Source organism: Thamnophis sirtalis, unplaced genomic scaffold, assembly GCF_051295495.1.
Source record: "Thamnophis sirtalis isolate CommonGarterSnake01/CBP01778 unplaced genomic scaffold, rThaSir2_p1.2 scaffold_3, whole genome shotgun sequence".
Taxonomy (NCBI): domain Eukaryota; kingdom Metazoa; phylum Chordata; class Lepidosauria; order Squamata; family Natricidae; genus Thamnophis; species Thamnophis sirtalis.
The window spans coordinates 71,268,067-71,556,424 of NW_028261383.1; the positions used below are offsets into that span (position 1 = coordinate 71,268,067).

Sequence of the window (288,358 nt, forward strand, 5' to 3'; positions counted from 1 at the left end):
AGAGGATCAAAATACAGGTAGTCCTTGACTTACAACCATTTGTCTAATGATTATTCGAAGTTACAATGGCACTGAAAAAAGTGACTTATGACCAATTCTCACATTATGACTGCTAAAGCATTGCCACAGTCACATGATCAAACTTAGGGTACAACAATCATGACAAAAAGTTATTAAAATGGGGCATGACTCAATTAACAATTGCCTTGCTTAACAGCAGAAAAATTGAATGCAACTACGGTCATAAGTCAAGAACTACCTGTAGTCCTAAATTTAAAAAATCTATCTAAATTTAAAAGACATCTATCATGTAGGCTGGTTCCTTTTTGATTAGTTCCATTCAAAGATTCCTTTTATATGTGCAGTCACATCTATAAATGATGCATCATTTTTGTATTAGCTAAATATTAGCTACATCAGTAAAAGAAACTTGTTATATTGATTCAGGGGTAAAATTCAGGAGGTTCTGGAGAACCGGTAGCGGAAATTTTTAGGGCCAGTCACTCTCTCTCAGCCCTAGGAAGGAGGAAAGGTTAACTGTTTCTGAAAAACTTTACCAAGAAAACTTCAGGGAGGCCCTCTTCCTCTCCCAAAGCTGTGGATAGAGTTAAGTTGTATCATGTACAGTATATTGTTATGATAAACATGCAACTATTTCTGGTAAAATATATAGTATCTTCATTGATACCATCTTCTTTAGATTTTATAATGAAAATTATTTAATGAGGTCACAAGTAATTCTTTAATACTTTGACCATTCTAAGGAAGATTTTTAGGTTTCTCTTCCAGAGACTTCACATATTGTTTCCACAGCAATGTTTTGTTGACAGTCTTCATCAGTAGTAAACACGCAGACTGAAGCTTGGTAAAATTCGTATATTTTACCGAGTCATTTCTCAAAGGCTTTGTTGCAGAACACTTCCCAAATTATCCATCAAGCACAACATGCAATTTTACGTTGAAGAAAAAGATTGTTTTTCCAAAGTTTTAATAGGGAGGGTGGGATTATTGAAAAACACGCAGTCCCAGTGGAAGTGAGTTTGCTGCAAGATTTTAGGAAGTCTTTGGTCGTCAGTTTTACTCCACAGATGAGCAACACAAGGCAGTCGATTAAAAATACTAAAACTTATCGCCGAAGATGATTTCAGGCGATTTAGGCATGTTTAAAACAAATTACTCCTCGGATCTGACCTCATTGTACGGGAATTCCCTTTGGGAAGACGCACAAAGGTTGCCGCTTATCATATCCCCGCCTGCCACTTCGACTGGTTTTTTTCCGGGGAAGCGGCTGCAATCTGGTCGCTTTAGTCCGGGTCAGAGTACGTTGCATAGAAACAGCCGCTGAGACCGACTTAACCGCCAAACTCCCGCTTTGTGTAGCTGAGAACCAGCGAGTAGGTTGGGGAGGGGAGGGAGAATGCCAGGACGCCGTGCAGCTGTCGGCCCTGAAGGAGGCGGCCGAGGGTGGACGACGAGGGACGCTTCCCACCCGCCTCTACATTCGGGCTCCCATTGAAACACATTTTATTCATTTTCTCTCCCAACCGCCCCTCCCTCTCTCTTTCCTAGCCCCCCCCCCGTCCGCCCCCTCCCTCAGACGGGTTCGATGTTACCTGCTGAGGATGTGATGTCATGGCCTTATTATCCTAATGTAGGCTGATCTCACGAGCTCCGCAGCCAATGGGGCAGCAGGGCTCTCCCCACCTGCTAGGAAGAGAATTCCATCATTCTTGGAATTCTTCCCTCGCGCGCACTGTAGCGCGCGCCGAGCGGTCCCCCGAAAGCGGCTGCTGAATCTTGCAAAGGCTCGCATTGTTTTTTTTTTGGGGGGGGAACAGCCGCGCGACCCTCTGCCCAATCAGCAAGCAAGGCGCTTTCTGGGCTGGAGCCGATCGCGCGACCGAGCTAGGCGACCGGAGAAACGAAGAACGTTTGGAAGCGAGCGCGGCACGGCGCGCGCCGACTTTCTCTCATTCTCTCTCTCTCTCCTCTGCCCTCTCCCCCCCCCTCCTGGCCCGGCTCGGCCCGGCTTTGCAGGGGGGAGCGCGACTGAGGAGCGCGGAGTTCTTGCAAACTGGTGAGCGAGGAGACTGCAACGGGGGCTGGAGTTTGCACGGCCCCTCGTCGTACCCGCGGCCGCGGCGGAAGTGCGGTGCGGCGGCTTGGCTTATGGAGGGCTGATGGCTTAATAGTGCGGCACAGGGAAGATGCTCGTAGGCGCTTGGCGGACTCCGGTGGAAGCTGGGACGGGAGTGGGGTCGAAGCTTTCCCCTGACCGCCTTGAAGCGGGCCCTTGTGTTTTGGAGAGGAGGGGGAATGGTTGATCTCAGACCTGCCGTCTGTTCCAAGCCGTGCTTGGAGCTGTGTGTTGACTTCTGTAGTAGATAAAGCGTTCTAAACGAATGAAAAAAGGAACATTAATTCCCGGCGGCAATCGCGGGTTAAATTTTACGCGTCTGTAGTCAGGAAAAATGAAATCCCGGAGAACATGGGGGGGGGGGGGGAGAGAAGACTTGTAATGAACATGTAGTTAGTTCTTCGTATTACTCCTCCTCTTCCCCCCCCCTTTCTTTCTCTTGTTTGTTTTGCTGGTGCTAATTTATCCTGACTTTCGAATATGCTAATTTGGTAGGTCGTCGTCATGTTAATATTTATCCTGCACGAAAAGCTTGACTCTTAGCTTTGAAATGGATCGCTTTAACTGGCCTTTGCGAAGGGACCCTCTTTGCGCTTTTTTTTCCTGAAAGGAGAGTTTTCTCGGGGGCGCTGCCCATTCTTTTTCTGGGCTTTCTCTTGCGAGATGCCTAACCGCCCACGATTGCACTCCCCCCCCCCCTTTGCACCCTTTACGTGCTGAACGCACTCAGAATGTAAGCAAATGTTACACAGTCTGGAAAGAAACAAAGCCACTTAGAGTTATGTGCGTGCATTCCGGTGCTGCTTTTGCCACGGATATCCACTTCTTGGTTTGAACTTGAGGCTGTCTAGCAAGAGCTAGCGAGGATGGCAATTTATAGTGGTATGCAGACTTCTTTGATAGACAAGTTTGGTTGGATTTGCTTAAGTTTTGTGGGAGGTGTTTGTTTCTTCCACCTTGACGCTAACAGTTGCAGGCTCTCGCTATCATCTCTGCCGTGTCCTGCTGGTGCTTACAGGATGACACATCTCTTGTAGTCTTGTTGGGACTTGTCAGTGTCAGCGTGGCTTCTGCTCTTTTCTTGAGCCCTTTTGATTTTTTAAACAGCTGCCTTCTGCTGAGTGCTTTACACCTAAAGAGAGTCATTCAAGAGGCTTTGGGAATTTCCCATTTCCAAAATGGGTTTTGCTAACTCCATGCAAAGTAGCATCTCCTAGCTTTTGAAATGTTCTTTTATTAATTGGGATTTCATATGATTTGGTCTGTCAGCCCAGTCTGGCTGCAGGTAGAGGATCCCCCTTTCCGCAACAGCTGGGATGTAATGATTTACATTTGGCATGTGTTCAGCTTGAGAGGTGGCATCAGTGTTTGAAAAATAAGTTCAGAGGCAATGAGGGCTACAATGAAGACACACTAGTATTTTTATTGCACAGTTAAATGCCAAGAGGAAGAGATGTTTCTTTTGCTGCTTGTTTATTTCTATTTTCCTGTGCACAGTGATTTTGGTACACTCTCCATGGGGTGATTGGATAAATAACGAAATACTATCCCTTAAGGAAGGAAAGTTGAAATTAATCACTTTCTATTTAACCTTTTCCATATTTTTTTTCTAAAGCAATCTTTTTTTGCCTGAAATCATAATTTTGTAAACTTTTGGTCAGTTTTGGCTAAACTGAAAAGTTATATGGTCCCTTTTGTTGACTTAAAGCAGAATTTTTTTAAGTCCACCTTTACTAATACTGTATATTAGCCTATATGCAATTTATAATCTGATATAAATCTGGTTTATCTGGTAGGTAAATTAATAGTTTGCCCTTTGGTTTCTGAACTTTCAGAGCAAACCTCTAACCTGGATAAGGACCCTGGTAGGGTTGGTGGTTTATTCCTTCTCTCATGAATTTACATTTATAGTTGAAATTAACAACATATTTCTTGCCTATATAAATTCCATTTATAGTTGGTTTGTATATAATTGAAACCTGTGGGTTTATTTTACAAGCTTTACTGGGAAAGAGGGCATTTACAAACTTTATTCTTGGGATTTTTAAAAAATGTTTGGATTGATTTTATTCACAAAATGATAGATTGGAGATTCATTTCTGATTGCTCCACTCCCACCTGTAGTTTTTCTTGAGAGAAAATATTTGTTCATTTATGTAATTATGATTGATTATTATGGGCCATGAAGTTGTTTTTGACTCCTAGTGAACATGTAGATGAAGGTGTCTTAGCCTTTTGTAGCCACCCATCTGGTGCATCATAACTCTGGGTGGCTTACAGACAAGGCAATAAATATTGGATCTCACCATCTCCTGTATCGGGGGGGGGGGGGGGCTGTCTGAAAAAGCACCTGCTCCAATTGATCGCTGATGACTTAATGAAATAGACATTTGTAGTCTTCTATTGTCTGAGAAAATAATGCAGTATTTATTTCTTATTCAGGATCCAGTCAGGAATGGAGACTCCATTGGATGTTTTGTCAAGAGCAGCATCACTTGTGCATGCGGATGATGAAAAACGTAAGTTATGAGCTATATTTGTATTCTGAGCTGAGATACACTAAACCCTCTAGAAACTCTGTTGAGCTACATGTATGTAGATTTTTTTTTTTAAAAAAATGTATTTTTAAATGTTTGTACCTTGGAACGCATTGTTGACTGACCTAAATAAGTCAGTCAATCAATATGGTTTTAAAAGTTGAGTTAAATGAAGTAAAATTTCCGAGTGAAACGGAAATTAAAATCTTGGTTGGTATTTGACTGTTTAGTTTGATATTTTTTTTCGTAAGATAATGTAGGATGTTTTTTCCATAGAGTGTAAGTGAATGTAGTTTCATACCATTTCTTTAAATTAATGGCAAGCTCCTAATCTGATAATTGGTATATTCAATATATACCCTGAAGCATGTTCTCTATACATAAAGATATTTGCGTTCTGGAAATAGGGAAGGGCTGTGTGACTCCTCATTTCAATCAGACCAGTTTACTATCTGTCATTTAATTCCTATCCTGAAGTCTTTGTCCTTTAGATTCCAACAATAGCCATTGCATCTAGAATAAAAACCTAAAAGAAGAGTACAAGATTTTTTTTAGCCTGTTTTAGTGAAAAACCATACTTTATTTTTTTTATACATATGAAAGTCATGCAGAACTATTGCAAAAAGGAATAGGGAAAAGATATTAGTGTATAGGGCAGTAACATCTGGCTAGTAGATTATGAATAATTGATTAGAGGCCTGCTGGGAAAGACAGCATATAAATGAGTCTATAGAGTAACTACTTTATTTTCTAAGAAGTCATACAGCTGTAATAAAAAAAGAGTAATAGTGAATTGGTATTGTTGAGAATATACTGGGAACATATGTGTGTGGGTGTGTGTATGTATGTGTGTGGGTGTGTATATATATATATACATACACATACACACATACATACATACATACATACATACATACATACATACACAAATATAAAATATATTTAATATATATTAAATTCATATATATTATAAATAATATAGAATATATATAGAATATACTGTACATGATGGATGTCTAACTTGATTTCATTGAGGGCCGCACCAGGGTTGGGTTTGATCTCAGTGGGCCAGGGTTGACGTGGCCACGGTGGGCATGGCCAGCTCAACATCATGTGTCGTGGGCACCTATGGTGGTCAAGTATTAAGACAGGACTTCCCTCAAACCCTCCCTCTGTCTCATTATAATCTTCCTTCCTCCCTTCACTTCTTTTTCCTTCCCTCTCTATTCTCCTTGCTTCTTCCTTTTCTTCTTTCCTTATTTCTCCTTCCTTGCTCCCTTCCTATCTTTCCTTCTTTTTCTTGGTTCCCCCTCTTTCCCTTTCTCCTTTCCTGTCCCTTTTTACATGCTCAAATGTAAAAGGGGAAACATTTTTCCTTTTGTTTTTAGTTTGTTTTGCTATCTCTCCGCCAGCAAAAATGGAGCTTGGGGGAGCCGCATATGCCCCCCTCAAGCTTAGTTTGCGCTGGCAGAGGGCTGTAGGAGGCCATCGTTGCTGAAAACAGGGTCTCAGGAGCTGCATGTGGCCCTCCCGAGCTCCAGTTTTCCTACCAGAGGCACTGTGGGCTGATCCTTTGCTGTTTCCATGGCAGCCCTGTGGGCCAGATCTAAGCACTTTGCAGGCCAGATTCGGCCCATGGGCCTTGAGTTTGACACTCCTGCTGTCCATTGTTGAAAATCTATAGGGGCGTGGCAGCCAAGCTGTTAAGATGCTGGGTCTGTTGTCCGGAATATTGGCAGTTCAAGATCTAAGTACCAAGTGACGTAGTGAGCATTTGTTATTTGCCCAAGCTTCTGCAAACCTATTAATTCAAAAGCATGTAAATGCAAGTAAATAAATAGATACCACTTTGATGGGAAGGTAAACAGTGTTTCATGAGCCAACCACATGACTACAGAAGTGTCTTCAGACAACGCTGGCTCTTCAGTTATGAATTGGAGATGAGCACTGCCCCCAGAGAGCACTGGCATGAGAAACCTTTCCTTTTTTATTGTTGAGAAACAAAAGCAAGAAAGGAGGAAAGATATATCTTAACAACAGTAGGGACCGTAATAATTAAAATTACATATTTACATCTGTGTTTACCCATTTTCAAAACCCCAATGTTTGAAAAACTAATCATGTAGGATATTACTCGTGAACTCACTTCTTTGTGTTTTATACAACACTATTAAACAGTTAAAAATTAATGTAAATCTGTACTGCACTAAAGCGCATCAACTTCTAGGAACATTCTTCAAGTTTGAATTGCAAACATTATGACTGAAGTTATTTAGGCATAAAGGAAAAAATTATTTTTCTATTTCACATGGAGTAACTAAGAAATTGCACTTAAAGCATTTTACACCATTCCAGTAAATATATTTTATTGTTAACAGTTCCAGTAACATAATACAAAAATGTCTGAAAAGCAGGCATTCTTCTTTATAAAACATTGTGTGGAAATACTAGCTGATTAATTTAGTATAGTTAGAACATAACCCTCTTGAGCATGGGGTGGGAGTGGGGGAAACAGTATCTTTATTGTCAGTTGAACCACTTGCCAAGTTCTTTCAAAACAGAATTGAAAATGGTAAGCCATGTTGATTCCTTTATGAGGAATCATACCCAGTGATTATGCTAATGAGCATCAAGCTTAAAAAGCAGCAACAATAAAAAAACAAGGCTATAAAATAGACAGTTGGTCCATTTTCCAGTCTATTTAACCGCATGACAATGTGACTGTGTTCCTCACAGCCAAATTAATCCACACTTTTCAATATGCCAACTTCTTCTAGTTTGTGGAAAAAGACTAACAGTTGAGAAACAATTTAGATTCATCAACTATTTTGGTGAAAGTTCTAGGAAACATTTAATTTTCCAGCTAAAGAGATGAAATTCATGGTAGAGGAACTAAAACTGCAATCTAATGAAATATTTGTATAATAAAACAAATAATAGGGATGAAAAAAATTGGTCACAATAATATTACCAGACAGAAGAAAGGGCCCTAGCATTTCATTGACAGCTCAGAATTATACATCTCAATTTATCACAGTGCCAATGTAAAGAATTTGAAAACTGGGTACAGGCAAGTACTATAATAATGGGGGAAGGGGTGTGCTTTTATATCAATTTTTCATAACTCGTTTAATCAGAACTGGGGCCAACAAACTTTTTTATTCTGTGAAACTGATTTGTGTTATTTCTTCAATACAGTCAGAATATTTAAATCTTAATGATTGCCCAATTGGCCTGGGAGTAATATCTTAGAATTGAACTGCTTTACCAGGGATTAGATGCATTCTCCATCTGTACTATGCTTGCCCACTCCCAATCTGCAAATTCTTTACACTGGCAGACAGAGATTGTCCCTAGATGGTGACTATAGATCATTTTTTTAAAGCATACTCTTGGGAAATAAGTCAAACCTCCTAAAATGTCACATGAGGTCTCATGACTTTGGGGCTTTGTATGTTGAAAATGTGTATAGGTAGTCCTCGACTTACAACCACAATTGATGCCAAACATTTTGTTACTAAACAAGATTGTTAAGTGAGTTTTGTCCCACATTATGACCTGTCTTCTTTCAGTGGTTAAGTAAATCACTACAGTTGTTAAGCGAATCTGATTTCCTCATTGACTCGGCTTTACCAGAAGGTCTCAAAAGGAGATAACTTGACTCGGGGACACTACAACCGTCATAAATTCATGCCAGTTCCCAAGCATCCAAATTTTGATCACAAGACCACAGGGATGCTACAATGATCATAACTATGAAAATGGTTATAAATCAATTTTTCCAGTAGTGTTGTAACTTCAAACGATCACTGAACAAATGGTTGCAAGTGTTTATCTTTTTAGAGCCCACAATATACGAAACTCTTTATCCACCAAAAAGTTACAAGACCCTATTCTATTAATGCAGTAATACTTGAACCAAAACCCAGATACTTCTTTGAAATTGAAAATGGAGTTTGGAAATAACACAGTATATCTAAAAAGGATTTTGGAATAAAGAATATTATTTGGATTTTTCTATTCTGCATTTTTATCCTCTGCTCATTTTTAATTATTGAGAATGATGTTGAATCAACTTCATTAGCATAACCTGTAATGGTACGTTTTTTTTATTGCACAATATGAAAGTTGTAAAACCAGTTATGATGGAATTATAAATAAACTTTATTGTCTTTGACATCTAGTAAAACTGCTGCTCTATATACATCCACACATAGGATTACTTGTTTTAATATAAAGTATTAACTCTACTGAAGCATTCTCATTAGATTTTATGATTTCATGGTTTCATGATTCTTGAAAAAAAGTATGCTTATAAAAATAATTATGCCAGCTCACAGAGACTATGTGTTAATTTAATCATAATTGCTCTAGTTTATTGTTGATTCACAAGTGAAAGAAAACAAACCTTGAACTTCAACAGAATATGTCTTCATATCTGTTGAAATAGCTGCTGATATATAATGTGCATTCATTTAATTTAACCATCAGCATGTTATTTATATATCCCAAACACCATTTGTTAAAGTCACTGGATTAACATTAACAAATATGGCTATCCAATTCTTTTATTTGCTCTTTTCCCTCATTGTTATGATTTGATCATTAAGTAAATTTGCTTGGTAGGCAAGGTTTGATAACAGGGAGAGCTTTTCTTATCATGATTTAAATTAGATTTAGTTAAGGCACTGCCATCACATCTGAGGTAATCATGACAGGATCATTCTTGTAACAAGAGAACAAAGAAAGAACAATCTAAACTGTCATTACAAAGTTCAAGCCTTAACCAAGATGTTTCTCCGTTAAAATTTCCTTAAAACATGGCAATTTTTTTAAAGAGATAATAATGTTGGAATTCTTTCTCTTTTTTTAAAAAAATGGGTTAAACCAGTTTATCCTCCACTAATGGATAAATACCTAGAAATATGCTTTGGATTGTCACTGTCCAATTTTAATTAATATAAAGCTGCAGATCATTTATAGAATAACAAGCTTCATGACAGTGAGAAAAAAATGACTTTCAGATTCTTAAGTAAGTTAAGGGCAGATAATCACTTCATAATACTACTGAGATTTCAAGATAGTGGCTGCATTTGGTTATAACCTGTGTTCAATCTTATTTATTACAAAAGTGTTGTAAGTTAGCTCCAAAGTTATCTTTTTGTTTCAGTTCTCTGTTGGGTTGAGAAGGAATAAATTGACCAAGGAAATTGTATATTTCAAAGCACATTTCTTGAAAATCATCTTCCTTGCTACATTGTCAGAAAGTACAAATTAACAAATCAGAGCTTTGCTATCCAATGCATTGTGATAATTATCTTGGCTATTCACAGCCACCCTACATAAAGAATTAGTGGGTGTGTATACTGCACATTTGGAATACAGCATCTAGTTCTGGTTATCACATTAGAGTGTCCTCCTGTTATTTCCCCCCACAACAATAATGCTGTGGGGTGAGTTGGGCTGAGAGAATGTGATCATCCTGTTCCACTTTCTTAGAATGATTCTCTCTTGTTTAATAGCCAGCAAGATTCTACACGAACTCACTGGAACACTTTGACTTGATTAAACCTACATCAAATTTAGTAATAATGATAACTCTTTAATTTGTATATTTATTTATATTTCTTATTTCTAAACCACCCATATTCCTCAGAAAGGGACTCTGGGCAGTGCACAATGTAAACAATGTATAAACATATAAGATAAATATCAAAATCAATTTAAGATTAATTTTTAAAAAATGATAACATAAAATTTAAAAAAAAATTAAATCTCCAAGATGGGCATTTAGCATTAGTTAATACAGGCGACCCATATTAACAGTGTGTGTTGGGGCCATGGTTGTGTGGTCCTTCCCCCCCCTCCCCCGCAAAGCCACAGAGTATATATCTGTTTCTGGCTTCATTTTTGAAGCTTTAACTCTAATAGCCTTGGTATTCTTCTCACTGAAGCGTTAGTGCTAATAGTCTTCAAAACTCTTTGATGCAGAATTTCTTCTGGCATACCCTGCTGTCATGCATTCAGCATTTTTCCAAGTTCTCTTTCAGGGTGGATCTTCCAAGGCAAACCATTAATCCCTCATTGACTGTGTGTCCTATATTTGCCCCCCATAAATGTAATTCCTTAACCTATAAACTCCTTTATGGTGGAGTGCCCTTTGGAACCTCATCTCTTGACATTGGTCTTGCCATTTCACTCCTGCTGGAAGAAGTGTCGGATTGTCCTATTTCCAAGAACTGGTGTGTGTGTGAGAGAGAGGGGGGGAGGGAGAGGGAGGAGAAGGAGATAAGCCTGGAAGTATTGGCCTTCTGCGAAGGGCCAGCTCTCTGAAACAGTCTCCTGTTTGAGATTTGCCACCAATATGATCTGTTTTCTGAAAGAAACTGAACCTAGAACTGTTCTGGAGGCTTTGGGGGCTTAATAAAATACCGTGTTTCCCCAAAAATAAGACAGGGTCTTATTTTCTTTTGACCCCTGAAATAAGCCCTTGGCCTTATTTTGGGGGGAGGTCTTATTATTTTTGATGTACAAGAGGTGGCGAGCGTGGTTATTTTCAGCAGAAGGCTTATTTTAGCTCATGCGCTCAAAAGCCCAATTGGGTTTATTATCCAGGGAGGTCTTATTTTCAGAGAAACCGGGTACATTGTGTTTGGCTTTTATTTGTTCTATGTGTTTTTTATTTCATTGCTGCCAAGAATCCTCTGGGTTAAATATATATTTCATTAATAAAATAAATAAACATCTACCTGTTGAAGGACCTTTTGTTCCAACCTCTTCAGATTGATTGCAGTCTCTGGGTCTTAAGCTAGTGCAACTGAAAAGTCATCAGAGATTTTTGTCTTTTTTAAAGGTTTTTTTTTAATGGATAAAGAGGAAAGGTAATAAGATTGATGATAATGTGAAAGATAGGCTCAGATAAATGATTTCAGTGTCCGGATTCTCAGTAAATTTCCATGATTGAGACTGATTTGATCTTTTAATCACCAATGTCTTTTGCCAAATGAAATAATGTGGGCTAGAATACCATGGTGGAAGCAGCTACTTTGCTGCACGCTGACCCTGTGTATTTGAAGTAAAGTGGAATGAAGAGAAGTGTTCAAGATTAAGAGCAGATGTACCCATCATAAACTGACATAAGTCAGCAATAGAAAAAGGAGGAAGAATGATGTAGTTGAATGTTTACCTTTCATGCTGGGTTTTTTTAACAAGGGATTAAGTTCAGCAAATATTCACAGTTGCTCATATAAATCAAAAGTTGAGGTTCACAGATTTCATCTTGATCCTAACCATATTTGTTACAGGGATCCATTTTATAAAAAGCTGGCCTGCATGATGTATCCCCAAAACTGAACTGAAAACCCAAATAAATCAACTGACAGCAGACAAATTAAACCTTCCCTTTATGGGGTGTCACCACAAGATAATTAAAAACTTTCAGGTTGTCCAACAGCATATTTTAAAATGAATATCACTGAAATATATTCCAGATTCAGCTACAGAACAAACAAGCTTGTCAGTAACAAATTGCACGAGGAAGAAAGAAAAAAAGGATCTGAAGTTCCCATAAAGGCTGGATCTTAAATAGTTTAGAATATATAAATAAAACTGGGCTCGCAGTCTATTATGGATAAGTTATAGTTGGCTTCTACTTTGATAGTAACCTTTTCTGTTCAGATATGTAATATCAGTATGTGCCATTATAAAGGAAAGAATAGATTAATAAGATAGGAGAATGTTAACATTTACAATATATAGAATTAGTTTGATATTTTCCTGCATGTAGGAAAAAATACTCCTGACCATCTAGACATTGTTATTTAATTTGAGCATAATTGCAAATGTTGTTTTTTAAAAATAACAGTTTTATTGTTTCAATTTCAATTTCACAGCTGTTTAAAAAGAGATTCTTTATTCTTTATCCTTATCAGTCAGGAAAAAATGTTCCTTGCAGCCCCATTAAAAAACATAAATTACTACCTAGTGATTTATGTGGCTTAGTATACTTCACTGAGTGGAAACCTTGGAACAAACACTATTGTATTGCCATCTCCTGTTATTATAATGTTGTATAAAAGTGCTTGTATTTTACAATCTTTCTTGATCGTCGAGCAGCTGCCTTCCTCTGAACAATGCTACTTTGAGCACATACCTTTTGTTTATATAATCAGTTTTCTGACAGCAGCAAATAAAGCCAACGTGGGATGAGCCTTCATAAGTCTCTATTTGCTTTTTGATAAGCCTGCATCCTGCTCAGGTGGCAAGAACAATGGAATTTCCCTGCACTTTGCATGCCATGTTCCTTTAGTTTTGAATGAGTTCATAAAAGTCTGACCTAATGCTGTTGAAAGTCAGAAGGGATAAGAATAATGAGGGAAGAACTCCTTTACAAAACCTGTTTTGCTGTAATCTTGCAAACATGTTACTTCAAAGACAGACTAGCTATTTTACAGTAATGTGAAGTTTAGTAATCTGACAGGACAGGAATAAAAATATTTATAGAGGCACAACAAATACGTTTTCCTTATTCACACTTCAGGTTTCGACTGTAGCAGTGAAATTACTCCCAAAATTTTCTGATACCTATGTATAGAAAAAAACAGAGTAGTTGGTGTGAAAGGTTCTCAAGAGTTTTCATATTAGATGTTAGTGAAACTGTCTTGTGAACTTACTGAGCTTCCTTGAGGTTAATGCTGTGTAACATAGCTTGAGTTCATTATTAAAATGTAATGTGGAGAGAGTTTATGGTAATTTGTTTTGAAATGGAAAGAGCTGTATAAAATCTTGATACTTAATTATACTCAGCAGGAACTAGGAAGTGAAACAATATTTTAAAATATATACCATGTTTTCCTGAAAATACATCATGTCCTCATAATACAGCCATGCCACATTTCTCTGGTGGGCAAAAATATAAGCTCCCCCCACATATAAGCCCCCTGGACAACCCCCTCACCTCTGGCCAGGCTCACCAACCTAGCAGTATCCCGAAGGTGCCAAGCCACAGGAACCTGGGGGAGGCAAAGATGATTGCGTTGCTTGGTGTCTTCGGGATACCGCTAGGTTGGTGAGCACCACTGTGCCCAGCTGAAGAGAGGGGTTTCTGGGCGGCTTCTCTCTTGCAAGCAGGCTCCCAAAGAGCAAGGTACAGCCTCATGGGCGAATGCCTGTGTTGCGCTGTTGCAGCAGCGCAACACAGCAGCCTTGAAGTGACTACACTCATCAGCAGCCACCCGGCAAACCTCCTTTGCATCCAGGCACAGCGCCCTTCATTGACATAGGGGTATCGCCAAGCCACGTGAGCGCCTGTTCACCGCCGCCCAGCTCCCGCAGCTTGGCGCCTTCCAAATACCAGTGAATGGCGCTCTGCATGGCTGGAGAGGGGGGTTGTGTGAGCGCCTGTTCCGCTCTCACTCACCCACCTCCCAATGCATGGCCCAGCTGTCATTATGGAGCCAGGGCACCCCCGCCGCCGCCGTCCCAGCCTGGCTTTTTCCACGGCTTCCAACCCGAATCTTTCGGCAGTGGCTGCTCTGGGTGCACACTCTATGGTTGTATGCTCTGCAAGCAGCTGGCCCACAACCATAGACCGTGCGCCCAGAGCGGCCACTGCTGAAAGACTCGGGTTGGAAGCCGTGGAAAAAGCCAGGCTGGGATGGTGGTAGCGGCGGCGGAGGTGCCCTGGCTCCGTAATGAGAGCTGGGCCATGTATTGGGAGGTGGGTGAGTGAGAGCGGAACAGCCGCTCACACAACCCCCCTCTCCAGCCATGCAGAGCGCCATTCACTCGCATTTGGAAAGTGCCAAGCCACGGGAGCCGGGTGGCAGCGAACAGGCACTCATGCAGCTTGGCAATACCCCTAGGTCAGTGAATGGCGCTATGCCCGGCTGCAAAGGGGGTTTGCCGGATGGCTGCTCGTGAGCATGGTCTCTTCATGGCTGTTGTGTTGCGCTGCTGCGACAGCGCAACACAGCCATTCACCCATGAGGCTGTGCCCGGCTCTTTGGGAGCCCGCTCACAAGTGAGCAGGTGCCTGGTAACCCCAAAACAATAAACCCTCCCCCATAATAAAGTCCAAGCCATATTTTGTAGGTTAAAAAGAAAACAAGACCCTGTCGTATTTTCAGGGAAACATGGTAATTCCTGCATATTAAATTCTTCTCACTACTGGGAATGGAAACCAAATAAAACTTTCTTTCAGTAGATTACTGCAGTTGCTTTGACTGGGTCTTTTGTCCATTTGTTTTTGTCACCTGTTGCTGCTTGTCACTGATCTTAAGCTGTTAAGGTCTTTAGAGCAGGAATGGATTTTTTTAAAAATTTAATTGCACACAAAATACCCAAGAAAGAAGGCAAATGTAGATATTTACACAGATCAGTAAATCCTATCTGGTGTGTGTACGCTTTTGATAATACTGCCTATTCATAAATATTTTGCTTGAATGTCTGGATATTAATGTCTGTGTTATTTTCAGATACAGTTGGCCTAAGTTTTCAATAGATACTCAAGGAATAATGAAGTTCTCCTAATAAGAAATCAAGCCTAATAAAAGTTGCATGCTTTTATTAAAGCCCTCCCCCCAACTAGTCAGTTTATGAAAAATTGAGACTAGTATCTTTTCAAGATGATTGTACTGCAAAGCTGACTACAGACAAAAAATGCTGAATAATACCTGGAGGAAAGTACATTGGCATTTTGCATGAGCTTGCAATTCCTGTTGGTTTGGTGAGACTGGGAATGTTCTTAATATGTCTGCTACCAAGTAGAAATGTCATGAATAAAAAATAGTGTTTTGTTTTTCATAACTGTTAGAATTACCAGCTACACAGGTAATTCTAACAACTGCCTGGTTTAGGAAATACGATGGTGATGGAAAAACAATTTTATGACCAGGCCTTGCATTTATGACATTCCCAGGTCTGTAAGGCAAAGGAAACAAAGTAAGATCATTTGTACAGGTGAAGTCTCACCAACTGCTTTACGTAATGACTAAGCTGCCAATGTCAACTGTGGTTGCTAGACGAGGCTTATTTGCAATTAGATCTTGATTATAGTAGAATGATGTGTAAATGATTTATAGATTTAATTCAGTCTGTAACTGACTTGAGAATTTGAGTTTGCCGAATAGCAACAAGCAAGATTGTGATTTCCCACCTCTTAAGGGAGAGGTGGAGAATATGGCCTCTTTATGATTTGTGGACTTCAAATTCCATAATTCCTGAGCCAGCATGGCCCTGCTCCAAGGCAAAACTTCTTCCTTATTGAAGAAAATGGAAACATTTACTACAGCTCTATAAGCCAGAAATTGGTTTACACAACAGATGCATCATTAAAAGGTATTACCAAAGGTGTATTACAGGTATGCTACCAAATGTGTATTCCATGAAGTATAAAGTTGCTAACTTTAAAGTCACTGTACTATTTACCCTCCCCCTCCCTGGTTTATTCAATATTTTTTGTTTAGTCTGTTCTGTTTTAGCTGTAGATTAGTAATTTATTTATTTATAACTACAAACTGCTTTTGTCTTGAAAGACTCTAAGCATTGTATAAAAAAGTAACAGTAACAAGATACCAATGTGGTAACAAATGCTAACTATATTTACATATTATAAACAATAAATAATAGTTGGGGTAGATAACACAGTAGATCTAGGCTTCTGGAATAACCAGGTTTTTTACAGGGCTATAGAAAGGAACCATTCATACTTTTTTTTAAGTGTTCACTTTTTTGACCCAATTGGAGTGGGACCTTCCGCTGGCATTCTCTTCCCATCACTCAAACTGGGAAGAGAAACATAATCTTTTAGGGAAAGGTCCTTGTGTAAATACTTAGGTTCATGATGGCGAACCTATGCCACACGTGCCCGAAGTGGCACACAGAGCCATGTTGCCCGGCATGCACAGCGTTGCCCATTGCTCATCTGGGTTTCTGGCATGCATGTGCGATGATCAACTGGCTTTCATATGTGCAGCAGTGCCAGAAACTAGAAAAGCTGTCTTCCGTTTTCTGAGTGCATGTGTGCTGGACAGCTGATTATTGTGCATGCATGCGTGCTGGAACCAGGTGAGAAGCTGCCCGGTGTGCATGCGCACGCCAGAAACCGATTCTGGTTTCCGATGCGTGCATGCACACCGGGCAGCTCCTCTTCAAGGTTGCTTCCCCAACAAGTGCACGCGCTCTCTTTTCGGCACTCGATGGCAAAAAGGTTTACCATCACTGACCTAGGTCCCGAAACCTGTAGTTCCTAGAGTAGCACTTGTAAACACCCTACTAGCCATGTAGCTCCCATAACACTAAGGTTATATGGCAATAATGACACTTCCCATAAGTACAAGAGCTTCTGATTTTGCACCAATTGGAATTTATATACTGACCTAGAGGACAACCCCATGCAAGGTAAATTGTAATTATCCAGTAATATTGTTCTTCACCATAATAAATTAACTATTGTATAGCAATAGTTTGGCTAATCCCAGAGCATGGCTACTTATAGCTGTTCTGCTCCCAATCTGAAAAGCATACACAAAGGAGTTGCTGTTAGCAGGAGTGGAGAAGGAAAACAAATTGAATTAATAAAGCATGCAGTTTTCCTAAGATATTTCTTACAATCTCTGATGGCTGGTTAGATGATAATTCTGGTTTACTGATTTTTCTTTTGCCTCCTTGTGGTGATCTGATCCTGTGAACCATTTGGTTTATATAGAGTTTGGTAATTTACGTACAAAAGTAGAATGCACACATTTATTCTGCTTCATTTCTGTGCCGGAAAAATATGTAGCATATTTTTATAAACTTAGCTGAAGGAAGTAATAGCTTGGATTAAATAATTAGTTTGATTATGGCATGCATTTTTTTAAAAAACTAAACATGATTTGCTGAATAAGGTTTAACCAGTAAAACTAGAAAAATTTTAGATTTGTATATAGTAAATCATATAAATGAAAATAGATTCACACCTATATTTGTTTAAGAATAAAAACCAAAATAAGGAATGGGGATTTGCTAATAACCTACTAATGACTTCTCTTTATGTGCCATTCATGTTTGCTTAAGAATGGAGCAAAGTTCAGCAAATACATTCATCCATCTATATCCTCACGATTGTAAAGACTATTACAGTATCTCACAAAAATGTATGGATTTACCATTACTGTAGTTTCCTCAGTAACCTCAAACTCTTCATGACTTGATAGGTGCAATTTTGTCAGTAACTGATTCATTGAGTCCTTATAAATTTGTACTTGTATTATCTAGGAAAATATCCAATTTCTTAGTTTTCTTCCAACCTTCAATTTTTCCAGTCCTAAAGATCTTCTCCAGGATTTTTCCCTTTGTAATCTAAAATACTTAAGCTTTACCTTCACTATTGGTGCAGTCTGATTTTAATAGAAGAGACTATTAAATAATTAAGAACATTGATTGATCAATTGCATGCCATCAAGTCATTGACTCTTAGTGAACACATAGATAGATTTTCTCTAAGATGATCTCTTTTTAACCTGGTTCTTCAGCTTTTCCAATGGTTCCAATGGTGCCCCTGATTTCAGCTTGATTATTAATTTGTTTTGTTTTTGTTTTCAACACATAGACACACACACACACACACACACACACACACACACACACACACACACCAGGCTTGGGACCAAAGCCAGGAGAGAGGGCACCATCTATATCACTGGAAGGAAGCTGTTCCAGAGAATGGTAGCAGTGACAGAGAAGACATGATTCCTTGGCCTCACTAGATGACAATATTTAGAGAAGGGACCTGGAACACACCCACTCTGCCTGCAGATAGCAGGTCGGCAGAAATAATGGGTTAAAGCCATGTTTTGAAACCCATATTCTACAAAGGCTATTTAAACTTGTCAACCAGCATGAATGGCTTACAGGGCCAATTTCCAGAAGAGCCAGATCTGTTCTTATTGCTTGGGTGATCCTATATCCATACACTTCATCAATAGAGGTATCCTTTACAATATTGTTGCTCAGTGAAATTGAAACTCTAGTGAATGAAGGATCAGTGTCAAGTTCTGTTGCAGTGTCTAACATGTTGCCAATTTTACCTGCCCATTTGTTGTTAGATAAAATATTTCCATCCATTTTTGTGATGAGTGTCTTAGGGGTAACTCATTCGTTTGGAGTACACATACCAATCAATTCCACTTCCGGTCAAGCTTGACGTTGCCCCAGTGCATGGCATTGTTGGTCTGAATTGTTTGCTTTCAGCATAACTTTAGTTGCATCTATAAGGCCATCAAACAAGATGCATTCTATTTCCCCCTTCTTACAGAGTTCATCAAATTCTTCATCTAATTTTTTTTCCTGGACTCTCTTGACTTTATTGAGGTCAACTGCAAGTTTCTTTTATTCATTGATCAAGCCAGTATCTATGAAGACAGTTGTAATGGAAGCAGTGGTCCATAGACCAACACCATAGGTTATGCTCTGAATAACAACATTTGCTGTTTCTAATCTATTGTATTCTGTCTTTTGAGATTGTTAGGTAAGCTCCCCGTTGGGAGAGCGAGTATGTTCAGAGAAGTGTTGTTAGAGTTGTGTTGGAGAACACACAAACCAGCATACAGAGACACTTCAGTTTAAATAGGCTTTTACTTTTGTGGAAATAGAGGTATCAGAGTCCATCAAACAGTCCAAGTCATACACGGATAAGAAAGTCAGTCATCAATGTCTTTCAGTTAAGGAATAATCCAAATAACATAGTTCATAATCATACAAACAGTCTGGTACTCAAAGTTTGCTAGCAGTTGCAAAACTTACGATAGCTCACGGCACTTTCTAACAGGCAGCTTCCAAAAACACTCCGATCAGAACAGTCCAGCATCTAACGAACAGAGAGCTAACAGTCATTCTGGCTCCCTCTTATGGCCGATTGAGGAAACAGCAACCAATCACATTTTACAGTATGATTTAAAGAAACAGGTATAACATTGCTATATGATTTATATATTGCCAACCCAACTGTTAGAATTATATTCCTAACATTCTCCCCTTTGGGTATGACAATATATAAATCTTACAATCTTAATCCGTATTCCTCGCAACAACGTTTATGCTTTATATTACCTTGGGCCTTAGTAAAATGATCTACGATGTTGTTTTCAGACATACAATACTCCAGTGAAACTAATGTACTATTCACACTTTGCCGTACATTCAGATATCTTATCAGTGTATTTTGACCTAGTTTTTACAGCAAGATTGGATGCCATCTGAATTGCTGCTTGATTGTCTTCATAAACAACAATAGGTTTTTGTATGTTAATTCCCATATCCAGTAGAAGTTGTTTATAACAAATCAAATCTGTACATAATAATGACAGACATGAGAACTCAGCCTCCATAGTCAATAGACTTAATTTTTTTTGTCTATAGACTGCCATCTAATTAGTGTCTTTCCCAGGAATACAACAAACCCTGATGTTGATTTCCGTGTAGACACATCTGTAGCAAAACTTGCATCAGCATATGCAGTTAAGCTCATCATCTCTAGGTTCTAAATACAATGCATAATGCATCGTTTGCTTAAGATATCTTAATATCCTCTTAGCAGCTTGCCAGTGCCTTTTAGTAGGTTCAGCATTAAACCTGGCTAATTGATTTACACCATATGCTATGTTGGGTCTTGACCAATTACTCATATATGATAAGCTACCAACCAGTGATTGATAAATACTTTTATCAAACACGGGGCTTTTTACATCATCATGGCTAAATTCCTGACCCATTGGAGTTTTAGCTGGTTTACACAGTTCCATCCTGAACATTCTGAGTAGCTAGTTTATTTTCTCGGTTTGTGAGATTTTGTATCCTCCCCTAGTTTTATTTATTTGTAAACCAAGATATTGCCTAATCTCACTGAGATGTTTTATACTGAACTTAGTCCTTAACATTGTTATAATCCTCATAGCTTCTTGCTCAGTTTTAGTGATTAATGCTATGTCATCAGTGAACAATAGCAATAATGAAATCACACCATCACTTTCTTTCTTAAACAAACATGGATCAGCCATGCCAGCTTTAAAACCTATCTTAGTTAACTTTTTATCTATACATTGATTCCATTCATATCCTGATTGCTTCAAGCCATACAGACTCTTTTTCAATCCAGCAATCAGTTTTACTATCAGTTTTGAATCCCGCAGGCTTCGGTAAATATATAGTATGTTGCAACGGTGCATGAAGATATGCTGTCTCTACAGCTAAATGATTAACTATATATTCATTCTTAGCTGCCCACACTAATGCTGCACGTAACGTTGTAGCCTTTAAACTAGGCGCAAAGACCTCATCATAGTTATTGGCTGACTGAGCAAACCCATGTGCAACTAACCTGGCTTTATGGGTTACACTCCCACCTACACTATTTTTAAGTTTGAAAATCCATTTACAACCAATGGCATGTTTACCTGGTGGTAACTTTATATTTTCATACACCTTTAACCTTTGCAATAGGTTAACAGCAAGAAGTCTCTGCCTGTCCCAGTTAGGTTGCTCATATCAGTGAATGTTCCCAATCTTGTTCCTTTTTTAGAAGCCATTAGAGTTCAGTCATCAAACTCACAGGAAATGAGGCCAGCAGTATTAACCGTCTCAGACAAAACAATGTTTAACAAAAAGAGAAAGACCACTGAACCTGTGAAATGAAACAAACACAATGTTAAAAAGTTATATTATTTATGTAGTTATTTACAAAGCAGAAAAAACGGGCCCAATGGGCCAATCAGAAGTTCGGAAACAATCCATTTCCGGCCTGCGGGGGGGGGGGAGGAGAAGCCATTTCACCCTCCCCAGGCTTCAGGAAAGCCTCACTGTTCTAGAACATGGGTGTTCAACTTTTGGCTTGCCTGATCCACATTGAGTAAACAGGAATGGGCCGCATACACAGGTAGTTCTCGATTGTCAGGAGTTTGTTTAGTGTCCGTTCAAAGTTACAATGGCACTGAAAAAAGTGACTGATGACTGTTTTTCACACTTGTAGCCATTGCAACATTCCCATCATCATGTGATTTACATTCAGATGCTTAACAACTGGTTCATATTTATGACGGTTGCATTATCCTGGGGTGACTTTCTGAGAAGCAAAGTAAGTGGGGAAGCTAGATTCACTTAACAATCATTTTACTAACTTAACAGCTGCAGTGATTCCCTTAACAAATGCGGTAAGAAAAGTCATAAAATGGGACAAAACTCACTTAATAAATTTCTCACTTAGCAACATTGTGTTCATTCAATGTGTTCACTCACTCATTCAATTGTGGTCATAGGTTCAGGACTATTTGTAAAATATGTAATATAGCTAATGAATATAAATAACATAATAACAAGAGCCGTGGTGGCACAGTGCTTAAAATGCAGTACTGCAAGCTATTTCTGCTGACTGCTGACTGACTGCAATTTGGCAGTTCGACTCTGACCAGGCTCAAGGTTAACTCATCCTTCTATCCTTCCGAGGTGGGTAAAATGAGGACCCAGATTATCGGGGGGGCAATTACAACTCTGTAAACTGTTTAGAGAGGGCTGTAAAGCATTATGAAGTGGGATATAAGTCTAAGTGTTATTGCTATTAAACATTTGTGATCTTTCTAGCTGTCTAAGGCTGCATGCGGTCTGTAGGCTGCAGGTTGGACATGCTTTCCCTAGAATATCTCAGATAAATAACACAGGTCTGCGACTAAAAAGCTGTTTGATTATTTTCATCTAAGTTTCATGTATTTTGGTGTGCTGAAAACAAATAAAATATTGAAAAAACTCCTAGACGTCATGATTTGCCACAACATGCAAAATTGTCTTCAAATTTATCATTTTTTAAATTTTTTGTATGTTTTTATATTATGGGTTTTTAACCAAATTTAAAGTCCAAATTACTATTAATTATTCAGATAAGTGCATTAAAGATATAAAATGCCAAAAAAACCTTAAAGGGTTTGTCCGAGTTATGTAAAAAAATATAGCACTGTAAATCTGATGGTTAGCTATATACATAAGCTAAGCAAGTTTTAAGTCTGTGCTTCTAATGGTAGAAGGGGTTAATATTTCCTGAAGAATCCAGTGGGAGGGAGACACAGGGCAGATAGCAGCATCTCTGGTCAGTGCAGGGGGCGTGGCCAGCACTGTGACGTCTCGTGTACAGAAACAGAGCTGCTCTCTCCTGCATGCCACACTTGTGTACGAATCATCATCAGGTTCTTGGTTCTAGGCTGTTTACACTTTTTCATCGCAATTCATGTTAACTCATCATTCTTCAACCGTTATGTTATGGCTCCATGAAAGTGTATTAATTCGCCAGACAGTTTCTGTTTCATCTGTGGTGAATTTACAGTGTTGAAGCAACAGCAGAATATTACAGACTTCGTGAAAAAGTATACTTTGCATACTTTGGACTAAAAATTGGAGATCAAGATAAAGTTTGGGCGCCTAATAAAGTGTGCAAACGGTGTGTTGAGGACCTCCGAAACTGGTTCAAGGGTAAGAAAAAATCTTTCCGTTATGGGATTCCTATGGTATGGCAAGAGCAAAAGAACCATAATGATGACTGTTACTTTTGTTCATGCGATGTGAAAGGGTTTAATTCCAAATGGAAGCATTCCATTTCATACCTCAATCTTCACTCAGCAATTCGTCCCATCCCCCATGGCACAGATATATCAGTACCCAAGACCCCGGCTACCTTGGAAGAGATACCTAGCTCCGATGAAGGTGAAGTCATACCTGAACCAGATGACGAATCAAGTTCTGACTTTGAAGATGATACAAGACCAAAATTGTTTTCACAGGAGGAGATGAATGATTTGGTAAGAGACTTGAATCTTCCCAAAGATGCCGCTGAGTTACTCGGATCAAGGCTGAAAAGCAGGAATGTATTGTTGCCAGGAGTGTCATCTTCATGGTTCAGACAACATGAAAAGGAGTTCATTCCTTACTTCGCCCAGGAAGACAAGTTGGTTTATTGTATCAATGTCGAAGGTCTGATGCGTCAAATTAAAATCCAATATGATTCAGAGCAATGGCGTCTTTTTATAGATTCTTCAAAAAGAAGTCTCAAAGCAGTTTTACTCCACAACGGTTTTTACGCTTCCATACCTGTAGGTCATTCCGTACACTTGAAGGAGAACTTGGAATTGGTTCTTTGTAAACTTCAATATGAAGACCATGGTTGGCAAGTGTGTGGGGACTTGAAGGTCTTGTTCATGCTGCTCGGGCAACAAGCTGGGTATACCAAATACCCTTGTTTTCTGTGTCTATGGGACAGTCGAGACTGACAATCACTGGACCAAGAAGAGTTGGCAGCCGAGGGTGCTAACAGACGGTGAAAAAAATGTCCTCTGAGAAACTTTGGGACCTTACCATAAAATTCTTCTACCACCTCTCCACATAAAATTGGGATTGATGACGCAATTTGTAGAATCACTTCCAAGAGATGGAGAATGCTTCAAATACTTGGTCACCAAGTTTCCATGCCTGTCGGAGGCAAAATTGAAGGCTCGTTGGACCAGACATTAGAAGGCTTATAGTTGATCAAGAGTTTGTCAATACCATGACGGATCCTCAAAAAGAAGGGTGGATTGCATTTAAAGAAGTCGTACAGAAATGTTTAGGCAATAACAAAGATCCTCACTACAAAAAGATCGTCGGAAGAATGCTGAAAGCATTTCAAGCTTTAGGTTGCCTGATGAGTTTGAAAGTGCATTTCCTCCAGTCCCACCTTGACTACTTTCCGGAAAATTTGGGAGCTGTGAGTGAGGAACAAGGTGAACGTTTCCACCAAGACATCAAAGAGATGGAAAGGAGATACCAGGGAAAATGGAGCATTACAATGATGGCAGACTACCGTTGGATGCTTCAGAGAGACATTTCAGATGCTACTGACAAGCGTAAATGCACCAAGAGGAGCCTCACAAAGAAGAAGAATTGAGTTTAGTGTGTGTAGGTGAGTTCATTTCAGTTCAAAAAAGGATTTTCATGAAAATATTGTTAATTTTATAAGTCTATTTCCATTTATTTTGAGGTATTGCCTTATTTAACATAGTTACCTAAATTGTCAGGAAACATGATGTCCTATGACAAAATGGAGGTCATTTTCAGATTTAGTGCACCAAAAAACATAAAGATTACATGGAATAACCAAAACAGCTCTGGAAAAAAATTTTTTTTACAGACCTGTGAATCATCCAACATGTATAAAAGAGGATTAATCATATCATGTTGCCACCTTTTCCACTAGCTGACAGCTAATGTGAAGAAGCTTGCTTGTTCAGCTTTGGAATTCAACTTTTATTTGGACCAGGTGTTTATTTGCAGTGTTTTTTGTCATTTTGTCTTCTGTTGCTTTTTGCACTTTGAAATATTTTTCTGTTTTATTTCATATACAAAGACCATTTTCCATCATTCAAGATGCTATTTTACTTCCAGTTTAAGCCCTTTACCCTCACTATAATTTGTATGACACCTCTCTTCTTTTTTGGTGTTATGTTAAAAGGTTGTTACAGGTAAACAAAGAATTGTTCAACTTTAGCTTCTTTTACATCTCTGGTCAAAGCTGAGACTTGGATTATTGTAACATTGATTAGTTTGCCTTAGATTTGAATTGGGACAGTCAGTCATGTTGTATACAAGCAATGTATAATGCCAGTGTTTATAGTGATTTTCACTAGAAACAGACCTAAATGTAAAAAATAAAATAATGGAGTATCTTAGAACATGATTGCCTTTTGGATGAGAATCAAGTAGTGTTCAAGCTTCTTTGACTGGCTATAAAATTGCAGCTTGTGTTGGCAGGGATTTGGATTTTTAAATAGGATAGGAAAAGAAACGGTTAGATGTCTTTTTTTATTTGTATCTCATTGCTTCAGATTGCAGTCTCCAAAAACAACTGTTTTAAATAAAAAAATGTGTAGGGATATATCCTGATAGATATGCTTGCTGGAGACTGGGGTAGATGTTCTTGCTAGAAACTCTCACTTATAGGGTGCTGGGCTACTTAGTACTGTGTCCCTCATAATCAGTGAATTCTTGGTTGAAACATGCTTCATACTTCATGTTTGATCTTGTAAATGCATGTCTTCAGAATCTCTCATGTAGTAATAAAAAGGGAATTGCAACAAAAGGGAACTAGATGGCTTTTTTTCTTTTTCATTTTTCATGGGATAAGGTTGTAAATTCTTACCGGAAGGTAAAAGTAGTTTTTCATATCACTGTTTTTAACAAATATCTAATCTTATCTATCTCACAAAGCAAAAGCAGCAACACCCAACCATTTTGAGACTCGAGATAAAATGCATCAGGAATTCTGTTGGTACAAACATGAACTGACTGATTTGAACATTGTGTTTTTAATAAGTAATTGATACAGGTTTTTTTAAAAGTTTTATAAATATGCAAAGATGTTTGTCTTTTGCTTTAAAAATATGCTTAATTCTAATAATCAGTGCTAAATGAAATGTAAAAATGCAATCTCATTCATCATTGAAAGAGTCTATATTTTCTCTACACTTTATTATTTATTTATTATTATTTATTTCCTCGTTTTACTATTTAAAAAAAAATAACTCAAGGTGGCAAATATACCTAATACAGCTTCCTCCTCCTTTTTCCCCATAACAACTATCTGGGAAGGTAGATTGTGTTGAGAGAGAGACAGAGAGTATCTGGATGAAAATTACCCAGTGGCTTTTATACCTAAGGCATATATTTTGTCTCTGTGTGTGTCTGTGTATTTGTGTCTATACATATGAGTCTTTCTCTTTCTCTTTCTCTTTCTCTTTCTCTCTCTCTCTCTCTCTCTCTCTCTCTCTCTCTCTCTCTCTCTCTCTCTCTCTCTCTCTCTCTGTGTGTATGTGTGTGTGTATTGTATGACTCAGAACTGTCTAATACAATCTTTTAAAGATTCACATGTCTTTCTTACAATATGATCTTTTACTCAAGAATTCAGCCACATACAAATATCTAACATGAGAGTATTTATATGAAAGAAAATTTAAAAATAAGACCAGTGATGATTACTTTTATTATTCCATATACTAAGGTATTAGTAATTTTGCTTTCCCTTTTTCTAAACACTTTGCAATATCTTCTAAAAGGCAGAAAATCAGAGTTAACAATCTATTTAGTAACTAAATGAGGTTCCTTGTGGTAGTAATTTGCTGAAAGTTGTTGCATTTATATCTTTGGTAAAGATACGTTGGTCAGTTTGCTGCTCCAGGAGATAGTCAGTCGTATTGCTTTAGTATGGTATTTCTTGTATATACTCTTTTCTAGGTTTCCCTCTGGCATGGTTTTATATGCCTTCCTTTGGTCTATAATAACTGGACTGCCAAAATATAGAAAACAACTAGATGGCAACAAAGAAATACTAAAAATGAAAACAAACCTTTCCTGGTATGTAGTATATATTCAGAGGTTTGCAAGCCCAACTCTGATTACTCTAACTTTCTTTATGCCTCCCAGATTCTCTGCTCCACCAGCTGAATGCATGGTCTAAATCTGATTTGCAGACAGCTTTTACATGGAGAATGCTTCTCAACTCTGTATGAGAGATGTAGTCTTGGTAGAATGGAGAGGATATTTTGTGGGGTGGGGGTGGGAGCAGTGCATTTGCTGACTTCTGAAGAAAATACTTTTACGTGATGTGTGTTTCAAACTTGCCAGAGCAGTTTTCTCTCTAGCTTTGCATTTTTGTTAGCCCCAGGAGGAATACTGACTCAGCTTCCTTGTGGGTACCCTGTTGTTGCTACAGTAGAACCCCTCCCTGCCTTCCCTGAAGTGCTCTAGGCTTCAGAATCAAGAATTCAGATTGAAGATTTCAGTAGTGTTATTTTTTTCCTCTTGTCTTCCAAAAGAAACATTTTAAAAATGCACCATAATTACTTCTGCTTTTTTAAAATTATAGATTAGATCCCACATGTTGTCCCATTTTTGAAAGAGGTTTTTTGTGTGTGTTTCTCAGCTGTTTATATCCACACTATGAACCCTGGTGGTGAGAGGAGAATTAACACGAGAAGGACTAAGGAAGAGTAATGTAATAAAAGTTTTAAGTAAGGATGTATTTTGAATGCCTTGAGATATTAACTAAATAATGTTAGCAGCAGCAGTGGAAGGAAAAGGGTATCGTACCGTGTTTCCTTGAAAATACGACCTGTCCTGAAACTAATGCCTTGCCACATTTTTTGCGTGGGCAAAAATATAAGCCCACCCCCGAAAATAAGTCCCCTGGACAATCCTCCCCCTCTGGCCAGTCAGAGCACCGCTCACCGACCTAGTGGTATCCCGAAGGCACCAAGCCGTGGGAGCCGGGGGGAAAGGCGCTCATGTTGCTTGGCGCCTTTAGGATACCGCTAGGTTGGAGAGTGGCATTCTGCCTGGCTGAGGGGGGAGTTGCCGGGCAGCTCTTCCCTTGTGAACTGCCTCCCGAAGAGCCAGGCACAGCCTCAGGGGCGAATCAGCCATACTCACTAGCAACTGCCTGCAAACCCGCTCTCCAGCCGGGCAGAGCACCATTCACTGACCTAGAGGGTATCCCTAAGGCATCAAGGCACGTGCTCTGCCCACTCCCACGGCTTGGCACATTTGGGATACCCCCTAGGTCAGTGCATGGAGCTCTGGCCAGCTGGAGAGGTGGGTTGTGTGAGCACCTGTTCCACCCCCGTCATGCTCCAAGCATAACTTCTTCTCCGGCTTCCAAACTTCAAAACTTGGCTGCCGGGTCTTTCAGCAGTGGCTGCTCTAGGAGTGTGCTCTATGGTTGTGGGCTGGCTGCTGGAAGACTCTCTGTCTGGAAGACACTCTGTCTGCCTTGGCACCTTAGGGATATCCCCTAGGTCAATGAATGGCGCTCTGCCCAGCTGGAGAGGGGGTTTGGCGGGCGGTTGCTCGTGAGCGTAGTCACCTCATGGCTGATTCTCCCCTGAGACTGTGCCAAGCTCTTCGGGATCCAGTTCACAAGGGAGCAGCTGCCCGGCAAACCTAAAACAATAAGCCCTCCCCCTATAATAAGCCCAAGACCATATTTCATAGGGCAAAAGAAAATAAGACCCCGTCTTATTTTAGGGGAACATGGTAGGAAGGGAGGATATTTCTCTGAAGTACCATCTGGTAAGTAAAGGTAAAGTTTTCCCCACACATACGTGGTAGTCGTTTCTGGCTCTAGGGGCGCGGTGACTCAGTGACTAAGATGCTGAGCTTGTCGATCATAAGATTAGCAGTTCAGCGGTTTGAATGCCTAGTGCCGCATAACAGAGTGAGCTCCCGTTACTTGTCCCAGCTTCTGCCAACCTAGCAGTTCGAAAGCATGTAAAAATGCACGTAGAAAAATAGGGACCACTTTGGTGGAAAGGTAACAGCACTCACTGCACCTTTGGGTTTAGTCATGCTGGCCACATGACCATGGAGACGTCTTCGGACAGCGTTGGCTCTTCAGCTTAGAAATGGAGATGAGCACTCCCCTTAGAGCCGGAAAGACCATCTGGTACTAAACATCTAGAATTGCATCATTGTAAGCTGGTTCACGGTTTGGTATCTTTTAGCTTTTCAGTACACTGTATCTTTACAGGTAGACATGTTTTGCTACATGAAAATACTCGTGGATTGCTAAAGTATTTTAAATGGAGAGCGAGGGTGTGGCATGAGCAGAAACTGGTGAGCAAGTAAATAACTTCCTAGGGCCATTCTCATTAGTATACATCTTCATAATGTTTCCCTAGTTTTGCCTCTGCAAAAGAGGTGGTAGTGCAGATGGTATCAGCATGCTAAAGTAATTGTAACCTCTTCTTTCTGAGTCAAATTTTGACCTTATGTAATAGTGGTAATTCCTTAACAGTAGCCAATTGGCAGCTATGGGAGGGCCCACATAATATTTTAGGCTCCAAGTGCTAAGAACCAGTGTGTACTTAGCTGGAATGGACCCTTTGTATTTTTCAAATGTAAAGCATGCTACAGTTTTCCACCTGACGGTAATGAGGCATGAGTTACTATTGCTAGGTCTTCCTATGGCATGGAAGGTCAAAACTGGTTCAATTGCACAACCATTCTGTACAGACAATAGAAACACACATACATAGAGCTACATTATTCTCTTGGTATGCCTTGGGGAAGAGCAGCAGTTGGCTTACTGCCATCCACATCTCATGGAGGAGGCTGTTTCATAGCCAGGGAGACAAAGAATGCCCACTTTCTTGGTCTTGCCAAGTGACATTGCTTCATTGAAGGAACATGGAATGTGTTCACTGTTGCCCTATTTGGTGGGACTAGCAAACCACTGGAAGCAGGGGGTACACTATGCCATGTTGATCTTTAAAGGTGATAACCAGGACATATACTTTTTAAGAGCAACGCTGCATGAAAAACATCGCAATGGGCCAAGTTGGAAGTGAGTAAGACTGGACTGACAGAGTACAGCCTCAATCTAAGAATGGGTATAACTGTTGCATAAGATAGTTTTGTGCAAAGTCTCTAGGAGCCATGAGTCCAGGGGCCTGTGCTGATCTTAGTTCTTTTTAAGGTCCTTTTTAAGGAGTGAGTGTCACTCACTGTTTAGTTTTCATTCATGAGCAACCTCAAAAGGATCCCTATTATAGCTGCCTGCTTTTTTTTTTTTAAAAAAAATCATATTATTCAGAACTATCACTGGCCTTTTCTTTTTTCAGACTATAGCTGTATGAACTATGGTATATTAGTGGGGAAATGATTTAACAAATATGCTTCGTATTGGTCAGATTTCTGCCACTTTAATTATCTGATAGAGATTATTTAGATTCGAGTCGAGTAATTCAATTGTTTATTGGCCAAGTGTGATTGGCCACTCAAGGAATTTGTCTGGTGCATATGCTCTCAGTGTACATAAAAGAAAAGATACATTTGTCAAGAATCATAAGGTACAACATTTAATGATAGTCATAGGGTACAAATAAGCAATCAAATCATATTAGAGGACAATATAAATTGTAAGCATATAAGCAACAAAGTTACAGTCATACAGTCATAAGTGGGAGGAGATGTGTGATAGGAGCGATGAGAAAATGAATAGTATTATTAATAGTAATGCAGACTTAGTAAATAGTTTGATAGTGTTGAGAGAATTATTTGTTTAGCATGTACTGTTAATATATATAATAATATATCTATATTTGTTTGTCATATACTGTGACCAAGCTAGAAACTAAAATATGGAATGGTAAAGAAAATGATATTAGTAATTCAAAGACAAAAATAGGCACCTGGATACATAAGCTAACTTTTTCTAGATGAATGTAAAGCAGCCAACTTTTAACAAAATATATGTATATTGTAATAGCATGCACATGTCTTCAGCGTTGCCTGTAGGGGACAGTATTGTACTAATACATATTTGGAAAAATACAGTCTTAACAAAACTTTAATAATTCCTGTGCTGCACCAAATTACAGCTTTCACTTGAGCGGGAGTATATTTAATTATACAATGCAGTGTTACTTTGAGTTGGCACTCGAGCTTAGTCACATAGTTGCAGCCAAGAAAAATTCTAAAAACCTGGGAAATCTTAAGATCTACTAGGTAAAAGTCATTATCAAATCTAATGTAATAAGGAGAGACCGAACCTTGTGCAATTGCAGTTAATATTTTTTTTCTTGAATAATGTTAATCTGTGTTCTATATTATCGGGTACAAAGCACACAACCAACACTACAAAATATTTAGGGGTCGATTCCTAAAATGAATGAAAATTGATACTAAATGTAAATTATGAAACATGACCATGTAGAGAGCAAAGTTTGGGATGAAACATGTTTAACATTGATCGCATTTCAAGCTGAGCTTTTTGTGCAATGGTTACGGTCTCATCAAATTCTTTTATGAGACTACAGGGAATTACTTCTTAGAAAATATATTTAATACGTTTTAGTACTGTAAAAGATACTTCTTGGAGGCGATGCACAATTTTATTTCATGAACGTTTTTTAATATGTGTATGAAATTTGGCAATTATGGATGCCTTTAATTGATACATTTGCTCCACTATCTGAAATGCAATGTACTAATCAAAACCAGGTTCTTAAATATTTAATGCTATGTATTACTTCTCTGTGGCAGTGAAAATAGATACGTGAATCCTATTTTAAATATTTTCACAGTAGAATAATACATATTAATATTTAATTATTAGCAAAATAAAATTAATTATTAAAATAAATATTAAATAGAATAATAGTAAAAACAACAAATGTTGAGAGTTAGTCTACTAGACTGTTTCTATCTGTTTTCTTTTTCAGACAAGTCTAGGTTAAGTAGATAACCAATATATCTAGATTACATTGAAGTAGGTTAGATTATTCCCCCTCCTTCCCTCCCCCCTCTTCCTTCCTTCCTTCCTTCCTTCCTTCCTTCCTTCCTTCCTTTCCTTCCTTCCTTCCTTCCTTCCTTCCTTCCTTCCTTCCTTCCTTCCTTCCTCCAATATACTAGACCTGTGATGGTGAACCTATGCCACATGTGCCACAGATGGCATGCAGAGCCTTGACTGCAGGCACACTAGCCATCACCCCAGGCCAGCTCCACTGTGCATGCGTGCACGCTTCCTGCCAACCAGCTGGTCTTTGGGTCTCTGCCGCGCATGCGTGGGGGTGCTTTCTCCTGCATTCCTGCTGTCCATGCCTTTCCCGATCTCTGTAGGTTCTACCCTCCACAGGTGCCTCTCCGTGGCAGGAATGGGGGAGAAAGCCTAGGCACGCTGGGGAGAAACTACGGAGATCAGGAAGGCATGAGAAGCAGAAATGGAGGAGAAAGCCTGGGCGTTCTGGGAAGAAACTACAGAGCTCGCGAAGCAACTCCGTGCCCCATTTTGAGCCCTAAAAGCCTCCAGCACCAACCTGGGAGTCATAATGGAGGCGAGGGGAGGGGAGCATGTGCATGCGCAGGAGTAGGGCATGCACTCATATTGCATTTTGGGGATTGGATTGGGGCACTCTTGCGTGCATGTACGTGTGTGCATGCTTTAGGCGCTTAGCACCAAAAAGATTAACCATCACTATACTAGGCTGTGTAGCAAATGGCTCACTATGACAATTACCAGTTTGTCATTTCTGATTTCATCCAGATGGAATGCCATATTTCTTAGTAATTTGTTCCTTAGTAAATTGTTTAGGTTATCAAAACAATTCAGTATTTAGCTGTAGGTGTCAGTTGGTGTCATCCAGTTCACTAGGAATGAAAAACAGATAAGGCCTGCCTGGCAACGGATGTGTCTTTTATATGTGAAGAGTACAGGATTAGTTCTACAGTATTATTACAATGTGTTTGTTGTTGCTGCACTTTGGTACATACATTTGTGGTTCCAAGCTGTGATTGATGGATCAGTTATAAAGCAAGGCTGTTCATTTTAGGATGCTGCTATAATGCATAGAATTGAGGCAGGTAATATGTTGATATAATCATAGTGTTGTAGCTGACAGCATAATGGTAATACTGGACTGCTTTATATCACTAAAAATAAGTGAAACTAAGGGGAGTTAAGGGATGCGGTGGCTCAGTGGCTAAGACGCTTAGCTTGTCGATCAGAATGGTTGGCAGTTCAGCGGTACGAATCCCTAGTGCCGCATAATGGAGTGAGCTCCCGTTACTTGTCCTAGCTTTTGCAAACCTAGCAGTTCGAAAGCATGTGGAAATGAAGTAGAACAATAGGAACCACCTTTGGTGTTAAGGTAACAGTGTTCTGTGCACCTTTGGCATTTAGTCATGCTGGCCACATGACTATGGAGATGTCTTCGGACAGCGCTGGCTCTTCGACTTTGAAACGGAGATGAGCACCGCCCCCTAGAGTTGAGAATGACTAGCACATATGTGCGAGGGGAACCTTTACCTTTAAGGCGAGTTAAAATTTAGAAAGATAATAGTAGGAAGAACTTTACAGTTTTAAGATTAACATTTCAGAATGAAAGAAACATTAATTTGAACATGCAAATTAAATTCATGAATTTTATCTTATTTTTTGGAATACATAATAAGCAGAAAACAAGACAATTTAATTGTTCCTGGACATTATTATGATCACTTAGTTTCAATCTATTTGTGGCCAAATTTTGTGTCACAAAAAAATTAAAATTTAGCTGATTAACAAGAGTGTTAATTTGATTCTAAGAGGAATTGGATGGAAAAGAATGCATAAATAAAGTGATTATATAGTGAACAAATGTTGTTTATAAAGAATCATTATAACATTAGATAAATTAAATTTCTCCTACATATTGAACCGGTTATTCATATCAGCATCAAATAAGTGCATGAGATATGAGTAGCTATGGTTTGCTTACTTGTGGGATGCTTTTTGACTTCCTAGTCTTGCCTATAGCTCTGAGAAATCCTGATGGTCTCCCATCCAAATTCTAACCAGGCCCCCACCTCCAGTTGGCCTTTTAGAAATTGGATTGGATTGGATTGGGTTTATTACATTTATATGCCGCCCTTTTCCCCGAAGGGGACTCAGGGCGGCTCACAATTCAAGTCAGGGAAGGGGGTACAGAAATAAGCTAAGTGAGCTTGATGAAACTATATTTGAAAGCAATTATTTTTTCGTTGAGAGGGTTATTTTAAACTGCTGTGTATTGATTGCTGTTTGATATCTTAAAATTCTATTGCCTTCTTATAAGCAGTCATCCTAAGAAAATTATTGGGGTGACTTCTGTAGTAAATGCAGGTATCAGTAAACTCCCTAAATTATAAATCTGATAGAATTTGATATAACACTTAAAAACAAAAATAAATTATAAATAATTACAAAGGAGTTTTGTTTCCATTTGTCAACAAATATTGTTTCCAGCAGATTCATATGTGAAGTTTCTTTTTTAAAAAAACCTGCAAGGGAGGAAAAATCCAGCAAACTAGAAAAGTTTATTGCAGGATTGTTTCTCAAAATAGAAAAAAAATGCATCTGATATCCAAAATAAATTTACCTTTCTTCAACTTCAACAAGACTGTTTGGTTTTTTCCCTCCCTCTTTAGGGCCCCTTGTGATGAGCTGTTCTCCCTCTTCTATTTGGCACTTTTTAATCCTGCTGTCGCAGTCCAAACCTCCGGTTCTCCAAAAGTGCCATTGCTTATTCCAACTCATCCTAAAAAAACATTTGCTGTGTAGCAAACCAAGAATTAAACAATGCCTAAATGTATCTGATACAAGGATGCCAAGTTCCTGTGGCTCTAAAGTACTCTTTTTGGAATTCACAACTTTTTAACCAGATATTTAAATATTACAGCAATTAATTAAAACATCACAGTATAGTAGTCTTTTTTCTATGTGCATTGTTAACTGTGTGCATATGGAATTAAATAATGACAGTTGTACTACAGCCGGCTAAGTTTTATTTGTAAGTAAAACTCCCATCATTTTTGTTTAACAATGTGTTTGGATTGAGATTAGTTTGGAATTAGAAATAGATTAAGAATGCAAAAATGGGGAGGAGAAAAAAAAGCAAAGGTGTCAGCTTCTATTTTCAGAAATGAATCCTCCCAATACATTGGTTTAACTTTAACTTAGACTTTGTCAAAAGCAGCTTGGTGTTTGCTTTTTCTTCTCTCGTACTGTAGTGGCAGCTGTGCTTCCTGTAAGGGCAGAGGCTGACATGGCCCCTTCTGTGCCGTCTTCAACAGCTCCTCCTCCTTCTCCTCTGTCTTGCTTTCAAAACTCCCTGTGCATTTAGAGCCTGATCTTGTGCAGAAAATATCCCTGACATTTGAAGAGCTCCAGGGATTCCGCGAGCATGCTCAGTCCTGGCCGACTGCTAGAAAGAGGAAGCTAGTTTACATAGGAGTCATACCAAGCATAGCCTGCATGTCAGCGCAGTTAACTTGCAGCGGGCTGTGAGGAGAATTAGCATGTCTTTGTCCTAGGAAGCTGAGCTCTTCCAGGCCTTACCCTCCCCCAGCGCAATCTCAGTGGCGACGGTTGGCATAACCTACTCTCCACTTTCTGCCTCCAGATTTCGAGCTTCCGAAGGGGGATCTTATTTTTTTTTTTTGCCTCCCGCCCGCCTTTTTTTTTTTTTTACAACCACTCCATTTTAATATACTTTTGTTTTGATTAGTCGGAGGCTGGGCCTTGAGGCTGGTGGAGCTTGGGAAGGAGCCTGGAGCATTTATTTGCCTGTGTTCTCGCTGCTGTTGCGGGGTGAAAGCAAGCAAGCTGGTCTTCTTTGCTAGCCCACTAAATGCTATTTATGAAGATGGACCTGTTGAATTACCAGTACTTGGACAAGATGAACAACAATATTGGCATTCTCCGCCAGTATGAAGGTAACTTATGATGCCTGTTGCCTGTAGTTTTCTCCTCCTCCCCCCTTTCCTTTGTAAAACCTCTGTTAAGTTTCCTCTGACTTGGAACCTATGCCGTGGGGTGATTCCCCTTACACTCCCTACCATTGTTCCAGAAAGAAAGAAAAAATCATTTACAATATTCGCTCTTTTCAATTAGAAAGATGGGGTCTTTTTTCTTTGAATTCTGTCTCAAAGTGGGCACAAGTTGCATCTTGCAAAGGCAGCAAATATCATTATAGATGAGATGTTTATTTAGTCGTGTTAGAAGACTTTGATTTTCTGTTTCTGTAGATTTCCTTTGCCTGGATGTGTTTTTTCATATACATGACTTCTACATGCTTCCTTTCTACATTAAGTACAGATGAGCGGCAACAATGGCTGAATGCTAGGGTGGCAAGTTGTTTTTGTCTCGTATCAGTTGCTAGTTTTAGGGCATAATAAAGTTTTTTTTAATTACCCAGTTCCAGGGATTGAAAGGTGTCTGTATTACAGAATACAGAGTGTCCCTTTGTTTGACTTCTCATTTCCTGTACAGCTCTGAGAAAGCTCTGACATGGAGAACCGACTCCCCTCCCCTCCCCTGGTCCCACATCTCCTCCCTCACCGTTAAAAGCTACACAGCTGCTGGAAACCAGGCATTCTGGTGATCTTCTAGCTGATTCTACCTCCCTCTCTTTTAATCCCCATATGTGTGCTTTGCTGATATGGATTTTTTTCCTCATCAACGTACAAACGCTACAGTGGCATTACCCAACCTCACCCCTATCCTGATTATAAGGGAATCAGAACTTTACTGCTTTTTAATAAATTCAGGTTTAGTTTGAAAAGGCTGAGGGAAGGGAAGGAAAGGAAAGGAAAGGATGATAGACATCAGTAGTTCTGGTTGGCTGTGGGAAGGGAAGGGAAGGGAAGGGAAGGAAAGGATGATAGACATCAGTAGTTCTGGTTGGCAGTAGGGCTGTTTTTCTGTTGGTGTATGTGCAAAGTACCAACAGACATTGCACAGATCTCTCAATCTCTCTTTTCCGGTTTTTCAGTTTGAAAGTTTTCCACTATTGTTTGGAGAGTGCTTTGTTTAATAGAGATCTGTGAAGAATTTGTTGAGGATAGCAAAGTATAAATCTGCTAAGAATAGGAAAAGAAAAACAAATGAGAAAGCTGGCAGTGAAATGCTGGCACTGGAAACATGTCAGCTGAAATAACAAGGCCTGCCTTTTCAATAAATTGGATACTCCTCAGAATGTATGTCTTCAATCGCCTGCTTTAAAGTAGCAAATATTAGAGATGACTGTGGGAGAAGAGGTTATCTTACCTTAGATGCTTTCAGAGAGTTCTTGTTAAAACCTTTCTCAGCCTGGTACTTTTCAGATGTTCTGGAAATTCTGAAAGCTGGAGCCCCAGGACATCAGTTGAGGTACCAGGTTACAAAAGGTTAGGCCGTCCTTTACAAGTTTGCCAGCTTCCTTTTTTAATAAAAGTTGATGCCATGGCAACACGTGCTAATAGTATTTCCCCTTTAAAGAGCCTATTGTTTGGGGGGGGGGTGTTACTGCTCTGTAATACTTTTCCTCTTGATTAAAATTAAAAATACAACTATGCTTAAACATTTAGAAGGTGTAATTAAAAACAAAATAAGTTTGTAAAGCATCTGTGGGTGTGTGTACATTTTCTTCTGCTTTAAAGATAGCAATAGCACTTAGACTTATATACCACTTCATAGTGCTTTACAGCCCTCTCTAGGCAGTTTAAAGAGATAGCATATTGCCTCCAACAATCTGGGTCCCCATTTTACCAACCTTGGAAGGATGGAAAGCAGAGTCAACCTTGCGCCATTCAGATTCGAACTCCTGGAGTGAGCAACGGGTTAGCCTGCAGTACTGCTTTCTAACCACTGAGCCATCACAGCACTACTATGTATTCTTAGAATAGGGAAGAATCTTCCATGCTACTGTCATGTATGGTAGAGCCTTACAACTTATCCTACTGCAGTTGACAGTGTACACATGTACAGTCAAGATGAGTAAGGTCATGAGAAAAATGTAATAACTTTTAAACATTTTAAATTTCATTGTCTTAGTAAGACTAATTGACTCTCTTATTGGAGGAGAGAGAGTAATATGCACCTTTTTTCTTCCTTAGACAGATGTTCTCCCAACATGTTGGGCTGCAGTTCCATTTGCCATGCCTACGTACTGTTAGTTATGGGCCAGTGCATTTGGAGGGTATGAGCTGGGAAAGTTCCCTCCTAAGCTATTAAAGAATATGCTTCAGAATATAAACACTGTCCTTGTTTTTTAATTTAAGAATTATTTTTGAATGTACACATTTATTACAAGAGAGGATTATGATGAAAAATTAGAATTGCAAAATGTTTTGAAGGAAAAGTATCTCCTAAAGCAAAACCAAACATATATTTGAATATAAGCCTCTGACGCTGTTTAATACGTGACCCGTCAAAACTGCGGTCCACAAAAGCGCGCTCGACGAAAGCGCGCATTTGACGTCATCACAGCGTGTCGAAAAAAATTAAAAATTGAAATAAAAATAAAATTAAAGCAAGCCGATTCACATAAAGGTAAGGGTTAGGGTTAGGGTTAGGGTTAGGGTTAGGTTAAGGGTTAGGGTTAGGTTTAGAGCGTTAGGGTTACGTTTAGCGTTAGGTTAAGGGTTAGCGTTAGGTTTAGCGTTAGGTTAAGGGTTAGGTTTAGGGTTAGATTTAGGGTTAGGTTAAGGGTTAGGTTTAGGGTTAGGTTTAGGGTTAGGTTTGGGGCGGTTAGGGTAAGGTTTTCGCTTTATTTTTACATTTATCGATCACAGCGCGATGTTTTCGTCGCGCTGTGATGACGTCACGTACGCGCTTTCGTCAAGCGCGATTTTGTCGTCCGCGGTTTTGTGGTGGAACCGTTTAATATCTATTCTTCTCAATTTGAAAAAAATATTTTTGAAAAGGAACATAATCTATGAGATTATTATTAAAACAAATGCTTCCAGAATAGGTCCTGGAACATTATGAGAGTTTCCAGAAGAAAGAATCATCTTTCTAATAGAAGAAAATGGAGTAATAGAGTAATGGAGAATTCTGGAACGCTTCAGATAACTTTAGTGTATGGGATTTTCCTTGTGGAAAATATACTAATATACATAGAAAACACATGAGGACCATATAAGTGAAACTTACCCTTCTGGATAGTAGTCCTTTATGAACTTAGATTTTAAAGTTGCCTTTAACTGGGAGATAAGCAGCATATAAATTAAATAAATAATAATAAATTGCAAGTAAACTTTTCAAAGACTTCCAAGCAATCCATCTTCTTTCTTGCCTGCTGTCTATGCAATTGTTTGCTTGAATTAGGGATTTAGATATCTGAAAGAGCACTTTTATTGTAAAGATACTGCAGTACTCCCACAAGTAATAGATTGTTTCTTGTTGGAAAGTATTCTCATGTCTTATCCCCACCTCCACTTAAGTGAATTTTATAAATATCAGTGCCATAGGAGGGGGAAAATAGTACTGCAGTATAAAAGTTGAATGTGGACCAGTGCCCTATTTCTTACTTCTCCCTGTGCCATTTTAAAAAATATTTACTCCTATACGTATTAGAGGAAGACTCGTCTTTTTTCCACTTCGAGGGCAGGACAAAGCTCAATAGGCTATATGCAGTGCTGGGGTTCCATTTTTTTTTTAAACTACTGATTTGCTTGTGCGTGCTCGTGTGCAATGCTTCTGCACATGCCCAGAAGTGGGCAGGTGGGCAGAGTCTCCCACCACCGCTACTGGTTTGCCTGATCCGGGTCAAACCAGGAGCAACCTTCCTCTGGCTATATGGCAGTTTTCTTTTTCGTTTTTCCAGTATTGCAATGCAGGCCCAGTCCTTGGTATTCAGCCATATAGATAGCAGGGTTTCTTTAAAAAAAAAATAGCCAAGCTGTTTTTTGCTGTGATTCCATGTTGTTATTGCAGGACCTCATAAATCCTTCACAGGATTAATAGATTGGCTATGATAATAGAGGGACAAGCAGATTAAAATGTAGTGGGAGACACAGTGAACTTTTGAGCACTCAAGATCATGTTAACAGTGGGTCTACAAATAGCACCAGATTTGAACCTTGCCAAGTCTTCTTTGATGACCTTCCCATGAACTTTGTATGGCAGTTGGATTGGTAGTGGCATGTGTTATAGGATGTAACTCCAAGAAAAGTGCTTAGTGTGTTTGTTGCCCCCTTCTTAATTTCCCCAGAATTTCTCAGGATCAGGAAGGTGGGGTTTTATTGGAAGTTAAAATGGCAGATGATATTGCTGCTTTGCCCTGTTCTTTGTTCTGTAATATAGGAGATACTTTTTAATTTAAAAAATTAACATTTAAAATTTAAAAGGCCAAGGTAGGTAGTAATGCAGCTGATATTTGTACTTTTGTGCCAGCTGCTGAAGCCAGGACTGCATAGTTCCAGTTACTGTTTGTTTAAGTTTATGAAGTTATGCCATACTACTTTGTAATGACAGAAATGCATACTATTGGCTTCATCTTTTTTTTAGGTATGAGTTCAAGCCAGATTCCAGTGAAAAACTTGTATAGCTGTGTTGGAAGAACTGTTACATTTATTACACGTATCATCTTTAAAATGAGATTTGTATTCATGGACTTTGTTGTGAGAATACTGGTTTTTGGGAGAGCTCTACATTTCAGTAGTAATTTTGATGAATTCATTCCTACTGGTTTTATCCAATTATACGTAAAAGCTATAAAACATTGCAAATTTTGCGTGCAGTCCGACAGAAAAAGATCTGTAGAAAGAAGTGGGAACTGGGCAAGGCAAGGGAGCATAATGCTATATTTATGCTCATTCACCTTAAATGGCACTTAAGGTGGAAAATAATGTGCTAGATTTTGAGGTTTCAAGGATCAATACTACAATACACTTATTGACTTTTATTTGATTTTTTTTTCTTTTTGCAAATAGAGCAGAATTGGAGGGATGGTATTGCTTTTTCATCAACTAATGGCATTTTCTACTTCTCTCACTGTACTTGAGCCCTTCCACCTGGGGCTTTGGCACTGCTGCTAGGTTGCTGCCTTATACCAGAATTCATACACTGTTGTTGACTTAGGAGAACCATTTTCATATTCTTCTGGTTTGGCTGTGGCATAGCTTAAATTGCAACAATTCCGTTTTGGACCATTATTATTCATTAGCAAGAATTCCTGCCAATCTGCGCCTTGTGGGTTGGTGGCCATTTTGCTCCATTATATCCTTATAGCAGAATTCCAGGCATTTTACAGGAAGTCAGTCTTTATTTTTGTCTTCACCTTGAAGATTCATATTGGAACAATTTACATCATTTGTGTGATTGCAGTAACTTAAAATAAAATTTCACATCCATGAAATTTTAAAATACACCATAAAGCAAAATATGTGAAAAATAAATATTACAAGACATCTTTTCTATCTGTATTCCTATAAGTGAGCATCTTCATAAGCATGTGCCATTAGACTGAACCATTCCTGTACTTATGTGGCCATGATGGAGTCTGTCTTTCTTTATTCCAGTTATTTTTTTGTAGTACGATATTCTTGGAATATGACTTGAGCAAGAAATAAGAAATGGGATAAGTTGAGACAATTCCCTTTAGGCATGTTTTGAGGCCCCAAATAGTGTTATTTCTAGTACATTTTATATAGACAGAGTAGAAAACTGAATTTTATAACAAAAGAAATTAGATCCATATGTGAAGCTCACAACCACTACTTTTTCCCTCCATTTTTGCATGATAGCTCATATTACTTAGTTGCATATTACATAATTGCTTCGCTTACTTCCTGTAAGGATGAAGCATTAGTTGGCTGCAAACAATATTGGCAGAGCTATACAAATTAAACAGTTTTGTCTCTTTCTTCCAAGGCAGCCCAGCATACAGATATTTGAGAAGGAGGAGAAGCGTGAGATCTAATGTGCATTGAGCAGTTTGTTTAAAGGCTTGTGAATTGCTATCTTGCAAGTCTAATTTGTTAATAGAGTTTAGCTTCTTTGAATATAAATTGAATAATTTTAGGAGATGTTTGATGAACTTTACATTCAGGAATTGCCTTTGCAGGTTCAGATTTACACAGGAAAAATAATGCCTTTCTTTTCATTGCTTTAGTGACTTAAATAGTGCTGTTGTTTTTAATGCCATAGAGGGAGTGGGAGGGAGGAAGAGACAGACAGACAGACAGACAGACAGACATGATTCACTCACTCTCTAATTGTTTTTCATATTTTAAAATGCAAAGTAATTTTGGACATTTAAAAATGTTGATTTATTATGAAATTGTATCCTTTATCCTTGTGTGCCTATTATAAGAATTAACAGTTGTCATTGTTCTCTAGAATTGATTTTCAATTGATATATTTTATGTTACTATTCTAAGTATGTCTTTACATAGAAACTAAAAGTTGCAGTTGAATTTTTTTGGGTTTGATTTTTTTTTAAGTTAGGTGTGTCATATACAGTGTACATGTACTTCCAGTTGTGCATAAAAGTTGCCTGTTGAAACTTTGGAATTCTTGTTTAGCGCACCCACATTGTTGGGATGAGAAAGATGTGTGGCTGTTTCTAAGTGAATGTAAGCATCCTGGCTTCTTGAATTAGATGCAAATAATTATAGCATGGAAAGAAATTCTTTCTTGGATGCTTAATCTGGCTAAATAATTTTAGATGTTCTATGCTAACATCTGGTGTGCATTGCTTCTGTTTAGTCCCCCCATCACATCCCCAGCTTGCCTGTTGTGGCATCTTAGAAAGCTATCACAGTCATTCTGTGGTTGGGTTAAATCAAATCAAATGGAGCCAGCTAAAAGAATGCTGACATATGCATTTTTTATACTGAACACAGTAAAACCACAGGTCAGAGTTAAAAAGAATTTCTAACTGTTTGTGTCTAGACTCCAGGCTACAAAATTAAGAAAAATGTCATAGCATAAAATTGTACATGTTGCAAAAAGATAGAGATCAAAATTTGAAAAATGTGAAATGTATTTAACAAAAATGCCAATTAAGGTAAATTATACATGTCCCAGAATAATGTTGGAGGATCCAATCTGAGGCAGTCACCAGGACCAAAGGTTTATTCTTCCAGGCTTTCAGGCTTGTGCTGGAGTCCATCATCAAGAAACCTCTCCCCCCCCCCGCCCACCCCCACCCACACACCTCCCTCCCTCTCTCTCTCCAGAATATTCCAAAAACTTGGAGGAATAAATGTTTGGCTGATTCAGATTGGATCCTGAAAAAAATATAACATTTATATGATTCCTGAAAGTTGCTGGTTGCACAATCAGCCGGGTTTTAAGATTGGATTTAACATTTTTGTCTGACCATATAATTTAATATATGGATATATATAGGGATAGTGTAATAATATTAAAGACATTGTTGGAGGATGTAAACTGTTTCAAGTAAGGCTGTCTTTTGCAACATATTTTGTCAATGCTAATGATGTTCAAGTGGTGTTCCAGATATTTTGGAATTGCACCCAAGAAGCACTATTTGCTTTCTTAGGCCATAGTTGTTCTATTATTGTTTTACGGATCTTTATATTTTGTGACTTTCCCGAGTTCTCCCCACCTACTATTCTGCTGTCTCTAAGTATCCATTATCCAGACTTTTTTTTCTTTGTTATTGACAGTTGTTAAGACTGGGTAGTTGTGTGTTTATCTGTTTGATTTCTAAAATCCAAGAGCATCTTAGTTTCTTACTTTTCTATTCCTTTGTCTGTTTTACAGTTCTACCAGTTCTTGCTTGTAGGCAAAGAAAAATTCTTGCAGTTGTTATTATTATTATGGTTCATTACACAGTCAGCTAGATGTTCAGACTGGATTTGGATTTTTTGTCTACCTATCAAATCCTTTCCAAGGATCTGGGATAGGCAGATCTGGATGTTTAATGGGAGTTACAGATATCACTTGCAGGATGGAAGCTGTTCCGAGTAAAGCCACTTTTGCAATTGACTGGTGGTGAACTTATCAATGCCAATGGTATTCAAGTGGCGCTCCCATTGTTTTGGATGATGATGGTGATAATCAGCAGCAGCAGCATAACAATGTGAAAGCACAGCTGCCAGTTTTTACTTGGTAGTGACCTTCATACACATCAAGCTCTTCCCAAGTACCCAGGATGTTGTTATGTATCAGTGTGGAATATATGTGTGGATCCAAGCAGTGTAGCCTTTTATAAATAACAGATGGAAATTTTGTTAATGTGTAGGTTCTCTAAGTGCTGTTCAGATTCTTTTTGGCATGGCACCCAGTGTGCTGATAATCACTAAGACCACCACAGCTAGTTTGTGCCAGATGATGATTATTATACATTAACCTTTTTAATCTTCTTTAAAATTATTAGATTGCAGTTTTTAATTTTAAAACAGCAAGAGTAAATATGCACTATCATCCTCGGATGCATTGTGAGTCTTTGGATATTTTTATATTTTATTTATCAAATGTATATTTGATAAATTAAATTTATACATTTCATCCAAAGCAACCCTTAGTACCCTTTTTTGGTCATTGATATTCAAGTCCTTTTTCTTGTTTGATGAAGTACTTTACAATGGTTTCGGCTTTGTTTATAAGTTAGTGTATAAAATATTTATTCTACTTTATATTTCCAAGCTACAACTTAGTGTGTATAATTAATGTTATAAAATGCGGTAATAGAAAAACAATGGTGATAGAAAAAACAGTGTAAAGACAGTCTAAATGAATTAAGAACTGTCATTAGCTATACAGTATATCCACAATAAATAGAAACATTCTTTGTTTTAGAAATGCTACCTAAAACAATCCTAATAAACATAGGATTTATGTTTTGGAAAACATAAATTGGAAGTTCCAAGCAAGACTGTTCTGATTTTTTGCTGCATTTATCCTTAAAACGATATTGGGTATTTCTAAATTAATTATTTTCCATTCACCATAGAAGATGTGGAGTAAAATAAAAGCCCATTTTAGGTTGTATAACTTACTTGATATTAAATCCCTGCTCAGTATAATTTATTGACGTGAAGCAAAATTTAGGAAAACCAAAGAACAGAGCCAGATCTATTTCCCATAATTCCAGATTTGAGCATGAGATTAAACCAGTTTCTATGCTATCAATTTCTTGCAGTGTCAAAAATCAGGTTGCCTTTTCTTATTCCAACGCCAACCCCGTGACACTGTTCTAATGTAGATACCGCAGCAAATTCCCCATAATCAATAACACTTGGCAGCCACAAATAAAAAGGCAAAAAATGGAACAGTCTCAGGCACAAGTTATTCTCTTCTTCTGCATGTATGACAAAATGAAATCATAATTATGGGAAAGGATATTGTAGTTCTTATGTCACATGCGAGAGGATGAAGCAAATGTCATTGTTTTTTTCAGACGGCATATTTTGTCTGACATAAAATAAATATGACTCATTTGCATCTGACTCAGTGGCCAAAACTGGGGCATCTTCTACCACTTTGCATTGCTGTGGCAATTTTCCATGAAGTCGGATTATAAAATTGATAACCCAAGGCTGTAACAAACTTCCATTGTTTCCTTTCTGTTACCATCCATGAATTCAGTTTTCTCTGGCAGTAGTTGGGACTGAACAAAAACCAGTCCAAGGAACATGAACTCCTATTCATAAGATTCATTAAGAAAAAGATTTAAAGTGACACTCTTGATTTCTGTTCTATATTATGTTTAGGAGCTGGTGCTATTTCAAAGAGTAAATTGGTACTTCCCCCAAAAGGTGTTAACATAAAAGATTTTGTGGCTAGGTGTCAATATCCCAACTTTTCTTAAAGACCACACAGGGAGTTCAGAAGTCCTATTTAATTTCACAGTTTGGGGATCTAATATTACTCATATATGAGCTGGTGAACTTGTAAGCTGAAATAAATATACGCTGCAATCTATGTTTAAATCAATTCTGTTCATGCAATTTCACCTCCCTGCTCCTAATCGGCAGAAGTAGAAAAAATGAATGTTCAATAACATATTTTGGTGACCCAGGCATTAAAATTAACACCTGAAAATGGAATGTGCTTTAAGTAACATTTCCCAGGTCCTGCTTATGTAGTTCCATCAAGAACGCTTAAGAAATTGCCATATAGCAGTGATGGCGAACCTTTTTTAGCTTTTGTGCCAAAAGTGGGAGGAGCGCAGGGGGTCATGTGTGGATTTGCCACACCCATAATGCTATGTGTGTGACCCACCTACTCTCCTTCACATGCGTGCATGCCCAGCACCCCCCCCCCCGCTTTTAGTGTGGGTGTTTTTGCCCTCCCCAGACTCCAGGAGCTTTCTAGAAGCCTAGGGAGGATTAAAACAGCCTCCGCTGCCTCCCCGGATGCCCTCCAGAGGCCTCAGGAGCTTACTTGAAGCCTCCGGAAGGCAAAAAATGGACCTATACGGAACCTGGAAATTCGGGAATAGTGACTTCCGGCTTGTCTGTAGGGGCGATTTTTTACTTCCACAGCCTTCAGGTGCTTCCCTAAAGGCTCCGAAGGCAAAAACAGACCTACGAATAAACCTGAAGTCACTTCTGATTTGCTCATAGGGCCGGTTTTTGCCCTCTGGAGCCTTCAGGGAAGCCTCCTGAAGGCCCCCGAAGCCTCCGGAAGGCGAAAAATGGACCAATGGGGAACCCAGAATTTTGGGAATTGTGACTTCTGGCTTGTCCGTAGGGCTGTTTTTTGCGCTCCAGAGCCTTTAAGAGGCTTCCCTGAAGGCTCTGGAAGGAAAAAAACAGCCCTACTTTCGGTTTATCCTTAGGGCCAGTTTTTGCCCTCCGGAGTCTTCAGGGTAGCCTCCTGAAGGCTCTGGAGGGCAAAAAAACGGCCCTATGGCCAAACCGGAAATCCATTCATGAATTTCTGGTTTGCCCATAGGGACAGTTTTTCACGCTGTGAAGGCTTCAAGGAAGCCTCTGGAGGGCAAAAAAACATCCTCAAAAGAAGGCCAAACTCAGTTAGACAGCATCCGCATGTGCACACTGACAGTTGACAGGGGCAACGCTTCACGTGCCCTGACAAATGGCTCCGCATGCCACCTGTGGCATGCATGCCATAGGTTTCCCATACGGCTATGTAGTATATCATCAGATGATATCCATGAAAACTCCTTAAAGCCAAAACTTAGTTTTATATATGTTTATCTGTCATAAAGTTTTGGTGAAAGCAACCCATGAAACGAATCACAAGGAAATAACCTCTAATACAGGTAGTTGTCATGCCCCCATTGGAGTCTGAATCTGCGGGGGAAGATGAGCTGGAACAAGAACTGACAGAGGTGAAGAGGCTGGCTCCGTTGGGCTTGGAGGAAACTGGGGAAGGGAAGAGTCAGTCCCGGCAAGGCTTTTCTGAATTAGTAAGGCCTGCAGATGGGGAGAGCTCAGGACAAGAGCAAGGACTACCCCCTCTTGATCCGAGAGCAAGGAAAGGATGAAGATGGCAAGATCAACGCAAATTGAACTGGCTATGAGGAAGGAGAGTGCTCCGCTCCCTTTTACAAGTCACACCTGGGGACTGAGGTATAAGGATGCGTGGCACGACAAAACTGCGGTCCACTAAAGCGCGCCCGATTAAAGCGCGTACCTGACATCATCAGCAGCGCGACAACAGCAACCGCAGAGAAAAAAAGGGCACTTTAAAAAGCGCTTTGAAAGCAAGCCAATTCACGTTAAGGTAAGGGTTAGGTTTAGAGTTAGGGTTAGAGTTAGGTTAAGGGTTAGGGTTAGGTTTAGGGTTAGGGTTAGGTTAAGCATTAGGGTTAGGGTTAGGGTTAGCGTTAGGTTAAGGGTTAGGTTTAGGGTTAGGTTTCAGGGGGTTAGGTTTAGGTTTAGGGGTTAATTTTAGCTTTAGTGCTCACAGCATGCTTTTTTCGTCGTGCTGTGATGACGTCAGGTACGCGGTTTCGTCGAGCGCACTTTAGTCGACCGCGGTTTTGTGGTGGAACCATAAGGATGTGCCAGTGGGAGGGGCATTTGTCGGGAACAAATGTTGAATCTGTGGAGCCTTGTCTGCACTTGACAAATCCTGGACGCTGAGCTTCTTGCTCTGGTTAATGTTTCAGCTAACCTGGCTTATTGGACTGCTGGCCCTGGTTGTTGTTTGATTGACCTGGCTTACTGGACTACTTGCAGCCAGAGGTGCATGTGAGAACTTTGCTCCAGGACTTGTAGAGAATGTGGGAACATTTGGGGCCCAGTTAGAGCAATAAAAGGGAGTTAGACCTGTTCTGTGGTTGTGCTACTTTCATGCCATCACAGTAGTCCTTGACTAGAATTTATGTTGTTAAGTGAGAAATTTGTTAAGTGAATTTTGCCCCATTTTAGGACTTTCTTGCCACAATGATTCACATTAAGTGAATCATTGCAGTTGTTAAATTAGTAACCTGGTTGTTAAGTGAATCTGGTGTCCCCATTGACTTTGCTTGTCAGAAGGGGATTGCATGATTCCAAGACAGTCATAAATGTGAGTCAGTTGCCAAGCATCCAAATGTAAATCACGTGACCATGGGGGTTGCTGCAATGGTCATAAGTGTAAAAAATAGTCATGAGTCGCTTTTTCAGTGCCGTTGTAACTTCAAAAAGTCATTAAATGAACTCTTGTAAGTTGACTACCTATAGTCTTATTGTCCCATTGTGTAATAGAACTTACTTTTGATATTACTCACAGAATTTTACTTTTTGATAGATGCTATAATAGGTGGCTTATGCTTTAGCAAAACAAATGGTAAATTTTTCTATAACCTAGATCTGAACATTAACATTTACACATTTTTTTTACAATCTTTCTTATTTTTATGGTGTTTGTTTGGATTTGCCAGTGTAATAATTTCCAAATTGAGAACGAAATAGATTGGCTATATTTAATTTCCTGCTTTTCCTATCAAATTTAGAAACAGTGTAGAAAATGTAAATGCTCCACAAAACAGAACAAAACAAGATGACTGGATAAGTATTGAGTCTCAATATAGGAATTTTGGTTATTTGAGTAGCCACTAATAGCTTTTCACTTTTCAGAAGAAAAAAAAACAAAAACATTTGTGGCTTTTGTAGATCCAAGTTAACTTTTATCCTCTAGATTTGCATGTGGCTTTAAATGGTTTAATGCATGTAAGATAGTATTTACCATACTTTTTTTAAATTAAAAAAATCCTTTCATATATCAGTTTGCTTTTACAGAACAATTGAGAGAATTACCTGGAAGTAGAAAAGTGATAAATTCACCCTTCTCTTCAACAGGCCTATTTTTAAATAGCTACTACAAAGAAAAAGCCTGACATAGAAGCCAGTGATTGATGCTAGATCTAGATTTTAGCATTTTTGTTTAATGTGAATTTCTTACAACTTTGTTATTGTTGGTTTTATGATTCCTTTCTTGTATAAACAATATAATGGCACAGAAGAAATGGTTCTTTTCAACATGCAAGATTTTGTGGCTAGCTTTGACTTTTAGCTACTTTTTACTCTTACTTAATATTAGTTTGAATATTATTTAATTGATGTTTAATACATTAAACATCATGCCAATCACATACTGGTAGATGCTAGCAACATATTAAAGCTGATCTGAGAGAGATACAAATCTGTATTTGTTCTTAGTAGTGTGTAACTGAACTAATTCTCACATCTGCTGTCTTTTTTTTCTTCTGCTGCAGTAAAATAATGTAAAGTGCTTTGAAGTTGACCTTCAAAGAGATGTGTTTAAATGACTGTGATTTAGAAGAAATTGTCTAGGAAATGATGGATAATCTTATTTTCTAGCATTTGTTTTTTCTATAAAATATTGATAAAAAAGATGGAAAAAGCAATCTAATGCACAATATTGTGTTTCCGTCAAAAAACAATTTACATTGTTAATTATCTATAAAAAGAACACATTTTTAGTTTTCAAGGATACAAAGTCTTTTGAATTAATATATTTGAATTTGATTCCAAACTAAAAATTCTTACAGAATTTATCCTAGGAATGATTCCTAAGGCAATGTAACATAAAAAGCAATTAAAAGCTAATAAATAACATTAAGAAATAATGTTAACAATAAACATATAACTTAAAATATATAACATTTAACATACTTTGGTTAACAGAATGTTGTACGATAATATGAAAGGCTTTTTGTAAATAAAAATATAACTACACAAAATGAATATAAAGTGGAGGGGGATTTCATGAGAGAATGAAATGATATTTGCCTGGCAATAGAAAAATAACAAATTTATTGTCAGGCCAATCTTTGTAGGGCTTCCAAAACTGGAGTGTGTGTTTGTATGCTTCTACTAAAATGTGTGCCAGCTGCCATAATTCAGTATGCAAGGCCTTTGATGACTATTTTGGCACTTAAATTGGTTAGAATATTTGGGCCCAATTCTTGAAAAGCTCCATAGGTTATCTACTCTTTCTGTTAGGACTTGAAATAAATTGAGGCCTGAAAGAGATTTTTTCACTGGCATTCTTTGACCTTATCTGCCATAATGTCTGTATTAACATGAACTTTATAAAGTAACTTCAATAACAAGATAATATGCACTAATATATATCATGCTATAGAAATACAAGCAAGGGATCACTGGGGCTTCACTGAATTTTAGCTCTTTTAGCCAAATAGAGTTTAAAGGATACTAGTGTTCCCAGGTTTTAAACATAATCCCTTAATAGAAGTACAGTTTGCTCCAGAAGAGGTTAAACTCCATGCATGAAGATTAATCAACTGTTTGCTAAAGGTGCTTCCATCTTGTTTGCAATTGGCTTCAATTCATTGGGGAAGCCAATTTTATCCATTCCCAGGCCAGACTCTGTTGAAGCACTTTTATTATTTTTATAAAAACCTCAAAATGGCAAACATACCTAATAATCCTTCCTCTTCCTATTTCACCCACAACAGCAAACCTGGCTGGAGAGTAACTGTTCCAAAGTCACCCAGCCAGCTTTCATGCCTCAGGCAGGACTAGAACTCACAGTCTCCCAATTTCTAGTCTGATGCCTTAGCCACTACACTAGACCAAACTGATTCTATTTCTATTATTTTATGTAGATGCTAAATATAGGAGATAAAATTCATACCATGGACCAAAAGCATACATCATGTGGTATAATGCATAAAATATGAATGGAATGCCCACAAAACTTTAATGCTTGTAGCCATCTCAGACAGCATCTTAAGAAACAATGTGGTTGATAATATCAAAAGCCACTGAGAGTTCAAGGAATAAAAACAAGATTGTATTCTTCCTGACTTTTTCTCAGTAAAGGGTCTTCCCTCTACTGGGAAGCTATTTTAGTGTCAAAAGCAAGTCCTAAGTACCAGCTGAAGCAGATTTGAAAATTTCACCCACAGACTTCATTCTTGTGGCCTTAGATCTTAAATCCACTTAAACGGCTTTTCCTGGAAGGGATATTAATTGAAACATTTGTTACTGGGCTGGAAAGAAAGAATATTGTAGCATATTTATCTGTTGTTATACAATGGTAAAGCCAAAGTTAATTTCATCAACATTACATTCCTTCCTTAAAACTGGAATCCAAGGTGGCTGGCCTTACAGTAATATACTAAGTCACCAAGCAGTGGCCTTGATGCTGCTAAAATACAGGTTCTATCTTGCTGTTAATTTTGCAATTCTACTCTTGTATACATTTTCTTTGAAGTAGAAAAAATAATTATTAAGCTTTGATTACTTTCACTTAATGACAGACAGATCTTTGATCAATTTAGCTTTTTTGTGTCTTGTTCAAACACTTTCTTGCAACTACAGAGAAAAACCCAAGGAGGATTCAGGGCTGCTTAAATTCTGGGAAAGCTGAGGTAATTTGGCTATTGCTATATAATGCATACTTCAATGCATAAGCAGACTTGTTCACCTGTGATATTTTACTTTCTAAAACTATAGGCTTAGAGTGTTTATATTGAGATCAGATTCAAAGACCAAACAGAGAAATCTCATAATCTTTATTAGTAACTGCACCAAACTAAGATGTGATCTAAAATAATTTACATTAACTATTTATTCAAACAAACTAGGTAATTTTCCCCCCATAGAATAGCCACCATAGGGTTTTTAATAGTAAAATTGACAGATATAGGCCTGCCTCATGGAACAGTTGAATAATGATTTTGATGTGCATTTTAATTTAGGCCAGTAGATACATGTATTTTACTAGTTATTCACTGATGGAAATTTGTACTCATTGTCTGCCCCTTGTAAAAAAAACAGACACTGTTTCTGTATAGAATCTAACATTTATAAGTACATCAGTAATTTCCACTGAGTCACAGAATGCACAAGGTTTGTTACACAGCATGTTGCAGTAAAATCAAAATATATTTTGAAATAAATTTACTGTGCAAAAAAAAAATTCCCAAATCCCTGTCTAAAAAAAATTCTAGTCTAGTGGTTAAAACTTCAGGATAGAAAGCAAGTGATTATGAGTTCAAGTCCTGCCTTAGCCATGAAAGTCAGCTGGGTGACTTTCCAACCCATCTCATAGGGGGGAAAGTAGGAGGAGGAAGGAGTATTAGGTATGTTCACCATCTTGAGTTATATATGAAAAATAATAAAGGCAAAATATTAAATAAATAAGTAAATTTTCTTTTGAAAACCATTTCAAAATCCAAATGCAATAGCTTTATTAGGACAGTGTGACTTTTATATAATAGTTGCAAAGTTTTGAAGCACTATAAAGGATGTGGATTATTGTTTTTAGAAACAAATAAGGATGAAGTATTTCCACTGTAATAAACACATTTAAAAATTGCTTTCATGGCTTATGAAGCCCTTATATAGTTTCTAAGCATTGATAACACAAATTGTCATGAAATTTATGTAATTGTTGAAATGTCAACTAATTCTTATAGAAACTCATGACAAAGAAATATGTAAATCTGAATATTTTTTTAAACATAAACCTTAAAAAGGAAGGTGTAGCAAATATTTGGAACATAATTTTATGTTTCTCAAATATAAACACCCACAATGTTAACTCCTTCCAAATTAAGCGAAGTTATTCAAAGTGCAGAAAAGGAGTAAGAAATGGCCAACGAAATGCAGGGTATATGATAGGAAAAGAAATATGGATAAATCTAGTTTAAATCAATATAGTTCACTGTACCATAGTTTTCTGTTTTTGCAAACTATTTTTTGATTTAGACATGTCCATACATATGGCAAAAGCAAGAATCGTTGGCAAAACATTGCCTTTTGTTCTTTAAATCTCGCTCCTCTTTTTAAGGATATCCCTAATTGCACTCAACCACAACTTTTGCAGTCTTCTATTTCCTCTCAACCTATTTAAATTTTTGGTATCTAAAGAAAATCATTTAAAGTAAATGAAAGACATTAATTTTCCTGTGGTTTCAAATGGGATGCCGTAAAGCAAAAGAAATATAATTTGTTGTACATTGATCTACAGTGCTATGTTTGCATCTGAAATTATGTGAAATTGGATGTGGAAAGGGTTGCTGAAGCAATCGGCTTTGTTTCTTTTGCATGTGTCAAACAGAATGCCATGGCCATCTCAATGAACACTGAATTAAGTAAGAAAATAAAGTTCACTAACATTGTGCAAACACTCGGATTTAAATATTTATCTAGGGCTGTACATAGCATTTGAAAGGCTATCTAAGCACTTGTTATGTATGCACAGACACTTTATTGGCTATCCCAGTGGAACAGTTCTCTGTCTATGCACAGGCAAACAACTAGGATAGCCTTATAGACCCTACCAAAGAACATGCCTGCTCTAATGAGTAAACACTTTCCAATACTTTGCTCAGTCCTTATATTTTATGTCATGCAGCAAAAATGGACTACAATAAATACTGAATATCTATATTTTACACTACCAAGTTTTGAAGTTGGTAGCTAATCTCTTCATAGACATTTGCATCCATCAGCAAGTGATAATGTTCAGCTTCAGCTCCTGATTTTGTCATATTAAATGATCATTATTATTAAATTATACTCATCTAAAACTAGCCTCGCCTATTCCTAACCCTTTAATAATCACCACTTCACTTAAACTTGGGAGTATATTCCTGTAACAGTAATTTTCAGATGGGGCTTGCAGCAAAATTTGGCAACATTATGTCTGTGTCTCCGTTTTGAGTTTATTGAGTTTATTGAGTTTATTCTGCTCACACAGTAAGTAGCCAAGTGAGAATAGCAGCATGGGCATATTGTTGGGAGTATTATGAATAGTTTTGGCCACTATAAATGGTATAATATTCAGTTTCAGTAAAGCTGAACAATTGAAAATTAAGATGGGATAAATACTAATAGCACATTTCGATATTTAACAAGTGGAATTTGTTAACACAAGATGTAATGTTAGTCCCAAAATAGAATGGCTTTATAAAGGTTATATAACCTTTATAAGGTTATAAATGATTACTAACACATCAATTAGGATTTAGTTCTATTGTATAAAAAGGTAAAGGTTACTCTCGCACATATGTGATAGTTGTTCCTGAATCTAGGGGGCGGTGCTCATCTCCGTATCAAAGCCGAAGAGCCAGCACTGTCCGAAGACCACCTCTTGGTGGTCATGTGGCCGGCATCACTAAACAGCGAAAGCGCACGGAATGCTGTTATCTTCCCACCAAAGGTGGTATTTTTTCTACCCACATTTTTACATGCTTTTGAACTGCTAGGTTGGCAGAACCTGGGACAAGTAACCGGAGCTCACTCTGTTACGTGGCGCTAGGGGTTTGAACTGCCAACTCGACATCATAATTTTAAAAGAGCAACTGCCCTCTCTGTTCCACAGCAGTTCCTCCTCTGACCCCATTTTGAGTCACCGACAGTCCCATTCACTTTAATGGGATGGCTGGTGACGTGGCAGTGACACAACAAGTTGAGGGATGTGGCAGGCAGCAGGTGAGTGGATTCTTCTAGCAGGCACTGCCATGATGGATCCGAAATGAAAGGTGCTCTTTAATATTATATTTATAAGCTGCTTAGAAGGTTTCACTTTCATTTTTATCGCTTGCCATTCCTCCTTAAGCTTAGGGTCTGGTGGTACAGATGCATTTATCTTCAAACAATCATATAGTTTGTAATGTAGATAGATTTGGAAAACAATGGAATAAAGGGATATTCCTGAACTTTGTTTTATGATTTATCTCATGGTTACTGTGAAAGGGTGTGAATGCATAATGCAGTGTATATTATCTCAGCTTTCAGAGCTTGGATTCATTGAAAGGGTTTACCAAAAATGTAAATATTGCAGAATGTACAGCCACATGCTACATAGCTAAGCTCCATTTTGTGCTGAATAAACTAAATTATTAATGTATTTTAAATAGAAAAGTATCTTTAGATTTTTACTCCAAAAGCATTTTATTACAATAAATATGATAATAAAAAAAATCCAATTTAAATTTTTTAAAAATCTGATGGAAGCACCTTTGTAAAATTCTTTGTTGTGAGTGAAAATGCATTCCTGGAAAAATTAAATCAATTAGTAAGGTTCTACATTTAGGCAAGAAAAATGAAATGCACAGATACAGTATAGGTGGTACCTTGCTCAATAGTAGTAATTGTGAGAGGAATCTTGGAGTCCTAGTGGACAACCATTTAAATATGAGCCAGCAGTGTGCAGCAGCTGCCCAAAAGTCCAACATAAACATGCAGCCAAAAAGCTGCATAAACAGAGGGGTAGAATCAAGATCATGTGAAGTGTTAATACCACTTTATAATTCCTTGGTAAGGCCACACTTGGAATATTGCATTCAGTTTTGTTTGCCACAATGTAGAAAAGATGTGGAGACTCTAGAAAGAGTGTAGAGAAGAGCAACAAAGAGGATTAGGGGACTGGAGGCTAAAACATATGAAGAACGGTTGCAGGAACTGGGTATGCCTAGTTAAATGAAAAGAAGGACTAGGGGAGACATGATAGCAGTCTTCCAATATCTCAGGGATTGCCACAAAGAAGAAAACTTAAATGTGTGAAAGGGAAAAAAAGAAAGCATTTACAGACTAGCAGTTAAGTATATTCATAGAATCCTGAGGTAGAACTATATTGTCAAATAGATGGAGAAATTTAACTCTGCTTCTTAGAAATGATTAAATGTAGACTGCAAAGCTTTGTGTTGTGTGTATTTGTAGCCAAGCACTCATGTAATATTACGATAGACAAACAGTATGTCACATTATCACTTGTGTTTTGTTTGTATTTCATCACGTTGTCTTACATTCCAGATTTTTGTGAGGAAAGTTGATGAATAGGGCTATAAGCACAGATATTTGAGAGATAGTCTGTGTCCCTGCCCAGTTGCTTGCTAAAACAAAGAGAAGTATTCTGAGGATAAATACTCTCTGTGCCATAAACCAGATAAGATAACAAATTTGGAAATCTGGGGTATGGTTCTGTATTTTAAAGCATATATCATCTAAGACTTTCCCCCCCAAGATTGGGGACTTTAAGAGGTATGAATTGATCCAGGAATTCCCTTAATTTTAAGATCCAGCTTCTTTATTGCATCAGAGTCTACTGCAGTTCATTTTGCTTCTTAGCCAAAAATCTATTTACAAAAGTGCACATATATTCATATCCCAAACCAATGTCACTTCAGGTCTCCAGTCACACTCTCTCAGCCCAACCCGCTTCATGGGTTTGTTGTGAGGAAAAGGAGAGGAGGAAGATGTGTTGGATAAGTTTGCCGCCTTGAGTTTGTAAAAATAATAAAGACAGGGTACAAATAAATCAATAAATATCTTATATATTTATCCCTAACTATCCATCCATATCTTACTCTCTGGTCAGTGATGAACCATTGTGTGTGTGTTTGTGCATGTGTGTATGTGTGTGTGTGTGTATACAGTGAGGCAAAAAAGTATTTAGTCAGCCACCAATTGTGCAAGTTCTCCCACTTAAAATGATGAGAGAGGCCTGTAATTGACATCATAGGTAGACCTCAACTATGAGAGACAAAATGAGAAAACAAATCCAGACAATCACATTGTCTGATTTGGAAAGAATTTTTTTTGCAAATTATGGTGGAAAATAAGTATTTGGTCACCTACAAACAAGCAAGATTTCTGGCTCTCACAGACCTGTAAGAGGAGCCTCTTCTTTAAGAGGCTCCTCTGTCCTCCACTTACCTGTATTAATGGCACCTGTTTGAACTTGTTAGCAGTATAAAAGACCCCTGTCCACAACCTCAAACAGTCACACTCTAAACTCCACTATGGTGAAGACCAAAGAGCTGTTGAAAGACACCAGAAACAAAATTGTAGACCTGCACCAGGCTGGGAAGACTGAATCTGCAATAGGCTAGCAGCTTGGTGTGAAGAAATTAACTGGGGGAGCAATAATTAGAAAATAGAAGACATACAAGACCACTGATAATCTCCCTCAATCTGGGGCTCCATGCAAGATCTCACCTCGTGGGGTCAAAATTATCACAAGAACGGTGAGCAAAAATACCAGAACCACAGTGAATGACCTGCAGAGAGCTGGGACCAACGTAACAAAGCCTATGGCTATCAGTAACACGCTACACCGCCAGGGACTCAGATCCTGCAGTGCCAGACGTGTCCCCCTGCTTAAGCCAGTAGATGTCCGGGCCCATCTGAAGTTTGCTAGAGAGCATTTGGATGACCCAGAAGAGGCTTGGGAGAATGTCATATGGTCAGATGAAACTAAAGTAGAACTGTTTGGTAGAAACACAACTCGTCGTGTTTGGAGGAGAGAGAATGCTGAGTTGCATCCAAAGAACACCATACCTACTGTGAAGCACGGGGGTGGCAACATCATGCTTTGGGGCTGTTTCTCTGCAAAGGGACCAGGACGACTGATCCATGTACAGGAAAGAATGAATGGGGCCATGTATCGTGAGATTTTGAGTGCAAACCTCCTTCCATCAGCAAGGGCATTGAAGATGAAACGTGGCTGGGTCTTTCAGCATGACAATGATCCCAAACATACCGCCTGGGCAACGAAGGAGTGGCTTCATAAGAAGCATTTCAAGGTGCTGGAGTGGCCTAGCCAGTCTCCAGATCTCAACCCCATAGAAAACCTTTGGAGGGAGTTGAAAGTCTGTGTTGCCCAGCGACAGCCCCAAAATATCACTGCTCTAGAGGAGATCTGCATGGAGGAATGGGCCAATATACCAGCAACAGTGTGTGCCAACCTTGTGAAGACTTACAGACAACGTTTGACCTCTGTCATTGCCAACAAAGGATATATAACACAGTATTGAGATGAACTTTTGATATTGACCAAATACTTATTTTCCACCATAATTTGCAAAAAAATTCTTTCCAAATCAGACAATGTGATTGTCTGGATTTGTTTTCTCATTTTGTCTCTCATAGTTGAGGTCTACCTATGATGTCAATTACAGGCCTCTCTCACCTTTTTAAGTGGGAGAACCTGCACAATTGGTGGCTGACTTTTTGCCCCAGTGTGTGTGTGTGTGTGTGTGTGTGTGTGTGTGTGTGTGTGTGTGTGTGTGTATGTATGTATGTATGTATGTATGTATGTATGTATGTATGTATGTATATGTATGTAGGGTTTTTTCTTCTATCAAAGCACCTGGTCTGCCCAAATATGGGAGGGAGCATACTGCTTTCCTTTCGCCTTTCAGCCTCACTCCAGGAGCCTTGCAGGTAGTCGCTTATACGACAAACCATTTTGTGTTATACTTTTGCTGATAAAGAAATAAAGGGAGACTAGTATAGATCTATTTCAAGCTGTTTAGCTCTCATCAGCTAGCCATACCCTTGTTGAGATTCGAACTTGGTCTGCTTACATATTAGGCATTTACTGTTAGCTGCCTAATATGTAAGCAGGCCAAGTTCAAATCCCAGCAAGGGTATGGCTAGCTGATGAGAGCTAAACAGCTTGAAATAGATCTATACTAGTCTCCCTTTATTTCTTTATCAGAAAAAACGTAACACATAGAAACACACATGTCAGTTTTTAAAGGGTTTTTTAAAGACTTGTAGATACCAATTGGCAGTGTTGCTGACAACATCACATGTGTGAGTTGCAGCAGAGTCAACTCTTAATGTAAGTTGTAGAATCTAAGAAAGCACATTGCACTGTTTTCTAAATTATTTTGCTTCTTTATAGTAACAGCTAGTTGCCTGTCAAGCATTTATTAACTTTTGATGTTAGCATAGGATAAAATAGGAAAGTGGGAGAGAAATATCAAAGTTAATAATAACTTGTGTATGAACATGGCAGGATGTTCAGATGGGAAACTTGTTTGCCATGGAGTGCCCCGTTTTTCTTTTAACATGTACGTAGAAAGTGGAAAATTACTGTTCAGTTTTGGTGCCAGAGTCTTGAATAGAAGCCATTACTTGTGGTATGTTTATAGGCCACAGTGTATTTGCTAGTTTATATCTTGCTTGCTAAATTGGCAAATGTTTATTTTTACTGGTAAACATAGTGGAGATTAGTCCTGAGTGGTTTCTTTCACAACAAAATTGGGTTTGTTGAGCTTATTAAACAGGGCTCTTTTTATATGTGAGCGGTGCATTGAAATTATGGAATTGCTTTTGCTCGGGTATGATGTGCTGTTGGCCCAGTTCACTTCAATTATATTTTGGAATGGCACTATTTCATGTTTGAAATACGGCTGCAGTATATGACATTGTCCTCTGCACCAGAATATGGTTTGTTTGGTTTTAGCTTCTTAGGTTATATGAATTGAACTGGTTGTGACACTCATAAAAGGTGCAAGCCTCCAGAATCACTTATGTGTAAAGGAAGGAAGGAAGGAAGGAAGGAAGGAAGGAGGGAAGGAGGGAAGGAGGGAGGGATGAAGGAATGTAGGTTGAGAAATCCAACCTACATTTCAAAATCCCATTTGGTTAAGAATGTAAAAAATGTCCCTAAGCAAGTCTATTACCTCTTGGCATAGCTTGCCAAGTGGGGATGTTATAATGCTATTGTTTAGTCGCTGAATCAGGGTGAGTAATCTAAAACTTGTGTCTCCCAAAGCGTTCTAGAACCCCTCTTAACACTTTGCCAAAATGTGCTGCTGAAAATCAGAAAACTGATTTTCTGTTATTTTAAACTTTATTTTTTATTTATTTTGTTTGTTTGTCAAACATGTACAAGATAGCAGGTATATGTATGAACATAAACAAAGGAAGTAAGTACAGATAAATGGGGACAGTAGACAGGGAGGGTAGGCACGCTGGTGCGCTTATGCATGCCCCCTTTACGGACCTCTGAGAAATGGGGTGAGGTCCACAGTAGGCAGTTTGAGGTTGAAGCTGTGAGGGTTTGAGGCTGTAACAACGGAGTTGGGTAGAATATTCCAGGCGTTGACCACTCTGTTGCTGAAGTCGTATTTTCTGCAATCGAGTTTGAAGCGGTTTACCTTGAGTTTGTATCTATTGTTTGCCTGTGTATTATTGTGGTTGAAGCTGAAGAAGTCATTGACAGGTAGGACGTTATAGCAGACAATTTTGTGTACTACGCTTAGGTCAGACCGCAGGCGGTGCAGTTCCAGAATGCCCAAGCCCAGAATTTCAAGCCTGGTGGCATAAGGGATTCTATTGTGAGTAGAGGCGTGGAGTACTCTTCCCGTGAAATACCTCTGGACCCGCTCAATCATGTTAATGCTGATATACAGTGGGGATTCTTGGCAGATGAGCAGTATTCAAGAATCTTGCAAAGATCTTATATGCCGTAGTTAGCAGTACAATGTTACCGAGGAAGAAGCTTCGCAAGATTAGGTTAACAACTCTTAATGCCTTTTTGGCAATGCTGTTACAGTGAGCTCTGGGGCTTAGATCATTTGAGATGAGTACTGTGAGGTCCTTGACAAAGTGAGGCTCATCTACGAGATTGCTTCCGCCCAACTTGTGTTTGGTGTTCTGATTTGTTTTTGCCAATTTGCAGGACAGAGCATTTATTAGTTGAGATTTAGAATTGCCAAAAGCAGGACCATTCTGACACATAGTCAAGGTCACTTTGTAGGTCAGCAGCATTGTTGGCATTCAGGAGCTTTGCAAACACACTTATTATCAATCAGTATCACACGGTTACTTGATATTCTTCTGCAAATCTCACACCTGGCTTCTGACAAGAAAAAATAAGAAAGAGGCAGTAGAGAAATTGTGATCCTGTGATATCTTGCTTAATGGCTGCAGTGGAAGTAAAGCTGTAAGTCCGTCATGGTCATGATGTTAATGCTTTAGTGACAGAGTTGCGGTGGTGATTACACAAGGACCATTTGTAATTGATTGTTTCTATTTTAAATGAATATACTAATTGTAAAATGTATTTATAATGATAATCTCTGCTGTTCTTTCTACAACAGATATATTTTAGAAACTGAATGTTATCAAATTACAGATAGTCTTCAATTTACAACCACAACTGAGCTCAACATTTCTGTTGCTAAGCAAGACAGTTGTTAAGTGAGATTTGCCCCTTTTTATGAACTTTCTTGCCATAGTTGTTAAGTAAATCACTGCAGTTGTTAAGTTAGTAGCATGGTTGTTAAGTGAATCTGGCTTCCCCAGTGACTTTGCTTGTCATAAGGTTGCAAAAGGGGATCACATGACCCTGGGACAAAGCAAACGTCATAATTTTGCCAGTGGCCAAGCATCTAAATTTCGATCACATGATCATGTAAGTCATAAGTATATTAAATTGTCGTAAGTCATTTTTTCAGTGCTGTTGTAACTTTGAATGGTTATTAAATGACTGGTTGTAAGTAGAGAACTACCTGTATAGATTTGTAAAAAATGAATAATTAGCGTATAACTATTCTTTTTAAAGACTGACAAATATAAAACATTTAAAAAAAAAACCTTAAGGAAGGTGATGACTTTATAATGGGTGCCTTTTTAATGTTCCTGGTTTTGTTCCGTCATTCATCTTTGCTTTTTCTCTAGGTGAAGCTGCACTACGAGGAGAGCCCAGGATGCAGTCTCTCCCCATATCTGCTGCTGCGACCAACCATAGGACTGGGCCACCCCCAATCAGTCCTTGCAAAAGGAGGTTCAGCATGGACCAAGGAGAGGATGATCTAGACTGCGAAAAGGAACACGTACCTAAAATGAGTCGATTATTCAGTCCTCATCTGTAAGTTTATCGTTTTCATTTCTGCTGCTCTCATTAAACCCACCAATGCTGTTATTGTTTAGAAAGCAATGTACTCAAGTTTGTTCAAATATTACTCTTCTTTTTTTTTTTGGTTTGAAAAGTGATAATCCAGCAATGAATCACTTTGTTCAGTTGCACAGAGCCAAGATATAGTTGCCTTCCAGAATTGAGGTTGCACTTTATGTTGTACTCAGATAAGTCGGAAACCTTCAGTTTCTTTATGTTGGATGATAATAAATGAGAACACAAAAATGTTGACATGAGAATTTAGTTAATTGCAACAGTGCTCTAACATTATGGTTCTTCCATTGCATTTTACTTTAAGTGTTAGTCTGAAGAGTGGCTGTGTTTTTCTGATGCAGTCTTACAACTGCTTTTAGTTCTGACTTACACGCTAGGTTGAAAACCCAAAACTTCAAAATACCTTGCAGGGGGCCTCCTAATTTCATCATTCAATAAAGCATAAGTTCTGTTCCCCCTTTCCATCCGCAGCATTAGTTCTACTTATTCCTGCTGCTACAAAATGCTTAGCTGTGTTTTAAAATGCTACTTCTGTTTGCTCCCGTGATCCCATATGTGTTAAGTCTTACTACCACTCCGAGAGAAGAAAAATTGTGTGGGTGTGCACATGCGTATACAGACACAGGCCAGGAAACTTAAGAACAGCTGCTGGGCAAGCTGTACACCAACAGCTGGTTTCATAAAGATAGTTTGCTGCATGCTTTCATTCTCCACATGCCAGCAGAGTTTTGTACTGTTTTCTGGAAAAGAAAAAGATGATTTTCCTTCCTGGGCACAGAACTGCGATTGGCCTGAAGAAGAAGCTGAGAGGATTCCTTTCATTCCTTACTAGAGGAAGTGATTGGAGTACTTCAGCCAAGCCAGCTTGATAACTATGTGCTTTCCTGGCTGCCTTAGCCTGACAAGCACTCTGCATTCCTTACATTCTACTCCGCTTGGGGATTGTTGTGTTCAGTCATAAAATGTAGACTGAGTATTTCTCTTCAAATAAATCGCAGAAGCCTTAGTCAGAAGCCTGCAGACTGCAGGCTTGGAATGCGTGACTAATAAAAGCTTCAGTATTTTAAAAAAAAAAACTCGTAGAGAGTGAAAAGTGCCCTCCCCCCCTTTCCTGTTTTATATACAATCAGTTAATTGCTTTAAATTGTTGCTTGATTTATTATCTTAATGTTTCTTTCGACTGCCACCTCACTTTATATAGGAAAATTTACATACAGTTGTATTATCGTAGAATTTGATGACTTTGGAATCAATGAAAGTAAATAATAATAATAATAAAGGTATGCAGAATGTATCATTTAATACACATACATGGAGTTTGATAAGCTAAAATCACCTAGTATTTTGAAGTTTATTTGTGTGTGAAGCCATAAAATTGAATTCCACTCAGTGACATGTATCTCATTTTCATGAATATTTCATGAATATTCAGATTTACAAAAAAAAAATCAAGTTTTATAGCACTTTCAGAAGTTATTGTAGTGTTCTTATTTGTATCTTTTTCTATGGCTTTTGGCAGAGTTGTTTAAAAAAAATTAAGAGATCAGGTCAAATGTACAAAAAATAAACAGTATTATGCTTGGCAACACCCAGATACAGTTTGGCTGTGATTAATATTTTTATGTTCTTTGTGTTGCATTTGTAGGAAAGGGAGAAAAGCTATGCTGCCATGATTTAAGAGCATTGCAAATTACAGATGAATTGGAGAGTAGTATTTTTGTTTGGCTCTATTATAAGAAATCTTACATAGCACAAGTTATTTATTAGCACTGCAAGAAAACAAGCAAGCTCAGAGAGCACCAATGACCCCACAAGTTATTTATTGTTTATTTTCTAATGTCTTTAGCTGAATGTTTCATATTGAATTTCCAGCGAAGGAAATTTCATTCAGATAAAGTTGTATCATTGTAGCTATATCTGAACGAAATTTCCTTCCCTTCTTAATAATACTAAAACCTGTGGGGGTAGCCAGTGAAGTAGAAGGGTGGAGGATCAAGGGGATCAAAATGATCCATGTCTTCATCCAATATTTCAACTATTTTAAGATGTAAGTTTGACCATAAGATGCATGAGTTTGAATAGGAATGGAATATTTTTCCATAAAGAAGAGCCGAGGTGGCGCAGTGGTTAGAGTGCAGTACTGCAGGCCACTGCAGTTCAGCGGTTCAAATCTCACCGGCTCAAGGTTGACTCAGCCTTCCATCCTTCCGAAGTGGGTGAAATGAGGACCTAGACTGTGGGGGCAATATGCTGACTCTGTAAACTGCTTAGAGAGGGCTGAAAGCCCTATGAAGCGGTATATAAGTCTAACTGCTATTGTTATCATCTAAAATTGGCAGTGGCATTTGACTGTATTGGGCATATTTGGGATCAGTTTATCCTATGGTATTTCAGAAACTCTCAACTAGGTAGTTTAATATTTATCCTTTGATATTAACTAAATTAACTTATGACGATTTATTAATTTGTTAGCTGTTAATGCAAGTTTGTCACCTTAAAGTGATAAGAGTAGCTGACAGTGGCTGTTGTGACCACTGAAGGAAAACGCAAATTATCTAAGATGCTGGCCTCATTTAGGTTCCATGTTTCATTTCCAATGGAAAGAGAATAATCAGGGATTTTCCAAATAGTGACCACACATACTTCTGGGCTTCTAAGTCTTCCCCAATCTTATGCTCCACTGGCATATTGTATGTCAATGCCCCAAATCATTAGCAACTATTGATACTTCCGAAAGGCACCAGTTCAGGTAATATTACTGTAAACTTCAATTTATTTTCATTTGTTTTTTAGCCTATGATCCACCCCTTCTCCTACAAAAAGGCAAGCTGGAAAATGTTAATGGTCTTTCTAAAATATCAGAGCTTTCGGACTAAAGATGAATTATTTATTCTGCTAATCTGCCATGTATTCCTTCAATTATGACAATTCACTTAGCAACAGTTCAAAATTATGATATTACACACACAAACACACACACACAAAAGTACTTACAACCTGGTCCCGAAGTTACATATGTTGCAGTACCATGGCCTTACAACTGACTGCAACATGCCCCCTGCCTATTTCCCACCCCCCATCCTGCCCCACTGGGTCCCCAAGGGCATGGGCCTGCTTTGCTAGTCCACAGGTTTTCATGTGCTTCCCCCCACTCCGTTACCAATCGTTCACTTCACTTTCAAAGATTCTCAGAGCTAAAGATATCAAGGTAGGAAAGATCAGGCTAGGTCACAATGGAAGAAAAATGGCCATCTTTTTGCAGTTGCTAGTGCAGCTATTTCCTTCCATTGCTAAATGCTAGCCTTCTCTTCCCCTCCACCATTAGTCTTACATTAGCAGTGTAATGTAAGGTGGGGGAGGGAAGGCATGCAGCAATGGAAGACTTCCCTTTCCTACAAGCTTCTCTCCTCTTCACAAAAGTGCCTTTGCATCCTTACGCACGATTCTTCCCTTCGCAAAGAGGTAAATATGTATGTGTATGTATGTGTGCACGTGTGCATCATTACATACACTTGTCTTTTCTGCCACATGGCCCATCCTATTCTCCTTTCCTACCCTGATATCTTGAGCTTGGACATCTTTAAAATGTAAGTGATGATAGCGATTGGTATGGAGAAGGCCCAAGAGCTGTGGGGACCCCAAGGTGTGGGAAGCACAGCATGAGATACCTCATTGAGTGGAGTATAGGTGGTCGGTGGCAGGTGGTCTTGTTTTTGCACTCCCCCCCCCTCCAGTCTTCTCCATCCCTGAGGTACACAATATGCACTTAACAACCTGGGCATTCAATTAACAAATAGCCTTGGGTGGAGCAGGGATTGGGGCTCGTTCACTTAACGTGATACATCCTCCTGGGTTACAACCATAATGGACAGACTCCATTATGCTTGTAACATGAGATCTACCTGAAAAACCCAATAATACCTACTGATTTTATTGTTAATTTAACTTGCTCTCCAGTATCCATAATACAACTTTGAGGTCCTATTAAACTTTCCCAAGTTTTGAAATATTATTTCTTTTGGTTGGTAGTTATGCCCTGTGCAAATGTTTATCAAGTGAAAAATTAAAAACCCATACCAACACCCCCTCCTTAATTGCAGAATGTCTGCAGTTTTATACATCTGGTCCAGTTTATTTTAGGTTGAAAGTATCTGGAGGTTGCTGTGCCAGTGGAATGCTAATTATGTGTTGTCTCTTAAAGTTTAAACTGAGGTCTCAGGCCTGACTTATGTTGTATGCATTTTTCATTTGTTAGATCAGAGGTATTTTCTCCTTTTCATAGTTTAGCTGAAAACAAGGCTCCCTTTATCCTTAGAGGGAGCTCTTAATAGCTGACCTCAGCCTTTCCACAGGAGGTATTATTTCTGCCTTAAAAGTCTTCTATGCGGAGCTTTATCATTCTTCCTCAGGTCATTTTCCTCAGGTTAAGAAATAGACAAACAACAGCAAATGTAAAGGTAACAATATTACTTCAGACTTTTTGAACTTTTAAATAGGACCTTTTTAGTTTAGTTTATTGGATTATATTGTTTGTATGTTTTTATGCATTCATATGAATTTATCGGGTCTATGACAACTCACCATAGCCAGCTGGCTGTGGCCAACTCAACATAGGCAACTCGCCACAGTCAACTTGCCATGCCAACTTGCTGTAGCCAACTCGCCACAGGAGAACTTGCCATGGTCAACTCAACATGGGACAACTCACTGTGGAACAAGAGTTATCAAAGAAATGGTGGAATAGAATCATTAAAGGATGCAACAGGAAGGACAGAACAAAATGTGAATGACAAAAATTAAAATATTTTTTATTTATTTTAAATAATTAATTGAATTGTTAAATTGTTCTATGGCGAGTTGTCCCGCAGTGAGTTGGTCATGCTGAATTGGCAATGGTGAGTTATCCTGCGGGAGTTGACCATGGTGAGTTTGCTATGGTGAGTTGGTCATGGCGAGTTGGCCTCAGCTAGTTGTCCCATTCCAAATTTATCTACCTCCTGGTTCTCCATTTGGTTTGCAGTAGAAAATTGTTAGCTACTAATTATCAATAATGAGATTTATTAATCATAATGGTTGTGTCAAAGCAGAATTTAGAATTTATGTAATTTTATCGTAAAACAATCTGAATCCTTTTTATTGATTTCAAGATTTTAATGTATATAAAACTTATGTAGCAGTTCCTTGGAGATTTTTTTTGTGGAGAAGATTTAGCACTGATCTGACTTATAACTCCCATATTTTCTGACATAAATGGATCATGATATATTTTCCCGAATGTTATACTGTACTACAAAGGATAGTTAGATAGATGGAAATTTGGAATGGCTGTATTCTGAACAAGGCTCTTGGGATACTGTTAAGGCAACAGTAGTTTAATAAAGTGACAAAATCAAGTACTGTTTTGTTGTTTTATGTGTTTAAATGTTTACTCCTGGTTACTCCAATTGAACTGACTTAGTCAATTGCTATGAAATTGTTTTTATTATTAGGGCAATAGGCTGCAAAACTCCAAATTCTACTAAGGAAAGAGGTACATATTTTTTGGAAGCACAGAGGTACATATTTTTTACAGACAGATTCCATAGTCTTGATGTTTTTCATTTACACTGTTAAGAAAATGAAATATAAACCTCCAAAATCTGCATTTATGAAGGTAGAAGGAATCATAGGCTATATTTTCATGAGGCCTGATTTCAATGTAGTGCATTGGACACAATATAGAGCAGTGATGGCAAACCTTTTTCTTTATGGCATGCCAAAATTGTACACACGCGATATTACACGCGCACACATGCCCACACCAATTCAATCCTCCCTGTCCACCTGTGCATGCGCGCACCACCCTCCAGGCTCTGGAGGCTTTCCTGAAGCCTGGGGAGGACGAAAACGGCCTCTCCCAGAGGCCCTCCAGAAGCCAGAAACGGATTGTTTCTGAACTTCCAGTTGGCCTGTTGGAGCCGTTTTTTGCCCTCCCCAGGCTTCAAGAAAGCCTATCTGAAGGCTGGGGAAGGCGATAAATATCCACAAGGGGCTAACTGGAAGTTTGGGAAGGCTGAAAATCAGCTGTCTGGCATGCACATGCATGCCATAGGTTCACCATCATGGATATAGAGGCTTAATCTGCACATTACACTATTAAAAGAAATCTACCTGGTCAGAAAATCATAATTTCCTTAATCGTGGAAATGGTAAGCAAATTTTAAAAACATTTTCTTTATTTGAGAATAAAATGTTCATTAGGTTATGAGGCCCTTAACATGATCAATATGAGCACATGGCTTCACAAATATATTCCCTCTGGCCTTAGTTTGAAAGCTGGAGATTTGGCGAAATGCATTTTCTGAAAAGACCTGAAAAGATTGAGGTTGAATATATTTCAAAACTGCTATTTTGTTAATTAAACTGTTCTTAACTAATGACTCAATTAGGAATTTTTTGTTTTATTCTGAATATCTGTCCATGAGATTTTTTTTTTAATTTTACAATCCTCTTGGCTTCAGACATGTTGAAAAATTGGCACACACACTCTTTTCCGTTGTTCTGATAGACTTAGAGATTATGGAAGGCAGGGAGTTTATATCTCATGAATGAATTGTGTATACAGTTCCTTTGCTTGCCAGTTAAGTGGATTGAATAGCATATATTTTCTACCTTGTTTATCCCCAAGTCCTATTCATAGCTAACTACAAGTGAAGTAACTTGATTCCTATACACATTTTGGACTACAGCTCCTTCAATCCCTTTGTTTTCCAATCTACCTGGCATTCATGGGGATCAAAGTCCACAACATCTGGAAGGCATCAAGTTGCCAACCATGTCCTACAGTGGTAAAATAAAGGGTCATTGGAAAGATGGCACTTGGATTTGGTATATACAGTATATATAATTACTTTCTTCTCAGTGTACACTGTGAATGTAGTAGAACACATCTGCTGATTTGCTTTCTAATACAGCAGTGAAATTAAAAGCAAACTATTCAGTTACAATATTTAATTTAACTGTCTAAGTCCTTATGTTTATACCATTCATTTGTCTATTATACAATAGATATATGTATACAAGAAAAAAACGAAGTACTATGCCTAGTATTTAAATCAGTACATGCATAACTATGCTGTTCATGTTCTCTGTAATAATCCATAATAAGGTTAGTAAAAACTTGGGGCATCACATATGTGTTCTTTTTATTTTAATTTTATTAGAATTCTTAAACATAATAATATATTAAATATAGTTAAACATATAAAATGAATAAGGTAAAGGTTCCCCACGCACATATGTGCTAGTCATTCCCGAATCTAGGGGGTGATACTCATATCTGTTTCAAAGATGTCTCTGTCCAAAGATGTCTCTGTGGCCATGTGGCCAGCATGACTAAACACTGAAGGCACATAGAACGCTGTTACCTTTCCACCAAAGGTGATTCCTATTTTTCCACTTGCATTTTACATGCTTTTGAACTGCTAGGTTGCCAGAAGCTGGGACAAGTAACCAGAGCTCACTCCATTATGCGGCACTAGGGATTCGAACTGCCAACTTTCTTATCGACAAGAGCTCAGTGTCTTAGCCACTGAGCTACCTTTTTATAAAAGTGAATACAAATTACAAAAATAAAAATATAGTGCAGACAATAGATAGAAAAAGAGATGGATGGATGGATGGATGGATGGATGGATGGATGGATGGATGGATAGAGATAGATAGATAGATAGATAGATAGATAGATAGATAGATAGATAGATAGATAGATAGATAGATGATAGATAGATAGATAGATAGATAGATAGATAGATATAGCAGAAGAAAAGAACTATTTAAAGAAGACTTCCTCTTTGTCACAACAAATGTGAACAATTTTAATAACTAGTCACCTGTTCTTAAAATACAACAAAAAAGCCTCTTCATCCCATATCTCATCTCCTCTCTATATATAGATCCTTACAATCTTGACATTCAGTCCTGGTCAGCAAAAGTTCATTAAGGGTTGCCAGAAATAGCAACATATCTATTTTAATCTTGATCAAATAAACCCACTTTACATTCCTTTCTTTTATTTTTAACAATATTGATCTTTAATCTCTTCAAATAACATTCTAGAACTTGTTTTCCTTTCATTTTTTGTCCCTTTTCACATATTGGAAATATTTCAGAGATATCATCATACAACCATAGATTCTTAGTATGTTATTTTTTCTAGATGGAAATTTATAATTTAGCACATTAAATTAATGTTTTGCCAGTTTTTTCTGAAAAGCATTTATTTTAAAATATTGCTATGATGGCGATTTTCTTTGAATCTGCTTTTATACAGCTACAAATCAGTTTTTCATTTTTCCCCAAATATGGAAAAGTTGTGTGTTCTCCGCTGTGACAGCATACGTATCTATCTTTATGTTATGATGGGTGAGCGGAGAATGCAAAGAAACTTGTAACTCTGTAATTGAAAACTATTTCCTTGAACATAGGTCAGACCAGTTCCCCCCAAAACCTCTGCTTTTTATCACCATTAATATAACTGACTCTTATCTGAAAATGGCTTCCTTCATTTTTTTTTCTTTTAACTTAAAACTGCCTTGTCTAGTGTTTTTAACCCTACTTCAATATTCTGTTTCATCAACAAAGGGACTACTAATTTCCTTCTAGGGTTAGAGGGCCAAGAAGTCTCCTCAAATGGATGACAGGCAGAAATTCAGTTGGTGCAACTTTTCCTGGGGCAACAGCATCTGTTTTGCATGACTTCATCTGCCTGACAGTCAGTACTTCAGCCAGTGTCAAAGGCCTAGGAAGTTTTTCATTTAGACATTATATACAAAATTCCATTCTTGTGCAGTTTCGCCTCCTGAAAAAGAATATAAAAAGGGGATCTTTATTCCAGGGGTGGAAAGATTAGACAATAGAGTTGGCTTTAATATTAATTTTGTAGTCTTGACTTTCCTCGTCATTTCTTCATAAGCTTAATTGCTAATGAAAATATATATTGTTATGCAGGAAGGACAGATTTCCTGAATTTCCTTTCACATATACTTTTAATGAGTCAACGGAAATCAAGTCACAAATAACCCTCAAAGTCTGCTTCTTAGGCAACAGAAAGGAAGTGGAACAGCATGGATGTCATAACTATTTCAACTAGGGATTATTTTCTGCCAGGGAAATCTGAATCTCCTTGAGCAAGCATGTAAGAAAGGGAAAAAAAATCTCACAAATACTGAGCTGCTCAGTGGGATAATAATATTTCACCAATTACAGATTTCCTACTGGAACTATGATATGAGAAGGACTTAATTTAAATGACAGCCAAACTTGCTGTTTACTCATTGGGGGTCTTCTGTGGACCCCATATTGTTTAAAGAGAAGGCAGATGTTTTAAACAGATGGAGATAAAAGCATACAACATTTTAAAAAATGTCTTCAACTAAGAGTAGAAGTGAAATGTCGATGGATTTGGAAGAAAAATCTTGGCAGCCATAAACCTCAATTTGATATTTTTAGGCCAGTCACTCCTGCAATTGCAGAGTAGATGGAAAAGAAGAGGAAAGAGATTATATCTAGGTCAGGGGTGTCAAACTCACATCGTCACGGCAGTGTCATGTGACATATTGGGACTTTCCCCCTCCCTTCGCTAAAATAGGCGTGAGCGTGGCCAGCGCATGACACATCCAGCCTATGGGCTGGAATTTGACAGCCCTGATCTAGGTGCTTCTATCAACTTTTCTTGCCAGTAACTAACTTTCTTTTCTAACTCTTCAACAAAAGAAAGGTGTCTTTTGACCAGTGGTGCAGCTCACTTGGACCGACTTGGGAGCCAGAGAAATCAGTTATGAAATCAGCAGAGAAAGACCCAGAGGGGGCAGGGGCCACAAATACTTTTCAGAAGAATATTAGATACTAGAATCCGGGGTATCCATTCTTCATATTTTAAAACTATTTATGTTGATACTGCAAAAAGCTGGAGATAACATTTCATACACTTACTTTAATATTTTCTTAATAAAGTATCATTGTGTTAAATAACAAAATGCTTAATGTTATCAGAATAGTAGCAAAATTAATTTTAGTTAAGTCAGCTTAAAATATAAAATGTTGTGTACACAAAGTGTATTTTTTTCTGAATGAATGCTGTTCTTTTATAAACTAATAAACTATATCTAAGCAGTCTCCCATCCCAAATAGACTAAATCTATTTGTTTACTTGCTCCTTTTATTTTGATGGATCCAGAGCTTATGATCCAGTGGTGGGTTCTGATACGGTGCAACCGGTACGGTGCAACGGGCTGGGCGTCCACCACATGCACGCGCATAGCGCACGCATGCATACTTACCGCCCGCAATGCTCCAGCTGCTCGGAGGAGCGTTGCGCAGGCGCCATACACGCCGTGCACGGGAGCCCCGATCGGCTCAAATACAGGTAAGGGCGGTGGGCAGGTGCGTGAGCCCTCTGGAGCACTGTACCGGAACGGTACCTGGTGCTCCCAGCAGGCACCGGTATGCCTGTCCCGGGACGTACCAGTCGTTTCCCACCACTCTTATGATCCCATTTGAGATCTGGGCATTTTACAGCCCTGGAGCCACATCAGGAAGTCTGGCTGTCCCTGTCTGGCCTACATGAGGTTAATTGGAAATTAGAAATCAAATGTAAATGCACACAATACAACTGCATTGCTTTTATTTTGAAGTTGGCTGCTATTTTTTTCCCCAATCTACGTATTTGTGTGTGTTCCTACACACCTTCACAGTAATGTATTGGTTCTTTTGGTTTGGCCCTAACAACAGTCTCAGTTTTTCAAGTGACCCCTTGGGAAAATTAATTGCCCACCCCTGTCCTATAAGTACAGGGGTTTAGCTAAGTAATTTATTTTAAAATTATAGTTTAGATTTTGTGACTGTGAAGGAAAAGTTTTAAATTTGTTACTTTTGTTCAGCTATTTCCCAGATGTTTCCTGCAGTTTGACAGATGTACCATTTACCAGAGAGTTCTCCTCTTGAGAGTTAGAATGTTATGGACACAGTTGCTATAGACAATGGCTATAAAATCAGTATCTGGAATACATGCGTACATTTACTTTTAGTTGAATAAGGTTTCTTCCCAGGCTACAAATGATTTGATTTTCTTTTTTAATATTACAACCTACTACATGCTCCTCATACAAAAACACTACCATTGATTCTCTTTCAAACTGCCAGTTATTAATCTATTCAAGACAATAAATTTCTCCGAGTAGTTTTGATTTTTATTACAATTCAGTACTGCAAATATTGATTTTCTGATCAGTGTTAGCAATTCTATCCTTTCATAAGTCCATCTGAAATTAAAATTCAGAAGGTGCAATATATCTGTACCTTTGTTGGCCTTGCAGGTTTGGATATGATTAATACTTGGATGGGAAGCCAGGAGGAAATCTCAGAGCTGTAAGATAGATTTGGAAGTTGAAAAAAGCCATCCTGAAGAAAGCAAATCACTTCCATCCTGTGGCCAAGAAAACTACATGGAAAGGAGCTGCCTAGTTTGATCTGAAGTAGATCTTGTTCATACATTTGTGTGTGTGTGTGTGTGTGTGTGTGTGTGTGTGTGTGTGTTTTATCAAAAGTTGTTAAATCGGAGATGTTATGTGGCATTCGCTTGACTGTTTAAATTCTAAAGTAAGTCCCAGAACACTTTAGTTCTTCATTTTCTACAACTTTCTCTGTTTATGGTCTCAGCAATTCTTGCTTACAGACAAATTATATTTCTTGCAGATCTTCCAATGCACCATGATGGTTGCTACATTGCAATGCCATTGTTTGTAGTTAGTCTCTGCCATTTTCTTGCAGCAGCTAACTAGGTTTCCCGCTGTTTCTTCAACCACTTTGCAAAAGCGGCACTTGCTGTCTGTTGCTGCCTTCTCATTTCTGGCTTTGTATGCATTTGTTCTTAAGGCTTGGTTTTGTGTAGCTAGAATTAGCACCTCTGTTATTTTATTCAACTTTCCTGCACTTAGCCCGTGCCAGATTTTCTTGTTATGTGCTTTGCCTGCTAATTTATTTTTTTTATGTACTAATTTAATGCTTTGCCTTGCCATTTCTCTTTTCTATTACTATTATTATTTCTACTCTGCTGGAGCCCCTATCTTTTCAGGGAAATGTATAATGTGTGAAACATATTTACCTTCCTCTGTTGGTATAAATGACTGGATAGGACCTTTCAATCCTGATGACATTATTTAGCTTCAAAAATTTTAGTAACCTCTGCCCGGTTGCAGGGTGGGTGTGGCCATGGTGGGCATTGCCTAGTCAGCCTCCTGCACCATGGGTGGGAGGGGATAGTCACCTTCCCCAGGCTCCGGAGGCTTTCCTTGAGCCTCTGGGAAGGTGAAATCTGCTTCCCCCATGCTCCGGAAGCTCTCCAAAGGACCTCTGGAGGCGGGAAATGGGCCAGGTTCCAGTCTTCAGGAACTTCCAGGAGGCCCATTTTCTCCCTCCCCAAGCCTTAGCTTGGGCCCTGCACTTACCTCACATCCAAAATGGGCTGCGTGGAGATTCCAGGGAGGGGTGGGGTGGGGCCGAGTCAGCCAGGGGTAGGATTTGGAGGTTCTCCAAATGGGCCACAATGTTAGCTATGGGTTCTCCCTAACCCAGGCAAACCCGTAGCAACCCACCCCTGGTTTTAGGCCACCTTATAAAGTGATAAAGTAACTCAAGGTGGTGAACATATAATACTCCTTCCTCCTCCTGTTTTCCCATCAACAGCAATTCTGTGAGGTGGGTTGTGCTGAGAGAGAGTGATCAACCCAAAATCACCCAGCTTTCATGCTTAAGGTGGAATACTAGAATTCTCAGCCTTATGGTTTCTACTTTGTGCCTTAACCACTAGATCAAACTGACTATTTCCCTAACATTTTGCAAGAATATATCAGGCTTGATATAAAACAGATAAATACATACTTTGAAAAATGGGCATCAGATGAGAACAGTTATTCTTCCAAATGCTATTCAGGCTTATTATTCTCTGAGGACACTGAGGACAACAAGGTTAAATATTCTTCTAGAAACAATATAGAAATAGTTCAGGAGAATAGACATAATGTGCTACCTATACAGTGTTATCTATTACGTTTATGGCTTCCCAACCTCTTCCCTAGGTCAATTTGTATTGATTTACTAGCGGTAATGCTAGATTAATGCCATTTTCTTATTTTTGCAGAAATTCCCACAACTATACAGGTAGTCCTCTGTTATATCTCCGCGGGTGTTACGGCCGTGGAATGTCAGCTGACATCAAGAGATTCCTGATTGGTCAAGACGCAGCAAGCCTTCGGCGGGAAAAACAGCATTCGTTGATTGGTTGCCATTTGACAGCTATGGTATAAATAGCTAGTATCGTTCCGTAAGATCTTCTGAGAGGATAATCATAGGATTCAAATCCCATCCTAGTCGCCACTTTTGTAGTGGATTCTGCAAGTAATAATGACTGAGGCGACTGGTGCAAGCAACTAAACTTTATTGTTAACAACTCTGAAAGAGAACAGGCAAAACGGAACAATGCGATCTTGTTTGACAGCTATTTATACCATAGCTGTCAAATGGGCAACCAATCAACGAACCCTGTTTTTCCCGCCGAGGGCTTGCTGCATCTTGACCAATCAGGAGTCTTTTGCTGCCAGCTGACATTTCGCGGCTGTAGCAGCCTCGGGAATGTAACATCCTCGACTTACGATCATTCATTTAGCAACTGTTCAAAGTTCAAATACTGAGGAGTGATTTGTGGGTGGTCCTGACACTTGCCACCGTTGTAGCATCGCCAAGGTCATGGAATTGCAGTTTAGATGCCTAGCAACTGACATGTGTTTGCAATGGTTGCGGCTTCCTGGAGTCGCGGGATTGCCATTTGCAAACTTTCCAGGTAGACAAGCAACGTCAATGGGGGAAACCCTATTCACTTAATGTCCATATTATTTGTTTAGTGGCTGTAGCAGAAAAAGTCATAAAAGGACCTGGCCATGTAATGACTCACCTAGCTGTTGCTTAGTAATGGAAGTTCTGGTCCCAATCATGGCCATAAGATGAGGGTTACAGTGCTCTTCTGATTTTTAAAAAGGCGGTATAAGTGATTGTTCCCTTATGTACAATAAATTTATTTTGCAGTGAAGCCTGAGGAGGACTGTTTGGTAGCAACATTCTTGGTAACTTATATGCAAATTGATCCTACTTAATGTAGATTGCAATTGTGTACATCAGCTCTTCTTGGAGTTACAGCTGAGCAAGCAGTGTCTCTAACTTGTTCTTAATCACTGCTGTATTACATTAATCCATGCTGGAAGATATATGTCCTCAGCAAGGTTAAGGCTGCCATAGTTGGACTGCAAAAGTCCACATTTTGACCGGAGATTTCTGTATCTTTCCTGATATCTAAGGGTCATCCAATATATTTTCCTCCCAAGCAAGGGTTGTGTCTGGGGGTTGCAATGCCTAAGATGAATACTCATCCCATTTTTTTTCAATTTACTTTAGAAATATTATTTTTGATAGGTTTGGTTGTTTATATTAGCCTTTTCAAGAGGAAGAAATATTGCCTTGAATTTACAAATATACTCTTAACAGTGTATGGCGTAGCTTCCTTTCCTGAAAGTACAATATAGTTTTCCTTCCTTCCTTCCTTCCTTCCTTCCTTCCTTCCTTCCTTCCTTCCTTCCTTCCTTCCTTCCTAACTTCCTTCCTTCCTTCCTTCCCTCCCTCCCTCCCTCCTTCCCTCCCTCCCTCCCTCCCTCCCTCAAAAAAGATGCCACTATAATTTTCAGTTGGATATGGTGTTTAAGTTGGTATTTGAGTTGAAATTATATATGAATTCGGAACATTTCCAGAACTGTTGCTATGCTAGCTTTTTCTGTGAAAGGAACACAAAAGCTTTGTAAAGATGTCACAGGCCTTTTTGCTGAATATATGCTGACAATACACTGCCAAGTTACTGTATTCACAAAGGATCAGACAGACCAGCTTAGGTACGGTATGTTGTATTGTCCAAAGGTAAGTCGTACATTTTGTTGCCTGTTTAAAAAGTGCTCACTTGCAGTGAATGTGAGCCTTTAAAAAAAACCAGCGGGCAAACCTTGCCCAGCAATTGAAAAGAATGGGAAGAAAAAAATCATGTGGCCACTCTAGGCAGAGGGCCAAAATTGCCATTTTTCTCTCTCTGCCCTGTGAATTACAGTAAACCCTCCCTATCTCAGGCTTGTCTTGGGGACTGGAAGCATGCCTGCCTCTGGCTTCTCTCTCTCTCTCTCTCTCTCAGTCTCTCTCTCTCTCCCTCCCTCTCCCTCCCTCCCTCTGTCTCTCTGTCTCTGTCTCTCTCTCTCTCTCTCTCTGTCTCTCTCTCTCTCTCTCTCTCTCTGTCTCTCAGTCTCTCTCTCTCTCCCTCCCCCTTTCCCCTTCCCCTATCTCTTAGCCACTAGCTAATCGGTCTCCATGGCAAGAGGGAGTGCAAAGTTTTCTTTTTCCCTGGGAAAGAGAGAGCCTGCCTCACTGCCTTGGAGGGAGACTCCCTTCTGCCATCCTTATTCCGGAAAAGAAAAGGAAGAGCGGCCACTACAAAAGGACAGTGCCCATCCTCCCTGGTTTGCCCGCCTGCTTATGTGCAGCTTTACACACACACATACACACACACACGCAAGCACATACACACACACAGAGAGAGGGAGAGGCAGGCAGGGGCTCTTATTCTGACAGGGCCTTCTGCCTGCTGAGCTGTTTGTGCGGGGAGAGACCTTGCCAAGTTTGTGAGGCCCAAGGCTTTCTTGTGGGAGGACGCAGGGCTGTCTTCATGCTCTTTGGCAATGATTAAAGTGAGGTTAGTACAAAAAAGAAAAGGGGGGGGCTCCTTTTTCACCCCCGCTCTTTGTTTTTTAAACTAGATCGTGCTGTTTAAAACCAGATGGCAGTGCCATATTTTCAGCTGCAATTCATTTAAGCTCTTAAGTGTTGTACAAAGAAGTGTAAGAGTGGATCAGTAGCTTACTAATGCGGGGAGGGGTGGGGGGAGAGGGAGGAGCATAAGGGAGGCAGCCCTTCTTTTCTTCCCAAACATATACCAGCTTCATACTTCCAGCACCTTTAGTTACCTTGCTCTGCCCCTGAAAGGGGGGAAAAAACAGGACACCGAGAGCAACTTTTGAGCAGCAAAATCTTTTTTTTTTTTTGCCTGATTTTAAATACACAACTCTTGGTTGTTGGTTTTTCTGATTGGCTCAGCTGGCAAAGCAGTGTTGTTTTTGCCATGTGACCCTCTTGAGCATGTAATTCTGCATTTTTCAGTCTAGGGTGACCAGCTGTGTGGTCCTTTGAGCAGATTCACCTACTACTTGTCCTGCCCAGAAGTTCATCCCTCTGATGGTTTCTGCATGGCTATAAATGTTTTTCCCTGTTTGGAATATGCGGCTTGGCCTTGCAATGTATATAACTCTCCTGGGCCCTCACACGCCTCCCCCAAACCACACTTCAAACATGAGTGTACATCTGATGTTCCATGTGGGTGGGGATCTTATCTGGGTGGAGGAAGAAGCTTGGATGGTGAGGGTAGGCACCTGTGGGCTTTATTCATTCTCCATAAGGGACCTTAAAGCCCCGGATAAGGCCCCTCTGAATTGTTGAATGTAAAGAAAATTAAGAAAATACAAGTCTGCAACATGAGATCAGTACTAGGAAAAGAAGTTTATTTTGACACTTTAGTAGATGGGCTAAGTTGAGAATAATCCAAAGCAGACTTCAGAAGAGCTTGTACAAATCCATTTAAGTAATTGAGAAGCAAATGCAGTGTCGCCAAGAGGTCATATCAAATTTGAGGTACAGAGAGTAGCCCTTTTCTTCTGCCACCGCACTGCTTCTCAAGCCTGGCAACTTTAAGAAATGTGGACTTCAACTCCCAGACTTCCCCAACAGAAAACATGGAACTGACTGATTGTGAGAAATGTTTTGGTTGTTGTTGTTTTTTTTAAAATATTTCTTAGGAGTGAAATTTATTATATTCTGTATTTGACCACTTCCCTTTGTGGGATTTTGAAGAACTTTTTTATTGCTGCCTCAGAGTGGAATAAATTAGCAACAAACACCATGTTAGAGAAAACTGCTTCTCTTCAGTGTTTCTTCCTTGTTGGTCGACCTCAAATAAAACATGAATATACTAATTTGTTTAGGGGAAAATGTAATTATTTTATATTTGCAAAGATTACATAGCTGCTAATGCTATACAGAATCAAGTATTACAGATGTAGAGTTCCGTTTTGTGTTCCAAATACAGAATTGAATTTCATTTACCAACTGGCTTTTTTTCTATAGACTGAGAGAGCTATATATGTATATGATCAATTACACCCCGGGAAGAGGCATATCTTAAAAGAGACATGCTATCACTTTTAAGGTTTTTATGGAATTTATGAGTTCTTTCACAAATCCTTCAGAATTGCACATCTAAAAAAAAAAAAGTGAGCATACTCTGAGTCCCACCCCTCAATCATTGTCATCTGATGGACAGAAGCAAACCCTCTCTGTCACAGTGTTTGCCCTCAGAAATACCCCCCCCCTTGCATGGGACCCAACTTGATGCTCTTTAAAAAGTCTCTTGAGAATGTTGAGTTAACATGGATGATGTGGCTCTTATAATCTTTTTATTTGTTTATTTGTTTGTATGTTTCTTATTCAGGATATAAATCTTTTCTTTTTTATTGCATCTTTCTGTTTTTAATGTTGTATGCCACCCAGAGCCTCTATGGAGTTGGGTGGCCTTTTAAATTTAACGAAGTTAAATCCATGCAGATTTGCTAGAGGAATCTTTGGTGCTCTCTGAGCTTGCTTGTTTTCTTGCAGACATTTCATTACCCTAACTAGGTAACATCATCAGTGCTAGTAAGTAATGCTGTTTGCTGTCAGTTTATATTCTGGTGTTTTGACTAGCATTGATGATATTATTTAGTTTGATAATGAAACGTCTGCAAGAAAACAAGCAAGCCCAGAGAGCACCAAGGACCCCTCATTTCAACCCTGAGTTACAAATATCCTCCATAGATTTTCTAGAGTTCCCTAACATAATGATAGAGGATAGCTTCTTTCCCCTTGTCCATTATTTCTTTCTATTTAGGTAGCTTCCTTCTACTGACATCCCTAGAACAATTTCTCAACCCCGGCAACTTTAGGATATGTGGACTACAAATTTGACTCTACCATGCTGGCTAGAGAATTCTGGGAGCTGAAGACCACACATCATAGAGTTGCTATGGTTGAGAAAAACTGTCCTAGATGCTGGTTCGTTCTCAGTGTTATGTAACTACAAAATGCAATATAGGGCCCATGGAGTCTGCACTTGGATGATTATCCTTAAGGCCTATATAGTAGAACCTCGGATCACAAACGCTTCTGACCACGACCAGATCGGGTGCCAACCAAAAATTTCACATTTTTTTTGCATCTGGTCACGAACAAATACTTGTGTGGCGATCAAACACAGTCGCGGCAATTTTCCCTTCTGCGCCGTTTTTTGACCGCATGTGCAGTCAGCCTTGCTTCTCGTCACGACCAAATTGGGTTGCAACCAAAGTCCTAGAATGGTTTGTCGTCATGACAGGAGGTTCCACTGTACTCTGTAAGTAGGGCTACAAACTAGCTATTTGTTTTACATTGAGATTCTTGTACCAAAATACAACACAGAAAGGACAGTTAGCATTGACCAGAAAATAAATGATGGGTTTCCCTTTCTGGCTTGTTCCATTTGGTAGAAACCATTGCTGTGCATTCAGATGGCACAACAACATCAGTTAAGACCCTCGGCTGCTGCTTACAGCTTGGAGGAAAGGGGCTTCAGTGGGTGTCTATGTGGTTAAGTGCAGTTGAATCCAGATCTTCCCCTCCCAAACACACATGATGCTTATTTTGTATGCCAGAGGCTGCCTTTTGTTCCCTCAAGACCCTTTGGCTTATGATTAAAACCTTTCTTTTTCACATCTGTGATCCTTGCCCTTCTATCCGTGTTTGTGTGTGTGTGTGTGTGTGTGTGTGTGTAAATAATAATATCACAGTATGCTCCTTTTTTGTTTATCTCACTTTGTCAGGACTTCTGTTTGTTATGATCAGCACAGATTCCAAAAATATCTTTTTTTAAAAAATGTTGTAGTAGAAAAGATGTGCCTTCCGTAGCAACTACAATCAGCAACTACATCTTTTAAGTAACGAGGCGGGAGTCGTGAGGTAACGGGAACGGATTTATTCTAACGGTTTTAACAACAGTGAGGATTCAGAACGCGGACAGCGCCAGCCCAACTGACAGCTCTTTATATACTCGAGCTGTCAGTTGGCTGGCCAAAGGGTGACCGGTGATTTTCCCGCCAGCTGGCAGGCGTGCCTCAGCCAATCAGGTATCGGCTACTCCGGCCCCGCCTGTCGGCTGCGTCGAAAAGACACAACAACATCCTGTTTTGTTACTCCCCTTGGATGTGTTATATGCTTATTGGTGGTGGTTGAATGGGCAAATTGATAAGGGGACCTTTATTGCACAGATGCTTCTTAGTGCTAAAATTTGCATGATTTAAATATGTGGATGACTGTCATTGCACATTTTTCTACTTAAGCATGGAAAAACTACATCAGTCTCACAAATAGGGGCTAGTAGCCCAATATATAGTAAAGGTGCTCTGTGGAATATCATAAATATATGCCATCCCCCCCCCCATCAGATTCCCTCAGAAAATAGAAAATTAATGTGCTGCATACTCAAGGCAGATTTCATATCAGAGCAGTGAAGTATCTACACCTCTAGGAGGTTATAAATTAGTCATTTGCATCTTTGAGAATATTGCTAAATATGTATCATAATTTGGATAAAGATGTAATTCCAATATGTATTTGGTTCTAAGTGAAGGAGGGCAGATTATTATTTGATTCAGCGGGGCAGTAATAGAGCACTGGTAAATTCTTAATTCTTGATATGCTACAATGAGTCTGCTTCGGTAAAAATGTAGTCACAGTATGTCATGGAACAATTCTCAATTTGTACTTAAAACATCATGGGGAAAATGGAGGGAGGGATTTGGGAATAATTTGTTAGCATGTCAGTGATGTTGTATGTTAACTCTGTAAGGTGAAGCACGGGACAAAATGTTTTTGAACAGTTTAAAACAATTTCTCAAGATAACTGAGCTGCAGGGACTGAATCTATTTAACTGATTGGAAAGTTTTTGAAATGTTATTTTATAGATTTATTACTGAATCCTACTGCCTTAATAAAAATGAACCATATTGTGCTTAAAAGAATATCACCATCTTAAACCCTAAAGTTGACTTCCAGTAATCCTTTCAACTACATTGCATTTTTATTTCAAAGTAGCACAATTGGTCTCAGGATATAAAATCATATAAAATAAAAGAAATAAGCATTATCCACAGATTGCCCCTTCTTTTGTCAGGATGGTGGTGCATTGTAGCATTGTGCTACAAACTTTACCCTTGTAAATGTGCCAAAAGCATAGTTTGCACCCCTCTGACTTCTGTAGTTTTGCAAACAGACACTCCTGCAACTAGGTGTAACTTAAGCCATTCTTTACTCAGATGATGTATGGTGACTAAAAACATTGCAGAATCATCCCAGTTTTTTGGAGCATTTTTCAATGCACCTGTTTTTGGTTCTTTTTCCACTACTTGAAGAAAATACTGGTCTGTAAGTTGTGTATTTTATATACAGGTGAAACTCAAAAATTTTTCCACTACTTGAAGAAAATACTGGTCTGTTGTGTATTTTATATACAGGTGAAACTCGAAAAATTAGAATATCGTGCAAAAGTTCATTTATTTCAGTAATGCAACTTAAAGGTGAAACTAATATATGAGATAAGACTCATTACATGCAAAGCAAGATGGTAAAATAATAACACTATTCAAAGCTTTTCAGTTTCACCTTTGCTCTGATAGGGTGTTTTTTGGGGAATGGATTATTCACAGCTTCAACTGCTGGATTTCTTTTAAATTACTGCTTCAGATGCTCTTGGATTATTAAGTAGGTAAACTTTTCATAACTATACATATACCTGTAAACAAATCAAGTTACTGTTTCTTCAGCTATTTATTAGAATCATGTTATTGAAAAAGTTAATCTTAATTTCATAGTCATAGTCACTTTATTTGTATGCCGCCCTTTTCCCTGGGGGGGACTCAGGGTGGCTCACAGTTCAAAAAGGGGGGGGGGAGGACAAACAATTTACAACATAAAGACACTACATCATTTAAAAACACAACAATCATACAATTCGAGTGGGGTTAGAGTTTTTAACCCCAGGCCAGCCGGGACAGCCAGATTTTAAGGGCGGCGTGGAAGGTCTGGAGGGTGGTGAGGGTCCGAATCTCCACGGGGAGTTCGTTCCAGAGGGTCGGAGCAGCCACCGAGAAGGCTCTCCTCCGGGTAGTTGCCAGTCTACACTGGCTGGCTGATGGCATTTAAACCAAAATCACAATTGCATCTTTCTGCTTGTAAAAAGTTTCTCCATACAGACTTTTTTACTTACTTAAATTGGTTTGTAACACAACAGCTAATTTTAAAATAATATTTAGTAAAAGTAAAATAGTTTTCTTTAGTGGTCTAAGGAAAAAAAAAAAACCTTTGGCTGCATTCAGATAATGATATGATAGCTTTTACAAGCAAAAATAATACTATGGCTTTTTGTCTTATAATACCCATCACATTAGAATGTAATGCCTGTCCCTCACTTGGCAAATCAAAATTTTCTGCTTGACAGGGTCAAGATAATTTGCATCTACCACACTTTTATTTGAAAGCCAGAAATAGATTTTAAATGAATTGCAACTGACTATCGAGAATGGAGATTGTGCAATTAAGTGTTCTGTCTATTCAGGCTTATATTAGACTGATCAGTTTGGGCTAATATAAATTTGGATGGACAGAAAATGACAACAGATACTGTTTTCTGTACCTCTGTACTACCATGTAGTGGTCATCTAGTTTTTTGGAGTTTAAGTATGTTATTTATTTAATTATTTAATTACATTTTATTCAGAAAGTTGGAAACTCAAGACTTGACTTCTGGAAATACCATGTAATTGACCATTGTTTGAGCTTTGAACATGAAAATTTTTAGTGCTTATTAAAGAATAAACTCACCCTTATAAGAAATGTAAAAATAACTCACCTTGTAGAACTCTTGTCCACCAAAAGCATTTTATTTAATTCTGGATTCTGTTGGTGCTAGTTTGGTCAAATGTGAAATTCAGGTTTTAAATGAAACGGAAGACAACACACATACAAAATCTTTTTTGGCATTCGAGAAGAGAATAAAAATTACTTTCCTTTCAGATATTTCACAATATTAGCCGTTGAACAAGAATGATAAATTGTGAGCAGGAGAAAAAATCTGAACGGATTAGGTAATGGTGATGTAGGAACTGGAGAATAAGGAAATAAACTTCCATGCATCAGTGGTTTTCCCAAGTACACTTATTGCCATTGCCTCAGTTAACTTTTTATGAGATGTATATTTTAAAATCAGACCAACCTGAATATAAGTTCTATAAAAAGACATTGCAGGATGTTTGGTTTTTGTTTTGTTTTTTAGCAGCGCCTTTTTGGCTGTTTTTAAAGGAATTGTGCACTAGAAAAGAGCATAAGGAAACTCTTCCCTTTGGGGGGCCTCTTTCTTGCTCTTTTTTCCTATTTTTCCTTGAACAGTTGGCACACATAAGTTGTTTCTCCAGGATGGGTGTGAATTACCATTGCTCTGTTCCAGTAAACAGAGACACGACAATTAAGAGCTCTGTAAAAGAAGAATTGTTTAAGGATACTGTGTTATAACTACCATTTGAACTGTTCAGTGCATGGGCTCAAAGTATAGCTTTCAATTAAAAAGAAGAAAATCTCCTGATGTGCAGATCTAACAATCCAGATGAGTGTGTTGTGGCCAGCCAGAGCTGGCAGCAGATTCGGATAATGAGGTCGGGAAGGAACATGGACCAGTCCTGGAATCTGGGGAAGATTCTGATGAGGACTCTGTGTCAAAGGCAGAGAGGGGGCCAGAGCCGTATGCTAGTTATCAGCTGCCTTCAAAGTCAGACATCAGAAAGGCAAATGAATAGCTGGAGCCTGTTCCCAGTGTGCGCATGCGCAGAGTTACCAGATGAAGGGATCAGCTAAAGAACAGGGGTTGACTTGGGAATAAGGTCACAGGTGGACAATGAATGGCCGCTCTCAGAGGAAATAAAAGAGGAGCGAAAGGGGAGTGAATTTTTCAGGAGACAATTAGTTCGCTTAATTGGTTCGTGACTCTGAACTCCTTGCCAACTTTTTGCAGATAACTGGCCTGGCAGCTCTCCAAGCCAGATAAGGTCTGTGACTGTAAATCCTCCTTGAAAAACTTTGCTGGATGTGAATGAGCAGAATTCACAGTAAATTAATAAAAGGGATTTTTGTTATGCTCTTGGGGGAGCCTAGGTCAGAACAGAGTGTGGTTTTGGTATGTCCATTTCAACACATGATGCTTGGGAAAGATGTGGGCCATGGATATGATTCACTGGAGAACAATTCAAAAATAATTCTTGCTTGAATATAGGAGAAATAAAATATGTAAGCTGTGTCAGAATGAAGAGAAACTGTATTCATTTGTAAACAAAGATTTACTATCTACTGCTTTATGATCTAATTCAAGGGATCAAGTTAATGGCATATGACTGGTATGATGATGTTCAGTCAGTCGTGTTACGATTCAGAACTCCTTTTTGTCAATGTGGGGGTGTGCATGATAACAGAAGAATATTTTAAATTTGTCTTCATTCACCTAACTTTTCAAGATTCATTCTGATATTTCCCAGTGTTCTGGCATTAGCTTTATGAGGTGTTTAACTTTCAAACACAGTACCACCTCTCCCCACATCTCACAAAAAACTCCCATACGTGAGAAACAAGGCAAATTCAAATTCAAAATCATTTTTATGATTACATTTTCACAAATACTTAAATGTTTATTCTGGATTATTTATTCTATTCAAGGCTGCTTCTGTGTTATAAGTCTATGTTTAGTTATGTCGGGCACAAAAAGCCAATGCAACTTTAATCTTGTTATGTTCCTAAAAAGTCATAGAATACTGTCACTCAGGAAAAAAAATTAGAGCCATTTTTGGTTTTCAGTGATAGAGGAAGGCACAGGACTTTGGCTATCAGAAATTAAGATTTGGATTCATTGTCACAATCAAATCAAATGGTCCTTGAATCTATCCAAATAAAAGCTGGGCTCTTTAATAAAATGGATCAAATCTTGTAGTAACACACACCTGTAAGTCTTAACTTCAATTTGTTAATTGAAGTTTATTCCTGGAGAGACAGCATATGTATAAATGTTACAGACATAGCAGCAGCAGCTGTCAAATAAGCCAACACAGTACTAGGCTACATAAACAGAGGGATAGAATCAAGATCACATGAAGTGTTAATACCACTTTATAATGCCTTGGTAAGGCCACACTTGGAATATTGCATTCAGTTTTGGTCACCACGATGTAGAAGAGATGTGGAGACTCTAGAAAGAGTGCAGAGAAGAGCAACAAAGATGATTAGGGGACTGGAGACTAAAACATATGAACAACAGTTGCAGGAACTGGGTATGCCTAGTTTAATAGAAAGAAGGACTAGGGGAGACATGATAGCAGTGTTCCAATATCTCAGGGGTTGCCACAAAGAAGAGGGAGTCAAACTATTCTCCAAGGCACCTGAGGGTAGAACAAGAAGCAATGGGTGGAAACTAATCAAGGAAAGAAGCAACTTAGAACTGAGGAGAAATTTCCTGACAGAACAATTAATCAGTGGAACAGCTTGCCTCCAGAAGTTGTGAATGCCCCAACACTGGAAGTCTTTAAGAAGATGTTGGATAGCCATTTGTCTGAAACGGTATAGGGTTTCCTGCCTAGGCAGGGGGTTGGACTAGAAGACCTCCAAGGTCCCTTCCAACTCTGCTATTGTATTGTGTGTAACTTCTTTAAGTACAGTGCAGTTCACTAGTTATTCCTTGTAACTCATCATATATCCCTTAATTTTTTTTCTTGCATTTAGATGTCTCTAAAAACTTCAATTTTGGAATAGGGAGATACAAATTTCCAGTACATGGAAGACCAAAATACATTTCATAAAGCAGAAGGCAGAATTATAATTGACGATACCACAGACATACACACACACAACACATCATTGTCCTCTATTAACTTGTTGAAGTCAGCAAATTAGAAAGTTTGTTTTTACATGCCTCATGTTTTTTCTAAGGCATTGTCTGTATTTCCAAGATCATATGTTAAATGCATCAACAATTTGTAAACAATGCATTTATTTTTATTTCAATGCAATGTGTAATTAATGCCTATGTGGAAAAGTTATATTTTACTGAGGATAAGCAGAACTGCTAAATGAATATATCTGAAGAAATAAGTACAGCAGCTCTCCTCATTGAAATATTTGAATTTTATTCAGTTAGCAACATCCCTATTCCATTACTGCTTTAATATTAGCAACTAGATGTGGTAGATCCTGTTGCAAGAATAATCTGAGCCTTTTCACATGTTCTAACAATAGCAGTTTGAAATTTTAATTTGTTTGTTTACATCTCACCTTCATTTTATCCTCACAACCCCATTAGAAGCTAGTTGGGCTGAGAGAGAGCAACTGGTCCAAAATTTCAGAGAGTTTTAAGATTAAGGGTAGACTTCAACATGGATCTCCCCACTCTTAATCCACCACTTGGAATTTCTTAGACTTTTAGAGTTGAAAGGGACCTTAGGGATTGTCTGATATAGCCCTTCCTTAATGCAGGATGTACTAGAAACCCTTCAAAATAAACCAGATTAGATAATCAGTGCCATGAATGGTCAGTACTACTTTTATTCTAAAACTTTAGTAACAGAATCTTGCAAATATGAAAGTGCCGTCCATGTATCTTTGTGTGAATTAAGTTGTTTGCCTGAGTTGTTTACTCACATTTCATTCTTGTTCAGGCTCAGACCCCTTTTATCTGACCATTACCTTGGAAACAGCTCTTCCTCCTATCTCTCAAGGCCATTCACATTTGTTTATTTTTTTTATTCTCTTTCTGTTTGTTTAATTTACGTGTCACCCAGCTTGCCCAGAGATTATTTATTGTTAATAACTCTTACTGTCTTCAGCTGTTCATCTCAGCTGATTTCTCAAGCTTCCTTGGGTGTCTTTTCTCATTTCCCAGTTTTGAATTACCTGCAAACTTGAAAAACATCTCTGTTTTTTCATTGCAGTTATTGATAAAATGTTGAAACAACCCAGGCCCAAGACAGAGCCCTGTGGCACTCTGTTTGATGTTTTCTCCAAGCTGAAATAGTACCATTAATGAGTACTTTTTGAATACAGGCATTCAGCCAACCAGGGGTCCATTTTATAGTAGTATTATCTAATCTATATTTTTGGGGGGTGGGGGACAGAGAATATCATGAGGCACTCTTTCAAACACTTTGTTGTGGTCTGAATTTTTATGGTATCCTCCATAGTTTTTTTGTTTTAACCATTACGCCATACTCACTTTCACACATAGTGAAAAGCTAGCATTTTCTGCATAAATATGGATTGCTGTATGGAGCTTTGCACAAGCATAGCAATAGCAATAGCAGTTAGACTTGCATACTGCTTCATAGGGCTTTCAGCCCTCTCTAAGCAGTTTACAGAGTCAGCATATTGTCCCCAACAATCCGGGTCCTCATTTTACCCACCTCGGAAGGATGGAAGGCTGAGTCAACCTTGAGCCGGTGAGATTTGAACAGCCGAACTGCAGAACTGCAGTCAGCTGAAGTAGCCTGCAGTGCTGCATTTAACCACTGCGCCACCTCGGCTCTAAAAGCATTCCTTCTGCATGCTACATTCCTTCATCCTATGTGCTTATACTGAAATTTTCATATGAATATGAATATGGAGAAGATGACAAAAGAAACCCCAAGGAGAGTGATGCCTGAAATTGTGATAAAGATTATAGCAGTATAAAACATCGAAGTATTTTAACTCTGGATGGTGTCTAAGTCACTGGTGTTAAGTCGAACACTAGCTATAAACTTGTCTTTGGAGTGCATTTCTTGAATTAAATGCACAACACTAACATATTGGTTTGTTTGTGTTTTCTCTTAGAATGAAGACTGCAAATGGGGATTACCGAAAAGAACATAGAGAAAGGAGTCGTAGTCCCATAGAACGGGCAGTCGCACCAACAATGGGCCTTCATGCTAATCATATATATGCCTCAATCCCAAGCTTAACTATGGAGCAACCTCTAGCACTGACCAAAAACAGCATGGATGTTATTCGGTCTGTAAGCATGACTCCTACAATTACATCAGTGGAACGGCAGCAGGTACTTGGCATATTTGTTTGCTAAGATGCATATTTCTAGGCAACTATTTTTCATTTAGCTTATCTACAATTTTTGTATTTCTCTGTGTCTGTTTGGTGGTGTGTGGATGGTTGGTTTTTGCAGAGTCATTGTTTATATAACTTCCCTAATTCCTCGCAATTAATAATTTTGCAAATAGCAATAGCAATAGCAATAGCAGTTAGACTTATATACTGCTTCATAGGGCTTTCAGCCCTCTCTAAGCGGTTTACAGAGTCAGCATATTGCCCCCAACAACAATCCGGGTCCTCATTTTACCCACCTCGGAAGGATGGAAGGCTGAGTCAACCCTGAGCTGGTGAGATTTGAACAGCCGAACTGCAGAACTCCAGTCAGCTGAAGTAGCCTGAAGTGCTGCACTCTAACCACTGCACCACCTCGGCTCTTAAATGCTGGAGGCAGAATGAAAATTTTCAAATATGGTTGTTTGAAACTTATATAAATAAATATTTATTTATTTGAGCAATGTTTTAAAACAAGCCCTACTGAGGAATACTAGATATTTCTATACATTGGGAAAGGGCCTCTTCTCAGCTGTCTAAACTCACAAGGAAGCAAAGAAGCTCTCGTCTACCAGTTTCAAAATGACGTTCAAAAAAGCATTCTTCAAAAAAAAGAAATCAATGTTTAACAGTTGTTAAATATTGGAAAAAAAATTAAAATTTTTGAAAAGTGATTGAATGGTCAAAACAAATTCTATATAAAATATTTGTAAAAAATTTGAACCCGAGAAGGAAGTTGGGTTTTTTTTTTTTTTGACATGCTTGCCTTTTTAAGTAATTGAAGTGTTTTGCAGCAACTATATTTGATAAGGATTGAGTTAACAAATCAGAAATAGGTTTCCTGGTCCATCAGTTGTTAGTGAAGAAAGGTATGGATATTCTCAGTCATCCAGGTCATGGTTGGATAGCAGACCATTGGTTTGAAAGAAGGGTAAAAGAATCCATCTATGTTAGAATGGAACACCCTTTCCTCAACAGAGGGGGAGGAATAAGACAGCATCTGTCTCCAGTTTACAATGCAGTACTTGCAGCATTTCAAGAAGATTGTACAACCAATTGTATCCTCATTCAGGCCAGTCCCAACTGCCAGTACCTATCCTTCCATTTCATCCCCTCCCCCGCCATCAGAACTGATGAAGCTTTTTGGATGGGAAGCAAAATGTTTTGTTGTTCTTCGTCAGGCAACAGTCCCGTTGCCTTTTGAAGAAAAAAGTACCCTTGAGTGAAGAGTAATCCTTAATTAGAAATTTCGGAGCAGATAGATGGGAAAAGATGTCTTTTTTTTTTTTTTTTTAACATTACCTTGAGTTCATTACAAGATGTACAAGGCCACTGATTCATGGAAAAGGAGGAATGTCATTCAAGACCAAATCCCCCTTCCCTCTTCCCTTCCTCAAATTGCAGTCAACTTCAGAAATTCTAGAACTTCATATATGAATGAAAGTTTGAGCCGACTAGCAATTCCCCAAGTTCCTCGTGAGGCTACTAAATGTAACTTTGAAGGATTTTAAAATGGACCCATAACACAAGCCTTAGAATCATCTCCTTTTTTTTAAACCAACAGACAAGAGATGAGAGAAACGGCACTCGTTTTAAAGGACAAAAAAGTTGGCACATGAAAAATATTCATCACAAATCTCACAATTTTTTTTATATAGACACATAAGTTCTTAACCAATGTTATGTGAGCTATTGTCACTATTGTATTTTGTAACTGACAAGCTGCCTTTTCTAGCTTATTTGGAGGATAGCATGAGTCCCTGTTCACATATGTGCTTGTAAACACTTATCCTGCATTACCTTTACTTTTGCTCCCTTGAAGAACATCTCTGTAGTTTTATCTTGTCGCCTAAACTAGATCTGCCCGCTTATTTTTTTCAGTTTTTCTAGGTGGATTTTTTAAAAAAAACTGCTACTAAGTCAGGAAGTCACTGATGACGGTAGGGACTTTCTCATTCATGTCTCAACATCAGTGGTGGGTTTCAATTTATTTTACTACCAGTTCGCTTGTGTGTGTGCTTGCGCGCAACGCTTCTGTGCATGTGCAGAAGCGTCCGGGTGGGTGGGCAGAGCCTCCCGCCTATGCTACTACTGGTTTGCCCGATCCGGGCCGAACCATCAGAAACCCACCTCTGCTCAACATGCTCCTTTGTGATTTAGGAAAAAAAACAACACCATATAGCTACCATTCCCCACTTAGAAACTAGCATTAAATTCAAAATTATAATTCTTGAATTCAAAAAGCTTCTCACTCAGCTAAATCAGTGTTCCTTTGGTCTTATAATTGTTATTAGGCAACATTTGGCATTTTGTACTTTCACTGCAACCTTTTATTCCTGGGCTATGACCTGGGCACTGTTTTTTCTGTTATATTACCATTTGGTGTGTTATGTAGTATAAACCAATGTTCCAATCCATCCGCTATTGTTCTTCGTAGTGTATTTCCTCAGCATAGTTGGTTCATTGATGATCGGCAAGGAAGGGAGGAAGGGAGAGGCTTCCACTTATGACTTTGGGACTGCTTGATAATTCCTACTATTGTTTTTTGGAGTGGTCATAATTTAAAAATCATTTCATTGTACTTAAATATAATTTCCTCCCTGGATGTAATACTGGATATTACACTGAAGATCTTTTGGTTATTAACTATTTAAATATTGACTGATTGTGTCTTATTTTGTAGTATGCAATTTGATATATTATTATGTTTTTCAACTTTTAATAATATATAATGGCTTACGTGATGCCTGGATGTAAGAAATCATTATCATTTAAAAAATAATAATAATGCATAGCTAAAGTAAATGATATATTCCAACATACCAGTTACATCTGAATAGTTATAAAAGAGATTGCTATATTAATTCAAGTAGTTTCTTCTAGCATTTTAATGATTGGAAGAGCCAAGAGCTTCTTCCCCAAACCACATAGTTCCCCTTAGTTCCTGTACCTAGATTATTTGAAATGACCTTCAGAGTTTCCTATTAAGATGGGACTTGGTGCCTACATTTATTTCAGGCGCCCTTGTGAAGGAATATTTCTGGCAAAAAATTGTAACCGCCATATTAAAAGCAACTCTTTGAGGAATTGTCTATGATTTCCGTGATTTCTTTTATCCTCAGAACCGTCCATCTGTAATCACATGTGCCTCTGCAAGCAATCGAAACTGTAACCTTTCTCATTGTCCAGTTGTGCACAGTGGAAGTGGGGCTGCTATGCCAACGAGCTACCGAAGGCCGTCTAGCAGTAAGTAACACTCCTCAATTTTATTTCCAAGATCCATGATAATGCGGTCATCAAATAATTATTAATAGATGAAATGAATTACAGAAATAAAAATATTTTTAAGCAGGGTGAAAGTAGTATACTGCAGTCAAATTAAATATGTAATTAGAGTTAGTCCTCGATTTATGACCACACTTGAGCCCAAAATTTCTGTTGCTAAGTGAGACAGTTATTAAACAAGTTTTGCCCCCATTTCATGATCTTTCTTGCTGCAATTGTTAAGTGAATCACTGCCGTTCTTAAGTTACTAACACGGTTGTTAAATGAATTTGACTTCCCCATTGACTGCTTGTCAGTTGATCATGTGACCCCATAACACGGCAACTGCCATAAAGATCTGAATTTTGATCACATGACCATGAGGATACTACAACTGTTTTTAAGTGTGGAAAAAAGTCAGAAGTCACTTTTTGGGGGGTCCTTGTAACTTTGAACAGTTACTAAACGAATGGTTGGGTCTTGAGGATTACCTGTATGTATTAAAGGAGAACTCCCACTAAGATATTCCTATTTTTATTAGGAGAAATTGTTAAACTCTTCAACTTTTAATATTTATTGATATAATAAGAAATTCTGGATTGTCCAGTGGAAGATTATTTATAATCTTTGTCCATATATAAAATTCAAAAACTATAAATAAAATCAGTAAGGTATAAATCCATATAACTGGATTTTTACTGATTTGATATTGTGTGTTTTTAAAGACAGCTTAACTTTGTTAAATTCAATAATGCTCAATATAAACAATTATGTAGGATAAAGAGATGAAAGGTTAATATAATAATGGATTTGTGGGAAGTGAAATAAAGTTGGAAACTGAAATTGGAAAGAGTTTCTGAAAGAAAAGCCACTCTGGGGTTATTCCAAGGGCCAAGCTAGTCTAGCCTTTAGTAACAGCCACAGGCCAGCCAAACGCACATGAGGAGCTCAGAATGGATAGTAGACTAATAGCCCTCCCTCATTGTGATTTCCCAGCAGCTGCTTTTGATTCAGGAGGTAGAACAATTAGCCCTTTTATAGCAATGGTAAACTTAATTTTGTGACCAACCTTTCACACTGATTTTAATAGGATCTAAATGCAGCTAATTTAGATTTGAATCAAACCCCTCCTTTGATTTTGTGTATATTTGATAACATAATGAGGAATTGGCTACCCCAAAATAATCTAAAAGACAACACATAAAATGCCTTTATTACTTTGGCTAGAATAAAATGAACAAGAAATACAAAGAAAAGAATTGTGCATTTTAAAATAAAGTTTTAGAAGTTTCAACATCTCTTAGAACCTTTTTGTAACCTTCTTAAAACTTACATGATTTTCTGATTTTCAGTTTTTCAATTTTTTATGGGAATAGTTTTGGCAACATACATCAATCTACAGAAATGTAATTCACTTATATGTTCTCACAGCCTTCTCCTATTTACATGCCTCCCAAGATTCTCAGCAATGGCCCTGCTGCCCAGGGAATTGTGGGAGTTGAAGTCTATACAAGTGGAGATTGTTCTGCTTGAGCACATTCTGTTTTTGGCTTTTTCAGATAGTAATCTAAAATGACAACATATACATTTGTTTTTTTTCTTCTCTTGAGTAATTTAGAGGGCCTGAGCAGACAAATAATAGAAAAATATTCTGGACAATGCATTCTAATAAAGCATTCCCATTGAAACAGCAATTGATGGTGTTATTTAATTATACATATTATTAATGCATATTGTACATACGTTAAATAAATTTACTGCAGTTGTACTTAAAAAGCAGAACATCTGCAAGGGGAATTAGGAGATTTTTTTTTTTAGTCATACGGAAAAGCAGGAGCTTGTCAGTTTCTTAGAAATTTTCTGCATTTCCCCTACAGCTACTGCTACCTGCGATCCAGTGGTAGAAGAACACTTCCGCAGAAGCCTTGGCAAGAATTACAAGGAGCCAGAGCCAGTGACAAACTCTGTATCCATCACAGGATCAGTCGACGACCACTTTGCCAAAGCTCTCGGAGATACCTGGCTTCAGATCAAAGCTGCCAAGGATGGTGTGTCCAATAGTCCAGAGTCTGCTTCCAGGAGGGGCCAGTCCTCTTCTCCTCCTTCCTCCCACCTGGTCAATCATAATCATTCACCTTCGGTTGTCTCATGAACACGGGACCACAATGTCTTCATCCAAACACAAGTCGGTATTGTTTGGGCTGAGCTTGAACAATACTCGAAACGAAAAGTGTTTGGGAGGGATGATATAAAAGGAGATAACGATTCAATACATGTTTTGTGTGTGTGTTCGGGTCTTTTTTTTAAAAAAAAAATACACATGCCCTTAAAATTGATAGCAGGAACTATTTGATTTTTTTTTTTTTTTAAATTTTTTTTTTTTAATAATGTAGCACTCTTTCTTTTCCTGCCTCGGTTACCAAAGAAACCTCTGATGCAACTCTGCTGCCCTTACCCTTTTCTGAAAACGAAATGTAGACGCAAGTAAATGGGTAGGGAAGAGAAAAAAAGCCATTCTGTACAGTGGATTGACCCAAATGCTTGTATGCTTTGATTAGCTTCTTGAGGGTAGAATTGTGTCTGGATTTTGTCTCCATTACTTTCTTCTCCCTTCGTGAAGTAATTTTGTATGTATATACTTGAAAAGAACTGTTGTGTATGATTTGCACTATTGGAGGAGGTTAGGGTTGCATAGCAACATTTAGGCAGGATGCTTCTATTCTGAGGGCAAACTGCTCAGCAAAAAGCGCCTGGTGTTCTCGGCCTCTTGAAAACAAGAAGCAACATTTGTTTCGGAAGGGGAAGTCTCATACAGGTTACAGGTCTTCTCGGTGTAGATTTTAGGTGCTTCGTGCTTGCAACTGGACTGCATAATCAACAGATCATGGGCATTTTTTTTTTCCACACGGCAGTTTGTTAGAATAGAGCTGAGGTAAGAGGGTTCAATAGTGCTTAAAAGATGCATGTTTTATGGAAAAATAGCTGGTATCTATTAATGTATAGACAGTAAGAAATATATTAGCCTTCGTTGAAAACTAGGTGGGTTTTTTTTTTCCATTAACAGTCCTAGATAAACTTACTGCTGGTACAGTTGTACTCTGATTCTTGTATTTGATATTCCTTTTCGTAGCAGCCAGCAACTTTGGACAGTCGCCTCTGGTCAGGCCTCAACTGAAGCAGTTTATATATCATTGAGTGCTATGAGATTCAGGATGCTACCTATAGCATTGGTGACAAAAAAAACAATATTCATGTGGAGAATCAACTGCTCAATGCAAATTTACTTAACTGAAATATATTTATCCATGTACGCTCTAGTTGCAGAAATCTAATTTTTGAGGCTGCTTATAAACCTAGGCCAAGGCACCATACATTCCTCTTTTTTTATAAAGTTGTTACTTGCATTTATTTCATTTGCTGTATTAATACTCACTAACTAGGTAATAGAGGCAGGCATAAAGAACAGACTTCTTTTATTAGTAATGGGCTCAGCTGTTGTTTGCTTTTTTAATGTCACAACTCACCCACAATCCCTGCACATTCCAGCAGTTACAACTAGTCCATTTAATCGTGGGTTACCTGAAAAGACAGGTGCCGTTGAAAGCATATAGGACAAGGCAAAACGTCTGAGGTGAGTTTGATGTCCTTTGGGCTACCTTATAGCCTTGAGGCCAGAATTTATATTTTTGTAAAAATGAAAACCACAGTTAGAAAAGATCAGCAAAGGATCTGTTTTGTCCTGTGTTCCACAGAGAGTGTAGCTGCCTACTTTTAAAAGCAAGAAAAAGACAAGAGAAGCTCCTCCTTCATCGCCCCTTTCACACATTTTACGGTCATGTTAATGGGTAGTTAAATGCTCAGTCGTACCCGACCCCTGTGAGAAAAGTGCAGAAAAAAAAAACTTTTTTATATAGGTAACTTTAAGACCATCATTACGCTGTGCGTAAAGAATGTACAGAGAAATTTGTAGGTATTTTTTTGAGGAACAATTAATTTGTTAATGATGTGTAGCTATTTAATTTTTCCCTTTCCTTTATTGTAATCATTCTCTTTTGTTTTTGTCTGGAGAAAAAAGTTGATCTTTTTTGTTTTGTTGTAGACGTCTGTAATACAGTAAAAGTGCAGGAACACAGTTATTCTATAAGAACACTGCATTAGCAATTAATAGCCACTAGTGTGTTGTTGCTACAGGCTACTGAGCGGTCTAACAAGTACTAATGACTGCAGATGGACTTTGTGGATACAGAACCCTTTTGACATTTCTTTGAAGCACAAAACTACAAAGTTAAATTTACTTATCTGTGATAAGTAAATGGGGCGTAAAGTAATCACTGCAGTCCTAACACACAACACTTGGGACATACACTTGTGTTGATTGCAGTGCAACGTTCTTTGAAGTAAATGCACTGAGGATTATCTTCTCAGTGTGATGTGTAGTGTATACACAAAACCATTTGGAAGAGAGGAAAAAATAGTCCACAGAAAATAGAATTATTGTTTAAAAGCCAAAAGGGTCGGGAGGGGGAAGAGAAGGAGAAAGGATATTAACCTCATTCTTACATGAAGTTTTTTTTCACAGAGCCACAGGATCTACAGTCCAGATTGAACAATGTTCTCCATGTTTGTAAATCTGTAACATATCATTCTTTTGTGGCCTTGTTTCACCTGGCAATTTTTAAAAAAGGTTTGGCAGGCCATCTTTTTTTTTGTACTTAAAAGTAGCCTTAATGAACAATAAAGTGCTCTTAAACCTTACAACTATGAGCATGTGATTTCTTAAAGTGTAATAAGGTTTGCCTGAGTTAGCAATGCCAATTCATTTGGTAAGATATTTTAAGTCGTTTCAAATAATGTGCACACCAAATATCTCTTATACTGGTGATGGTTGGGGAATGAAACATACGATTAAACCAAGGATCTATACTGAACTAATTTCAGAAGAAATAGACACAAGGATTCCTTAGGGTTTTTTTTTTATGACTGCAAAGCTTAAATAGTAAAAAACCAGTCTGGAATCTTAATATATAAACCCCAATCAATATGGGAGTTATATAGAAGCCCATGGAAGGAAACTTGGAGAAGCCAAGTCTTAATTTGCCTTGCAAATAAAAGATTCCAATGGGTGGGCTTGCATTTTAGTTGCCATTTAATGTCAGCAGAAAACAAAAAACTAGGTTACACTTTTTCACTGTGAGCAAAGCACAGTATGCAACGTAATGGCTGCTTTTGCATTACTTGTAAAAAAAAAAGTACATAATATAAGAGACAGAGGGTGGGCTCTAGCACAAGTCCGAAAGATTGGAAGACAAAATCTCTGGTTCCAGTGACTGACCCAGATTGGATCCTGCAACATTATCCTGGGACAGGTATATTTGTCTTTGTGATAGTTTATCCTCAAATAAATTGATCCAATAATGACAATTATTTCTTGTACTACAAATCAGCCTGAAATTATTTCAAGCTATTTGAATATTTCATATCATAAAATACAGTGCATTGCTCTCGGGAAATCTTGCAAATTAACTTATTAGTTAATTCTTCTTCTTGTGCCATATCTGCCATCAGACGTCAGTGATCATGTTGGCAATCCTATTTTTATCAACTTTTTAAAATAAGTTAATACACAAGTTAATTAGCTAATACAAACCTAAGTTCTTCTTTCTCCTCCCCCAAAGATTATGTTCTTTAGTGTCTCCCTCACACAATTGCAGGGATTCCGTTCACATATTTTATGTTGCTACACGCTTCCTTGAGATGATTGTGTCACGATCCAAACAATGGGACCCAATAGTAATGTGTTTACATGATGTACTGAAAAAAAAAAACACCCCAAAACCTTTCATGTATGAAAATATTTCACAACTCACTCTTAACAGGGTTATGGTATTATGTAATCCCATTTGCAGAAGACGGAATTTGCAAAATATGATAAGCCTATGGCTACACATTTTATACTAAATTATCATTTAATTATAATCTACTGAATAATCCATAATTGGCTGCTTTTACCAATAGTAATTCATAATCATGTATCACACAATGATAGTGCATGCTGGGTGAATATTTTGGTGGCTACACATATCACCCTTATGGACATTCAACATTTTTATATTGAACAAAACCAACTTGAATGAAAGCAAAGGACTGCAAACCACAGATAAGCACCCACAACACTATGTGTAAAATCCTAAATTAAGGAATTCACAAATGAGAGTGGTTGAGAAGGGTTGCTATAGAAATTGAAAGAGTTAGTGGTGTTATCCTAGGAAAAAGTTCTCTTCAGTGCAGGACTTTTTATGCACCTATATGCAGCAGTCTACTTTAGTAGATTAGATTAATAAAGAAGTGACATCAGGATTACAAAGCAGAGTTAGTAATTTTGCTTTATATTGCTCTGCTCTGTATTAAATTTGCATTGCTTGGGAAAGCTGAATCAAGCACATTATCAGCAGGAAACAAGCAGAAAGATATGGGACTTTTCTACGATTCTATACCATCTCAAAGGAATTGCTCTACTCCAGTAACAATCCATGACATACAAAAAACAATCTAGAGTACAGCCAGTTATCAAGAAGCAAAGCAGATGATAGGGAGATCATTCAACAGTGCATTGCCTTTAAACACTTTGCTCCTGCGTTCTTTCCATTCTCACATAAGAGGCGATATGATTCTTAACATAGATGAAATAAACAAACAGAAATAAATGCAGAAACAAGTTTAGGAAAGGAGGTGAGGTTTGGAAACATTCCTTTATGTACAAGCACACAAACCTTGTTATGCGTATAGTATTTTTTTTTTAATTATGTCACTTCCTTCAAAGTTAATGTATTGTCTGCAGAATGCAAAGTGAAAACAAAACAATAACAAAGCAGCCTAAGTCATGTTCAGGCCTTCATTCTTGGCCATCCAAAAGAGGATCATAGCTGCTGATGGACTGTGGTTTTTTAAAAGCACAGTGGCTTGGATCATGGGTGTTTTCTAGATTGATCTATAAAGAAGCAAATAAGAGAATTTAGCTCTGCCCTGATTGGCACAGAGGACAAAGCTCTATACACAAGCAGAGACAGTGCACATACTAGTAACTGTGTTACTGTTAATATACTTGCAACATTACAGCAGATGCTAAGATGGGGAACATTGCATCTGTAAGGTAGTATTTATTCAGATATTTCTATACATAATATCCAGAGAAGATGGATATATTTTCCTCCTCCTTTTCCCAAATATTTTTTCTTTTCACATTCTAATTTCTATAGAGATGACATCTTACACATATTTACAAAGATTGTATATCAGAGGAGGATAGTGTGATTGTGCAGTTCAACTTCACTACCTATTTATAAACCCATAAAAGAAGAAGATGTCAAGCCAAGGCCAAAAATTTGTCAACTCACAGATCAAAGAGTACCGGCCAATTTGGAAACTTCTATTAGTGCCCTTTCAGATACAGTAGATAAAGAGAGTGAATTCAGGCTCCAGCACTTATGTTGCCAGTGTAACCAGATAGGAAAGAACGGACATCACACAACAGAAAATTGGCATGTCAGAAAAAATATTAGGTCCTCTCACTTTCTAGTTTTTTCCATTTAGGGAACATTTTCTCCTAATAATCCATTCTTCACACGTGGGAATGACAAATGATCATAGGATACAGAAATAGCTAAAAAATAAGTTGATCCGGGAATCCAATTCCCTGGTCCTGCCAACATGGCTGAAAGATGATGAGCAACCACTTCTATTAGAGCTGATCCATTAAGTCAACAGCACATTTAGGAGGCTACAACTTCATATAGCACAATGATATATTCATTAATTGTGGCAATACTTTCGTTGATATTTATACCAGCTGACAAATTTCTCTTATTTGTAACAAGATATGTGGGAGGAATTCTAAATTGACATTCAATTTATTCATGACAGCCCAGTAGTATAAAACAAAAAAAGTCAAAAACATTATCTTACAATAGACTTTTGAAATTTATGACAAAGCTGAGACTCAATTCCAGCACACTTCAATCCATTTGACATGAGGCCATTTCAGCCCTCATGATGGATGACTGGCCGCACTGTTCATTGTTGGCCTGTCATTTCAGAGATCACATTGATTTTGTTACAAAACATCTTTCATAAAGAAGGACATGTTTTTGGAATGAAAAGACCCCCTCCTCCTCATGCTTTCATTTGCATTCCCTATTCTGGTTCCTCAGACCTTTATTTTAGAAAAATGCAAGATTCTTTCCTATCCTATTACTACTAATGAAACTTTCTCTCTTGTGATCCAAAGTGAGCGTCTAGCAAAAAAGTGGAGCCCTTACAGGATTCCATATTGAACATTGTCATTCAAGGGATAGGAACAAACAACAATGGCAGTAAGTTTGGCATAAGCCAGAAAGTTAGGCAATCATATTTATTGTGCACGCAACATTGAGTAACTGCTACCAAGAATTATTTCTTGTGCTGATGTATGACAAAAAAGAACCATGCATTGCTCTAAACATAGAACAATAGTGTAGGTTTTCCCCATGATTCACGCCTCAAAGCTGAAGCACATGAATATAATTGCCTGTTCCATTAGAACAAAGCAGTGGGGCAGATGCGGGCACACAAACCTTGGTTCCCCATTTCTTCATAGACAATTAATTGTACAGCAAAGGGGTGGTTGTATAAATGCCATTTATGGAAACTTCCAGTAACTTTAAATGTCCTTTGACTGTACAAGAGTCTGACATTAACTTGTGATGTAGGCTGCTGAAAGAGCCAAATGAATGTAAACAATATGGGCTAACATACATCTAATGATGTGTGGGTAAACCCCTGCATCAGCTAAAACTGTATCAGATTGTCCAGATTGTAGCATCCACAAATTAATTCCCATTTATCCCTAAACAGCTGGGCTGATACAGAAGAGGCTCATGGAAGTTGCAATCCACTGAGAAGCCACATATTGCCTTTCCCTTAGTTCTATCTTTCGTTCAGGCTAATGGTTCTTAAAAGCATTTATCATGTTTGTGTAGCCTATCTCCCGCATGAAAGGGACTCCAGGTGGCATACAGCAGTATCAGCATTTTATAAAAAGGCAGATTCTATTCACAGCAGTCTAGTTTATATTTCTTTGGCCCAAGGGCACACACTAGCTGCAGTGCAGAATCTGGAAATTGCCTAGCTTTATTCATTTAAGTACTTTATTTAAGTACTTATCAACTCCTGTCCGTAGAAAACAAGAAAGAAAAGGGGTTTCATCATGGCTGAATCAATTGCGTGGCTGTCAGAAAATCATACAACAGTGGCAATGAAGACAAATTACATAAAACGGCACAAGAAGATAGAGCTATACAATACAATAGCAGAGTTGGAAGGGACCTTGGAGGTCTTCTAGTCCAACCCCCTGCCTAGGCAGGAAACCCTATACCGTTTCAGACAAATGACTATCCAACATCTTCTTAAAGACTTCCAGTGTTGGGGCATTTACAACTTCTGGAGGCAAGTTGTTCCACTGACTAAATTGTTCTAACTGTCAGGAAATTTCTCCTTAGTTCTAAATTGCTTCTCTCCTTGATTAGTTTCCACCCATTGCTTCTTGTTCTACCCTTAGGTGCTTTGGAGAATAGTTTGACTCCCTCTTCTTTGTGGCAACCACTGAGATATTGGAACACTGTTATCATGTCTCCCCTAGTCCTTCTTTCTATTAAACTAGACATACCCAGTTCCTGCAACCATTCTTCATGTTTTAGTCTCCAGTCCCCTAATCATCTTTGTTGCTCTTCTCTGGACTCTTTCTAGAGTCTCCACATCTTTTCTACATCATGGCGACCAAAACTGAATGCAGTATTCAAAGTGTGGCCTTACCAAGGCATTATAAAGTGGTATTAACACTTCACGTGATCTTGATTCTATCCCTCTGTTTATGCAGCCTAGAACTGTGTTGGCTTTTTGGCAGCTGCTGCCCACTGCTGGCTCATATTTAAATGGTTGTCCACTAGGACTCCAAGATCCCTCTCACAGTTACTATTATTGAGCAAGGTACCACCTATACTGTACATGTGCATTTCGTTTTTCTTGCCTAAATCTATTGCCTAAACCTCACTCTTTCACCATTGAATTTCATTTTATTAGATAGTGCCCAATGTTCAAGTTTGTCAAATCTTTCTGTATGTTTAGCCTGTCTTCTGGAGTGCTGGCTGTTCCTGCCAGCTTGGTGTCATCTGCAAATTTGATGAGTTCCCCATTTATTCCCTCATCCAAATCATTGAGCTGCTTGGGGCATGCTCTCTTAACCAGATGGAAAATGGAAAGATATGGCAACTAAAGGGCAAAGCAGATGAACCTATGTGGAAATCCAGAAAGGGAAATGGTTGTGGAAAGCTGGAAAACAAGAGTGAATATTAGATGTTGATGTATAGAATGCCAAGAACTCACATGTCCATAGGAAATTACATTAAAGACATTAGAGACTTTACAACTTTTCCAGTGATACTATTCTCTCTCTCTCTCTCTCTCCCCCCCCTGACAATAATCAATCAATCAATATGCTATATGATGGGCTTCATCCCACTCTGGGTTCCCCAGGTGCAAAGGCCTTGTGAGAGAGGGTCGAAGTGGAGGCCAATCTTATGTCTGTGGGGACGATGTTCCACAGAAAGGAGCCACCGCAGAGAAGACCTTTCTTCTTGGTCCCACTAATGTACCGCAGCATTCCTTGCCTCTCTGCCCTAATAGGTTGAGTAGAAGTAATTGGGAGAAGAGAGTCCTTCAAATAACCTAGTCACAAGCTATGTAGGACTTTAAAGCTGACAAACCAGCACCTTGAATTGGACGCAGATTGGCAGCCAATGCGGCTCATGCAGGAGATGTGACACATGTGCACACCTAGGTCTGTGCAAAACCGTGTGGGATGCTACATTTTGAACCAATTGAAGCTTCTGGGTACTTTTCAAGGGCAGCCCCATGTAGTGCACTTTGTAATAGTCAAAATAGGAGATGTCTAGGGCATGAGTGACTGTGAGCAGGGATTGTTGGTCCAGGAAAGGGTGTAACTCGCTCACATGTTGCAATTGTCAAAAGGTCCTCCTGGTCATGACTGCCATCTGCTCCTTGAGCACAAGTGGTTGAGTCCAGAAGAATCTTCATATTATGCACTGGGCATGTCTGAGGCAGTACCACCTCATCCAAAACCAAAGATATGATTTAAAGAACCCCAAACCCAGAGCTATTCCATCTCATCATCTCTGCTGGTTGGATAAGGAAACAAGCCATGAAAAGCCTTTTGTACACCAATCTTGGTGGCCCTATCTAGCAGTGACAAAAAGCATACTTTGCTATATCACATGGATACATGTATATATATATACATACCTCATCTAGTTTTCTCAGTTAAAAAATCATGACCAGTAATTGCAATATGAAAAGATGATATTGCAGCCCATTTATTTACTTAAAGCAAAACTGTCCATATTTAGCTCTGGGCCAGCATTATCAAATAGGTCACTATTTAGCATTGAGCCAGATGGATCAAACAGATGGCATCAAGTAGCTAATCTTGGCTGATCTATAAAAAAACTCAAACAGGATCGGACCTAGCGAATATTTAAAGAAGAAATATCTAGGAAACCTTAGGGCTAATTTTGTAGCCTAGACTGAGAAGTCAAATAATAAATCCAGAAAAATGCAGTAGCAAAGCACTCCTGTCCTGTTGCCAAGAGAATTACAGAGTTCTTGTAATAATTACAAGAATTCAAGCTCAACTAAAGAATACGTTCCCTTCAGATAGACCCGTGATGGCGAACCCATGGCACACATGCCAGAGGTGGCATGCAGAGCCCTCTCTGCTAGGACACGCCCCATCGCCGCAGGTCAGATCTCCATGGCATTTCTTTCGTGAGCTTCTGTTTCCTTGCAAAGCTCACGAAAGAAAAAGATCTTACCTCTTCCTGCGTTGCCAGCATTGGGATGCCCTGTCTCCCACTGGCCAGCCGGGTCTCTGCTGAGCATGTGTGCGCATGTCCATATGCATGTCTGTGCATGTGTGCGCTCGTGAGCATGCATACCTTTCAGTTTGGGCATGGGCACATGTGCAATTTGAGCACTCGGTGTCTAAAAGTTTTTCCATCACTGACATAGACCAAAGACTGCCATGTCTGGGCTATTAAGCTCCATATTAATACTTAAGCGATTGTCATTGGCAGAATGAAGGCTTACTGAAAAGTTACGTTTTCCTTATGCTTTTAAAATAAAGCCAGTATTACTTTCTTTTGCTTACATGAGGTTATAGTTCTAAGGGATGCAACATCGTGTTTAATTTTCAGGATTGTTGTCCTTTATTTGGGGAAGCCATGCCAGCCCAAAATTAAAACAAATCAAACAAAAAACCCCAATCTTTAAAATACTGTACTCATTATCCAAAGCTCAAATTTATGTTCTTGCGCTCTGGAAGCAACTGTGTGGGCGGTACCAGATGCCTCCTCTCCATGGATACAGAGCTGTGAGTAGAAGTGCTTGGAAGTTCTTTTAATGTACATTGCACTCATTTGACTAAAAGCTTTCATTATGTCCCCTTCAATTGCTTACAACATTTTACAAAAGGAAAAGTTTGGAAGCATTCTGTTTTGTCACAAGAGAGGGGGAGAAAACAATAAAAGTGAAGAGCAGAAGATCTTCTAAGTCATACTGGGGCACTTCTGTACAGCACAGACATCTGGGAAACATCTGGACAGGAAGCAAGTCGAGTCTTATACAATTCTTAAGTTACTCGAATTGCTAAGCAAGGAAACATCATATTACCTTATGCTTAAAATGTCATATATAGGTTTTTCTCTGTGGGAAAAAAAAGAGTTGACAAATTGAAAGTTGTTAATCCAAGAATCAAGAAAGACATTTCATTGGCTAGTATTCCTGGGAGACACCAAGCTGTTTTTGATTCTCAAGAAACCAAGCCTGTAAAATTTCAAAACACAGCTTCCTGCTCACTATCTCCAAATGACGTCTGTATGGGGTGACTCATAGCAAGCAGTAAAGTCCTGATTTTCTCCAGAATGATTTTTTTAATAAAACGAGCCTGAAAATCACTAGATAGTTATTTAATTTATATTACAAGCATTTCATACTTACAATTGAAAAATAGCCATTAATGTTTATGTTACTAGAATGGTTAACTATACAAAACTGAGCTTTCTTTAAAATCATGCCTTTTTCAAACCTAGAATGAAGAAGAAATTTAGCCAGTGAACAACAATACTGGAAATATTGTACAGAAGCTAGGCTCCTTACTAAATGCTGCATCAGTAAAGTTAATTATAAATGTAAACAGTAGACATTATAAACTGAGTAACATAGATTTAAATGACCAACTTGTACCATTAAAACTAAAAAAAATAAATCATGAATTTCATATTTTGAACCTCTCCGCAGATTTGTGATTATAATTTATACAAGGGAAAGTGACACAAGGTTGAAGAATATAAGATATTTGGTCTCCTTGTCTGGGTATTTTATGTCACTGGGAGTTCCTTTTAGAGGAAAGCTAAGTCAACAGATGCTAGTAGTATATGGAGCTACTGCTCTGGATAGAGACCAGTGTAGTATTTCCTAAGATGAAAAAAAAATTGACACATTGCATTGCTGCTTATAAAGAAGTGGGCGAAAAGGCAGGCTTTCTTCTAAACCCAATGAAGCTAACAATGCCCACATTTTCTACTAGCTAGCATTCTGCGTCTTCAAGCAAAAACAGATTTGTCACTGTAATAAAAGCAAAAACATTTGCTACACTAATTATTCAGAACAACAATTGCATTGTTGTTCAGTATACACTTTTAATGTGAGTTAGAATTTCATTTCCTTATTTTACAGGGATATAAACTACTAATTGTTTGCAAAAAGGGAAAAGGTGGGTCTATGAAATAGTATGACAGCTTCGATCTAAACTGCTGTTCATGCAATGAAGTTAATGGAATGTACTTGCTTGTCTACATTGCGGCTTATTTCATTCAGAGTTCCTGATTTTTGAGAGAAGGGTAGATGAAGATAACTGAATTGAGGGGAGAAGAACTTCTACCTGTCTCTTGTACAGACAGTAATCAAGAGAAAAAGACCCAAGGTCTTTTTGTATCCCAAAACATCTGGCCTTGTTTGTTTCATTTATTCCCTCTGTGTAGGTTACTTTTTATGGTTCAGTTTTCAATCTTATACAATAATGACAAGTTCCTAAAACACTGCAAAATGTTTTTCAAATTTACTTAAAAGAAACATTCCAATTGGGGGCGGGTGGGTGAGAGATACAAAGATATGTACTAAAGAAAAAAATATATAAGCTGTATTTAGAAACAATATGTAATTTTAATTTGAGCAGTCTTACAATTAACTATATGTGCATCAGGAACACAATAAAAAGAGCAACCACAGTATGTTTGCTTTGAAACTGTCACAGTGTGCCATCTTGACCAAAGATGTAGACTGAACATGTTTATGTTTGCAATAAATTTAAGGAAGCAATCATTAAATGACTGATAAAAATACATCCACAGAACCCTAAAATAAGTTGGCTTGTTGGTCGTCTTTTACTTCACTCATTAGATTTTCAGAGTGTTTCATCATCACTTATATCCCAAATCTGTAAGAAAAAAAAAGAAAATTTCCACTCATTAATTTAACTTTGTTGTTATTCATATGGTATAATCGTTAACAACATAAATTTTAAACATATGCTCTGGTTTGCAGAAATTATTGCCAAAACCAAATTGCCAAAACTCTATATTTTGTAAAATAAAAACTTACCTGTTACACTAATATAATCACTTTGGGCTATATTGTAATAAAAAAAAATATACATCCCAAACTCAAATGTTTTTTTTTTAAAGAAATAAATCAAAAGGAATCATTTGCCCAGTACCTTACATGTATTAACATCTTTATATTGCATCATGTGCATTTATGCCAAAATATTTATGTTTCAAAGACTGGGCTTAAATAAGCATTTTCTTTTTCTTTTTAGAACATTGGGTTGGATATTTATATCACAAGATCAGCAATCATATAAATCATTAGTACAAAAGTTGTTTTAGAATAATTTTTTAAAAATGAAATTTCATACAGGATGATTTTTAAGGTTTGAAGTGAGAAAGAGTTGAATTTTACAGTTTTTTCTTTCTTTCCTCTACATCTTTGGAAATATGCTTCAGAGAACTAAGATAAGGCACAGAGTCTAGGATAAGGCACACAGTAATAGTTCAGAATGAGCACTGGCACAAACTAGAATTCTGTTCCCTTTCTAAACAACGAAGTTCCTCTTAATCCTCTGGATCTCCACCCCCAAAAAATAGAGTATCACATTCTGAAGCCAAATCGTAATAATCTAAAATTGGTTAAATCTATTCTATTTGGAAATGTTGAAATTATACCATAGCCTTTTACATGTGCAGATATATTACACCTTATAATATCAATTCAAATGTAGTCATGGGGAAATCAAAAACATATCAATCCTACACTGATTTCTGGAGCTTTGGGTTTTCTTTGAAGTTCTTTAAAATCTGAATTTGCCAACTGTATGGTAGACTAGGCGGTTCTGTATTTTATTTTCTTCAGCACTGACTGTTTGGCATTTGGATATTTAAAGTTAAAGGAAAGTCCTTTTTTACCTTTTTTTGGAAAAAAAATAAACTGTGCTGCTGTTTATGTCTTTTGAAATTGGCCTATCTCTCAGAGAGAAAGGATTGAATCCTCTAGACACTGTACTTTACACAGCTGATGGAGAGATGTGACATGCCCCTTGAAAGATAGATGATGGAAGAAGGAATTACTATGCTTGCTATTCCAAAACGAGAGAGGAGACAAAGAAGTGACCCAGAAAATGCTGTAAGAGGCGGCCCCAGCCTTCCATCCTATAGGACATTAAGCCAAGCCCAAGGGAATTAGATTTGCATCCACTGTATTTATATCTCAGATCTGTGTCTGTTTCTAACATATTGAAGTAGAGAGGAGGGTTATCTTTCCACTTCAGAAACACACATCCGCTCTCTCAAAGATTTAAGTACTTTTTTTACACAAAGGAAAAAGGAAAAAAAAAATGCCCTTCCCACCTCAGTTTCTATTTATCCAGCGCTATAAAAGAATTGTAAGTGAATGGACTTTTAAAATGTGGAACAATGCTACTTTTCACCTCTTATTGGTTGCAAAAGCACCTGAAAAGAATTATTAAAAGGGAAGTATACACAAGCAAACATGGACCTAAAGAATCAAAAGGAAGGCAATTTTGTAACAGCTCTCAGAAAAAGTACATGACAAAAGGACATTGCTTATGAAACATCTTTCCCATCAATATTTTGTAGAATTTATCCTTTAGGAAACAGGGATAACTAACCGAATATGTCTGATATAATCTATGTAATGGCTGATATAATATGTCATGTTTGATTTAGTAGTTAAGGTACCAGACTAGAAACCAGGAAACTGTGAGTTCTAGTCCTGCTGTTGGAATGAAAGCCGGTTAGGTGACTTTGGGTCAATCGCTCTCTCTCAACCCAACTCACCTCACAGGATTGTTGCTTCGGGGAAAATAGGAGGAGGGAGGAGTATTAGATATGTTTGCCACCTTGAGTTATTTATAACAATATTAAAAGTGGAATTAAAAATTAAAAACTTACACCGATTTCAATTTATGAACAAAATTTGAAAAAAAAAAACCCAAAACAGATAGAACAATCATGTCCGAAGTTCTCAATGCTAAAAAGAAATGGTGAACAATTAACCTAAAATCTATTTCTCTCGTGTTAAACAACACTGCTGCAGTTCTTATATTATTGAAATTTGAATGTAACCAAGTACACCATCGAAAAGGTTGAGTATAAAACTAGAAGCTCTAAAAACAAATTCTTTCACCTTATTTTCTTATTGACATTTCCAAAAATCAGTATCAAGATCTAACTTTAATGGCTTAGCTGGAAGTGGCTATGACATGGGCATGCCATAATCTTATTTACATAATACTAAGTACATATTTTTTTAAAATTAAAAATAAATAAAAAATAAAGCCACACCAAAGAGCTGGTGGGAATTAGTTAAACATTTGGATTCAGAAACCACTGAAGCAGTAAACCATCTTTTAACAAAACATTCTGATAAGGAAGGAAGAATGCATTCTTTCATCAAAATAAAGTCTGCAGAATTGAGAAAGTGGGAACAGGAAAACTTCTCTTTATTCTCTAGACACTGAATAAACAGCAAGACCTAAATCAGGCATTCACACTTGCCTTTTCCTCAACTTGGCTTTCAACAGGAATTGATTAATGGCAAGTTATCTTCCCACCTGCTTTTACCATCATCTTGAAGACTTTCCTTTTCTCTTCTTTCTCTGTATGCTGGTGCCTATATTTTATAACTATTATTATACAAATGGTGTCCAGTGAGTTCTCTTTTCCCATTCCTGTTCACAGCATTTTTCATACACGTCAACCACAATAAGTAGAAAATAAGTTTTTTGAACATGAGTTGATTTTACAAACCAAAAGAAAACAAATCAAAATCTTTGGTATTACTGGTATTACTCTTTCTTTTATCTCATTTACATGGAAGTAATCCTGTCACAAAATGTGTTTTTATTTCTAGTACTTGCATAATTTGTAACAATTCCTTAAAGATATATTTCCATTAATTGTTCTTATCTGTAAAATCTTATTTGCAGGTATAGGCCATATTTGCTTATAAACTGCAGCCTTACAGATGTGGAAAGCTTTCACATTTAATGGAATTGGAATGATTTATTTATAAGAACTTGTAGCAATTCTTTGCAGGATGAACTGTTCTCACATGAAGGATAATTGTAAGCAGGCTTGATAATACTTGGTGTTCCACACAGACCACATGAGCTGACACACATTTTTTAGAATCCTCATAGTAGTAAGTCACCGGCTTCTTTCCCCCTTTTTTACAACCAACAGCTGCAGCTCTCTACCTCTTTCAGGCATCTACCACTTCCAGTTCAATTATGCCTTTTTTTCCACACTAAAGTCTTGTTTCTGAGGTCTAGTGGTATACAGTAGCTTACTTCAGGCTTCCATTTGTGTCCATTTGACTTGTTTCTTTGCGTATTTTATGGACAGCTATTTTTCCATGACCGTTCCTACTAGAATGTTTCATTTCTTGGTTAAGACTTTGATAAGTCTTTGTCATCTGTCATAAGCTGAAAAATGTCACAAGAGTTACCACAATTCTGTATTTTTGTAAATGCATGCAAGATCTTTTTAAGCAGAAACACAAACATGCCATAAGCATTGAAAATCACAAATACTGGTTCCTGTCCATTCGTTTTCATAGAAAGTCTTTTATTTCTTCTTCTTTCTCCCTCAGGCTCTCTGGCTATCCAAATAGACACCACCGGCTCAGGAAAATTTGTTAGTGACTCTCCTCTACCTGCAGTCTCAAATTCCTGTTTGCTTGCTAAATTCACTTGCTCTCTAGAAACTGCCTGCCTTCTGTTCAGTCGTTGCTTACTTATCAGGAAGCAGTGATCCTACCCACGATGGAAAATCAACAGCTCCCTGAATATAACTCTTGCAATCAGCAGCTGGTCTGGAAATGACTTCATAAGTCCTCTATACAAGTGCTTCCACTTCAGCCACAAGCTTCCAGTTAAAATTTAGAACTTGGTTCTTCAGTAAACACAAGCATGGGTAAATACCACGCACATCACCAACACAACTAGAGGAGGGGGGAAATGTGCTTAATGCTACTTATGGTCACACTAAACGTAAGAAGAACTGATGGTAATCATCAATTTACCAAAATTTTATTTAGAAAGCACATAAATTTACCAGTCTAGATACTACACTTAAATAGAATGGATTTTCTACTTGGTTGCTTTTCTGTAGGAAGGATTAGTAAGAAGATAGTTATGTCCTGCTAGAGGAAGGAGAGCATTCTTATTACTTGCTTTGATTTGTTTTTTTACGAAGCTGTATAAACTCACAAAGGATTTCATAAGTACCCAATAGACACCCACATGATGTGAATAAACTTGTGGAACATTGTATTATGTTGGTACACTAGTTGAAGGAAATATTCCCATCAAATATTATTCTTGGGAGATTTTGAAAATTTGCAATATGTCTCAAAGACAAATAGATCTCTCATAATACATGAGAAACAATCCATGTATTTGCTCTTTAAACTAATCAGAGAAGGATCTTAGACTGAATTCTTAATTTTCATTATTCTATGGAATTAAAGATATCAATTCCACACATCAATTTATAACTGTAACTAAATTGACCATAAACATGTCTACAATTGGGCTGTAACTCTAACAGCAGATAAATACTTTCATTCCAAGTTACCTACTTGATGTTTGAAGAATGTCTTATTCATATCAAAGGCTATGAAGATGAGTTAATATGCATCATAACAAAGTTTGTTGTGTCAGGGTAACAAAGCCGAGGTGGTGCAGTGGGTTGAGTGCAGTACTGCAGGCCACTTCAGCTGACTGCTATCTGCAGTTTGGCAGTTCAAATCTCACTGGCTCAAGGTTGACTCAGCCTTCCATCCTTCCGAGGTGGGTAAAATGAGGACCCAGATTGTGGGGGCAATATGCTGACTCTGTAAACCGCTTAGAGAGGGTTGAAAGCCCTATGAAGCAGTATATAAGTCTAACTGCTATTGCTATTACTAAAGCAGATGAGATGTTTAAATCATATTTTCAAGGTGGATGCAAGCAGGATATTTCAAAAGAACTCATCAAAAGAATTAAAGGGATTGGTATCTAAAGGATCAAACAGCCCAAAAGATTTCTTTAGCAACACATATGAGATTATCACATATGCCACATAATTATAGAGGTGATGTGAACTTAACAGTTTCCAGTTTCTTACAAATAAAACAGCTTGCTTTGTTTCTCAACCCTGCCTCTCCATATGGAACTTTCTTTGATCTTTTAAAGCTATTATACAACTGCAATGATATTCATTTTATGGGATCAACAGAGACCAAAGAAATAACATACTAATCCAAGAGTGAGTGACAATATGAGAAACTATCATTTGTAATTCGAATAGAGAAGGCATAAAATATATCTAGTGTGTTTCCCAAATGGGATTATGTTACAAAGCTGTAAAATGAATTCTTTCTATAACAACATTAATATATCCGCTTTAAACACAGTCTAAATATTTGGCTCTTCTTTTTATGAATGTTCACAACTCTTATTTAAAAAAAAGAACTGAATGTTCAGAATAATGTCTTACAACTATTGGACATGCTAATGTTGCCCAACAATTAGTCTCTAAGATTTAAGATGATTAGTGTACTTATCTGAATACAAATCAACAGAAACAAGAAAACAGGAGCTATTCTAATTAATATTATTTACTTAAAATATGTTATGAGGCATCTACCTGCCCTTTCCAAACTAGACAGGGAGGCAGGAATGTACCAGAAGTCATGAAAAAGCTACTGTAATGATTACCACTCACTGCTTTCTATTCTTGGGAAGAAAATTATGAAAATCCCGAGAAAAGCATGGGAGAGACTGCAGGGAAACACGGCTCCCTGGAACAAAGAGTTCTTCTCATTTTCCTTGGGATTCTCACCATGACAATAGCGTTACAGAAACTTAACATACATCATAGGACAGAAAAGAAATTGCACTGCCAAAGATACCCATTTACAGATATTATAGAAGGACAGTTGTGTTGGTCTATAATAGTAAGACATTTCAAGTCTGGTAGAACTTGCAAACTAACGTATTTAATTAAAAGGCTCAGAATTTTGTGAGTTGCAGCTCACTTCATCAGATGCATGGAGTAGCTGGATTGATGCATGATTTAAATTGGGGGGATTAGTGGGGAAATAGAAAGGGGAAAATAGGTTGGTTATGCAAATGGAGGTTAAATGTGAAACAGATTGTTGTTATTAGTTGCAAAGTTGTGTCTGACCCATCACGACCCCATGGACAATGTTCCCCCAGGCCTTCCTGTCCTCTACCATCCTCTGGAATCCAATTAAGCTCACGCCTACTGCTTTAGTTAACTCTATCCAGCCACCTTATTCTCTGCTGTCCCCTTCTTCTTTTGCACTCACTTTTCCCCAGCATTAGGCTCTTCTCCATTGAGTCCTTTCTTCTCATTAGGTGGCCAAAGTATTTGAGTTTAATCTTCAGGATCTAGCCTTCTAAAGAGCAGTCAGGGTTGATCTCCTCTAGGACTGACTGGTTTGATTGCCTTGCAGTCCAAGGGACTCGCAGGAGTCTTCTCCAGCACCATAGTTCAAAGACCTCTATTCGTTGGCGCTCAGCCTTTCTTATGGTCCAACTTTCACAGCCATACATTGCATCTGGAAAAACCATAGCCTTGACTATACACACTTTTGTTGAAACAGATTACAAGTAACGTATCAATTAAAAAGTGTAATGTATTTTTTAAAAACTATTGTTTTTGCTGAAATATTGATTTCTTACTTGATGGTGCTGTTAAAGTCCCACTTTTCTAGAACAGTTAGTTTAAAGTATACTCTGGAATGTCCTGGAAAGCTGAAATTGAAATTATTCTGAATTAATAGCTAAAGGTTGTCCTATATGTGCTAGCTAGAAATCAGAGAGTCATTGTTGGGAGATGACTGAATGGCAGGGTAGCCTAGTGATGAAGAAGCTCGCCTTCCATTGGGAAGGCTGAGAGTTCGATTCTAGATAGCAGATTTTTCTCTCCCAGAAAAAAAAATCTATTGTGAACTCCGTGTGGCCTCAGGAAGGGCATCCGGCTAATAAACAGTTCCATTCAGTCATCCTGACTCTACCCCAAATTAAGGGTCGTAAAAAAGGAGGTTTTTTAAATTCCTGGCAGATGATGGCTTATATTACATTGGATGAAAAACATACAAAGACACCTCTCATCTTTTGTGTGTTATGTTGGAGCCTGTGTTAGTATAGAGTGGGGCGGGGGGAGTAAACATATGAGTTTGTTGTAGAGTTTGGTTCATATACTGGCATCGTTTCATTTTTCTTATGGTTTGGAAGAATCTGCTCAGGTTGGGTAGTTGTCGATATGCACTGCCATCCAGTACCTGGAAAAATGCAATGCAATTTTTTTTTGTATGAGGGCAGCTTATTAATACTATATTTGAATTAGAACTTATAGGTAACAACTAGTGTGTTCTGTTGTTTTGTTTCTGTCTTTTAATAGTTCCTTCCTGGGAACTGATGTAAGGTTAGGATTAGAGTCTGGTTGAGAAACCAGACTTCTGATATTTTGCCAAGGATATCTAAGCAAGCAACTGGAAAATGAAGTACATGGTAAAACTTTGCCTCTGGAACTCCATTCTATTAAAGAACCAAATTTTACTTGGAGTTTCACTGTTTTTCTTAATTAGTCCAGAAAACACATAATCAAATCTGACACAATCAAAGCTTAACACTGCATCCCACTCAATATAAAATACAGTAACAATAAAAGACATAACTGTAGAAAGTAACACTTAGGGTTTGTCAGTGTCCTTTAGATTGATGGGATGCAGGCAACAGTACATTGCCTGGCAAGATACTCATATTAGAGACTCAAACTAGAGGAAGCACGGCTTGAGTAAAATTAGTTTCAGTTGTACTTCTAGTGTACCGGCCGTAATGTGCTCAAGCTAATTAGTGCTGCACTTCCACGAGTAGGAATAATACATGTAAAATATTTATGACTAAGTTGGCTAAACCTAATTCACAACTTTTCTTGTTAAAAGGTGTTATCTAAAAGTGTCCACTAACCAAAGCCATAAGGCACAGCAAAAGTTAGTGTCTACAGAGCAATTTGGTGATAACCATAGCATACAGAAGAATGGGACTAGGAATGCCAGGGTAATAAATGGCTGAAGTACATGAATTAATGAAAGACGAGTGTGGCTTATTTATACAGTGGTTGTGCAACTTATTTAACAGACATGAGAAGGTGTATTTGGTTCTGATGGCTAGAGAAATGCCATTACAGTTCTCCCATACACAGAGAAAAGCAGCAAGAGTAAAGGAAAAGCTATAGATGCATTTATTTATTGAATATACCTAAACTTTGTCCAGAAATAGTCAAACTGATAGGTTGCACATATGACAAAAATGTTGCAGGCAGCGCTAAGGGCATTTGCTCCTAGATCACCAAGCACCCCCATCCAGACATATATGTGCTGTCCCCCGTCTACTAGTATAGATAAGGGGTGCAGGATAAAGCGTGACCCGTCAAAACTGCGTTCCACAAAAGCGCGGTCGACGAAATCACGTATGTGACGTCATCACAACGCGACGAAAAAGATCGAAAAATTCAAATAAAAATTAAATTACAGCAAGCCGATTCACATAAAGGTAAGGGTTAGGTTAAGGGTTAGGGTTAGGGTTAGGTTAAGGGTTAGGGTTAGAGCGTTAGCGTTACGTTTAGCGTTAGGTTAAGGGTTAGCGTTAGGTTTTTCGTTACGTTAAGGGTTAGGTTTAGGGTTAGGTTTAGGGTTAGGTTAAGGGTTAGGTTTAGGGTTAGGTTTGGGGGGTTAGGGGAAGGTTTTAGCTTTATTTTTACATTTTTCGATCTTTTTTGATCTTTTTCGTCGCGCTGTGATGACGTCACATACGCGCTTTCGTCGACCGCGGTTTTGTCGTCCGCGGTTTTGTGGTAGAACCGGATAAAGCAGTACGGAGTGAAATACGTATTGGCAGCCCATGGAATAGGCATCCAATATATATTCCCATCCAATATATATTTTGTAATTCTCCAAGAGATGCTAGGGTTTTTATTCAATAATAAGCAGCAAATGAGGTCACCTTTAAAACAAGTAAAACTACTATTAATAAGTGTACTTTTAAGGGTAAGGCATAAGTTTCTATGGAAAAGACAGCTAAGAAATATGTGAGCTAGAATTTCAATTTCCTCTAGGTCACATGGGCAGATTCTCTTTGAAAAAGGAGTGCTTTATTATTTATACCTTTCCTGTAAAATCACAGAGAGCAAGTGGGCTAAGGAAATAGTTTCTTAGTGTGTTGGGCAATTAATACCCAACAGATAATTTGTAGTGCTCTATCAAGCACCCATGCCAGATCATGGCTAAAAGAGCTATATTTGATATGCCACACTAGCATAAATCACTCTGAGGTTTTTCTCCAGAAAGAGGAAAAATTATCAAGATTACGGCAGCCAGGGGACCACTTGAAAAATGAAGCATGAGCCAAAAGTAAAGTAGGTATTTATGAGCTCTGGACAGGCTTGGTTTACCACAGGCAGAATTTCTTGTAGGCAATCATGCATCTACAAGCTCCGCAATGACATGAAGACACTGGAAACAATAACGATATCTCAATAATTCTAGGTAAGCCAAGGTTCCCAAGGTGATAAGATTACATTCCACAAAACATCTGTTTTAATAACAAATATACTCATTGTATAAAAGTAAACAGATACTGGAACTATTTTGCCTCATGGGTGAAATGTTATCAAAGAAAAATATAAATGCATAGCTGGGAAATTCAATTGTAATTGTGGTATTGAAAATTGTAGCAAAAATTTAACTGCAACAAGACTTATCTGTATGAGAAAAAAGGTATAACTCTAAAATATTATGGCATTGGTTAAAATCCTTTCTCTCTTTCACTGTCTAGAAACCTTGCCTCAATAGGCTAAAAAGGAAAAAAACTAGAAAAAAAGTAAACATTATATTCCTGAGATGTAAAAAACTGATTTATAGTCAGGAATTTTATTGCATGTTTTCCTCCTGAAGTTAGTGAAGCTTCTGGCTATACAAATCCATTGAGAAAAAGTATTTCCAACTGATGGAATAAAAATCAGTTTCTAAGCAAAACATAGCTTACTTAATGAAGATTTGATATGGAGAACATTAATTGCAACATTGAGTACAGTTTGGCAACCAGTGTTCCCCAGTGAGTACAAAAGTCTGCTTCTCTGTAATAATTTATTATGTTTCTATGAGGTAGTTTTCTTGCAAATAACTCTGACATATGGACATAGTTGTGATTTAATATTACACATTGCAAAGGGATGCCACAAAAAAAAGTTATACTAATATTCCCAGCATATAAGTGTTTTCTAATTATGGTGGAAAAAAATTAAATTAAAAAAATGTCCAATTTAACATGTCTTATTGCATATATTTAATTTTGTTGTACGTGGTACAATGACAATAAAGTAAACTAAAACTTTAATATGGGAGAATATGTGTGATGGCTCAGCTGTTAAAGATGCTGAACTTTGTCAGTTGGAAAACTGACAGCTCAGGTTCAAGACCCAAACGCCACGTGATGGGGTGAACTCCCATTACTTGCCCCAGCTCCTGCCCATTGAGCAATTCGAAAGCATGCAAATGTGAGTAGAAAAATAGGTACCACTTTGGTGGGAAGGGAACAGCGTTTTGTGTGCCTTTGGCATACAGCCATGCTGGCCACATGATCATGGAAAGAGTCTTTAGACAATGCTGCCTCCCTCGAGTAAGAAACAAAGATGAATACCACCTACTAGAGTTGGACAGAGAAAAACCTTTACCTTTTTATTGCACATATGATATTGAAAGTCAAAATAATTAAGTTCAAAGACTTAAATTTCTAAAATTTATGAGGTTGTCAACTGAATACTTAAAATTTCCTTGGAAAACGTTAAGAGATTTAAATCAATTTATCTGCAAGATGAACTTGAGCACTCTCTGTCTCATCTCTAATATAAACTGATACTAGTGGTTTACACTTTTGGCAGCTACTGTAAAATGTTCCATCAGCATGGTTATCCACATTGTAGTAAGAGCAAGAGTCCCATATATTGCAATGTATCACTCTCCTAGCTTAATATTCAATATTGGGATGAACATAATGAATTAAAAGCACATTATAGATTCTATAAACTACTCTACCAGCTTGTACTATCTACACCAGGGATGTCCAAACTTTTTGCAAGGAGGGCCAGATTTAGTGAGATGGAAATGTGTGGGGCCGATCATTCAGCATGATATTCTGTGAATCATTAACATTAATGTGCGGTGAAGGAAAAAATGCTGGCCAGCGGGGATGAGTGACAGGCTGAGCTGGTGGGGAGAAGAGGCTGTGGGCCACTCGAAATTTGAAAATGGGCTGCAATTGGCTCCCGGGCCGGACTTTTGACATGCCTGGTCTACACTTAGGTTTACATTTCTCTTGAAATACTTCAGAGATTAAATTCTGTATGAAAACAATTTGCTCTGGAGTTGATTTATAAAAAAAGCTTATCAGTAAAAACTTCAAATCAGATATTAAAAAAACAAGAGTTATATCGCCATACAATGTGATCCTCCTGAATCATATAGTGGAATGTTGCTCCTCATGCTAAATCTCAGAGGTATAAGAAAGAATTGTTAATTCAATCACAAAGAAAACACACCATGGATCCTTTTCAAACTGCCTGGAGTCCTCTCAGCAGGTAAAAAATAATAATTTGTTGCAGATTTTACTTGTTATGTAATTACTACTTCTACGAAAAAACAGTATCTTCCCTAGTCTTTAAAAACATGGACAACATCACAAAAACAACCACACACAATAGAACATTTTTTCTAGGATCTTCCATATAGGTAGAATTTATACTTGGAGAGATCTAGACTTTTTATAGGATTCTGAGCCATGACAGAACACAAAAACCTGTCTCCAGAGACTCAATGGTAGCAACGTTTCATTTACAGCCAAAGATTTAAAGAGGCATTTAATTTGATTCTTGGCATCCAAACTAGCAAAAAGATATTTTAGGGCATGCTCCATTAAGCACAGAGACTGAACACCCTGTATTAATATGGATTATATATTTATCATTTTAATAAAAGATTGTTTTGAATGAGCAATAATTACATTATTAAAGAAAGGTTCCTATCATAACTGAAAAGATTCCTGCGAGTCCCTTGTCAGTCAGTCCTAGAGGAGATCAACCCTGACTGCTCTTTAGAAGGTCAGATCCTGAAGATGAAACTCAAATACTTTGGCCACCTAATGAGAAGGAAGGACTCACTGGAGAAGAGCCTAATGCTGGGAAAGATTGAGGGCAAAAGAACAAGGGGACGACAGAGAATGAGGTGGCTGGATGGAGTCACCGAAGCAGTAGGCGTGACCTTAAATGGACTCCAGAGGATGGTAGAGGACAGGAAGGCCTGGAGGAACGTTGCCCATGGGGTTGTGATGAGTCAGACACAACTGTGCAACTAACAACAACATCACAGCTGAAAAAGATCACAATATTTGGTTCATGTGAAACATCTTGTAATTTCACCATTGAGTTTATACCATTGGATCACATTATATACATACATAACTCTATTGGAACAGTGGATATGGATCTGTCTTTCAAAAAATCATAAATGGTTTTAAGCTCCTCTCCCCCAAAAGCAAAAAATAAAAATAAGAAATAACTGTAATGAAAATCATGGTGTTCCACCAGCAGAATCTGTTAAATACATCTTCTCATTTAAGTAGGAAAGTTTATGCAAGCGAGTAATTATCAGTTCTTTAGTCCAAATATTCTATCAAATTTTTGTAAGCTACTGTAACAGCATATAGTGTATAAAGGCTATTTTTTTTTTAAAAAAAAATCAGAACAAGATCAAAACCTTAGGATATGGGTATTAAGTGAACAAGTGAACTTATGATGGAAAGATGGTTGGACAGATGACTATTGGGTGACTAGCCTAAGACTTCAGCTTAAACAATTGCTGGAAGATCAACAGTTGTCATAACAAGAATGAATTGCTTCAATATTCGTTATTGAAGTCATATCCCCAAAGGCTGAGTGGTAGGAATTTCCTTCTGAACCGAGTGTTTTAATATTGCTGTGTCTGTTTTGGCTTCAGGCTACATATTAGAAATGATAAAAGTAGTTCCTTCATACATTTTAAAGTCAGAGTTGTTGTGCTCCAGTATCAACATGAGAAAATGCTTTTGGCGATAAAGAGAACTCCGCTGTAAGTACTGGACATGTGTGAACAGAAACTATTTTAGCCAATCAAAGCAGAGGCTTATCTCATCTCAGTCTATTTTTCCCTTACCTTTTTTATATTTTAGCTTGATTTAATCATTATTGCTTTGGCAATAATTACAAGGCAAGTTCAGCGCAATGTTTTCTCACTGGAAGGTGAAGTAGTATCTTTTTCCCCTTGTTTGGTTAGCAAGTGAAAAGAAAGCAGGGCCAATAACTTTCTATATATTCTCATCAGTCATCCAGTCACAGAGCTACCCTCAAGGGAATAAAGAAGTCAAGATGGTGGCTGCAATTGTGCAATCAAAGACCTTCTTTACGAGTGTCACACAAGCCTCTGACTATATAGTATTACAAAAAGTTTACTTCCATTCAAAGAACCACAGTAAATGTTCTATGAGGCTAGAAGAATCTGAATGCAATTTCATGTGGTAGTTATATTTAAACCTGGATGGAGTTCATGGTATAATATTTCAGTCATTTGTGAAGAGAAAGTACAAAAATATAATAATATTGGGATAACTAAATGCCTGGGCACAATCCTGTTTAGTTTTTGTGATCTTAGCCAACAGGTATTATTTAACACGTCTAACTTATTTTAATTGGTAGTCTATATTCTGCTATTCTGTTATACATATATCTTAGGTAATGTACAAAGAAGACTAAAAAATACTAATAGATAATGCCCCCTTGATCCCAACAGCTTTGTATACAGCAAAGATTAACCCACAGTATCCACTTATCCAAGTCCAGTTTGTGAAGGGGAAAGAACACCACAAGAAAAACTAACACTAACTTTACCGCTAAACCAAATCCTTCCTCCTTTGAAGTGAACAACGTCAGATAACCTGTGCTAAATAGTTAGAAATGCCTACTTAAATACCAGTTTTGTTAAAGCACTTTTTCAGGGCTCTTTTTGTCCTTTGGTATGAAAAGACTGGAATGTATAATGTGAAAAATTGTATTTTAGAATAACATTTTAATTGTTTTAGCTGGAACAGCATAAAAGGGAAAAAATCCTATCTATTACTATAATTGCCATTATGTAGTTCGAGTAGTACCAGTAACTTAAATAATTTTAATACAGTCGAGTCAAACCTGCCACAATAATTTCATTAAAATATTATAACTTATATATATTTCCCATTTAACATTAATCCATTTAGGTCTAAAAGAAAAATATAGAGCTAAAAATAATTCATAAATTATACTTCACTGCCTTGGCAGATGTTTCAATGGGTGTGGGTCAGCTTGCAGTTTTAATATTCTCATAAGTCCTGCTGGAACATGTTTGTGGAGAATTAAAGTTATATCTTTCTTATAAGCTCTATTTCTCAGATCTCAATGATTGAATTATGTATGGCTTTATTTGCCAAGTTTTTGATTTCCAGCGTCCTAGATTATAGCATAGAATGCAAACACAAAGCTGGTTAGTTCTATTGAGACAGTAATAAAATACCTGCATCCGTACTTCAACAGTTGGAAAGAAATATTTCTTTTGAAATAACTTCTTTTAAAAACATACAACTTCAAATTACAACTACTCTTTTATACAACATATACTATGGAATGTTACTATTTGATTATACATTAGGCCTTTTAAAAACAACATACAAAAAGTACAAGATTTTTATAAAACAAATTTAAAAAAATTAAAATATAAAATAAATATAATTTTTTATATTTTTGAAATAAAATTTAAAGATTATGTTTCAATCCGAATCCATTTTGAGTACCATTCTTTCTGCTCAAATTCATACAATTTCTTACAAGTAATTAATGATAGTCAGGAAATGTAATCTAAATTTTTATCTAAAATCCGTAACACTTATATTAGTATTATATTATTTCCAAAACTGAATGGGAAAGAGATTGTTGGAAGAAAAAGCAATGACTTGGATAAGATCAGATGGTGAATTTGTCTTGTTCAACTGAAATTTCAATTAGAAACTTCCAAGCTCACAGCATTGGCTAAATTAGATTTCAGTATTATATACTTTACTCATATTTAGTTTTACATTTTCTAAACAGACTTTTCATTATTAAACATAATTCCCAAACAGGATTTTTTAAAACAGGAATTAACAGAATTAGTTAGGAATTAAATTATATTAAATTAAATCACTTAAATAGGAACTAAAAATACCAATATCATAAACTTTTAAAATGTTAAAGTAATTTTAAAAACAAACAGCTGAGTAAAGATGAACTCCATACTGGAATGTTTGCATTGTGTCTTCTCCTATATTGCCACAAAGCATGTCCCTTGAAGATGTTGTCTTTCAAATCACAATCTTGTTAAATCTTAATTAACCAACATATTGGATCTTCTAGCAGATATCCACTGTCTTAACTTTACATAGATGTGACTTTATAACATCTGAACTACACGTTTCTGAATTTGATCAGGCAGATACTAATATGTTAGAGAATAAAAGTGTTCATTTAAAAAAAAAGTAAAACTTATATGCTACCCATCGTGTGACAGTGTAGATTATGGGTGTACAATCTTTTGGCTTTCCTGGGCTGGACTGAATGAAGAGGAATTGTCTTGGGCCACATATAAAATATATAATATAGTTTTATAGTATAAAAAAAACATACAAATGTTAAACGTTTATGGTGTTGTGGGGCCTCATTACTAATTGATATAGATTAATAAACAAATTCTAATATTCAAACAATATACTTTCTTTCTCTAAACGCAAAAAAATAGTTTTTAAAAGTTAATAGCAGGAAAGATAGGAATTTTTTTTCTCATTTCAACTTTTTAAGTTAAGCGGGTGGGGGGAGAAGAAACCTACAAAAATGTAACTCCTTTAAATATTAATCAAAACTATATGGCATATATGTTAATATTATATTAAGCAACTCCAGAATAAGGATGCACCCTGTCAATCAGAGAAGAAATACAGAATTGAATGTCCAGGCCACAGTCTGAAGAAGGCATATTTCAGATTATAAATAATAACTGTTTATATGAACCTTTGAGTCTGAAATTATACCTCTCTAGCAGAAGGGAATAATACTGACAGGCTGCAACTTTTAAATCAGATTAGCTAATGCAAATAATGGCCTGGGAACAATGGAGGGTGTTGTTTCCTGAATCAGGGTGTTGCTTGACCCACTTGGAGGGACCAAAATGCTGAATCACTGTTCGATGTTTGAACAGAAGTTGCACCAGATGTAGTAGTGTTTAACTGGATCGCCATGAATGTTCATTTTCTATCTAGTCATTTAAAATAGGCAATTTAAATTGCTTTTAAATATATTGTATTAGTTACTTTGAACTGTTTAGTAAGTTATTAACAAGGAGTTAATTGATGCTTTTCTGAACATAATACAAGATAATACCAAACCTTAATAAAAATGTAAACCTATTTCAGCTTATGGCTTTAGTTTAACAGATTTGCACATAAATTCCCCTTCCAAAATTGAGAATGTCTCCTTACGAGACAGGCTTTAATCTATCAGGGGGCTCCCTTGGCAAAAGTGGCAGAGAACATTTTTATGAGTTCTTCCTTCCTCTCAAAGTCCCAATGCTACCTTGCCTCTCATACATCTATAAACAAGTATCCAAAAGGAGCAGAGCTCAGAAAGCATCATCAACAACAAAAACTCTCCTCCCTTCAACTAAGAATATTTTAAGAGTAGAATTCCATTGATGGAATCATAGGACCCAGCCATCCTTAGTCAGGCTGACTGTGAAAGTACCAATATGAAGTTCTGTAAGTATTAAATCTTGCCTTGCAAGGATTAAATTGATCCCGATTGATGACTTTTGCAAAACAGTGCTTAAACTGTTAATATCCATTCCCAGAGAGGGTACTTTGACATTTTCGTTTAGACAGTTGTTTAAGAGTATACAAACTGTTATAAAAAATATACACTTATTATTTTGGGAATGGCAAGTCAGTTTTGATTCATACCTTTTAAGGGATGCAGCGAAAGTCTTTAGTATTCCTAGTCTTTGACCCTCTGTGGTTGTGCGGCTGGCATGATTAAATGCCGAAGGTGGACGGAGCGCTGTTACCTTCCCACCAAAGTGGTCCCTATTTTTCTACTTGTATTTTTTATGTGCTTTCGAACTGCTAGGTTGGTAGAAACTGGGACAAGTAACGGGAGCTCACTCTATTACGCGGCGCTAGGGATTCGAACTGCTGAACTGCCGTCCTTCTGACCGACAAGCTCAGCGTGTTAGTCACCGCGTTACCTGTATATACATAGTGAGATATATAAAAAGAAGAGATGGAAAGTCTTCCACTTGTTTTAACACTTACTTCTGACTTTGGATCTCACCCATCTTTTACAGAACACAACTATAGAAGTATCTTCAAATGATTTCCATGCTGTCTTTTCAATCAGTCACTTTAAGGAAAATTGCCTTATAAGTTTTTTTTTCTCTAAAACATTGTTTTAATCAGAACTGAATCATGGTGCAGCCATTTCAAGACTTGAAATAGGAAACTAATAAAAGAAAGACTAAAGAGCAGACATATGAGCTGTTTCTTTTTGCAATGCATAATTAAATTAAAATCACTCCCTGAGATGTTATTTAATTTAATTAAAGTAAAGGCCAAACTGTGAACAAAATGTAAGGGAAAAGAACAAGATTTCAGGACCAGGGAATGTGAATTTCTGATCCAAATATCAATAATTTAAGCATATTTAATTAAAAACCTCTGTACAAAGGAAATGTGCAAGAAAAACATTTCTAGATTTTAAGCTTATTTTCTCCTTTTAGGCAGTGGAAAGAAATAAAATATTAAATCCTGCTAACAGTTTATGGATAAAAACAGGATTTGGCTAACAACATCTGTTTTTCTTGTCATAAAAATCTTTATTGTTCTCTTTGGAAGTGCCAAGGACTGAGACTCAAAGTACTTCAATAATTTTATAGAAAAAATATAAAAATGTAACATATCAAGCATCTTTTGGTTTTTAAGCATTTCGAATCAATCTTGGACAAGGGTGATTTTTTTTAGAAGGATGTAGTGAAGACACTAGTATTGGGGTGTAATCTATTTCCTGATAATATGCTTTTCTCTAAAACATCATCATAACCAGGTTTGGCAAGATCCTCACATTTTGTAAGTCTTCTTGTACTCAGGTTCTTCTACTATAAATGTCTTTCAGACTTATTTTAAATAGAAAAGCATGGCATATTTAAATAAATGAAAGATCCTATCCTATATTGTACTAAAAGTATCCTGCCAAGATCACATGAAGTGCTAATACCACTTTATAATGCCTTGGTAAGGCCACACTTGGAATATTGCATCTAGTTTTGGTCGCCACAATGTAAAAAAGATTTGGAGACTCTAGAAAGAGTGCAGAGAAGAGCAACAAAGATGATTAGGGGACTGGAGGCTAAAACATATGAAGAACGGTTGCAGAAACTGGGTATGTCTAGTTTAATGGGAAAAAAGGACTAGGGGAGACATGATAGCAGTGTTCCAATATCTCAGGGGTGCCACAAAAAAGATTAGGTTAATCTATTCTCCAAAGGATCTAGAGGCAGGACAAGAAGCAATGGGTGGAAACTAATCAAGGAGAGAAGCAATTTAGAACTAAGGAGAAATTTCCTGACAGTTAGAACAATTAATCAGTGGAACAACTTGCCTCCAGAAGTTGTAAATGCTCCAATACTGGAAGTTTTTAAGAAGAGATTGGATGACCATTTGTTTGAAATGGTATAGGGTTTCCTGCCTAAGCAGTGGGTTGGACTAGAAGACCTCCAATGTCCCTTCCAACTCTGTTATGCTATTCCATTCCATTCCATTCCATTCTATTTTATACTATTGTAAGTATCCTATATCAGTGGGTTTCAACCTGTGGTCCGTGATGTCATCATAGGGGGTCTCTGCAAAGGCTTGAAGATACATTATGATTTAAATCTTGCGTTAAATCTTGGGATGTCCATGGGCACAAAAGGAAGTCTGTAGTGAAGAAAAGGCTGAGAACCACTGTCTTACATGGATAATGCCATCATACCAAATGAAATGATAATAATTCAGAGCAATACAGCAAGTGTCTCTGCTGATTTGGTTACTGATCATCTTTCCTATCTAACCACTATAATGTAAAGAGAAAAGGCAAAAATATCTAAATTGTTGATACCCAGGAACTCACATCTTTACATACAAACAGTTCTGTTTGGAACTGCACCTTTTAATACCTTCCATTTCCTACATTATTTTCATTTTCCAAATAGAAAATAAGATGTCTTGTTCAAACATAACTATTTACTGCAATTTACGGAAAAGTTAGTAAAATTCCAGATTCTAATTTTATCCAATGCTCTGAGTCTAACATCAGGCTTTGAAATGCTTCTGCATTTCAAAGCTTACACTTTTAATTTCTAAGTTCAACATAAAAAAGTATATTTTAGTCAAATTGAAATAAATGCTTTATGCCAGGGCAAAATATAAATATATACAATATTTCATACCACAAACAATAGATTATTGTGTTTGATCAGCATTTTATAGTTTACACATTGGGTCTTTTTATAGGGTTAGCTGGTTCTTTTCTACTACTTGTTTTTGACATAGTCAAGAGTCACACAATTTGAGTTGGGCAGCCCTATAAATCCCATAAATAAATAAGTAATGGAAAGGTATTATTAGTTCATAAAGCAGAGACAGAATATGACATTACTTTTCCCCTTTTTAAATGTTTCAAATAAAAATCTTAATATTATATGCAATAAGAAGTTTCCTGATAACCTGAATTTTATATTGATTTCCTATCTTCCAAGCAAAAATCATCTTTCATTATTTTCATCTTTCTCATACATGCTGTCCATTCAATTCCATACTTTGGTCTATTATTTCTGCTTTTTTCCCCCCTTTGTGTCTTTCATCTTTTTCTTTATCCTTGGCCATTTCACACAAAATCATTTTTAAAAGAAAGAAAATCAATCTACATTAAATCTTAATAAGTGACCAAATTTCTGTATTAAAGTTAAGTGTCTCACCAGGTAGCTCTTTAGTAATCAAGTCACTCTCACTTGTGGTCCATCTGTTTATCACTTGTATATATTTAAAATATATTCAACCTTTCATTACTACTGAAACAATTCAGATGCTTTTATTATATTAGGATTGCAAAATAAGATCTGAACAATTTTTTTCAGACAAATAAATGTGCCATCGCTATCTTTCCAAAATGAATGTGCTTCCTAGACAAAATATATTCTTCATTCCTAAAAGTATTTGAATCAGAAATTCTTTGAAAATGTTAATGAGTAAGCAAAGTTGTACGCCACTTATCACACTTATGCTATCTGCTCTTTTAAGTTCATGCCAAATTCCATCCCTTACCGTCATAGCCACTTACAGAATAGATCTGTTTAATTTCAGCCTTGGAAATGCATTAGTTGACTTTGGAGACATTCTCTCTGAAGGCAAAACAGAGCAGCTTTTTGAAATGAGTGTATTCTTGAGTGAGTTTTAATTCCTGGTAGCCTAAAGCCACTAATATTAATAGATGCAGCGGTTTCCAAATCTGCTTCCAAATTCTATATTTTAGGAGATGGGCTAGAACCAGCATTTCAGTGCACAAGGAAGTATATTGATACATCTCTGGAAATAAAAAGTATGGAGAGATGAGCTATCCTAAATCTCCAAAAGATATCCTTGACTGCTAAGGGACAACACTAGAAAATCATTTATGCAGTGGTGGGTTTCAAAAATTGTTTGAACCTACTCTGTGGGTGTGGCCTCCTTTGTGGGAGTGGCTTGCCACCCATGTGACCAGATGGGAGTGGCTTGCCACCCATGTGACCGGATATGAAGATATTAGAATTCTTCAGTTCCTTGAGTAGTAGTATTAATTACTTCATGTTAAGTAATCCTCAGTTGATGACAAGAATTGAATTGTTCTGACCCAAGTCATGCTGGCTAGGCTGAGGTTAAATAGAGTCTGTTTATTACACTTAACACAGTGGCAATGTCCCATCAATGATGCTGGTGAAGCTCGCCCCAGCCCTCAGTTTTCCCTCAATCTGAATTCCCTGGTTCCATGAAATAAGTCTTAGCCAACCCATGAGGCCAAGAGGGAAGATGCAATACCCCCAAGTACCAAGTCCATAACACAAGTCCAGGGTTCCAAAAACCAAAGCACAGTCCAACAGTCCAAAGTAAGGGAGCCAAGTCCAAAGTCCACATATGAAGTCTAAACTTCAGATCCAAGAAACACGATCCAAGATTCACAAAACAGTATTCACAAAAGCCAGGAAGGTGTACATAGAAGCAAACCGGTGTTCCCAACAAACACATCTTTCCCCAAAATATGGTGTTCCTTGTGAGAAGGTGCAGGGTTGCTTCCTCATGAATAACCTTGCTGACCTCCTCTGTGCTTCTCTCTACTCTACTCTCCACACTCATAGATGGAGCAAGGTAGGCAGCTGATTCTCATCAGAGATGGTCTGGAGCCTGTCATCTTCACTGATCCCCTGAAACTGATCCACTACTGAAGGCATCTCTCCTTCCAATTAGCTCCAAGAGGACAATGCCATCTCCATTGGATGGTCCCAGTTCCAACTCCTCCCCATCTTCCAAAGGGGAAGGCATGATGGAGGCATGACATGAGCCAGGAATTTTGGTTTTAAGTCATTGTGGTTGTTAAATGGATCACCATATGATTTGACTTGATTTTACAATGGTTATCATTTTACAATGGTTGTAAAGTGAGCAATTATGGTCATTAAGCAAATTATATGTGGCTGTTAAGTAAATCCAGAATATCCAAGGTTGGTTTTGTGTTTTTTTGCTATTTTCTACCTGTAACTTCTCTTTATATTGACTTGATATGGTTCTATGTTTTGAACAATTTATAAAATATGTTTTAAAAGTTTTAAAAGATGACATATTTCATCACTTGAAAAGCCATTCTGTTGTAGGAGATGATTTTTTAGAAGAAACTTGTTCCTCTCTTTTGTTAGAAGGAACTGATGTACTTCTATTTTTGGAAAGTGACTTTGTGATAGTTGAATTTCTTCCTTTATTTGGCTTTCGAGGATCTGCAGTTTTACAGACTGTGATGTATTATCACATGATACTTTGCTTTTCTGAGAATAATCTAATAACTTAATAATATGAAAATACTTCAAAATTACAAATACATGAATCTTTGAAGTCAATACCTTGTAGATACCATTCAAATGTTAAATCTTAATTTTTTGCTGAAGAAAAATTATTAATAGATGTTTTCCTTTCAATTCAATGTTGAATGTAAAAAATGCAATGTATGAATTAAGAAAAGTAAATTCTTACATTCCCATCTCTTATGTACCATGGGCCAAATGCATTTCACATATGTGAGCAGAGAATCCTGGCATTAATCACATGTGAAATAAAACTGTTGGCAGGAAAATCAGAATTGTGTGCCATTTAGAAAATTGGAATCAGAACAATGTAGCTTTTCCAAAAATGAAGAAACTTAACAAAAAAAGAGGAAGTGGTAATGCTCTGTGGCAAAGTTAAGAACTGCATCCAAAAATGTTCATTTACTTAACTATACAATAATCATTAAATCTCTAAAGATTTTAAGATTGTCAACTTAAATACAAAGAAAGGAGGATCATGATATACTCCTTCTGTTGATATATACAATTATTTGCAAGCTTGAAATTGCCTCCTCTGACATTAATTTAAAAGATTAGATGAACACATTATTTGGTGACTTTTCCATTGTGTTAAACAACTGAAAATTTCTGAAATTCCTACAATAAGCCCTATCACTCACACACTCAGTTATCAAACTCAAACAACTGTTAGTTGTTTTGAGAAAACTAACAAGAGGATAAGTTGTACTTACCTCATGAGGGAGAGGGTTCAAAAGAATGTGGGCTATAACGCAGACTACTACCTATTCCAACCTACCCAGTTCCCCATACTTTTTTCAGAGGGGTTGTTCCCAGCAGATACTCTCTAGAGCCAGAGGGACAGATTCAATTCTGATGAGGCTTTGCCTGATAGATCACAATATTCTCCTGCAAAACTTTAGAAACCAGGATTTTGAACTGTATCTGGAAGCTTTCTGGCAACAAATATTAAAACTGGTGTTACAAGTGGTGGTGTTCAAGACTACACAGAATGGCCTAGTGATATCATGCCTGACACTGTGTTTTGGTACAGTCTCTTCCAAGTTATTTCTGAAGGCAACCCAGATCATCAGGTAGTGATCAAGTCAATGACTGCAGGTAATTCTGGTTCAAATGCAATCAAAGTTGGGCAAAGGCTTTGATTTCCAGAGCTTCTGCCTGCTGTTTGAGCTGGATCCAAGATATTCAGGAGGACCACCAAATCACAAGTCACCTTTTCTAGAGAGGGCATGATACTGTCCAAAGTAATTACAGCAGTCAATATTTACTGATTTATTCATACCTCATATTTATGAAGCCATACAAAAATAAAAATTGAAAACTGTTTGATGATTAATCCTATAGCCTCACAATCTCCCAACACAATCCATCCTCAAAGGAGCCACCCACTCACTCTGACTCAAAGCCTGGGGAAAGATCCAAGTCTTTAGGACTTGTCTAAAACAGAACTTGAATGGGAGCTGTTTGAATGTTTGAGGAGATAATGTTTTTGAGGATAATGTTTTTGAGGAGATAATGTTTCAAAGGATTCACTTCCAGGATCCCATCAGATAACATTTATTCATGGAAAGGCTGGGGTTAATGTGAACTCATACAGAATTGGAGTGAACATCTATATAATAATAACAACAACAATAATAAAAATTATGCAAAGAAATCCCAGATCCAGATAGCCTCAAAATCCACATAAACTTGAATTTTGCTAGAGTGGAGCCTGAGTTGGCTTTTCCCACTCTGGACCACAGCAAACATGGGATAAGACCTTGATGTAATTAGTGTTCTAGTATTTTATCATTTGCAGCATCGATATTGAATCAGTAATCTCTATGAAACTGATTTTTATTTACTTTCATCAAGCAGTGAAACATTTAAAACTAACCCTTAATTTATTACGTCCTATACTCTAAGCTCTTCTGCCAACCTAGCAGTTCGAAAGCACATAAAAATGCAAGTTGAAAAATAGGGACCACCTTGTGGGAAGGTAACAGCGTTCCGTGTACCTTCGGCATTTAGTCATGCTGGCCACATGACCAAAGAGATGTCTTCGGACAGAGCTGGCGCTTCGGCTTTGAAACTGAGATGAACACCGCAATCTAGAGACAGAAACGACTAACACATTACCTTATCTTATACTCTAAGCTGAGCGCCAAAGAATTGAGGCCTTTGAACTGTGGTGCTGGAGAACACTCCTGCGAGTCCCTTGGACTGCAAAGCTATCAAACCGGTCAGGAGATCAACCCTGATTGCTCTTTAGAAGGCCAGATCCTGAAGATGAAACTCAAATATTTTGGCCACCTAATGAGAAGGAAGCTCACTGGAGAAGAGCCTAATGCTGGGAAAAATTCAGGGCAAAAGAAGAATGGGACAACAGAGAATGAGGTGGTTGGATCGAATCACTGAAGCAGTGGGCATGAGATTAAGTGGACTCGGGGGATGGTAGAGGACAGGAAGGCCTGGAGGAACATTGTCCATAGGATTGCAATGGATCGGACAGGGCTTCCTGACTAACAACAACAACAACACTCTAAGCATGGCAAAGCTTAAAGTCTTACATGTACTGATGGACTCCAAATCACATCATACTAATGGTTAGAGGTAATGTACCACAGTGCATCTGAACAGGCAAAAAGTAGGTAACCCAAATAACCACAAATAATTGCAAGTTTTTTTTAAAAAAAATCATTTAATTATGAATAAATTTTATTTTAGGCTCTGATTTTTAATACATGTTCTTCCTGCGTACAGTTCAAATCTGTTTTCTATATCACTTAACACCCCCAAGATTCACTCTAGTATTTATGAGTACTGCTCTACTCTACCACTGAAGTATTATTTTAAAAATTCCTGATTATTGCTGTTCTGAAGTATAGCAACCTATTTCAACTCACAAGTATACTCACAACCTGGAAAAAATGGCTTGATAGTTTATTTTTAATCAAGAGATATACCTCCTTGTAAATAACAGCAATTTTCATGGGGTTAGCCGTGTACCGATGTCATTTGGATTAACCCCTTTCTCCTCTAGTATGATGTAAGATATATAAATAGTAAGGGAAGACACTTTTGGTGGGCACTTTTGTTTCTCAAAGAAATGGAAAAACAGAGCTACACTGGCTTTATATGGAATGAGAATTTCCAGAATCAAACACATGCAGATTTCTAAGAGCCGTAAGTAACTAGAGTTCATATGTTATTTTATTTTGGATGGATTTATTTTGGAAGGCAATTGAAGCTATCTCACTGGAAGGAACAATTTAGTATGAAACAAAGCAATAATTTTGTATTTATACAAACTTGATAAATAAATAATAAATGCATTTGAGCAACTCTCAAGGATAAGAAAAGAAAAACTCTCCAGAAAAGCAAATATTGCGGAAGATGAAGAAAAACTGGGATTAGTGAGGGTGAAAACTAGAGTGAAGAGTATTCTCATAGATCATGCCAAGGATGTCAATGATCTGGAAAATTTGAATGTGCTCTATATAACACAAATCCTTGCATGAGTTGTCAGGGACAACAGAGCAGAAGTAATTGATGTTTTAAATATATAGTTTTGTGCCTGTAAGTGTAACATCACTATTAAAAAAAACCTTCGTTCTTCTAGTCTGTCCTATTATTACACTTTAATTATATTCCCCTCTGGAGGGAAGCCAAGCAAGGCAAGCTGAAACAAAGAGAAAGTATCTTGTTTCACATCAATATTGAATAGGGTTCTTTTTTAGCATGCTCTGACAATCAGTCCCAATAAAAAAAACATAAAAGCAGAAATAAAATAATCATTGTTTCCAGCTGTTGACATAGTAGAGGGGTACTAAGAGGCAAATAGTTCAGTTGTTACCTTTTGGTACCCTAACAAGAGCCAAGAATAAATCTAGATGAATGTAATATTTCTTCTCCCCTTCCAGTAGGGACAAAGTCAGGCAGATGCTTTCATTCAGGATTATTATTTCAGCACCTGCTCTGCAATCTAGCCAGCTAAACAAAAGTTATTATTTTTGGTTTTAAAAACTACAATGTTGAAACTTTTATACCAATCTTACCCAATCTGGGTCCTTGCAGCCACATTGAATTGCACCCTTCTAGTAATCATAATGACTGGGGATGATGGAATATGCAAGCCCAAACTGGCTACAAAACCAATTCATACAGATTAAATTGGGAAACAGTACTTTGTACTTTTTATACAACCTATGAAGAGCAGGTAAAAGTTAATAATATGGTAAAATTAATTTGAATTTAATTTTTTTATAATCTGATGTTTAGTTCAATAGACTTTATTTTTAAAAAAAGCATATTTATAAAATATACAAGACTCATACCCTTTAAGATTCATCAGAATTTTCAAATGAAAGTTTAAAATAAATTTTTAATTCATTTCAATAAATAAAATAAATAATACTTGCTTTCTCTCCTTATTATACAAACTAGCTGGTCATACCCCAACTATGTAATGTCATGGAAGAATAAAAATAGAAATATGAGACATAAGAAGGACAAGTGAAATAATGTATGGTGATATGAAAAGTTTTGGTTACAATATCATAAATGGATCAATAGGAAAATATTTGGTTGGAAGACCACCAAAGACTTATGTTCTAGCCTTAAAGATATTTTTTATAAAGTGATATGCTGTTAGTAAACCTGTTATTCATCTGAAAATACTAAATAAAAGCCAAATCTAAAACTATAATTAACAAGACTTTGAGAATTACACATCAGAAACAGTAATTTCCATAAGGTGAAAACTATAATATAAAGCATATTAAATCATACTACTGTTCTTATTTATGCAAGCAGAAATAAATAAAATTGTAATTAATTAACAAAAATCAAACACTTCTTCTTGTTAAGCAACTGCAGTAAGATGTAAAATGGTCACAAATGAAATGGTTACAGAGTAGGAGGGACGGAGGAGAAGAAGGGGAGAGGGAGGGAGGGAGGGAGGAAGAGAGTGGGGAGGGTGCAGCTGGTTGTTGCTGTTGTTTCAGGTAACTTTCTCTGATACAGCTTTACCAACATTATTCTCATTCTGGCATGCTTGGTTGTCAGGCACATGGAACTCACAGGTGAAACTCAAAAAATTAGAATATCACGCAAAAGTTGATTTGTCATAATTGTGATGATTATGGCGTACAGCTCATGAAAACCCCAAATCCACAATATCAGAAAATCTCCTGGTAGACGGCTGCATTGACCCTAGACTTAATGAAGCATAGTGGACCAACACCAGCAGATGACATGGCTCCCCAATTCAACACAAACTGTGGAAACGTCACACTGGACTTCAAGTACCTCTCCATTCTTCCTCCATACTCTGGGTCCTTGGTTTTCAAATGAGAATGCAAAAGTTGCCCTCATCAGAAAAGAGGACTTTGGACCACTGAGCAAAAGGACTTTGGACCACTGTGCTTCATTAAGTCCAGGGTCAACGCAGCTGTCTACCAGGAGATTTTGGAGCACTTCATGCTTTCTTCCACAGACGAGCTTTATGGGGATGCTGACTTCATTTTCCAGCAGGACTTGGCACCTGCCCACACTGCCAAAAGCACCAAAACCTGGTTCAATGACCGTGGATTACTGTGCTTGATTGGCCAGCAACATTGTCCTCCAGGATTGGACGGCCTATAAATCTATTTAATAAATAAATAAACTTCCTTGACCTGAATGCCATAGAGCATGTATGGGGCATTGCCAAGAGAAAGATGAGAGACATGAGTCCGAACAATGCAGAAGAGCTGGAGGCCACTATTGAAGCATCCTGGTTTTCCATAACACCTCAGCAGTGCCACAGGCTGATAGCTTCCCTGCCACTCCGCATTGAGGCAGTAATTGGGCCCAAAGGGGCCCAAACCAAGTACTGAGTAATATGCATGCTTATACTTTTCAGAGGTCCGATATTGTTCTATGTACAATCCTTGTTTTATTGATTGCATGTAATAGTCTAATTTTCTGATATTGTAGATTTGGAGTTTTCATGAGCTGTAAGCCATAATCATCACAATTATGACAAATCACAGCTTGAACTATCTTGCTTTGCATGTAATGAGTCTTATCTCATATATTAGTTTCACCTTTTAAGTTGCATTACTGAAATAAATGAACTTTTGCATGATATTCTAATTTTTTGAGTTTCACCTGTAGTTATATATGTGCATATTACTTGGAAAATGATTTTTTTAATCACTTTGCAAGCTGTTGCTAAATGGGGAGTGGTTATATTTTCAGTAGAAAGAAACATAGTTTCCTTATAATATATTACTCTATTGAACTTTCTATTTAAGCCTTGAAAATCTTTGTTAAAACTATCTTATTTTACGTAAACAAATATTGCAATTTTTGACTATTTAAAGTTGAAAGCGTTAATTACTATTAAGACCTTATTGACTTATTTTGAAAACACAACAACTGCCAGGCATTTAAAATATGAAAAAAATATAGAAACCTTTTTGGTTGTATCAGCAAAATCATGCTAATCCTCAAACTGCTTTTTAAATTAACAGTACTTATGTAAGAATATAATATGTGAAACAGTGTGTGGGAGATAAAGATAAGCATTTTTAAGAATAGAACTTCTTGGCCAGTGATAGCATAGAGAGAGTTAAGTGTCCTGATTATTATATATTTTCCTGGTGAACATTTAGTTTCTGTAAAAAAAAAGTTTTCAATTTATTATACTCCCTTGAATCAGGAGAGAGATATCTTTTAATGTATGTATGGCAACCTCTACCTTAAAGACTAAAAATAATTTTCTGGGGTTTTCCATCTTACTCTTACATTTCTTCTCCAGGTCAGAAAAGTTTTTCATCAACCAGCAGCTGAAAACAGATAATATTTTCCCTTCCATGTAATGTAACCTGTCTTTTTTAAAAAAATTGATTGCAGGACTAGAATGTATGGGGTTTTTTTTTGCGTATCTGGAAACAACTGCTCCTGGAAAGGGAAAACTATATAGTAGGAGATTAATGAAATTGCAAAACTCTGTCAAAGGTTCATTTTTAGTTAAATAATACAATTTGCTACCACACCAAGTTGGGACATCTGCTTGGCCATGATAGAAAATAGAGTATCGAACTAGACAGAAACACAGAACTGTGGATCAGGAAGAGACCACAAGGCAATCATTCCAACCTATTGCAATGTGTAAGAAAATAGAGACTTCACATATTATTGATACAGTTCCTTTTTAAATTACATTAGGCCTCCTAGCAACTAGCAATGTAATAAACAACATTGCTCTCTATTGCAGATATTTTCCCTTTCACCCCAGATTTCTAATTTACCCAGATTAGATGGCAATTTCATTGTCATCCTAGTTGATGGCCAGACCTTCCAGTTTTGTACATTTTGCAAGTTTGATAAGCAACTCATCAGTTCTGTTATCCAGACTATTAATAAAAATGTTGAATAATACCAAGTCAGATCCCTGTTAGCCAGTCAGTTGTGGATCCATTATTTTACATTTTAACAACATGATAATAAGAATGTCAAATAGAATCTATCAAACACTTTGATGAAACTAAGATTATACACACAACATTCTCCATGTCTTCTAGTGTATTTGTCAAAGAAGACAGCATGCATCTGAACTATTATTGACAAAACCACATAACTTTTAGCAATCATAGTACTGACTGTTGCATGTTACCTGGTTTTTATGTTAGGCTCCCTGGTCAGCAATTACTGGAATCCACACCCCCCCCCCTTTACTTGAAAAGGAGGGACATATTTGTTTTTCTCCAATCATTTGATACATCCCTTCTTCTCCGAAATCCCTTTCATTTAGACTGCTAACTAAATCAACAAGAATCTAAAGTGAACCTAAGAGATTATTTGCTGGTAGGAGTCTTTTTGATCCAAAAACATTCATGCTTTCCAGTTTGCCATTATTTACTTCAGTATGACTTAAATTGTCACATGAAAAGTGCTTTCTAAAGGCAATAGTCAATGGCAAATATGGATTTACAAGTATAGGAGTTGCAGCAGCACTTTCCTTCTTCTGGAAGAGATTCTCTGGTGATTTCCTTACTCAGGAATAACACGGTAGAACAGGGGTGTCAAACTCAAGGCCCGTGGGGTGCGTCGATGTGGCCCATGGGGCTGTTCTGGAAACAACAAAGGACTGGGTGGCGGTGCCTCTGCCATAAAAAAAGAGCTCTGTTTTTGCTGGCAGAGGGTTGCAGAAGGCTGTCGCAGGGAGACCACTTGGGCCACCACAGGCCACCCCGACATGAGTGACGTCGAGCTGGCCATGCCCCCTGGCCACGCCTTCCAGAGGTCAAACACAACCCTGATGTAGCCCTCGATGAATTGAGTTTGACACCCTGCACTAGAATATCCTGATCTTTAATCGTAGGAAAATGGTTGTAAACTAAATACACAACACAGGCATTGTTTCTGACTGCTATGTTGACAAACACCTATAATTTGATGTTGTAAATGTCTCCTATCTGCCCTATTAATATTCTTCACAAGTGATGCCAAATAGTTAAACTCTATACATCACCTTTTAGAAAAGAGCTCTAACAATATAGGAAAGAAGCTGTATGTATATAACCTGTATTCTATAGAACAAAATGGAACCAAATATGTAGGCTCCTTTCTGTACGACGTATTCTATGGGAGGTTGGATAGCCATGTCCCAGAAATGATTTAGCTTAGGTTCTTGTTGGATTTTGTGGTCTAAATCACTTTTTGCAACTCCATGATTCCATAACATTTTATTTGTATACTGAATATTCCTAATTCAACATGTTATCTGATGAAAGTTTAAGGTAGACATTTGCCGATTCTTAGGTTTTTTTACAGCCAAAAAAGGACACAATGAGGCTGAAAAAATGATGCCAGATTTATATGGATATTGAAAAAAATTGAGCAAGCTGTACCTATTATTATAACAAGAAAAGGTAGAATAACTCCATGCAGGAAAGCTTTGCTTCTACACTTACTTAGTTTTTCCTCCTCATCTCTGTCTTTTAAAACAAGTTCCATTTATAAATGTCCTATCAAATAGTACTCATTTCACTTTTCCAACAACTTATGTTTTGCATTGTTGGCTGGCTTTGTTCCATTTGGCTTCCAAACATTTGCCATGGTCTGGTGGTTGGCTTGTTCTCCATCTTTTAACTTTATAATCATAGTTTCTACAGTCTTGTTTTATTTCAGTGCAATAGTTGTCCAAGAGAATTGCTCAACTTAGTTGTACTGACCACAAACTAAATAGGCTCTCCCTAAAGGTTCCACACAGACAGAACAGATTAATTTCTACCAAGCCAATAATTTGAAGAACAAGAATAAAGGTATTGTCATCTGAAATATCAAATTACTGAAAGTAGTTCATAGGACAGAACTTATTATTCCATGATGTAGCTAAATTGAAGATATTTATGTTACTTTTATGGTCATTCTTACCAGTTTATCTGTAGGTCCAAGGTACTCATCATTCAAAAAATTGTCATTTTTACACCACTCCCAGCTTCCTTACTTCTCCCACTGCAGTGGCTACCACTTGCAGGGAACTTTTACATCTGATGATGATCTGTGATACATTTGTAAATTAACCAGCCACATTCTTCTTGTGTAATCTGAGGCTTGCTCCACTCCGCCTCTTGGGGAATTTGTTCATCATTAATGGACTTTGCGAAATGATTTGCTACTTTCATTATCCTGAACACTGATTCAGTAGAAATTTTTGTCTCACATTTAAACTCAATTATATCAGTGAGAAATGCAAATATTGTATCAATAAAAGTATTAAGTAACTAGTAACAGAACTTATAAATGTATGCTATGAACAGCATATTATTGAACATTACATATATGTATGTATGTATGTATGTATGTATGTATGTATGTATATGAATATTTATTTCAAAGACTCATTCACAAACTCTCTCTGTCTCAACAAAGTTAATTGTTTCTGTTTATAGAAGGGATACCCTCACAATACAGACATGATTGTGAAGAAAAATAACAACTTTGTTAGCCTTTTCTATAAAGAATAGCAAGAGAAAAGAACAGGTAAAGTGATTTCCCAAATATCTTACTTTCCTCCTGTCTTGAGAGTAGGAGGAAAACACAAAGCAGAGGACAACCAAATCATAATAGTATCACACCATGAAGTCCCCAAAAAGTACTGTCAGGTTAAGTACATATACAATGGGAATACTTATGGTACGTACATACATACATATATACATATGTACTTTATGGTCTGATGTGGATAATTAAAATACTCTTAAGTGTCATAATTAATCTTGTATGAATAGCAAACAACTTTAAACACCGAATGTTAATCATATAGAATTAATATTAAAAAACTCAATGTACAAGATGCAGAGTTGCTTTGAATAATTCATATAAATGATGTTATGAGTTTATGAAATCTACATCTGGAAATAATTTGTACAAATGAAACTATGACTTTCTCTTTCAGTCCCAAAGACCTTCAGGGGCTTATATACCATAGAATTATTCATTTGTGTGTTGATAAACTGTTCTATAATTTATGTGTTTAATTACAGCAAAAAATGTTGTAATTCTTACTTCTTGTTGCAATTCTTACTCTTTTAAGCTATTAACAGAAAGTGTCTTGAACAAGCTATTTATAATTTACTGCAATGGAACCTGCTGTAAAGAACAACAATCAACATAGAACATATATTTTAAGGAAATGCTTTTGCAACTGATTTGAATGAGATTTATTTTAAAAGGTTGCTTATATGAACATAAAAGATAGTCTTGTTAAAATGATCTTATTGCCAAAAGAATACCAGCAACTATAAAGTTTTATTGATGTTGCCTGCAGATAAATTATCTGTTTATGAGTATCAGTTGCAAACCAAGTTACATGAAATAGATAAAAACTAAGAACTGTTAATCTGCAAACAGAAGGAGCAAAGGAAGATCACAAGGGACAGAGAAAAGGAGCACTGATAAATTCACCTCATTGAGCAAAAAGGATCGTTCTTTTCCTACCAGGTTTAGGTGCTGGGTTTCAGTTTTCCCAAAGTTTGGCATTGGTCCAGAGTCCCCAGAGTAGACAGGAACATGGTCTTTGATACTCTGACTTGAGCCTGAACTTTGTGAGTGAAATATAATCTAGTTTCCAACTCTGGTTTTAACTGACTGGTGAATTGTTGGTTCCCTCAGAACTGTTAACTTGCCTATAGCCAATCTTCTCTACTATCTTACAGCCTGTGAGAAAATACAGGTTTGTAGTAACATACATGCCTTTGAAATCTTCTGTGAAACATATGTTTAATTATAATAATAAATACTGTATTTATATTTCATTCAGCAGCCATTTTCTGCCCTTGCACTCTGCCTCAAAGTAGAAAATTGGGACTTTTGACCATAGAATTCCATAATAGTTTTGTCACATATCATATTTATAAGTTTTGCGAAATCTCTTTTCTTACTAAACTAATTTTTACTGAACTAAAATTTATGCACTTCTGATTCTTCACCATGAAATTTCCCGTGACTCGACAAATGCGCGAACGTCAAAAGTGCGGCGAGAAAACTGCGGCGCTAAAACCGCGATGTCAAAAGCGCGCCAACAGCGCGCCGACAGAAGCACAATTTAAGTTAAGGTAAGGTTTAGGGTTAGGTTTAGGTTTAGGGTTACAGCGCGCTTCTGTCGGCGCGCTGTTGTTGGCGCGCTTCAGCGCTCATTCGTCGGCGCAGTTTTGTCACCGTGGTTTAGTCAGGCGCACTTTTGTCGTTCGCGCATTTGTGGTGGAACCTAAATTTCCATCAGCACAATAATTGCTTCTTTGAGTTAGGCTATGCTTGTAACATGGACAGTATCTAGTCACCTTGACTTTTATCAATCTTTTTTTCAATTGTCTTGTTTTTTCCATGAATCAAACTCATCTCCTTGTTCATTAGGACAGTTGCCATCTTGTTATGTGTCCAAAATATCTAAGTTTTAACTGCATTATTAGTACTTCCATTGGTACTCAATTATTTGTTTTTACAGTCCAAGGAATTTTATGTTTTCCCCAGCACTACAATTCAAAGAGATCTCTTTTCTTTGTTTACTCTGATACTTCTCAATTATTTGTTTTTCCATGTTTCCCAAGAAATACATTACTTTTAATAACAATTACCTTTGTTATAATATGAAAAAGAACTGCAGTTCTAAATATATAATCCAAGAGTCACTTGAGAAGCATTAGATGCTAAAAATGGGTGGGGGGGATGCTGGCAATATAGGACAGCCAAATTAAAAATTTAACACTAGACCCAACTTCAGTAAGTCTTTTTCAGACTATGGAGCAAAATACTGAGGCAGGGGGAGACAAATAGGGCAGTTCTGAAGGATAATAATGCATGAGGAAAACGTTGGGAAGATATTACTTTGCTATTTATGTAAAAAGCATTATTTAAAAACAGTATGAATTATTGGAAACATGAATCACAGAGTCACTGAAAATGATAAAACAAAATTTGTATGGAATTTTAAAATTTAGACTGATCAATACTTGGGACATAATACACCAGGCATTACTGTCCTTGAAAAGAACCATGTTTGGGTTATTGCTGTAGCTACCCCAGGAGATAGAATAATATTGAAGACAAGGAATGGGAAAGGAATACAGTATAATCCTACAAAAAATGCAAAATGGAAAAAACTGTTGATTAGGATATCTATTATTAGTGGAACTTCAAGTACAATATCAGAAAGACATAGAATTTGGGTGGGATAACCTATTAAAGCTCAACTACAAACAATAACACTAATCGGTACCTCACACATACCGTATTTTTGGAGTATAAGACACACTGGAGTATAAGACACACCAAGCTTTTGAAGAGGCAAATTAAAAAAAATTTTTTTGCACTCTGCAGACCTCCCAAAAACGGCCCATTTTTTTGCGAAAACGGGCTTGTGTTTTTTTTTTTTAAAAAAGGGCATAAATAGCCTTTAGGAGGCTTGTAGAGTGCTCCTGGGGGATGGGGTGGGGGCAAAATTAAGCAAAAAAAAAGCCCAGTTTTTTGCTCATTTCTGCCTTCCCCAGTCCCCAGGAGCATCTGAAAGCCTCCTAAAGGCTATGAACAGTCATTTTGGTGAAGGGGGTGTGGTTTCGGCATGCAAAAAATGCTGTATTCAATATATAAGATACGGCCAGATTTTCAGCCTCTTATTCCCTTTTACAATATTGTAATTCAATGTTTAGACTGTGTCATTCATATTTGGTGATTTTTATTTAGTTAAATGATCCCACTACATCTCCGCATGTTAACTAGAGTGTCACAATATTTACTAATGCTTAGTGTAAATCCTGACATATATAATTTTGAAAGAATGAATGAATAAAGGGAGGGAGGAAGGGAAGGAGGAAGGAGAGATACAGGATACAAATATTCAGTACTAACCAATGATGTTAACCATTCAAACTAACCATAATGTTGTACTACTAGTTATAAATGGAATTGACTTCAGACTCTCCCTCACATTTAGATGAATAAAAAGACAGATACTCTTTCAGAGAAGGCAATGCTTCTTACAGGACAGATTTTAAAACTAAACAGCCAGGCGTTCATGAGTCATAAGACTGTGGAAAAAAACAGCAGCTACCCATATTTTGAGGAGAAAAATGCACTCTAATAATGGCTCTCTGGTCTTTACTCCAAACCAATTTCCTGTAACAGAAATGTGAAACCTCAGTGAAAATAACTTTACCCAAACAGATCAGAAAAAGAGAAAGTATATTTCATTTTGGTCTATACCAAGGCCACATTCAGGGTCTAATAATAAACTATGAGAGACCTAAAAGCTATTTACAGTTGAAATTAGGACTTGATAACTTTTGGCAGCTGTTAGGACTTTTGAATCCTGCAAGTCCTCCCAAAAATGCCAGGTAGTTTACTAGTCGAACAACAGCATTCACATAAGAACCGAAAAGTGATGGTCTGTAGATATATTTTGTTATTATTTGATTTATATGAGTGCCCAGTTCACAAATTGAGACTCAATGGCTAACACCAAAACAGGACCAATAACAAAGAACAAGAATGAACACACTGCCAACTAGGGCCAATTCTTAATCATTCAATATTCCAAACACTCTAAACAGCTCACCCAGCATTTTGGTTCAGGAATTGGTGGACATCTGTTTCCAAAAACTGCTTACCATATACTTTTACTAAGTTCCTGAGAAGGGCATGAAGGAACCAGTGTACCTCTATTTTGCCTAGCATCAGAGATACTGATATCATGGCTTAAATTAATCAACATTGGCTTTTCTCATGTGCCACATAATGGAAAGAAGCCAAGAAAGCACAGGATCTTCCAAACTACTTCAGAATGTTTCTCAGGATATTTGAGGATCCATTTTTATGCTTTGCATAGGTTGAAAATAAATGTATCAAGAGTTGAATCTGTATATTCCTACCTGACAGATTAAGGTCAAGATTAGAGTCATCCAAAAAGAATATAGGGTAGGTAGAAATTTTTATGTAATCATATTTAATAACTTCATAAAAACAATATATTTGATCTATCAATTATTCATTTTGTGAATAAGGGAACACGACTAAATAACATGATTTTTTTTCTTTATACAGACAGCTGTTACAAAGTTAATGCACTTAAGATATACCTTGATTAAGTAAAGGAAATACTGAGTGCCTAGAGCACCAGTGGAGGTCCGATAAATCCGAATCGAACCGAGCACTCTTAACAACCTGCACCAAGGATTACATCAGGGCACTTAGGGCAGCAAAGAGATCTTATATTGCCACCTTGGTTGCGTCCGCCGAGTCCCGTCCAGCCACCCTGTTTAGGATAACTCGTTCCCTCTTAAATAAGAGGGATACGGGGGACCCCTTGCAGGGTAGGGCTGAAGACTATGCCCAGTTCTTGGCGGACAAAGTTGCTCGGTTTCGGTCGGATTTGGACTCCACCTATGCAGAGCCAGCCGTGACACGAGAGGACGATTTGGTAGACCATCGCTGGGTTGAGTTTCAGGATGTTACCCCCGGGGACGTGGACAAGGCCATGAGGGCTGTGAGTGCCTCCACCTGTGTACTGGACCCGTGTCCCTCCTGGCTGGTTGCTAACAGCAGGGAGGTGACACGGGGCTGGATCCAAGCGGTTATTACCGCCTCGCTTCGGGAGGGGCACTTCCCCGCCGCACTTAAAACGGCGGTGGTGAGACCCCTCCTGAAGAAACCATCTTTGGATCCAGCTATACTTAACAACTATCGTCCAGTCTCCAACCTCCCCTTTATTGGGAAGGTTGTTGAGAAGGTGGTGGCCTACCAGCTCCAGCGGTCCTTGGAGGAAGCCGACTACCTGGACCCCTTCCAGTCCGGCTTCAGACCTGGTTACAGCACAGAAACCGCTTTGGTCGCATTGACCGATGATCTCTGGAGAGCCAGGGATGGAGGCCACCCCTCCATCTTGGTTCTCCTTGACCTCTCGGCGGCTTTCGATACCATCGACCATGGTATCCTTCTGCGACGACTGCGGGAGGTGGGGGTGGGAGGCACTGTTTTGCAGTGGTTCTCCTCCTACCTCTCGGACAGGTCGCAGTCGGTGTTGGTCGGGGGACAGAGATCGACCATGAGGCCCCTAACATATGGGGTGCCGCAGGGGTGGGTCCTGTCCCCCGTACTATTTAACATCTACATGAAACCGCTGGGCGAGATCATTCGGAGGCACGGGATAAGATACCACCAATATGCGGACGATACGCAGCTGTATCTGTCCGCCCCGTGCCAACTCAATGAAGCGGTGGACGTGATGAACCAGGGACTTGAAGCTGTTAGGGACTGGATGAGGGCTAACAAGCTTGTACTCAACCCAGAAAAGACTGAGTGGCTGTTGTGTTTCCCTCCCAAAAATTTGGCTAGTGTTCCACCACTCAGGCTGGGGGGTCAAATTTTACACCCCTCAGACAGGGTTCGCAACTTGGGAGTCCTCCTGGATCCACAGCTGACCTTTGATCACCACCTGTCGGCTGTGACCAGGGGGGCATTTGCCCAGGTTCGCCTGGTGCGCCAGTTGCGACCCTACCTGAACCGGGAGGCTCTCACAACAGTCACTCGCGCCCTCGTGACTTCTAGGCTGGAATACTGCAATGTGCTCTACATGGGGCTGCCCTTGAAGAGCACCCGGCGGCTTCAGCTAGTCCAGAATGCGGCCGCGCGAGTGATTGTGGGTGCACCTCGGTTCGCCCACATAACACCTATCCTCCGCGAGCTGCACTGGCTACCTGTTGATCTCCGTGTGCGCTTCAAGGTGCTTCTTACTACCTACAAAGCCCTTCATGGTAGTGGATCTGCGTACTTGGGAGACCGCCTCCTGCCAATTACCTCCTCTCGACCCATAAGATCGCATAGATTAGGCCTCCTCCGAGTGCCATCTGCCAGCCAGTGCCGGCTGGCAACTACGCGGAGGAGAGCCTTTTCAGTAGCAGCTCCGACCCTCTGGAACGATCTCCCTGTGGAGATTCGTACCCTCACCACCCTTCAGACCTTCCGCACAGCCCTTAAGATCTGGCTATCCCGCCAGGCCTGGGGGTAAGACCATAGTCCGCCCCCACCCGAATGTTGTATGAATGTTGCTTGGTTTTAATTATATATTGTTTTTATGTTATTGTATGTCTTCCCCTTCCATACAAGTTGTTAGCCGCCCTGAGTCCCCTCAGGGAAAAGGGCGGCCTATAAATAAACTCAACTGAAACTGAAACTCAACTGAGTGTGCTACACTAGCTATTACTTACATTGTGCACTTGGAATACATGGAATGTGTGGTGGTGGGGGGCAGTGCACACAAAAAGGGTAACATGATACTTTTGAGATAAAAACATGAAAAATTTGTGTTATCCTATAACAATTATTTTGATAGTAGTTAATAATTAAAATGCCACATTTTACCATAATAGTGGCACCAGAAAAATCACCAGCAAATTTTTCCTTCAGTCATACCTTACACTCACTCCCATATTGACTCATTGAATATTTGCCGTATAGTTGTTTTCAAGTCCTAGTGACGTTATAGATAGATGACTCCATATATGCAGAATTAAATAGAAACTGTTTGCTGTTTAACTTGAAAATAATAGTGAACTGAATCCACTGTGGGCGGTGGATATATGGTTTAATAATCTGATGGAGTTTTAAGAAAAAATGAGTTCTAACTGCTGCATTAATCTGATTCATCCAAATTATGTGAAAATATTAATCAGTAAAAAAAACCAACCTAAGTTGTTATTAATTAATGAAGCTGAACAGCAATAACTTGTTATTATAAATCTTACTCTTATTTTCCTTTGTTTGACGAAACCTTACCTCAGCAGCTTGAGTCTCCTGATGCAACAAAGTCAGACCTGTAAGATCTTCTAAGAACGAATGGGAAGAATTAAAAACCTTGGCTAGGAAATTAAAGCCTTCTCTTTCATACTGGTCAAGGACCTGTCAAAAGAAAGCACAACAATCAGAGTTTTTGAATATGACTCTTAATATAAATTTACAAAGAAATTGCAGCTTCCTATTTACAACATGCAAATATTTGTGTTTCTGCTAACAGAAACACGGAAGTTCTCTTTTATACTATTTAAATGAACGATGGTATGAATCCCAAGTTTTTTCACTTCAGCTTAAACAAAACACATTCACATTCTTTGTATATGATCTCTACATTAACATTCAGTCATATTTTGGTGGTTATTCATTTCAAGAAAACTAGCAGTTTGGACAATAGCAATCTTTGCTTGCCTGTTTCTTTAGGTCAGGCATTGCTAAAATCATGAATTATGAGGAATTTTCCCTTTAACAGAAACTATTCATTAAAAAAAAAAAGATAGAGTGAAATCTCCCAGCATATTCAAATCAAGGAATGGGAGGGTTTTTTTTTAAGCAGAGGATACAAAGAAGATACTCTGAGATTTTCATATCATCAATTAAGTTCTAGAGACAAACCCAATGCCGTTTGCCTATTTTGTAACACATTAGAGGTTCTGTATCAGGCTTCTAATCATATGGATCCATAACAAGAATAAAGAGACAACAAAACCAAGTAAACACAAATAAGTTAACAGTTATTTATCTGTATGAATTGCTACTGAAATATTCTAAAGCAGAGTGAAATGAAATGTAAATATTGAATTAAGAAAATGTTACAGTAATGTTGTACTGTAACATTTTCTTATCTGCAACTGCTAGCAGGGTATATTCATTTTTTTATGGAGTTACAGAAATAATCATAAAAAGTACAAGATGAATCAGGATGTGGCTAATGCTGACTTAATTGTGATATTTATTCTGTGTTTATGTTAATTTTCACAATGGATAGACATTTCTTAAAAGCATATAATAAGCCTAATATAAGGCTGGTCTCTTTTAATATTCTTGCTATGCTCTCATTATATCTGGTCATTTTTTCCCCAGAACAGCCCCTTTCACCAAGGATTTCTCATGACGGGTACAGAGCCTGTTCGATAACAAACTACTGCTTACTACTCCTTCCAGGACAAGCAAAATACAATCAAAGTAGTATTATCACAATAGCCATCCATTTCTCCTCAGGGAGCAGAGCCAGAAGTGCTCTTCCAAAGATAGAACACAGACTGCTCTTATCTGCAGACAGACACACACATACACACTCACACACTCACTCACACACAGACACAGAGAGAGAGAGAGAGAGAGAGAGAGAGAGAGAGAGAGAGAGGGAGGGAGGGAGGGAGGGAGGGAGGGAGGGAGGGAGGGAGGGAGGGAGGGAGATTAAGTTTAATTTTGGCAGAAACAAGAGAATTATGAGGGACAATGTAAATTAGGCCTTCATGAAAACATTTGCCTTTAGAAAAGCCTTGAAAGTGATTATTAAAAAGATTGTGCACATACATTCCAAGCAACAAAGATTTTTAGGGGGGAATTAAGGTAAGGAACTTAGGAAAAGTTAACTTTCATTTTCAAAGATCTAAGAAATGAATATTAGAATAAGAACAAATGGCTCTCCATGACTGCAGGAGGTGATATTTGGGTATTATTTATTTATTTATTTGATAAGAGTATTTACTGCCAGTCTCACCTGGGACTATTCTAGACAGTTTATGAGTCTTGTAATTTATGACTGCATTAAATTGAAAACTCTTTGAGGAATGTTTAGCAAGAATAAATTGGGCAACCCGAGTGTCTTATCAATGTTCCCTCTAATTTTTTTTCAGTGTGTACAGAAAAGTATAGTATTTGAGCGGCACATTTTCATGCCTGAGCAGTGAGCACCTGAATTTTTTTCACAGATGTCAACCAAGACAACAACGAAATCAGTGTTATTTGAAACTCAAAGTTAAGTTTATTCAAGGTACCCGCTTAATTAAAAGTGTATATTTTTACTCCCAACCACCTTATGAAAGACAGCTACCTATTTTGAAATGCAATGTACAAATTCAGTAAATAAAAATAAATTCTGCATCAATTTTTATATACTACTAAAAGAACCACAACCTAGAACTGCTGTTGCAGTCTTACTGCTTCCAAAGCTATGTGTACACATACTTGTCACAGAATCTGTTAAATGCCATAAAGAAAGAAAGAGGGGGAGAGGTGACAAATAAAATCCAAAATATCCCAAGGTACTGAGAAAAATTGATTTGCATTTAGATTTTGTAAAGATGCAACTTCTAATTGTGACATATGACTATTCAATAGCTACTGCACATATGATATGCATACACAATATCGCACATAATTTCATTCCACTGAGCAGTATTTCAAATGCCAGTTACATATCCTATGCATACTAGCATCTATGATTTATTCCGCACTCATATTAGACAAAAGTTATGAAAACTGCTGGGTTTGTTATACCTCCACTGATACCCAAAAGTTAGTAAACCTTTGCAACTAGCTAACACAGCCATTGCAGTGTCCAGTGTAATTTCTACTGTTCTTTTCATAAAACATGTAGAATTCCTTTACTCTGCCACATCAACTGCTTAGTGTCTCTGCATGTTAAAATTTCCATCCAGCTGCCACATTGGCATGTTATTGGTTTACTGGGTCCAAGACCGTAGCTACCATCCTTTATGTGGACTGCAAGGGAATCAAATTGTTTCCAATATGATAAGAAAGACTCCTGCAGAGACTCTTCTAAGATGAAGAAGCCATTTCAAAGCCAAAGAACCAGTGCTGTCCAAAGATGTTCTTTGTGCTCATCTGGCTGGCATGACTAAATGCCAAAGGGGCACAGAACGCTGTTACCTTCCCACCAAAGGTGGTCCCTATTTTTCTACCTGCATTTTTACATGCTTTCGAACTGCTAGGTTGGCAGAAGCTGGGACAAGTAATGGGAGCTCACTTCATACCACGGCGTTAGGGATCTAACCATACTTAAAATCTAGCCATACTTAAAATAATTTTATACAAATAAGATTTCAAATATGATTTGATTTCTGCATACTAAACCTAACATAATTTCACTGGTAGTAATTGTGAATCGACTGCCCTCACAAATGAACTTCAGTGTCTCTCCTGATACCTTGCTGAGTAAATATTCCTAAAAGACTGTATTTCTCTGAATATATTTTTCATGCAGCAGATGTTCATAGGCCTGTTTGGTTTATGAGAGAAATGCATTCAATTGATTGTTGTTCTCTGAAGCTTTTTCCCCCCTCCTCTATCTCTCTCTTTTTAAAAACTTCACTGAGTATACTCAGGTCAAGGAAGGTTTTCCACTTCCTTTTGGGAGGATCCATCAGTTTCCTTGCTAGTGTCAAAAGCAACCAATGCATGGATTCTAATAGATGCTTATAAAATTCTGAAATTTTGCACTGAATAATTTCCTTGATATTTGAGGAGGCGGCAGAAAAAAAAATCATCCTACAGATCTCTTCAATAGGTATACCATTTGCCTAGAATGGTACATCCTTCTATAACTATAAAAACATCCTTGAGCACATCCTTCTATACCTAAATTGTCAGGATGAAGATGAATGACAGGCCCAGCCAATAGAGATCTACAAAGTAAAGTGCAAAAGAGGGATGGATTTTGTTTATGTAGCAGACTCCCACAGAACTGTCTGATAAAATCTGGGCAGACTGGCATTAAGACTGCCTTGGGAAGCACCGGATACCTTTCAAAAGGAGGGATACTTGAGTTTGTTCATGTGCTATGATGCTTCACACATCAGATGCAGTAGTGGACTGAAAGCATTGTAATTACGATTGCTAATGATAGCACTATCCTGCTACATTTGCGTAGTCTACTGAAAATCAAGACCACAATGGATTTGCTATCTTACTCACTGTAGATTAAAGGAACAGACCCCTTCTGAAGGAATAGCAGATTACAACATCAGAAATATAATGTTCAGGTATGGATTTTCCATAAAATTCCAAATGAATATGATTCCACATATATATTCATGTCAATATCTATAAAAGTATCTGGGCAGCACTATTTGATATGAAAAAATATAGCCTCTTTTGTGAGGTTTGAACACTGTACTCAAATAAACTAAAAGCTCTGTTGTATGGAGAAAAATTATTTTTACTGAAGTATAGAAACAATGTTGGGCAGTAGGCAATAAAATAAATGTCACACAATTTGGAACTATTTTTCTTTTTGACCTACTTGGACTCAGACAGTATAGGGTTATTAGAGCAATTTCCTCAGTGCCAACAATGGGGCAGCTGAAATCTGAGAACCCTCTCTGAGTTGGAAAATTCAGAGACAGGAGAGCAGCCAGACAATTTGGTATGTAGGACATAGTAGGAGGCTTGGAAGAATACAACGAATATATAATAACTTCAAAAGTTGCCACTCTAAAAGCTTACTCCCGGAGATTGACTTGAAAATAAGTAGAATTAGTAGAATGAATGCAATGGACCTGTTAGTGGGGGCATGACAATTACTGTGTCTTTCACCAAGGTTTTTTTTTAAAAAAAGCAATCATATTTGCTTATCTGAGAAGAAAGTTTGCTCCAGAAGTGAAATAGAATCTTAGGGCCATAACTTGGTCCTCCATCACATGAATAGAAGACAAGATGTCTTCATGAACTGTAAAGAGATTTGAAGGAAGCTGAAATAAGATTAAAGGAAGTATGTAAAAAAAAACCAGGCAAATCACTAATGGCCACTAAAAATTAATTGAAGGAGTTTGTTGAGAATTGTGTTTAGTCACATGACATTGTTGAATAGTGAGGCTCTTAAGTCCTAGAAGGTTCCAAAGGCAACATACTGTAAGTATTGGTGTGTGTGTGTGTGAATAATAAAGACTCTGAGGTTACAAATATGCTACTTTTATAATTGTACAATTATGAATAAAACATTAAAGATTTCTATAATTTTCAAGAGCAACCTATAAAATTATCAGTGAGGTTTGTAATTGAACTATGATTCCAGTTACACAAAATACAGGTTGTTATTAACTAGTAACAAGCTGCATTACCTAATAATTACAGCAATTATACAGACAGAGGGGTCTAGTTTGCTCATAGCACATTGTCTGCACTTATATGCTATGCCCAAACAAGGCTTGTTTTTAATGTAATTTGTCAAACAAGCTATAGGATGAATTCACACAATAGGGCTGAAAACCATGGCTCTTCCTCTTGAGCAGCATGGCTAAAAACAACTTTGATTGCCTTTTCCCCAATATAAAAATCTGATCAGAAGGATGCTATACAAAAATGACAGTATTTCAGATCATCAATCATACAAAAAAAAAATCACATTAGAGCAATGTACGAACCCCCTCCAACTGAACATACCAAAGTTGTATATATAACTATTTTCACAATAGTTATATTCACTTGGCATTTCATTAAAGAATCACATTAACTATATTCCCCCTAGTCAAATATTTATCAGACATGACTTGTGTCAGTATTTATTATAGTTGCAAATGTGCACACAATAATAATAGCAATACAAAATTAAAGCTTATAAAATAAACAGTTGGCCAGGTACAAACAGGAAACAGGGAGGGAAAGAAGATGGGTTTGTGTTGAAATACTCGGGTACTTACAGACCAAAAGCAAGCAATGGCATAATTTTTGGCTGTATTTCTCTAGCATGTGGATTTAGAACTGTCTCATTTCCCGTAATTACTATCTTAAATAAAAACAACCGATGAATAAAAGAAAATGCTCTCAGAAGATGCAGCTATGAAAACTTATTGTTATTAATCCATTTCTAAGAAAGCAGGAATTTTTGATAAGAGAATCTGCAGCAATAGCGAACGTATTTTGCTGATTCCTGATGCCTACAAAAATGCTCTGAAATGTCAATTCCCGGCTGAGAGTAAGGCAGATTACTTCCGTGCTGTGATTGATGTCAACCAAAAACAGCTGCCTACTGTATGGCATGTTCTGAAAACTAATTTGCCAAGTAATTGACACTTCTCTCTATCTCATTTCCACTTTTGGAATGCAAAACACTTTATATGTTTCAAATATCATTCATTTGTGTCATTCTGGCTTGCTGTGTTCCCGAGAGAACCATATGCTGGCTCTATTTCCTGGCATGGACATTCAATTCATTATTCCTATGGAAAAAGGAGATTCATGCCATCCACGGTGGATAGATTAAGAAAATACAGCCCTTAGGCAGGAATTTTGCTTTTACTCAACCTTTCCAGGCTTGGGACCCAGTGCATTGTTTATTGTTTTCATCATAATCATGGCAAAGACATCATCATCTTATATTTTTCTCTCCATTCATCATAGACTGGATAAGTCTATGAGAACCAGAATTACAGCCAATCAAGGCAGAAGAATTATTCAGCCATAACAAATAGGAACCAATTGCTAACAAACATTCAAATTTAATTAAAAATGTGATCTATTTCAGCTTGGTTTTATATGAAGATAATGACAAGCAGTTGTTGAATGGGCTCACAAATCACTTTACCACGGTGTGATTTAATTGTGATAGGTTGAAGAAGCCTGATTCATACACATTCAAATATAAATCATGTATTGCAAGTACATATTACTCTACACATGTAGGAGAGGGAGAGGCAGAGTCTGGAGTTGGAGTCAAGAGAGGAATTAGTCTAGAATCACTACGTTCCCACAAGCAGCCCAAATCTAGCCCCTCTTGAATTCCATTTAATACTGAACATTTTACTAGATTCTTTTGTATAGGCTTGATAAATAAATCAGCTTAACTGGAACTTAATGCATGATCCTGATTCTTCACACCTGACAATGTTCAAAGGCAAACAAACTATAATATGGCTTCATGGACTATTCTAACTTGCTAAAGCATGCCACTGCATCCTAGCAATAGGAAAAGTTTATAATTATATTTCTGCAAGTTGGACTTGGAAGCCACTCAGGAGTTATGGCTACCTTGGCAGCTATGAGTCTATCCAAGATCATCTCAGATCCGACCCCGGACAGTGGCCACACATCGAATATGATCTTGTTAGTGTTAAGTTCTGTGAAAGAACCAGGCGGAAGGCTTCTGAGGTAAGGAAAACAACCAAACGTTTATTCGCAGGCAAAACAGAACAAGAACAGTAGACCGGCACCCCTTCCCTGTCTGACAGCTATTTATACGGAGCTGTCAGACAGGGAGCCAATGACCGCGCGTCTGACAGCCCGGCAACCGCAGGTCGCGCCTGATTGGCTGTGGCACGCCTGGCTGTTGCCAAGCTGTCAGTCGTAAGTCCGAGGACTTTACAGTTAGGGCAATGGGAACAGGCCCTGATGGGGGAACGTGTCCATTTCCCCCAGTCATGGGGAAAGATCACACCCTTCTGTCCTTCAGATTCTCCTATGTTGCTCCCCTCTGAGGGGAGACCAGACACATTTGTGTGGTCTGCCCCTGGCAACTGATGGCCCCAAGTAGATTTCAGAGGAAATTGGGGCTATTCCAGGGGCCATGCTGCATGGTCCTGCCGAATTCCTGGTGACGTCCTGAAACCAGAGGGTGGCTGAGGATTTGAACAGGTTTATGCCTGTGCAGTGTTTCTTGACCACATTGCTCCTAACCCTCCCAGTGATGCACAGACTAGTTTTTGGGTTCTGAAAAAGGTTAAAAAGACATCTACAGGACCACTGCAGGAAAATGAGAGATGACTCCAACCTGACATGATTTAGAGTTGCTATCAAGGCTTATCTTGTGGCAGTAAGAGTGGCAAAACTTTACTATTTCTCCATCTTTATTGCATCCGCAGAATGTTGCCCAGCAATCCTGTTCTGGATCACTTAATCCTTCCTAGGTCAGGAGGATTTTGATGTTCATGTTCAGAGGAATTTGCTCAACACCTGACGAATCACTTGGATTCATTCCCAATTAGAATGTGATGCAAATCCATATGATATGCCTGGAATTATTGTCTAGTTATCTGGGATCAGTTCAATCAAGTTGGACCACATGAAGTGTATAGGGCCCTCAATGCTGTCAGTACAATTACTTATTGATTTCTCTCCCTCCTGGTTGGTGAAAGCCTCCAAGATGGCAACCGTCAGCAATGATTAGTTACTCACTGCAGGCGATGTTCCCGGGGCCTTTTAAATAGGCCTCTGTTTGCCTTCTGCTTAAAAAAGCATCTTACCTGGACAACTTTTATCCAGTCTCTCCTATTCCCTTTCTAGGGAATGTGGTAGGAAAAGTGGTTGCATTGCAGTTTCAGGGGATCCTGGATGAAATGGATTACCTGGATTCCTTTCAGTTAGGATTCAGGCTATTATGGGATAGAAACAGCTTTGGTTGCGATTGTTGATGATCTTTGGCGAGAGTAAAATAGGGGTAGTGCAGCCATTCTTGCTCTTCTTGACCTCTCAGTAGCCTTCAATACCATCAACGATGGCACCCTTTGGGGACAGCTACGGGGGATGGGAGGAACACTTTTCCACTGATTTGGCTCCTTTTTCCAAGGTTGGTCCTAATCAGTGTTACTAGAATGTGAGAGATCCAGCCCATAGTCGGTCCTCTGTGGGTATGCTGCAGGACTCAGTACTTTCTCCACTGTATTTAAATATCTACATGAAGCTGTGGGTGAGATTATCTACCACCAGGGGTTGAGGTATCATCAATGTGCCAATGATATCCAATTTTACAACTCCACTCCAGTGACCCAAGGGATGATGCTGATGCTGCCCATCCCAAAATGCCTGGAGACTATGGGGGCCTGGATGGGGGACCACAAGCTTCAGCTGGTAAGACTGAATGGATTTGAGTGCATGTAGCTCTGAGATACAGAACTCTAACAGTTCTGGACGGGGTTGCACTACCCCAGACAGACTCTCTGCACAACTTGGGAGTTCTCCTGGACTCTCTACTCCTGATTGAAGATAAGGTGGCAGTTGTGGCCAGGAGAGCCTTTGTAGAATTTCATGTTGTATGGCAGTTGTGTCCCTTGCTGGATCAGGAGTCCTTGCACTCAATCACTTAAGCCCTAGTCATTTCATATTGGAACTAATGCAATGTGTTCTACATGGGGCTACCTTTGAAGATTATTTGGCAGCTACAACTGGTGTGGAATGCGACAGCTGGAGTAGTTCTTGGGACCACACACACCCCCAGACTGCCCCATGTTACATCGCTGATCTGCACACTGTATTGGTTGCCAGTTTGCTCCCAGGTGCAATTCAAGATGCTGGTTATTAGTTTTAAAGCCCTGTCTGGCATGGGTATCTGAGGAACTATCTCACCCCACCCATACCGATAGAGCACATGCTACGGACCCTATCAGCCAAGGAATTCTGGCACGTGGTGTCCAGGAGAAGAGCCTCCTTTGCCATGGTTCTTGTCCTTTGGAGCATCATAACCCTGAGGTGAGATCTGCACCAACCCTCCTGATCTTCATAAGGGCCTGAAGACTTCTGCCAGCAGGCCTGGGGCCCCAATGTGTGGTATCACTCTGGAGATGGCTAGTAGATTGAGAGAAGATCTCACCTCCACTTATGGTCTTCTTGCTCCTTGCTCCTACATGATCTTTTAATGATAAATCTTTGGTATAACTATGATTATTGTTATTATTGTTTTATCATTTATCATTTAATGTTTCTGGTTTTAATGTTTATAAGCCATTCAGTCGCCTCTGGATGAGATTGGCAGCACAAAGAACCAGCCAACCAACAAAAAATAATTTTGTATTAATCTAAAAACGTGTTATCTCACAGCAATGGCTAGTCTACTCGTGAATTCTATTATATGTCTTAGACAGTATACTTGGGAAAGCTGGTAAAGTGTGGCAGATTCAAAAGCTACAATTTTAAAAACCACAATACAAAGTAGCTGCATCATTCAATACCTCATTTGAAAAATACCTTCATATGAGACCTCAGGGCATACATATGGATTACCAAACACATTGGCGCACGCTGAAGATTTCTGAACAATTCTCAAAAATGGCCAATCATTCCAGAAAACTGCAAATGATCCAAGTCCTCGCTATGAGGATTCTCTAGAATTAGGCAGTCTAACTTTTCTTCTGATTATTACTTGTTTGCTGCAATAGTAGTAAATTAACTGGGATGGCTTTTTGGCATGTATATCAGAGCCAAATGCCTGGTTTTAGGCCAGGATTGGGTAATTCATATTTCCCAAGATATTCAAGTCCAGGCTGTTGAAGTCTGGCATAAAAATATAATTATCATAGTCATAATTCTTATTATTTCCTTCTAACACGATATTTATTCAGAATAACAGCAACCACCCACCTCATGCCCAAAGGAAAATGAGACATAAAAATACATTTGCCTCCATTAATATATTCCTCAAACATTAAAAGTCATTGTTTGGAGAGAAAAAAATCTTTTCAGTTGAGCATACAATTAAAGCCTCTGCTATACCTAAAACACTTACTTGTTACTGAATCCTCTCTGAATCTTCCAACGTGCCCTCCCCAAAATAAGAGGTCTAAAATTTTAGCCTTACCCCAATGGTGATATCATCACTGGTCATGCTCTATGAGTCAAAAGTAATTTTTAAAATAATACTCCCCAGCCACAAAAGGATCCGGCCCGCGGGCCTTAATTTTGACACCCCTGATCTAAAGAGATTATGAGTGTAAAATACCACAGGAGAAGATGGCAATGGTGGCAGACTGGGGCAAACTCTAAGCCTATTGACCCTAATTACGCATCTACATCTCCCCTTATATTTTTTTGTGTGAATACGTGTGATTTTTTTAAATTCAAGAATACATTTTGTTATCGTAAACTACTCTACATGTAGTTACTTTCTAAATGTTCAAACACTATTCACATTTCCAAATTTAATCTTGAACTCCATCCACACATCAAATTGTCAAGATTTCATACTAGGCATAATTGGATAACTCTCTCTTAGCTCAGAATTCCCATGTAAACTCTAAAAGGTTAGCTAATTAATTTTACTGCAAAGAATCACCTGTCAAGAACTTCTGTGTCTAATAGCATACATCTTCCCACCCAACCTCCTCGTGCTGCCTTTCAAGCCCCCAAACCTTCTTTTTTCTCAGCCATCGTATTTGTAAAATGGCTTCCTCTTCCATGACAATCAGGAGCTCTCGTCTCACCAATTCAACCATTACACAAATTCAGTATTGAATAATACAATAATCTTATGAAGACATTTTACATTTTTATTAAAATAGAATGCCCCACATTCTATTTTGATATTTTGCTACCTTTGTTACTGCTCGCAGGGCATGCAACTAAATACGTCTATAAACTACCCACAAAATAGCCTTGGTCAAACAGAATACATGGAATGCAGCCCATTGAAGGACTGCAATGAGCCTTGGGGGCAAAGAAAGGTAAAAAACTGAAGCGAAACCAGTCTTTATGAAAGATGCTGAATGCCACATGCCTGGGAGTGGAATAAAACTTATATTTAGTGGTGCATTCTTGGCAGCCTTATCTTTAAGCCCAGAACATCTCTGTTACTTTCTTTAAAGATTTTAAAATGTAGCAGGTTTTTTTTTTGAAAGTGGAAGCAAGCTTTGCGATGGTGGCAGCAAATTATTGGCTTATACTTCCATGAAAAAAAATATCAAGTTATGGAAATTCAATAAAGAACTGTGAAAATAAAACACTAAATGATAAGAATCGGTATAAAAATCCACAGGCAATAATGTATAAGAATACACAGGTAATCCTCAGGTTATGGTGGCAATTGGGACCAGATTGCTATCATTAAAATGTGTGATGTTATATAACCACACCACTTATTGACAATCCTGAGAGCTGTTGAAAGTTCAAGACATGTGGTTTGTTAAATTGGAAATGATAGGAATTCAAGGTGAGGATCAGGGTACAGATAGTGGAGAATGGAAGAGGTCCTGGAGGTCCAGTGCAGGCCATGTTTGAAGTCAGGAAGGCCTGGGGAGGCCAGTACAAGCTGCAGATGAGTGGAGAGAGATCGGAGAATGGACAGCATGGTGGGTTACAAACACAGGAAGGCCACGGGACAGGCAGCACAGCACAACCATAGCAAGGCCTAGAGATAGACTGTGCAGCATGAGCATAGGAAGTCCAGGGTGGATGTAATTACATTACTATAGGAACACCGTGATGGCTGGAAATTTGAGGAAATGTTGTAAGTAACTCTCATTTAGCGCTATCACCACCTCAATCAGTGAGCAAGAATAACATGTAATGTGCCAAACTGATGGAGAAATCCTGAGAGAGCAAAACGTTTTTTGTATCACAACAGGTAAAGATCTACTACAATGTTAATCAATGAAAAAGAGAGCCATACACCAACACACAGGCAACATATCCCACAATATCTTGCAGTCAAGAGAACTATCCCACTGGAGGATTCTATTTTCCCTTCCCCCCTACATACCGAACAACAAGGCTGTCCAGAGACAATTTGGGACACCTGGGTGACATGTAGGGGAGATCAATTCAATAAACCTAACTATCCATGCATATGACATGTCACCCAGTGGTGGATTTCCATTTTTTTTACTACTGGTTTGCTCACGTGCATACATGCAGTGCTTCTGCGCATGCTCCGCCCACCCGCCACTGCTGCCACCGGTTCACCCGATCCGGGCCAAACCGGCAGAAACCCACTTCTGATGCCACCTATTAACTTAGTGTCACCATCACATTTTGCAGAAATAATTCTACAGTTAATTGTGCTATCTTATACTTCCCTTTATCCGTTTTAATTTTTTTTTACTATAAATGCTTGTATTATGACAAGATATCTGCATCCATTCTCTATATCATGTACAAACTAATCTACAGTAAGTATCTCAAATGATTTACATTTTTTTTCTTTTGAAGGAGTTTTTTCAGCTTCAGAATGTTTTGCTTGCCTTTTTTTAAAAGCTCTGTATTATGCCTTTTCAGATACTGGAATGAAATTGATTTTGCAAGATCTGGAAAATAAGCTGCATATTAACAAATACTTCTCAAATTTGGCAGTAATTTCACAAAAGGATTATTGCCATCAGATTTTACTATACTAGTAAAATTAAAGCTTAGAAAGTTTCTCAATTACTTGGGAAATTTCCATGGACAATGCCAGAAACAATTTCACAGCAATCTAAAAATTATTTACAGCCATTCTGCATTCATTGCATCAAGAGACAGGTTTTTTTTATAATTTTAGGCAAACTTTTTACCATAAGCTACCACTCAAGAGTAAGCTCATATTCAAATAAACATGCCAAAATTATTAACAATTACAATTACAATAAGAGTGCAGGTATCTTGCCATTCAACAGAACTGAAAAAGAGAATAACTCTTATGGTTGACCTCAATCTGCAGCATTTAATATATTACAGTTGTTGTTCTTGGCTGATTCCTTTAATTGGAGCTATTTCATATTGTTTCATTGGTCTCTATTGCTATATCCTGCTTTAAGGTTATTTTTAATGAAAATCAGGCTATTCTTTTTATAAGTAAATTAACTATAATCATATACAAATGTTTGTATGTTTTATTTAATAGTATTTCATAAGTAATGTCTTTTTCAAGTGGTTTCATCCTTAGTGACAACATGGACATGTACTTTGAATGGCAGTAATATGGGAGTTCTTCCAGAATGCTTTTTGATTATCCCGACTAGCCTGCAGCCTCTAACAGCTAGGTTTGAAGCTGCTAAGCTTTTCTAGCTAATCTAATAGCTGCTGCCTAGCTGAGTTTTCTAAAATTTATAACTCTTTTCCTCCTTTGTGAATTTCAAGGCAGAACACACTGTTTTTCTCCATAAATACTTATCCCACTCAGATCTATATAAATGATCATAAATGTTGCTTATGCTATAAAAAATAAAGAGAACTTTATAGGGACTGCAGTGTGTGTGTGTGTGTGTGTGTGTGTGTGTGTGTGTGTGTTTGTTTGTTTATGGATGGATATATTCATCCATCCAGGAGCTCAGGGTTGCAAAACCAGCACAGGGAGACTGAATAATTGACAAGCTATGAATCCTTAATTTGAGTCATAATTGTTCCTTTAAAATATATATTAACTTGGAATTTATCTATTATGTGTCTGAAGTTAACTAATTGCAAATTTATGGTTTTATTTGCATGGGTTCAGTAGAAAGCCCTTTGAAGCTGCAATAAAGGAAATGTGTGTCCTTAGGGTTGAATCAGACCCTCCTCTAAGTTCAGTTATGAGGTAACCGCACCTGTGAGTGAACAGTGACTGCCACCAGCCTTTCACTATAAAGCAGTTTCTCCTTTCCATAGGAGAGGATTGAGGAGGAAATCTTGCTAAATACCAAAGGGGAAACAAACAAAAAAATAACAGAGGTTTGCAAAAAAAAAAATTTCAAGAGCTGTTTCGGATATTCTACATAATCTTGATGATTTTTGGTGCACTGAATCCGAAAATGACCTCCATTTTATCATAGGACATTACGTTTCCTGACAATTTAGGTAACTATGTTAAATAAGACAATACCTCAAAATAAATGGAAATAGACTTATAAAATTAAAGTTTTATTACAATATTTTCATGAAAATCCTTTTTTGAACTGAAATGAGCTCACCTACACACACTAAACTTGATTCTTCTTCCTTGCGAGGCTCCTCTTGGTGCATTTACGCTTGTGAGTAGCATCTGGAATGTCTCTCTGAAGCATCCAACAGTAGTCTGCCATCATTGTAATGCTCCATTTTCCCTGGTATCTCCTTTCCATTTCTTTAATGTCTTGGTGGAATCGTTCACCTTGTTCCTCACTCACAGCTCCCAAATTTTCAGGAAAGTAGTCAAGGTGGGACTGGAGGAAATGCACTTTCAAACTCAGCAGGCAACCTAAAGCTTCCGACAATCTTTTTGTAGTGAGGATCTTTGTTATTGCCTAAAAATTTCTGGACTTCTTTAAATGCAATCCACCCTTCTTTTTGAGGATCCGTCATGGTATTGACAAACTCTTGATCAACTGCAAGCCTTCTAATGTCTGGTCCAACGAGCCTTCAATTTTGCCTCTGACAGGCATGGAAACTTGGTGACCAAGTATTTGAAGCATTCTCCATCTCTTGGAAGTGATTTTACGAATTGCTTCATCAATCCCAATTTTATGTGGAGAGGTGGTAGAAGAACTTTATGGGAAGGTACCAAAGTTTCTCGGCGAACATTTTTTTCACCGACTGTTAGCACCCTCAGCTGCCAACTCTTCTTGGTCCAGTGATTTTGTCAGTCTCGACTGTCCCATAGACACAGAAAACAAGGGTATTTGGTATACCCAGCTTGTTGCCTGAGCAGCATGCACAAGACCTTCAAGTCCCCATACACTTGTCAACCATGGTCTTCATATTTAAGTTTACAAAGAACCAATTCCAAGTTCTCGAAGGTTTCCTTCAAGTGTACGGAATAACCTACAGGTATGTAATCGTAAAAACCGTTGTGGAGTAAAACTGCTTTGAGACTTCTTTTTGAAGAATCTATAAAAAGACGTCATTGCTCTGAATCATATTGGATTTTAATTTGACCCATCAGACCTTCAACATTGATGCAATAAACCAACTTGTCTTCCTGGGTGAGGTAAGGAACGAACTCCTTTTCACGATGTCTAAACCATGAAGATGACACTCCTGGCTACAATACATTCCTGCTTTTCAATCTTGATCTGAGTAACTCAGCGGCATCTTTGGGAAGATTCAAGTCTCTTACCAAATCATTTATCTCCTCCTGACAAAACAATTTTGGTCTTGTATCATCTTCAGAACTTGATTAGTCATCTGGTTCAGGTATGACTTCACCTTCATCGGAGCTGGATCTCTTCCAAGGTAGCAGGGGGCTATCTGTGCCATGGGGGATGGGACGAATTGCTGAGTGAAGATTGGGGTATGAAATGGAATGCTTCCATTTGGAATTAAACCCTTTCACATCGCATGAACAAAAGTAACAGTCATCACTATGGTTCTTTTGCTCTCGCCATACCATAGGAATTCCATAATGGAAAGATTTTTTCTTACCCTTGAACCAGTTTCGGAGGTCCTCAACACACCGTTTGCACACTTTATGAGGCGCCCAAACTTTATCTTGATCTCCAATTTTTAGTCCAAAAGTATACTTTTTTCACAAAGTCTGTAATATTCTGCTGTTGCTTCAACACTGTAAATTCACCACAGATGAAACAGAAACTGTCTGGCGAATTAATACACTTTCATGGAGCCATAACATAACGGTTGAAGAATGACGAGTTAACATGAATTGCGATGAAAAAGTGTGAATAGCCTAGAACCAAGAACCTGATGTTGATTCGTGCACAAGTGTGGCATGCAGGAGAGAGCAGCTCTGTTTCTGTACACGAGACGTCACAGTGCTGGCCACGCCCCCTGCACTGACCAGAGATGCTGCTATCTGCCCTGTGTCTCCCTCCCACTGGATTCTTCAGGGAAGATTAACCCCTTCTACCATTAGAAGCACAGACTTAAAACTTGCTTAGCTTATGTATATATTGCTGACCATCAGATTTACAGTGCTTTATTTTTTTTTTTACATAATTCGGACAAACCCTTTAATGTTTTTTTGGCATTTTATATCTCAAATGCACTTATGTGAATTAATTAATAGTAATTTGGACTTTAAATTTGGTTAAAAACCTATAATATAAAAAACATACCAAAAATTTAAAAAAATGATAAATTTGAAGACAATTTTGCATGTTGTGTCAAATCATGACATCTAGGAGTTTTTTCAATATTTTATTTGTTTTCAGCACACCAAAATACATGGAAATTAGATGAAAATAATCAAACAGCTTTTTAGTCACAGACCTGTGAATTGGTAGCCAGTAGCTTGTAGCTAAATAGGATTCTTCATACAACACACAGGGTAAAATGATAAAATAAAATTAAAAAAGCCCTTCACACAATTCTAACCAAACCCCTCAATTTCTAAGGAGGCCACTCCTTCATCCCAGATTCCAGCCAATTCTCTCACAAATGCCATACTGATACTTTCCATCGAACCCTGACAGAACCTCCTTCTTTTCCCTTATTGGTTCTCAGGAGTCAGATGACTGGGCCTCTGATTGGCCAGTTGAGTCCTACTCCAATAGCTTACAATAAACAAATGTAAATGCTTATTATACTGAGATAAAATAAATACAAAATGCTATCATAAAGTGACAGAAACATCCCAATATTGCAGAATATACAGCCTCATGCTACATAACTAAGCTCCATTTCATGCCGAATAAACTAAACTATTAATGTACCTTGAATAAAAAGCTATCATTAGATAGATATTTACTCCAAAAGCATTTTATTAAAATAAATTTGATAAAAAAAACATCTGATTTAAATTAAAAAATCCATTTTTTAAAAAAAATCATAAGATTTTTATCCATACTGTTGCATATTGTTGTTCAGCATTATAGTGAACTATTTATTAACATTTAGAAAATAAAACCATAACATTATATAAACATATAATAGATATAATCAGCGGCTATTCCAAATTCAAAGATATAGATGTTAAAATAGAGAATCTTCCTCCTCCAACAGACTACCTCAAAGCATGCTTGAGGTTTATCAGGTTCAAATAAGACGGCTAAAGGAAAATAATTTTGAGAAGGTTGTTCCATAACTGAGATAATTATAGCCTTGAAGCTTGCTATACTTTTGACAAGTCAAATTGCATATTTATGTATATAGTAATACCACGAAATGTTTGCATTCAACACTATTTATTTCAAATAGTAAGGAGACCATGAATGTAAGGAAACATTTAAACGGATTCATCCGCCTGTGATATAACCCAAATCAGAAAAAGTTAGAAAATAAGTGTTCCGAAACAGAGCCAGTGGTTTTGTGGTTAAGGTGCGAGGCAAGTAACAGGGAGAGTGTGAGTTCTAATCCCACTTTAGGCATGAAAGCTAGCTGGGTTTTTTGGGTCAGTCACTCTCAGCCCAACTCATTTCACAGGGTTGCTATTGTGCGAAAAACAGGAGGAGGTAAGAGTATTATGTATCTTTGGCACCTGGAGTTATTTACAGGTGGAATATAAATAAACATGAACAAAAAGCAGACCTTCAAACTTCTTTTGCTGATGCTGCTCATTAAAATAGTCTGTAATTGGATTTTTAATAGACATTTTATGAATGCAGGTAATCCTCAGCTTATGACCACAATGAAGCCCAAAATTCATATTGTTAAGTGAGAAAATTGTTAAGTGAATTTTGCCCCATTTGACTTTTCTTGCCACTTTTGTTCAATGAATTAAATTACCAACGTGGTTGTTAAGTGAATCTGGCTCTCCATTGACTTTGCTTGTCAAAATGTCACAAAAGGGGATCACACGACTCCGGGACACTGCAAATGTCATAAATATGAGTCAGTTGTTAAATATGCAAATGTAAATCAAGTGACCATGGGGATGCTACAACGGTTGTAAGTGTGAAAAATTGTCATAAGTCACTTTTTTCCAGTGCCACTGTAATCTCGAATGGTCACTAAATGAATTGTTGTAAGTAAAGGATTACCTGTATAAAAAACACCTCTTTACTCTAAATGCAGCCATCTTTTGTGAACTATTGAACTGAAGAAAGGATCACATTGGGAAGTCCTTGAGTGCCTTCAGTTAAGAAACAAAGGTCCATATTCAGAAAGAAACTTACAATAAAAGCCAATTAAGATTTAATGACAACTTCAGCTTTAATTGTTTAAGACAGTGTTTATCCTCTCCTTACACTATTACACTATTCATTTTAAAGCTGTCACATAGCTTTCTATGTCAAACCAGACAGGAGAAAATTAGAACATTACATCAACTCTGCAATGTAACTGATTAGCACTGTAACTGACTATTATAAAACTATAATTATATAAAAACTGACTGTTATAAAAGGATAAATGACAGAATCAATACAGATGTATAACCACAATAGAATAACCCCTTATGTTCAGAACATCATTTTACAAAGAAAAGTCTCACCAACTTCACAGCTATTCTCAACTTCTCTGTAAAAAATCGTTTTCTGCTCAAAAGATCTGCATATTCAGTTGATTTTTTCCCTTTATCTTCTATACCCCCAAAGTGAGATTTCCTCTTTCTTCTAGTTATAATTCTTCTCTAAATTATTGAGTTAAATCACAAAAATATACTATTATTTGTCTTGCAGACATATGTAAGTTGTAAACAATGATTTTCTTGTTAAAAATTAATGATCTGAACACTAGCTTTCCAAAGCCTGAAAGTTAACACTTTTTCTTCAACTTTAATTAAAGAGAATTAGATTACATGTTCATAACAATGTGATGCTTTAAATATTCCAAAAAAGGTTTATCAAAGGAACTATACTTGTGGCTTTAAAAAGAAGAAAGGGAAAGAAGGGGATTTATTTTCTTCTCTCTATGCTTCAAAGTTTTTCTAAGAAAGCCCTCAGTGACAAATTGCTTCATAGTTATGTGGAAATGAAGGTACAGGAGAAAGCCAAATGAATCAAACTCTCCACCCCAGGTTTTTAACCCTGGTAATCTATATCTCTGTATACTTGCCAATAATATAACTGACTATCTAATTCACACATCTGTAAGCTTTTAAAAACCTCAGAACATAAAAGATTTTTTTAAAGAAAGAGCATTAGTAATTTAAGTTCTCAAAGGCAAAAATGTGTTACTCATTTACTCAACACAGGCTTCTCAATTTAAGAGGTTTTCTAAACCAGCAGCCTTCCATTTCCCAAGACTACAACACACAATGGCATGAATGTATAATTCTATGTTGTCTTTACCTTTTTGTGTTAATATCCAAAGAGTCCTAAGCAAGGTCGCATCTATATTTTTTTGACGTATTATTTTCAAAATTTTAGTATAGCAATAGCAGTAGACTTATATACTGCTTCATAGGGCTTTCAGCCCTCTCTAAGCGGTTTACAGAGAGTCAGCATATTGCCCCCAACAATCTGGGTCCTCATTTTACCCACCTCGGAAGGATGGAAGGCTGAGTCAACCCTGAGCCGGTGAGATTTGAACCGCTGAACTGCTGATCTAGCAGTAGCCTGCAGTGCTGCATTTAACCACTGCGCCACCTTGGCTCTTATCATTATCTCCCAGCTGGCCGAAGCTTGAGTATCCACAAAAGTGCAATCTGATTTTATATAGATGAATTAATAAAGTTCCTTTCATCCCTCCCACCCTCCCAAAAAAGCATTTCTCTTATATATCTATATCTACATTGACATCTATCTATACATATTGGATACATTTGTAGAACTGTGGGAGGAAACAATACCTGAGAAGCAGTGATGATAGAAAATCAGGCAAAATGCCAGCCAACACTCCTAGGCACAGCAGCTCCACGATCCTCCTAACACAGCCATTCCGAGCAGCTGCAAATTATGCTGAGATGTCACAAAACCTAAATCTCTTGTAAGTGGCAGCAAAATCTGTGCTATTATGCATTAAGGAAATCTTCCTGCGTGTGTGAGTGTGGATGGCATCAGAACAGTGGTGGGTTCCGGATTGCACTGTACTGGTTGCAACGGGGCCCAGTGTCCCACATGCACGCACGCAGCACGCGGACACATGTGTGCATGCGTCCTTACCTCCACGACACCTCTGCAACGCCTCCGTGATGCTTCAGCTGCTCAGCGGAGCATCGTGCAGGCGCCGTAAGCTCCGTGTGCATGGGCAGAAGCCCCGAAGAGCTCAAATATACGTAAGGAGCTCGGGCAGGCAGGTGGGCCCTTTGGAGCACCATACCAGAACGATACCCGGTGCTCCCGGCAGGTACCGGTACACCCGTACAGGGGCACACCACCCGCAACCCACCACTGGATCAGAATGTAGGAAGAATTATTATAAAAAAAGATACAAAACCAAAATTTCCATGAAAAAAATAATTAAATCTGTACAGCAGAAAGGGCAAGAAGATTTATTGCATCTGCCCTGATTTCGGACAGGAATTAAATGCTGAGCATGCAAACTTTTGGTAGTGGTAGTGAAAAATCAGTCTTCAGGGCTGTCACAGAAGAGATTCCTACCTAGGTAACACTGGCACCATTGTGAATCTCAAAAGGAAAAAAAACAGATTCTCATTATTTGGGGAGTACTGAAGGAGGGACAAAGAGACAGCAGGTCTCATATAGGATGTCTTCTGAAGACTGCCAGCAAGTTGAACATCTGCTGACAAGCTAAAAGGAAATATAGAATTCTTCCAATTATTAATTGCACCTACCAACAGCTTAGATCTAAAATCTTGTTGTATACTGTATTTATAGATGGAGGTTTCTCTGACTTCCCTTTCTCTTTGCAGCTCCCTAAATCTCTTCAGGAAGAGATTTTTGGAAATACAGTCATATCTGGTGTTTGAAATTACCGTTTGTGGGAGCAAATGTAAATGCAGGGGGAAACTGGCATTCAGACCAATAAGAACATTTTGGTGGGGTTAAAGAAGTATTAAAATGGCCTCTATTTCTGAACGTGAGTTCTGTATTGCTGAACCAATTCAATAAATTTGGCCAATTTCTGCTAGACCCTTGAAGAGCTAGACCCTTGAAACCGAGTACTGAAGTATAAAAAAAGGACTCTTCCCAAAATAAGAGCAAAGTGCTTTTGCTGGCAAACATCCTGTTAAACTTTTAACTTTTAAAAGATGCTTAACTTTTTCATTTAAAAACAAAACAAAATATATCTGCCCTCCTTTCCTCCCCTTTCTTCCTTTCACTTACTTTTCCTCCCACCCTGAGAAATAGAAGAGAAAATTTAAAATCAGAATGTTTAGTATTCACATTAATCTTTAGGTATCTGAAACACTGGCCTACCTTGGATGAACTATATGTCTTTCAACTCCATTTACTTTTATAAACCACTTAAAAAAACACGTACAGAATTGTCCTTTATTTATTATATTTTTATCCTGTCTTTATTACTTTATATAAAGTAGTCTTTACTTTAGAGCCAGAAGAATTTTGATAAGAAGCTGAGTTTTGGATGGAACATTTTTTCTGCTATGGGTATGTGACGCAAATGAAGGAGAATATAATTACAAACCTGTATTAAAACAGCAGTTCCAAGTATGCTTGGAACAACAACAAAAGCATCAGCTTTATAAAAAGAACAATGAAGTCATTTCAATTGTTGACATACAGGTGATAGGGAAAGGGGAAAAGCTGCTGCTGTCCAAAAAAAGGCAAACAAAAAGGGAGAACATTCCAACTAGGAAATTTTTGTGAGGAAAGAAAGGTTAATTTTTTATATGTAATGAAATTTGCGGTTTGGACTGAGACAGCATCTGAAAGGACAATCCAAGTAAGTACCGTATTTTTCAGAGTATAAGATGCACCCTTTTCCCCTCAAAAAAGAGGCTGAAAATCTGGGTGTGTCTTATATACTGAAAACAGCATTTTTTTGCCTCCTGAAGCCCCGCCCCCTTCACCAAAATGGCCATGTATAGCCTTTAGGAGGCTTTCAGAGTGCTCCTGGGGGCTGGGGAGGGCAGAAATGAGCAAACCCCTCCAGCCCTCAAGAGCACTCTATAAGCGTCCTAAAGGCTATGCATGCCATTTATTTTGGAAAAAAGGGTCCATTTTTGCAAAAAGGGCCATTTTTTGTTTGTTTTGGGGGGCCACCCCCTAGGAGCACTCTACAAGCCTAAAGGCTATTCATGCCCTTTAAAAAAGACGGGCCGTTTTTGGGAGGTCTGCAGAGTTCAAAAACTTTTTTTAAAAATTTGCTTCTTGGTGCATCTTATATTTGGGTTCATCTTATACTCTGAAAAATACGGTAGTCCCTGCAGAATTTCTGAAGTACTTTCTAGGGGGGATTCTTGGTTGGAAATCCAAATTACTAATAGGAAACCAGAATGTGACATACCAATATAACTCTAGAGTGACAAAATAATTATCAAGGCCGATAAAAAGGCTAACACTTCTTTGAATGTGTATCTATGAATTGGCAATCTCAAGTGACCCAGCATTTCTTCTAGCATCTAAAGATTAATGGGGTGTGGAGAAAATGGATTGGGCCATGCCAGGGATAAAATGCATTAGGCATTTTAAGATGTGACTGTGAGAGCCTTCAGAAAGCAGCTGCTGAGTCTGATGTGTCCAGTCAAGGAACGCACATTGAACACAAAGTAGTCATGTATAAGTGAGGGTCCTTGTTACGCGCTCCTTTTAGCCTAGAATGGTTTCTACTACCCTTACTCTACCTGGGAAGTTGAGCTTATTTCATAAGAAAGAAATGGGCTATGCCACTTACAGACAGTAAGAAAGATGACTCTGATGAAAGTATGCAAAAATTGTTACCCAGACAAAAGGGGCTGAATTTTTTTCTGAGAAAAAAATATAGTATTTGACAGTGGCTCAGGCAGACACCTTCCTAATTCACTTGAGCATTTAGTGTGGAAAAGGAGCTACAGCATAGGCAGTTTTGCAATGTTTTGTTATTATAGCCAATCTCTTGTTTTTAATGGTTGATTGGGAGCTGTCCAGAGTTCAATATAAAATGGGTGGCTATATAAATGCTTTAAATAAATAAATTTCTCTCATAAAATCATATCACATAGTCTCTTGGCCAAAGAATGGCCAAGAGACAGCCAAGTGTTTAGAACTTTAATGAAAAACTAACACGTTTGCAGCCATCCAGATTTCTGTGTGTACAAAATATGTCTATCAGAACTACATGAACCATAAAGGCATCTTTACATATAAATATGATGCCAGAAACTGTAGCTTTGTAAAAATGTTGGCTTCCCAGGTGGGTAGGCAGCTTGCCAAGGGCTAAGAGAGGCCACCTGTTAACTTTCTATGTTCCTGTAAGGGTAAATTGAGACTGACAAACCATTCCCTATAATTAAATACATGATACTAGATGAAACTGCATGCTGTCTTTTCACTAGTCCACTTCTCAAAGTCTTTCTTGTATGTTAATGAGGTTAAGCACCTATGGGATCCAGTTCTTTCTCACAAGTTGAATCCATGGAAGGCTGCTGTCAAACCAAAATTAAGAACTTGGGTTTCTTACAGGAGCCATTTCTGAATTCCTCAAATGGATCCCTACAAAGGTTAGAAACTCATCTGCTCAGAGAAGTTTGAAACTTGACATCTAGTTTCAAAGACTAAAAACTTTTCAGGCATAAATATAAGAAAAAATTAGGGTGAAACTGTGACAAATGCATTACAGGGAAGAGGTGGGGTGGAGAGACCCCCACAGAGAATCCAGATAAACAGACCACTGAATTTATCATTGTTTGTATCGGAAATCTCAATGCTCTGAAACAGTATGCTAAAAACTGGAGCGGGGCCTGTAAATAAATGTTATGTTTCTACTGTAAGAAAATACATGTATCCCTGAGCCAACCTTTTCCGCATAAAAGTAATTTAATATTATTACCACATGAAAAATGATCACTATGGAGTAATGTAGCTGTCAAAGTTCAAGTCATATTTTATTTAAAAAAAAAGAACTTACTTATGTAAAACAGAACTCTTTTAAAAACACCACAGTAATAAGAAAAAAAAATCACTTCTCTGTGTCCCTCCTTCCCAATGTTTCTATCATACATAAAAAAATGTTCATGCCATGGATGATGACATACAAGTGAAAATCAGGAATACCTGATCTTTTTTTAGCAATGTGTACACGAAAGTACCTACACACTACATTTGTAATCAGTGTGCTTGAAAATTAGGGCACAATGAGCATGACACTCCTTAGAGCAGAATAATCTGGGAAAATAACAACTTAACAAATATCAAGAGCCCTGCTGTATCAGACCAAAGACCATTTTAGCAGACTGTTTTCCTCACTGGCCAATGAATGATTAACACACAAGCTTAAAAACAGGCTAAGCTGCCCAAAGTTCTTTGCAACTATTGTTCTTCAGAAAGCGATATCCAGCCAGGTTACCTCCTGGAGATGAAGTGGACCATGACTGAAGGCCACTGCTGTCTTCTCCCTTAATTTCTCTACCCACCCCTTACCATCAGTACAAAAAGAAAACTGTATTTATAACTCTGCAAGATAAGAATTGGGTCAAAGTCCCCTTCCTGATATAATTGAATAAAGTATCATCCTCCATCACTACAAAAAATTCTTTCAACTATCCATAGATATTCAGGCATTTACCCCTTTGAAACAGTGCCCTGTGCCTAAATTTTGGTTTTAGCAATGTGTATGCTACATCCCCAAGTTGACCCCAAACTATACTCATAATACAGTATGTCACAATGGGAAGTAAACATATTGAAAGTAGTAAATTATAATTACATTTCAACTGAACTTAAATCTATGGGTTTTTTTTTTTTACCTACCTAATTCTCACTTCTAATCCTGCTGTTCTTTGATCTACAACACATTTCACCAGAGGAATTTTTAGAAGATGAGTGGAGCTTTTCTATGGAAGAAATTCAAACTCTAACCAATTAACTTGAATGTCTTCATTGGATGTATTTTATGTGATTTCTTCAGAATCTATTAAATTGTGTAAAAAACCTATAAAGGAAATCAATCTGTAATGTATTCATATAAATTTTATTATGGTTGCAGAAGAACGGAAACTGAATTTCTTCTAGCCTACCTTAAGCCCCTCTAAGTTACGATGTATAATTTATCTTAATGACAATTAATTTTCAGACTAGTATGTGTTCATAGATGCAGTAAAATTATATTAAAAGTTTTTGGTTCACAGCTGACATCCTTACCTAATATGATACAAAGGATTTTAATAAACTGTCAATGTTTTCTCTGTGGACACCCCACATGCTAAAAACAAAAGATCAAAATAGAGAGGGTGATTGCTCAGTTTGGTTTTGTTGTTACTGTTTTCAAATACTAACCAAACCACAATTAAATTACAAATGTGAACAAATATGATAAATCTATGTTGCTGAAATGAAATATAAAACCCTAAAAAATATACCTGTTGTAACCATGAAATTGTCTGACATGCCATGATAGTACAGGGATTTTTAGTCTGTCTATCTCTGTTCTCAAGCCCAGCCACTTAAAGCATCTTCCACTAACTCTAACCAGTATATGAAGCCCCCTTCTTATGTGTGATAAAGGTTAGAAAATATGTCAAGGTAAAAATGGGCACTCAAAAGGAGACTCTGTGCTCACTCTAACTTGGTGAGCAATGTTCCCTCTAATTTTTTTTCAGGGTGAGCGGAAAAGTATAGTGTTTGAGCGGCACAGTTTCATGCCTGAGCACCTAAGAGAGCAACAGTTTGAACTTCTGTCTCGTCTGCTGGACATTTGCGCAACATTCCAAGCGCCAAGCACCAATTGTGAGCGAGGTTTCAGCCTGATGAATGCCAGGCATGAAAAGTGCCACTCAAACACTATACTTTTCCGCTCACCCTGAAAAAAAAAAGACTTCTGCTCAGCTTTTAGATCATTAGACTGGCTAGAGAGAGACATGGCACCAACAGGTCCTGGGTCCTGGCATTTTGCAGGCAACCTGTCCTCTCACATTCCTTTGGAATGCAACCCATCACATTTGAATTAGATTTTGCCAATTATCCTATTAAAAGATAATCCTATTATTCTAAAATATGACTAACTCGATATTAAAAATGTAAATATTTAATGCTGATAAATAATAGCAGTAATTGTTATTTAGTATGATTAAAATCAGTATTGATATATCAATATATCTATCAAAATTGACAATAAACACTAAAATAACAATACAAATATATAATGTGGAATATAAATGTAATAAATATAATATATAAATACAACATAAATGTAATAAAATAATTTATCATGAAACTCTCCCCCTTTAAAGTAGTAAGATCAATTAAATAGTCTAGCAAGTTTGGACAATATGCTATATGTTATGTTACTTAAGAATATATATGCCTCAGAATCAGATACAACATCCACATCATTTCCAACTGAGTCAATAAAATCATATGCCATGCCAAAACTATTTTAAATAAAGATATGAAATTAATCAAGTATTGCATTTATTTTTCAAAATGAATGTAGAATTTTTTTTATTATTTAAGTTTTGTACCCTATCTTTTCTAACTAACGTTAACTTTAAAAAGATGTTACATCAGACTACAATACAAGTAATTAAATGAAGACTAAAATAAGTGTTTTGGCATATTGAGCTTTTTATATTTCTTTCTAATATTGCTTCCTTAGTTGAGAACTTGCTCCTCAGCTTACTTACGCATTAACTGTTTGTTGCTTTTATGGCTTATTCATTCACTGCTCCATCTTCAGTTTTTTTCACAGGGGGCAGGGCTTCCTTCCTTCCTTCCTTCCTTCCTTCCTTCCCTCCACTCCTTTGGCCACCAATTTTGATCCAACTCTCTCTCTCTCTCTCTCTCTCTCTCTCTCTCTCACACACACACACACACACACACACACACACACACACACACAGAGACACGTGTTCTTTGGGGGGGTTGAATTACTCCGCCTCACTGCGCAAAGTCGGCTCAGCATGTGTTCGGCCCCTGCTTACGCTGAATCAAATCTGCAGCCGGCGGGACCATTTCAAAGCCGCCAGTCCTCTTGCTCCTTCTCCTTCACCGGCAAAGCAGCGGCGCTGGTGCCTCCCACTTCGCTCGGAGCACCTCAGCTGGGCTCTGGGTTATCCCTGCCATCGCCTCCACCTCCGCCGCTTTCCTACTAGCTCCCGCGGCCTCAAGCACGGCAGAGGAGGAAGGGGGAGGGATAACGCGGGGGCCAGCTCAGGTGCTCCGCGTGGAGAGAGAGGCACCACTGCGGGAGCTTTGCTGGTGAAGGAGAAGAAGCAAGAGGACATCAAAAGAAGTCTGGGGAGGTCCTTTGCAGGCGACTTCCCCACGTTTGCTTTGGTAGAAAGCTCTGCGCGGCAGTTAGAAACCTCTGCGCGGAGCTTTCTAGCGACGTGCGCGGCCGCGCACGCGCGCACCTTAGAGGGAACAGTGTTGGTGAGGAGGATTTGGATTTCACTTTAGGAAGAAAAATGAGTTGGATCAACATTGAACTGAATTTCATTTAAATTGATGGTTGGATAAATCTGAAATGAGCCTATCAACATTGTTGTTTCAATCAGAACAGAAACTGGCACAGGTAATCCTTGACAATTGAGTTCAACATTTCTGCTGTTAGGCAAGACAGTTGTTAAGTGAGTTTTGCTTGATTGTATGACCTTTTTTGCCACAGATGTTAAGCAAATCACTGTAGTTGTTAAGTTAGTAATATGGTTATTAAGTGAATCTGGTTTCCCCATGGATTTTGCTTGTCAGAAGATTGCAAAAATGATTGCATGAATAGTGCAACCATCATAAATACAATCCACTTTTGTTCATATGACTATGGGGATGCTGCAATGGTCGTTTTTTTCAGGGCTGTTGTAACTTTGAATGGTCAATAAACAAATGGTTATAACTCGAGGACTACCTGTAGTTGATGAGAAGGCATCCATCCACATGACCACTCTTTCTTTCATCAGCAAGTAAGAAAGGAAAATGCTATGGGATGGATTCTTTCTACTCATGCCTACCTTTACCAGAATGATAGTTTTGGCACAGTTGAATACCCGCTAATACAGAAGTGCAGTAATCTACCCACAAAATAACAACTGTCTTTAATTACAAGCAATACCAGACAACTGAAGGAACGTGGAAGAGGAACATATATTATCAAGCGGGACTTTAAGTCAGAGGAGGCATAATCGGTACACACATGGCATCTAAGTTTGGAATGAGATTTTGTCACAATAGATACTTTGAAAAATCTTCTTCTAGCAGATTGTGTTGAGTATGTCAAATATTTCTCTGAAAACATTAAATCAGGATCTAATCTGGGTCGGTCACCGGGACCACAGGTTTTGTCTGAGCTTTTAGACTTGTGCTAGAGCCCATTTTCAGGGAACTTGTGAGTGACAGCAGCAGAATTATTTTATTCTGCATAGAAATGATGAAAGACGATATCTTTCAGGACACTCTGTACCGATATAATCATTTCACACTTGTTGGCCGATACAATACAGTACAGTACAATACAATACAATACAATACAATACAATAGCAGAGTTGGAAGGGATCTTGGAGGTCTTCTAGTCCAACCCCCTGCCTAGGCAGAAAAATGGCTATCCAACATCTTCTTAAAGACTTCCAGTGTTGGGGCATTCACAACTTCTGGAGGCAAGTTGTTCCACTGATTAATTGTTCTAACTGTCAGGAAATTTCTCCTCAGTTCTAAGTTGCTTCTCTCCTTGATTAGTTTCCACCCACTTCTTGTCCTACCCTCAGGTGCCTTGGAGAATAGTTTGACTCTCTCTTCTTTGTGGCAAACCCCTGAGATATTGGAACACTGCTATCATGTCTCCCCTAGTCCTTCTTTTCATTAAACTAGACATACCCAGTTCCTGCAAACGTTCTTCCTATGTTTTAGTCTCCAGTCCCCTATACATTATATCTAAAATTGTATTTGCTAAAAAGGAGAGGAGAGCGAGAGAGAGAAGGAGGGAGGGAGGGAGGGGATGAGAATGAGAATACAGATACAAAAGAATACAGATACAAAACTTACCTTGGGTGAACAGGCAGTACACTTGTCAAACGCCAGACTGACAGGAAGAACATTATCAAATCTTGATAAAAAACCTCGGATCTGTCAAGACAAGAGGTATATAGCAGAATTTTGAAATCAGCCATATTGCCCTGGCTAAATTTCTCAGGTCCCATGTTATTCAGAAAATGCAGACAATATGTACAGATCTGATAATGAACAAAGGCCCTTTCTACAGAAACTGAGGGCATGGTTTTTCAGGTCGGATGATTGCATGTAGTGTGATTTCTCTGTAGACAGACACACAGCACCACCTGGAGTATAAACCTCTTGCAGAAAGGGAGTGAAGGAGCAGTAAGGGAAAATATTGTACAGACCTATCAGTTGCAGGCCCTACAATTTTATATGGTGATATAATACTGTCGCCTAATAAAGGATTCAATCTTTTTCAGTCCTTTCTAAATGGGTAAAATAGGAGCATCAATCAAGCAAATCCTTTCTCCTTGGTAACCACATTGTGGGGGAGAGGTGTCAAAAAGGTGGCCATAAATATGTGATCCAAGCTCTGGCCCCTCCCCTTTTGCAGGGCTTGCAAAAAAGAATCGGGAGTTTGATCATATGATTGTGATCACTATCTCAACTTTTATGGTTTGACTTCTGTGCATCTTTCAATTTTATTCTTACTTCCCCTATAAACTATGTAGTCTCATTAATTCTGTACAGTATTTCTACAGCATTTCTCGGAGTTATTGCTATGCTGATTTTGGTTCTGCTCTTGTTGGTACTGTTGGATTTAATTACAATTTGGACCTTCTTTTGATTTTAGCAATATACTGTACATTGCCCACAGCAGCAACCATGCGAGGTAGTAGCCATCTAATTAACCCTTGACCTACAAACACAATTGGGATTCGAACTTCTGTCATTAAGTGATCCGGTGGTTAAGTGAGTTGCATCCAATTTTAAGACACCCCCCCCTCTTTTTTACAAGATCATTAAGTAAATCATTGCAGTGATTCTGGCTTCCCTCATTGGTTGCTTGTCAGACGGTGGCTGGGAGCATCTCCAATGGTGATCATATGACACCAGGTTTGTGTCCAGGCTAAATACATGCTGGGTGCCAAGAATAACTGAAGCCAGTGGTTTGGAACATACAGCAAACTGAGTTACACAACTCAGTCAAACACATTTTAGCCCAGGATCCTATGTAAGGCAAAATTGATACTTAGATATGGATAAAGCCCTCTCACAATTATCAAACAGTGATATTATGCTTGCTCAAAAATAACCCCAACTAAGTTATACATGGCTTACTTCCTCCTAAGCACATCAAGGATTGTAACTTGCTAATAATAAACATACCATCAATTTATTTAGAATCTCAGGTTGCTTAAGTAAGGTATGCTGTCCTTTTCCTGCTTTCCTTAGTGGGAGAGCATGGCAGCCACTGTGTGACAGAGAAGGTCATGCTGTGACAATCAAAGAATGTAAAATAACTGCGCCAAAAACAACTCGCAAAAATAAAAGCATTAGGAAGTGCTAAGGAATAGGGACGTATTTTTTTTTTAAAAAAATGGCGCTATGCATTTGTATTTAAATTGGACACTTGCTGAGCATTCAAATAGTAATATTTTGAGGCACAACAGGAGACTTTTAAACAATAAGAATAAAATATAGTTATGAATGAAGAAGAGAGAGAGATAAAGTTGAGAGTTAATTAGATTATTGTGCACCATCTCTATTTCTCTTAATTCATACAAGCAAGAAAAACAAAAAGTTCTGAACCAAAAAATATCCATTCCCCCATCCTGTACCCACCCCCGGCATTAATCCTAAACAGATATGTTATCTACAAAGAGAACTTGGATAGCATTACATCTTCTTAGCTAACAGGAAACCAGTTGTTGACACAAATGTGTAGGGGGGGGGGAGGAGTGACTATACAGGATGAGATTTTTGTAATGTAATTAAACTTCATTTTGCAAGTGATTTTTGCAACAAAAATGACATTAATTTTACTGCTCAGAATTTTTCTTACAAGGGAAAGAGCATCAGGACTAATTTTACTTCATTTCCTTGTGCAACAAAGCAAAAACTTCATTTTCAAAATGTTAACAACACAATTAAACAACAACTCACGTTGTTGAGTAAAATAATTGTTAAAAAACAATTAAAATTCCCACAAAGTTCTGAAGTAAACCAATCATGCTTTCAAACATCAAGAGGAGTAGGATGTGAATAAGCAATGTGCTTGATGATGCAGGAGGAAGAATTAGCTATTAAACACAGGTAGCCCTTGAGTTACAACTACAATGGAGTCTGGGCATTGTGGCCATAAGTTGTGATGGTTGTAAAGTGGATTGGTCATGTACTTCACCTGATTTTATGTCCATTTTTACAGCAGTCATTAAGCGAAGCAACATTTCACTATGGTGGCAGTTTTGCTGAAAACTGGAAGTAAATGCTGGTTTTCAGCAAAAATGTGGTCATGTGATTGTGGGACATGGCAAATAGCTGTAAATGTGGCTATGTTGCCAAGCAACAATGGGAGAGGGGGGGCTGTTGGAACTTCAAATGCTCGCTGTGCCTCTGACTCTACATTTTTCTGCTAGTGAAAAAACAAACCAGGATCTTTAAGTTTCCTATCAGTGAAAAAGCACAGTTAAATATCGTAAGCAAGCTAGCCTTAACTGAGCTTTGAAACCGGCTTATTTTTGAAAATATATTCCAAAAGCAACAGGAAAAGGGCTCCTTATCAAGCTTTGGTTTAGAATGAAATTAGAAACTAGTCTCTGAGACAAAATAAAAGGGAAACAGGTATTTTCAAATGCCTATCCATTATTTGTAACCTTAGTACAAAGCTGACCTATTCCAAATGACCAACCTTTGGAATATATCTCTAGGTGTTCTTAAATTTAAATTGATTTCCCTTCTCAATTTATGTCATTCTGAACTCCTAACCTGAAGTCATGAATCACGATGTCTACAGTTTTTCAACCATTTCTCTACTCTTTTACTACTAGAGGGCTGCCCATTGCAGGGGTTTATAAAGCCACCTGATTTCAGGAATAATTTCACAGTTGTATGACTTTCCAATTTACTAACCTGATGAGGCACAAGCCCAAGAGAGGTGGGAGGTTCATTCATTCTGTCATCACTACTGCTTGCAACTGCATAGCCTCTAACAAAATGGAGGAGGAGAGAAAGAGAGGTAACTTTTTGTACAGAAGAGCTTGGCATTCATCATGTTTTGACTAAGTAAAATGTGGAATAAAATCCAAATCAATATTATTTGACTGATCTTCAGAACGGCAATGTTCCCCAAAAAGAAACGGTGCAATAAAATAAAACATTCTAAAATATGACTTCCTTTTCCACAATGATGGCTTACCCTTCTGGATGTTGCAAAATGGATACCATTAATTCGACAGCAAGTGCTCCTGCTATCATGGCTAATCCTGGTCGACTGACTGTACACTGTTGATCCAATGTCCGATCCTTGGTGGACTGCAAAGGAAGAGAACACATTAGGGTTTTTTTTTCCCTCTACATCTTTTCTTAAAAATAAAATACAGAATAGTGATTTTTGGTTCTCTTTCCAATTACCTGCTAATAATCCCACTAATAAAGAGTTGACATGAGAGGACCTTGGTGCTCTTAGAACTTGCTTGTTTTCTTCCAGACATCCCATTACCCAAACTGACATTTCATTACCCAAACAGACTGATGATATTACTTAGTTTGGGTAATGAAACATCTACCAGAAATCAAGCAAGCTCAGAGAGCACCAATAATCCCATTCCCTACTCTTAAATCCTTGTGTCTCTTTGTCTTTCAGGAAAAAAAAGCACTGATGCCAAAAAAACAGAATCCTCTTCCTTCTTCTGACAAGATAGCACTTCACAATGGAACTAGGAAAAGGGTCCTCCACTTTCTAGAGAAGATTTTAGGAATCAACAGTACTCTATAGAAGAGTTGGAATTGCTAAAAGGCTTCAATCCCTTTCTTTCTTTAGAAATATGCAGCTTTCTAGAATACTTTTCTTATGTCATTATAGTGGCATTAAGGAGGATGGCAGGGGTGGCTCTTTTTAAGTCACTTCTGAACCATATCACTAGAAGTCTTCCTATGGTGGGAAAAAACGATCAGATTTTTCTCACTATTATACTAATACAGAGGAGGAGAAAAAATAATCAAAGAACAGTCCTATCAATTTGCTTAAGCTCTACTTACATCTCCTGGTGCAACTACATCATTGCAGAAGTAGCAACCGAGTTTATAGCCAGGGATATTTGAAAAAAGTGATGATCCTAAAAGATCGACTGAGCCAGAAGAATTATTGCATGGAGAATCTCCAATTTCAGGATTCTTTGGTTTCTTTAGCCCATGTCTCATCACGACAAATGTGTCAAATCCCAAAGCAGCATTGATGACCAGCTGTGCAAATATTGAAAAGCAAAGAAAGTGATGTTCAAATTATACAGTAAGCAAAACGTTAAAAAATAAAAATGAGCAGCCAAGATTACATAAGTAAAGCTTGTCTTTCAAGTCAGATAGTCTCTTTACCATGTGTTCACCAAATCTACTTTGGAAGATTCCCTCATCCATTAGTGCAGTTTTGAAAAGGTTGCATAATATGGGGAGATGACAAGTATCATTAGATAAAGAAAATTAGTACTGTTTTAGTATATATAATGTAGTTAAAACATTTTCATCCTCCTCTTCAACTTAAAAACACCCACAACCAAGTTAAAATGCCAATACTTGATAAATATAAATACTAAACTGACCATCAATCAGATTTAGTTAGATTATGAGTATAAACTTCCTCCATGGGAATTTATTTATTATGGGTCTGCTAGAATGAGTAGTAGTGGAAGCTACAGAAAGAAAGGCCCAAATTCAAAATAAGGAAATTCTTGACTACAAGAAACATTAAGCAATGGAACTGCCTGATATCTGGAATGCTGAGCTCTCCATTATTAGAGATTTTCAAACAAAGGTTGGGCAGTTTCAGGATTCCCGCCCTGAGCGGGGGTTGGATTACAAAATTTCAAGGCCTCTTCTTACTTTACAATTCCATGGCTCTGTAACTTTTTACAGTTCAGGTAGGAGGAACTGCTGAAAAGCAGAGGCCAATAACCTAGAATAGCAGAATATTCATTTCAGTGTTGAAATTATGAAGTGAATCCATATTTATTGCTGAATGGAATTCATATACTTTACAAATATTTATTAGGGCAATGATAAAATAATTTAAAAAATATTAAAACAATATTTTTTTTCAAAAAATCCAAAAAGTATTAATAGCCTTTCTGAAAAAGCCATCAAAAAATAGCATTTTCAATCATTCTTTTTAAACTTTCAAAATACATGGAAGTAGGAAAATGGAATTAAGGTTTTCAACTTCATCCCTCATTTACTTGTCTTAAGTTCATCAACCTAATATTCAGTCTAAACTTCAATGAAGAACACTGTATGCCAGTAAATATACAGGTGAAACTCGAAAAATTAGAATATCATGTAAAAGTTCATTTATTTCAGTAATGCAGCTTAAAAGGTGCAACTAATATATGAGATAAGACCCATTACATGCAAAGTAAGATAGTTCAAGCCGTAATTTGTCATAATTGTGATGGTGGATTTGGGGTTTTCATGAGCTGTATGCCATAATCATCACAATTATGACAAATCACGGCTTGAACTATCTTGCTTTGCATGTAATGAGTCTTATCTCATATATTAGTTTCACCTTTTAAGTTGTATTACTGAAATAAAGGAATTTTTGCATGATATTCTAATTTTTCGAGTTTCACCTGTAAAAAAATAAACTCTATAACTGTTTTTCTTCCTTAACCACTTAGAAGATGTGTGGACTTCAACCCCCCAGAATTCCCTGATCAGTATGCTGACTGAAGAAGTTTGTTAGTGGAATCCCTACATCACAGATGTCAAGCTCGCAGTGTCATGTGATGTTTTTCTACTTTGTTTTCCCCTTCACAGAGCTGGGGTGGTCGTGATGCATACTTCCCATGGGTCACCAGTTTTACACCCCTCCCCTACAATTTCAAGTTGCCAAGATTGAAAAACACTGTTCAGTACACTTAGTGAAAATGTTTTCAAAAAATCATTGTCAACCCACCCCCTCCCATTTTAGTACTGCCTGTGGGAAATGTACATGTGATACCTTTCTCTTGCTGGCTGAGACGACAGCAGGAAGCCATCGACTTTCCCTGGTGTCCATTAGCAAAAAGATGACATCATGACCATCAATCAGCTTTTCCAGCTGAGCCACATCCTTTTGCGCTTGCTGCAAGGTTGTTTCAGAAAAATTCACAGGGTGACCTGGCATTGGGATGCTCATGTTAAAACCTTCAGCCTTCTAAAAGAAACACAACAAAGGAGAAGGATACACAGACTCATCACAAGGCAAGCAAAAGGATTTTGAAGGCCAAGACAAAAATATGCAGCACCCTCAAAACTCTTTCCATCCCATTCTTTTTTTTGTTTTGTTTTAAGGCAGAATAATTATTGCATATGATTGAGAAAATAAGTGTTATCTCCAGCCACATTTAGAATCATTGTTGAGTCAGAGTCATGCTCACTTCAATCTTAAGCAGCTGTTACAGAAAACACTCCAGTTGTAGCAGACTAAGGCATTGGTTAAACAGACTGTATAAATGGAAATAGAGGTCACTTTTTGGAAAAAGAAACATAAACAATACTTGAGGTCTTATACTAATGGAAAAATGAATTGTATCTGTTCCTTGAGCTGCACACCTGCCTTATGGAGAGATAATGCACAACTGACTGTGCCTTGCCAAAACAAACAAACCTCTCACAATGTAAACATTTCCATTCACTTTAAAGGCTTCAGTTCTCCCAGCCTATTATTAATCTGCCCAGATAATGCTGTCCTATAATATAGACAAATTATAAGGGCATCACATTTTCCCCTTGTAGAATAGGAATTATAGCTACAGGAAAGGTGTGTTAATGTTGGATTGTGCAGACAGTAAGCAGGCTAGTACCACAGGTATCCCTCCCTCCCTCCCTTCTCCTCTGCAGTCATTTTGAATATAGCAATAGCAATAGCAGTAGACTTATATACCGCTTCATAGGCCTTTCAGGCCTCTCTAAGCGGTTTACAGAGAGTCAGCATATTGCCCCCAACAATCTGGGTCCTCATTTTACCCACCTCGGAAGGATGGAAGGCTGAGTCAACCCTGAGCCGGTGAGATTTGAACCGCTGACCTGCTGATCTAGCAGTAGCCTGCAGTGCTGCATTTTAACCACTGCGCCACCTTGGCTCTGCAAGAATGGTCTGCAAGGTAGTTCATCATCCAGCATATACCTACAGGTGAAACTCAAAATATTAGAATATCGTGCAAAAATTCATTTATTTCAGTAATGCAACTTAAAAGGTGAAACTAATATATGAGATAAGACTCATTACATGCAAAGAAAGATAGTTCAAGCCGTGATTTGTTACAATTGTGATGATTATGGCGTACAGCTCATGAAAACCCCAAATCCACCATCTCAGAAAATTAGAATATTACATGCAATCAATAAAACAAGGATTGTACATAGAACAATATTGGACCTCTGAAAAGTATAAGCATGCATATGTACTCAGTACTTGGTTTCGGCCCCTTTTGCAGCAATTACTGCCTCAATGCGGCGTGGCATGGAAGCTATCAGCCTGTGGCACTGCTGAGGTGTTATGGAAGACCAGGATGCTTCAATAGCGGCCTTCAGCTCTTCTGCATTGTTCGGTCTCATGTTTCTCATCTTTCTCTTGGCAATGCCCCATAGATTCTCTATGGGGTTCAGGTCAGATGAGTTTGCCAATCAAGCACAATAATCCCACAGTCATTGAACCAGGTTTTGGTGCTTTTGGCAGTGTGGGCAGCTGGAAAATGAAGTCAGCATCCCCATAAAGCTCGTCTGCAGAAGAAAGCATGAAGTGCTCCAAAATCTCCTGGTAGATGGCTGCGTTGACCCTGGTCTTAATGAAGCACAATGGTCCAAAGTCTTGTTGCTGAGTGGTCCAAAGTCCTCTTTTCTGATGAGAGCAACTTTTGCCAAAAGCACCAAAACCTGGTTCAATGACTGTGGGATTACTGTGCTTGATTGGCCTCTCCATTCTTCCTCCATACTCTGGGTCCTTGGTTTCCAAATGAGATGCAAAAGTTGCTCTCATCAGAAAAGAGGACTTTGGACCACTGAGCAACAAGACTTTGGGCCACTGTGCTTCATTAAGACTAGGGTCAATGCAGCCGTCTACCAGGAGATTTTGGAGCACTTCATGCTTTCTTCCGAAGACGAGCTTTATGGGGATGCTGACTTCATTTTTCAGCTGCCTACATTGCCAAAAGCACCAAAACCTGGTTCACTGACCGTGGGATTTCTGTGCTTGATTGGCCAGCAAACTCACCTAACCTGAACCCCATAGAAAATCTAAAGATGAGAGACATTGGACCAAACAATGCAGAAGAGCTGAAGGCCGCAATTGAAGCATCCTGGTCTTCCATAACACCTCAGCAGTGCCACAGGCTGATAGCTTCCATGCCACGCCACATTGAGGCAGCAGTTGCTGCAAAAGGGCCCCAAACCAAGTACTGAGTACATATGCATGCTTATCCGATATTGTTCTATGTACAATCCTTGTTTTATTGATTGCATGTAATATTCTAATTTTCTGAGATGGTGGATTTGGGGTTTTTATGAGCTGTACGCCATAATCATCACAATTATGACAAATCACGACTTGAACTATCTTGCTTTGCATATAATGAGTCTTATCTCATATATTAGTTTCACCTTTTAAGTTGCATTACTGAAGTAAATGAACTTTTGCACAATATTCTAATTTTTCGAGTTTCACCTGTACTACAGAACCTAAAATGATTTCAGATTCATCTGCCTTCCTCATGAACATATATGGAGAATTTCCCACTTCCTGCAAGTAACGCTAATAAAGTATTGAAGCAAAGAAGAGATATTTCTATTTAATGTCTACTTAATAATTGCCAATCAAGCCCAAAAAGAAAACAAGGAAGAATGATTTCATATAGCAATGCAGAAGTGGGTACTACCAACCCCAAAAGCTTGAATTAATAGTATCACTTTTTTCTGGATTCAACTTAAGAGAACCTCAAAGGAAAACTATAGCTGTAGAAAATACATAGCTTTCCCACTTATTTTTATAGCCAAAGTAGAATAGCGGCAAAAATATGGTGAAAATGTGATTTCCTGAAAAATAATATTTTAAAAAGGCATATATAACCAGGCATTTCTAATTATTTACTTGATATGAAATGCATGTGCAAATGTAACATGGCATATTATTTCAGAAATGAAAACATTTTAATGTTCTGATGCTAAAGCAGACAGTATATTAAAGAGAAAGATGACACAACCTGAAACACAGCCCAGAATTGTTGAAGAACACATAAAATACACAGCTCAGAAAGCAAGCCCTGGAGCTTCCTGGCCAACAGATGGCAGAAGAAAAAAGTTTCCAAATTCAGTCAATACAACAATCTAACAGTAGCATGAAATGATGTCATGTTTTCATTAAGCCAAGATGTTTACACTCAACTGGCATTTGTGGAAGATGCTCATTGAAAAGGAATTCTGAAAACCAAACTCTGCACGGCCCTTTCAATCTATGTCACCAAAGCATTCAAAGATTCAGGCTTCTATTTTATAGCTTCCTTTGCTGCATGATTTCCCAAGTTCACCTTCCTATTGTAGCTCCTGCCTCTCAGCTTAACTCTTTGCTAAAACCTCCTCCTGCACGGAAGAGATAAGGACTTCTCCTTGCAGGAAATCCCTCCCATTCATGCTCCTTGTACAGCAGGGATGTCCAACCTTGGCAACTTTAAGACCTGCGGATTTTAACTCCAGTATGGTTGGCTGGGGAATTCTAGGACTCAAAAGTCCACAGATCTTAAAAGTTGTCAAGGTTAGATAATTTTGATGTACAGCATGCATCCACTTTCTTCAAAATTAGCAACATTGTACTCTACGCATTTTAATTGCAAGATGTATGCATGAACTGTACTAATGAACTGAGCAGCATCTACCTTGTGAAGCATTCAAACCAAATCATTCTTAACCTACGTATAGCTGTCATAAGTGGAAAAAGAAGGTACTAATTTACCTTATATTACTCTGATAAACTGATTATATTAAGAAAAGTAACATTATCAAGAAGTGAATACAAAGAAAATGGAAAGGATGGTATATAAAGTCATCCTTTTGCCATCTTCATTTTCCTCCTCCATTATGGAATAACCAATTTCCCAAAAGTCTTTGTTTGCTAGCAAAAATGTTGATGTTCAACTGATTTTTACAAGCAATCCTTACAAGATTGCAGCTTAGTTCTGCACAATTATTGCCATTTCCTACTATATTATTTTTTCATTTTTGTTTTATTTCATTTTATTTTTATCAGATGCCTGTATCTGTATCATTTTATTTTACTGGTCTGTGTTAATTCTTACTTGGTCTCAGACATTAAATAGAGAACATCATTGTTCTTCTTTTTGTTATTATCGTCGTCATTATTCTTTCATGTGCACTTTGTCTCATCCTTGAGCAAAAAGGTAAACGGCTGATTTATCACCAGTTCCAAAATAAATCTGCTTCTACACCTCCTTTTTGTTTTGGGTTTGCAAAATGCAACTTTAAATGCAGTTTCTCTTTACTGTAAAAATCTGTCAGTCATTAAATCACAGCAATTATTTCTTGTGGTTTAGTTCTTTTTTGAAGAACAAACATAAGAGTAATCTTTGGCTTTGGTTCAAGCACATATGAGTTTTGATCATTAAATCATATTCATTTACTCACCACTCCAGGGAATATTTTTTGAAGTCTCTCTGCTGCTGCAACTGCTTTGGACTTTCCACCCTCAAGGCAATCTTCAAATTCATAGAGTGGTTGACGCACAGGGTTTGAATAAGAGATATTTGCATTGTCCACAAATGTAATCTTCCTGACTCCCCATCCCTGAAGAAAAAGGTACCCAACATAACTAATTACTTAAATACTGAAAAAATTGTAGCTTACTCAACACTGGCTATTCCCAGGACTGAGAATCAGAGTAAGAGAGCGGGATATCAGCTGCGAAGGAGAATATGTTGTCATGCTGCCTTCCTTATTGTATCATTTACATACTGCTAAGGAGTATCTGAAACACAATTGGCCAAATTAATCATAATTCCTTTCTTCATCTACCTGGCCTATTGATATCAGCATTGTTTGTAGCCTCGTGATTGAGGACTTCTCATGTAATATTGCTTTTAATGGCATGACAGCAGACAAAGTAAAACTGCAGTTATTTCAATTTCAAACAATTTCAAACCTTTATTGTCAGAGTACAACGTGTGTACAATCAGATTGGCTGAGTCTCCCTTCGTGCACCCCTCCAACACAATACAATTCACAGCGAAAAACAAACAAAAAATTCCTAACCCGGTGAATCCTGCTAACATAGACCCAGTAGAATTGCACCATGAGAACTTATTGCACGTTGTGCCAGCTCCACAAATCAATCCTACTATAACATCAGACAAGGTAAAACTGCAGTTATATTGCTTTGACAATGACTGAATGAACCAAAAAACAGATAAAAGGAGACCAGATGGGTTTCAGGGCACTTCTTTCAATTGTTGGCGACTCTGAAAGGAATTTACTTTCATATTGTCAAAATCAATATTCTAAAAATCTACTGCAAACAAAACAATACAGAATTAAGTGTGTCTTTTATTTTTATTCTGGTCATCAACCAAAACAACACCATAACATTCAATGATAAACTATGGAGATTCTCAGTCATCCAGGTCATGTTGACTCCGAGCTGCTTTTTCAAGAGGTAACTGGACTTTCTGTTTTTTCATTGAAGACGTTTTGCTCCAAGAAGTATCTTGGATGATAAGTCAAACGTCTTCAAAGAAAAACCAGAAAGTCCAGTTGCCTCTTGAGAAAGCACTTTTGGGACAACCATGACCTGGATGACTGAGAATCTCCATAGACATCCAATGATAAAATCATAGCCATCCATTGTGATAGAAGCACAACCTATATAGTATATGAAAAATGTAGGTTACTTACATTTTAAAATCATGCTGCCAATATCATTAAAATTACAGGTAGTCCTCAATTTTCAATCATTTGATTAGTAACCATCTGAAGTTACAATGGCACTGAAAAAAGTGACTTATGACCATTTTTCACATTTCCGACCATGGCAGCATGCCCATAATCAGTTGATCTAAAATTCAGACACTTGGCAACTGGTTGTCAAGTTGTAGTGTCCTGGAGTCATATAATCACTTTTTGCAAACTTCTGACAAGCAGAGTCAATGGAGAAGCCAGAATCACTAAATAACCATGTTAACAATTTAACAACTGTAGCGATTCACTTAAATGTGGCAAGAAAGGTTGCAAAATGGAGCAAAACTCACTTAACAACTGTCTTGCTTAGCGTGGAAATTTTGGGCTCAATTGTGGTCGTAAGTGGAGGGCTACCTATATTATGCTATACAGTATCATACTAAAATCATGATACCAACATCATTAAGACTCTAAGATTTAAAATGAAAAAAAATGAGAATGGTGCACCATAGTTTTATAGAAAACTACAAAATAAATATAAAAAAATAATTAATAGCTAACTCTGTGTCACTAAAATTTACAAGTAGAATGATATTGCAACTGTAAAAATTATAATATTATGATATAAAATAAAGTAGCAAAATGACAGTAACAAAAATACATTTATACAACTGTTCTAGTGTGTTATATTTCTCTCATTCTGATGCTTTATTTAAGCACTAAGTCATACAATTTAGTACACTAGAGAAACATCAGCTTACAGACACAGTTTTTTCCTTCAAATTAGGGAAATATTAAAAACATTAAGAGTTCCTTCCAAACTGAGAAATATTAAGAACAGCAGATTATCTTTAGTACTTGCCATCAGAGTTCTGGCTACAGTGCAACCCAATGTACCAGCTCCAAGAAGAAGACATTTTGCAGATACAACTTTATCCAGATCAAGAGTAGGTACTAACCGCCAGCACATCAATTTAAGGTTAAGATCCACAGATGACTCTGCTAGCCTGAATATGAAATTTTTAAAAAAATGTTATATTAAATGAAGTTTTATCTCCAAATAGAAAAAACTGAATGCATAATTTACTTTAACACTCCCAGCTAAATAATAATTATTCATATTGGTATTCAGGACCCCAGGCAAATACTTCCTCTTAAAAGTGAAAAATCATAGTATAAGGGCTATGTATTAATCCAAAGACCTACTCAAAGGAATATTATCAATTAAGGAATCCATAGTTACTAATGCGTCTGCATTTTTAAAGGTTCATGCCAAAATATTAATATTACACCAGTGCTCTACAATGAGATTAGCTGTAAAATTCATAGCTAGTTTTTCTAAGCAGATGTATACATGAAAGTATATGCACTGTCACATTATATTATTTATAACATTTTCCCTCAATGTCGGGTCTTTTTCTACAACACTGTCCTAATAGAAACAAGAGAATGAGCACATTTAAAAAAAAAACTGTTTTTAAATAAGACCCCAAGTATCTAATATGACATTTGAATTTTTATTCACATTTCACCTGACTTTATTTCTCAACAAGACATAAATAGCATAGAATTCTTTATTGGCCAAGTGTGATTGGACACACAAGGAATTTGTCTTTGGTGCATATGCTCTCAGTGTACATAAAAAGACAAGATACATTCGTATGTAACACTCTAAACAGATGACTGGGGAAAATGCTCCAAGACAAAAGGAAATTGTGAATTAATTTTCTATTTAACAATATGATGTATCCATACTTCCAATAGTGCATCATATCTTTTAGAGTGAAAACTAATTTTATCAAGATTTATAATGATATATACCTTTTGGGGTCCATGCATTCACTTAAATTCACCATCCTTGGGCCCATACACCCCTTTTGATTTTTTTCCCATCCAACAGCTTTGGGACAATCTGTTGAACGAGAGAGGAATTGTGTTTAAAAGCATGTTTTCTAAGAGAGGAGGAAAAAACAACCTGATCCTATATAACTACAAGTTGTTGATAATACAAACATGAGTTATTGGAGTTATTACTGAAATTGTCATCAAAGCTGCATCAATCCATCCAATCCAAAGAAGCTGCTGGAAGTTTGTTCAATTGGATAACGTTCAGTGGACTGGGCTGTGATTCGACAAGAAAACTGCTGAGGTTTGACCAGGCAGTCACAAGAAATCAAGACTGTCTTGAACGCATGCACGTGGGTGCATGCGTGCGCGCACACACACACAGGTCTATAACGGACATCTCTTTTAAATGAGGCAAAAACGTACCCAATACTGAGACATTTCATTGAGGGCCACATCAGGGTTGTTTTTGACCTCGAGGGGGGTAGGGGGGGCATGGCCAGCATAAGTGTGGCCAGCGTGAAGTCATTCATTGAGGTTCTGTTTCTAGCCATGACAGCCTCCTGCAGCCCTCTGCCAGTGAAAACGGAGCCCCCCCCTGAGCTCCGTTTTCACTGGCAGAGGCACGCAGACCACTCCTTCATTATTTCCAAGGCAGGCCCACAGGCCAGATTCAGCCCGCACACCTTGAGTTTTACACCCCTGAATTAGGAAAACACCATAAGAAGAAAAAAGTACACAAGATGGAAAGCCTACTCAAATGCAGCCATTTTGGAAGAAGTAATCCTGTATGTCACCATCAGCCACATCTTTGAAGTTATTCTCAAAGATTTTATATGATAAACAGACAGGATGGGCAAATGCACGTCAAAGGACAGACTAATTTAGATCTAGGATCTTTTGAATGTTAAATGTAATAGTTAGCATAATGTAATAATTATCTTGGTCATAAAATAGATTATATATTGACAACATAAGTACTACTTAATTGTATTCTTGAAGCATACAGAGCTAAATGATGAGTTCAGATGGAAGTGAATAAGCAGAACATTGCCTTTTTTGGACAACGTAGCATAACAAAAGACGTAACTATTAAATGAAACAGAATTATGAATTTGAAACTAGAAATGTTTTAGTAATTAAACACGTCAATCGTTGAATTACTGATTAAGACTCATGATTAAGAGCTCCAATTCTGGAGCCTATGATGACAATAGAAGCATAGACAACTGGCAGGAACAGAGAAAACTCAAAATTGGCATAAGATGAAATGGATCTTTCTTAGTTAGTAAAACATCTTTCTAAAGATATTTTACTAACTAAGGCTGAAGCAGGCCTCTATTTACAGAAATAGAAGCACTTTTATTTCTTCTCTCTTCAGGAATTACCAAATAACCCCGCCTATCACACTCCACAAGCAGCAACAAAATCCATCATAAAACATTTATCTTTCAGAAGGGTTACCTGAACTGCTTGTCAGCTGTGGAAGCTTTACTTCAAAAAGAATGCTGTGGGAAATGTCTCTGGCTCCCTGCATGGTCCGGTCTCGGAAGCAGAGCACTTCAACAGACTGAAGGATGCCTCCCCTGTCAGGAGCGAAAATTCTGTAAAAGTAGCGGCTCCAGTACCCCAGGAAAATTACAGGCAATCTCTTAACATGATATCAGAACAACTTAAAAAAAAACTAGTATGTTTCAATAGTCAAACAACTCAGCAATTTCAAACTCATTTGCTAGCTCAAAATTTATTCAGTTTATCTGAGGAAGACAAATGCAGGTAGCCGTTGACTTACAACAGTTCGTTTAGTGAATGTTCGAAGTTACAATAACACTGAAAAGAGTGACTTCTGATCGTTTTTCATACTTATGCCCATTGCAACCTCCCTACAGACCAGAGGTGGGTTTCTGCTGGTTCACCCTGTATCGGGCGAACTGCTAGTGACGTCAGCGGGAGGCTCCATCCACCTGCATGGATGCTTCTGCAAATGCACAGAAACACGAGTGAACTGGTAGTAAAATCAATTGAAACCCACCACTGCTACAGAAACGTGATCAAAATTCAGGCGCTTGGCAACTGATTCATATTTATGATGGTTGCGCTGTCCCAGGGTCATGTGATCTCCTTTTGTGACCTTCCAACAAGCAAAGTCAATGAGGAAGCCAGAATGGGTTTAGAACCATGATAACAACCTAACAACTGTAGTGATTAACTTAACAAATGTGGCAAAAAAGGTCATAAAATGGGGCAGAACTCACTTAACAAATTCCTGTCTTAGTAACATAGATTTCGGGATCAATTTTGGTCATAAGTTGAAGACTACCTGTACTAGACAACAATGATTTTGTTTCCTGAAAACTTTTGAGTGTATTTTATAGACGTTTGGCTGTTAATCATAAAAATAACTGTAATTTTAACATATCACATACCGTTTTATAGAGATTTCCTATTTTTACATAATGACAATATGTACCCTTCAGCTTGTTGGTTATGCTGCACTCACAAAAGAAACATATGAAAACATGGAACTGTTGATGAAGCAGATCCAATACACTAAATACATCTGAAATATCTGTGGAGATATACGAATGGGATGGTTCACCGACAAAAGGGCGACCGACAAAAACGCGCCCGACTAAACCGCGAGTTCTAAACCGTGAATTCTAAACCACGCCGATGAATGAGCGCTGAAGCACGCCAACAACAGCGCACCAACAGAAGCACGCTCTAAACCTAACCCTAACCCTAACTCTAAACCTAACCCTAAACCTAACCCTTACCTTAACTTAAATCGTGCTTCTGTTTGCGCGCTGCTGTCTGTGCGCTGTTGTCGGCGTGTTGATGACATCACGGTTTTGTCACTGCGGTTTTGTCAGCATGCTTTTGTCATGCGCGCATTTGACAGGTCACGGAATGGGATAGCCATGCAGGAGAGTCAGGTTATATTAAAAATAAATGACCACTCTGAAGAATTTGGTTCCAGGGTAAAAAAGCACAGCACTTGAGCCACTTGTTGACCCAACAAAGATATTTTTGCCTCCATTTCACATAAACCTCAGACTAACTTTTGGGGGGGGGGGGTGTTGAAAGCAGTGACCAAGGAAAGTGAAGGTTTTGTCATTCAACCACATGTTTCCAAGAATCCCTGATGCCATGATTAAGGAAGGCATTTCTGTTGGTCCACAGATCAGATATGTCATCAGTAATAAGCGGTTCAAAGATATGTTAGTGGGGCCAGAGAAAATGGTCTGGAAAACATTTAAGGATATCATTGAGATTTTTTTCTTGGCAACTACAGAGTACCAAACTGCATTCAATTGGTTGACAACTTGTTTCAGCATACGAGACCATGAAGTGCAACATGTCACAGATTTATATTCCAAATTCACACTTGGGACTTCTTTCCCAAAAAATCTAGTTCTGGTCAGTAATGAACATGGTGAAAAGTTTCACCAGGACATAACCATAATGGAAAAACAGTTATCAGGGCAACTAGAATCCATCAATCCTGGAACTCATTCAGGGTATTGGAAACATCTAGGGACTTTGGAGGTCTTCCAGTCCAACCCCCTGCCTAGACAGGAAACCCTACACTATTTCAGACAAATGGTTATCCAACATCTTCTTAAAAACTTCCAGTGTTGGAGCATTCACAACTTCTGGAGGCAAGTTGTTCCACTGATTAATTGTTCTAACTGTCAGGAAATTTCTCCTCAGTTCTAAGTTGCTTCTCTCCTTGATTAGTTTCCACCCATTGCTTCTTGTTCTACCCTCAGGTGCCTTGGAGAATAGTTTGACTCCCTCTACTTTGTGGCAACCCCTGAAATATTGGAACACTGATATTATGTCTCCCGTTGTCCTTTTTTTCATTAAACTAGACATACCCAGTTCCTGCAACCGTTCTTCACATGTTTTAGCCTCCAGTCCCCTAATCATCTTTGTTGCTCTTCTCTGCACTCTTTCTAAAGTCTCCACATCTTTTTTACATTGTGGCGACCAAAACTGAATGCACTTTTAATCACATGTGATTAAATGCATTACAGTCAATAAAATATAGTATCATATTTCTTAAGATTCCTATGTGATACAGTTATTCTAACATTATATTTGTGTTCAGTTTGAAGGGGTCTATCATAATCACCAAAAGTGTTTCAGGAAAGCAAAAACAAAAATTAATTGTTGAGTGAAATTAGATTGTTACCTTACAATCTATTCATTTAACCAACATGTTGTGCGGGATATTACACAGCAAGAATTTTTGGAACAGCAGATACCTAGGAATTGACCATGCGAACATGGAATCTGAGAAAATTTCTTCCTTAAATGGTAAGTGCCTAGCATAAGCCAGTTTCTGATGGTAACTAAGGTCCTTATTTAAATTCTGCCGAGGCTTTGATCTGCTTTAGATGAGTCATTAAGGCAAACCAGAACATGAACTAGGGATTGTGTAGAGAGGATTGTGTAGCTCAGTATTAGCTTTTGGTTACAAAAAACACATTGGCCCCAGAGGTTTGGATAGTTGCTACTGTAAGATACTTTCAAAAAACAAATCAAAGGTTCCCCCCCCCCCGAAGGACATTTAATACTTAGCTTACACAAATACCACTTCTTATACACCAGTTTTTTTTAAATATATTTGAAATTGTTATTTATATTATTTTAATGCATATTTCTGGACTTTGCTGTTTCCCACCCCAGAGTCCTTTAGTATTGGGGTAAGCTATAATATTTATACTGTAATAGATGCTGTCTAATCCTATACTGAAAAATAAGCTCTACCAAATTTACTGCGATTAACTTCACAGTGCATGTTTAGGATTGCAACCATGGAAAAACCATGTTCAAGGCTTCACCTAATAATAAATACCATCTGTGCGCTGCAAGGATCAACATATTTCTCAGTGGCCATCCTGGATATTGGATGAAATTACAGGGGTCATAAACACCAAATGTCACCTGCGAAGGAAAAGAAAACATAAGACTATTATTTGTTAACACTGATAGTCCAAAAGTTGCTAATTGTATGTATGTATAGATAAACCAGACTAGAGTATTAATCTACAAAAGACCCAAATTAAGTGAATAGAACAATTTCTTCACATATTACCCAGTAACCACATCGTACATTTCCAAGCAAGCAAATTAACCCTAGCAAAAATCCAGAGAATGGCACAAATTTACCTAATTAATTTCCATTTGTGAAATTGGCCTGAGGAAATTCTAAGTGATATGGTCATATAACCTATTCATCCTTTTCTGCATTGCCTAAAACCCTTCCAATCAATCTTTAAGCAGTATATTTGTGATTAGAAAGCTAAAACCCAATAAATCCAAGGTATCCACATTTGACTTAGCTAAAACCTAAAACCCAAGAACAATAAATTCAGAATTCAGCGAAATCTTTTATTTTCAAAATCATAACTTCTTACAGACTCCTTTTTCAAATATCCACCCAATTTTACTCTCTTTCCTCTATCCCCTCATTAAGAATGGAATGCTCTAGAAATTATGGGAATGTTAATTTCAGTGCTCTGTATTTTGCTCATCTGTGTTTTTTTTTTTACCTTCTCCTGTTGATCAGAAAAAAAGTCATCCCAGTTCCTAAGTAAGGATACGTGGACTGAATCTTCATGGCATTTAATTAAAAAATAAGGCAGGGCTGTAAGACCTTCTTTCTGGCAAAGTTGATCATATGAATTCTGGAGGGCTTCAGTCTGAAAAAAGACAAGAGACAATTAACTCAGTTTCCTTTACACTAAAATATTCCTGCATTTGTTCACTTAGAGAACTCAGAGGCTAAAAATCAACTTAAACTACTAGTAATAATTTAAAAAAAAGATTAACTGAAAAGGTAAAACTAATCAGCAAAAGAAAATGCAAAAGAAAATAATACTCATTACAGCTCAGAATAAAAAAACAAAAGCCAATGTAAAGCATTTTTTTTTAAAAAAAACCCATTAAGATGAAAATGTTTGAAGAGCAAGAAGCAGTTGGGATACCTCAAGACCACCAACTCCCCTGGTGGGCTTATTAATATCAATATCAGAGCTGATATTGACCTTAAACAGGAAACAGGCCTTAAAGCTACAGAGTAAGTTAAGGCAAATGAAGCAGCACTGCAGAGGGCTCACAACATTCATTCTTTCAGATGTTGCCAAAGTTCAGCTCCCAGGAGAGCATCTGCATCTTCCAATATGCCAAACCTAATTAGCAAACTGTAGCAGTATTTTGCATCTTAAATTCCATGTAGATGATTTCCAGTGCTGTGATGACTAAAGTGGGCGGCCTTGATGGACAGAGGAAAGAACCACTACCAAAGCAACAATCAGATAAACAATGCTTAAGAGCAGGCCAAGAAAGTGGGTTATGAAAACACCTCAGGCACTTTCCCTCTTCTTAATTCTCCTGAAGATAAATAAGGCAAGCAAGGGAAGCATATTCACATTTGCAAAATTGGTTACTACTAACAGAAGTATCTTTAGGTCTGAATGGTATCTGTTTCTCATTTAGGTCTATCTTATTCATCTAATAAGTACTGAGAAGAGTGAACAGAGTTTAACTATCCAGACGGTCTAGAACAGGGGTGTCAAACTCATGTCATCACAGTGGCATCATGTGACATATAGGGAGTTTTTTCCCCTTTGCTAAACTGGGCGTGGCCAGCGCAGGACACATCTGGCCCGGGAGTTTGACAGCCCTGGTCTAGAAGCAGATACAAACAAGAGGTTTGTGAGCTGCTCACCTGGAACTGTGGGTGCTCCAATTTTAGAAAAGCCCTTGGAAACAGGCTATAAAACCGCCCCACCTCCATTTACCCAATGCATTTCTTTACCCTTTAAAGAATCCCAAACCTTTTTAAAAATGGCAACCAGAGGTTTTTAAAAAAAAGCTGGATTGGGGAATTTAAGAATCAGAAAACAAATCTTACTTCTAGAGCCGGCTCCCACCCAAAAATGGAAGAGAGAAAAAAAACCAGCCCTGCCTTGCGTAATGAGGTCAAGCAAGCAACTAGCCTCCTGTGGCGCTTTAAGAATGTCAAGAGACCAATCTGCCATCTCAATTATTAATCACCAATTATATTATCTAATTTATATTACCCCAGATATTGAACTGCCACCAGGAATCACTTGCTGTTTGTAGCACTGAGTAACGTTAACCTTTTTCAAGAAAATAAATTCTGCAGAACCGTTGTATTAGATGTGTGTTATAAAATCCCTGCAAATGGTCAAACAGGTCGTTCTTCAGATTTACAAGCCTTGTGAGAGAAAATCCTATTTTCACACTGGAAATGATTTTTTACAGTTAGGATTCAATTAAAAAAAAAAAAGAACTGTCCCATGAGTACAGCTTCTCCTCCTCTGAAATGCTGGCAGCTCTTGAGATACCACGTAATGCACAGTGGGTTGCCAACACCAAAAACAGGGAAGAGGAAAAAGTCTTCTTTATAACTCAAGAATTTACTTGATCACTCAAACTTGGCCTATGTCCAGCTACTGCTTTCTAATTTTATGTAATTACTATGTAGATACTATCATATTTATAGCTTAGAGATAGACTATTCCTTTTGGCTCTTATTCACACCTGGTCAGGTTGTTTAATAGATGTATTTTAATTTTATCTCAAATTTTATATACTAGTATCTTGAGGTACAGGAAAACCTTTGGCCATGAGCGCTTCTGACCACGACCAAATCGGGTTCCGACCAAAAAATTCACAAAAGTTTTCAATCTGGTCACAAACACATATTCAAGTGGTGATCAAACACGGCCGCGGCCAATTTCCCCTTCCGCACCATTTTTTTTGGAAGCGCCAAACAACAGTGACCTCATGTGGCCACTGCATTAATTTTGGTTAGGTTTTGGGTCACGACCAAATCGGGTTGCGACCAAAGTTATGGAATGAATGATGGTCATGACCAGATATATAGGCGCTTACAGATGGACATACTTCTTGTACAGGTCTAAGACTATGATAAACTAAATGACTGTTTTCTTTATGGGTCAGGTTCAGCTGCTCCCAATTTAAGGAGACTTTGATCAGGCTAACAGTCACATTCTGAGCTATGAGAATTTTACAAATTTCAACTCTACTGAATTTAGGGACAGAAACCCATTTTATACCTTTACACCCTAACTTTATGAGCAACAGAGCAAAAACAGAGAACATGAAAAACAAATAGCATTAAAAATCTCACAAGACCCTGTGATAAAAGAAGAAGATTATGCCTACAACTCCCAATGGGGACAAAGATCACAATTTCTGTTAAACATTTCTTCCAGGAAAAAAACCAGCCAGAAATAACAGTTCACTGAAGTAGAAGAGAAGTGTCTGTGTAGCATATTTTGTTAGGATACAGTCTTATAATGGAGATATCTCTCTTGAAAAAGCCTTTTCTAAGTACCCATTTAACCCTGTCAGTCACTGAAATAATGAAGAGAGTTTCGAAAACTGATTCCCCATTTCATCCAGGCAGAGGTGGATATAAAAATCCATACAGCACTATTTACCGTGTTTGCGCTTAGTAATGATGTAATACATTATTTGATGTTCTATCTTATGAAAAGTACTATGTGTGCTAGGCTACTATAGCTGTGTAATGTTTTCAATTACCTGAGCTGGAGAGAACTTTGTATTCAGAGGCACTGGCTGTTTAACCAAAGGGATACCTTCTGGGACATACAATGCAGGATAACAAAACCAGTAATAGAAACGGTATCTTTTTAGATCCTAGGGGAGAAATTATATAAATACTTCAGAACTTGGTATTAACCTGGAAAGAGTAATTTGATCGAATTCTTACACTTTGAATCAAAGGAAAATAGACTTCTTTCAACATCAGAAATGGCTCCCAGCTTCTTAACCATCATCCTCAATGAATCCAAATACTTCAATAGAATCTCAAGAGATTGGTTTATATTCTAGGCCAGTGTTTCTCAACCTTAGCAACTTGAAGATGTCTGGCCTTCAACTCCCAGAATTCCCCTGGCTGGGGAATTCTGGGAGTTGAAGTCCGGACATCTTCAAGTTGCCAAAGTTGAGAAACACTGTTCTAGGCTTTTTATGGAATTCTCAGCCTTGCACATCTTTTCACCATCTCTTTAAAATGTTCACATGGCTTGTGAGACAGCCATGTGAATATTCTTCTGTAATTGCCATTTATTGTCATTTATTACATGCCTTTAATCTCCAGAATGGCATACTACCCATCACATGCATATTTTTTCTTATGCAAGCATATTCTCCCCCTTACTCCCCATTTGCAAAATACTATTGAATATAATAGTGTGAGAAATGGTATACAATAGTCCTCACTTACCAACCATTCATTAAGCAACTGTTCAAAGTTACAACAGGGCTGAAAAAATACTTTTACAGCCCATTTATGACTTTCATAACATCTACCAGTCATTTGATCGCTATTATGATCAGTACACAGTGTCCTGTACCAGACCTTTCTATTTTTTTTATTTCTCCCCTTCCCTTGGAGAGCAGAGAGATTGGAGAAAAAGAGATTTCAAGAGAGTAAGTCGTTTTCCTGTCTATACATTGAAAGCAATGTGATCATATTGAGAGAAGAGAGATTGTCTACAAAAATAAATTGCTTTTTTCTGCCGCTCACTCTTGCAGAGGGATTGGAGAGAATGGGATTTCAAAAAGATAACCTGTTTGCATTGCTGCAATATGGTCACATTACTTCTGATGTGTACAAGACAGAAAGTAAGCACTCAAATATTCCAAAGGGCTGAAAAGTGACTAAGAGGCAAACAAAAGTTAAAGATGTGAAACTGACTAGTTCTGTTTATTTCCAGGTGGAAAGCACAGACCTAGTCGTGAGATTTCCCACTTAGAAGCTGTTTCACTCAGCAGCAGTGATGCTTATCCCAATTAGGGTTGTTAAACAAAAACAACCTGTAAATGTATTTTCCAATAGATTGGACTTTGTGGATGGCAGATGCATGGTCCAATAACTGGGATACAGTGATAACAGTATTAGTATTGTTTATAACTATGGAGCATTTGGCATCTTTTTTCGTACAATTTAACTTACTGCAAATGTTAAGAGAAGAAATCTGTTCAATAAAACAGGATTTTTAATGGCATCCCCCGTTGTTATTGCATCCCATATCTATGGGGAGAGAGAAAAAATAGAATCATCCAGGATATTAGTGACTAATTTCATGGCTGTTGAACAAAATATGCTACATATTTCATGGATTTATTGCAACAAAATTTAATTTGGTTTAATCTTGTGTGTAAACTAGTGTGCAAGTATAATTATAAAGTGGAAAATATTGAATAAACACAAAAATTCCACTGATCTCACTATTATCAAATCACATTAAGCAATCCATCTGATTTACACAAAAAATTCTCCAAAGGAGGACAAGATCAACAACATATTTTGTAGACAGAAGGCCCCCAGAATAAACTGAACACTTGGAAAGCTTCCTGAGAAACAAATAAATCAGTGGTTCCCAAACTTGGCAACTTTAAGACTTGTGGACTTCAACTCCCAGAATTCTCCAGCCAGCCAAGTTTGGGAACCACTGAAATAAATGATTGGTCTTATTTACAGTCCTCTAAAACACAACAATATACATTTAAATGTCGTAGTTTTAAAAATGCTGCCTTCAGTTTTTTAAGTAGTTTCAAATATTAATGCACAACATCCAATCAATGCTGCATCTGAGAAGCCCAAAACTAAGCAGCATGTAATGAAATTTTGGAATTGCGCATTTAAAAATTCAGAGCTCAGTCTAAGAGCCTTGTCTCCAATGAACATCTATAGCATTCTGTATTTTATGACATATTGCTGAAGTGCCAGCCATAGCCAACAAAACTAAGGTTGATGTCTGTGGAGTTCTATACTAGATTTAAAAAGCTACAATCTTCATGCATGACTGATTAGTTTTGCTTTTTTCTTTAAAAAAAACCCTTCATCTTGCCCTCCTCTTCTTGCTTGTTATTTATTCATTCACAAAATTGTAATTGTTCAGTCTCTGTATTTCTCAAAGATGTTATATGGAATTCCACAAGGAATTAAGGGAAGGGGTTCATCCAAGCACAACTTTTCATTAGAGCTTTACCTCCCGATTGGGGGTTCCAGGAATTTTATATTTTAGCTTACAAATTCTGCAGTCTGAAAAAAAAAGTTCAATAAATGCTGGAATACAGTACCTGTTCATTGATTGATCTGCAATAAAATAGGAGCTTCCAAATAATAAATTAGACAATTTTATGCTGAAATATAAGGACTCCTTTCTTGAAATAAGTGACATCAAAGTTTGAAATACAATGCATATGAATTTGGGGGATACATTTTATTCAATTCAGCAGAACTGTATTGTTCACAAAACAACGATGCATTGCTTTTCATCCATGCCTCAGGTTTGGGGGTTTACCTTACCTCAGTTGCTGCTTCTTCAAGGAGAAGCTTTTTATCACAGGATTTGAAAGATTCCAAAGTATTGGTGTTATACAACATTCCAACAGCAGGGCAACAATGTGCTGGTGTTGGGCCATTCCTGGAAGGAAAAGAAACAATCTTAAAATGTATATGGCATTTACTGTAGTCTTTACAAATCAAAATCACTGGTAGTTAGCACATACTTAACCAACAGTTTAAAAGTAAGAACGAAATTTTAAAAGATATTTTAGACAGTAACATAAATCATCCCATGTATACTGTGTAATATATACTGTCAACATCAGTTTCAACCGTTGTATTGTGCCTTTGCGTGGACCTTGTCTACAAAAGAAAAGGTGGCGGGCATTGGATTGACGGAGAGTGTAAAAAGGAAGCCAATTAGGACCCTGAACAGAGTAACATGCATAGCCTTGACCACTAAGTTTCTGTTCCGTAGAACCATTACTTCACCCTAAGCAGGAAAACAGACCCATGAGTCTTTTGCAAATAAACAGCAAAGATTTTATCTGTGCAATGGAGCTTAGCCGCTAAAACTCCACATTTGCTATAAGCACGGGTTCAGACAAGCTTGCTTACCTGACACTTGAATGATCATGTTATGCTAAAAATTGCAACATCTTTTAACAAAAATATTGTTCTTCAAACTCCGTTATTTATTCCTTTATTCTGCTTACCAATCCTTCTCTCTCCCTCGCTTAAGCTTTATATTTCTTCTATAGTTCTGTTATTCACTTAAGTACCCTTTTCTTCAGTAAGTGGCAGCACCTGGATGCAAAAGCTAAGCAGAGTTGGGCCTAGATGGATTAAGGGAACCATGGAATCCCAGGGCTTTGGAAGGATTGGGAAGTTGAAAGATATCTGGAAAAAGATAATGGCCAACATCCCATGCTCCTGCCCCCCAAAAACCTGCTGAATTGTATCAATCTAGCCCAAGTCAAGCTTTCGTGTGGTTTATATTTTTCCTTCTGGATCTGTCCCAGTTTTCAACCACAAGACTTTTTAACTTTCAACCTTTAGGCTTCTTTTGAGGATTGCTCCTTCATATTCTTTTTTCACAGTTCTTAAAGTCTCCAGGTTCTTTAGTGTTATCATACTGGCCTTTGGAAGCAATTGTACACTACTGATTTATTCCCCTAGTGGTTAAAATGTACAGAGACCTGATCCCCACCACAAGATCCAAAACAAATTGTTATAAGCTATTCATGAGCTGCTGTATAGCAAAGCGAAAGCTTCCTTTAGAGACATTGCATGTTCAGTGTCTCACTAACTGGCATCACTCCAAACACAGGCCCAACCTAATATAGCTGCAGTTCTTCTATCTGTCTCTATCAACTCCTGGAATAGAAACAACCATTGCAATGATTATGCTAAGTAGAAATCCTATTTGTCCCAAACAGTAAGTGAAAACTGCTGGTGATCCTTGGTTCATTTAAACAAAGCTCGCTCAATGTGTGTATTGTATATATTCATTTCTATACCTCCTCACTAGAATAAAGTAGACATTTGTGGTGGCATTCTGAAGCACTGCCCTCACAGAGTCGTGATTCTAATATACAAATCTTGATTTATAGCCTAATGATTACAATGCTAAGAATCAGCCTCTGTATCCTAATAACTATTTCAAGACTCAAGATAAAGGATTTATTACTTACGTATCAAAAGCACTAAATTCAAGGGTTAAACGTGCTGGCATTCCAGGAGGATCTCCTAGTAAAGGGAGGAAAAAATAAACAGGTTTTAAAAAATTCTGACAATTATACAATCCAGGACATCTCTATATAATGTTCTGTGAAGACAGATTTATGATAATCTGTCATATTCTTGGTCAATGACTGAATAGCCCAGATGTTCTTTCCCCATGTGGTAGTTTCATAACTGTTTCTCCATTTCATAACAGGAAGCATTGTACAAAGGACAATGTGAGAAAAATGTGACTTATTCTGTTTGCACAAACCTTTCCTCCATTTCCTCCCCCTTACAAAACACAGCCACATAACAGAGGACAACAGAAAAATTGGGAAGCCTTTTGCTTTAACTTCTTTTTGAGAGGCATGGGGGAAGCATGTTTTAGTTTTTGGCATTCTTGTACATCAAGGGGCAACAGCAAATTTCAGTAAGAAAATTTATCTTCACCATTAACCTTATTCTTGAGCAATCTAGCTCTTCAGCTTGGAGAGAACCGATTATGACATAGAGTCTCTCATATGACCTATGTCATAATATTCTTGCTGCAACACATAACTTATACTTAACTAATCATGGAAGGTGGTGTTTCTAGAAATACCCATTAGCTGAATCATAATCTATACATGTATGTAAACTACTTGGGAGTGTTGAAACTAGTTCTCTATGGTCTTTAACCTCTAGCCTTTTATGTTAAGGATAGCCTTTCAGACGGTAATGGGAACAGTGTTCCAGCTACATTGGGCAAGTGGCAATCTTCTGATCCCCGACCAGGAGTGCCCACTCAAGTGAACGTCCAACGAACAGATCTTTAAGCAACCCAGAAGCTGCTAGGCAGGGATACATATCCACGGCCAATATTCAGTATAGTGGACACGGATGGAAGGTTAGCTTGCGGTAAGAAAAGCCAGCTAGGCTTGTTTACTGGGATATCAAGTCCCATGGAGTTCACGGGGAATTGGAAGGACGTGCCAGCGTCAGGCTGAACCTAACCTGAACTCTCCCAGTTCACACAGCAGGACGCGTCTCTCGAACCCCCTCCACGAAGGAAAAGTGTTTTACGGGTCTACTTGCCATTATAGTAATAGCCTCTGATCGGTTTCGGAGACTCGTCCAGTTTGTATTCATTGAGTTTTTTCTGAGTGAGCTCATGCCAGAAACCTGCGTCCAGAGCGCTAGTGAAGGGGACAAACTGCAGATTGGGGAGCCCACCCTCCGCGGGGTGTCGCGATTCACCACCGCCGCCGCTGGCCATCATTTGTCATCGGGAGCTACCAGCTGAAAGCCAGGACCGGGATGCCTCCCAGTTTTCCCGGAAACCGCCGGTTAGCCCTCCCCAACTCCGCCCGGGAAGGAAAAGTATCCCGAGAAATGCGCGTCGGCTCCAGCGGCAGCAAGAGCCTTTTCGCATGTAAGCAGGAAGGGGAGGAGCAGGCGGTGGAGGAGGCAGCGCGCAGCGCGCGCAGCAGAGTCAGGAGGACGCGGGGCGGAGCTTCCCACCCGGGGAAGGCAGGGAAGATGCTCGGGGTGGGGGAAAAAGAGGCGTGGCCGGGAAGTTCATAAACGGAGAGGGCGTGGCCAGAGGGAGCTTATCGTGGATCGTAGCTCGGATGTTGGGGAGGGCTGGGGGAATGCTCTGTTCGCGGAGTTGCGGTTCTTTTAAGTAGCAGAATAGAATCAGAATAGAGCTGGAAAAGACCTTGGTGGTCTTCTAATCGAGCCCCCTGCTGAAACAGGAGACCCTATACTATTCTGGACAAATGATTGTCCAATCTCTTCTGTAAAACCTCCAGTGATGAATTTTTCAGGAGGCACCTGGACTTTCTGTTTTTTTTTTCTTTTGAAGACGTTTCGCTTCTCATCCAAGAAGCTTCTTCAGCTCAGACAGAATGGTGGGGAATGGAAGGATTTAAATTCCTTGCAGACAGCTGGTCATTTGCATTCTTTTAGACCAGTGGTTCCCTACCTTTCTTTGGCCATGCCCCACCTAAGCATCTTTAAAATCCTGATCTCTCCCCCACCCCACCCAGTGACATATAATTCTTACTTTACTCAAAAAGTAAACTCTGCTCAGGCAGAGGAAGCCTAAAAGGCCATTAACTTGATTTAAACAAGGTTCAAATTGCCACCATTAAAAATCAAATTGCCCCCCTGTGGGGCACGGGCCCCACTTTGGGAACCACTGTTTTAGAAGATCCTTGAAGTCCTTGGAGGTTTATCTGTGTCCTCGGGTTCATCTGAGTAGTCGTCTTAGTTCCTGTATAGTCTGCAATTGTTGGGGAAGGAAGGAATATAAACCCTTACACTATCCTGCCAGAGATAAGGATGAGAAGCGAAATGTCTTCAAAAGAAAAACAAGAAAGTCCAGTTGCCTCTTGAAACAGCACCTTTGGGCAACCATAACCTGGATGACTATCTCTACAGACCTCCAGTGGTGAAGGACCAGTGGTGGCTTTCAATTTTTTTTAGAACCTCTTATGTGGGTGTGGCCTGCTTTGTGGGAGTGGCTTACCAGCCACGTGACTAAGTGGGAGTGGCTTGGAAGTTGTGTGACTGGGTGGGTGTGGCCAACTTGTAAAATGTGGTGAAACTCACTTAACAATGCTCTTGCTTAGCAACCAAAATGTTGGCTCAGAAACTCTGGCATTTGAAGCACGCAAGTCTTAAAGCTGTCATGTTACAAGACCCTTGCACCCATAACTCTTTAGAAAAAAACCCTAGGGGTGTTCAAAGTTGACAGCTTTAAGACTTTAAGGTTTAGATAGTATTCTTAGAAGCGGGCAGGGCAATCGGTGAGCCAGCCAATCAGTGAGCGGCAGGCGGGGCAAGTGTTGTGTGGATGGGCGGGGGGGGGAGGGAGCTGGAACCAGTTCTAAACAGCACAGTAGATTTGTGAAACCTTCTATAGAAGAGGTTAGAACTGGCAGGAACCCACCCCTGTGAAGGACCCACAATGTCTGAAGGCAAGCTATTCCACTGGTTAAATGTCTTCACAGTTAGGAAGTATTCAAACTTTGAGACTCCCAGAAGCCTGCGATTTCATAGGCTTGTAATCTCCACCATAAACATATAGTGGCAATGATGTCTTAGTTTGACATACAGTGGCATTGCTTCAATTCAGTGACTAAACAGATATATAACAGTGTGGCAAAAATGAAACAACTTTTGTTTCATTTTGTTTTTGTTTTTCTTTTGTTTTGATTTTGAAATGGTTGAGAAAAATGGAAATATATCACATTGTTTTGGATTGATGGATATGGAGCAACCTAAAAATGTGATTAATGACTGTTCTGTACTATATAGACTCAAGGGGCTTGTCTCCTGTGCTTAGTTGGCTGGAGAAGAAATAATTGCTGTCTGAATTTAAGTCCATTCTTCAATTTGACAACAGCCCAGATCTTTGTCTAGACAGTATTTATCACAGATCCCAATTGATAGATTCCTTACACACACACACACACACACACACACACACACACACACACACTCACACAACCACCCTTGTACTGGGAAAGCAAGATCCAGTCACTCTCCTTTCTGTGGATTAGTCATTGAGGATATGTGGTTTTCATCATTTTGCATAGCCCTCTCTGTTGCTGCTCCAATGGGGGGGAAATACATAGTTTTTTTACCTTTCAATCATTTAGGAAGTGAAAAGTGGCAGTGCTTGTCAAATTCACCTTTAAAAAAACAACCACCTCAGAATTTCAGCAATGAAATGGGAGTAGGGAGACCAGTCATATTTGATAACCTGACAATTGCTACAACAAATTGTGCGTGCAGATAGAAACATTGAATTAATGTTTCAGAGCATTGTTTGTTGATGATATAGAAGGAAACCATATACAAGTAGTCCTTGACTTACAATAGTTTATTTAGTGACCAAAGTTATAACGGCACTGCAAAAATGATGATATGGATCATTATATTTCATGTAACACAAGTATGCACTTTCATCATGACTTCTATTGCATGTATCGTAAGTAGCATCATTTAGATGCTTGTAGTTAGTTTTGGTAGAAGAAAATATTTTTAAGTCAGGGTTGAACTGTGGGGTTCCTGGTGCTCTCTAAGCTTGGTGGTTTTCTTGCAGAAGTTTCATTACCAAATTAGGTAGCATCATCAGTGCATATCAATCATCAGTGCATACAGATATATGCACGTAAAATTCTTGCTGTACTTACACATTCTTTCATATTTGGGGCTAAATTTTGCTTATACAGCACATTTCCAGGAAAGTGATCTTTCTTTTAGTAGACAAACATGTTCAGTTATGAAGTAATACTTATATTTGAGTTCCTACTTTACATAGCATTGCAATATGAGCATGGTTAGGGTCAAACTGGGCTTTAGTTCTGCTTGTTGCATATTGCACAAAATATACCCAAACTGATCACCATTATTCCAATTCCAATTAACCAGGGGACACTGTATGTGGCATGGTAAGGCTAAAACTGGTAAGTTAGTTTACTTTGGGCAAGTAGGCTTCAAGGCAGACATTTGACAGGCCATGTTGTCTCCTAAGTTGCTAGCCAGAGTTGCTGGCAAAACATCAGGAAATCAGCTGCCTAGACTGCGTTCACCAAACCTGAATCCCAACATTATGTAACAAATAAGAGACATGAAAACCTACATTAATGTATGCTAGTCTACTCAAGCCTCAGTTGCTCAGATTCATGGTAGACAGATAAAGTGTTTTTCTGCATCCTTTTATTTGTGCCATCTAGAAGAATTAATTTTTTTTTGGGGGGGGGTCACATATATTCAAAATGGTACACACTTTTTGCAAAACTGATCCCTGTTTTTTCCATTATCTAGTCACTAAAACATATAACTATCACTAATCAACTTTCATATGCACCTAAATAATCCAGATTATATCACTCCGTACTTTCAATATACATTTTTAATGATTTTGGACAAAGAGTAGACTATGCTATTAGGAGCAGGCCATATGCAGCATTCAGTGCTAAGGGATGGGGATATGTTGGTCAGTTTTGGCATATTTGGTGCTGAAGTTCAACTCATACATGTTCATACTTTTGTATGTAAATTAGGTCTTCTAATTTAGAGACTACTTTATAAACCAAACTATGATTGTTCTCATCCCACCAACTGGGAAGCATATATATATAAAACATACTGACCCATGTTTATCTGAAAAGGTTCTTCTATGCTACTTTGGAGGGTCATCCAATGGAGGGACTTATTTTCCCCGGAAAGTACTATGGTAATACTTTATGATTTCTTATTGTCCAGTTAGCATTATAAATAATCACTCTGTGGTGTGTAGTTGAAAATTTTAGTGCACAGATGGATCTTCTGTCTCTGGAAAGACTTCTGCTAGCAGTGCATTCATATTTTAACAGCATCTCTGTTATCTTATTAGACAGTTTTGAATAAATAAATTGTCTTTATTTATATATTGGTTAGTTGGTTGGTTGTTCCCTTCATAATGGAGGGCCAAAAAAAAAAAGTCCAAGTTGCTGAAACAATCCCTGTTCTATGTAGAGCCAACCATGACAATTGTATCACTTATATTCCATCTATTTATCAAATGCTATGTATTTGGCGTTGGTGTCATTCAGGCTGTCCTCCCACTCTTCTCTTTGTTCATCCTATAGCATAGCAACTACTAAAGAATTCAAAACCTTGTAAACAGTTTTCTGTAACGTGGCCGGCATTAATATGGGTTCTGGAATTCTTACAGACAAATTGATATCTTTTTATATGGTATAACGGTTCTCAGTCATTCTATTCTTGGTAGACGATGTTATGTACACTATGTATGTGGAGATACTGATTTATAATATGACCCTTCAAATTTGATATTCAATATTGATATACAGTTTATGTACAGCTCTTCATTTTGAAATATTATACTTCATATCCAGTGTCTCCTTTTCTGTTGTTGCACTTCATTACAACTATCATTTTAAAACTCTTGTATCATCCAATGTGAAATGTAAAATATATTCCTTTTCACTTTTGTGTACAAAAATACCCAGAATAACAAATAAGCTTCACTGGAAATCATTTTAAACAATCATAGAAATGAATTCAAACAGTGAGGTTGCTCCTGACAGAGTTCTAGCATCTTAACCCTAAATTTAATTTGAATGAAGAGCATAAGAAGATAATTCCTACTCCTACTCTGCTAATTCCTACTCTTTTCTGTGGTTTTGCTACTAAAGTAATTAAGGACTGACTCCAAGATCAAAACCTAATGATTACTTTTGAAATAAAAAAAATCTGGGGATTATAATTCCAGTATCATCCTTGTAATCAAATTTTATGAACTTGGCAATTTTAGGTGTTAATCAGAGTTAGGAATTATAACATCTATTTGCTTTCTCATGAATGCAACAAGGCCATTTTGAACATAGTCAAGGTCATGTGTCGGGCATATTTTAACATTCTTTTTAATAGTTTTAACATTACAATTGTTTTTATACACAATCGTATTAATATATTAAAATATTCAAAAGACAGATCATACATCCCATTGACTTATAAAAGAAACGTCTCATTTATGACATTCTACATGTGTTTTTGATTTTAACAGTTATGACTTTTTAAGAAATTAATCATAGCTTTCATATGATTCAAATTTGCTTGTAAATTAACCATGATCATTATACATTATACTCAGTCCTGGATTAACCACTAATGGGTACATGGTTAAGACACCAAGGAAAGGTGAGGGGCACCACAGAAGTTTTCTTCTAGTGATCATGTCCTTAACTCTTTCACTAACATACTTGGCTTTAGTTTTCAGCACTTACTGAATTTAATGTCTTGTAGGTTAAGCTATGGGACAGCTCAGGAACTTCATTGTTGAGCTGTGCTCAGAACGTCACTTGGATTTAATTGTGATTAAACCATGATTATACATTATTATATAATGAATGTGTGCAATAGCAATAGCAATAGCAGTGGACTTATATACCGCTTCATAGGCCTTTCAGGCCTCTCTAAGCGGTTTACAGAGAGTCAGCATATTGCCCCCAACAATCTGGGTCCTCATTTTACCCACCTCGGAAGGATGGAAGGCTGAGTCAACCCTGAGCCGGTGAGATTTGAACCGCTGACCTGCTGATCTAGCAGTAGCCTGCAGTGCTGCATTTTAACCACTGCGCCACCTTGGCTCGTGACTACCTTTTTTGAAATGATTATGGTTGTATACACTGGTCATTTATCCATATACATTCTAAATTTTCTATTTTGCAGAATTTAAAATTTAGACACTTTTGATTGCTTCATTAGGTGAGGCAGTTTGAAACAGGGAAGAGGACTGGTAAGTTAATATTTTTATTTGACTCAATTTCTAGCCCACATTTTTTTTACAAACTTGACTCTAAGAAGCTTAAAAACAATTAAAATTCAAACTAAAATTGCCTAGTAATTAAAGGCCTAATAAAAAAAGATTAGCTTCTTTTTTCCCTAAATGCCACATCTGGCAAGAGGTCAACTATGCATTTTATAAGGTGGGAACAAGGTGGGTCAGTAGTTCATCCTTAGAAAGATTTCTCCATCAGAACCCAATAGCCAAACGAAGATGAACCTTAATGCTTCAGATTGCCTGTAAACTATTTAGAACTTTAAAATAAGGTAGCTGTTTAAATAATTCCTACTACAAAGTTATACTGAACTATATCAGCAGTCTAATGACTGCACTTTTTACTTATAAATTTTAGACATTTTTCCAAATTTCAGGAATAAAGATGGCAGCTATCCAAAATGTGAGGAACTTGCCAGATTCAACCAGCTCGTGAAGAGTCACAAGTGGCACTTAGTTGTTAATGTTATTCTTCAAAGGTTTCATATACTCTGGATCCAGTAAAAATAAGGATCTGGGAGCACCCCAAGTTGCAGATCTATCTTTTCAGATGAGTGAATTATTATTTCAACTAAGGTGGACCTTATCCCCAAAGACACCTATTTTCTCTGGTTTTAATGTCTTCCCCCAATAGGTATACATGGTGCTGACAGAATTACTTGGACAAAAAAGCATGTAAAGTGTGTCTTGTAATAAGTATGATGATTTAATATTGGTTTGTTCATAAACTTCATTGTGACCATAAAAGAATTAACATCCTGGTAGGCTAGGATGTATGTGTGTACATACATAGATACACACTAGACGTGGGTTGCTACTGGTTCGGGTCAGTTCGGGTCAGCCGAACTGGTAGTGGAATGTTGGCCTGAATCATAGAACTGGCAGTGACCAGGCTGGCCACGGCTCCAAACCGGTTCCCCTGTCGCTGCAGCATATTTTTTTTGCATTTTTAAAATGTTCTGCACATTTGCAGACCTATTTACAGGCAACTGTGCATGCACTTGGAACAGCAACCCTTCCCTGATACACACACACATAAACACATGCTTGGATGTTGGTGGTGGCTGAGAGCACATGAGGGAGAAAAGGAAAGAGAGCACTGAGAAGATCAGGGTAGTAAAATCTGCTACACTGGAAACTGCTGAGGGGACAGTGTGAGCCAATTTTATCCTGCTTACTGCACAAACCTGCTCAAGCATTTCTGCAATTTTTGTTTCAGCAGAAATTCGATGCAACAAAAATGATCCAATTTTTATTTCTGCCAAATTGTGATTCATCTGGAATAGATTGGTGAACTTCCAGAACACAAAGCATTTGCTTTGAGTTACAACAATTTTGGGCATACCCCTATTTGAAGAAAAAATAATCTTCAACTAATAAGAGGAAGTAATAAAACACTACATTTGCCAATAAAATATCAAGAAATAAAACCAAACTAGGCTAAAAAATGGTTTCTCTCTAGAGAATGATAACTAATTTGATACCATTTTATCAGTAAAAACAGAGTTTAAAGCATCATAAAATGGTGGTTGCAGTGAAAAACCATAAATTTATTATTTTTATTTATTAGTTCTTTGGAAGGTGGTAGCAAACAAAAAGATAAGGAGTGGCAGAACGAGATACCATTTTCAAAAAAAAATGTAAATATTGTTTGCCTTAAATTGATTTTCTCAAAAACTAGGAACTCATACCTCATGGAGCTTATATCCATTTCAAGCAAATGTTTTCCATCCTGCCAATGGTTCATACTGGTTTACACCAATATTAAGTACTATTAAGTTATCTGAGATTTTTGTAAGATAGTCCCAGTTGAAAGTCTTTCTTTAAAAAGCTTGTCTAACAGATGGAAAATATATCATGATGTTTGAAAAAAGATACCTGAAATTAATATTAAATTAAATTTTTATTAATTAAACTGGGTTTTTAAAAGTTTATTCATTTAAAATTGTTCTTATTAAATGTTAAACTTCCTTTCATAAATACTGAAATCCAGTTTGGGAATCAGATTTTCAGATTTCTGATAAAGAATTACATTTTATATGTGCATGATTATATGTAAAAAGAACAAAAAAGAGCATTTCAGACATAGCAACTTTATGGTACACATTCCACTAGTTTTATAATATATGAGGAATGCTGATGACCCAGGACAAAGAGTGCATCCAACTCTAGATTTTATGAATGTGCTATTATATGGATTTTCTAAAGATGGACATCTCATTCCAAGACACAAAAGTATGTTGTTGTAGATCTTATTCAAACAAATTAAATACTGTTGTGTATGCTGGCTACTAGCTTTTTATTATTTCTTAGGGGAAATTTATCTATTTTTTCCCCAGCATGATTTATTCTCTGAAAACTGAGCTGAAGAGAATGACATTCAAATTGAAGGAGGGAGGTAGAATTAAAAAAGTACTGAATTCCAAAATGGCCAAATCATGAAGAGGATGAAACATCTCCGAGTGCATGCTTAGAGAGAAAGTTGAGCAACGATTCCCTTCTACATCCCTTGCTGATCATTTTGTCCCAGAGCAAGCCTGTCGTTTGGGCTGTTTATGTTTTAGGTAGGCAAAATGCATCAATCATAGCTTGGAAATGCTGGTGGCTTTTTTTAAAAAAAAATAGGACGTCATCCTGGATTTTGTTGAAGGGGCTGAATGTTTAGAACAGTGGTTCCCAACCTTTTTTTGGCCATGCCCCACCTAAGCATCTCTAAAATCCTGACACACACACACCCCGGTGACATATAATTCTTACTTTATTCAAAAAGTGAACTCTACTCATGCAGGGAAAGCCTAAAAAGCTATTAACTTGGCTTAAACAAGGTTCAAATTATTGCACCCATTAAAAATCAAATTGCCCCCATGTGGGAAACACTGGTTTAGAAGGAACAATGGAAACTTCTTAGGAGGCAAAGTAAAACGATAGGCAACATCTAGCTTGGTTGAACTTGAAAAAGCTATTGTTCTAATTGTTCTTCTAAAAGATAATTATTATTCATAATTAGCATTGGTCAACAGTTAGTTCTCGGCCTACAATTCATTTAGTGACCTTTTGAAGTTACAACAGCACAGAAAAAAGTAACATGCTCATTTTCACGCATATGACTGTTGCAGCAACCATGGTCAAGTGATCAAAATTCAGTTGCTTTGCAAGTAACTCGTATTTATGATGGTTGCAGTGTCCTGGAGTCATGTTATTACTTTTTGCAGCCTTCTGACAAGCAAAGTGAATGGGGAAGCCAGATTCATTAACAACCATATTACTAACTTAACAACTGCAGTGGTTCCCTTAACAGTTGGCAGGAAACGTCATAAAATGGGGCAAACACACTTAACAAATATCTCACTAGCAACAGAAATTTTGGGATCAATTTTGGTTGTAAGTTGAGGACTACTTTCATCAGAAAATAGCCAGTCTACAGGTAAAAAAACAACAACCAGAAAAATGCTTTGGCAAAGTAGTCCTATATTGTTGCACAGAAAATGGTATCTATATGAAGCAACCAAAAGTGGAGACGGAATGAGATTTTGTGTTTACCATAAATCAGAGGTAAACTGAAAATACATATGAACAAGATTGCTTCTCTTTCATAATAAAGGGACAACGAATTTCCTGACTAGGATATCTGCTGTCGGTTTCCAATTTGTTGGTAAATAAAATTCCGCTAGGTTTTTTTATTAAATATTATTAAAAGTTTAAATTTCTGGTGAATTATTTTTCTGGAGAAAAATTAAACTAGATATAAGTGTTCTTTTGAAACCCCTGGAGATTTGGGAACACAAAGACTACTGTAACACATGGCATATACTGTACATTTGAAAAAAAATGGCTGTGGTAAATTTAACTCTGATTAGAATGATCAAATATGAAAGTTAGCATTTAAAAGACATGTTAAATAGCAATATATTTCATTCTAGCTCAATCTCGTTTTAAACTATAAAATCTACCATTAAAAAGACCACAAACCACTAGGAACAGAAAAACAACTATTTTAAGACACCCATTGTTTACCTTTTTTACAAGATTTAAATAATACCAGATTTCCTCCTTCCCACATAAACCTGCTGATCTGTCCCCCGTTATAATTTTTTATGCAATAAGTTAAGTTTTAATATGAAATATCTTTTTGAAAGCCTTTTTGAAGTTTTCGTTACAGAGCGGGTATATAAATGGATTTAATGTAGAATTCACATAGCCAAGCCAAATTGTAAACATGTGAAATGGACGGTTATAACATATTTCACAAAAGGCCATGACCATAAACAATACAAAATATGGTATCCAACATAGCATAAAAACTGCCATTATGACACCTAACTGTTTGGCAGCCTTTCTGTCCCTATTCGCATGCAGCTTTTGATTCTGGCAAACAGACTGAGTACGTAGCTTTCCCCATGTCTCTTTCAGGTAACAGAGACTGAGGGGATCTCTTCTGTTAGAATACTTCTGAGGAAAATGTTGCTCAGTATAAGAATTTTGCTCTAGGGAGGGATCTGAGTGAATTGTAGGCAATGATCCTCCCACAAAACTCTGCCTATGTGATATTTTGCCTAACTGGGAGATAGGATTTTTTATATTATCCGTACTGTTGCTGACACAGGCATATTTTCCCTTTGTATTGCCTAACTCAGTATCTTTCTGCATTATAGCTAGAGGGAAACAGTTAAGCTTTATTACTTCGTGGTCACTTCCTTTAGGAAAATCCTTCGAGATTTTAACAAAGCTGCTTAACGGAAGGTTAGCTTCCCTTGTTTTGTTTTGCTTGAAGCTATCATTTGCCCTGAAAGAAAATCCTCTGTCTTTATTGGAACGTTGGGAACAAATCTTTTGCATTTCCTGTATCTTTCCATTATGCATGCTAACGTCGTTACAGTTACATCTGTATGATCCATTTATCAGCTGCTGATGCTGATAATGCTTACAGACAGCCCTGTAAATGTTTGCATAGAACCACAGCATCAGCAACGATGGCACATAGAAGTTGATTGTGGCTGTCAAGACTTTAAACCACGTGGTTCTACAAAAATCCGTTTCACATATGTTTTCATCATATGTTCTGTTATGAATTGTCATGCCACTCTGATCTGTGAATTTTCGCCAGCCAAGTATTGGAATCACCCACAGGAAAGACAGCAGCCAAGCGATTGAAATCATGACCGAGGCTCTAGTTTTGGTCCTGTACTTGAGATATTTTAAAGGCTGTTGGACTGAACGGTAGCGATCTACACACAGTATGAAAAGGCTGAATATAGAAGCTGTGCTGGCTACATAATCCATTGAAAGCCAAAACAGGCAAGCTTTTCTAGTCAAAATCCACTTATCCTTCAACAAGTACACAATGTTTAGTGGCATCACAGCTGCACCAACTATCACATCTGCACACGAAAGACTGACAATATAAAGATTGCCAACTGTCTGTAGTTTCTTTTCTGTTTTCACTGCATATAGGACCAAAATATTCATAACCACTGTAATCAGTGAGATGGTTCCCAAGAATAGTCCTAAAACAGGTTGAACCTCTGTAGAATTCCTGTGTGTACTTCTGTCCACCAGACACATCCTTTGACTCAAAACTGATGAAAAAAACACACAAAAAAGTCTTCAGAGTTCAGTCTTGTCTGGTGAACTGTTGGGTCAGTTTCTTTTGTTTCTTTGATTAATCTGAAAATTAAAACAAATATTTCACTATTGATGTTTCTTGAAGTTTTTACAGCTAAAGAAATAAAAGTGAGAGAGAAGTCAAGGAGAAATATTGCAAAAATATTACATAGTAGGAGCCTGCCTCCAAATCTCTTATCCAAATATCTTGTGTCCGGAGCCTTCCAAGCCATATGGTATTCATCAGAAGTTTAAACTACCAGTTCCTGAGCCAAGTGGAAGCTTTCCTCTTAGTCTCCATTCAAAGGAGAGGGTGCTGAGCCTGAGTATTTCCAGAACAGCAATCATTTTAAATCTAAGGTCCAGAAAGTAAATATACTTGTAAGGAGCATATAGGAAAGACCTGGTTCTACAGCAAAGCACTTTTACATAGGTAACAAAATATATACTTTCTCATCTTCTGATATCTGCGAGGATAAAGCAATCATGTTCTTTTCTACTTCTACCCAAAAATAGGAGGGTGCTGATAAGAATATGAGACATGTTCACTGACATGAGTTGATCAAAATATATTTTAAAAGGCAGGATTGAAAGAGGAAGAGGAAGGGAGTGGGGGGAGAGAGAAAGAGAGACTGAGACTAAGATTGATTTTAGTATGGATATATGACCTAAATCCAGTTAGGACAAGGTCATAGAGCAACAATGACGAACTTATGGCACTAGTGCCAGAGGTGGCATGCAGAGACCTCTGTGTGGACATGTGTGCCATCGCCAGCTTCTCTTATGGTTTCTGGTGTGCAAATGTGTGCCAGCCAACTGGTCTTTGCAGGTGCCAGAGCACCAGAAGATAGCCTAAAAACTAAATAGACTGTTTTCTGGTCATTTGGGGGGACATTTTCAGCCTGAAAATGGCCCCAAAACAGGCATGCACACACCGGCCAGCTGGTCTTCAGATTTCCGGTGCTCCGGCGCACACAGGCATGCAAACATAGTCTAGTTTGGGCACTCAATGCCAAAAAGGTTTGCCAATTCTGTCATAGGGGGTGGTGCTGTAGATTCCTTTTAGAATAATTGATCCAAAACATCTATTCCTAATCACATTCCGAAGATGCAGATAAAACATGTTCATAATCAGGGACGCTGTGAACTCTCCTATCATGTAGTAAAGGTGCATTGTCCGAATTAGAGAACTATGGTGCTTAGGTTTTCTTATGAATGATGCTGGGCACCAACAAATAAATGCGTATTTATACATGTGGATTTGATTACATGTAAAAAAAGACTTTGCTGCTGCAGCACCATTAAAGCAACTATAACTGCTGTTCCTAAATGCTATACTGACGTTGAAGGCCTGCTAATGTGTGGTCAAGAAAAAAACAGCAGGTTCGTAACAGAATTTCTGTTGGAAGCATGATTTAAATCACTAGTAAGAAGACTTGATTTAAATCAACTCGATTTAAATAATAATTTTTAAAGAACAACTGTCATCTCTGTCCTGTAGCAGCTCCTCCTCTGACCCGCCGTTGACTCACCGACAGTCCCAATATTGCAGAATATACAGCCTCATGCTACATATCTAAGCTCCATTTCACGCTGAACAAACTAAATTATTAATGTATCTTAAATAGAAAACTATATTTAGATAGATTTTTACTCCAAAAACATTTTATTAAAATAAATTTGATAAAAATCCAATTTAAATTAAAAAATCTATTTTTTTTAATTTTAATTTTAAAAATCATCGATTTTCATCCACCCTGGTTGGAAGGGACCTTGGAGATCTTGTAGTCCAATATCTTGATCCAATCTCCACTGATGGGGCACCCACAATATTTGCAGGCAAGCTGTTCCATTGATTAATTGTTCTCACTGACTGGAAATTTCTCTTAATTCTAGATTGGATCTCTTTTTGATAATTCTCCATCTGTTATTCCTTATATTGCTCTCAGGTGCTTTAGAGAATATGTCTTCCTAAGGCAAGGAAAAGGAAGAGAGGCAGGAACAGAGGCTCAGGACAGGAAGCATCATAGGCAGAATTCCAAGATCATAAGAGTTGTGATCAAAATAATTCAAGCTACAGCAAAGCATGAATAAAGCAGCATGTATTTGATGTATTCACTGTATTATATTTATCATTTGGTGTTTGTTCTATAAATAAATATCTTTACTGAAGATCCAGGGTGAAGTGCTTAACATCTGAACACAAAGCTCACATTACAAAGGAAGAGTTTGTAATGGATTTATTTTCAAGGATAAAGCTTTTTTCCTATTAATAAATTTATCATGTTATTTAAAAGGAATCACAACTTGAAATATGACAGCTATCAGCTGCAGTACATGATGTGAGAGATATCACAATATCAAAGCCTGAGAAAAACTAACATGATAAACCCTGGAATGCAATTCATTTAGAAATGCTTAACCACTTCTTTGACACAGTAAACAGGTGTTAAATGTGACCAGTGGCTTGACCTGCTAGTTTCTCTTTATCAAGTTTCATCTCCTTAAACTAAAACAATTTACATATGCTGATAAGAAAATAAAGAAAATGCAGAATAAACAATATGTATAGAAGAAAGTTAGGAAATACATCCAAAAGGATCTTAACAATTAATCAAAAGCAAGCCCTGTTTATATGAAGTTCAGACAGTCTTATCTTTAATTTTTTGTTCCACCCTACCTAACAGAATAATTGAATCCTACTTTTGAATGGACTCCCTTGTTTCTATCTATTATTTGTTTTTAGGATGCTCAAATTTGTTCTTACACATATTATTTACTGGCAATGAGAGAATTGATTTTCACATTGTCCACAGGGCATCTGCACCAGCAAAGGGTACGCAGGCAGAAATCAAGAAAGGAAAACTTAAAAGGATTCCATTGCATTGTCTCATAATTAAAAAATGCAAGAAATATCAGATGTGCTATGCAAAAGTCAGTTAATAACAGGGAATGTTACTTGTTCAATGTTTTATGCTGCAAAAGAGTGTTACTCCAAGGTGTCACTTCTACACTTATGATTTATATTGTTTTATTTAGCATCCTAGTATGATTTATGTTGATTGCTTATTTAGTATCCTATGACTATCATGGAGTGTTGTATCTTATGATTTATGATCAGTGTATTTATGATTATGATCATGACTTATTACTTGTTGCTTTTATGTACACTGAGATCTTATGTACCGGAGACAAATTCCCTGTGTATCCATCACACTTGGCCAATAAAGAATTCTTTTGATGATCCCCTGGGCAGACTCTGTTTTCAAGAAGTAGTAATATACTTGCAAAACATAACACTATAAACAGTAATCCTTGAAATGCGATACCAAACTGTAACTTCACCTCTATAGCAATGATGGCTAACCTTTTTGCCATGGCGTGCCAAAAGCAATGGGAAAGGGGAAGGTTGTGCATGCGCATGCCCATACCCATAATTCTATGTGCTGTCCTGCCACGCATACGTGCGTGACCCCCTGGCTCTCTCCCCACTTGGGTTGATCCATTTTGTGTCCTCTCCAGAGGCTTTCTAGAGCCTGAGGAGGGCAAAAACACACACCCCCGGAGGCCCTCCAGAGGACAGAAATGGCCCATTTTCCGACTTCTGGTTTGCGCATTGAGCTGTTTTACAACTTCTGGAGACTTCAGGGAAGCCTTCTGAGGGCAAAAAATGGCAGAAAATCGTGGCAGAAATCAGCGGAGTTGACAGGGCAATGCCTTGCGTGCCCTCATAAATGGCTCTGCATGCCACCAGTGGCACATATGCTATAGGTTCGCCATCACAGGTCTATAGTTTATATTGTAAATCATCAAGGAGTGATAGCAGCTTACTTCTTGACAGGAGCTGCTGTGTACAGAATGTTTTCCATCATTACAGTAGTAAATGAAGTAAAATGTACTGAATGTATCCACTGGTGCCCAGGCATTTGATGTCGCAGCATCAACATGATGCATACATTTTACTACATTTCTTATGCCAACTCTTATTCCAAAGCATGACGAACTTTCTAAGTCAGCAGAATATTTCTAAGAGTTGAGAAGACTCAGATCATAAAGCAAAGAATGATGTGGAGGGCCACATATTCTGCTAAACAGACTTCAAACCAGAAAGTTTTGCAGCACACCAGGGATTAGAATGGCCTAGTGATGGTCTTCTATCCTAACAGTGTCTTATATCATGAAGTGAATTCGTATAGCTTACTGGTAGAAAATAAGAGATAAAAGGTAAAAGGTAAACATAAGTTCTAGTTATTCCTGACTCTACGGTGTGGTGCTCATCTACGTTTCCAAGTCGAAGAGCCAGCGCTGTCTGAAGATGTCTCCATGGTCATGAGACTGACATGACTAAATGCCGAAGGTGCACGGAACGCTGTTACCTTCCCACCAAAGATGGTCCCTATTTTTCTACTTATATTTTTATGTGCTTTCAAACTGCTAGGTTGGTAGAAGCTGGGACAAGTAACGGGTCATTCTGTTACATGGTGCTAGGGATTCGAACCGCTGAACTATGGACTTTTCTGATCGACATGCAAGCCAAGTGCTAGTGGTTAAGGCATCAGCTTACAAACCAGGTTCTAGTCCCACCTTGGCACAAAGTCAGAGCCACTCTCTCAGAATGGAAGGACAAACCACTTCTCAAAGAACTTGCTAAGAAAATTGCAGGGACTAGAAATAAGCGTGCCCATAGAGACTGGTATAACTAAAGAGTTTTCATTGCAACAAGGACTAATCATATTGATTTTAAAGGTTCTTTAAATAGATGGAAATAGCTCATGAGAGTAAAAAAAAAGTTATGTACCTGAATAGTATGTGGGAGTTGCGTTTCCAAGCCTATGTACACCGTGTAAACTCAATTGTCCAAATATGTTCTCTTTTCCATAAATACAATTAATTACTGATCTTATATACAAGAGTCAACATCTGTGATGGCGAACCTATGACATGTGTGCCACAGGTGGCACACAGAGCCCTCTCTATGGGAACATGAGGTGTCACTCCGGCTCAGCTCCACCACGCATTTACATGTGTCTCCCACTGGCCAGCTGGTTTTCAGGTCTGGGAGGGGCGCATATGGGAGACACATGTGCATGTGTGGGGGCAGGGGGCATAGGTGCATGTGTGGGGGAGGGGGGCAGGGGGTTGTGCGTAAATGCTTGGGGTCATGTGGGCATGCATGTAAGGGCAGGGGTCATGGGGTCATGCTCATATGCACAGGGGTGGGGTGCACATCGAGGCATGCATGTGTGGGGGTCGGGGGCAGCAACAAAAACGTTAGCCATCACTGGTCTACATTCTGGTCTACATTCACTCAAACAGTGTTGAAAAGAAAAATATCTAGATCATGGTTCTCAACCTGCCCAATGCCGGGACCCTTTAATATAGTTCCTCATGTTGTGGTGACCCCCAACCATAAAATTGGTGTTTTGGTTCCTAAGACCATCAAAAATATGTGTTTTCCGATCGTCTTAGGTGACCCTGTGAAAGGGTTGTTCAACACCCCCCCCCAAAGGGGTCCCGATCCACAGGTTGAGAATCACTGATCTAGACAATAGTTGCTTCCGAAGTTAGGGGACATATAGACAGAAGGATGAATATGTAATAAAATCCAAGTTTCTTGGAATTGTTGTGCACCTGTGAGTTATGTACTAGAAAAAGATCCTTGCAAGCAAATATTAAGTATTTTTATTTGATTCTTTTTGGGGGAAGACAATAGTGCTCTCTAATTAATCTTGCCTTCTCGTGACTGCCTGGACTACTCACCTCACAGCATTGCTGTTGTAGGGAAATTAGGAGAAGGAAGTAATACAATACAATAACAGAGTTGGAAGGGATCTTGGAGGTCTTCTAGTCCAACACCCTGCCTAGGCAGGAATCCCTATACCATTTCAGACAAATGGCTATCCAACATCTTAAAGACTTCCAGCGTTGGGGCATTCACAACTTCTGGAGGCAAGTTGTTCCACTGTTTAATTGTTCTAACTGTCAGAAAATTTTTCCTCAGTTCTAAGTTGCTTCTCTCCTTGATTAGTTTCTACCCATTGCTTCTTGTTCTACCCTCAGGTGCCTTGGAAATAGTTTTATTATTTATTTAATTTGTATGCCGCCCACTCTCAAAGAGACTGAGGGCGTCTTGACTCCCTCTTGTAATAAGTATTATGTATATTTGTTGCCTTGAGTTACTTATCAAATTAATAAAAGGCAGGATAGAAACATCTAATAAAAAAGACATAATCTCAATTTTTCCAGATTTCTTTGCTTTGTACAACACAAAAATAAGCTGCGTTGAAATGGAATGCTAAGTTAGTATATATTAATTATTATTTCTTTCATTATCCATGATTATCCAAAGGAGGTTTGGTTGTTTTGGTTATGGCTTTTTTTCCCTACGCATAGATGGTCACATTTAATATTTCATACTTCTTCTATGCTAAAGCAGGACATATTTATCACCTACTTGATTGTCATCTGGCTGACAAAAGAAGGATGTAGAATTCACAACAGTGATATGAATATGCAAGCCTTTTCCTTAGTGTAGATATTCTCTTGAATTACATAGTTAATACAAGGAATTTGACAACTGGACAATGTAAATAGATTCTCCATGTCCTTAATATAGCGCAAACTGTACTACAAGATGGGAAAGATAAATATCTGGCTCTATTTACTCAAGGAATGAAGACCTGATTACACTTGCTACTTCTGAGCACATTGCCTACTGATGCAAATTTCATTTGTTTAAGTTTAATGAAACATGGGACTCACTTATACGAAATATAGTAGGTTTAAAAAAGCATGATAGTTATACAATAAATACTGTACAACTACACATACACAAACATCTGCATAAACTCTGTATTAAATACCTTTGTATTATTTTGTATTACATATAATTTTAACTGTTTTCTGTTATAATGAAAAATTATACTAAATTATATATATGTCTGTATATATAATTGTATTTTTCACCTTTTGTTTTGTTTTTTCTCTTTTTCTGTTATTATTTTAAAAGCAGGTGAGGAGTGAGAAAGGGAAAGAGGGGAAATCTGGTGTGGGAAAAAGAAGTAAAATAGTCTTGTACGATTTGTTTTTGATAAATTCATGCTGATTTCTGGTAATTACTGCATTTGTTCAATGATTTTACAGATTGATCTCTGTATGAATTACTTAGACTCTTCCCTCCCAAAATGATGTCAGCCTCATTAGTCTGCAAATTGCTGAATATTTCTTTTTCTCTTTTTTGAAATTGGGGGCAATATTTCTTCTCTTTGGCATTTCACCAATTCTTAATAATAGTAATAATACTTAATCATTCAGGGCATCAGAAGTTGTTTCACAAGCTTAAAATACAATTCTTCTAGTCCTGGAGATTTAAACTCATTCAGAGTAAATAGATATTCCTAATTATGTTTCTATCACCCTCATATTTCAGTCTTGTATCTTCATCCTGTTTTTTACAATATCCTGCTGGACTATGTTTTGGGTGAATCAGAATACTGAACCAAATATTGCTTGAATATCTATGCCTTCTCTCTTAGAACTTCTTTATTTCCCTTTTCGTTTGAATGTATCTAAAGAAACTCTTATTTTTTTTAACATTTTTTGCTAATCTTGGCTCATTCTGAGTTTGTTTTCCTGACACTAGCTCCAGAATTTTGGGCTGTCTATTTTATATCTTTTCTGACAGGGACCTCTAATCATTTTCCATATGCATTCTATGCATACTTTTTTTATTTGTCAAACATCACTTTTTATGTAGCTACATCTTTTGCTGCCTCCAATTTCTTCCCCTCCTACTTCCCTCCAGAATTGTCTAAAATTGGTCTTTTAGAAAATTCCTCTTCATTATCATCTTCTTTTTCCATTAACTCCTCTAGTCACATTTTATCTCTGCTCTGAATTTATTAAAATCCATTTTTAATGCCCAACTTTTAGTTTTTCTTAAAAGCTAGTAATTCCAGTATTACATGCTAATTTCCCCCTTAGATTCCTATTACCACTTTTTCTTTGGCTAAGTGTTCTGTATAAGCTATCCTGTTTCCCTGAAAATAAGACCTCCCCGGATAATAAGACCAATCAGGTTTTTGAGCGCATGTGCTAAAATAAGCCCTTCCTGAAAATATTGCAACACAGCAGGAGCCATGAGGTGACCACGCTCGCCACCTCCTGCATCTCAAAAATAAGAAGACCTCCCCAAAAATAAGACCAAGTGCTTATTTTGGGGGTCAAAAGAAATAATTATTTTTGGGGAAACACGGTAGTACATTATTGAGTCAATGATATGTCACCCTTTTGTGCATTTATTTGGTGATTGGTGAGCCCTAATAGCACCATTGGTCAAACATTTGCTGAAAGGGCCATGCCTGTAAGAGTCTGCTTCCCAAGTGATGCTGAAATAATGAATCTAAATAATTATTATTCAGTGCATCTATAATTTAGTAATATCTGCACTGAAAGAGCTAGGACCTGCTTTTAGAAGGTGTTATGTACCACATACGTTCTCCTTGGTTGAGAGGATAGAAATTATTTTTGAAGTGAGAGTTGTACCTAGGACTGTTTTTTCCCCTTCCCAATAAATATGTAAAGATTTGCACAATCCATCAGAATTAGCAGTTTAGTTCCTGTGAGTTATAACATCTGGAGCTAATCTGACATCTTGTTTTATGATAGGCACAGTGGCTTGGATCCTAAATTCACAGGGTTGTAGGCATTTATGTACTGTATGTGTTTTCAATCACAAAACACTCCTGGTGGTGAAAGGAAGATGGTTCACCAGTCAAATCTATCCCTACCTCTTCCCTCAGCAACCTGAAAAATTATTTCCCTTTCTTTCTGTAGTTTTCTGAGCTGTTTTCTGAGGTAATTTGGGAGTATAGTCAAAATAAAACTGTTAACATTTTTGTCTTGCCTTCTAAACCAGAGACTCCAATAATTTAGAGCTTCTTATTGAATGGATGAAGTATTCACATTTTTTATTTCCTGAAATATCAGAGATTTTACATTGAATCAGTTAATTTGATCCATATAATTTATTTTCCTTGATATCTCTAGCTAACTTGTAGTCCTATCCTATGCATCATGTGTGTGTGTGTGTGTATGTATGTATATGTGTGTGTATGTGGGTGGGTGTGTCTTGTATGTTTACCATGGAAGTTATATATCCTGCTGGACTGCTGGCAATAGTTTCACAATGGTTCCCTCTTTCCTGACCATGCAAATACATTTGAATGGAGCATGACAGGCACATAACCCTTGCTTTTATAATACAGGCAGGGCCGGATTTTCCTATAGGCTAACTAGGCTTCAGCCTAGGGCCTCAAGTTCAAGAGGGGCCTACATTCAAATTGTTAGCAAAATTAAAATTACACTATTCTAAAAACAGTGAACACTAAAACACTGAACTGAAAATAAGGAGAAATTCTACGCATATGACTAATAAACAAACATAAAAATGTATTGGTTAAGATCGTTCCAGCGCCACGACAGTTGGGGAGCCCGCCCATGTTCCCGGCACCGGCAGTCGGGCAAGAGGCGCAGCCGCTCCCAGTAGCCGCCCCGTCGACGCGGAGCCCACTAGCGGCCAGGCAGGTGAGGGCGAGGGGGCCGAGACGGGCAGCTGAGCGCAGCAGGGGAGGCGGCTGGCCTCGCTGCCTTTGCCGCAGAGCAGAGCCGCCCTCCGTCGGGTGGCCAGCTATATATATTGATATATTGATATATATCACAGTAATGATATATTTTATTGTCTCTCGTGTAATTTACAAACTTAAAAATGGGAGGTGAAAGGGCCTCATAAGTGGAATAGCCTAGGGCCTCTTTTCATCTAAATCCGGCACTGAGTACAGGGCTCAGAAACCTCCCCCATATTGTTCAATATGTACATGAAATCACTGGAAGTTGCTGATGATACCCAGTTGCACATCTCCATGGCTTGCTCAGCAGACGGTGCAGTGGAAATTTTGGGGGCTTGTGAGAATCTGTTTTGAGAGGAATAAGCTAAGGCTTAAACCTGACAAGAAGGAATGGCTGTTGATTTGGAAGACAAATGATTCCAGGACATTTCCATCTTTGGCAAAGGATGGACAGCATTTTTCCCAAAGGAAAAAATGGAGTTTTTTCAATCTATGCTCCTACCTGAAGAACATGTGAATGTCATGGCAGAACTTTTGCCCAGGATTGGTTGGTGTGGCAATGGCTACCTTTTCTAGAGTGAAAGACACTAACAACACTCATGCATGCCCTAATCTTTTTACAGTGGGGCTACATGAATTTGCCCCTAAAAAATCAGAAGCTATAGTTGGTACCAAATGCAGCTGCCCACCTGGTAACATTAGAGACCTGCAAGATCTCTGTTGCTGAACTGTATTGGCTGTGGGCTAGCTTCTAAATAGAGTTCAGATATGTTGCTTGGGACCTATATATTTATAAAATATATGATTTGGGATCTATCCATCTTTCAGACCATTTATTCCAAACAAGATTTGCTGCCCAATGCAGTCTTGCACAGAAGACATATTGTGGGTCCCCACTCATCAGGAAATAAACTTGCTGAAGCCTTGGAATTGAGCATTTTCTGTGTATTGTTTTCCACCTCCACAACAGCTTGTCTCCCGGCAATGATAGTCCCGTCCCTGTTAACCACTGTTTATCCATAAATGGTTTGGGCACTGAAAAGAGGGATGTGTTAATTATGACTTTATTTTATTTCCTGGTGGTGAGAAAAGGGTACTATTGTTTTTATTGTGGAAGTTTTGTTTATAACTATGTTTTGTTATATTTACTGGTGTTGTAAGCTTCCTAGAGAGACTGAGGAGACATACAAGTCTTAGTATTGTAACTATCATGCCAGACTTCTCCAAGATCATTACTGGACTTAGGAGGCTCAGATGCAAAAATTCAAGGGTATAGCTGTTGTTAAGATTGTTTTATGTCCAACATTAGAAAAAAATGTCACTAAGAAGAAAAAAAGCAACTGCAATCTGTAATGCCCAATATACAAGTAGAACAGATCCAAAATCTGAACTGTACCTCCTTTTCTCCTATTCATGCCTCATGTGCGAGAATCACTCATTTTTCAGCAGGAATAGCAGCTGACACTTGTTATTTTAGTGGAGTCCTGCTCTCACCCCACTCGCTTCTGCTGCCTTTGCTTGATCTACTTTCTGAAGAAAAGAGTATTTGATTGAACTGAATTGTGATCTGCTTGTGTTCCTCTGCAAATGTTCAAATGGAGAATGTGTTTCTTTTGAGTATCTTATACAAATACTAGAGTGCTAAGTTGGACTGCACATAGATTTTACATTATTAGTTTATCTAACATTTGTTTTAGTGTACATTTATTCGTTGTCAAAGCAATAAACACTTTAACTAGAACAGTCCACCAAAACTTATCACTCACAAGAAATGTAAGCTGTAAGCCAGCTAAACGTCAGCTAGCAGAGTAATTGGCCAGCACTGAAAGAGAAAGTCCGTTTTGTTATAGCGATGCCTCAGTTTGGTTAGCTCAAATATAATATTTCATATTTTCCATAATTGATTTGTCTTCCAAACTTAATTTGGAAAAAGTATAATTAAATAAATCAAAATGTAGAACACTCTTAGCACAGTGTCACAGCCAATGTTATCAACATAAGTAGTGAAACAGGGATTCAAGGCTACTGTTTTAAAAAATCCTGTAATTAAAAATAAGTAGTGAAACAAAAATGTTTCTATAATATTATTCTTTCTCTAATTATTATGTTCAAAAGCATGGCTATAATAGTAACACCTTGCAAACACTTTATGTTCCATTATATACATCTGTGTAGCATCTCAGATGTACACAGAACTTATTTCTGACTCTCCAATTAAGGAGTTTTCCAGGAATCCCAATCATGCATAGAGTTATCTAAAGTAATTACATGCAGTGTGTATTTATCGGGGAGGATGAGAAAGGGAAATGTAGCAGCATTATGGTGCCTGTTTAGCACCCTGTTTAGTCTATGGTTGGTATATTTATAATAAAAGAATGTAAGCAGAGCAACCCACACCACCTGCACCACATTGCAAATGCCCTCCAGAAAAACCCTGTTTCCAGCCTCTTCCAGAAGATTGGGAGACCTTCCAGAGTGTTGGCACTGCCACTGAAAAATAATTGCTCCAGGTGTCAACCACTTCACATCCTGGAATTCAGTTACCTAACCTGATATGATTATAGCAGTTGGACTGGCTCTAGTGGGAAGAGTTGGTCCTATATATAACCTGGAGCCACGCCATAAAAATACATATGAGTAGCATTTGAACTTGTGATTTTGCATATGAAAGAAGACTTGTTTGCTATAAAAACCTGCAGCCATTTTCTCAGAGTGTAGAAAGAACCCAAATAATGGCAGATCTAATGATGAAAAAAAATCACCATTTATCCCCTTTGCCTCCCCCCCCCCCCCAGCAAACCAACTTTCCCTTGCCATTCCCTGTTTAATAATTCTTAGGAAAGCAGCTAATGCACCATTTTGTTGCATATATTTTTTCTGGACAAAATTAAATTGCTTTTTCGTGAGTAATTATATTTGTTCACAAAGTAATTATTGTAATTTCCGCTGAATTGGATTATCATACCAGAATTACATTTTACATGAAATAAAGGCATTCTACACATTAAGAATAATTTTTTCCACTACCATTACCTAGTCTTGAATATTCACAGAATTTAGCACATGATAAATTAATATGAAAAACAATTTCTAGCTTCCATTTCAACATATATTACATCTGAAAAATTTCTTGTTCAGAGATCAGAAAAGAAATACTTTCCACTGTAAGTCATATTGTAAACTTGCTTAGAGTTGGAGTCACAGAAGATACTTTAGGTTATATTTTACAATATATTATGCTAGGCTGTGGAGTACCCATAGAGAAGAATCTGTATAAAAACCTCCTCAATAACACAAGCTCTAACAGAATTCAAGACAAAATAGGATAGATTGGTAGTTTACTAACTTGCAATTTCTTACACCCCTAAACATTATTTTTAGAACTGTTTCTTCACAGTCATTATTGAATAAAGGGATATTATGGGAAAGCAGGGGTTTTAAATGGCTATATTGAATAAAATACTGATATGGCACAATTTTGATCAGCACAATTACCCTCCCTTAACGAAACTTAAGAAACTGAGATACTGAGGCATCAGATGAGGTAAATATGTTACTGTGTATTGTTTCACTAATCCATAATTTTCCCAGGGTGGCCCTCTGTCTAAGTAAACAGCAAAATAATACAGACTATACTGACTGCTGAATTGTACTTCAGCAGTGATACAAAAGGACATACATGCACTGAAAATGAAAATGAAATTTTACAGCCTCAATCCTTGGTAGCAGATTTTCAGCCCCCTATTAGGTTACTACAAAGAGATTCATTCTACCTAAACTTTGGAGGAGCCAATATCAAATGTTATCAGGGAAGAAAGCCTCAAAGTTCAATCCGTAGGATGCTAAGAGTAAATTTCACTGGGTCCATGGGGAAAATGAGTTTGGATGAGTTTGGATTACTGCCTGCATAATGATGTTTCTCATCGGTAGCTTTTGGTCAGAAGTGAGCGAACAATGACTCTACTGTAATTCTGGATCATTTAATTAATTGAGATCTGATCATCTCCAGCCCGCACGAATTGCCAGTTCCCTCAAAAGGGACGGAAGATTTATCCGATAGCTACCCGTCGTTCATAGACTGAGCTGGACTCCCCAGTAGCCTAGACTCTCCTCGACCTGCCAAGCTTACGTACCCACCTGACACTGAGGCAGAAGTCGTTGGGATGACCTGGGGTGACGCAAAGGGTTTCCAGAAGCTCCCCAAAGTTGAGAAGAAGAACAGACGAAGGGGCTTGCCAGGCGCCAAGTCAAGGGGGAGCTACGCGTCGGTCCTGTTCAGTCGATATCTTAGGAGCGGAGGGAGACCGAGAATCCCGCCGCCCCGAGCGAGGCATCCCCCCTCCTCAAGTCTCGGCTGATGTATCTGGGGAGCTTGTCTTTAGCTGCCCGGGAAGGCTACCTCAGTCCGCCCGGAGGTGCGCTAGCTGGCGGCGGGGCTGCTCTCGCCCCGCACCCCAACCGCCTCCAAGGGAGGAAAAGTTTTCTTCGAAGTGCCTCTCGGAGCCTCACCTCTGAAATTGAGCCAGAGGAAGATGGTCCAAAATGCTTTCAATAAAGCGATTCTTGGCTTTGCTTGAGGAGGGAGAGCCGCTGAGTTTCCAACTACAAGCTGCTTTTCCGAAGTGGGAGAGCGGCGTGGTTTGACAATTGAGGGCAGGGGCTCCTGCGCACTCCGAGGAGGAGCAGTTCTTCCATCTCTCATCACCTTCGGCGTTGATTAATCCCCGTCTTCCTTTCCCGGACACCCCGACACCCACGCTTCAGCTAAATGAGCTCATCGTCCCTTTCTACCATGCCTCTCTTTTGGGGCGAACTGGCGTCAGCCCTCAAGGAAATAAAAATTTGTTCTGCGAAGGCCTCGTCCTCTCTCCCAGCAGGCTGAAGTATTCCCCTCTTAACACTTAACAGACAATCTACACGTTGGCAACTTGATTTAATTCTCCGAAGGTGGCCACATCTAATGGAGATTGATGAGTCTGGGGATGTGTCTGTGCCTGTATGTTTGTGTTTGCCTTTCTGAGGAAAAGAAGCGGAAGTGTTTCTCTTGGATCAATGTTTGAGAGAAAAGGGGGTGAAAAAGTTGGTTTAGCTAGATTTGGAAAGCAACTTTTCTCCCATTGCTCACCACACCCTGAACAATCAATTAGCACACAGAAACACACACACACACACACACACAAAACAACAACAACCCAAAATCAAAACTGCTTCTGTGTCATTCTTATAAAATGATGCTAAAGGGGAAAAAAAAGACAACCCAACAGGTCTTCAGATATAATGACTACGTACACTGTATTTAATTATAGTGTTTTAAATATAATGTATTCTCTCTGACTATGGAGAGAGGTCGTAGTTGTCCCAAAGATGCTTTTTCAAGAGGGAACTGGACTTTCTTGTTTTTCTTGGAAGATGTTTCGCTTTTCACCCAAGAAGCTTCTTCAGCTCTGATTGGATGGTGGAGAATGGAAGGATTTATACTCTTTGCAGACAGCTGGTCATTTGCATTCTTTTAGAGAATCATGGAGGCTTCTTGGAATTGTTGGAAGGACTGTGTTGTAGATTAGGGATAGATGATGTCGTATCTCCCCCCTCTGTTGAGAGAGGGCTGTTCAATTTTAACCTAGATGGCCTCTTTGACCCCGCTTTCAAACCAGAGATCCTTTCTGTCCAAAATATGGATTTTGCTGTCTCTAAAAGAGTGGCCCTTGTCTTTTAAATACAGATTGACTGCTGAATCTTGGTCAGATGGGTTTGTTCTCCTATGTTGTGCCATGAGTTTATGAAGTGGTTGCTTTGTACTGCATATACCACATTGCTCAGTTTGTATCTAGTTGGGGTGGATAAACATCTGCTTTAGTGCGTTCTTGGGTTTGAAGTGTGCATGTATGTTGTGTTGGCTGAAGATCCTGAGCCTTGTCAGAGCTGAATAAGCTTCTTGGATGAGAAGTAAGTTTGTAAGTTTAATTTTATTTATAGGCCGCCCAATCCCGAAGGATTCCGGGCGGCTTACAGAAGTGAAACATCTTCAAAGAAAAACAAGAAAGTCCAGTTGTTTCTTGAAAAAAGCACCTTTGGGACAATGTATTCTCTCCTAACTGTGAAAGCATTGGCAATAGGTGCACAGTAATATTTATTGTTTCAATGTGTCTTTAAGTACAGCTCTTCCTCTTTCGAATAAACAACTTACATCCCTTCAACATTTTGATTTAGTTCACATATGACAATTTTCACATAAAGTTATAATGAATACTACTCTATCTTTTGCTTTTTTCATCCATAAGTTTATTTATAATATACACTGTATTATAATGGGCAAGTAATATAAAATTTCCAAAGAACATTTGGCTGGTGCCCTGCTATATTTTGAGTTTAAGGATAAGCTGAAGAATAACTAATAGAAGCTCTATTATAAGAAATTAGCTGTTTGATGAAATTTTTCTCTATCGTTTATGTAAATCAATTCCTAAATTAATTAAACCATAAGGAAGGCCTTCTCAAATATTGTGATTCCCTGATCTCCTATTGTAATAAATGAATTGGTATGACATCCCCATATATAATTACATTGGTCATAAGAACATTTACACAGTAGATGGCCATCAGCAGCTACAGCTTTTTGCAGTGGATAATTCTGGATACAACTTGATAGGTGAGAAGAATTTTGAAAAGAACACATATTTCATATATTTAAAAAGATTCAGTTTTTGGTTTTTATTTCCCCTCTTCTTTGAATGAAAACATCCCTAGATTTCTTACTAAGTCAATATGATTTAGTTCCAAATAAAGTGTTAGCTTTCTTGGCCTCATATTCCAAGAAGACAGATCTTGTTCAGACAAATAAGACAGAGAGATATTTTTTCTCCAGTAACAAATGTTAGTAAAAGCAAAATATGTATAACATTCATCATTCATGTAAGATTTAATCTTACTATTATTAGCAAGATTTGTCATCTCTAGTTATTCATTTACCACCCAATAAAAATGTTTTTAATTTAAAGATTAGGAAACTAAAATAACTTCATCAGCTTCATTAATACTGATTGCTTCATTTCTATGTACACTCTATGTATTATTGAGACAAAACAGAAACAGATGCATCAAAAGCTGAAAAAGAAATATGGGGCCCGGATGCCTCATTATAAAATCTGTCAAGTTGTTTTGAGGAACAGATCTTATTCAATAAATATGACCTCCCAGTGTTCATTTTCCATCTTGAATAAATTCCCCAGCAACCGTTGATAAGAAAGAAAGAAAAAGTCTGGATAGCAGACATTGTGATACCTGGAGACAGCAGAAGAGAAGAGAATCAAGCAAAGAAAATAATGAAATAAATGCAAATAGAAGTAGAATGACTGTTGCAAAAGAAAGTAAAGAGAGTACAAATAATAATAGGCACCTTGGATGAAATCTCAAAACAACTGGAGCACCACTTGAACATCATCAGTCCATTGCAAAAGGCAGCTTTACTTGGAACAGCTTACATTCTGCAACAATGCTTTTAATATTGTTAAACATTATATCTGCTTATACCTGGTCCTTCGGAAAGGATCAGTAAGTAGACAAAGTTGCCAACTTCAGTCTAAAAATCTGTCTAACTGTGTAACCAACCATAATACAGGTAGTCCTAGACTTACAACAGTTCATTTAGTGACCTTTCAAAGTTACAATGTCGCTGCAAAAATGGACTTATGACAATTTTTCAAAGTTGCAGCCTTTACAGCATCCCCACAATCATGTGATCAAATGTTTGGCAACTGGTTCATATTTATGATGGTTGCAGTGTCCCAGGCTCATGTGATCATTTTTTGTGACCTTCTGACAAAGAAAGTCAATGGGGTAGCCAGATTTACATAACAACCAGGTTAGTAACTTATCAACTGCAGTGATTCACTTAAAAACTGTGCCAAGAAAGGTTGTAAAATGGGGGAAAACAAATATTTCACTTAACAACATAAATTTCGGGCTCCATTGTGATCATAAGTTGAGGACTACCTGTAATAATCAAATAAATTTATATGCCACTTTTTAAATTTAATACAGTTATCCGTAGAAGGCCAAAGACTGCCAGCACTGAAAGTAGCATACAAAAAAGTACCCCTGTCACCTGTAAGTATGTGAATAAGGTGCTTGCAAGGATTGAAATAACATCTATTGAACAGACTAATAAACTTGCCTATGTTACAGCAGTAGTGATTGCAGAAGAACTGGGTGTTGAAAGTAGAAAACCAACCACTGGAAGATCAGTCTGGAAGCCAAGATAAATAAAGATAAAATGCAAGTAATTTAAAAAAACATTTAGGAACAAAAATGGAAGAAAATAAGGACTAAGACAAGCCTCATAAAAACATATTGGCTCAGCACCCAGGAACAATGCAGAAGCTTTAGAAATCATAACAGCAATAACTGGGAAAATTGAATGCCACGAAGCATGAATCATCTAATTTAAGCAAAATTAGCTGCATCAGTCAGCCCAGAGTCATTCTACCAAAGTATAAACCACAACAGAAATTCCAAGAATGGAAAACCAAAAATAAAACTATCTAGTTTTGAAAAGGTTTATGGGAAACTCAAAAAGATTAAAATAAAAATCCTGAATGGATAAGATAATGTGAGGATGAATTTAGTAAAAATCAAATGGCAGAACAGCACAAAGGATTAAAAATTGAGAGAAAAGAATTAAGCACTGAACATCACCTGGAAAAGATCAATTGCATGACTATTGGTTAAATATATGACTTCTTTACATTAAATAACTTAATGTTGCATATGGAAGACAGCAGTATCTTGTGAATAACTGGCAAAATCTATGATTCAAAAAGGCATCAAAAAGAGACAATACCAGGAAACTATAGACAGATAGCATGCTTCCCAAAATGTTTAAATTACTGGTAAGCATAATAGCAGACAACATCCCAAATAATTTGGAAGAAAACAACATTATTTCAGTAGAACAGAAATGATATAAAAGTAAAAGCAGAGGCACAAATCAGAGGTGGGCTCCTACCAGTTCGGACTGGTTCAGTTGAACCGGTAGTGGTTTGGTGGTCTAGATTGCCAGAACCGGCAGCGACCCAGGCCTGCCATGCCTCCAAACTGGTTCCCCAGTTGGCGCCACATTTTCTTTTTCATTTTTTAATGTTCTTCGCATGCGCAGGACTATTTATGGGCAACTGTGGATGTGAACGGAGCACAGGTCAGCACGAGCAAAATTGCACATGCACTGAACCAGCAGTAGTGCTGGCAGCAACCCACCCCTGGCACAAATGATCTGTTTCTGATTGATAAAATGGTTTTGGGAAATTGCAAAGCTGAAAAACTAATTTACATAGAGTCTTGACTTAAAACACCCAAAAAAGGTGTTTTATTCATAGTTGGGTGTTGTGGCCCAGCAGGAGCTGTTGAAGCTGCCACCAGACTCTGACAGCGAGGGGCCCTATGAGTCAGTTCTGGAGGATGTGGAGGACCCTGGACAGGGTTCCGACTCCAAGCAGGTGCAGAGAGGCTGGTTGGCCACCAGGAGGCACCTGAGCATGGGGATGAGACAAGGGAGTGTGATCCGGACGTCATGCATTGGAGCAGTGGGGAGGAGCCAAGGGAGTTGTTCCTGGATGCCCGGCACCGAAGAGCTAATAGGCATAAGGAACAGTTGCGCAGTTGCAGGAGATAATTGCACTCAGCTGGTGGTAATTAGGCTCCTCTCAAGACTATAAAAGGAATGATTGTGCACACACCCTTTTGCAGGAGTCAACGTATTCACTTGAGCTGGAGAACTCTTGGGGCTAGCTTGGCAGGCTGGATTGCTGCCAAGGTTAGTCTGTGCTGGATTGCTGCCAATGGCCTGTCTGTATGTTAATAAATCCTGGAAGTATCTTTGTCTCGGCGTGCTTTGGTGTAGGACGAGGGGGGTCAGAACAGTTGGGTCATCAAATGTTTGGAATCAACTGATGGAATCAACTTTACCCAGCAATAAAACTGGGTAAAATTATGAAGACTAAAGGAAATGAAATACCAAATGGACAAACCATCAGGAACCATCTGGATGAAGCCTAGAAGTATCTGGGCATTTTACAATTCAATAACATTAAGCATGGATATATTAAAAATGTAATTAGTAAAGAATACACGCAAAGAGGGAAAAAACTGTTAAAGAAAAAAATTAATAGAAATGCCATCAAAGCCAACAATACTCATAACTATTATATGATACACTGCTGGAACTATTAACTGAACACAAACTGATCTCGACAGTTTGGACCAAAAGGCATGAAAACTCATGACTATTCATGATACATTAAATTCCTGTAGTGATATTGATAGTTTATATCTGCCCAGCAAAAATGGAGATAGAGGTTTATTTCAAGTCAAACAAACTGTCAAAGAAGAAAGTATGTATTATGTAAAAAAATAGTCAAGAACATGAATGTCATGAATGCAAGTTACAAACTGGAACTTATTGAATGCACAGGAAACAAAACATGACTATAAAAATAATATACCATTTTCCCCCAACAATAAGACAGGGTCTTATTTTCTTTTGACCAGCGAAATAAGCACTTGGCCTTATTTTCGGGGAGGTCTTATTATTTTTGAGGTGCAGGAGGCAGCGAGCGTGGTCATCTCATGGCTGCTGCTACGTTGCAATATTTCCAGGGAGGGCTTATTTTCAGGGGAGAGCTTATTTTAGCGCATGTGCTCAAAAGCCTGATTGGGCTTACTATCTGAGAAGGTCTTATTTTTTGGGAAACAGGGTAATAAAAATATGAACAGAAACTGGAAAAGCAATACACAGTAAATTTCTTGAATTGAAAAACAATAACATAATTTAAACTGCAGATTGTGAAAAAAAGCAGAAGAAACTACAAAGCATATACTAAGCTCATGCAAGAAGTTTGCATGTATTATACTGGTATAATACAATGACATAATACAGTCATGAAAAGGCTTCACTGGAATGTCTGTAGAAATTATCATTTGCCAGTATAAAAATGTTGTGGGAACATATCACACTTGGAATGCTGCATCCAGTTTTGGTCATCATGATATTAAAAAAAGATGTTGAGACTCTAGAAAGAGAAGGAAAGACCAACAAGGCTGCATAAACAGAGGGATAGAATCAAGATCACGTGAAGTGTTAATACCACTTTATAATGCCTTGGCCACACTTGGAATACTGCATTCAGTTTTGGTCATCACGATGTAGAAAAGATGTGGAGACTCTAGAAAGAGTGCAGAGAAGAGCAACAAAGATGATTAGGGGACTGGAGTCTAAAACATATGAAGAACAGTTGCAGGAATTGGATATCTCTAGTTTAATGAAAAGAAGGACTAGGGGTGATATAATAGCAGTGTTCCAATATCTAAGGGTCTGCCACAAAGAAGAGGCAGTCAACCTAATCTCTAAATACCTGAAGACAGGACAAAAAGCAATGGATGGGAGAGAACCATGACAGTTAGAACAGTTAATCAGTGGAACCTCTTGCCTTCAGAACTTGTGGGTGTTCTAACACTGGAATTTTAAACAAGAGATTGAACAACCATTTGTCTAAAATGGTATACAGTTTCCTGTCTGAGCAGGGGGTTGAACTGGAAGACCTCCAAGGTCCATTCCAAATCTGTTATTCTGCTAAATATACAAAAGGATTGAAAATGCAGGATAAAATATTATTCAAAATATAAATTGATAAAGTATTGGCACATATCATTTTTAACTGTGGTTGAAAGAAGAAAGTGTGAATAACTGATGTGGCAATACTAGGGGAAAGTAAAATAGAATACAAAGAATTGGTGAAAATCAGAAAGTACTAAGAGCTGAAAAATGATCTTGAAAAATCATGGGAAAAATTGGCTGTGGTGGTCTGAGTGGTTATTGGCAAAGAGGTGCCTTATTAAAAAAAAACCTTGGACAGCACTTTGATGTATTGACAAAATTTCAATTTATGAATTACAAAAGACCATGCTGCTTTGATTGCACATATACCATACTGATATATTGTGACATTCTAGGTGCAATGATATAAATTAATTAAATGTTGAACTTGTTTCAGAGTATCTATCACACACATACATACACACTTTGTTTATTGAGTGTATTAGAAGTACAAAAAATAAAGATACCTTCAGATGAAAATGTTATTAAAAATATTAGAATGGGCAGCTATGGATAGATTAACGTTAAAAATAAAGCAGATGGAAGAAATACAATGCTTTTTAACATGGGATTTGTTTTAGAAATGACTAACTATTAGAAACAGAGGTTAGAAATTAAAAATATTAAGAGAATGATTAATTATATGATATTTTTAGTCTGTATAAGACAATGCTACTATTGCTATGTGATTATCTATCTATCTATCTATCTATCTATCTATCTATCTATCTATCTATCTATCTATCCATATATATATATATATATATATATATATATATATATATATATATATATATATATATATATATATATATATATATATATATATAACTATTATTCTTATTGTATCTGTCATTCAAAACTAATTGTACTTGGACAACATGCTATTCATACAGTTATTGAATTTTTTATGTTAATCAAAAATGTATCATGTATGTATCCACAGATCTTAAGCTTAATTTCCAACACATTACTGGGACAAAACAGGTCTTTAGTACACTCAACTTAGTAAACTTAGAATCTTAGTGTAGATTTTTTTTTGTAGAAATTCAAAGGTAGTTAAAAGTCAGGCCTTATTCCTGAACTTTGATGAATTTAAAAGGAAGGAGACAACTACTGTTTCCTCTTTAGCACCAGCCAAACTTGCTATTCATTACTACTGTTCTTCTTCCACAGATCTATAAGGGAAATATTTTTGTTTCTTCTTTTTTATTTCCAGATAAAAGCTAAAAGCTTCTCATCTTCTTCACTTGAAAAAAAGAAAGAAATCTGCTGTAGAGAGTCCAAAATGAACAGAGATGTCTCAGGGGATTTGCCTGAACTGAGCAAAATGGAAAATCTGCTTCCGTCCGAAATGAAGCTACTTTCATGATGAGCCGCTTCCCTTGTATTTTGCAGCTTTGAATCAATTTCAGAAGCCAGCAGGACATCCGGAACAAACAGCATGAGGAGAGGAGAATTATGTACAACAACAACAAATTAAGGAACGGGGAGATGTCCAGATTTGCCTAGATGCTGACAAATAGATTACAAGGGTATTGTGTGAAAGATTATATAATATTTGACGGGGTTCATCAATCCTCTGAAGAATATGCCGTTTAAGAATGAAAACAAAACCAGACACAAAGCAATCTTTCTGTGTAGTGGAAAATAAGCAATTGTTTCTAGATTTTCTGCCACTAACAATAGGAGAATGGTCTAACAACCAAAGTGAATGGCAATAGCTCTAACAAAACACTGTCTCAAATCTAAAAGAATGAGAGACATAAATATGTGGGTATGCATTTGTGGGTGTGGGTGTGTATGCGTTCATTCCTTGCTTTGTGGTATTCTGTATGGTGAAACATACAGCCTAACTTCCTGTATTTCTCCCCTATCCTTTGCTTCCTGTTGCTCCCTATATTCTATTTAAGTCTAATAAAATTGAAATGAAATATGGGGGAAAGCCAGTATATGTGGTAAGTTTCCATGTATAAAAGAATCAGGATGTTACACTACAATCCTAAATAAATAAATGAAACAAATACCCCTGAATTTATGTTTGCAGCCTGTCCCTAAACAAATTTATTAGCCCAGAAATAAAATAAAACACAATAACAAACAATTGCACCAAATGATCACTCTTTAATGTTGGATTTAAGAATACCCATAGCCAAGTTTTCTTTTAAAATTGTGTCAAATGAATAACCAATTTTCTTGTAAAAGTTAAAAGCAACTTTTGCAGAAAAGCTAGATATGAATTGGAAAACACATCAGATATGGTTCACTGAGACAAGATGGTGAAATTATTTAGTTATTTCTTCTCATCTAAATTGTAAATATGTTAATTTACTTTACAGTAAAAATGTTTATATAGTTCTAAATTTAATTTAAGTTATTTAATTTAGGCATCACCCACCCGAACCTGACTTGTGGCAGTGTATTGTATAATAAAACTAAACTATGTGCATGATACAGAGTACAATATGATAACAAAGGAAGAAGAAAGGGAAAAAAAAGATCTAAAACAGATGGCCAGTCCGATGAGCAGAAACTTACACCTTCAAACATATCTCATGGGCCCCAACCACCCTAAACCCAAGGCTTGGGAAACAAGGTGCTCCAAAATGCCAGTAGAGTGGGAGCCACAGAGATCACTGGCACATCATTCCAAAGGGTAGATACTGCGACAAAGAAAGAGTGCTTCCTGGATCCTGATGGATCACGTTGTTTAATTGAAGGGACCTGGAATGCTTGTATTCGTCAGGCAAACCCTGAAAGAGTTAATCTGACCCGAGCAGTAGCTTGGCCTAATAAATTGTTTTCAGCTTACCAAAAACCAATGATATGGTGCAAAGCAGCACAAGTATAAGGAACAGCTTCTGTAGCAGAATTAAGCAGAAGTTGAATCTCAAGGAACAGATGCAAGAATAGGGAAGTTGACAAATTGAAAATGCTTGCTAAATTAAAGCTATTTAGGGAATACAAAATTTAGTGGCTCTGGGTGCTGCTATAGGTCATGTAAACAGGATTGCTGACTAAGCTTTTGTCTTGTTCCTTGTTAGTGGGCATAATCTCAAATTCACCCCTGATTTTCTTTTTTTTCCCTTTAAGAGATTGAAAATTGATCTCGCAGTATCTAAACCTATAAAGGTAATTTATATGCACAGAAAAAATATTAGCAGAATTGCAGGCAATTCTGATCTCTCTGGTGATGCTTTTCTTTTTATTTTAGATTGATTGGATGATCAAATCTTTGCAGAAATGCCAGGCTTCTACATCCAATGCAGCATATGGAAAATTAGAAGTGAAAAATATCTGCTCTCCTTTAACTGAAGCACAGTATTAAACAGATTTAAGAACATACCTTTAAGAAGGTATATAAACGTGGTGATTTTTCTGAAATTTTACTTGATTGTATTTTGCACCTGCAAAAAAAAAAAAAAAAAAAAAAAAAAATCAAGGCAGAAGGTTTCCTGGAAATTCATCTGACAGTGAAAGCTGAATAGGGAAGCATATCTGGAAGAAATACATGCTTAAAAGAAACTTATAATATTAGGAATTAGAGTATGATACAATATCATGAATCCTATATATTAGTAAACATTGTTCTATACACTCATTAATGCATGTTTTAGTTGTATTCATAACATGATCTATTAAATAATACCCGAACAAATAATTTTGTGTGACTCAGAATGGATGCAAATGGAATGAATCTCTCTGTTAGTAGGCATTGGGTGATTTAAATACTGTTAAGTTTATGTAAACCTATTGAAGACATATTATAAGGAGCAGTGTTTCTCAACCTAAGCTTTTTTAAACCAGAAGTGATATTCAGCAGGTTCTGACCAGTTCTGGAGAACCAGTAGAGTAAATGTTGAGAGGTCCAGAGAACCGGTAAATACCACCTCTGACTGGCCCTGCCCCCATCTATTTGCTGCCTCCCGAGTCCCAGCTGATCGGGGCGGAATGGGGATTCTCCTGGAGTAGGGAGGAATGGAGATTTTATAGTATCCTTCCCCTGCCATGCCCACCAAGCCACACCCACCAAGCCATGCCATACCCACCAAACTGGTAGTAAAATTTTTTTGAATCTCACCACTGCTTTAAACTGTGCAGACTTCAACTCCCAGAAGGTGCTCTTGAGGGTCTTAGTGCTACAGAAGTGTGCTACCTAGTCAAGGTCAATGTGGAGGGTGAAGTTCTGTTTTGAAGGCTATTTGCTGTATTTGTAAAATATGGGCTGTTTACAAAATAAATATATCATTGTCATCATTGAATAAGTTTCCATAGAAAAGATGATTGACTTTTTATAAATATATGCATTTGAAAAAGATCCTCAGAAAACTCTTTCAGAGACATCATCATTTGCTTTATATGTAGGGTCTAAAATATTTTTGTCAGTAGCAAGTTTCAACAAGAAAAACTGTTGTTCACAATCACTGCTATGGGATTCAAGGGCTTCAACATTCAACATTAATGGCTTCCGGGGTGAATGCTATATCTGTAAATTCTCCCACACCTTTTATTACCATAAATTTACCTGCAGGTTCCCAATAATACTTTTGTTTTACTTATTTTTTTAATGTGGGTTAATGGATTCTAAATACATTTGCTTTAAACAGTATGTATTTTCCAAGTAGTTTAGCTAACTGCATCCGCTTTTACAAAGCAGGAGTGAAACCGTACTTCCATCTGGCATATAATATTTATTAAGTTACTCTTGTCTTCTTAGCTTTACTTTGTGTTTCCTTACTTCATCAAATTTACAGTTATGAGATTAAGCACATCTGGTGTCAGACTAAGTACTCATTTAAGAAATAGGAAGAGTAAAAATTACAGTGGAATAACTATAATTGAATGGCCTCCCAACACAAAAGGAATTAGAAATATAAATACTGTAAAAAGGCATCAGGAAATACAATGTTGCGCAACAACTTTAGTATTAATTTCCCCAAAGACAGACAAAACTAGGCAGACCTTCTGGAAATGCCAATTATTTTTATACCAATCTCTATGCATAAACATCATCTTTTTTTTTTAGCATTGTGTGTTTCATTTTATTTCCTTACCCCAAACCTTGATTTGCTTCAGTTCACACTATCTGAATATGGTGGAGTGTGATAGTCAGATGATATAACACCTATACTATAGAAAGTAAATTGTTTATTGGTGGATTTTAAGGAAAACCTTTTAGATTTTAAAGTCTTAGATTGTTTTTAAGTTATCCAAAGATTTATCTACAAAAGTTCTTCATACACAACTATCTTAAATTGTTAAATTGACCCTTAAGGAATGGCTCTATTTCTTTGAAATGGATTATTTCTTTCTTTTACCAAACATCAATATTGCTTTAATTATAGTTAGGAAGTTTATAACATATACATTATTAGAATTTTAAAAAGGAGAAAATAATAACAAACAATAGCATTATTGACATATTGGAAGACAACATGATCGCTTACAAAACAATATAAAATTAACATCAGAACTCTAATCAACCTATCCTTTAGCCCAGAGGTTGGCTCCTACCAGTTCGGCCCAGTTTGGCCGAACTGGTAGTGGTATAGTGGCCTGGGTTTCTGGAACCGGCCACGCCCCTGAACCAGTTCCCCAGTCATCGCCGCTGCTACCATCTTGGTTTTGAGTTCTGCGCATGTGCAGAACAATTTTAATAGAACTGTGCATGCGCACACAGCGCGCATCCAGCACACACAAACATGAACTGGCAGTAAAGCTGATTTTCTTTCTTTCTTTCTTTCTTTCTTTCTTTCTTTCTTTCTTTCTTTCTTTCTTTCTTTCTTTCTTTCTTTCTTTCTCCCTCCCTCCCTCCCTCCCTCCCTCTCTCTCTCTCTCTTCATTTTTTTTCCTGAAAGCACATCAGAGAAGGCCACACAGACTTTCTGGGGAATGCTGTTCTGGATGGCAGTTGTAGCAGCAGAGTAGATCCACCTCAAGGTCCTGTAAAATAGTACTATTTTCCAGATGGGATCTTGAGCAAGCCAATTCTCCCACATCTTATGGGTCAGGCAGAAAGCACTAGAGAGAGCCAGTTCTACAGCTACTAGGCAATAAGCCAATATCTATATCACACCCCAAATCCAACTGGGATCTGACATGCCTGGATGGCTACAAGCTTTTAGGAAAGCTTTATAGACTTGCTGTCTGCAGTTTCCATCATGTTATTTGTTGGATAGTACTGAAAAGCAGTTGTCACTGACTCAACTCCAAAATCAGTCTGTAATTTCAGTGTTGTGAGATTTAGTCAAGAGGAGGTCCTAAAAGATATTCCCATACTAATGTTTTGTACCTCTTTGATATGAGTTTTAGAGTTTGTCAACAGTGTGTTTCTTCATTGGCAGAAACACTTCTCTTACTTTACTTCTTGGTCCAAGCCAAACATTTCTTCTCTCTCTTCTCCACTCCCAATTTTGGAACTTCTCTCTTCCCATATGTGTTGTTTAGAAGATTTCACACACACCCTCCCACCATATGTATTTTCTGCATTTCAAGATATGCAACAATGAAAACAACCACAATTTCATTTCATCTTGTTTAATAAGAGTTCGAGAATGCAAATAGTACATAGTTAAGTTAAGATCTAAATTTCAGTTCTTTCATTTTATTTATTTAAATGTATTGACCATCCAACTCTAGTGGGACTGACATGCAAGTAATAGGAAAAGAACATAAGGAAATAAGGGCGATTTTGAAAGCTAATATTTTGAAGGAACCAAGAATGGGATGGATTTTCCTAGATCAGCTTTCTCCTATTTGATGTTCTCCAGATAAATTGCAATTGCAGTCCTCAAATTTCTCAAGCCATTGGGGACTTTGGATCTTGTCATAGATCCTTTAGTTTGCTTAGTGTTTCACAGAACAAATTTAATTGAAATTGATGTCTTGAGATTTACTAGAAACATAGTGCCAGGAACCGTCAAGGCATTTCTGCCCACCACATGTATAATTTCAAAATCATCTTCTTTTCTTTTTGTAATTCATAGCTCTCCACTTTCCTGGTTTATTTGTAAACTCAAAAGTTTTTTTGCTTTGCATTATTCATTTTTATTTCCATTTCTTTTATTGTTAACAGATAATCTTCATTGTAAAATGTTAATCTGTTGAGAAATACTTATCTTTTCTAGAAATTTCTTTAATTCTACTTCTTTTTTTATTTTATCCAAAATAGCTTAGGTTGAATAAGTTTCTTAGATAAGAAACAAAACATCTTCCAAGAAAAACAAGAAAAACCAATTGCCTCTTGAAAATCACTTTTGGAACTCCAGCTCTTACTTTCTGATCCAGGGAACAAAAGCTTAAAAACATATCAATGCTTTCTTCAATTCACTCTAGGTACATGCAGTATATTAATTACATCATAAAACAGAACACCATGGGAACATAATTAAAACAGATGAGCTCAGAACTTAATTGTTTGTTTTAATGAATACATTTTTAAAGAGGGATATTTCAGCGAACACTTTTGTACAGCACGTGCTCAATTTTCATCAGCTCTAAAAGTCATATAACAATGGCAAAAATAAAAAAGGCAGATGCACTGTTCTTACTGACTTATGGTGGTTAAGCAACACTGCATTTAATACAGATATTCACTTCTTGTATTTTACTTGTTTTATAAAGCAGATTCACTAGGCATCATATAATAATTTCAAATTATCCTGATAATAGAAGAAAAAATCAAATTACATCTTTAACATTACAAAATATCATTGTAAAATGCTACTGGACTATAGCCAAGACTATGTACATTAATTCAGAGTCACAAGAACAATCTTTTTTTGATTTCATTATAATTATTGAATAATACCTCTCAACTTTATAGGAAGGTTATGGAAATGTGATTTGTCTCTTGCACTGTAAATACGGATAAGTAATTTATACTGTCCCATGATCTTCCTCCTTCTTCATTAAGTTGGATGAAGGCAAAACCCTTCAAATGGAATATGCTTTCAGATACAGCAACAATCTCTAATAGGCTGTCAGAGGGTGGTCATCCCTAAACACATAGCTTTCCTCTATTCCAAGTTTATAATTTTTCAACTGTGAAAAAATTAGTTCTTGGAAGTATGCCAGCTCTTTCCTTACAAGAAGACACACGTTGCCTGAGGACAGTCAGACCTTCCTTTCCAGTAAATTTTTTTTTTTACTTTGCACAAAGAAAAGGATTTTGTGGCTGCAATTATTGCTGAATTATTGATTTAATTTAGCCATTTGGATTCACGTCCATGACTATTTTCATAGGCTCCCTACTGTTTTCCACCAATATAGAAGGGCAAAGCAGTTTGGTGAGCCAAATAACCTGCTTTCAGCATTTTCAAAGGATTACATATCAATTAAAAATTGCATATCAATCCTTATTTAAGCCAAATCATGACCTCAAGGCTGGAAAAGGAAGTAAGGGTCACTTGGCATGTTGACCTTTAGGAAAGAATAGGTACCCAGCTAAATGATAAGTCAACTATCACAGATTGGTTTATTTTTTTTTTCTAAGAGGCCATCTCTGTTTCACTAAGCAATGGAAGATGCATTTGTCCCCATTGTCAACTTGTTAATTTTTGGGAAATATGGGTGGGAAGAAAAGAACAGCCAGGTGGGTGGATGTGATTACAGCAGCAATTGATTCATTCTTGGAAGATCTCAAGGATCAGGTTTAGGGCTGATCATCCTGGAGAAATTCTCCAGCCACTGTTGGGAACTGATGTGTCATCTTGATGACACATAATCACATCATTTAGTTAAAATATGTAAAGTTATCTTTGTCTTGCAGAGACTTAATTATTTGATTTTAGGAATAATTTTAAAGTATATTGGAACATTTTTGTAAATATTGTATTGCTAGTCATCTTGAAAATTAATCTGAATTGAAAATTGGGTTGTTAAACGAATGGAGAACTAATCAGTTGATGAGCTCACTATCTAGAACAGACATGAAGAATTCAGATGATTATCAACCTGAAAAAAGTAATGGGATAGTAGAGAAGACATGCAACCTCCTCATTTACCAACCACCAGGGCTTATGAACATTAGAAATTTATGTGGATAATTCTATTTTTAGCTTGGAATCCAACACAATCCCAGTCAATCCAAATATCCATATTTGAGCAAAAGTGCTTGGTCTTTTGATAAACATCAGGAAAACATGAAAAACAGTTAATTGGCATAATGGGACAAAAGACAAGTGAGGGAGGGAAAGAAGAGATAGGAGGCAGAAAACATTATGAACTCAGAACCACACTTAAAGAAATAATATTGTAGATAATTAGCATGAACAGTCGCAAATGGAGTAGCTTTTTCAAGTATATATTAAAAGAAAAATAGAGATCTCTCCCTATTCTGCCACAGGAATTATGTATCCAATAATAAATCTACTCAAAATCCAAATTCAATTCAACAGAACTTTTCAGACAAAAGTTAAAATAACTGGATATCCATAAGGGGAAGCATAACTTCTTTTATTATAAATTTTCTATATAGACTTCCCTTCATTTTCCAGATAGTAGTATGTTATTTTCTGGGTCCTTTTCTAGATTTTATATTGGTTAGGACACACTGAAAATAGTCCCACCGCCCAGTAAAATATTTTCATGGTATTACATTTTAAACAAAATCTGAAGATATTCATGAATGTAGGTAAATCAAACTAAACACGTTTGATGTATATTGTGAAGGAGATTAACCATATTCTCCTTTTTTATGAATATCAGTATTTCTGCTGAATCAATCATAGTTTGCAAGGAAAAAATGTGTAAAACAAGTACAGGGAATGCATCATTTTATAGTTTTCTTTAAATCAAATATGTATACTCTTTTTATGGTGAATCAGCAACTATTTCCAATCTCCACGTATTTATTTAATTTGAATATCTTTTCCAAGCCAAAGCCTGCCTAGAAGAATTAAAAGAGATTATCTGAATAGCTTGTTGACAATATTTGAGGAAAGTAATGGCTGAATTTATTATGTGGCTACACTTTGAATGATCTCATGCCTTCATTCCTCTCCCTCCTCTAGGATTTTATATTGGTTAGGACACAGTAGAAACATTTCAGTTCCCCATATAATTTGATAAGGATCAAATGGAGAACCCTCAAAGAAAGTGATAACTTTCTATGAAAATGGGTTACTTGAAACTGGAAAATCATGTGTGCTTACAAATTGAAAAGGAAATGAAAGGATCACAACTTTTAAAAAATAAAAACATTTAATTTACATGATAATTGTTTCATTAAACTTAAGCTTTATATTAAATGCTTTTTTTTCAAATAGAACACTGAAAGATCTGGATTTACATGTCAGCAAATAAAAAATAGGCATCTGTTGAAAAAGTGGCTCAACTTTTTGCTATCAGGGGCACATTTTAAATGTTGTGAATATATGGGAATTGTGAATTCCTGTAAAATGATTACCATGGAAGCCTTTGATAATAATCAATTATTAATATATTAGAAGATAAAAAAAGCCCTCCACTGCATTTCTTCATCATTTTATTGTCCCAGAACATCCTTTCTCAAGGGCATTATTAGAAATACAAGTTATGTTTAAGACTGATGCTTCACAGCATATCTACCCATTCATTCATTCATTCATCCATCCATTCATTTATACATATACATACATATAGATATACTGTACAATATATGTCATATGTATCTATATATAGATACACAAATACACACACACACACATACACACAATGAAATTGTAAGGGAGAGAGATTGATATAGCCCAGTGAAATGTGTTGGTTATATAGTATTCCAAGATTTAGAATATATAAACAGAAACTGTTGGCCATAATTTAAGATGAACTGCTTCTGCTCATGGAATCCTGCTGGCTGAGCTACACTTAAAGTCTAATTTCACACAGCATTATTTGAGTTAAAATATACTCGTTTGCAGAAAACTGAACATTCTCTGGCTAGAAAATGTGTTCAGTCATCATTGATGACTGAACACAAGGCATGCAGATTCAATTGGAATATTACTAAAAGTAAAGTGCAGAATTATATTAGAAATCTTTAAACTGTTGTGATGGCCTCAATTGTAGCTCCTTTGAGTTATAGGATAATGTTCAATTAACATCTCAGGGCAAAATGAAAACAAAATATAAATTTAATAATAAATGAGATTTAAACAATAATTGATAACTGGATAATGCTCATCAATAATTAACCTTTGATGATTTAGGAAATGTTAATAATAATATTTAGACAACATACACCTCATATCTGTAATCCTTCAATTTTATGGTTATCCAAATAAAGTACTTCTGGGAAAAATACAATTTTTAAAGCTATTCAAATACTGTCTATACTTTCTATCTGCATTCCCATCTCTTGGCTGTCATTCATTTCAATCCTATTCTCCATTTTGATTTAAGCAATTTCTTTTTTCTTGCATTCGGGGTTATAGCTGACATTTTTGAACAATAAGAATGCAATCCAGGTCAATCCTGTTGAGAGGCAGTTCTCCTAAGAATTATGAATAAAGTATATCTAGCAATAAGAAAAAAGGAGAAAGAAATATTGTGGTGTTCCAGCATTTCTTTTGTAAATGTTGAACTATATTCATTCTCTACTATTTCGTCAAGCAGCAATGTAATAAGATGAGGAAGCAGCTCTACTTATTTCAGAAATGGGAGAGATCAATGAAGATCGTTATCAATGCTAATTATGCAGCCAAGAAGTTATCCTCTTTCCGAATATGTTTGTCATGAATAATGATTTTGGCCAAACTATTAACATAAACCTAAGTACTTGTTTTTCTCCATTGCAATTGAACTTGTTGTTCCCTCTTGCCAGACTCAAATGCTGATTTCCATGCTAAGTGTCTCTGAACACCTTGTGGGTTCTCATCTCCCTGGAAAACTCATTTTGTGATTAAACTTTAAAATGAGAGGGTAAAAATGCTGAAGGGAAAAAAAACAGACGGAACAAAAGAAACCTCTTTTAAAGGAAGTATAATAACTGGCTAATAACTGGGAGTCAGTAACATGCAGTAGAGTTAGAATAAAGATCAAAACAAAATGAATATACACTACTTTTCAGCACACATAACACAAAAACGTCATGCTGTCCATGGTTTTGGTAACTCCTTCCCTATTTCAAATTATAGAGGCATTTTTATTCCCATGAGGATGGCATATGAGAATCTACATGCTGCATGATGAATTTTTAAAGAAAATTTAATTGATGCATTAATTGATGTACACTTGATCATGCTATGTATGATCACTTCCCTTTGATCCGCAATTAAGAACCAAGTTCCTTTCAACTCTACAACAAAACAGCCTGCCTGGCAGAGAGGCTCTTTCAAATGGGCTCAGGATCAAGTCATGACATAAGCCTAAGATTGAAATCAGGCTTATCAGATGTTACATCTTTTCTATCCTGCTCCAGGGAGTGGAGCGTTGGTCTCTGACAGAAAGTTACTTGAAGAGAAGAGATGCACTTGAAATGTGGATTTATAAGTGGCTGTTATGTATAAACTGGGTTGACAAAATCACAAATGAGGAAGTGATAAACTGTCTGGGAAAGCAAAGGGAAATCATCAAAACCATAAAAAAGTGAAAGTTAGAATATTTCGGACATGTGATGCGACACTTGGAAAAATACGGCACACTTCACTTAATCCTCCAGGGAAAGATTGAAGGCAAATGAGGTCCAGGCAGAAGAACAACATCATGACTTCAAAATCTAAGAGACTTATTAGGACAAAACTCAGCAGCACTTTTTCATGCAGCTGTGGATGATTGCCAACATGATTGCCAACGTCCAATGACGGATATGGCACAAGAAGAAGAAAGGTCAAGTGATGGATCTCTGAATTCAGCTCCACTTCTCCAGGTTCATGCTCAGATTTCCCTAGCTCAGTCTCCCACGCAGCCATTCATATAAGGATTTGCCTTATACTTCAGGCCCCTTTAACAAGATTACTCCCAGATTGTCCCCAGCTTGGGTTTGATATTGCTCTGTCTCTTTACAGTAATTTATATCTTAAATAAAGAAGCCTTTGAACTAAATTCTGCTTTGAATGGCTAGGTAAATATGTGCCTGTAATTTATTTTGCAGAATTAAAAGTCGTTACCATTGGGTTTGGAGAATTTTTTTCCAACTTTCTAATCTAGCCTCTAGTCCTGAGATTTCTAGGCTTTCTCCTGTTCAAGCACTAAGCAGCTCCAGTTTTGTGGTCAGGATTGGCTAAATGCTGCCAATTTTGAATGGTCATCTATGTTTTACTTTTATCTTCCAGTCCTTCCAACATGTGTAGTCTTTTTCGGTGTGGAAGATATTGCATCAACATTTTATGATTACTTAGGAATCTTGCACTTGCATAATCATGCAAATGAGGGGTGGAGAGGTGGCAATTTGAAGACAGAAATTGCTGTTTTACCATTCAATCAAGGTTCACAATCAGTTCCAATATGTGCTGAGCTGAAAAGTGTGTGTGTGTGTGTGTGTGTGTGTGAGAGAGAGAGAGAGAGAGAGAGGGAGGGAGGGAGGGAGGGAGGGAGGGAGGGAGGGAGAGAGAGAGAGGCCTCCAATGAATGTATGTTCAGACAAACATGCTACCAATGATTAGTAAAGATAAAAGACAGTGCAAAGTATGTTTTAAGTACATTCTTAAATTTCATTCTGTTTCCTAAATCAAAACTACTGATGCAAAATGATTGGCTAGAAGACATTTCAGTGTTGAAAGGCTCCAGTATGTGAGAGTTGGGACTAATATTTCTAACACCATTTTCTTGAACACATGTTCTTCTCAGGGCCGTGTCCTTAGACCACTGTTGTTCACCCTGTTGACCCATGCCTGTTGTGCAACTATATTGTGAAGTGTGCAGATGATACAACAGTTGTGGGCCTTATTCAGAAGGACAACCAGGGTGCTTACCACAAGGAGGTAGAGGGTTTGGTAAACTTGTATAATAAAAACAGCCTCGACTTAAATGTAGGAAAAACAAAAAAGATCATTGTGGATTTTAGAAAACACAGTCATAGTCACACACCTCTTTGTATTAATGATTCACTTGTGGAGGTGGTTAGCAACATCAAGTTCTGAGTGTGCAGCAGGGGTGGGTTTCAGCAGCCACTACTGCTGGTTCGTTTGTGGACACACTTGATGGCCACCCCATGCGTGCTGGATGCATGCTGCACACGCATGTACAATCCAATAAAATTTGTTCTGTGCATGTGTAGAACCGAAAAAATAAGATGGCGGCTGAAGTTTTACTGCTTTAGACAGGAAGGCGATGCAGAGAGTGATAGCAGAAAAGATTATAAATATTCACTTCTATCCAGGCCATAGCACATAAGCTACGCTTAAGCAGGCTCCGTAGTATTGTCTGGGACCCTACACATCCTCTTCATGACCTGTTTCCCTTGTTACTTTCTGGGAGGAGGTTTTGCGGTATCTGAAGCAGAACACCTAGATGCAGCCACAGTTTTGTTCCATACAATATCAACCGTGTGAATTCCTAAGTTTCCTCTTTCTGCTATGTATTCAAAATGGACAATGATTGATATCTATATTTCTCTCTCTCTCTCTCTCTCTCTCTCTCTCTCTCTCTCTCTCTCTCTCTCTCTCTCTCTCTCTCTCTCTCCCTCCTCCATCCCTCCATCCCTCCCTGTATCTATCTCTATCTCTATCTCTATCTCTATCTCTATCTCTATCTCTATCTCTATCTCTATCTCTATCTCTATCTCTATCTCTATCTCTATCTCTATCTCTACATCTACATCTACATCTACATCTACATCTACATCTACATCTACATCATCTACATCTACATCTACATCATCTATATCATCTATATCTATATCTATTGGGGTGTAGGTATATAAATGTATGTATATAGCATATGTATACTGTATTTGTATTATGTGTCAGTTTTCCAAATAACAGCCATATTCCTTTTGGATCTTTGGCCTGCCATTATGTATGTGTATGGATAGATATATACCTTATTTTGAGAGCAGGCAACATGCTTTCATTTTTAATGTGTGCCAGTAAAAAATGACAATAAAGGTTCTTATTGTAAACTAATAGCCATTAGATATTGATTAATGTAATAGGGCTACTTTCTAAAACTAAATTAGCTAAAAACATAGCAGTGTCTGCACGAGCAGAAAACAATGGAGGTTTTAATGTCTCAAATGGATCCATTAAGCCAGGGGTAGATAATTAATTTTCCCACGGAGTCACATGAGAAACGAAAACTTTTGTGGAGGGTCAAACCAATGTAATTTGATTTTATTTCTTCAAACTCCATCATCTCAACTTTTCAGACTACTCCATGTAAGGGGCAAGCTCTGTGCAAGTGCAAAAAAGCATTTTCTCTCCTTGCCCTCTTGTGGTGGCCAGCCAACCAAAGGACAATGTGGCAATTGCACAGTGACTTGGTGTTTTCCTCTACCCGCGGCAGCACACTTATTTGCATTTGATTTTTAATTTCCAATTGACCCCAAGCAGGCAAAACAGCCAAAGACCCCTAAATTACCCAGATCTGCATTAAGCTCTACCTTCTAAGAAAGGTCAGGAAGAACTAAATAATGATGCAGAGACCAGCTGGCACACTAAATGTTATTACAAAGAATCTACTCTGTGGGCAAAAAGTCACCTTCTTAGGAGTTTATATTAACTAAGACTTCTTGCTTGAGGCACAAATGACCAGGTTTGAATGGGACACATTACATAATGTGTCCCATTCCAGACACATTATATAAATACCCAGATCGCTGAAGAAGGCTCTAAAGCTGGGAAGAAATGGAAGAAAAGAGAACAACCAGCAACAAGATGGAATAACTCAGTTGCAAAGATTTTGAGGTACCTTGGCCAATAAAGAATTTTATTCTGTTCTGTTCTCTTCTGTTTTGTTCTATTCTATTCTATTCTATTCTATTTTCTAAGCCACTGATGTCCACAGTTCAATGTGTGGACATTGTTTTTAATATTTTCTCTTTTATATATAAGTACCTCCTTCTAGTTTTATGTCTTCTTGATTGTCTCTTCAATAAATATGACTTCACCCAAGTCATTAATAAAAAAAATTCCACATGATCATCCATGGACAAAAATACAATATGTGGTTGCTAAGAGTCAATAAAGACTTGATGGCACATAAACAATCAATTAAAAATAGTTTTGAATTGTATTCCAAGGCATTGATTGTGATCTAAACATTGATGTGAAGTGCAACAATACTCTAAAATGGTCATAACATTTGAATTTCTTTTATAGCAATAGCAGTAGACTTATATACCGCTTCATAGGGCTTTCAGCCCTCTCTAAGCGGTTTACAGAGAGTCAGCATATTGCCCCCAACAATCTGGGTCCTCATTTTACCCACCTTGGAAGGATGGAAGGCTGAGTCAACCCTGAGCCGGTGAGATTTGAACCGCTGAACTGCTGATCTAGCAGTAGCCTGCAGTGCTGCATTTAACCACTGCGCCTATTTGAAAGTAGGAGGATACACAGAGATCAAACAATAAAGCTCATACAGCTAGCACCTCCATTTACTTCCATTGTCTTAAATTCTGTTCAGCCGTCTCCCTGTATTTGCTTGATTCTTATTTTCCAAGTCATATAAACACAAACTGAGAATTATGTTAAACAGCATCTGCCTCTCCATGGGTTTATTGGGCTCTTGGCAAATGTCCAATCCACCCACCTCTGGGCCAGTGCTGATTCAAGCAACTGTATCTTGTCCCATAAATTTCAGAGAGATTTAACAGGCTTTATACATATCTGAACAGCATTCATCTCACGCCTGCACGTGTTCCTCTTCTTTCCCCAAGATAATTTGTACTCATATGAGTAATTCATGATAATACTGTTAAGAATACATTAATTTGACCACCAAGGTATTCAGTCTTACAATAGATTTCTCTAATAATTACCAGATGCTATTTTTTCAGGGTAATGTGGCCTCTCAGTTGTAATAGTATAATGCAAGATATTATATAATATGAGAATAATCAACTGAATGTAACAAAAGAGGGCTTTGCATGATTATAAAAAGAGTGTTAAATAAATGCATTCACTGATGTTTGCAACTAATTAATCCTTTATCCAGACAAATCTAATGCTGGAAAGAAAAATATGTTTATTTCAATCTGATACATATACATATACATATACATATACATATACATATACATATACATATACATATACATATACATATACATATACATATACATATACATATACATATACATATACATATACACATACACATATACACATATACACATATACACATATACACATATACACATATACATATATACATATATAGAAATATACATATATATACACATACATACATACATACATACATACATACATACATACATACATACATACATATATATATATATATATATATATATATATATGCGACCTATTTTACATTTGATGGCCAAAGATATAAACAAATAAAGGGTACACCTATGGGATCTCCAATCTCAGGAGTGATCATGGAAGCGGTCCTCCAGGGGTTGGAATATGAGGCAATGAAAATCTATAAGCCCAAGTTTTGGGCACGTTATGTCGATGACACATTTGCCATTATCAAAAAACAAGACAAGAGCAGATTCATGGGAATCTTCAATGCCATATACCCAGATATTCAATTTACTATGGAGGAGGAGGCCAATAATACACTGGCCTTCCTAGATGTGCTAGCCAGCTGCAATTCTGATGGGAGCTTTGACACAGGTGTGTACTGAAAAATCACAAACATAGATTGCATTTTACATGACGAGATCAATCACCCCACTGTACATACAGTTAGCTGCATCCGGGCATTGTTCAATAGGATATACACCCACTGCAGCACATGGACGGCCAAAGCAAAGGAGCAGGCACATCTTTATCAGATCTGCATGCTCAATGGCTATTCCACGGACTTTATCTGATGGTGTATCACACCCAGGGCCCAACAGCCCATTGAGGGAGAAAATGGAACATCCACTTGTAGGGTGCTCCCATATATACAGTGGGTATTCGAAACTGCTGCATGAATCCTCTCAACACATGGGGTCAAGGTGGTGCATAAACCAGATCAAACACTGAGAATGAGAGTAATGTGCCCAAAAGAAGCATTACCCCAAAAGAAGGCATCCTCAGTGGTTTACCACATTAACTGCAACAATTGTGCAAGAAACTATGTAAGGGAAACAGCTAAGTGGCTGCAGACTAGAGTGCATGAACATGAACCGGCTGTCCACCACAAAGAACAGCACTCTCAGATCTGGACACATATGAAAGAGCACAATCATACATTAAAATTTCAAGAGGCAGAAGTTGTTGCCCAAGATGTAACAAAATGGGGACACCTACTGAAGAAGCCTGGTTTTCTGACAATAACTCTATCAATAGACACATGGACCTGCTATCTGCTTACCGGGCATTGAAGCACTAGGAAAGTTCCAGCAAGATAAGCAGAGACCAACCTCTATCTGGGAGTGGAGATCGACAGCACACACACCCCTTTGGACATGCAGATATGCACTACGAAGACATAGCCAGCCCAGTTAGGCGTATCATTCTGGAGATGAGGGTCTTGGCTACAGAGTTGATCTGTGCAGGGTGGTGATGGGATTGTGCATTTAAGTAGTGGTTGGTGTGTTTTTTTTTCCTGGTAGATGGTGTGTCCTATGGAGCCATTGGTTTTTTTGTAGATTAGGACGTCCAGAAAGGGAAGTTGGTTGTTAGCTTCTATTTCCATAGTAAATTATACATTGGAGTGTAGACTGTTGATGAAAGACAACAATATAATCATTCTCCCAGCAGACAAAGGTAACAGCATTGTGGTGGTGAACACATCTGACTACCAAGCCAAATTACCCAACCTACTCCAAGACCCCGCTTACAAACCTATAAACACAGACCCCACCACCTACCTGGAAAAAACCACTAAATCCAAAATAAAAGCCTCTTCCATCAGTGAAGAGATCCAGCAAAGAATCATCCCCAGAGAAAAATCATCCAGGTCCCCCAAGCTCTATTGCCTCCCCAAGATACACAAAGAAGGAACACCATTCGACCCATAGTCAGCTCCAAAGTCTCACCTCAGAAACTTGCCAAATTTCTTGCCAAACAACTTCAGCCCTACACAGAATTCATCATCTCACATGTACAAAACTCAATCCACTTCATAGAAACAATAAAGAAACAAAACCTACAACCAAGTGACCTATTCATGAGCTTCAATGTCATATCCCTCTTCACCCAAATGCCTATTAAAGAAGACTTGATAGCTATTCAAACAAATACAATCCCCCAAGCACATCCTAGATCTGACCAACCACTGCCTAACCAACACATACTCCATCACAATGGACAACGATACAAACAGATAGAAGGAGCACCTATAGGATCACCCCTCTCACCTGTCATCACAAACCTATACATGGAACACTTTGAAACCAATGCCTTAGATAAATCTGAACACAAACCCAAACTCTGGCTTAGATATGTAGATAACACTTTCATAATTTGACCACATGGGAAAGAAAAACTGGACAACTTCCTTACAATCTCAACAGCCTACACCGCAAAATAAAATTTACTATGGAAATAGAAGCTAACAACCAATTTCCCTTTCTGGACGTCCTAATCTACAAAAAACCCAATGACTCCCTAGGACACACCATCTACCAGAAAAAAACACACACCAGCACTACTTAAATGCACAATCCCATTACCACCCTGCACAGATCAACTCCGTAGCCAAGACGCTCATCTCCAGAACCAAATGCCTAGCTGACAAAGACCACCTGAAAACTGAATTACACACTCTCACAAACGTATTAATTTTCAACGGATTAAAAAAACCACAATTACTAATCTAATCCAAAGGGAGACACCCCACAAGAACTGAGACACAGAACAGGACAACAGCATCGCCCTCCTCCCTTACATTAAAGGCACCACAGATAAAATCAGCAAAATTCTCCACAAACACAATATCAAGACAACCTTCAGCACTGACCAAAAAATAGACATCTTAAGAAATCCCAAAGACAAGATCCAGCTAGAAAACCAAGGAGTCTATGAAATACCATGGAAAAAATCTGCCCAGCCACATACATTGAGCAAACTAATAGGAGAATAAATGCATGCATCGCAGAACAGAAGAACACAGTCAGAAAAGAAGAAAAAGCTTCCTCACTTTTCCAGCACCTTAAGCAACAGGACATGAAATTGATTTTGAAGGAACCAGGTTAATCTCCAAAACTAAACACTTCAACAATAATTATGGAAGCTATTGAAATAGAGAAACATCCGCACAACATGAATAAACATGATGATACCTCCCGCCTACCAAACATCTGCAAACTAGTTCTAGTCAATAAACGAGTCCCAGCCACAAAAATTGACAAAGGACACAGAACAACACACAAGGACACCATCACCAATCACCCTCACCAAACATCAATTCCATCAACCAATCAAGATGTGACAACACAGCCAATCAATCCGTTTAAAGGAACAAAGCCCAGCCTGAAGATGACGAGTGTGACCTCATTGAAACGTCGCCAAGATACTGTCACTCTCACATGGGAAAAGACCTGAATATGCCAAGATACATACATATACATATACATATACATATACATATACATATACATATGCATATACATATACATATACATATACATATACATATACATATACATATACATATACATATACATATACATATACATGGATGACTGTTGTGCTTTTTAACTGTGTATGGTCTTTATGTTTTTTGTAACTTTGTTTGTTTTTCCCCTCCCTTTGAGTTGTAAGCCGCCCTGAGTCCCTTTCAGGGAAAAGGGCGGCATACAAATAAATTAAAATGAAATGAATGAAAAATGAAAAAATGAGCTTAGTTGTCTATGGATACTCAGAACAACTATGCAAAGTTTGCAACATGATGTGTAATAAACTTTTAATCTCATAAAATAAAATTAATGGTAGTCAGATTGATCTGCTCCCTGTAATAACAAAAGAGGAACAAAGCTGTTTCTCTTATTATTATAAAAGAAACAATGCAACATTACAGGGAAAATGGATTTCACCATGCTGGAGTTCCAGAGAAGGTTCAGTAAGCCTTAGGAATGTTATTATGTTTCTTAAACAAAACTATTGAGCATTTATATCAAGCTTGGCTGTGAAGATTTTGAAATATAGCTAGCAGCCATCTAGATGTTTATTTGGTTCTCTAACATATTCTTGGGATCAAACTAGTTTTATTTTCCCTGACGTCTTCGCTATCTAAACATCTTTCTCTGATTATGTTATTAGTTGAGTAAATGATTAAACATATCAAAGACTACGAACAGGACAAATAATAAGAATTTTCTCCCAAGTGGTTGACATCATAAAGTAGTTAGACAGTAAAAGAATTATTAAAGGGTGGGGAAATAATGGCATTTAATAGTTAAATATTAACAACCATGTTCTTAATTTAGTCTTCAGATTACCAATCTCTAATCTCAGGGCTGCACTGGATATATATATTATGGGCTAAAATCTCTTATTTACATTATTTGCATTTCACTGCAGTTGCATCAAGGCCCATTTTTGAGGTACTCTACAAATTACAGAACAATGGAGCTAAATGGAGCTGCCGGTCCTGATGGTATATCTGGCCAAGTGCTTAAAGATTGTGCTGATCAGTTGGCTGGAGTCTTTACCAGGACCTTCACTCATTCATTATCCCAGTCCACTATTCCATAGTGTTTGAAGGCTTCCACCATTGTTCCACTGCCAAAGAGGTTCCCTATCAATAACCTCAACGATTACAGACCAGTGGCACTCACTCCTATCATCATGAAATGCTTTGAGGAATTAGTTTGCTGGCACATCCTTTCTGGTCTTCCATATACATTTGATAAACAGCAGTTTGCATACAGAAGAACTAGATATACAGAGGATGCTGTAGCCATCACTCTTCACAATGCTCTGACTCATTTGGAACAGTGAGGGAGGGCTATGTGAAGGATGCTTTTTGTAGATTTTTGCTCTGCATTTACACAATACTTCCACATAGACTAGTGTCTAAACTTCTGGATCTTGGACTTTCTTATTCAATCTGCCTTTGGATGATGGGTTTCCTGTCTGGCTGCTCTCAGAGGTAATCATATCTCTCCAGCCCTTATTCTTAAAACTGGTATACCACAGGGTTTTGTGTTGAGTCCCTTACTCTATACTCTTTATGTGCATGACTGCATTCCACTCACACTATTACTAAATTTGCAGATGATATAACAGTTGTGGGACTCATCTCTGGGGGGGGGAGGGATAAATTTGCCTATCAAGATGAGGTGGACCAATTGCTTTAATGGTGTAGAGACAATAGTTTGGTCCTTAACATTAATAAGACCAAGGAGCTTATAGTGGGCTATAGAAGGAACAGAACAGACATCCAGCCCTTGTTATCAATGGAGACCGAGTGGAGCAAGTGGCCAGTTTTAGGTTTTGGGGTGTTGTCACAAAAGAGGACCTGACCTGGGGCCCTCACATTGCAGTACAGGTCAAAAGGACCCAGCAGAGATTATATTACCTGAGACTTCTAAGGAAACAACTGAATGAAAAACTGCTAGTGACCTTCTACCGCTGCACATAGATAGTATTTTAACTTACTGCCACCGTGCAATGATTTTCCAGTTGCACAGTGGCAGATAGGGCAGTGCTCCAGAAGGTTAACATCATTGCCTAGAGGAACATTGGTTGCCCTCTCTGGAAGAGGTTTATAGCTCCCGCTGCTTTAAGAAAGTTCAAAATGTTCAAAAGATTATTAAAGATCCATCTCATCCTGAGCACCCTTTCTTTGAACTTTTACCATCTGGCAGACAGTACAGGATAATAAAAACAAGGACAAATAGGCTGAAAAACAGCTTCTATCCCGGGTCATTAACTATATTGAATTCTACTGTATAGTGCAATATTAATGCAATATCAGGGGTTTTCAATTCAAATGTATAGAATGTGAAGGATGTGTGTTTGTGTTTTATTTTTATAGTTATAATGTACACTGAAGATGGCATTCAATTTTGTTGTTTGAAATACAATGATAATAAAGTAAACTAAAACAAACTAAACTAAATCTCTGACACCAAATAGTTTCAGAGTTTCTGGATTATATTCTGGACATTTTGTGCAAAAGAATTTTTAAACGACTGCAAATTTTCTTTGAGTCTGTAGTACCACAAAGTTCACAAATGCATTCATGACCCCCAAATTCTGAAATATTACCCCAAAGACATTTAAAACCTATTTGTTCAATCTCCTGCAGTTCTGTTATACAACTCAGCTTCCTTTGATTTTTTTTTTGGCAAAACTATTGCTTTAGTCTTCTGAAAACTGATTTTGATTTCACTAGTGCTACTTCCAACTCTTAAGGACTTTTTGGAATCTTAAAATAAAAGCTGCATCATTAGGACAAAGAACAGAAAAATGAATACATCTAACAAATTTGGTATTAAATGCTGCTTTTCCATGGAAATCACAAGTTTCATTACAGACAAACCATGATATATCTTCAATACAATCTATAAGGCTGTCAATCTACAGTTGATAGTAATGCTTTTGGTTCAAACATCAAGACATCACAAACATTCTCAGATGTGTCAATGGTGTTAATCTTGATTTTATTTTTTCACGAGTATATAGGTCAAAATGGGGATTTATGGATTTCTTCCATAGATGTAGTACTTGGTCAAGACATCTGTCTTCTCCACAACAGTTGAATACATTATCATTAGAGAGACAAAAGGAGAACATGAGGACATAATGTCTATGGAATAGGCAGATCTTCTGTATGTCAATGGCTCTCTTAAAAGTTAAAATAAGATCCGGTTCAATTTAGCTTTCAAATGGAACAATGTGGACCACATTCTGATAGTAGAGGGAGAAATGGAAAATAATAGAAAATTTAGATTTCAATTGATAGATGAATAAAAGGAGATAAGTGAATAAATCAAATGCAGTTAATTAAAAGATTAACAGATTAACAGAGTTGGAACTGACCTTGTAGGTCATCTAGTACAATCCTCCACCCAAGCAGGAGACCCTCCACCATTTCTGACAGATAGCAGTCCAGTCTCTTCTTGAAAGCTTCCAGTGATGAAGCTCCCACAATTTCTGAAGGCAAGCTGTTCCATTGGTTGATTGTTCTCACTGTCAGAAAAATCCTTATTTCTAGGTTGAATCTCTCCTTGTTCAGTTTCCATCCATTATTCCTTGTCTGGTCTTCAGGTGCTTTGGAAAATACATTAACCTCTTCCTCTCTGAGACAGACCCTCAAATATTGGAACATTGCTATCATGTCCTTCCTGGTCCTTCTCTTTTCTAGACTAGATAGGAGAGCCAGTTTGGTATAATGGTTAAGGCACATAGCTAGAAATTTGGTGAGTTCTAGGCCTGCATTAGGTACACAGTTAGCTGGCTGACTTTGGGCCAATCATTCTCTCTCAACCTTAAGAATCTTGTAAAAAACCTCAGAAGCTAATCCAGGCCATCACTAGGAGTACTACTCAGTTAAGGACATTAAAAAAAGTCATTAAAAAATCACTCATTCTTATTAGTTAAATCTAGTGTGTTTTTATTACCAATCTTCCCAAGAGATATAAAATGGATACAGATGTTAGGAGCACAACTGATGCTGAAATTCTGCTGAAATATCTATGCCCAAATTAAATGCACATATTTTTATCCTGTCATAATAAGCTGCATATGATAGAAATCAAGTTAGAAAAAGTGTGAAACATTTAATCTAAGGCAAATAACGCAACTGAAAAGGACCTGGATATTTAAATGAGGCTAATAAGAGAGGGATTATGTTACAGAATTATAAGAAGTCTAGTAATATTATGTTTGACTCAAGAGCCGATTGGGATAATGCAGCAACAATGCAGAAGCTAATTAGATCTTTAAAATTCATTGCTAGATGTTCTCTTTTTTCCTGCTTTCTTGGCAAAAGGACATGGAACTTTTGTTTTTCCACTAGTGTTGGAGTTAGCAAAATCTACAAGATGCCTTCTTGCCCATTTTAATCTACTTCCTCAGATGTCCCTGACTGTGCATATCTTGTATTTCAACAATCTTGCTGGATACTTCATCTTCATCTGCTGAATTGTTTCTTTCATTATGAAAAATAGAAGATTTGCTACCCTACTTTCTGTCTCTATTCTCCTACATTAAAGGGTTAAAACCGAAATAATCAGAAGTGTTCCCTTTGGGATTGACCATGCTAATTAATCACAATATTGATTCCAGTGGTTCAATGCTTTTTCATAGAAATAGATATTGTTGCCTGTTCCTATTTCTTCTGCTTTTACTTATCTTTTTGTCCCATTCTTCTAGGTAATTCTTTTGATTATTGCAGATGTTCAATAAACATCAAGGTACGTGAGTAGTGAACGTGCTTGCACTAATCTGAATACAGAATACAGATGTTTGGGACATCTTGGCCCTAGCAAATGTTCCAATTTTTATTTCTCATAATTTAGCCAACATAAACACATATGTTACTATCATGTACTAATACATTCAGGATAATCTCAAAAAGATGAAATTCAGATTCATCAGAAAAACGTATAGTGGTATTTCTTTTATACGTATTTCTTGTATAGTGGTATTTCTTTTATAAATATTATAAAATATTCATTTTACTAATAAATAACTACTTCTTTTATATAGCTTCTGAACCATCATGTTAAAAAAACCTTAGACCAAGGAAATGGAAAATTTACCATTACCAAACTGTCTTTGAGATGTGAGACAGTAATACCAATTAAACTCTTTCCTGGGTATATTTGCAAAGAGTTATCAGAAACAGCAGCTGCTGATAAGAAGGACCCTTGAGGCTTGTTTCTTCTAAGTAAAATAGCTGATTGGAGTAAAAAAAAATTCTCAGGAAGCTATATTTATATTATTGCCACAAAGTGGCAATTTTGTCAGGAAATGTAGAACTGGTTATACTGTTGTTTGTGAGTGACGTTTCAAAATGAACAGAAATAAATAAATAAAGCCAGCTATTGTTCTACCTTGACTTAGAGATATATTTCTAACTTGATCCAACTATACAAGAAGGAATTATCAACATGGGGCTTTTCCAGATGTTTTGTTGATTGTTAACAGCAAGCAGATTTTTTTTTCTTTTACAATGCCAAGACAATACTAAGACATACCCTGCATTGTTTCTCAGAAATTCAACACAAGTCAAGGTTGAAATATTTTCATTCAATTCTTTGTTACAGAGAGCTCAAATTTTAACAACTCTGAAAAATCCAACTCTCTCTAAATATAACATCATAAAAGAGATATAGTTTTGTGTAGTGGTTATGTTCTGCCTAGAAATAAGGAGACTGGGAATTTTGTAGTACTGCTTTAGACATGAAAAACCACCTGGGAGACTTTGAGCCACTCACTGTCTCTCAGCCCAATTCATTCACAGGATGTAGTATTAGGTATGTTTGTCACCTTCAGTTGTATATATAAAATACAATGTAATTTAACCTAGCAAGCAATTAATCTATGACAAACAAACTGGTCTAATCTCTTGGATTCTCATTGTAGAAGTGAGAGCTTTAGTTTGGGACAAGGAGAAGAACATTGGCTTCCAGGCTATTTCAATATTAAGTGAATTTAATGGGGTCTCTCCTTTTTAAAACATTCTCTTATATATTATATTTATATGATGTACACAGGATTTGTGCTTTGCTTCAATAATTTTTACTACTAAAATATATTAGAGTATTTTAAGAGGAAAGTTCTGAGGCGGCAAAATTCATTGTCTCATTAATGTGTTTTATATCCATTTTGTCTAATCACTAGATGTTTGTGAAATGGAATCACATAAATAGGGCAATTTGTGTGAATTTCCCCCACACTTACTCGGCAACAGTTTGGGGCTTGGGCACATAGAGAGATGCTCTGCAGGCCATTTATGACAGTGTATGGTTGATCTTAGAGGAACAGAGTGAAATTAATTTAGACTTAATCAAGGAGATTGCGAACTGCAATTATATTACATAATTTTCAAATTAGTTAGCCTTTGTGTCCTGAAAGAAAATCATGTTATTTCTGGCTTCTCTTTATTCCATTTAAAATTCTGAGAAATTTGCATTTCAATGCTTGTTTACTGCAGAATAGCATGGTGCTATGGTCTAACATATCAATTACTTTCTTAAATACAGACTCTCTCCACACAAATATATCTCGGCACCTTTCATTAGGCCACTATGATGCGGCCTTTATTTCATCTCCAGTCCATGACTGAGCCAGCTTATGTTATTCTTAATTGTATTGGTATTACTGATGAATCTTCATCCTTAGCCCATAACATTGAATAATAGTGTAAGTGTGTGAGATCCATTAAATTTCATCACCCTCTATGTTGGAAGCAAAGTCAGGTGACTCAGTAATGGGTAATAACTCATGGATGGATATAGATCCATATCTATATCACCCACATAAAGAATGGTGAAATGTAATGGAACTCACACATTTACACTACTATTGAATGAGTCAATAATTAGTAAGGATTAGTTAATAGCATTTTAACTCAGTAAGAGGGCAAAAGCTCATAGACGTCTATATCTAAAGGAACTTAAAAATATACTGCTGAATATTTGTAGTAATTTATCTAAATTTGATCAAGTTAATGTCATAGTTCAGGGATGTCAAACTCAATTTGATTGAGGGACACATCAGGGTTGTTTTTGACCTCAGGGAGAGAGAGTGGGCTTGGCTAGTGTGGGCATGGTCAGTTCAACGTCACTCGTGTGCCTGTGGTACGACAGTTTCCTGCAACCCTCTGCCAGCGAAAACAGAGATCGGAAGGGCGGCCCTTCCAAGCTCCATTTTTGCTGGCAGATGGTTGCAGGAGGCCATTGCAGCTGAAAATGGAACTCACCAGCCCGTTTTCTCTGGCAGAAGCACTGCAGGCTGGTCATTTGCTGTTTTCAGGGCAGCCCTGAGGGCCAGATCTAAGCACCCCATGGGTCAGATCTGGCCCCCAGGCCTTGAGTTTCATACCCGTTATAGTTCATTGAAAAAACTAAAACTAACAAATTATTTTTGGTTTATAGACTTTCTATGAACTTTAACAGAGATAAGAAAACTTCTCTTTTATAACCTGTCATCTCTTAATTCGGGTAGAGTCGGGGCAATACTATAGAGCTGAACATTTTACAGTGCCAAGAAAGTACTGAGAAATATCTTGTGTTATCTCTCATAAATTCAACACACATCTAAACAGAAATATTTTTTATCAGTTCTTTGTTATGTAATGCTCAAACTAAGAATCCTAAAAATTTCAGGTCTAAAAAAAAACTGCTCTAGTAAGCAATCAATCTGTGACAAATGAAAATTTGTCTGATTTTCCCATGGCTTTTCATTGCAGAATGAGAATTTACAGTTCTAACAGTTACTTCAGAGATGAAACAAAATGTGTGCTGAATCACAACAATTTCTATGTAGCCTATTATCTTGACACAAAGAAGTGTTCCATCACCTTTTCCTTGTTGCTTAATAAAAGAAGATAACCTCCATTCCAAAATCAGTTATTTTTCTCACCCAATTTCTCAGAGGTATATTTGAAAATATGTTGTGATCGCATTTACACTTGGATGTAAAATTCTGTGAAGCCAATGAATTTACTTCCTAGTAATATGGCTAGGATTGCAATGGAAAGAACTTAGTGCTGCTTCATTGTTGTTTCTTTTAAACATGAGAGAGAATCGTGGAGAATAAAATACAAGCACAAATAGTATAATGTATAAGAAACTATATTTACTGTATGTTTAGAGTTTTGTTGTGAACAAAATATGTTTTCCATATAAACCTTTTCTATATAAAGCAATGCAACTGTATGGAAACAATTACTATTATTATTATATATTACTATTAGATTATCTTATATTGCTGTGCTGATTATGGCAGTCTATATGTATGCATATTTTGAAATTAATAGTATTTATAGTAGCCCTATTATATGACACTCAGAATCAGTTCTGACTGCAAGGAGCTATAAGCCCAGAAAAGCAAACAAGCAAACAAACAAACACACAAACAAATCCACTTTAACACAAAGCAGCATTGAGTCCACCTTACTCAGTCATGGCATATGTAAATTTCATTAAACTATTGCTTGGATTAGTCTGTATTTCACTCCCACCTTTTAATCTATTTTATTGTACATCACTTGCCTATTCATGATAATGGCTATTACTGCTCAATCCACAATCTCTTAAATCCTTAATGTCTGCAACTGGGCCAAGCCTGATTACGGCGAAGTCCATTTGGTGATATTCAAGTGTATAAGGCAGGGGTAGTCAACCTTTTTATACCAACCGCCCACTTTTGTATCTCTGTTAGTAGTAAAATTTTCTAACCGCCCACCGGTTACACAGTAATGGTGATTTATAAAGTAGGAAAGTAACTTTACTTTATAAAATTTATAAAGCAGAGTTACAGCAAACCCCTACCGCTCACCATGAAAGCTGAAATGCCCACTAGTGGGTGGTAGTGACCAGATTGACTACTGGTATAAGGGGTGTTTGTGCTGTTTGAACTATGTATTCATGATCCTAAATTGGTTTTCTTGGCAAATTCATACCAAACGCTCACTTGCTGTCACCTAATCCGAAATTACCAGTGATGTCTGTCTCGACTTTGTTGCCAACTATTGCATTGAAGTCACTCAGAATGTAAACAGTCTCTTTTTTGGTCTCTTATTTCAAAGTTTCTTGGGACATAGCATTAAAGCCCTCTATTTCAGGGCCTGTTGTAGCAATCATTGGGGTGTAGACTTGGATAACTGTGATGTTAGCAGCAATAGCAATAGCAGTTAGACTTATATACCGCTTCATAGGGCTTTCAGCCCTCTCTAAGCGGTTTACAGAGTCAGCATATTGCCCCCAACAACAATCCAGGTCCTCATTTTACCCACCTCGGAAGGATGGAAGGCTGAGTCAACTCTGAGCCAGTGAGATTTGAACAGCCAAACTGCAGAACTGCAGTCAGCTGAAGTAGCCTGCAGTGCTGCATTTAACCACTGCGCCACCTTGGCTCTTTGTTGAGTGGCTTGGCATGAATTCTGATGGTCATAATTCAGGTATTAACAGTTAAGAAGTTTTCCACTATTCTGGCAATTTTGTTGCTTATAATAAATGTCACTCCATTTGTTTTCCTGGTATCATGTCCTGAATAATAGACATTGCAATCCTCAGACTGGAAATAGCCATTGTCCAACCGGTGTACCTCACTGAAACAACGGAGATCTATTTCCAATCTAATCATCTCTCATTTGATAATATCTAATTTACCCTAACCCATTCGTCTGGCATTTCATGTAGCTATCCAATGTATTTCTAAACAACCCAGACATTTGCTTACATTACTGGATGCCTCAGAAACTGGGATTATTGTTGTCCTATTGTTGGGCACCTTATCTGACACATTTGAGAACCGTTCCATAGAATTCTCTTGGCAATTTTTTTTGCAGAGTTGGTTGCTAGGTCTCCCTCCAACCCTGTAACTCACTTTTCAATAGCTGCCCAGGGACAGCAGCTGCCATGGTACTTGTTAACCCCGTGATGACTGATCCAGTACAGGTTGTTTTTCTGTTGTCACATCATAGTTAATGGGTTTGTAGATACTCTTAGCCTGGCTTCTCGGTTGAGGCCTGTCTGTCTTGGGTGACCCTTCTGATATACCTTCTGGTATATCAGATATACCTGTATATCTGCAGGTATATACCTGCAGCACAGCTCTGAACCTTAAGAGAACACACAAACCCCTCCTCCATGACAAGGGCATATTCACACGGAGGGACATGTGAATATAAATAAGAAATTATATCAGTACTTTGACATAGACAATAGTGAAGAGTAGATTATCCTGCTTTAGGTAATCAAATAAAAATATTTTTTGGAGTTTAATAGAATCTGAAGAAAGGAGGGTTGCTCTGCAAAATATATTTATTTATTATTCATTAATGTCTCATGATTTTCTATTAGTCATTCTGCTATGATCCAGGATAATTTCCCCCCTCATGGATTCCTGCATTAAGAACCTTTCTTGTTTACAACTTGGAATGATCATGGCATTAACAGTTCCAAAATGAATTGTATATCAGGTGAACAGCTGTAAAGCAACAGTGACATCATGTGGTAGCCCAGATTATTCAAATATGCCATAATATGCAACACCATCATAATATGTTTTGATTTAGAGCTTCATTCATTTTTTTGAGCTACAGTTCCCAATGGCTATAGCCAGCATTAGTAGTTTTCAGAATAATGAGATTTGGAATCCAAAACTTTTTGAGAACCTCACATTGGGGAAGTCAAAGATATCGATTTAATGCAAATGACTGAATTATATACCAGATTGTATGGTTCTCAATATTAGTTGCTAGCTTTTAAAAATGTAATCCCAACATTTTTTGAGCATACTTAGGCAGGAGTGCCCTCACAAACCAACTCTTGCCTATGGATAGTGATGTAAATGTGAAGTTGTTGGCCTGTACAGTAACTGTACACCAAGATCAGAGAGGACCAATGATTCCACAGTTCAACCATGAGCTATAGATATTATCTTCTATAAGTACAGTGGTGATTGTGTCTTTGTGAAAATGAATATCCAAGACGTGTTTGTCAGACAAAAGGAAATGTAAATCACTACTTTGAATTGAATTGATGCTTATGGGGAAGTGGTGAAAGCTCTGTTGGACAGGTGCAATAAAAGTAATCTGGTTCTAAATGTTAATAAAACAAAGGAGATCATTGTAGATTTTAGAAAGAGACGGCATGGTTATACTCTACTCAGTAGCAAGGATGCAGCTATAGAGATAGTCAACAGTCTTAAGTATCTGGGAGTACAGATAACTAACAATCTGAACTGGCTTCTCTACATGTCATCCTTAGTGAAATGTGCAAACCAGTGTCTGCATTTCCTGTATTGGATGAGGAGTGTACATCTTTCTTCTTCTGTTCTGGTTACTTTTTACAGAGGCAACATTGGGAGTGTTTTAACAAACTGCATCACTGTTTGGTTTGGTAATAGCAGTGCCTCAGAAAGAAAGTCCATATAGCGAGTGGTAAGGACAACTGAGAAGATTATAGGAAGCTCATTTCCTGTCATTCAGGATACTTATAAGTGCTAGAGCTCAAAGCATTGTCAGAGACCCTACACACCCACTTTATGGTGTGTTTCTGTTGCTCCCTTCTGGAAGGAGGGTTCAAAGTATTTCTACCAGCTTTGTTCCTTATGCCATCCATCTGGTAAACTCGCAAGATTCATTTTTCTCTCCATGTACAAGTATACATCCAGACTAAACTGTGTTGTTTCTATGTGTTATTTAATAGGTCAGAGGTAGGTTTTACATAATTTTAACATTGGTTGGCCATGCATCAAAACTGTGAGCGTGCACCTTCCATGTATGTGCATGGCCTTTTGTGCAAGTGCTTTGCTCACATACATGGCTTGCACCCATGCACACAGCTTAGAAAATGTGATTAGATCCATGGAGGGTGGGTGGGGGCAGGCCCACCTGCAGGTTGCCACTATCAGTTCGCCCAAACAGGTACAAACCAGCTAAATACCACCACTGATGTGGGTATATGCATAATTTTATATTTATTGATTTTGTCATGTTTATGTAGTGTATATTGACCCTCTGCAATGAAATTTCATTTTAATGTATGCTGATTAGTGTACATTCAAAGTGGCAATAAAGTTATTCTATCAAATGATAGCACCTGCAAGATGCATCACAAGCCAAGACGTGCTCATTTTGTATATGTGTGCAATGTTTCTGTAGATACTAAAAAAGGTGAGCCTTAGATAATGATACCGTGCCTGCCATCTTGTAGATTTTTCCCTTTCCTCCGTGCTTCCCTAGATTCTTGGTCCTGATTTATTTATTTATTAGACTTATATACCGCTTCATAGGGCTTTCAGCCCTCTCTAAGCGGTTTTCAATTTTTTTTTGCAAATTGAGTCAGCAACTTGCCCCCACAGTCCGGGTCCTCATTTCACCAACCTCGGAAGGATGGAAGGCTGAGTCGACCTTGAGCCGGTGAGATTTGAACCGCTGACCTGCAGATCACAGTCAGCTAAAGTGACTTGCAGTACTGCACCCTAACCACTGCGCCACCTCGGCTCTGATGACTATATAAACAGGACCCTATCATTTTCTTGACAAACAATACAAAAATGATTTGCCATTACCAACTTCTGTGTGTGTTTTTCTCTCTCCCAACTTTCCAATCTAGCCTACAAATTCTGAATTCTCTAATGGACTCCTTTCCAAGTTCAAACCAGGTCTGACCTGATAGCTTTTTTAAGACCAGCCAATGTCAGCTATGGACCAAACCCTTTGTTTGAACAAAGTAAACCACAATGTTGAATTTTCAAGGTACACATTTTAGCTGACATTTCTGGAAAAGAATACAAAGTGATTATCTCATGTTGTCAGTTCCCCATATAATTTGATAAGGATCAAATGGAGGACCATCAAAGAAAGCAATGACTTTATATATAAATGAACTTGAAACTGTGACAAATCATGGATGCTTGTAAATTGAAAAAGAAATGAAAGGGTCATTCTTTTTTTTAAATACAAAAGTCTAATTTATGTGCTCATTGAGATATCATTAAGCTTAAGTTTTATATTAAATGAAAGCATCAAGTCAAAGCATTTATATTAAATGCTTTTTTCCAGGTAGAACACCTGTTTTTGACTTACACATCAGCAAATAAATAATAGATATCTGGTGAGAAAATGAGAAAATGTTTTGTTGTCAGAGGGAGTTTTTTAAATTTTGTGAACATTATAGTCCCTCCTATAAAATGATTGCAATGGAAGACTTTGATAATAATTAATTAATTATTATCAATTAATTAATAATTAATTATAAATATATTCGAACAGGGGTTCCTAACCCCCAGGTTGTGGACCAGTATTGTCCTTGGTCTGTAAGGAACCAGGCTGTGCAAGCCAGTAAAACGTCATTAGTGCATGCACAGGATCTAGTGTAGTGCACAAAACCACATACCCTGCTAGTTGGTAGATGCTTTTATCGCCATGCTGTAGAACTGGAAGGCATGTCCCATATCTATCTGATGAGATAGTAGGAAATTATAATTTATAAGTTCTCTGAGTTAATCCAATTTTCCATAACATCTACCTAATAATGCTTTTTTCAGCAAATGGAAGCATATTCTCTTGAAAATGCCTCCTGCTGAATTCAAATCTAAAATAGAAGACCAAACATTGAATCACTAAAAATTGTCAGTTTGGCATATCAAATTTCAGCAGTACTTTCTAGATGTGTTTGGGAGGGGAGAGCCAAAGTGGTAATAAAGAGTTGCTTGTGAAGCATATTGTTTGCCTTTGTATTATTTTAGGAATCCTCCAAGGAAATGTATTATTTCTGTGTTAGTTCATCCTGCATCAATTAACATTTTCAGCAAGTACAGCATTTATTTCTATAGCTGTTAGAGCTTCCAAGAAAATATTCTTAAATTTGCCCACTATCAGAAGAGGATGAAACATTCTGTTTGCCTTTTAGCTATTGCACTGAGGTTTTGCTTCCCTATATTTTTTGATATCCTTGCTGTTACCCATAGAAAAGTTGCATACTGTTTCCATTTCTCCTTTCCGTGTTCTCTAGGATGGTGATTATGAAAAGCACAAGGGAACTTGCCTACAAGCTTAGGTAGAATGAGGTCACTGCTCAGACTGTAAATCAGGGATGGCAAGCAATGCCCTTTTTATGACTTGTGGACTCCAATCTCCAGAATTCCTCAGCCAGTAATGCTCATTGTTCTGCCCCAGGCATTGAAGGCTTGCTCAGACATGCAGTTTAACTCCATGTTTAGGAATCTCTTTCAGATCACGTTTATTATCAGGCATTCCTAATAGCAAAACTTACAGTTCAATGTTAAGATACTTCTGACCTGTCATGATCTGTCCCATCACGTAGTGTAAAAAGACATTAATAACCTCTAACCCATGCTGCTGGTGCAAAGCTGCTTTTCTGGTAGAACAAAAAGCAATTCAGTGAGTGGTCAGTAATAAATCATTTTTCCCAGGCAGAGTACCCCGCTGCCCAATCAGGGAGCACAGATGTGGTCACATGTTATGGAACTACATTTCCCATAAGGTAGTTACAGTTCCCATGAGGAAGTTTCTTAAAGGAAACAGCTCTTATTTCCACATTAGCTATATACTGTTGGGACAGCACACTCCCCACCTGGAATTATAAATTCCACTATCAACTAACCTTTAACTAAAGGCAAACAAAGGCATGGCATAAAAATGCAAATGTGACTTCTAATTAACTGAGTTACACAAAGGCATAGTATGACTATCTAATTAACTAAGATAAACAAAGACATAACATCAAACATGTAACTAACTGACTAATTAACTGAGCATGCAAACCTAACTAGCTGATTAACTGGGTTACGCAAGGCATAGCATCAAACATTGCAAACTATCATGTAAACACAAAGCATGCAAAGCTTGAGGTTCAAACTTCTAGTTCAGTCTTTCGTGGCAACAGTTCTGGGTCGCTGATTGGTCTGGTGTAGAGTTTCTTGGTGGAAATCTGCTTTGCGACCTGAGCCTCCATCTAACAAACTAGTTTATCATTACTGGGTGGGGCTTGGTGTACAAGTCCCATAGGCTGTGAGTTCCAATACCTGTCGTTGGGAACGAAGTTCCCTGCTGGTTCTTGTCAGTCACCTGTCTTCTGGGTCAGTAAGGTGGCTGGGGTAAAGACAGTTGGGTTTTCAGGACCCAAAAACTCTGGAACCAAGGCTTGAGAGTTGATGATAGCTGCCCCCTCTACCACAAGGGTGGTAAAGATGATTACTGCTAAGCCCAACATGAGAGGCTTCCATCTGGAGAGTTGTTTGAAGCGAGTTGGTTCTTGGGACTGGTTGATGGGTAGTTGTGGTGCTAGTTTCACCATTCCCATGATGAGACTGATGTGAACATTGTTCTCCCTACCGTAGATGACGTGAACATTGTTCTCCCCGCCATAATGATGTGAACGTTGTTCTCCCCACCGTAGATCTTGATGGATCCTACGGCTGTTACCGCCTTCGTTGTGGTGATAGGCAAGATGGGAACGTACTTACGCTGGACAAGAACGCCTTGGAGACAACTCAGGGATTCTCGCCATATTGGCCATTCTTGCTTCTGTTGGTTGTGCTGTTCGTTGCTGGACCACATGAAACATAGACAGCTTTGATGGTTTTCTCTGACAAGGAATAAGTAGAACATCTGCTGGATGTTGTCCATGATGGCTATGGCTTCCTTTCTGGGGTGAATGAGCATGCTGAGCAGACTGATGGTGAGGTTAGGTCCTGTGAGAAGGACCTTGGTCAGAGAGAGATCTTGGAATTGCGCACTGGCATCGAAGACTACTCGAATCTGGTCTGGCTTTTGTGGGTGGTACACTCCAGAGGATGGCAGGTACCAGCATTCCTCATAATTTCTCAGAGGTGGAGCAAGTTCTGCGTGTCCGTTCTGGACCATCTTATTCATGAACTCTACTAAATTAGCTTTCATTTTGGGCTTCTTGTTTATGATCAGATTGAAGAGGTGAGAGAGAGGTTGTTCATAGTTATTTGGAAACTGTTGCCTTGGTATGCGAAAAGGTATTGGAGCCATCCAATTCTTGGTGGCTTCCCGTTGGAATTCCTTGACCATGACCCTCAGAAATTCTTTGTTCTCTATTGACAAGATCAAGTCATGGTCTTCTTTGCTGGTCTGGAACACTGTTGCTCCTAGAACTGGTTTGACTGATGAAGTCAAGAAGTGTTCATGGCATGGTTTCAAGTGGGAAGTTCTCCCCTTACTGAGAATGGAACTTGTGAAGACATTCACCTCGGTTGAGACCTGTAGCCGATCAACACAAACCATTCCTGCGATGACCCATCTGAGTTCTGTCTTGAGGGTGAGTGGGGAGCCTTTTGGGCCTCTGACCATTGCATGGCAAGCGAAAGCATCAGGGGCATCTATTCCCAACAAGAGCAGGATTTTGGCTTCAGGTCTAGGGCAGGAAAGTAATTAGCCATGTGTCTCAGGTGAGGTATGTTGCTTGCTAACTCTGATGTCCCAATCTGACTGCGATCATCTGGTAGACCATCCCATTCTAGTAATGACAGCAGTGGGAACTATGCACTCCCATCTAACACTTCTATGCAGAATCCGTTGAATTCCCTCCCCACCGTGCGCTGGGATCCAGTGCACCCCAAAATCGTAAATTCTGTCTCTTTGCTTTGGATGTTGAAGAGATTGAAGAATGCTGACTTCGCTAACGATCTGGTGCTTTGCCCATCTACAATTACATACATCTTCACGACTTTTTCTGGGTGAGTGACAGGATAGACTTTGGCCAGGCAAATTTTGTGGCACGTGCGAGGTGTTGAAGAACCACCACCACATATTGAGGTGCATCTGACGCTTACCTCTGTGTTACTTTCTGGGTGCGCTTCGGCATTGTGTGGAGTCTCCTTATGTGGAGGGGTGTGGGTCGTTGGGCGATGCGTTATCTCATAATTTGAATGTAGGGCGCTTGGGTGGTTGACACTGTTGCAGAGGTGACATCGCACTTTGGCTGAGCATGGTTTGGCTATGTGATCTCAACACTTATAGCAGATTCTTTACTCCTTGATTAGAGCTTTCCTTTCCTCTAGGGGCTTCTGGATTTGAATTTGGATTTTGTTCAATTTGTAGGCCGCCCTATTTCCCGAAGGGACTCAGGGCAGCTGAACAAAGCCAAGGTAGGGGAAATTACAAAAAGTGAGATAAAGACAAACAAACAATACAAACAGTTTAAAAGCACAACAGACACAGCAAATTCGAGTAGGGGGGGGGACTCAACCCCAGGCTTGCTGGGACAGCCAGGTCTTCACGGCCGTCCGGAAGGCCTCAAGGGTGGAGAGGGTCCAAATCTCCACGGGGAGCTCGTTCCAAAGGGCCGGGGCAGCCACAGAGAAGGCCCTCCTCCAAGTAGTCGCCAGCCGACATTGGCTGGCAGATGGAATACGGAGGAGGCCTAATCTGCAGGATCGAATGGGTCTGTGGGAGGTAATTGGCAGAAGGCGGTCTCTCAAGTACCCAGGTCCAATACCATGTAGGGCTTTATAAGTAATAACTAGCACCCTGAAGCGTATCCGGAGTCCAATAGGTAGCCAGTGCAGCTCGCGGAGGATAGGTGTAACGTGGGTGCACCGGGGTGCACCCACAATCGCTCGCGCGGCTGCATTCTGGACCAGCTGGAGTCTCTGAATACTCTTCAAGGGCTGCCCCATGTAGAGCGCATTGCAGTAGTCCAGTCTTGAGGTCACGAGGGCATGAGTGACTGTTGTAAGATCCTCCGGTTCAGGTAGGGACGCAATTGGTGCACCAGGCAGACCTGGGCAAACGCCCTCCTGGTCACAGCCAACAAATGGTGATCTAAAGTCAGCTGTGGGTCCAGGAGGACTCCCAAATTGTGAACTCTGTCTGAGGGGTGTATAATTTCACCCCCCAGCCTGAGGGATGGAATACTAAGCCAATTTGTGGGAGGAAAAAACACAAGCCCCTCGGTCTTGTCAGGATTGAGAGCCAGTCTGTTCACCCCCATCCAGATCCTCACATCCTCCAGGCACTGGCACATCACGTCAACTGCTTCACTGAGTTGGCATGGGGCAGACAGATACAATTGAGTATCGTCCGCGTATTGGTGGTATCCTATCCGGTGCCGTCGGATGATCTCTCCCAGCGGCTTCATGTAAATGTTGAACAGGAGGGGGGGACAGGACCAACCCCTGCGGCACCCCATAATTAAGGGGCCTAGGGGTTGACCTCTGTCCTCCAACACCGACTGCGACCAGACAGAATGGATCCTTGCTTGTGGTTGGTGGTGGCACATCTGAATAGTTTCTGGTGGAGTTGGAGATTTGTGTCTTGTGTACAGACACGAAGGTTTTCTCCCTTGTGTCTCGTATGGGACTGTTAATCGGTCCGTGGTTCGGAATACGTTTTTTGCTCTCTGGGGACACTGGCCTTCTAAAGGCTTGAGCTTGGGAATCGGTATACGTCATTGTTTGCTGTTGGACAAAATCTGCTAGGAGGGCAAAGGGGGGATCTTGTCTTTAATTGTTTTCCTTGTAATGCAAATAAACTTTGATCTATTCTTCAATTAATGGTTCTGGTAACTTTCGAACGATATGTAGCTGTGTTGCATATTGGTCGAAGCGTAACATGCCATTTAGTTCAGGTTCCTGTTGAGCTAACCTTAGTTGCTTAATTAGTGCGGAGAATGACCACAACTGGTCATGGTCGTGCTGACCGATATTAGGGAAATTGTTGATCTGCTTCAAGAGTGTGTCTTCGGTCATTTCAGAAGTACCATACCGCCTATCTAGTTCTTCCCAATACTCTTTACAGGCTGTGACTGGATCCTTCAGATAGGTGTGGTAGATACTTGTAACCATTTGTGCAGACTTTGGGCCTAACCAGGCCATCATATGTATGATCTCTCTGTCTGGTTGTACACTCTCGGCATGAACAGCCCGTAGGAAGATGTGCTTCCATATTCGATAGGGTTGGCCTGGCATGTCAGAGAACTTCTGTGTTTCTTGAGATCCCAAGTCCACCTTCCTCCGGCAGGACTGCCATTCTACTACCCGCCTGGGGCAGAACAGTAAAAAGACATTAATATCCTATAACCTATGCTGCTGGTGCAAAGTTGCTTTTCTGCTAGAACAAAAGGCGATTCAGTGAGTGGTCAGTAATAAATCAATTTTCCCGGGCAGAGTACCCCACTGCCCAATCAGGGAGCACAAATGTGGTCACATGTTATGGAACTACATTTCCCATAAGGTAGTTACAGTTCTCATGAGGTAGTTTCTTAAAGGAAAAAGGTCTTAATTCCTACATTAGCTATATACTGTTGGGACAGCACACTCATGTTGAAGTCCACAAGTCATATAGGGGCCAAAACTAATGTGACTCTGGAAGTTTTTAAGAAGAGATTGGATAACTATTTGTCTGAAGTAGTGCAGGGTTTCCTGCCTAGGCAGGGGCATGGACTAGAAGACCTCCAAGGTCCCTTCCAACTCTGCTATTCTGTTCTGTTATGTAGATATAAATGTAACAGCTTTGCATTTAGATTCAGACGTTTTTAAAGCAGGTTTTTTTTTCTTGCATTTTCCATTCTTCCTGCTCATTTAGCTCTGAGGTGTGGTAAATCTTCAGGAAAATATTGTGCTAATATAAGCAATTCTAAGTTCTCATCAGAGGATGATGGAGAAGATTAATCTTCTTAACATTGTTTATACAAGCAAAGCAAAAATTAAGGTCTATTAATCCATTTTGTGTTATTCATCCATTTTGGTTGCTTTAAAGACTTGCCATGTGATGGCACTCTTTACTCAGGGAATAAAGACCACATTGTTTAATTGAATACAAATTATGCTCTTTGAAGAGATATGACCTTGCCTCTAAGCATTTGATGTTTCACTGATTGCACTAAAAATAACTGTACTATGCTTCTTTTTGCTGATTTATCCATGGTAGAGAATTGTTTTGAGTTTAAAATTCGTAGTAAGTATTAAAGGTCATTGGTACTGCAAAGTGATTTACATTCGTATACCTTAAAGAAGCTAGCCATATTTTGCTGAGTTCAGAATTGTTAACATGTTGCAATCAGTTTTGAAAAATCCTTCCTTCTCTATTTAACTGAGAAGCATTTGCTGTAACCCAAAATGTTTTTTAAAAAGTGAATCACAATATATTCGGATTTTTAATGATGACCTAATTTAATGAAGAGGCATACTCTGCAAATCACAGTGTTCCTTTATATTATCTAATCAGTAAATAGCACACGAGGTTTACAGAATCCCACAAAATTAGGCTGCAATCAGGTGTCACACATCTACCTCAGGATTACTTCATATGATGGCAGCTATGATGTAGCTTCACCTTTCCCAGATGCAAATCTAGAGAGGGAAGGAAATAAACTGTAAGGGACATACTAAATTACATCTTTGTTCATTCCATTGAAACAAACTTAAGAGAAAGCAAAAGTATTTATCGGTTTTACATAATATTCCCACTTATGAGAGAATATTATATATTCAGTATTCATCTGGCAAAATTATTTTTTCCCCAATGCCTACACAGTATGATTCTATTTAAAATGTTGATCATTTCCTCTAGCTTTGCCAATCTTTTTAAACAACATCCACTGTCCCATTTGACCATAAGCAGATACATCTATAGTAAACAAATAATTTGGTTATGTGCATATTTTAACCCTGGGGTAAATATTTATATCATGACGGTATTCAAAAGGAGAATTTTAAATAAGCATTCAGCATTATGAATCATGACCTTCATGAAATGAAAAGAAAAAGACTGAATATTTTTCAGTGCTATCCATTTAGAAAGAATACGGATGAATTTGCACTGACACACTTTTATATAAATTTCAAGACTATAGATTAATCACAAAGAAAGGAATATAGTTTAATGCAGAACCTGCAAAGGACTGCAATAAAATATTACTCTATTGTAGATGTGATGTAGGTACTGGGGGTGGGAGGGTAGGTATGTCAAAATATTCAGAAATTCCTAAAAATAAAATTTGAACTAAAATCACAAATATTCTCAATTGTATTTTTGTATAAACGAAAAGCACCACAATTTAACTTACCCTCAAATGTGTGATGGATATGCATGCAGATATTAGGTAGTTTAGTAAGAAATATTTAAATACATTAAATGTATGTATATATTTAACAAATACATATAGCCTCAGTTACCTAATAACTGGAGAAATGCAACTAAAACTATAAAAAGTGTTTATTTTTTAACAATTAATATTTCATATCTAATCTCCAAGAATGTTTGTTTTGCAAGATCCAATCTGGATTGGTCACTGGGAGCAGAGGTTTACTGTAAAAGAGTAAAACTCTGGTCCTAGCGACCAACCCAGATTGGATTTTATCATTATCCTGGGATCTTAATCCCTGGGATTGGATTTTAACATTATCCTGGGATATGTATATCTGCCTCCATTCCTAATGTTTGTTTTATTTTTTTGTTTCAAAAGCATTGCCATCTGAACAGCAAAGAACTTGAGCCATAATGTTTTATTTTTCAGCCTATGCTCAGATTGCTATGATAGATACTTATAAGCAAGGATAGCAATCGGTGTGTCAGTGTCAAAGAATTCAAGATGGCAGCCATGATCATGTGATCAGATCCCTTTCTTTGCGGGCTAATTATTCCTTGATTTTATTAAATTCGCTTTCTTTCATATTTATAAGATAAATCTTAACTTATTTTCTGCCTTTTATAGGAAGAAACTGAATTTTCCCAAGATTGTATTTTTATATTTCTTCTAAGACTATTCACAAAATAAATATTCAAGTTTAATAGCTCCCCAGCACACAGTGAAGTTTTTCTGTCCCCTGTCATTTAGCTGATAAATACCATCCACTTGTAATTTTATAATAGGTATGATTCAAAGCTTTTCAACATCCTTTCCTGGATAGATTCATTTAAATTTAATTTGACCTTGGCTATTTTCATTTCCATTATTAAAAAAGGATATTGTGAATTAGAAAACTTATTGATGGAAAATAATCAAAATGCCCATTTATTTTTCTTTTAGAAAGTGATTGCCAGAGCTTTAGAATGAAAAGAAGAACAATTATGTTTTCACCCCCAATTTATATTCTTTTTCCAATTCTGGGACTCACTGCTGCATGCAAAATAAGTCAGATTCTACAACTACGTTTTATGATGGTTCCTCATTATGTTTCATCATATTGATTTCAACTTTCAACAACCTTGGACAATCTATCTCAAGCCTGGCTTTTCAAGTTTGCCAAGAGGACATTGCACTTTATGGCTGACCATTCTCTCTCTTTCTTTTCTTCCACCTTCCCTAGCATTATAGACTTTTTAAGGGAGTTAGCTCTTTGCATAATGAATCTGAACACAGTTAAAAAATGCCAATATCTTTTCTATCCAGTTTCTTCAAAGACCAACTTTTTATTTCATGGTTTGTCACAGAGAATATCATAGTTTGCAGTATTCTGATCTTTGTAGGTAATAGAGACACCATCTTTTGAAAATCTTTTTGAATGTGTTAATTGTTCTCCTACTTTGTGCCAGTCTGTGGCATACTGTTGCTTGTTCCTTATTATTGATGATTGAGCCTAAAAGGCAGAAGCTATCTATCACTTCAAAAATCTCAACTGTTACTTCCAAGATTGACAGTCAAACACGTTGTCATTATTTTGGTCTTCTTTATATTTGATCTTAGTGCCATTTTTCCCCATTATGCTCCTTGACTTGATTACTAGAGCCTGAAGATCATCTGCATCTTCAGCTATTAGAGTCATGTCATCAACATAGTACAGGTTATTGATATTTCTCTCTCCAATTTTAAAACCATGCTCATCTTTTTCCAATTCAGTCACCCTCAATAATTTGCCAGATTTCATCAATTCCTTTTAATATGTGAATCTCTAAAGATACCAATGAAACTGGATCAACGTTTCAATTTATTGAATACTTCTTTTGAACAATTCTATTACTGCTCTTGGCAAAACATCTTCAAATGGTTGGTCTCAATTATTTTTTAATGTGTTTGACATTTACCAGAATCTTGAGTAAATAGCAGTGTCTTTATCTCAGTCAAGTTCTTTTGGGTCTGATTATTTTAGTGCCTTTTTGCTCCATCTTTTATTTGTGATACAGCAAATAATCACAAAGCTTCATTATCCTGATATTATTTAGGATTATATGTCCCTTCGGTAATATTCATCTCTGAGCAGCTTAGGCTTCCAAGATCACAACAATAAACACAACAAGAAGAGGGAGTCAAGCTATTCCCCAAAGCACCTAAGGCAGGACAAAAAGCAATGGATGAAACTAATCAAGGAGAGAAGTAACATAGAAATTTCCTATGAGAACAATCAACTATGTAACAACTTGCCTCCAGAAGTTGTGTGAATGCTCCAACACTGGAAGTTTTAAAGAAGAGATTAGACAACCATTTGTCTACAACTATATAGGGATTCCTGTCTGAGCAGGAGGTTGGACTAGAAGAACTCTGTTATTCTGTTCTCTTCTGTTCTGTTCTAACTAACATAACCTCAAGTAATGTAAGTAGCAAGAAATATCAGCCTTCAAAGACTTTTGTGGTTTTTCTAAATCCTCATAAGGCTGAGGCCAGTATGATCTTAGGACAATACTACTCCAAAGCAGAGAATAACAATAGATTCTGTCCAGTTAGTCCCTAGTAATGCCACTCTCTAGGAGTAGAGATTTGGAGCAGTTCTTCATTCCAGAAGTCTGTAAAGATTTTCAGTCATTCAGGTCCTGGTTGCCCCAAAGGTGCTTTTTCAGGAGGCAACTGGACTTTCTTGTTTTTTCGTTGAAGATGTTTTGCTTCTCATCCAAGAAGCTTTTTCAGCTCTGACAGGTTAGTGGGTTTTCCTGTCAAAGATGGAAAAGCTTCTTGAGTCAGAAGTGAAACGTCTCCCAAGAAAAAAAAACCAAGAAAGTCCAGTTGCCTCTTGAAAAGTACCTTTGGGTCTTCCTTCCAGAGCATTCCCAATCTTATATTTGCAATCATCATATGATATCCAAATATAATTGTTAATCAAAAATAGGTATACAGCAAACACTGTAGGTAATAGATATTAGGTCACTTAGATATAGTATGCTTTCAGGACCAAACTAGAAAGCTTTGCTTCTACCCTGTCTTAATTCTTGGTTCATTCTTCAAGTCAGGCTCAGCTATAAATCCTCTGAATGCTGATCTGATCTGAACTGATAGCTTTTCCTTTCTAATTATGTTATATACTCAACCTTGCTTGAACAATGCTGTTTCAGAAGCAGTATTTCAAACACAGGCAGAGTGTTTTGGTTTCTATTGGACATTCTTCATGCTGGGTGAGAAAGAATCAAATCAGAAAATAAATGACCAGTGCTGGTATTGTGTTTATATGTGTAGTAGGGGAAGAATGTAGGACAATTATACACAGCATGGATGTGTGGAATTATAAGAAATATAGAGCTGAGTCAGCTGGAAAACTAAATAAAAGGGAAGACATGGCCATTGTACCAAATAGAGACAAATGAAGAAGCCGGACCAACCGTCCTGGGTAATCTTTGCCCAGTCTCCAACCTCCAACGCTGAAGATGTTCGTTTTGCAGAGATTTTTCTGAAAACAATTCAAAGTTTCTATTTCCAGCAGGAAGTAGAACAAATTTTTCTTATAATTAAATAATACGGTACAATAAAATTTAAATAAAATAAGAATGCAATAAAAAGGTCATGCTGAAGTGAATCTCAGACAGGAATAACTGCCCTACAATTCAGCTGTGGACGCAAAATAATATACTCAGTTGTTTTCATTTGTTTTTAAAAACACCTTTAAAAAAATCTCATCAATAAAGGTACTGTTTCTTTCTCCTGTAATTAACTATTTGCATCACAGTTGAGTCACACAGATTGTTACCTGATCTGATAAAATTCATACTGTAATTTTAGCACTTACTTCATCTTCTGAAACTACCAGGGAGTCCTATAATTCTATTCTATTAAAAATTGAATGATTCCCCAACCCCTTCTCTGTCCTGCAGGTTGTAATATGAAAAAAAATGTTGGTCCCATACTAATAGGAATCTGAATAGGAATTTGATCAAAATCTATCCATGTGACACAAAATTATTAGGGGGTGTGCATAAGTGCACCAGCATGCCTACTGTCCCTGTTCTACTGTCACAATTTATACGTACTCTTTTTATGTGTTTATGGCTATGTTTTGCTTATTTATATCCATTTATTTGTGCCATTTTTTCCATGTGTCCATGTCTATGTCTATATTGATACTTGTTTCCTTGTACTTTTTGACAAATAAGTAAATAAAATAAAATAAAATAAATATGGTAGGACCCATTTAACTTTCTCCATTGGACACACCATTTGAGGTAAGATTACTCTTCCAGTCTTTTTCTTGCTTCCATCATGTCCCTTGAGCAGTTCTGTGCAACCTATCCTCATCTCAGTAGGAACTGAGTTTTGAGATTTACAGTTTGTGATTCAGTATGCAATAGCAAACTAATTCAATACCAGCCACATTGATATTCACGACATGACTTGAGACACGATTTATCTAGAAGCTCTAATATGGCAACAAATGAAACTTGTGTTTGCTTTATTTTTTTTCAGAAAAAAATAGGCTGAAAACAGCACAGAGTCCCTTGAGGATAGTGACCCTGTCAATTTTCACTCAATATTTTTGAGGGTTACACCACAATTTTTGAATGTTTCCCTCTGATCTCTTTTAAGACAGTAATAGCAAGGCTGTTGAAAAGAGATAGAGAAGCCTACTAATAATGCAGAAAATTGCCTAATGTGTGCTGATTTGTGATGCAGACAGACTCAAAAAAATTAAAAATGACCCATTTGCTATTGTAGAGAGATGGACTTGTTATGTCAAGGAAGAATAATTACTGATCATATCCTTATTGGGGTGAGAGATGCTTTGTTCCTCTGATGACTGGATTTCCACATAGCATTTAAAGGAAAGTTTGACCTAAGAGGTTGATCAGCCATAAGGACATAATTATTATTGACTGCTCAGTCCTACTCCTGATCCTCTGTTGGCAGAATCATCACAAAAGTATAACATTCCATTAACACAAGACAGATAAAGGGAAGATTTATGGCTGGTCATATTAAGGACAATAAGAAAATGAATGAAGCCAAAAGAATATTAGCTATCACTGCCCCGAAGATGTTTCATATATAATTTCCTACTTATTAGATGGCAAATTGTGCAGATTTATTTTAGTTCATTTATTAATTAATATCCATTTTATTGTAGTGGCTAGGTTTCTATGGTCTAGAATCTATATGAATTCTGGAATGTCTTACGCATGAAATCTCTTAGCTCAACTCACCTCAGAGCAATGTTGTTGTGGGGAAAATATGGGCTACCTTAAATTATATAAAAAGATAGAATTAAAATTTAATAATAACAATTCATAATCAAAAACTACTATCTCAACCACATGATTTAAGATGCTGGTAGCATTTTATGGTATCCACACTAATGAAATTAGCAATAATGGCAGAATTTTCTTCACTAAGTAAAGAGGGAACCAAAGACCAAAGAACTAAAATGCTATTACATCTTATTTCTACTTTATTATTTTGTGTTTTTCTTCTCACTGAAGCTGTTTATGATTTAAATCTTCAGGTTTTGTTGCAACATTTCCAGTCTCTGTTCAGAGAAGGAAGAGATAATAGCAGCAGCCATTAATTGCTGTTGACATCATTTATTTCAGAATCAATTTATTTGCATAGTTGCAGCATGGATGAATAATTATGCATTTTAACATTAGAGTTATTAAAACCTCTGTCATTCAAGAATGCCAACATTATCTGTGCTAACCTTATGCTTCCTAGTCTATAAACCGGTTAATATACAGTAGCTGTATGAAAGGGACTAATCCTGCCAGCATGAAAATAAACATTACTTTATTACATAATTAATAAGCAGCATTAAGCTGCTGTGTCAACAGAAATGTAGACACAGTATAGTTGTTTGTCTAAGAACCATAGTGTACATATACTGTAAAATATAAAAAACAGACCCTATTTGGAAATTATCATCCTTCCTCTGGAACTAGTCCTAATAAGTGTTGATAGCAGTGGTGGGTTTCCAAATTTTTTATGACTGGTTTACTCTCTCCCTCTCTCTCTCTCTCACACACATACACATGATGCTTCTGTGCATACAGGTAAGTGGAGCCTCCTGCCACTGCTACTACTGGTTTGGCTGATCTCGGACAAACCAGGACCAACCATTCTGATTGATAGGGAGAGAGAGAACCAGCCCATGATGTCTTTTTGTGGGGTGCTGCATGTCTTGGTGTTTCTGTATCTACATTAAGCCTCTGGGTGAGATTACCCATTGCCAGGATACTGATGATACACGGGTATATATGAAGTAAGAGATGCTGTGGATATACTTTTACAGTGTCTGGATGGAGAACAGTAGTCTTCAACTAAACCCTGGTAAGGCTATAGGTAGGAGAGTCTTCTGTATTTCTGGATGGGGTGGTACTCTCTCAGACAGACCGAATATATAATTTGGTGGATACTCTGGAGTCATTCCAGTCATGACTAGGAGAGTCTTTACTCAAGTTCATGTTGTGCTCTTGGATCGAGAAGTCCTTTTTTCAGTTACTCACACCCTTGTTATTTCGCATATGGAATACTGCAATGGGGTTACCCATGTAAAGTATCTGGAAGTTACAAATGATGCAGATTGTGGTGGCATGACCAGTTTTGGGGATCTCTCAAGTTGTGCATGTAATACCTCTGCTACATGAGCATGGCAGTTTGTATCTGGTGCTGGTTATCACTTTTAAGGTCTTTCATGGCATGCAACCAGCTTACTGGAGGAACTGTATCATTACCAATTATCATTGGTAATTGGACACTGTATCATTGTCCTGTTCCATCCTGTCAGGCAGCAATGGTATTGCAACAGCAATAACATTTAGGGTTATATACTGTCCCATAGAGGGATGTGGTGGCTCAGTGGCTAAGATGCTGAGCTTGTCAATCAGAAAGGTGGTCAATCTGGCAGTTTGAACCCCTAGTGCCACGTAATGGAGTGAGCTCCCGTTACTTGTCCAAGCTTCTGCCAACCTAGAAGTTCAAAAGCATGTAAATTGCAAGTAGAAAAATAGGGACCACCTTTGATGGGAACGTAACAGCATTCAGTGTGCCTTCAGGGTTTAGTCATGCCAGCCACAAAACCACAGAGACATCTTTGGACAGCGCTGGCTCTTTGGCTTTAAAACAGAGATGAGCACCGGCTCCTAGAGTTGGGAATGACTAGCACTTACAGTATGTGCAAGGGGAACCTTTACCTTTATCTTACTGTCCCATAGTGCTTTACAGCATTCTCTGGGTGGTTTACAATGTTTTATATATTGAGCCCAACAATCTGGGTCCTCATTGTATCAGCCTCTAAAGGATGGAAGGCTGAGTTAGTCCCATCAGAATTGAACTCCAGGCTATGGGTAGAGTTTGCCTGCAATACTGCACTTTAACCACTGCACAACCAGGGTATGTTGTGAATCTCATCAGTTGAGGAATTTCAGCTGGTGGGATGCAGGAAGAGAGTTTCTCTGGTGTTGCCCAGCTGTTTGGAACATTCTTATCCCCAGATGTGAGGCAGGTCCCCAACCACTCTTCTGACTTTTTGAAAGAGTGTTAAGACTTGGCTCTGCCAATTAGCATGAGGGTCAAAGGGTGATGTGCAACTCTAAGAGTGGTTGATATCCTGAGGGTGTCCCCTGCGCCTTTTAAAATCTGTATTAATTAATGTTAAGTTTGATCTTAACCAGTGGTGGGATTCAATTTTTTTTTACTACTGGTTCTGTAGGCATGGCCTGGTGGGCATGGCATGGCTTGGTGGGTGTGGCAAGGGAAGGATACTGTAAAATCTCAATTCCCTCCCCAGTCCAGGGGAAGGTTACTGCAAAATCCCCATTCCCTCTTGATCATCTGGGATTCATGAGGCAGAGAATAGATGGGGGCATGGCCAGTCAGAGGTGGTATTCACTGGTTCTCCAACCTACTCAAAATTTCCAGTACCGGTTCTCCAGAAATTGGTCAGAACCTGCTGAATACCACCTCTACCTTAAGTCCATTTTATCTTTGTTTTCATTTATGCATTTATACTACTTTTTAATGGTTTATTGTAAGCCTCCAGAATCACTTAGGTCAGATGGCAGTGTAGAAATGTGAAAATAAATAAATAAATGTCAATTTTGATTAGATATTCAAAAATATTGACATATTGCTGTTTGTTTATTTTAAAATAGGGGGAAGGTTTCAACAACATTTTTCTCATAGAATATGAGCATTCCCTGGAACATGCATCCATGGTCCAATAGATTAGTCCATAGGAATTTTGCTGAAGGGCAATTCATTGAGCAATCGTTCCAAAAAAACAACTAATACACAGTAGGCATTAGTCTGACATAAAAATGTATTGGCAGCATTATTTTGCTATCAATCACTGCCATGGCTTGGGTATATGAGGCTTATGACAGCTGCAAAAACAGCTGTAACATAGACCTATTTTCTTTGCAACCAATCCTTCATATTTCTGGAATCTATTAGTGGAATATTTAGGGCTTAAAAACTGGGTAGTAGTAACAGAGCACTGAATATTCTAAATGACATTCACTCATTAAGTACCACTTTCTACAATAATGTCTAATTTTTGAGAGTTCACTTGGCAACATTAAAAATGGAACAAGAGCTGTAGCCTAGCAAATAGCAACTGGAGTTTTCCTATTTAACACTCACAAAGGAATGGAAAGCTCTCAACAGATGTATCT

The 288,358-nt window shown here is 37.8% G+C and overlaps 3 protein-coding genes across 4 annotated transcripts; 1 reads left to right on the forward strand and 2 right to left on the reverse strand.

Moving 5' to 3' along the window:
* The first annotated feature begins 1,782 nt into the window (after positions 1–1,782).
* On the forward strand, positions 1,783–95,101 carry VGLL4 (vestigial like family member 4). 2 transcript variants are annotated; one of them, XM_087709115.1, is made up of 6 exons: positions 1,783–2,077; positions 4,580–4,656; positions 61,843–62,032; positions 89,214–89,436; positions 92,600–92,723; positions 94,619–95,101. In XM_087709115.1, the coding sequence occupies exons 2-6, from the start codon at positions 4,593–4,595 to the stop codon at positions 94,891–94,893; spliced, it is 876 nt and encodes a 291-aa protein (XP_087565241.1). In that variant the 5' UTR covers positions 1,783–2,077; positions 4,580–4,592; the 3' UTR covers positions 94,894–95,101. The 2 variants fall into 2 exon arrangements, with proteins under 2 accessions (XP_087565241.1, XP_087565239.1); XM_087709113.1 differs by lacking the exons at positions 1,783–2,077; positions 4,580–4,656 and adding an exon at positions 35,353–35,949.
* A 10,698-nt stretch (positions 95,102–105,799) lies between these two features.
* On the reverse strand, positions 105,800–205,103 carry ATG7 (autophagy related 7). Its single transcript, XM_087709116.1, has 18 exons — positions 204,760–205,103; positions 203,655–203,709; positions 201,982–202,099; positions 200,623–200,700; positions 199,185–199,301; positions 196,139–196,288; positions 195,442–195,530; positions 192,042–192,163; positions 190,554–190,644; positions 189,595–189,739; positions 187,467–187,625; positions 182,794–182,988; positions 180,840–181,043; positions 179,998–180,113; positions 179,712–179,787; positions 176,628–176,708; positions 147,084–147,206; positions 105,800–107,343 (listed from the first exon to the last, which is right to left on the reverse strand). Exons 1-18 carry the CDS (start codon positions 204,941–204,943, stop codon positions 107,311–107,313), a joined length of 2,136 nt encoding a protein of 711 aa, XP_087565242.1. The 5' UTR covers positions 204,944–205,103; the 3' UTR covers positions 105,800–107,310.
* A 10,025-nt stretch (positions 205,104–215,128) lies between these two features.
* Positions 215,129–231,040, reverse strand: HRH1 (histamine receptor H1). Its single transcript, XM_014065922.2, has 2 exons — positions 230,389–231,040; positions 215,129–216,688 (listed from the first exon to the last, which is right to left on the reverse strand). The coding sequence occupies exon 2, from the start codon at positions 216,584–216,586 to the stop codon at positions 215,129–215,131; it is 1,458 nt and encodes a 485-aa protein (XP_013921397.2). The 5' UTR covers positions 216,587–216,688; positions 230,389–231,040.
* Positions 231,041–288,358: the final 57,318 nt, after the last annotated feature.

Coding starts and splice junctions, on each gene's coding strand:
- ATG7 (XM_087709116.1), bottom strand. CDS start 204,943: ATGATGGCCAGCGGCGGCGGTGGTGAATCGCGACACCCCGCGGAGGGT. Junction 182,989..187,466: donor AAAAAATATTCCCTGGAGTG/GTGAGTAAATGA, acceptor TGTTTCTTTTAG/AAGGCTGAAGGTTTTAACAT. Junction 107,344..147,083: donor AGGAGACTCAAGCTGCTGAG/GTAAGGTTTCGT, acceptor TTTTTCTTACAG/ATTTGGGATATAAGTGATGA.
- HRH1 (XM_014065922.2), bottom strand. CDS start 216,586: ATGTGTCTGGTGGACAGAAGTACACACAGGAATTCTACAGAGGTTCAA.
- VGLL4 (XM_087709113.1), top strand. CDS start 35,865: ATGCTATTTATGAAGATGGACCTGTTGAATTACCAGTACTTGGACAAG. Junction 62,033..89,213: donor CGATTATTCAGTCCTCATCT/GTAAGTTTATCG, acceptor GTTTTCTCTTAG/AATGAAGACTGCAAATGGGG. Junction 89,437..92,599: donor CATCAGTGGAACGGCAGCAG/GTACTTGGCATA, acceptor TTTTATCCTCAG/AACCGTCCATCTGTAATCAC.